The sequence below is a fragment of the Aethalodelphis obliquidens genome, unplaced genomic scaffold (assembly GCF_003676395.1).
Source record: "Aethalodelphis obliquidens isolate GAN/ISIS:26980383/991018 unplaced genomic scaffold, ASM367639v1 scaffold65, whole genome shotgun sequence".
In the NCBI taxonomy this organism is placed as follows: Eukaryota; Metazoa; Chordata; class Mammalia; order Artiodactyla; family Delphinidae; genus Aethalodelphis; species Aethalodelphis obliquidens.
In genome coordinates, this window is record NW_020838009.1 from 6,072,423 (window position 1) to 6,358,294 (window position 285,872).

At 48.8% G+C, this 285,872-nt stretch overlaps 4 protein-coding genes and 1 long non-coding RNA gene across 11 annotated transcripts in view; 3 read left to right on the forward strand and 2 right to left on the reverse strand.

The window, feature by feature from the left end:
- ABHD17C (abhydrolase domain containing 17C, depalmitoylase) overlaps positions 1-32,928 on the forward strand; it is a 56,787-nt gene extending 23,859 nt beyond the window's left edge. Inside the window, exons 2-4 of one of the 2 annotated variants that reach the window (XM_027089306.1) lie at positions 8,731-8,860; positions 27,403-27,582; positions 31,456-31,567. In XM_027089306.1, the coding sequence (XP_026945107.1) occupies positions 8,731-8,860; positions 27,403-27,570 (298 nt within the window). In that variant the 3' untranslated portion in view covers positions 27,571-27,582; positions 31,456-31,567. Of the gene's footprint in view, positions 1-8,730; positions 8,861-27,402; positions 27,583-31,455 lie in introns of both variants that reach the window. The other variant, XM_027089305.1, reaches the window with a different exon arrangement.
- Positions 32,929-44,382: 11,454 nt separating this feature from the next.
- Positions 44,383-53,706, reverse strand: LOC113610894 (uncharacterized). The gene is made up of 3 exons (XR_003429282.1): positions 51,440-53,706; positions 50,646-50,809; positions 44,383-45,103 (listed from the first exon to the last, which is right to left on the reverse strand). It is a non-coding gene; the product is annotated as an uncharacterized LOC113610894 (long non-coding RNA).
- A 162-nt stretch (positions 53,707-53,868) lies between these two features.
- On the forward strand, positions 53,869-217,345 carry CEMIP (cell migration inducing hyaluronidase 1). 6 transcript variants are annotated; one of them, XM_027089411.1, is made up of 32 exons: positions 54,888-55,102; positions 56,405-56,619; positions 57,204-57,410; positions 140,244-140,952; positions 143,109-143,227; positions 147,698-147,844; positions 148,341-148,479; positions 149,196-149,432; positions 152,584-152,763; positions 155,172-155,242; positions 156,244-156,339; positions 157,174-157,295; positions 162,209-162,341; positions 163,140-163,331; positions 174,954-175,129; positions 177,194-177,403; positions 186,518-186,723; positions 187,493-187,562; positions 188,554-188,682; positions 190,665-190,750; positions 191,892-192,023; positions 194,989-195,024; positions 195,104-195,259; positions 198,034-198,214; positions 199,580-199,795; positions 202,986-203,197; positions 204,164-204,349; positions 208,150-208,354; positions 208,551-208,637; positions 209,261-209,418; positions 212,581-212,681; positions 214,363-217,345. In XM_027089411.1, exons 5-32 carry the CDS (start codon positions 143,134-143,136, stop codon positions 214,488-214,490), a joined length of 4,086 nt encoding a protein of 1,361 aa, XP_026945212.1. In that variant the 5' UTR covers positions 54,888-55,102; positions 56,405-56,619; positions 57,204-57,410; positions 140,244-140,952; positions 143,109-143,133; the 3' UTR covers positions 214,491-217,345. The 6 variants fall into 6 exon arrangements, with proteins under 6 accessions (XP_026945209.1, XP_026945208.1, XP_026945212.1 ...); XM_027089405.1 differs by having other exon boundaries at positions 140,244-141,742; positions 143,118-143,227; positions 214,363-215,030; XM_027089406.1 differs by having other exon boundaries at positions 140,244-140,834; positions 143,118-143,227; positions 214,363-215,030.
- A 15,931-nt stretch (positions 217,346-233,276) lies between these two features.
- MESD (mesoderm development LRP chaperone) lies at positions 233,277-244,216 on the reverse strand. The gene is made up of 3 exons (XM_027089413.1): positions 243,984-244,216; positions 236,821-237,053; positions 233,277-235,227 (listed from the first exon to the last, which is right to left on the reverse strand). The coding sequence occupies exons 1-3, from the start codon at positions 244,188-244,190 to the stop codon at positions 234,969-234,971; spliced, it is 699 nt and encodes a 232-aa protein (XP_026945214.1). The 5' UTR covers positions 244,191-244,216; the 3' UTR covers positions 233,277-234,968.
- Positions 244,217-254,681: 10,465 nt separating this feature from the next.
- TLNRD1 (talin rod domain containing 1) lies at positions 254,682-257,992 on the forward strand. The gene has a single exon (XM_027089412.1). It carries the CDS (start codon positions 256,248-256,250, stop codon positions 257,334-257,336), a length of 1,089 nt encoding a protein of 362 aa, XP_026945213.1. The 5' UTR covers positions 254,682-256,247; the 3' UTR covers positions 257,337-257,992.
- Positions 257,993-285,872: the final 27,880 nt, after the last annotated feature.

Here is a 285,872-nt window from a genome sequence, read left to right on the forward strand (position 1 = left end):
ATACTTCTTTTTCAGTGGGCTTGAGAAGCAAACACGTGGGCTTGGGTCCTCATTTTAAACTAGAAGCCAAAGGAATCTCCTTCATTACCGTTTCATAAACCAGGAGTTTTCCTTTGAGCTACCAGTGTTGTTACCTGTGCTAGTGATCAGGGCTTCCCCATCGCACGACCCCGGGGACACCACTCGCTTTGTAGCCTGTGCACGCGGCACCCCCAGAGTTGCCCTAAATACAGCCCGTGCAGCTATAGGTGAGCCTCCCCACAGGTGAGACTCCTGTAATTTTGTCAGTGCTGACAGCCCTTTCGGTCTGTCTTGGTATCTAATACTGTGCAGGAACTGACTAGGTCACACAGTGAGGGCGTCTGCTCATTGAATCTTGTTGAACTGCCACAGTCCAAAGAGAATTTGCCAACGGGTCGCATCACACTGGGGACTCCAGAAGGACATCTTACCAGTTTTCCAGAGTTGATCAGACTCAGCTAGGGCACACTAAAAGACTCCCGTGAGACACTTTATTAATCGTCAATAAGAACTGTTAGGGAAAGCTGATGTTTGCATTGTTAGAACTCATTGTCTCCATGGAGGGGAAATTCAGAGGAAGCTAGATTACCAAAGGTTTCTTGGGGCGCATGAAGTCACCCCAGAAGGAGATGCTTTGGCTTGGAATGGTTAATAGTATTTGTCCCTCCTAATTCAGTCCCACAGATGATGCGAACCGGATATTGGCCGTCAGGGAGGCCTGTCCTCTTGGATGACCTGGGACTCTTAAGGGGTTCCGCTCGCTCAGAAGGCATCTGAGGGGTGTGTGCTGGGCACTGGTCAGAGACAGCGGAGACGGCATCCACAGTCTGGTGCTCGGCCGCAGGGCTTCACAGCGGTCTGGTGTGCATTGTTTTCAGCGCCAAAACTTACACTTTGTGATGAGATGTTTCTAAAATATTTCATGTACTTTTCCATCCTGAGCAGAAAATACATCATTTTGATGACCCCCGGTCATCGATGTGGAAATTGGGTATTGTACTCTACAGTGACTTTTGATGGATTGATCTATTTATACCTTGTCTTGGAATGTTCTATAAAATAACAAGGGAGATAAGTTACAATAAGGGAAAAATAAAAACATGGCTGGAAACAGAAAATGGAGCCAGAAATGAGATTTAAAAATGCCTGCCACAGGCTCTGCCTGCTCTGTGCTGGAGTGTCGTTGCCCTCGGTGGGTCTGTGGGGATGGTGATGCCCCTACACTGGGCTCTCTGCAGTGTTTTCTTTTTTCTTTTCATCTCCTTCTTATTTAAAAACGTTTTCTTTTTGTTTTGAGTGGGCTTCAAGTGGGGAGAAGAGAGAAGCATGCTTGTACTTTGCCAATTGTTATGACAAGTCCCATTATTGGTCTTTAAATCCTGTACCAAATAGTATTTCCTTGTTAGCTTAGTTATATAACCACTGTTATTATGTTCTTATACTCTAGTTTCTTGGAGAATAACCAGTCAAACAGTCAAAGACTTGCAAGAGCTAGAAGGGGGTGTGTCTCCCCAGCACTGTTTAGTCTGTGGGGGAGTTTCACTCAGAGGGGCAGGCGCTACTGGAGTTAAGGTCCTAGGCAAGTAGGGGACTCAAAAAGAAACAAAAACTAGCCAACCAAAACTTGCCCCAAACATTTAACCCCTATATACAGAAAATGTTTTCTGCAGTTTCTGCGCACTAACAGACCCTGGGAACGGAGAGTATCTGTGATCTCTTCCTCAGACATTCACCTGGAAAGGTCACGAATTCCTGCTGCATGCTGTTAGCAAGTGTGGACATCTGCATATTCTTTAAGCTCTGAATTGCATACGCTAGTTTAGCATTACCGTAGATTTGGCTGTTTTGATGGGCAAGACGCCGATGATGATTTTACTGTTATTTTGCCTTTCAATACCTGGTGATCTCATTATGTTTCACCTAGTCTATCATTGTGGTTTTGATTTTTCCTTGATTCAGGAGTTGTATAGAAAAATTATATATATATATATATATATATATTTTTTTTTTAATTTCATGGACTGTTCCTCCTCTCTTGGTTAATTGCTTCTATTTCTGTTGTTATGTGCATTGCAGTCAGACAACGTGTCATAGCTTTTATTTACTTTGATCCTTCAAATCAGCCCCTTTTCAGAACTTAGAGCTTTTCTTCATATGTCTAGTGATTTTCCTCTGATTGTTCCTTCAGGGTGTCTAGAGTGGCTTGTTATTAGGAGTTGAAATAAGTTCTATCAGAGGTCATGTGTGACCCTGTTCAAATCTTGTGGTCCAAGGCAGAGAGAAACATTTAAAGTGCAAAATCAAAATATCGTTGACTCATTTGAAAATGTTCTCGTGGCTACGATGCATTCTTAGGAAGACTTGCCTCGGTGTCTTCTCCAGGTCCTGGAAGAGCTCAGCTTTAATTCTTTCTTCTCCCTCCAGGCAAGAGATCTGAACTGCTTTGTGTGGGTCCGTGCAGCACTTAGGCAGAGATTTGGGCAGTTAGCCAGCGGAGGATGGGTTGTAGTATCTGGTTATTTGAAAAATTTGAGTTGAGAAATTCCAACTGTCCGATTGTTTGGCAGGTGACCCCTCCTGTGTTCGTTGCGCCTTAGCTGAAGAATGTGCTCTGAGGCTTAGCCAGCCTCTGCCCTGGAAGGGTTGAACGGTACGCATTCTTCTGAGTCACTCCCAATCCTTTAACAATCAATGTCCTAATATAGCATTCTTTTAAAAATTAGAATAGAATCAGTCTCCGTAAATAGAGGTAACTTTCCTGAGAGAACTGGGAAGGTATTGGGTGAGAAAGGAGGGAGGAAATGAAAGAGCACCTGTGAGAACAGTGGTCCAAAGCCTATCATTCTCAGGTCTACGTGCAGTGGGGTCTGAGACTTCCCGAGGTCGTGGAACCAGGGACTGGGCTGGCAATGTGTGTGCTGATGTCTGCTGCACCATGAATTCTGGGGCTTCCAGTAAGGTTCAGGTGCTTCATGATTTCAAGACATGAGTGTGGAGTTAGGGGAAGGGCCAGGTGACGTCCTTAAGTACCTTGGTGAAGGAGGAGGGTCGTTAGGCCTCTTGCACTCCTGATTTCATCCGGCCGTCACCGGACGGTGTGGGTGCTGCCACACCTCTCTAGCTGTTGTGGGGCTCAGGGCAGAGGGGCTTAGCTTTGGAGGCAAGCATTGGATGTGAGTTCAGAGCCAGGCTCTACCACCTACAAGCTTCATGGCCTTGGGTGAAAGCCACCAAACGCCCAGAACTACAGATGAAGAGAACTGATGATAGCACCTTCATGGCACCGTGCAGGTTGTTGTGAGATTGAGAGATAAGGTATGTCTCCTCCCCCCCCCCCCCAATCATCATCGCCATGGTTCATCCTGGGTCATCCTGCTGTCTGCCAAGTACCTTCTAGTGTTGGCCAGCAGCCAGCCCCCCAGTGGTTCTTGGCCATTGTTCACAGGTAGATGGGATGCCAGCCTCCCCTGGAGCGAGCACCTCTGGTCTGGCCTGATTGGGTGTGATTTATGACCCAAGCCTGCAGGGCAAAGTAGCAGTGATTGCGGGCGTGGGGGGGGACGGGGGACACGGCGGAGGAGGCAAATATGGGCCTAATCCCCTTGGAAAATGAGGTCAAAGGCCTTGTAATGCCCCCATGAAAATGCCTGGAGGCATTCACCATGTGGGGACGTTAGCAATCAGGTGATGTACTTTGGATTTCTGATCTGTCAACTGAAGGGAATGAATTAGGCCTGGATCTGCCTCCCCCAGATCTTTAAAATCAGGCATTCTTATTTTAGAATAAAGAGAACCTACATAATCACACTGTTAGACTATAAGCCCCACGAGGGCAAAACCCAAATCTTGCTCATTCTTATACCCTTAGCTTGGAGCACCATAGATGCATAGCGGTCCCTCAGTGATTATTTGAGAAATAAATTATCCCCTTCCCTATCTCTGTCCTGGGATAGAACCGGGTCAGCATGTATGTATGTAACCAGTGGGAATGGGGACCACTCAACTGACATATTTCTTTTGCAAAACTCGATTCAAATATTCATTTTATGAAAACTTATAACCTTGCCCATAAATTTTGCTTTGTGCCAAAGAAGTAGCAAGTTTGAAACTGTAATAAAATCTTAATATTTTCATAAACATTTTGACTGTACGCTCACTTGTTTTTTTTTAATCTGAGGAATTCTGATATGTTGTAAAAGAGGGTAAAAATTAGCTCTTTTTCAAGATAAAAATGCATGCAAACAGAGCTCTATTATCGAAAGCATGGTTAATACTTTATAGAAGATTTGTATCATTTTGATTTCTTTCCAGTCTTGAGTGAAACATTTTTTTGACTAGCTTTGCAATTCTGAGGTCAAAACTGTCCTTTTCCAAATTGCATTGACTTGACGGGAACTCACAAACCGTGGTAAATCGTCAACAGGGAGTCAAATGTATTAGAAGTAGTAACGTAGGAACATTCCAGGACTGAGGAAAGAGATTGCCCATTGGTGTCTTGGATGGAATTTTAGAGAGACGGGGACTGTTTGAGGTCCAGTGGGCTTAGAGAGAAGAGAGAACCCAGCCAGATAAGCCAGTTTGGAACAGGGGACCACTGGCATGATGGGGTGATAAAAACTGGAACAAGAGAGAATCAGGGTAAGTGCCTAGGAGCAGACATACGGAGCTTACAGGTCAGCCTTGCTCAGAGGGGTGGAATACATTTCTTAGGCTCAGAACAAAGGAAAGGAAGGTGGATCCTGCTGAGGTTCTAGAAGCATTGCCTGAGTTAGGGGAACCCCTAACTGTTTCCGATCCTCCACTCTTCATCTCCCATCCTTTGTGGGTTTTTTTGTGTTTTTGTTTTTTGCGGTACGTAGGCCTCTCACTGCTGTGGCCTCTCCCGTTGCAGAGCACAGGCTCCGGACACGCAGGCTCAGCGGCCATGGCTCACAGGCCCAGCTGCTCGGCGGCATGTGGGATCTTCCCGGACCGGGGCACGAACCCGTGTCCCCTGCATTGGCAGGCGGACTCTCAACCACTGCGCCACCAGGAAAGCCCTCCCATCCTTTGTTTTAGCATCTTAATCCCAGTGTCCGCCGGTGGGTCCTGAGGTCCTATGCCCCACATAGCACATGGGATCCGCTTCTTCTGGTGGCCTGGCCTGCTCTGCCCTCCCTGAATTTCCATTGGCTGGATGGGGATAGAGATCACCCCCACCAGGCTCCTTACTGTGTATAATAAATGCATCGAGTTGTTACAGTCTTCAGTTTCTGCAATGACCAAACAGTTGCATTTCAGAACGAAAACCCGGGTCCACATCTGTCCCTGTTTGAAACATCCTTGGCATGCAGCTTGCATGAAGTCTGTGTGTTTCCAAAGTGATCTAAAATAAGAGACACATAATATTTTATATGCTGCCGAAGACAAGCCATGACCCCAAGGGGAAAAATGCAGGACACCAAGGTAGAGAGTATGGATTGACGTGTGGGTTTAAGGGGAAAAAGCTTGCCAATTTCTTACTTCACAGCCCATGTTATTACGGGCTTGTGTGGCCTGCAGAAAGAACTCCAAAGACTGGGTTATAAGAATATCAGAACAGATTGCCATGAAGTGTATGGAATGGAATGTGGCAAACTGGGTATTTTTTAAAATTATTTATTGATTTATTTATTGGCTGCGTTGGGTCTTCATTGCTGCGCGTGGGCTTTCTCTAGTTGTGGAGAGCAGGGGCTGCTCTTCGTTGCAGTGTGTGGGCTTCTCAGAGCGCAGGCTCAGTAGTTGTGGCGCACGGGCTTAGTTGCTCCGCGGCATGTGGGATCTTCCGGGACCAGGGCTCGAACCCGTGTCCCCTGCATTGGCAGGCGGGTTCTTAACCACTGCACCACCAGGGAAGTCCCGAGCTGGGTATGTTTGAATTAGTAATGTTACGGTACACGATGTTCGTAGCGGCCAAATGTAGGCTTCCTGTTTACGATAAATAAGGACATGGCATTTGCCTCTGTTTACATGCTACATAGTATTTTGATTAAAATGGAATGTTGATGTTACCTTAAGGCCGTATTTTAGGCTGACTTGAGAAAGGAAATGAAGACTCCGTGTGGGTAAGATCTGAGTCACACAGACGCTGTCTGCTATTTGGAGGCTAGGGAGGCTGGATCCGGCACCTACCATCCCAAATCCTCTGTCCTTGACAGACAAGGGGGTGATATTTCAGAAGGCAGCCGACCTGTCTGACAACAGCCCTTGAGTGTTCAAATATAGAATTGGAATTCTGTCCCGGTGTTATTCAAATGAAAGGTGCAGCTAAAAAGAGAGGGGTCTCTCTCCATCACCACCTCCCGAACTGGCGTCCTCTCGTGATGTTCCCGAGGGAGGCCTTTCACGTCCAGAAGAGAAGGATGGCAGTACTGTTGGGCTGTGCTAAGCAGTGGTTTTTCTTTGTTTTGCTTAAAAAAAAAAAAAAAAAATCCAGGCAAGGTGGAAAGATAAAATGGAAAGGATAACAAGGTCTTCGTGCCTGGTTTTTGTGCTCAAGTAGAATCGAGCTGTCCCTGGATCCCAGCTTCGTAATAGCCACTGGGCTTCCCTGAAGCTTCCCTGAAGCTGGATCTTGAGTAGAATGTTCTACCAGATTTGTAGAAGAACACAGTGTTAGTGACATGCACATCTTTAGAATCTTTTTTCATGGTACTGATAGATTTTAATGCCTTTGGATTCTAGAGAGTTGACAATTTAAAAAAAGCAAACTATATTTACTCTTTATTTTTATTTTTGTAGTAAAATCTCTCTCTCTCTTCCTTTTGGTTTTTTTTTTTTTTTTTTGGCTGTACCACCCGGCTTCCGGGATCTTAGTCCCCCAACCAGGGATCGAACCTGGGCTCCAGAAGTGAAGGCGCCAAGTCCTAACCACTGGACTGCCAGGCAATTCCCTAAGAATCTCATTTTGAATTCAGGAGAGCTAGTACTCTGTAATAAGGAAATAATTAGTAGAAGTCAGATTTAAGAGGATTGTTCACTTTTTTTCCACTCTTTTTGTGACCAACTATATATAACATAAAATTGATTCTTGGAACCACTTTTAAGTGGACAGTTCTGTGGCATTGGGTCCATTCACATTGCTGTGAAACTATCACCACCCTCTGTCTCCAGAACTTTTCATTGTCCCAGATGAAAACTATGTACCCATTACACAGAATGTTCACTTTTTGAAACAGTATTTGTATCAGACATGCTTAGGTTGGTGCTCCGGACGTGCTAATTCCAAATTGTTTTACCTCTGAGTTACAAGGGGGTGATAACTGACATGATCCAGCCGCTACACACCACACCAGCCTTGATGGGTAGGAGCCTCCTTGGACGCACGAGACAACCGAAACCCAGAGCATGATTCTGACAGTTCCGCCTGATTCTGAAGCTGCGCTGCGCCCCCTCCACTAAGTGACGCTTTTGCCAGCTTGGTTGTAATTCGTGGGATTCATAATTCTTCCGCCAGTTCGTCCATATTCTGGAGCCATAACGTCCTCACAGCAGCTGTCTTGGTAATTACAGTTCTGAGTTAAGTTTTAACCTCTCTCAAAGCTTGAGTTTCCTTATCTTAAAGGAACCCATCTGTGTGATCTCCAAGGGCCTTTCCAGCCACCTGTCCTGTGGTTTGAGTTATTTCCATAATCGATGCTGTGAACTCTTCCCGCTTTTAAGAAGGATGACAGGGGAGAAAATGGACGGTTCTGGAAGCTGAGTGAAGAGTAGGCAACACAAGGAAAAAAGACAGGCACAAAGAAGGGATTAGACTGAAAAGGGAACTGAAGATGTCGTCAAGGAGGGGCAGAGGACTGCACTGGGTCTGCCCAAGGCAGGTGTTTATTTAACAGACTTCCATTTTGAGTGTACACAAAACATTTAAGGGAGCAAACAGTGCCAAGCCCTAGCTGACGAGCGAACCAGCATTCTGGTTTCAGATTAGGTGTCGTCGTGGGTCATGTTCAATTCCCAATCGTGCCACGTCTGGATGTGGACACAGGAAAGCAGCCCAGAAGGGGGAGGAGAGGGGAGTCCATGGAGTTTCACTCATTACCTCATTTAATTGTCACCACAGGCCTGAGGCAACTTACACCCCTTTCCGGCCCAGGGAACAAGACTGCACAGAGGTCGGATCACCGTGCAAGGCAGAGCAGGGCTCCAGACCTTGAGTCGTCTGATTTCAAAGCCTACTCCTCTAACCTGCTGTGCAAATCTCCACCCTCCATCCCCGCCCCCAGACAGCCACACTGTCGTGACTACACACTCGGAGTTGCTCACCAAAGACTCATGTTAGCCCAGTTTCAAGAGAGAACAATGTAAGCTCCGCCCAGGTCAGAACGCTGGGAGCCCCCTGGCCAGACGCGACCAAGTGCCGGGTCTCCCAACAACGAACGGTAGCTTCAGGACTCAGCTCGCTTGCTCCCTCTCTCGAGGCTTTGCTTTCCTGTTTGTAGTGATTCTTGAGGAGGTTCTTTCTGTGTGGTGACAAAGGTGATCTTCCCCCAGGCTTGGCAGAAGAGGGCATAGACATCCTGGAGGGACTCCCATTGACCCGTCTTGGTTCCAACGCTGCTTCTCCCAGAAGCAGTCACTCTGGCCAGGGGGTCTGGAACGGGCTTGTGTTCATACCTGCAGCTCCAGTAGGACATTCTTGGATGGTCACCTAATGGGGACAGAGAGCATTTTTGACCTGCTGTATCTTTTCAGAACATCTCTACTGGACATCTCAGCAGTTGTAGCGTCGGAACTAAAGGGATTTTGTCAAATTCCATTCGCAAGTCGGTGTGAGCCGGAGCTGACACACCTACCATCTAGTGTCTTGTGTGCTACAGCTGTTGTGAGAATGCACCTTACAGTGAGATAAAATAATTAGGAATTGATTCTTGGGTTTCTAGTTCTAAGAAATGACTTTCAGCCTTGGCCCTCAAGTGGAAAATTAAATTAGATTTTTAAAAAATGTTTTTCCCTATCCCAGAGATTTCATGAGCTCTGTCCCTTAATCTCGGCTGTGTTTCTTGGGTGTGAAATAGGGAGATCCTTGAAGGCTTTACTTTGGTCAAGGGTCTGTTTTTAATCTGTATTTGGTATGGACGGAAGTGACATTTATTAAATGGCTTTTTTTATCAGATGCCTGTGCCCGTTGATTTACATAAGCCGGCTCGTGTAATCCTCTCAAAAACTGTAGGGTAGGTGGTATTGTAACCATTTCACAGGTATTTATGCAGCTGTAGGGAGTAAGGTAGCATTTTTTAGCTTTTCCAACATGTTAGATAATTACAGAATGCCAAAAGAGCCCCAGTTATCATTAGAACAATTTCATGCACAAGTATACTCAAACAAGTTCAAGCAAATTATTCTATTTTCATTGTAACAGAGCTAAAGAGAGTTGATTTTGTATCCTTTTTTTTTTTTTTTTTTGGTACACGGGCCTCTCACTGCTGTGGCCTCTCCCGTTGCGGACCACAGGCTCAGCGGCCATGGCTCACGGGCCCAGCCGCTCCGCGGCACGTGGGATCTTCCCAGACCGGGGCACGAACCCGTGTCCCCTGCATCGGCAGGCGGACTCCCAACCACTGCGCCACCAGGGAAGCCCTGATTTTGTATTCTTTAGGACTGTAACTTTTCCTCTGAAAAGTAGTTTTTTAAAAGAATTAAATCATGCCAAGTCTTGTTTATTTTTGCTTTTACACAGAGAAAGAGTATTGTAGAGGAGAGAACAGTCTTGAATGTCATAAAGAATGACGTTGTTTTAAAGGTGCGTTTAGACCTGGCACAGAAAGCCCTTCCCTGCACCACCATTTGGAAGGAAACTTCTCAAACTTAGGATAGAATGAAACACCGTACCCGAGGGTGGCTGCTGTTTTACAAAAATTAGATAATGCATGTCTTGATATGTTTTGAACTACGTGAGTACCTATAGGAAAGGCTCCACTGACTGAGCACGCATCGCCACACCATGCCTCCTGGAGGGTTATGTTTTGCTGGAATGGCCTTGTTCTGTGAATTGTGTCATTGTCATCACAGTCCGTTGAAGAAAAGGGCACAGCATCTTTTCGTTTACAGATGTAAGTTTTGATGTGTCTGATCTGTCCATCTCCACGGGACCTGGGCCGCTTGGTCCCCCAGAGCCTCTGCCTGCAGCTGTAGGTACGCCTGCAGCTGTAGGTACGCCTGCAGCTGCTGGCCTGGACAGATATTCCCAGACTCCTCCTTCCAGCTGCTCGCCTTCCTGGCAGGAGGCACAATGAGGGGCACTCAGGGGATCGTCTATCTAGCATAGACCCCAGTACAATTCAGGAAGATTTTTCTTTTTTTAAAAAAAAATTTATTTATTTATTTATTTATTTTTGGCTGCATTGGGTCTTCGTTGCTGTGCGCAGGCTTCCTCTAGTTGGGGAGGGCGGGGGCTACTCTTCATTGCGGTGCATGGGCTTCTCATTGCGGTGGCTTCTCTTGTTGCGGAGCACGGGCTCTAGGCACGCGGGCTTCAGGAGTTGTGGCTCACGGGCTCTAGAGCACAGCAGGCTCAGTAGTTGTGGCGCACGGGCTTAGTTGCTCCGCGGCATGTGGGATCTTCCCCGGACCAGGGATTGAACTGTGTCCCCTGCATTGGCAGGCGGACTCCCAACCGCTGCGCCACCAGGGAAGTCCCAGGAAGATTTTTCTTATAAGGAACCCGGAGAGTCTGACTCGTATTTGCCTTCCTAGGGTGCTCCACAGTTACCTGGGACTCAGTGTCTTCCCACGCTGAGCGTATGTTCTAACAAAATGAAATTCCAACCACCCATGACATCCCTCTCAACTTCTCTCTCTGTGCCCATTTTCCAACCCTCAACCGCAGAATTATCTTCAAGTCTCTCCCTTCCCCGCCACGACTTGCTACATACACACCTGCTGCGAGCCACTCAGAGCACGTCTTATCCAGACGTTCTCTTCCTTCCTGCGGCACAACTTGTCACGTCTCCATCCTCTCAGGGACCCTGTGCCCATTTCCCAGATGCTTCCAGAGTACGCGCCACCTCCTTTGGATGGCCCTCTGCTTCCCAAGGTGAACCTCTCGCCCCAGCCAGGCCAGCCTGCCGTCCATGTTTGCAGCATGCTCTTCCTCCCCTTCAGCTCTTGCCTTTCCTCTCTGGATGTTTTCAAATATCCCCTCCCTTGTGACTGGCTTCAAGCTCGACTTCTGTGCTTCCTGATTTCCTGGCCCCCAGTTTGGACCATTCCCTTCGCTGTGCTTTGATGAGCTTACTGACCATAATATTCATGTTGCCTAAACTTACGCTTGATTTTAGTGTTATTGCTTGGTCTGAATCTCATTTCCTTCTTCATTTCCTCAAAGATGAAGTAACCCAGGAGCTCATATTTATCCCCATTACATTCACTGATGCTTCAGGTGAAGGAGGCTACTTTTTTTTTTTTTTATTAATTTTTATTGGAGTTTAGCTGCTTTGCAGTGTTGCATTAGTTTCTGCTGTACAGCAAAGTGAATCAGCTATACGTATACATATATCCTCTCTTTTTTAGATTTCCTTCCCATTTAGGTCACCACAGAGCATTGAGTAGAGTTCCCTGTGCTATACAGTAGGTTCTCATTAGTTATCTGTTTTATGCATGGTATCAATAGTGTATATATGTCAATCCCAGTCTCCCAGTTCCTTCCACCCTCCCTGCCCCCTTGGTATCCGTAAGTTTGTTCTCTCCATCTGTGACTCTATTTCTGCTTTGCAGATAAGTTCATCTCTACCATTTTTCTAGATTCCACATATAAGTGATATTATGTGATACTTGTTTTTCTCTTTCTGACTTAACTTCACTCTGTATGACAATCTATCCAACCCTTTCTTTTCTCTCCAAGTAAATCTTCCGCTCCTGCGATTAGACTCCCCACTGCCTCATCACAGCCCCTGAGACCCTGAGCCCCTGTCTGGACTGTCCTCACTCCTCCCCACAGCCTAGAAAACCCTGGGGCCCTTCAGGTCCATTCAAGTCCTACCGCCTGCGATTAGACTCCCACGCTCTGCAAATGGCACTATTTCGTTGAAGGAGGCTACTTTTAATGTTGCATTGGTGCATTTTATTTTATAAGTAGTGTTGAGAGAATACTTGAGCATGCTCAGATTTTTGGAACTTGCACAGTCATATCATTATCTTGCTTTTAAATGTCCTTTTTAACTAAGTTCCCTCGGTCGGAAAAAAGGAAGCAAATCAACTGACATCACTAACCTTTAAAACTTTTAATTGTCTCAAACAGTGCTAATGCAGCAGGTACTCACTCTAAAATATGTTTCTGGGAATTCCCTGGTGGTCCAGTGGTTAAGACTCCACGCTTCCACTGCAGGGGGCTCAAGTTCGATCCCTGGTCGGGGAACTAAGATCCCACGTGCCTCACGTTGTGGCCAAAAAAATAAAATGTGTTTCCTTTGCTTTTGCCACTGGCGTTAACGACCAATAGAAATCTGTTTGTGAAACATCAGTATAACATTTTAAAAAGTCTAAACCTACAAAGATGTGTTTTTCAAAAGGAAAAATAGGCATGTTCCAGGGGATTGATACTTTTTTATCTTCCTCATGATTAAAATATAAATCACACATTTGTTAAGCTTTGGCTACAGAAAGTAAAAGATGGATTTCCCAGTTCTGTGCCTGAAGGCTAGAGTTCCACAGGCCGTCTGTGTTTTCATCCGGCCGTGTTTACCCACCTGCTTCCCTCCCAGCCAGTCCTTTTACTCTGAGGCTTTGCTCTGAAGTTTATTAGGTTTCCCAGTATCCTCAAACCTCATCCTTCAATTAACTTTCACGTTACCTTGTGTATTTATTTTCGTTCTCTGTCTAAAGATATTTCCACTAGGAGTTCTAGCTCTGAAATATTTAAGATATAGACTTCAAAGTCAGTGGAACCGTGCCAGCCATGCTTCATCTGAAGATAAATGGAAATGCTCTTGACACAGGGCAAAGTCAAGGCCCATTAACTTAAACAGGATGCAGTGTGTCTTAGGGAGGCTCGGCTTGGCCGTGTTTGTTGACAGAAGAGCAAGCCTTACGTTCAAACAAAAACAAACAGGTTTTACCTTATGAGTGGAGGGAGCGTTCCCACTGGACACTGTCCCCCTGGCGCTCCCGGCCTCCTCCGTGGGCACCTCCTACCTCAGCTCCTGCTCTTGCAGCTGATGCTGCTGTACCTTGGGTACGGGCTGTGGAGGCTCCTGGGGACATGTCCTATATGCTGAGTGGGAACCAAAACCTAAATTTGTGTTGTCAGCCTGAGCTCAGCATAGCTGGTGACTGCAGGAAGATGCTAGACGTTTGGAAGAGGCAGGGAGCAAACATTGTGGGTTTCCAAGGGGGTAGCTATACACCCGGCATTGCCTGTTATGGAAAGTAATCATTCAGGGTCGTGGCTTTCCCCTAGCAAAATTTGGGAGACTTCAGTTCCTTGTGTCGTGTTTTAAGTAAATCTTACGTAATGCCTAAAATAACATGAGTGCTTACTAAATATTACTGTCATCCTTCAGGGACTGACTCATTTTTGCTAGTTTGCAGTGAAGAGGTCGTTTCTGCTCCTGTCCAGATCCCCAAGAAGATGATGAACTTGGAGTGGATTGTCTATCCATTGGAATGATAACTATATATGAGATCTAGTTTTAATTTGTTCAGAAACAGCCTTTCCATTCAAAGCAAGATATGCCTCCAGTGTACCGATCCCTGAGCCTGGGTATTGTTTTAGTTGTTTTTTTTTTTTTTTTTTTTTAACGACCATTTTTAAAGTCTTTGTTGAATTTGTTAGAATATTGCTTCTGTTTTATGTTTTGTTTTTTTGGGCCACAAGGCTTGTGGGATCTTAGCTCCCCGATCAGGGATCAAACCCACACCCCCTGCATTGGAAGGCGAAGTCTTAACCACTGGACCGCCAGGGAAGTCCCCTGGGTATTGTTAATGTTCCCAAAGAGATAAACAGTTGTACTTACTTTGGGGAGCTCAGAATCTCACTGACAACATAGGACATGCCACAAAACGGTTCATCACATACAACCTCGTGTTGACCTGGTGCACAAGTGAATGGCTCAGGAAAGAAAACCCCACAGGTAGACTGGGGTGGTTGGGAAAAGTGTCTGAAGGCGGTAGGACTTGAATGGACCTGAAGGGCCCCAGGGTTTTCTAGGTTGTGGGGAGGAGTGAGGACAGTCCAGACAGGGGCTCAGGGGCTGTGATGAGGCAGTGGGGAGTCTAATTGCAGGAGCGGAAGATTTACTTGGAGAGAAAAGAAAGGGTTGGAATAGTAAGATGGGGCCACGTTGTGGAGGTTACTCTAAGGACATGAGTTTTTATCCCAGGGATAGTGACTTGCCGAAGGGTTTGATGAGCAAAGTAACACAACAGAAGTTTTTTGGAAGATCTACCTGATGGGAAGTTACAGGATAGATTGGCATGGGGAGTGACATGAGTGTGGCAGCTTGTATAGATGGCACCGGGGAGAAAGCAGGTCTGGGAGAGCAGAGGAGAAGTCAGAAATGGGACTTGATTAGGCCTGGAGATTCCCAGGTTCTGCCCTGGGAAGAAGGGAGAGGCCAGGATGGAAGCTGCTAAGTGCAAGCAGTTAGCAAGAGTCAGAGTGAGCGGTGGGTGGAAACGAGGTCAGTGGTCAGGAACTAGGATATCCACCCCCTCACCAGCCATATAAAATGGTACACAGGAACCAAAAGGATAGGACAGGACAGGTGAGTAGTTTGAGCAGTCAGGGACCCACTGGAGCAGGTACGCACCATGGGGATGGACAGTCAGTGGTGGTGTGGATTCCAGGAAGACCTCTGAGGAACAGACCCTGGGTACCAGTGGGGATGTTCATCATGGGGCAATGCTCATTACACTGAACCGACAGGCAGCTCCTGATCAACTGACCACAAGATGCCACCACAGAGCAACAAAAATGGTGTCAGAAACGTGATCCTCTGGAAACCGTCTCCAAGATAGAAGTGACAGAACTTAGTGACAAAGTCTATGTGAGAGGCAAAGACTGAAGTTCATCCTAACTCTTAAGCCTGTGAGGTAGAGGGTAGAGTGATAGGTAGAAATGGAAAGATGTGGGGAGAGACTAGGAACAGTCCGGTCTGGGAGGTGTTGAGTGTGCAGTGCTGGGATGCTCAGGGAGAAATATCAACAGAAAGGAGAGGGGCCGGGGCTGGAGCAGAGGCGAGATATCGGGAGTGAATCAACACATTGTAGAAACCCTCGCCACCCGTGTATTCCGTTGACACGTATTTATTGCACGATTACTATGGAACAGACGCTGTGCTATGCTAGGGTCTGGCACTGGGAGAGTTCAACAAGGGACTACATAGGAAAAGATTCCAGAGGAGGGTGAGGACTGACCTTTGAGGGATGCCCAGGTAAGTGTGGGAGAAGAGAGAGGAGTGAGCAAAGGAAACAGAAGAGCGAGAAGAAGAATCTGGCCAGTGTGATACTGGGGCAGCCACAGGCGAAGAGCATTTAAAGAATGGCATGGTCGTCTATAGCTAAAGTTGACTGAGCACCGCTCCCTGACGCAGAAACACTTCACCCTTCACACCATCCCTTGAAAGGCAGCAGAGCCTTCGCTGACCACCAACCCCACCACCCACCTGGGAGCCCTCTCTAATCCTGACCCCCAGGGTTCCACATAACAACTCACGTGGCGTGCCTTAGTTACTGTGCTGCGTTTTGAGTTTTCTAGTATCTGTTTATCAGAACCCACCCTGACTTTTGCCCCCTTCACTCTGGGTCATCCAAGTATTTCTACGAATTTACAGGTGAGCGGTTGCTTGAGTTTTCTCTTTACTAAAGTCTTTTCCTCTGTGGGCGTTTTCTTCCTCCTTTTTAAACTGCTGGTGTCACATACGTGTTCTGCAGATTTTTTTTTTAAATTTTTATTGGAGTGTAGTTGCTTTACAATGTTGTGTTAGTTTCTGCTGTACAGCAAAATGAATCAGCTCTACGTATATATATATATCCCCTCTTTTTTTAAATTTCCTTCCCATTTAGGTTACCACAGAGCATTGAGTAGAGTTCCCTGTGCTATATATATATGGTAGGTTCTCATTAGTTATCTATTTTTTACATAGTATCAATAGTGTATATAAATCAATCCCCATCTCCCAATTCATCCCCCCCCTTCCCCCCTTGGAGTCCATACATTTGTTCTCTGTGCCTGTCTCTATTTTTGCTTGGAAATAATTTCATCTGCACCATTTTTCTAGATTCCACGTATGAGCAATATTATACGATATTTGTTTTTCTCCTTCTGACTTACTTTACTCTTGTGACAGTCTCTAGGTCCATCCACGCCTCTGCAGATGACACCTTTGGGCTCTACCAGCTCCCTGTCTGACTTCTGAAACCCTGCTGCCCAGTCTGTGCCTAGGTTTGCTTTTGTTTCTTTTGTTTTCTGGTCCTACCTATCCCACACATGCAGACTTCCTGATTCCGCTGCCTAACCAACCCCTTGATACAGCGTCCAACAGCTTTCACCCCCTCCACCTCCTCAGACCTGTAGCTCATCCTGACCTCAGTCCTTAGCTCTGGGACTCTTCCCTGCTGGTCTTCCCTATGCAGCACCATATGCTATGTCTCGAGCTCCTTAGAGAGAAAAAATGTTAGTTCCAAGACCTAATGGGTTCTGAGCCGTCTCAGGCTCATCTGTAGACTCTGATGAGAAGCATCATGAATTCCATCTTCTGGGCTGTACAGTAAGCCCCCTACATACAAACGAGTTCAGTTCTGAGAGCGCGTTCGTAAGTCCAATCTGTTCATAAGTCCAACAGAGTTAGCCTAGGTCCCCAACTAACACAGTCGGCTCTATAGTACTGTACTGGAATAGGTTTATGATACTTTTCACGCAAATAATACATAAAAGACAAACAAAAAATAAACATGTTTAATCTTACAGTACAGTACCTTGAAAAGTACAGTAGTACCAGCTACATCACCGTTGCTTTTACGCTTGACTCTGGACATCCTGGGCTTGAAATAAAGAAACTGTACTACTGGAATCTGTACCGTACAGTAAAGTACACAGAAGCACAGCCACTTGCAAAGGATGCACGCAGGTGACAATATACACCAGACACGTGAGCTAACGTATGTGATTGGTTCGCATCTTTGAAAGCTCGCAACTTGAGGGTTCACACGTAGGGGACTTAAGGTACTTGGCGCTCTGGCCGTTTGGGTAGAGCCGTGGTCTCCGTGGTGGGAAGAGGATCCATCCACCGCCTGCCCCACCCCCACCCCTTCTCCTCTGGCAGTTCTTCTCACCTAAGTCTGGGGGCTGGGGATTGATAAAAGCAGGATGGTCAGGAGGTCCAGGATTCTGGGGGTTGTAACACTGGGAATTGAAGACCAGATGGACTGTGCTTGGGTATGGGACTTACAGAATCAGAATTCTAGCCTGGGAGAAATTTGAGGGATTAGAGCTTATGATCGAGTCCAAGAAGGGCTAAGGAACGGTACTCAAGAGGAAACTCTTAGAGATGGAGACCTTTGTTTTGTACGATATTGATGTTTAAGATGATGTGAAACTAGGGCCTCTTCATTGGCAGCCTTGGAATTCTGATCATTAGTATCAGGACCGCCAGACCCAATTATAGCTCTTGTGTAGATACCTGTCTCAGCCGTTCCATATAGCCACACGCCAAGGGTCAGATCTGAGTGCCGGGACCTGCCGTGGGTCCCCAGGGCCGGCTCTGGCCGTCCTAGACGTACCCCAGCAGGAGACGATGATGCACTAACTTGAGACTCTGCTATAAGATGAATGCATTGAATCTCACTGGCTAAGAATGGCTTTTCCCTAGAGATCCATGTGCAGACAACACCTACTTACATATTTAAGTCAGGCCTGCAGATTGCATGAGGAGGTCCAGGGAGAGTCTGCCTAGAACGTGTGTCTGTCTGACATGCAAATATAGCTGTAGTTGACTCATAGCAAACGAAGGCCTTTGTCCACATGGCTTTTACCCTGGCCTGACCTTGAATCTCTTGCCTCATCTGCTGTGACATCCTGTGTCCTAATGACTCAGAATTAGACCTGGCTTCTGCTTGTCTCCCCATACTTCTGTATACATTCCTTGCCTCCCCAACGGGACTATAAGCTCCTTCTGCACCCCCAGAGGTTCCATGCCTAGTCCAAAAGAGGTGCTCAGTAACTACTTTTTTGAATGCATTATTTAAAAAAATAGGTGACATCTTCCAGGTGTAGAAACGAATCCACAGTTTGCATAATCAACAAGCTAATCGGTCACTGCCAGAAGTAAGTTTAGATATTTAGCTGAATTTGACATGTCACCGTCCACTCCTTTTCATAATTTGTCTTCATCCTGACTTTGGTCACTAGATTGGCAACAGAGGGGAATATAGTTTTTAGAATTCTACCTGACGACTGAGCTACTGAGAAGGTTTTGAGGGGAGAAAATAACGAATTTGGTTTTAGACACGTTGAGTTTGGAATTTATCCATCACAGATCACAGTATTAAATTCATAGCCTCCCCACTCACTTGACCTTGGACAAGTTACTTAACTTTTACTATCAAGTTCCTCAGATATAAAACGGGGACAAGAATATCCCCCTCCCAGGATCACTGGAAGATGGAATGAGGCGTGAGGTCAGGGCCAGCACTGAGAACCAAGGCGGGCACAAGGGACGTTGTATTTGATCCACCTCCCTTCCCTTCAGGCAGGGGGGCATTCTGCTCTGTCTCAGGACAAAGGCCAGGGCTGGAAGTAAATATTTGAGAATCGCCAGCAGAGAGTTAATAGTTGAGGCCTGGAATTCAGTGAAATCATTTGGAGACAACATGTAAGAGTGCAATAGGAAGGGGACTTCCCTAGCGGTCCAGTGGTTAAGACTCAGCGCTTCCACTGCAGGGGGCACGGGTTCGATCCCTGGTCGGGGAACTAAGATCCCGCATGCTGTGTGGTGCGGCCACATAAAATTTAAAATAAAACAAAAGCAAAAAGAAAAGAAAAAAAAAGAATGCAGTAGGAAGTCTACAGCAGGAGGAGTGGAGTCAGGGAAGGGGCCAAGCCCGCTGGTGGTGGGGACGGGGGAGGAACTAAGAGCGGCTCAATGTCTCAGAGGCCCAGGAATGGAGTTGAAGAAGCAAGGCATCATTCTTAGCGTGAACTGCCGAGGAGAAGTCAAATTGGATGAGGGGGCTTCCCTGGTGGCGCAGTGGTTGAGAGTCCGCCTGCCGATGCAGGGCACACGGGTTCGTGCCCCGGTCCGGGAGGATCCCACATGCCGCGGAGCGGCTGGGCCCGTGAGCCATGGCCGCTGAGCCTGCGCGTCAGGAGCCTGTGCTCCGCAACGGGAAAGGCCGCAGCGGTGAGAGGCCCGCGTACCACCAAAAAAAAAAAAAAAAAAAGATGGATGAGGAGGGGGAAAAAGCGGTTGGACCCGGCATTTCTGATAGCAGCTTTCGGGACATTGTGGGAGGAGAGGGTGGGTTTCAGGGGCCTTTGTTAGGGTTGAGGATGCAGTAGGGAAGCAGAGGCAAGAGATGGGGCCATCACTTAAAGGATGAAGCACCCGTGAAGACAGGCCCTTTCTTAGATTCAGAGACTTGGAGACGTGTGGTGCGTTGGGAATAAGACTGGAATTCGGCGTGGGTGGGGATGAAATTCTCAAAGTCCTGGGAGGGTGGGAATCCAGCGCTCAGGTGGAAGGTTAGCCCTGGGATGGAAAAGCAGTGCCTCTTCCAGACACGCCAGGGAGCAGGGGGAAACAGCAGAGGAAGGAGAGCTGGTAGGCGTAGGACGGGAGGGACGGCGTCCTTGTCTCCTGATTGAAGTCACTCACCCAGCGACTAGTGTGTTTGTAGCTGAGCAATGCAGAAGTTCACTTGTAAAAGCCTGCCTTGGGGATTGGACGCATTGAAGAAAACATTGTTTGTAGGCCGTTGCTGCTGTTCCTCCCGTCCCTGTGTCTTGCCCACAAAGGTGGTACGAGCGAGAAGAAATCACTTTTAATGTTTTGCTATCGTCATACCCGAAAATAGCAAATTCTAAGTAAAAATGCAGAAAATCCTGCCTGCCTGTGTGTCATGTCTGCCTGCTACAAAACTGTCCTGTTCCAGGTTGGGAGGGTTTAACATCTGTTTTACCTTAGGATAAAAGTTTTGGACTTTGGGATTGTTGATGTTTTTGAAGAAAATACTTTGCACTTAAATCCTGCTCTTTTGTGAAAAGCTGTGGTCTTTAAATGCCCTGTATTTCACACGGACTTAGTAATAGATTCCCTTTACCATCTCTCTTTTTATCCTTTATCTTTTCATTGAATTTGAGAGCTAAAAGGTCTATAGGATCTGGTCTGACCCTTTTTACTCAGTATCAAACAATGGTTAGTTTGAGGAATCCACAAACCCGCTGGAATTTCTACGTATGGAAGATTTCTAAGTAAGGGGAATTTACATTTTTAAAAAGTCCCAAGAAATTCAGATACTTCTCATTTTGGAACCATTGGTATAGAGGTCATCAGTCTTCTAGCTTTTTTTTTTGTCAAAAACAGCACCCTAGTGGTACCATGAAAAGGACCCTCCACTTCAACATCCTCATCTGCAGGCGGTGGGTGTTGGAACAGAGGCCTCTTAGAGTTTTCCCGAAAATCTTCCATACCTTCAAAGAATTAGCCCCCATCCCCACCTCCCAGGCATCTCATGTGTTGTCAGACAGTATAATAAACAGTCTAATAAACAGGGAAGAACAGTGGAAAAGTCCTCAATGTAATACTGACGAATCTGAACACTTCACTAGCATGTTGCAGTTTTCAAAGCCTTTTCAAATACAGACACTGTAAAGAAAGCTTGCTGACTCCATGCAAAAAGGCCCGGCAATACCGTTTCCTTTATTTATTTATTTTAACAAATCACTACCTAATAATTACCCGAATTAGAAATGAAATTTTGAAAGAAGAAACATTACCATTATTATCATTTTAATATATTACTTTCAAGTCCCTTTTCCACATATAGATTTTGTTGGAAGGAACATAGTTGTGACCCTGTTTTCTGTAGGCTGCTTTTTATGGAACATTTCAACATGAGTTTTCCCCACATTAGCTCTTGAGACATAATTTTTAATGGCCTCATGTTTCCTTAGGAGATTTGTTTTTAGCACAAAATCTATCATGAGTTGTAACAGTTTTGAGGAGGGTTGTCTCCATATCTGAAATATCTGGTGAACTTTTTAAAAATATTTTTTGTTGCGAAATATAACAGATAGAAGTAGCCAGATAGAAATGTTCATAAGATGTACATATCTGGCTTAATGAACTGTAAAAGGAACACTCGTGACAAGACACAGACTATAGGGACTTGCCTGGCGGTCCAGTGGTTAAGACTCCATGCTTCCACTGCAGGGGGCGAGGGTTCGAGCCCTGGTCAGGGAACTAGGATCCGGCATGCCGAGTGGCATAGCCAAAAAAAAAAAAAAAAAAAAGACATAGACTATAACCAGCGAGTCATAAGCCCCCCCAAAAATGACATGCTTCTTCCCAACCATAACCCGTTCCCCTCCCCCATCCTTAACCGCTATCCTGGTTTTTAGGGCTTCACTTCCTTGCTTTTCTTTCAGTTAAGTATCCCTAGACAGTAAAGTTTAATTTGGGTGGGTTTACGTTTTTTGCACATGGTGTTGTATAGCGTGTGTTCTCTTGTGTCTGCCCCTTCCGATTAACAGCAAGCCTTTAAGATTAATCAGCGTTGCCCTGTGATATTCTGTGGCACGACTTCACCCCCATCCACTTATCCGCCCTGCTGTTGACCCCCCTTAGGGTTGTCTCCAACCGCTCACAAATGGTCTTGAAGACATTTTTAATCTGTGGTGAATATACCTGGGAGTAGAATTGCTAGGTCACTGGGTACGTGTTATTATGTCTTCACCTTTACTTTCTGTAAAGGGCTTCTATCAACAACCCCATCAGGAGTGAATGAAAGTTCCTGTGGTCACGTTTTTGTCAACACTTGATATTGTCAACTTTTAAATTTGTGTTAGTATCACATTGTGGTTTTCATTGGTGAAATTTCATTTCATTTTTACTAATGAAGTTGAGTTTCCCTCCCTCCCTCCCTTTCTTCCCTCCCTGCCATTTAGATTTCTTCTTTTATGAAATGCCCATTTTGTAAAATGCTGCTTTTCTGTATTTGGTCATTTTTTTCCCCACTGATGTGTTCTTTATATTTTGTAGATGTGAGCCCTTTGTTGGTTATATGTGTGGCAAATATCTTTTCCCACTTGCCTTTTTACTTTCTTACTGATGTCTTCTGATGACCGGATGTTCTTTGTTTTAATGTCATGCCAGTTGTCATATTTTCCCCTATTTAATGGCTACTGTTTTACGTGATGAAGTTTTCCAGTGAAAATGTTGAGTTGCAAAGTGTTTGTTGTCATTAAGGCTACGAATGTCTGTGTGTCCAAGGTGGAATTTGTTGAGATTGGTACTGGGTGTGTCAGGCTTCTCCATAAGGCGTTTCAAGATCATGATCTCAGAGGATGGACAGATTCAGGGCCCTCAAGAGAAAAGGCTGTTCCAGTAACCACACACCCACCTCTGCTCCTTGAGCCTGTGCCCATTTCTCCTTTATTTATTCAGTGTGGCCCCCAAGGTCCATGGAGCAGGATATAAAACACAGTATCAAGATACTGAGAAAAAAACCCGTCAGAATGGCCATCATCAAAAAATCTACAAACAGGGGCTTCCCTGGTGGCGCAGTGGTTGAGAGTCCGCCTGCTGATGCAGGGGACGCGGGTTCGTGCCCCAGTCCGGGAAGATCCCACATGCCGCGGGGCAGCTGGGCCCGTGAGCCCTGGCCGCTGAGCCTGCGCGTCCGGAGCCTGTGCTCCGCAACGGGAGAGGCCACAGCAGTGAGAGGCCCGCGTACCAAAAAAAAAAAAAAAAAGTCTACAAACAATCAATGCTGGAGAAGGTGTGAAGAAAAGGGAACCCTCTTACACTGTTGGTGGGAATGTAAACTAATATAGCCACTATGGAGAACAGTATGGAGGTTCCTTAAAAAACTAAAAATAGAACTACCATATGACCCAGCAATCCACTACTTGGCATATACCTTGAGAAAACCATAATTCAAAAAGAGTCATGTACCACAGTGTTCATTGCAGCACTATTTACAATAGCCAGGACATGGAAGCAACCTAAGTGTCCATTGACAGATGAATGGATAAAGAAGATGTGGCACGTATGTACAATGGAATATTACCCAGCCATAAAAAAAACGAAATTGAGTTATTTGTAGTGAGATGGATGGACCTAGAGTCTGTCATACAGAGTGAAGTAAGTCAGAAAGAGAAAAACAAATACCATATGCTAACACATATATATGGAATCTAAAAAAAAAAAGGTTCTGAAGAACCTAGAGGCAGGACAGGAATAAAGATTCAGACATAGGGAATGAATTTGAGGCCACAGGGAGGGGGAAGGGTAGGCTGGGACGAAGTGAGAGAGTGGCATGGACGTATATACACTACCAAATGTAAAACAGATAGCTAGTGGGAAGCAGCCGCATAGCACAGGGAGATCAGCTCGGTGCTTTGTGACCACCTAGAGGGGTGGGATAGGGAGGGTGGGAGGGAGACGCAAGAGGGAGGGGATATGGGGATATATGTATGCACATAGCTGATTCACTATGTTATACAGCAATTATACTCCAATAAAGATGTTAAAAAAAAAAAGATGCTGAGAAAATAGGTTCGACTATAACGATAATACTCATTACTGGGATAGGTTATCCTATGTGATTTTCATCATTCCGCAAATTTGATCAAAGAAGGTAAGGGCGAGTCTGATGCCATTTCAATACGGAAGTTTTCTGCTTTATTTTTGATTTTTAGTATTAATCATCTCTTAATCCTCTGTCCTTCAATAACTACATTCAGTTTTCATTTTCCTCTTCCTCTTCCTTTTTTGGTTTATGATCTATTTGTTTATCATTAATAGCAAAATATCCTGCCACGGGACGGCCACTGTGGAAAGAGCCTACACTTCACATGTGAGGTTTGGAGGTGCTCTTACCTTCAGGTACCTTCTGACCTCCACACCCCACCGCATGCAGCATCCCATGGCCCTCGTGCTTTGGGATGTCATAGCCTACTTTTGATGCAAATTGTGGGGGGAGAAGGAGACCCCTAATCTTATTTTATTTTTATTTTTTTTGCGGTACGCGGGCCTCTCACTGTCGTGGCCTCTCCCGTTGCGGAGCACAGGCTCCTGACGCGCAGGCTCAGCGGCCACAGCTCACGGGCCCAGCCGCTTCGCGGCATGTGGGATCTTCCCGGACCGGGGCACAAACCCGTGTCCCCTGCATCGGCAGGCGGACTCTCAACCACTGCGCCACCAGGGAAGCCCAACCGTTTTTTAATAACCTGTTCTTCCAACTGAAATGAAGCCCAGGCAAGAACGTCAGACAAAACGTGCATCTTGGGAGCCCCCTCCACAGGCACAGTTGTATTAGATGGTGTCCAAGTTCAAAGGGCTGGGGCCACACAGAAACTTCCCTTTAGAAAGAGAGGGTGCATCCTCGTTCTGAGCAGGTGATTTCCTACCTGTGTCTGGGGAGGAGAGCATCTCTTTTTTGTTGGTTGGTTTGTCTTCGATTTTTACATTCCTGTTTCTTCTTCCCTGTAGGATTCTTAATAGTCCCTTACCTATCTCCCTGCTCCCTTTTTATGCTCTGTCATGCCCTGCGTGCTGCAGGAAGATGAATCTTCACGAAGCACAGCCTTGTTCCTGTCCCCTTGACCTGAACGTCTCCAGTGGCCCCTCACCTCCTCCAGGACAAGCTCTACCTCCTTATCTTCCCCCTGATGGCCTGCCCAGCCTCGCCTCAGCCCTCCAGCCCCCCAAGCTGCTCCCTGGACTCCACCCCGGCCCTGTGTGACTTCATGCTGCTTACCGACGGTCCTTTTTATCCCCACGTGTTCAGCTCCTGTCTGCCCCTCTCGGCACAGCCCAGATGTCGCCTCTCTATAAAGCACAGAACAGCACTTACCAGCCAGAAATAGCCATTCCCTCCCCAGATTCCTTCCTAAGGGCCCCCATTTTCCTGTGAAGTTTGAGGGAGCCTGAGGGGGAGGCAGCTCAGTGAAATCCTGCCACCCGCCTCAGCTCTAGACTGACAGTTCTTTTCACTGAAGGCTGTTATCAGAAAGCATGTCCTAGGGATAAACCATAATGGAAAAGTATATTTTAAAAAAAGAATGTATAGGACTTCCCTGGTGGTGCAGTGGTTGAGAATCTGCCTGCCATTGCAGGGGACACGGGTTCGAGCCCTGGTCTGGGAAGATCCCACATGCCGCGGAGCGGCTGGGCCCGTGTGCCACGACTACTTGAGCCTGTGCTCTAGAGCCCGTGAGCCACAACTCCTGAAGCCCGTGCACCTAGAGCCTGTGCTCCGCAGCAAGAGAAGCCGCTGCAATGAGAAGGACGTGCGTTGCAAGGAAGAGTAGCTCCCGCTCGCCGCAACTAGAGAAAGCCCCAGCACAGCAACGAAGACCCAACGCAGCCAAAAATAAACAAATAAATAAATATTTTTTTAAAATTAAAAAAAAATGTATATGTGTATAACTGAGTCACTTTGCTATATAGTAGACATTGGCACATTATAAATCAACTACTTCAATTAAAAATAATAATGTAATAATAATAAAAAACTACATTACCCAGCAAAAAAAAAAAAAAGAAAAGAAAGCACGTCCTACTGCCCTGTAAACTACACTGGGTATTTATGCAAAGAAGTTGGAATCGTTGGGTTATAGCCTTCAACTTCACCAGATAATATCACATTATCTTCCCAAGGGCTCATACCAATTTATATTCCTGCAGCAATGTCACAGACTTCCACTTTTCCATGTCCTTGCTATATCCCTTGACATTGTCTGACTTTTTAGTTTTTGCCTTTCTTTTAGGTGTAAAAAAATAAATTGTGGATTTAATCTGCATGTTCACATACTAACGAGGTTGAGCATCACATCTTTTTTTTTTAAGTTTTTAAAATTTTTTAATTTATCATTATTTATTTTTGGCTGCGTTGGGTCTTCATTGCTGTGCACGGGCTTTCTCCAGTCGCGGCGAGCGGGGGCTACTCTTTGTTGAGGTGCGCGGGCTTCTCACTGCGGTGGCCTCTCCTATTGTGGAGCACGGACTCCACGTGCGTGGGCCTCACCAGTTGTGGCACGGTGGGCTTGGTAGTTGTGGCTCGTGGGCTCCAGAGCGCAGGCTCAGCAGTTGTGGCGCATGGGCCCAGCTGCTCTGCAGCATGTGGGATCTTCCCGGACCAGGGCCCAAACCTGTGTCCCCTGCATTGGCAGGCGGATTCTTAACCACTGCGCCACCTGGGAAGCCTGAGCATCACATCTTTTTACGTGTTTATTAGGCATCATGTTTTCTTTTCTGCGATATGTCTTCATTTCTTTGGTCTGTCTTTTTCTTCTTTATTTCTACGTACTCTTAATATATTCTGGATATCCTTTGTAGGTTCATAGGTAGCGTACCTGTTTTCCTGGGATTCGTCTGTTTTGTTCCTCCATCACATCTGGGATGCTCGTCCTTCTGCTTGGGCCAGGGTAGCTCACCATCACGTCTCCTCCCCACCGACGGGAAGGGGAGGGCGTGGAGCCTTCCGTTTAAAGTTATGGCCTGCAGGTTGTCCATGTCACTTTTGCTCACAGCCCACGCCCAAAGCTTAGTCGTCTGCACACCAGGCTGCCAGACAGGCCAGGAAATGAAGCCTGTATTCCACGCAGCTGTTTACCCAGCTAAACCTTGGCGGACAGTGGAGGAGGAGACCATTGATGGATTGAAAGACTCGGAAAGGTTAAACCCCAAGGAGAGGCTATAGAAAATATATTTGCCTTTAAATTAATTGTCTCCCAGTACCTTTTCCTGATGATAAATGTTCATTTCTTTTGTATTTTATTAAAACCTCATTTCAAGGACTCTAATAATATTATGATCTAGCAAACATGCTTCTGTTTTTATTTCAGAAATACATTTAGGATGGTCAGAGAAACTCAGGAGGGGAGAGTAGGAAATGAAATGACTCTGGGAACACTGAAGTGAAGTTTATGATGCATTCATGTAGTTAATTTCCAGAAAAAAATGGCATGTTTATTATTTTTGCAAAAATTGTGGAGGACAGAATCTCAGTCACTTAGTCCTGAGATAGGCCCCTAACATTTTTATGGCGTTCACATCCATCTTCAGCTATAGGGTACCCGTGGGATGATGTGGTTCTAAACTGGCAGGCGTGGGAGTTTTGTGAGTTCATGATACTGTGGTGTTGGTCTCACTCTCCTTTTCTTTCACACATCAGCTAACGGCCCGTGCCCTCTGATTTCTCCAGGTATGGCGTAAGCCCCGAGAACATCATCCTGTATGGTCAGAGCATCGGGACTGTCCCCACGGTAGACCTGGCCTCCAGGTACGAGTGTGCAGCCGTAATTCTCCATTCGCCTCTGATGTCTGGATTGCGCGTGGCTTTTCCCGATACCAGGAAAACGTACTGCTTTGATGCTTTCCCCAGGTAAGCTCAACAAGTGCTAAGGCGTCCGGTGACCCAGCTTCACATCAGATGCCACCGTTAATTGTGGGCTACTAATAAATGTCTCCTGAATGCAGCCGGACGTCAGCCCCTGTGCTGCGCTCCTCAGGGAACGTGGAGGTGGATATGACATGTACACCAGCCGGAAACCTGGTCCTCTGGGCTGGACTCATTTGTAAAACAGTCTACCAGATGATGTATAAGGACCTTGCTTGTACCGATATCCAGGATTAATTGGTTTAGCTGGACGTGCAGGGTAAAAAAAAAAGTGCCCACATGTCGTAAAGGAACATCTAGTCCAGTGTTCTTTCATTCGCTCAGATGGACATGTATTGCTGAATCACGAGAGCTAAATGCAGAATCTGTGATGAGGCCATTGGCATGGTCTAGACACTCAAAGAAAAACCGCAAGCATCCCCAATTTTGAAATTTCTGTTATGTTTTCAGTCAGGCTGATAGGTAAGAGAAAAAGTGACGTGAGCTATTTGCAAGCTGGTAATGGGCTGCAGGGACCGTGTAAGTGGATGGTCCTTCCCTCCCCTCCCCACCGCCCCAGACCAGTGTGACCACTCATTCCTCCTGCCGCCCACTTGTGCCTGAAGACCCCCTCCCCTGCAGAGGGGCCGGCACCCTCCGCTGGAGGCGTGTGCATGAGAGCCCCCAGCCGGGCCCCCTCCTGCCGGCGCCCCAGGGGCAGCAGAGCCCCTGCCACCCCAGTCCCTGCTGTTTTCTAGTCCCCTAATAGAAGGAAGAAAAACGGGCAGCTGTGTATACGTGCCAAAGCAGTGAGCACACTGCTTTCTTGAATACCTCTCTTTGAAAACTTCTGCTTGTTTTTTAAAATCTAAGCTGAGGAAAAGTATTTACTAAAAACTATTGGCCCATGGTACGTTGCTAAACGGGCCGAGGTTCTGACAACAGGACTCACACGGCCACACTGTAGAAAAAGCCTCAGCAGAAGAACGTACAGTTTTCGGATTTTGATTGACCCGTTCATTGCTGTCATTCTGTTATTGCTGGGAGAGAAAAAGAACATCATTTGGTTACATAAACATCTGTTCCACAGACTGGCCTGTTTCACAGGAAGAAACTTTCTCGTAACACCTTGGGTGAACTTCATTTCTGTGCACCCTGTACCGGGTTCAATGAAGTTCAGCTTCATGGGAAAGTTGAACGAACTGCAAATTGCCAGTGGCGTGGCTGAGAATGCTAAGTAGGGCCCATGTGCGACTCGAATGTGGCCTTATTTGTGCTGAATGGGTATTGAGAGGCCGGTTTGTTGAAAGGGAGATATTTAGCATGTTTGCGGGAAGCTGTGCTAGGAGTTACCCTGGCAACAAAATGAATCGGTTTTCCCCGACTCTTAAATTAGCGTATACCTTAAAGTACAGCCACGACAACTAATTATAGCTTATTCATTAATAGGAAACCAGCAGCTAGTCTTTACTGGGTTTGTCTGATCTGCCAGTCCACGGCTAAACATTTCACGCCTCTTATCTCACAAGACTCATTTTATAGTTAGGAAACTGGGGCTTAGAAAGTTAAGCGGTTTAAGCTGCTTAATTAAGGTTGGTGAGTGGAAACAGCCAGAAAAGGCCATTCATCCTATTCAGTACCATAAAGTATTAATATGATAGATTTCAAACCATTAACAGTCACATGGACTTTCATCATTAATTGAATTTGGGGAATGTTTTCTTACGGTGTCCATTGCTACCAAATGCACACTTGTTTCTGTGTCCCTCTCTCTCTCTTTTTAAAAAAAATTTATTAATTTTATTTATTTATTTCTGGCTGTGTTGGGTCTTCGTTGCTGCGCATGGGCTTTCTCTAGTTGCGGCGAGTGGGGGCTGCTCTTCATTGTGGTGCGTGGGCTTCTCATTGCAGTGACCTCTCTTGTTGTGGGCACTAGGCACACGGGCTTCAGTAGTTTGTGGCCCACGGGCTCAGTAGTTGTGGCTCATAGGCTTAGTTTCTCCACCACATTTGGGATCTTCCCGGAGCAGGGCTCGAACCCATGTCCCCTGCATTGGCAGGCGGATTCTTAACCACTGCGCCACCAGGGAAGTCCCTGCCCCGGTCTTTAAAGGAAGGCACTTTCTCATTTCTTTTTTAGTATTAAAAAATTAGAGATAAAGAGTCCTGATTATTATTTGGTTGGTGGTTTATTTTCTTTTACCTCCTTTACATTTAGAATCAGATGGTGGCATAACCTCAGGTACATCCATCCTCCAGGTTGCAGAGAGTCTCCTAACTCATGCAGCATGGAGCTGTCAGTAAATAGATTTTTAAATTGAATATAACTGGACTATTGCATTCTTAGAAGAGGTCACTTTAAAATTTAAATATGAGAGGAAAGTAGATTTCTAAACAAGATTCCTAATCTGCAGAGTTGACCCCTTCCACAGTGGCCCTGATCTTGGCAAATGACACGGCTGATGAGATTTTGCGGTCTTCCCGGATGTCTTGAGGTGGCTGGCAACTTCCTGAGTTGTTAATAAGGCTCTGTGACAGCTGTCTGTAGATCTTTGGAATGTGTAATGGATGTCAGAGCTCTGTACTATCACCACAGCCTCATGTCTGTCCTTTAATGATCTCTCCAAGCTTCAGTTACCTCTTTGGTTTAACGGAGATGGTCCTTCCGCTTTCACTGTGGCTCATTGGAGATGCAATGCGGTTTTGTATGTAAAGTGCAAAGCACCTGGCTGTGGTCAGTGCTGAGTAAATGTTAGCTATGACTTTTAACAAAATGATCCCTACGGGTAGTACCACTTTGATCCCTCTGTAACTTTGGCTAGGCTCAGATACAGAAAGTCAACAGTAAGGGGGTCTCTGGCAGGAGGCCAGAATGGACAGAGGGTCGCCTGTCTCCATGTGTTTGCAGGTGAAATGACAGTTTCCTCTGTCAGAGAAGTTGCCTACACACGCAGCCCAACAAGGTTTACCGTCTTCTTAATTCCTCTTTGGGAAACGCTTTCAGAGTCTGCAGCACATTCTTTTGGAGATGCTCAAATATTCATCCTTTGTGGGTAGCTTTGATTTTTGTAAACAGTCAGAAATCATTCAGAATTCAATCTAGATGTTGCGCATTAAGTTTTCAAGCTAAATAGTCTGGTTTTTATTTAAAAATGAGGTATTCGTTTCTATGAAATGAGGTTTCTGAGGATCTTGTTAATCGATGCTGAAGGTGGCTTACACGGAAAGAGTCCTGAAAACCTGAGTGGCTGTGGATTCAGTGCTCAGATTTCAAAAGAGGCATTCGTTCTGGTATGTTAAGGTCTAGCTTGTTTATTTTAAAAAAAAATCCTCTCTCCAAAATATGAATATATCAGAAATAGTAGTTACTGGATTGCTAGTCTGACGACATTTAGGAGTTCTGTTTTTAATAAAATACTTTAACAGAAACACAGTGTGGCTAAATGCAGTGTGGTATTCTCAGTTGGATCTTGGAACAGAAAAACTTCATGGAAAGTGGAAAAAGTGGAAAAACTTCAGTGGAAAAACTCATGAAATCCAAATAAAGTCTGGAGTTTGGTGATGTACCGACGCTGGTTTTCGGTTTTGAGCAATGTACTATTGGTAACGCGTGGTGTTGGCCTCATGGGAAAGGGGTTGGGGTGGATAGGAGCTCTGTGTTATCTTTGTACCTGTCCTGTAAATCCAGAATTATTGCAAAATGCAAAATTAATTTTTTAAAAAGTGAATTACTAGAAAAGTGAGGGGGGAAAACACCCTCGCGTGCGTACCTCCCTTGCCTGTGAACACCGACTCGGTTCCATGAAGTGTGATGTCTGTCGTCTGTGAGCATAACTAAAGGAGTCCTTTTTCTCCCCCTCCCCCTTTCCTGTCTTGCAGCATTGACAAGATATCTAAAGTTACCTCTCCCGTGTTGGTCATTCACGGTACAGAGGACGAGGTCATCGATTTCTCCCATGGCCTGGCCATGTACGAGCGCTGTCCCCGGGCCGTGGAGCCCCTCTGGGTCGAAGGGGCTGGCCATAATGACATAGAGCTTTATGCACAATACCTAGAAAGGCTAAAACAGTTCATATCTCACGAACTTCCTAATTCCTGAAGAAGATGACCTGATTTTACCTCACCTACTGTGAACACAGGAATCCTCGGTTTTGCACATGCTTTAACTGGATAGCTGTCATGGCGGGATAACCACGAGGACGCGCCCAGCTTTTCAGGCGTCCTACTCAAAGAGCTGAGGGCATCTCGGTCTTTCATATCCAGAGGTTCTACTAACTCACACGTCATGTTAAACTGAACAGTTGTGATTCCCAGCTTCATCGCCTTGCAGAATGGGAATGAGAGCTGAGTGGGGGGACCGTTTTCTCCTGCTATAGAAGATGCTCACACCCCTTTCTATTCCTTACCCACCACGTAGGATTCATTTACGCAGGACTCAGCCTCTCTCCACCCGTGTTCTCATTATGCGAGCTGCAGCTCTCTTTCAGCCACTAGATTCATGGGTCCAATCCATCTGTGAAGCTGTGATAGTGTAACTGGAAACCATCGTGATGAAAATCCCTTCTTTAATTTTTGTTCACACTCCGGTCTTTCCCCCAAACAAATCAATTAAAGGGTAATTTACTGGAACTATCATGAACGACTTCATCAACTGGAACCATATGAATATAACTGGAATATTCTTAAAAGGAAACTGGGGTTTTTTTTTAAGTGTAAATTTATTACTAGTCCACAGAGTTTTAATATTTTGATCGTCTGGTTGGTCTAACAAAGAACCCAGCCGACCTTCCTTCTGTAAAGCCCTCCTTGTAGGCTTTTTTAAAGTACTGTACATATATGCAATTACATTGTGCATAGATTCTTAATGGATAGTTTTCTTTCGTCAGGCTACAACAATGAACTGCAGATTCCTTGTTTGTAATGTAAATGATTGAATACATTTTGTTAATACGTTTTTATTCCTAGGTTTTGCTATTGAAAAAATTTTATAACATTTCCAAGACAAAAAATGACAAGTTTATGCTTTGAAAAATTTATGTAATTAAAATTCCACTAAACTAATCTTTTTAGTTTAGGAGTTATTTGGGTTTTGACACTGGAGTTGCGCCCGTAAGCATCAGAAGTGGAAGATGCTTAAAACTGCTACACTACTTGTGTTGGTTGGGGGTTTGGGTTTGAGGGTTCTTTGGTTTTATTAAAAAAAATTTTTTTTTTTCCAAATTTAAAAGCCTTAAATGTACTGTAAGCCTCAGATTGTTGTACAGCTGGATTGCGGTTGATTGCCAGCTTGTGTACTGTTGCTTGGATACGACGCAGCGGTTGGTCATGGAATAAAGGATGCATGGATTAGAATGTGCGGGCTCGTGCAGTGTTTTTCCTTTATCTCTCCATCAAAGAAAACATTCTGTCCAGATTTAAGAAGAAACCCTCGGAGCTTACAAACGTCACCACCTTTCTCAAAGTGTGTATGTTTTTTTTAAACTTTTTATTTTATATTGGGGTATAGTTGGTTAACAGTGTTGTGATAGCTTCAGGTGTACAGCAGAGTGATTCAGTTACACATATACATGGATCTGTTCTTTTTCAAATTCTTTTCCCATTTAGGTTGTTACCTAATATTGAGCAGAATTCCCTGTGCTATGCAGTAGGTCTCAAGGTGTGTGTTTTTGTTCTGTAAAAGACCATAGATAAATTTTGTTTTGTTTTTTTTTTGCAGTACGCGGGCCTCTCACTGCTGTGGCCTCTCCCGTTGCGGAGCACAGGCTCCGGACGCACAGGCTCAGCGGCCATGGCTCACGGGCCCAGCCGCTCTGCGGCATGTGGGATCTTCCCGGACCGGGGCACGAACCCGCGTCCCCTGCATCGGCAGGCGGACTCTCAACCAGTGCGCCACCAGGGAAGCCCCATAGATAACTTTTGAAGAAGCCAAGATGTAAAGCCTGTAGCAGTAAAGTACAGGTGGCATCCAAATAGAGAGGGCAGTGGATTCTGGCTGTGAAACAAGAACGATGAAGGCCATCTCACTGTGTCCCGGCTGGGAGGGAAGAACAGGCCTGCTTCTTTGGAAAACCTGAGCTGAGTCTTTTCAGTCCTTTGATCACTGACTAGAAAAAGAGCAACTGAGGGATGCTTGTTTTCAACTCTCGGAACACCCCTTCTGGGCACGCAGGAAGAGAAATGGTGGTGGAGGGAAGGTGTAAGGGCGTGGGCTATGCTCCCGTGAGTGTGTGTCCCAGCACATTGCAGGCTACTTCCTGGTCTTAGATCAGTACCTGTAATGGGAGATCTTGGAAGGATGGGGCCCTGCTCACCTAGGGGAGTCATCAGTGAAGCTACAGAGGTGGTACTGTCCCAGAGGTCCAGGAGACTTAGAAGGGAAAGAAGCATATCCAACAGCCTGCCTTTGGGGTGTGAGAGCAGCTAACCTAGGTTTCCAGAGTCCTGATTTCTGATCCTGTTTGTCTGCTGCTTGCATCTTCTGTAAACCAGTTCCCCCTTTTTCCCTCCTGAACTATTTAGTAAACTTACTTTAGTCCGCCAAATTTCAGCAGTTAATGGGAAACGATAATAAGATTGACAATTACAGAAGCTAAGGTGGCAAAGCCTTTTCCGTTCATTGTTTTTATAACTTGATGTAGGTGGTTTATATCTATTGGAAGCAACTCATGTTTTCTGACTCCTGACTCTTTCCCCTGAACCGGGGAGGGGGTTTTGTCTACTCTTTCGCAGAGTTTGACATGGGGACAGCCTTTCTCTGAGGATGGCGTGTGTGATGACAGTGGGAATCCCAAGAGAGACCCCATTCATGCCAGTTTCAGATTACAAAACATACTTAGTACTGAACCTGAAAGATCTGGCCACTTCTGTTTTCTGCTGTAAGATGGACTTGGGGTGAGGACCAAATCTCCTTATGGAAGAAAAGTAAAAAGCAAAAACAAACTAGCACTACTAAATAAAATGGAAAAATCTTAGACGCATGAACTGGTAAGAAAATAAAGACTATGTAGGCCAAATACTAGGTAAAGATGAGGAGCTTTGAAGCCAGTTTTCTCTTGGAAGGAATTTCCTGGACTAGGTTAACCTGAGCATTGGTTTTCCAGTCTGGTGGAGCTCAGGGGACAGTAAACAAACCCTAGAGCGCCCTCCACGGTGGGGAGACTAATTGGAAGCTTCCCTTTTTAGAGGATAATCATATGATCATCTCAACAGACACAGACAAAACATTTGATGGAATTCAATATCCCATTCATGATTAAAAACCAAACCAAACTCATATCAAACCAGGGCTAGAAAGCAACTTTATGAACAGATTATCTCAAAACAAACTGAAACACCAAGCATTTTACTGAGTGGTAAAACAGTGGCAGCATTATTCCATTTTAGGTTGGGAATTAGCCATAGGACCATTCTCACTTCTGCTCAAAATTACACAAAGCCCCTAGCAAATGCAGTAGAGTCAAAGAAATGAAAAAGGTATAAGACATGGAAAAATAAAAAGGATGAATATGTTCTAAAGCCAAATTATTGTGGCTGCACAGCTCACTAAATTTACCAAAAATCATTGAAATGTACACTTAAAAGGGGTAGATTTTATGATATGTAGATTATACCATAGTAAAAGATATTTAAAGAAGTGAAAAATAAATAAAACTCAGATTATGATGTCTGGATGAAACACCAGACAGCTACACCAGAAAGTATCTACAAATTATTAGATGTAATAAGAATTTAGTTAGGTTGCTGGACACAAAAATCAATATAGAAAAGTCAATCTTATTTCTATAAATCAGTTAAAAATGTTTTAAATTCAATTAAAAACAAAGATACCATTTACAATAGCTTTTAAAAATATTGAGTAACTGGGAATAATCTAACACATGTTAGACATACTCTGGAGAAAATCATAAAACTTTTTTGAAGGACATTAAAACCTAAGTTAATGAGGGTTATACCATGTTAATGGATAAGAAGGCTCATTTTTAATGTATTCTTCCCAAATAGACCTATAGGATTAATAATGATTCCAGTAAAAATCCCAACAGGATTTTTTGTCAGCAAACTGACAAGGTGATCCTAAAATTTGTATGGGAGAACAAAGTGCCAAGAATAGCCAGGGCAACTGAAGATGAAAAAGATGCAGCACGTGCTTTACCAGATAGAAGAATTCCAGGTGGGAAGTCTTAAGACTGAAAAGGCTCAGTCTTTCAGATTCTAGAGTCTAGAAACCTTCATGACCCTGACTCCAGCCCCTGCCAACAGCTGCTTCAGTATTCTGTACTCACCTGACCATAGCTATATCATTACTGCTTGAAACCACAAAGGAATACATTTCTAGGCTTGATTTATTAAAAATAAAAAACTTTCATAGTAAAAGAAAAAACAGCATAACCTAGTGACAAACTGGGGTGACATTAAAGCAAATGACATATAATGTAAAAATATATTTAATAATCAAATGATGAGGCGCTCTTTATCAAAGAGCACAGGATGTGAAGAGACTATCATAAGAGATTATTGTCCATAATAATCACATATAGATTCAATCAATCAAATGACTATATCAAATATATATACATTTAAACATTGAAATGCCATTTTAAATTATAAACTTGGTACAAATATTTATTTGAAGAGGTTGCTCAGTATTTATTTGAAGAGATTATTGCCCAAAAGAATCACTTACAGATCTAATCAAATAATCTATTTTAAAATACATTTAAATAATCAAATGCCATTTAAATTATAAGCTCGTGTAAATATTTGAATTATAATACCCATTGGTGGTAAATGTTTGGATAAATAGTTACTTTAAAATTATATTGCTGGGGCTTCCCTGGTGGCGCAGTGGTTGAGAGTCCGCCTGCTAATGCAGGGGACACGGGTTCGTGCCCCGGTCCGGGAAGATCCCACATGCCGCAGAGCGGCTGGGCCCGTGAGCCGTGGCCGCTGAGCCTGCGCGTCCGGAGCCTGTGCTCCGCAAAGGGAGAGGCCACGGCAGTGAGAAGCCCGCGTACCACCAAAAAAAAAAAAAAAAAAAATTATATTGCTAATTTTTCACACCAAGTTGGTACAAACGTTCTAAAGTATACTTTGAATCAAAAGCCTAATCTAGCAATTTGGCTTCTAGGAATTTATCCTTAGGAAATAATCAAGAAGATGACGTGGGCTTATATGGGATAATCACTGCTACACTGTTAGTAAAAGTGAAAACTTGCAAACAATCTAAGTTTCCAGCAACAGGGCTTTCGTTTTTATCATGTCCGTACAACGCATTATTCTGTAACCATCATAAATGATGCCATAGAACAATATTTAGTGGCGTGACAAAATTGCCAAAATACGTTATATGGTAAAACTGTTCACTAAATAGCTCCCGTGTATGATTCTTCTCTTCACACCCCCACACATTCAAACTTGGACCAAGAGCTGGATATGTAATAGATGGACATCTTTGTTGTTGATGTTTAATTATATTGTCAATAAGTCTTTATAAAGAGGAAAGCCCAAACCTTCTTTCAGAATTCATGCGAAGTGGTTATAAAACATATCATCAGTAGGATCTTTTGTTAAAATAATTTGTTTTGGAATCCATTGGATGGCACTGTTTTACTCCCCAAGCTAGAAAGAACAAGTCATCCTCAGTACATCTCATTCCCTCATGTGTGAGGGTTACTAAGCCAATAGACACAGTTCATATAAATATCACATCCCATGCTGTCCAACTCCGATGCTTCCTCTTCCCTGAGGCCTTGCCTACCAGGATTTCTGCAAAGAAGACATAGTCATGCCTGCAGGAGCTCACACAGAGCTTGCCCAGCAGAGGGCCTGGGACGCAGCCCTTGGAACAAGGAGGCCTGGCCCTATTCCTTCCCAGCCAGAGGAAAATATATGTAACATAAAATTCACCGTTTTAACCAATTTTAAGTGTACAGTTCAGTAGCATTAAGTACATTCACATTGCTGGGCAAGCATCACCACCATCCATCCCGAGAAGATTTTCACCTTCCCAAACTGAAACTCTGTACCCATTAAACACTAACTCCTCATTTCCCCTCCTCTGGACCCTGGAAACCACCATTCTACTTTCTGTCTTTGTGAATTTGACTCCTCTAAGTACCTCATAGACGTGGGATCACACAGTGTTTGTCCTTTTGTGACTAGCTTATTTCACTTAATAGAATGTTGTCAAGGTTCATTCATGTAACATTTCATCCCCTTCCTTTTAAGGCTGAATAATTTTCTATTGTATGGATAGACCACATTTTGTTCATCCATTCATCCGTTGATGGACATTTGGGTTGTTTCCACCTTTTGGCTATTGTGAATAGTGCTGCTATGAATATGGGTGTGTACACACACACACACACACACACACACATATTTGGAGACCCTGCTTTCAGTTCTTTTGGATATATACCTAAAGGTGGAATTTCTGGATTGTATGGTAATTCTAGTTTTACTTTTTGGAGAAAACACCAAAATTGTAATACTTGATCTGCAGTTCTTAACAAGAGTCTTGGGGTCTGTGGCCCCTTTGAGATGTCTGTACCTATGGGCATTTTTCTGGGGAGAAGGTCCACAACTTCAGCAGATTCTCAAAGGTATCAGTGATTCTGAAGGATTAAAATCACTGAACTAGGCAGTAATGTCTACAGCTTCTTTTAAAGCCAATATTTTTGAATTCCGGGAACTGTGAGTACGGATTTTGGGGAGGTTAAGGAGCTTGAATGTATTCTGGAGGCAGGCCCAGGGAGGGAAGGCCATGGGCTGGTCAGAGCTGTCTGTATAAGGAGAGCATCTCCGGATGTGCGGGAGTTGAGTGCAGAAGCATTTACACACCCAGAAGGGGCTGAGACCATTGGAAGAATCTTGGCTACAGCAGGCCTGGCTGTGAGTTTTTCTGCCATGATACCGTGTGGCCTTGGGCAATTCTCTTAACCGCTCTGAGCCTGTTCTTAGTCTCTAAAGTGGTAGTAATCCCCACCGCAGTCATGGTGGGATCAGCTGAAATGCTGTAGGTAGAAAAGCTTTGTAAGAGGTAGTGGGGTCTTAGACCCACTCATTAAATGGCTGGCTGAGTTTGGGTTTAGAACAAAACAGAGAACACTCTGAAAACTCTAGTTTAAGACAGTCTACTCTGTCGTAGCTTAATCATTACTCTGCTGCTAAATGATTTACCATTTGGCCGGACACAACTTGTTGACACCTGGCCCTGTCTGGCTCTGCTTCAGGGTGGGAGGGCCCGGGGCCTTCCAGACATGTGCAGATATTGTCTCCTGTTTCAGTGCCCTTCAGATCTCCCTTCCCTGGACTTCCAGATAACCCTTAGATGGGGCTGGGAGGCACATGTAGATCCCGAGCCCATCCAGAACTTTCTAAGATGGGACCTGGAGTGGGCCAGGATTTCTGGGATAAAAAAGATCCAGGTGGGTAGAGCAGTGGATCCTCTTGACTCCGATTTCTTAGCCAAGGCAGAGAAAACCAGCTTGGAGGACAGCAGCAGATGAGGTCTGGGAAAGGGTGGGATGCCTCGAAGAAGGCGGCTTAGAAGAACGGATATGAAAGACGCCCTCTTAAAACATTTTTTAGACTTTAAAATTTTATCCAGAAGAGTGGATAAAACCTATTTTTATAGTTTACGGGGAAAAAAAATGAGCACCCATATTTCCATTATTGAACCTAAGATATAGAATATTAGCGGGACCTTAGAAACTCACCTTCTCCCTGCGTCTCCTCCAATCACATGCCTTTTCCTCCTTCACCCCACAGAGTTACCACTATCCTGAATTTTCTACTAGTCGTTCCTTTGCTTTTCTTTATAGTAAGAATGTGTGTGTGATCTACCACTGGTAGACATACTGGTTATCGCCCAGATTTTAGCTATTAAAGATATATATATATATATTTTTTGCAGTATGTGGGCTTCTCATTGTTGTGGCCTCTCCCATTGCAGAGCATAGGCTCAGCGAGCCCGCTCCGCGGCATGTGGGATCTTCCCTGACCGGGGCACGAACCCATGTCCCCTGCATCGGCAGGCGGACTCTCAACCACTGCGCCACCAGGGAAGCCCTATTAAAGATATTTTTGTATTTCTCATGACATGAGAGACATCTGGTTGCTGCTTCTTAACCCTAGTTACATGTTGAAATTACTGAGAAGCTTTTTTAAATGCTGATGCCTGGGTCCCACCCTCAGAGATTACAATTTAGCTGGTCTGGGTGCCACCTGGGCATCTGGACTTTTAAAAGCTCCCCAGGAGCCTCCAGTGGGCATCTAAATGCAGATCTCGACTCAGTAGGTCCAGGATGGGGCCCCAAATTCCGCATTTCTAAGAGGCTCCCAAGCGATGCTGCTTGCACGGCCCCATTTTGAGTAGGGGATGTGTCTGTTCAGCTTCACTCGGTAATGCCAAGTCATTTCCAAAGTAAGACACTGACTTCCCTCCCATCAACATTGGATGGAAGTTCTAGTCATTCACATTTTTTTTTCAGCTGTGCCGCATGGCATGCAGGATCTTAGTTCCTCAACCAGGTGTCAAACCCGCGCCTCCTGCAGTGGAAGTGTGGAGTCTTAACCACTGGACCTCCAGGGAAGTCCCTAGTCATTCACACTTGACATCGTCTGACTTTGTGAATTTTTGCCTAAACAGTGTACGTGAAATATTACATCCCCGATTATGCATGGGAATGAGCAACTTTTCAAAAACACACGGGCCATTTGTATGTCCTTTCATGTGAAATGTCTATGCATGACTCTGGCCCACTTTTCTGATAGAGTACTCTCTTTTTCAGGTGATTATATATTCTTTTTTTTTTTTTTTTTTTTTTTGCGGTACGCGGGCCTCTTACTGTTGTGGCCTCTCCCTTTGCGGAGCACAGGCTCCGGACGCGCAGGCTCAGCGGCCATGGCTCACGGGCCCAGCCGCTCCACGGCATGTGGGATCTTCCCAGTCCGGGGCACGAACCCACGTCCCCTGCATCGGCAGGTGGACTCTCAACCACTGCGCCACCAGGGAAGCCCTATATATTCTTGATATTCAAACTAATCTTTTATTTTCACGTGCTGCAAATATATTCTCCCAGTTTGTTCCTCGCCTTTTTATTTTCTTCGTGACATGTTTTGCGGAACGGATATTCTCAGTTTTACTCGGGGAAACCCTAACGGGTTTTTGCTTCATTATTACTTTAATAAGTAGACTCAAAATACATTAAACTTTTTTGCAAAACCACAAGAAGCAATCGATAAACACCATCAATTCCAATAACACCAAATATCTAGATTGCCTCAGTATCAAGCTCCTTTTACATAAATCATGCTTACTATATCCCTAATGTAGTAAAACTTACATTCTGGTGGCAGTGGGACAACAGGCAATAATCAGATAAACGTGTAATACGCCAAGTGTTACCAGATGCTCTGAGGGAAAGTCAAGTAGGGTGATCAGTGTAGTTGTTCCTGAGTCTTGCAGATATCCCGACAGATGTTTGTATTTCTAGAAATGCTAAGAAAGGTTTGTTTGTTTTTTTAGCTGAGCAGTTATCTTATATTCTTTGTATATGCAGAGAACATAGCCGTTGAATAAATTAACAAGATATAGCCGGTGATTACCTTCCTAGTAGGCAGAAAGAACCCAGTTCTGTTCATTGCTTTCACTAGGTCTCGTTTCTGGGGGTCGTGGGGGGGGGAACCTATAAGGAATTTAAAATAAATTATTTTAGATCAAGGGTCAGAACATGTTTTCTATAGAATGTCAGAGAGTAAATATTTTTGGTTTTGTGGACCATCTGGTCTCCATACTCAAACTCTGCCACTGTTGTACTAAAGCAACCATAGATCGTATGTAAAGGAAGGGAGGTGCCTGTGTTCCAAGAAAACCTGATTCATAAAACAGGTGGTGGAGCAGCCGCATAGCACAGGGAGATCAGCTCGGTGCTTTGTGTCCACCTAGAGGGGTGGGATAGGGAGGGTGGGAGGGAGACGCAAGAGGGAGGAGACATGGGGACATATGTATGCATATGGCTGATTCACTTTGTTGTACAGCAGAAACTAACACCACATTGTAAAGCAATTCTACTCCAATCAAGATGTTAAAAAAATTAAATTTAATTTAAAAAAAAACAAAACAGGTGGTGGGCCAGATTTGGCTCATGGGCTATAGTTTGCCAATCCCTGCCTTACAAATTCTTCTTTTTATATTGTTTACTGCTTGTGTTTCATTTCAGAAATAACACATGCTCATGGTGGGCGGGGGCGGTGGAATTCAAACAATACAGGAATATTTAAAGTAAAAAGATGAGAGGCCTCCTCTTTCCTACTTTACTAATCCCACGCACCAGAGATGACCCAGGTGACATACTAGAAGGAAGCTTGGGACTTCCAATACGGAGCCATGCCAGTACCTTCAGGGTCTCAGTGTAACCTAGGGGAAGATGTACATAAAGGGCAGATGGGACTTCCCTGGTGGCGCAGTGGTTAAGAACCCGCCTGCCAGTGCAGGGGATACGGGTTCGAGCCCTGGTCCGGGAAGATCCCACACGCCGTGGAGCAACAAAGCCCGTGTGCCACAACTATGGAGCCTGCGCTCTAGAGCCCATGAGACACAACTACTGAGCCTGCGTGCTGCAACTACTGAAGCCCGTGTGCCTAGAGCCCGTGCTCTGCAACAAGAGAAGCCACCACAACGAGGAACCTGCGCACCACAATGAAGAAAGCCCGTACACAGCAATGAAGACCCAACACAGCCAAAAAAATAAAAATAAATAACTATTAAAGAAAAAAAAAAAAGGGCAGATGGATGTAGCTGGGCAGTGCTTTGCCCTCTGCACTGCCTGCTGTCACCTTAAAGATGACCTCTGTTCTTTTCAGCGCAAGACACAGGTGGGTTTTTCTTTAAAAACAAGACCGCTCGGTGCACAATTAGCAGTCGATAGAAAAAAACAAAATATAACAGGCATTTTTTAAATCAGACCTCATCTATCAAGCTGACTGATACTCAGAATTCACTCCCTCCCTCCCTCTCTTCCTTCCTTCCTTCCTTCCACAAATGTTTATGAGCCCAAACACTTGATTCTGGGGATGCAGCAGTGAACAAAGCCCCTATCCTCTTGCAGCTTATATGCTAGGAGGAGAAACAGACAATAACAGGTGAACAGATGAAAAAATCAAATCATAATGTGTTCTAAAGGAAACAACAAACAAGCCGAGAAAGTGATTAAGGGGGTCGAATCTTTAGGCTTTTGAGAGGATTATGACCTAGCAGTTCAACATGCATCTGGGGAGTCCCTCTGCCTGCGCTTGAATCTCAGCTCCACTGGCTACTCCCTGTGTGTCACAGGGACGCAATGTGACCTCTCTGTGTCTCAGTTTCCTCACCTGTAAAATAAGGGTGACTTAGTACTTACCTCATAATACTTAGGTGAGGATTGTATGAGCCTAGAACATACTGAGCTCTCAATAAAAATACTAGCTATTAGCACTTGTAGAAACAGAACATTGTAGTCTCTACTGAAAGGATTTTCCAATGAACCCATTAGTAAAAGCTTCTTGGCAAGACATGGGAAAATGGCAGCATTCACTCCCGGCACTGTATCACGCAGAGCCATGGCTTTTGTGTGTCCTAGTATCCCTTGGGGTTTTTTTGTTTAATCAGAATTTTCCTTGTAAAAATTTTCTTCAGAAGCACAAAGTGTTTCAATTTCTCTTCCATACATTTACATGCAATGGCCCTACCTCAGATTGTCACAGTAGAAACGCAGGGGCGTGCCAAACTTTCCTTCTGAGGACAGTGTGTGTCCTGCCTGCAACATGGTTTATCTTCAACGAACCACAACAATCTGATATCACCCAGCACTTACACTGATACAAAGATGGACAGTTTTCCTTGGTGATATGAAGGAGAATTTCTAAAGTCAGCCAGCCTCTCTCTCTCTTTCTTTCTTCTTCTTCCTCTCTCTCTCTTCCTCTCCCAATTGTCTTGTAAACTTCCTTGCCTCCTGTATTTTCAATTTACATCACTTTACTAACATGGCTCATACCTTGACCAGAAATTCATGTGTTAAACCACGATCTGCCACAAACATAGGATCACAAACCTGGGAGGATCCTTGGGAAGTACCTGGTCTAGGATTCCCCAGGACGGGATGGGTCACACATTCTGAGGCGGAAGTTGGGAAAGGAAGAGGAGGGGAAGGACAGGACAGAATTGCTACAATATGTCCTGGAATTCATATTTTCTAGTCATTAACTTTAGAAGGAGTATTATCTTTCTCCTATGTATTTACCATTATTTTTCAAATGTATATAGATGTGGCTGTGATTAATAACCATTTTACAAAATCATTTACAGAATTCTTAGACTCATCAGTAACTTATTGTGTTAAATATATATATATATATATATATATATATATATATATATATATATATTTCTTTTTCTTTTTTTTTGGCCACGCTGCACAACTTGCGGGATCTTACTTCCCCGACCAGAGATTGAACCCAGGACCCCAGCATTGGAAGCATGGAGACCTAACCACTGGATCATCAGGGAATTCCCTAAATATTTTTTCTTTTTTTTTTTTAATTTTTATTTATTTATTTATTTTTGGCTGTGTTGGGTCTTCGTTTCTGTGCGAGGGCTTTCTCTAGTTGTGGCGAGCAGGGGCCACTCTTCATCGTGGTGCGCGGGCCTCTCACACTCACGGCCTCTCTTGTTGCGGAGCACGGGCTCCAGACGCGCAGGCTCAGTAGTTGTGGCTCACAGGCCTAGTTGCTCCGCGGCATGTGGGATCTTCCCAGACGGGGGCTCAAACTCGTGTCCCCTGCATTGGCAGGCAGATTCTCAACCACTGCGCCACCAGGGAAGCCCCTAAATATTTTCTTAACAGCAAATAATTAACTACAACTCCGATGATACTGGACCAGTGGTTCTCAAAGTGTGGTCCCTGGACCAGAGCATCAGCATCACCTGGGAACTCATTAGAAGTGCAGATTCTTGGCTCCCATCCCAGACCTACCTAATCAGACACTCTGCAGGAGAGGGGCCCAACAGTCTGCTCTAACAAGCCCTCTGGGTGATCGGATTTGATTCATGGTAAAGTTTGAAAATCTCTGAGCTGGATTATTTGACATTTAAATAAAAAAGGGATCCTACCGAGAACAGTTCCTATCCTCCCGTTCAAGAAAAGACTCACTGTTCTTTGGCCACTGGAACAAGTAACCAGGAGTCCCGAGGACAGCTTCCTCTGGTCAGTACACACGCTTCTGAGGGCCAATCAGCAACAGCCTTGCTCCGGTGGCCAAGCTGCCTTCGCTAAAGGTCACTTAATGCCTGAATACTCCCGCTGTGAAGAGTCGTCTAATCCCCAGCCCCACACTTCCCAAATACTCCACAGGAGATCCGCAGCCTGCCGTGTTCACTGCCTTGCAAACGATGAATCCAGCTTTTTGCTTCAGATATAGAGTAGAGGCCTCTTCCTTCGGCACCCCATGCAGAAAATTGGATTTAGTCCGAGATGACAGCCGCTGACACCTACGGGGGAAGAGGGCATCGTAAATGCATAAAGTGGGCCAGGTGTGAGGCAGTACTGAGTAAAGAAGGGGTGACATGGAAAGGCAGTCACATTTTTATGACACGTACACCAAAACCGCCCCTTCTTTTTTTTTTTTTTTTTTTTTTTGCGGTACGCGGGCCTCTCACTGTTGTGGCCTCTCCCGTTGCGGAGCACAGGCTCCGGACGTGCAGGCTCAGCGGCCATGGCTCACGGGCGCAGCCGCTCCGCGGCATGTGGGATCTTCCCAGACCGGGGCGCGAACCCGTGTCCCCCGCATCGGCAGGCCACCAGGGAAGCCCCACCCCCTTCTTTTTTTATACAAGAGGTGATCGAGGTAAAGGGAGATGCCCAAGAACAATTGATTTAGTGGCAGTTTATTTATTTTTCAAGAAAATGTGTTATTTTATTAATGCAAGCTTAAGAGCAATTATATAATATTATTTTTTTAACGTTTTAAAAAAACTTTTATTGGAGTATAGTTGCTTTACAATGTTGTGTTAGTTTCTTCTGTACAGCAATGTGAATCAGCTATACGTACATCTGTATCCCCTCTTTTTTGGATTTCCTTCCCATTTAGGTCATCACAGAGCACTGAGTAGAGTTCCCTGTGCTACATGGTAAGTTCTCATTAGTTTTCTACTTTATACATTAGTGGCAGTTCAAATACAGTTCAAATACATTCCCACACTGCTGTACTTTCTATACTTTTGGAAAGAACATTTCATGGCATTACAAAAAAATGTCAAATGTGTTTATTATGTTGCCACTGAAACCATGAGGTGTCCAGGTTCTGGCTAAGGGTATTAGCAATAAAAACAAAACAAAACCCTTCCTCTTGGCTGTCTAGGAATTTCATGGAGTATTTAAATACCATTTCGCTCATATGTATTTATTATTTCCCATGCCAGGAGTTTCTCTTTGAGAGTACAGTATAAATCTCAGTGGAGAAATGTTATTTATCCATTAATGCATCTATTGAGCATCTACTGAGTCTCTCATTGTGCCAGGCTGGGGACAGAGAGATGGGTAAGATGCATCTCTGTGCCACAAAGCTCACAGCCAGAGGTGGGGAGGAGGAGGAAGGGAGGGGCGCAAACACACACAGTGCCGTAAACACACACAGTGCCGTGATTTTACAACAGAATTCTCTACAAGCTTCCATGAGAACTCAGGATGGGGGAGAGCAGAAGAAGTATCCCAATGGCAGCAACATTTGAGTCTTGTTTTAAAATAAATTATTTCTTTTATTTATTTTTGGCTGCACTGGATCTTTGTTGCTGCGCACGGGCTTTCTCTAGTTGCGGCGAGCGTGCGGGCTTCTCATTGCGGTGGCTTCCCTTGTTGCGGAGCACGGGCTCTAGGTGCGCGGGCTCCACCAGCTGCTGCACGCGGGCTCAGTAGTTGTGGCTTATGGGGTCTAGAGCGCAGGCTCAGTAGTTGTGGAGCACGGGCTTAGCTGCTCCACGGCATGTGGGATCTTCCCGGACCAGGGCTCGGACCTGTGTCCCCTGCATTGGCAGGAGGATTCTTAACCACTGCAGCACAAGGAAGGTCCCATAAACGACTATAGTTCTGATCCACTGGCATTTACACTCCAGCGGTATCAGGACAATAGGTAATAAACAAAAAATAAAAGAAAAAAAATAAAAGGAAGATAAATCAGGGTAAGGGGATGGGCTAGAGAGTGATGGTGATGGAGACTATAGGAAAGATGGGAAAGACCTTTCTGAGTGTGTGAGTTTTGAGCAGAGACCTGAATAAAGTCAGGGATGGGGTCATGCAGATAGTTGAAGAGGCATCATTTCAGACAGAAGAAACAGCAAGTATCAACACAATATATTTAATGCGTTGGGGAAGCAGCAAGACGCCGAAGGGGTCTAGAGTCAAGCAAGCAAGATGTCTAGTGACTGTGGTTGCAGTGGCAGCAGATGGGCCCTTGCCCATCACGTCTCCAGATTTTGCTCCGAGTGAGAAGTAAATTGGAGGGTTTTGAGTAGAGAAGGATCATGTTTTGACATCCGTGTTGGAAGGAAAACCCTAGTCATAATTCCTTTGTAATGCTTCTTTTTTTTAAAAAATTATGATAAAATTTACCATCTTAACCACTTTAAAGTGCACAGTTTAGTAGTGTTCAGAGTGTATTCACACCGTTGTGCAACCAATACCCAGAACTTCTTCATCTTGCAAAAAGGAAACTCTACCTCTGTTCAACGACGGCTCCCTGTCCCCCCAGCCCCTAGCAACCACCATTCTACTTTCTACGCTATGAATTTGACTACGTACTTCATTAAAGAGGAGGCGTATAGGGACTTCCCTGGCGGTCCAGTGGTTAGGACTCTGTGCTTGCACTGCAGGGGGCCTGGGTTCGATCCCTGGTCAGGGAACTAAGATCCTGCAAGCCGTGCGGTATGGCCCCCCCCCCCCCCGCCCAAAAAGGAGGCATATAGTATTTGTCTTTTTGTGACTGGCTTATTTCTTTTAGCATAATGTCCTCAAGTTTCATCCAAGTCAGGATCTCGTCTCTTTTTTAAGGCTGAATAATATTCTATTGTATGGATATACCACATTTTGTTTATCTCCTCATCAGTTGATGGACGCTTGGGACCTTCTGGCTATTGTGAATAATGCTGCAATCAATATGAGTGTACAAATATCTCTTCAGTACCCTGCTTTCAATTCCTTTGGCTATAGACCCAGAAGTGGGATTGCTGGATCAGATCGTAGTTCTATTTTTAATTTTTTCACAAATGCCATATTGTTTTCCATGGTGCTTACATCATTTTACATTCTCACCAATAGTGTACAATCTCTCCACAGCCTCGCTAACACTTGTGATTTTCTAATTTTGTTTTGTTGTGTTTATAGTGGCTATCCTAATGGGTGTGAAGGAATATTTCATTGAGGTTTTGATTTGTATTTCTCTAACGATTAGTGATGTTGAGCATCTCTGCATGTGCTTGTTGGCCAGTTGTGTATCTTTGGAGAAACGAGCGATGCTTCTGTGACCTGCCAGGACACTGTCTAATATCAAGGCAGTTTAGAGCCCTCACTGCAGCAATTCTTCAGTAACATCTACTAAGCTCACAAATGCTTGGTGTGATTGGCCCATGATATATTCTCTTCCGGAGCAGGCAACTTCCAAAGGAAGAACTAGAAATGCTCACATCAAAGTGTTTAACTAGAAGCAATGAAAACTAAAAGTACAATGAAATATACTATTTTTCTACTACTTTGGCAATGGGTTAAAAAAAACAAAAAAGAATACCAGGTATTAAAGAGGATTCAGGGAAAGAGGCCCACTCACGTGTGGATTGTTGGAATGGAGACTGGTCTAACTTTTCTAGAGGGTAAGTTGGCTTTAAGTTGATGCAGGAACTTCCCTGGTGGCCCAGTGGTTAAGAATCTGCCTGCCAATGCAGGGGACACAGGTTCAAGCCCTGGTCCGGGAAGATCCCAAATGCTGCAGAGAAACTAAGCCGGCGAGCCATAACTACTGAGCCCACATGCTGCAACTACTGAAGTCCGTGCGCCTAGAGCCCGTGCTCCGCAACATGAGAAGCCACCGCAATGAGAAGCCTGTGCGCCACAACAAAGAGTAGCCCCTGCTCGCCACAACTAGAGAAAGCCCACGTGCAGCAACGAAGACCGAACGCAGCCAAAAATAAAACAAATAAGCTGATGCAAACTTAAATTTATCCAGAAGAAATAACGAGAGAGAAGTGCAAAGGTGTTCAAAATCATAGCCTTATTTAGAATACTGAAACCAGTATTAGGGGATTGATTATATAAATTATGTCCATATTAGGAAACAGTTTAAAGATAATGTTGAAGGAGATTTAAGACTTGGGGAAATGTTTATGGTATATGATTAAGTGAAAAAAGGCTTATTATTATATATGGCATAATTTTTTTGCCATTTAAAAATTTATTCACTTTTTTCCTAGGTAGCACATTTACTTGGTTCAAAAATGAAAAAGCACAAAAACATACACAAGGAAAAGTCTATTTCTTATTCCTGTCTGTTCCATCATCCTACAGCCCCACCAAAACCATCACCAGCAACAGACAGGAAATCATGTTATTGGTTTCTTGTATAGCATTCTAGATGATTTCTTATGCATCTCTAAGTAAATGCAAATATATATCCTTTTTCCTTTCCCCTTTTGGACAAACGGCAGCTTCGTATATACATTGATTTACACTTTGATTTTTCATTTTAATACATAAAACTGATCTTTATTCTTTAAAAAAAAAATAGCTGCATAGTATTCTATTATGTGAAGGTAACATACGTTAGTTAGCCCTACCGATAGGCATTTAGGCTTTTCTAATTTTTTGTGGTTACAAATAGGGCTGCAATGAATAACCCTGCACATGTCATTTCACACATGGTGCAACACTATCTATAGGATAAATTCCTGTAAGTGGAACCGCTGAGTCAAATATTATGTACATTCTCAAAAGTCTTCGCAGACTGCCCTCAGAGGTTGTACCAAATGGAAATTTCACCAGCAAGGTATGAGGCAAGGCTCTGTTCTCCAACCTCACGCCATCCCCTAACAAAGGTGGTATCAGCAAATGTTTGGATTTTTGCCAATCTGATAGGGGTTTCAGTGTAACATTAGTTTGCATTTCTTTGTTTATGGGCAAAGTTGAGCCTCTTTTCAAATGTTTATGAACTATTTGGGTCTCTTTTTCCATGAACTGCATGTATGAATATATCATTTTAATTAAAAATCCTCATCTGGGGAATTCCCTGGTGGTCCAATAGTTAGGACTGGGCTCTTCCACTGCTCTGGCCCGGGTTCAATCCCTGGTCGGGAAATTAAGATCCTGCAAACCACGCGGCACAGCCAAAAAAAATGCTCTATCTGTGTATTCATTTATTTATCATGTAAACGCTTCCTACACACCAACTCTCTGTTGGACATTATAGGCGCTACTGTAGGTAAAGCGGTGAACTTGGGAGACTCTAACCCCTGCTCTCCCAAAGTGTGCGAGCTGGTGGAAGAGAAGGATTTTGAGCTAAACATTGAACTACTTATGGAATACTTACATACATGTACATATCTGTGCATCTGTATATGTAATTTATACATGGAAAAATACTTGGTTATACACTATGAGTTAACAGAGATGATCTTGAGTAGAAGTGATATGTTTCCTTTGTGATTTTCTATATTTTCTGAGCTTTTTGTAATGTACATACATTATGTTTGCAGTTAGTTGATTTCTCCTTTGTTCATTTTCTGAATTTTCGAAGTTCTTTTTTTGTTTTTGCAAAGAACACGTATGATTTTTGCATTTAGGAAAAAGAACAAAGTGATATGAAAACTTCATGTACAGGCACACAGGTTTACATGTATTTTAGACAGAAAAAACACAGGAAAGAATGTTCTTTCTGTATGGTAATGAGGACACGGCAGAGAAAGATGTAGAAATCTATTTTCAGAGCTCCTAAGTGGCTGGCCAGTGTTCTAGGACTTCCTGTCCCAAGTTCCAGTGCAGACCTCCACTCACCAGAAAAACTGAGGACTTGTCTCTCCTCAGCTGGGCAACCTCATCGGCATCCAACAAAACAGGAACTGAGCAGTTATGAGTCTTGGAAATCTGGCCCCAGGGCCCATGGCTGGGAATTTCCCTTTTCGGATGCCAGCTTCAGGCTTGGTGTCCAAGGGCGACCCCTCTTGGTGGAATTGAAGTATGCCCATTATTTGCGAGCTGCTATTAGGATTGGCATCCCCGAGGTTTTATTTTTTTGCGGGGTCTGCTGGAAGCCTTAAAGCCAACGGCCACTCGCTCCTTACCCCAGCTGCTTCCCAACTTTCCATGCCCCTCCTTGCCCCAGGTTTGCCTGCTGTTTGCCTGGGAAAACCAAGTCTGGGGCTTGAAGGACGAAGCCACAGTTGTGGCCAGCTTTTAAACATCATGCAGGCAGGCTGCTATAGGGGCAGGGGGCTGGCTTTGCCGGCCAGAGCGTAGAGTGCGGTGACCCTTGCTCTAAGTGACAGACTTGGATCCTGCCAGCCGACTGAAAACACCAGACTTGGGCAGCTTACGGGAGCAGCGAGCAGGTAGGCCATTCTACTACAAGAATGTGGTTGAGGGGGGCAGCAGCTCACCTGAGGAAGACAGGCTATTTCCTCTCTATCTAGAGATTCTGCCCCAAACCAGAAAACCCCATGCGGCCTTTCTTGACCAGCTCCGGTGTCTGCATGTATAAGAGTAAGACCTCGGCATGAGGAAAGTATGGGTAGTAATTATGCCAGGCTCACGTTGCCAACATTCATCCAAAAAAAGAACTACCCACATACCCCGTCCATCACCGAGTGCTGAGTGGAAGTGCTGAATGGAGCTCTGCCTGAAGAATCTGTTTTTAGACAAGCAGAGCCTGTTTGTAATTCATCAGCATCGCTCATTTTCCCCGGGGCACTGGTCTGTGATAAAGAAAGCTGGACACCAAGGAACGTGCTGGGCATTTCTGTGCTTTGAGAAAACATGACTAAGCACTTCTCAGAGCCCGTCAGCAGACAAGAATCCTTCTTTACTATTTCATCTCTCAGACGCCTGTGGTGCAGGCTTCTCTCCAGAGACCTCATTCCCTGCAGGCCCCAAATCTACTCTCTCCTGATGGGAGAGAGGAGAATCCCACCTATTCCTCTCATTGCTCTAAGCAAGGCTAATTCAAGGCTGACCCTTCTCCACCTGTACCGAAAGCTCAGCATCCTCCACATGCTTGTGGGTCCTGGAATCTGGGGGGTTCTCTTAAGAAAGAAATCAGGAATTAGGGTACAGCGTGGGGCACTTGGGTGGGTTCCTTCTAAATTTGCTGGAAAGGAAAGGCTGGGGAGGGAAACCTACCATAGGACCCAGCTCATTACCTCCCAAGAAGTCAAGAAACAGAATCCCGATAACAGACCTAGTGACAGTCAAGGTCAGCTTCCTGAGAAAGGCCCGGAGAGAGAATGCATTGCTTCCCTAGCTTAGCCAGGTAAGCAAGGCTTCTGTCCCAATGCAGAAAACATGGACACAGAGTCCAGCAGCTTCTGTCTGACTATGGCCCCAACGCCCAGACATGGATTCACGAAGCGGCGTGTGCTGCCTAGAATGACGACTGTCCCTGCCGGGTTAGTTCTCACATGGCACTGGCTGGAAGGGAGAAAGGAATATATCTCCTAGGAGGGCTCCATCTAAACAGGTGAGGGACTGAGTTGTAAGCTCGAAAAAAATGGGAGGGAATACAAGAAACAGAGAAGGAGAGTAGAGGACTCCAAGTCACAGAGTGAGTCAGTGGCGGAGTTGAGAGGAGACTCCACGTGCCCCAGGGACCTGCTATGTGCTCGTTCCCCTAGTACTGCTTCCCCGGGCAGGGGAATATGTAGAGCAGTCATGCCTTCTTGCCCTGACCCTTGAGGACCTCAGTCTGTCCAGTTAGAGAGGTACAGAGCCCTCTCCCACGTACGGGAAGGATTCTAACTTACTGAAGACCTGCCGTGTGCTAGGTACCTGTACTATTGTGACCTCACTTAAATCCTACCAGTCAGTGAGGAAGCATCAGAGAACGCATTTTCCTGATGAGGAAACTGATGTCCAGGGAGGTTAAGACCCACGTGGGCAGTCACATACCTGGCGTGTCTGACTCTGGTTTCAACCCAAGGCCCCACGCCTTTTCCTCTCGGAGGGAATGCTAGGTCCTAGACCAGGATCTCTTTCTACAGCCACTGTCTCCTTACCAAATGCAAGCTCGTGTACCCCACGCACAGTGAGGCCAAACCAACCGAAATGTGGGAATTTGGAGCAGAGAAATGTTTATTGCAGGGCTATGTAAGGAGACAGGTGGCTTGTGCCCCCCCAAACCCAGAACTCCCCAAAGGGTTTCAGCAAAGCATTTTTAAAGGCAAGGTGAGGGAGGGGCGTGGTTGGTTATTGCAAACTTCTTGGTGTAGGAATCCTTTGCTCCTGCAGCTGTCCACCTAGGTCAGGTCACGATGTTCCTGTAAATCTCCAACAAGACGACTGTTATTCTCTGTTCTGCAACTTTGTATCTCTTTATGCATGAAAAAGTGTCATACTCTTAAAGGTCAGAGGTTTATCACGGGCTATCCTGTATATTTCAGGCTACAGGCAACAATGTTAACTCGAAGCAAAAGCAATAGAATACACAGGTTAAAGTAAAAGAAACAGATCTAATATTGGGTCAGATTTGTTCTTCCCTATTACACCCCAAGTTAAAAAAAGATTCTCAGGCTTAATAACCCTGAACCTTATCTCCCCCGCGATTCTGCTCCAGACGCGGGACTTCCTCCTCCATAGCCTCTCCTACCCCTGGACGCGAGTGGGGTTTTAACCCTGCGCACCCGCCACTCTAAGCCCTCTGAGTCCGGAGAACAGGCTCTGGGCGGCCCACTGCGGCTGCTCCATCCGAGTCCTGGGCTCCAGCGCCCTCACCCGGCTGCTGCCGCTGGACTTCGCGCGCCCGGGTTCCGCAGGCTCGGGTCTGCGTCTCCCAGAGCGGCCGCCAGAGCCCGCCCGGGTCCGGCCGGGGCGCGGGGCCCCCGCCCCACTTGGGCAGGGAGGGAGCTTCAGCGGGGGGCGGGTCGGTGGCGCGCGGGCGTCAGGGGCCCCGGGGAGGAGTCAGCCCGGCGCGGCCAGCTGAAGCGGCAGCTCGCTATAAAAGCCGCCGCTCTGGCCGGCGGCTGGGGAGCGCGGGCGAGCGCAGCGCGTTGCAACCCGGCTGAGCCTGGCGAGCGCAAGCGGCGCGGCGGGCGTCGGCGGCGGGGCGCTCGGGGCCGGAGGAGCTGAGCGTGGTCAGGGGCTGAGCCCCGCTTTCCCAGACGAACTACCACTCCGCTTGCCTACGTCCCGGGAGATCGCAGGGCCCGTCAGTGTGCCCCCGACCGCTCCGGCCGCTGCGCTTCTGGCCCGCGAGGCGTGCCACTGTCTTGGCTACCGACCGGGAGGTAAGAGGGCCGGGCTCGGCGCGCCAGGGCTGCGCGTACTGCCCAGCCTCAGAGGGGAGGGCAGACTGGGGGTTCAGCGCCTCCACCAGTGATAGGGAAAACGTTACCCGTCATTGGCTTCTGTTTGTCCACTCAGTGCTGTGCGGTCCGCCTCTGTCTGTCTGTCCACGTGTCTGTTGAGGGGCACACGTCCTTGTCTCTGTCCGCTGTGGGATTTCTCTGAGGTCGTGTGAGCCTTTGGAAGCAGCAGGTGCCAGGGGCTCCAGTGTCCCCGGAGCGCATCCAGCCGGGGGCAGATACCCGTTTTCCTTAGAGTTCCCCCGTTCTGAATGTCTCGGGGGGGCTTGCGCCCCAAACAGTGTCTTGCCGAGGAGGGACTGCTCCGAGGGTCAGGTCGCGGAGTCCAGCCCATAAGGAGCCGTCTCACACTGTGCATGAGTGGGCATGCATCTGGCAACAGGTCTGCGCCCTGCTGCTCGGCCTTCAGCACGGTCTTCCTTCTGGTGTTTCCCTCCGCCTCCCGCTGCCTACACGCTCGCGCACTCCCCGACGGCGCTAGGCACCCAGCATCGCTCTGGCACGCGACGGGTGGAGGCAATTGAATATTAGATGACACGAGGGCCCCTACTGCTGTTTAGGCTGAGAGCCCCAACCTGCCATCGCTGCAAGAGGGTTCGGCGGTCCCTGGCAAGGGTCGTCAGCTCCAAGAAAGGTCATATTAGGTTGGGAAGAAAGTCAGGGACCTGGTGGAGCGCAGGCCAGGGCCGTGGCCAGGTGTCCAGCTCGCCGCTCTGGGAACCAGGGCCAGAGACATTCTGGAATGGACCCGGCCGGACGCATGTGCTCTTGAGAAAGGAGCTCAGTGCGCCGAGGTCCTCCGCCGCAGACTCGCTGACCGCGTTCTCAGAGACGGCCGCCGTTCCCCAAGGGTCCAACACTACTGCCGTCCCCGGCGCGCCGCCAGGAGCCGGATCTGAGGTCCTGAGTCCTGCTTCATGCAGCCAACGCTGCCCACAGGTGAGAACTCCCTTTTTAAACTAACCTTTTGATGTGTGAGCCAGTGCCTGGCTGCAGCCTGGGAGCGAGTCTCTCTCTCCATTCCGGCGGTCTGGAGCGTTATCCCGGGCGCGCCCGGGGGCGGGAGCCGGCGGCTCTGCGTGCCCAGGCGCGGAGCCACCATGGACAGCTCCCAGCCGCTTCCTCCACTCCCGGCCTGTGGCCCTGGGTCTCCCGGGGAAGTCGCGCGGCTTTCCTCCCAGACTCAGAGTAAGGGCACGGGGCAGGAGGAGAGGGACCAGTAGTCTGCGGGAACCCTCGGTGTCCGGTCCCAAGGCGACGTGAGCCACTCAAAAGGAAGATAAAGGGAGCCTGCGTGGTTTGTGATCGGCTGCTAGGTCAGCCTGCAGCTGAGCTCTGTACAGGACCTCCGGGATGGTGAGGCTGGTGCGCTTCTCTGGCTTTTCAGCAGCCCCACGGGGCCCTCCGAGGTGTTATGACTGTGCGACGCCTGAGCGTTCGACTGAGGCAGTGACATAATGCCAGACCTAATTAGGGACCTCCCTCAGTTTTCTGCACACGATATAGGGTCATGTTCCGTTTCATTAAATTATTTAGTAAATATGGTACTGGGAGGCGATATTAGTTTCACAGTTACGGTGACAGAATGGAGAAGAATCAGACAGAACACCTGCATAGAGAATGAGTTTGGATGCATGTGCAAAAAGCAGCTATGCTGTTTTCCGATCCTAATCATTTCCTCCCAGGTCCGTAACACTTTTAAAGAAGCTTCCATTGGTTCCTCTTTAGCCCAGTAGAGGGTTTTTCGACTTGGTTGCTTGGAAACAGGGTGGAGAGAACCTGTAGGGGTTAATCTGAGTAAATTAAACGTCTCCCTCCTCTGATAAGAAATGACGTTGGCTAAGGCTCTTCATTTTGTCATTTTCACCTACACAGAAGATGTATCTTCCTTCATTTTAAAATTGCAAGAAATTCAGAAGATCTGCTTCTGTTTGTGACTGGCGAAGGCCCGTGGAGAGTAAAAACAATTAAGCATCTTTATTTATTTTGGGAGCAGCATGTGTGACTTCTCGAAAGTCACTTAAGTTCTGTGTCTGTTTCCCCATCTGTAAACTGGGGACAACACAATCTACCTTGCAGAGCTGCTGATGAGAATTAAGTAGCACCGTGTAAAGCACGTATACCGGTGCTGAGCACAGAGAAATCTCTTGAAATGGTAGCGATTGTAGGGATATTTTAAAGACGGTTGTGCACTGCTTTTGACTTACGTTCACCAGCCCTCTATTCTCTTTCCTAACCTAGTAATTGTTTGATGGGGACTCCAGCTCCACTTCATATTCATGTTCGAGAACTTGTTGATGGACTTGATGAAAGTGCTGAAGTTGATCACAATGCAAACAAACAAAACCAAACCCAAACAAACAAAACTTGTTCACCAAAGAGAAATGGAAGAATTTTTGCATGAAACAAATCAGTTGCCTGTTTTTCCCACCTGTATCACCTGGAGAAAAGATAAAGTAAGTAATTTTCAAAATCTTATCACAGCCCTCTGGTTGAAATGATCGATTCTTCCTGATTCTTCTCTCAAAAGAATGCAGGATCTTCCGAGGGGCCTTTTTGTCCTCTTGAAGGTGAAGTTCCCTCGGGTACTGATGGAGATTGGCGTCCACAGCCCCATTTCTGGATTCCTGCAGGGTGAAGTGAGGGGTTGCTGCACTAGGGCAGCACCTGGGCTAGGAAACCCCTGAGTGGTCGTTACCGGGCAGGAAGCGCATTCCCCTGTGCTTGAGCCTTGCTTGGCTGTGAGACCCTGACCAAGGCACGCACTCGCTCTGCCTGGTGCATTGCCACTTACTTGTTCTCAGATAGATCTGAAAATTTCCTCCAGCTCCACCTTCGGGGGTCTGTCTGGTAGAAATTCCTAATATGTGACACACCACAGAAGTTTGGATAATGGAGTTGTAGTGGGTCCAATCTTACAGTTAGACTTTTTTTTTTTCCCCACAAAATGTATGTGTGTATGTGTGCGTGTCTGTGTGTGTGTGTTTCTGCCAGTTTCACGTTCTGGGGCTCTTATATTTTCTATATTTTTTTTCTTTAGTAGATCAGAAGTAATCTTAGCTCCCTCCATCTGAAAGGAGTGGAACTGAAGGATGCAGTCCACAGATGCTGAGAATCTTTCTGTGACTTTTGTCTACCCGGTAATGTGAACGGAACAGGAGGACATGGGCCCTGGCTGACCTTTAAGTCCCGGTTCTCTTCTCTGGACTCCCATGCAGTTCCGGTTTCCAGCACACAAGACTTTCTGGTAGGAGAACTATTGAACTACAGAACACTTTTGGAGTATAGGGGCCAGAGAGGGGAGGGACTGGTGTGAGAGGCAGAAAGGGGCTCTTCACAGATCGTGTGGCATTCTGCCTGTTGCAGCAGTGTCTGTGTGTCTGGGACGGACGGATCAAATGGCAAGAGTGGCATTCAGTGGGGAAGGCCGGCGGGATGACAGGGGTGAATTCAGTTACTCTCAGCCTCCTTTGAAGCCCGCCGCTTAAGTGACCCCCTTTTAGTACCTTCTGTGGTATTGACAGAGGAGCACAATTTGATAGGATAAAAACATTTTGCACTTGTAGTTATAAATCAAAAGAGAAATACAAGCATGTGTGTTGGGTTCCTAAAAGGAACAAAGTTGTGCTTATGGGTTGCATTCACAAGAGCCTATATCCGTGATCAATCTAGGCTACGTCTCTCATTCCACACGACGGCAGATGCCCAGATGGATCATCTCATCCGAGTAATGCATCAGTTATCTCCTTTTCCTTGGCTTTTATCATTACGTGGAGGCGATTCAGTTTCCTCTGAACAGGGAACAGGGGAGGATCGCATCCTTACTCTCCTATCTGGTTAGGTTAGTAGGAGTTTAGGATGGTAATGGGTCGGAAGGAGACTTCTCAGTACCGAGTTCCCTTTTATTGTTTCGCCAGCTGATAGCTGGGCCCTGAGCCTCCTTTCCCAAAGGCCTGGCATGTGGATATTGCGTTAAATTGGCTAGGGCTCCGGTGCCTCTCATAGTGACTCTCATTATCTGCACTTCCAGGGGCCATCCTAGTCTCTCTGGTAGGTTCCCTATCCTTCTTTTTCCTGTCTGCTTTGATGCGAGGCTTCCTTCAAACCTGGCTCTTCAGAAGAGAGGCTGCACGCAGAGAAATGTCATCAAATATACATTTGCTTTCTGCTCAGTTCCCTCGGTGCCGGGAAGCACACTCCCCCACCCGGAGGGAGAGGACCTGCTGCTCTCCCCTGCTCCTGTTATTTTCCAGGGCCCCTCTCTAGGCTCAGCTCGGTTCCAGACATCCGAATCCATCCTTCCCTTCCCACCCCCTGCAGGTGTGGGAGCCTTCGGTAGGGGAGGGTGCGTGGGGCGCACAGGCAGCCGGCCTCCCCCGCTGGCGCTTACTCAGAACAGGTTTCCTCCCTCTAGCTCCGGACAGCCTGGCTCCTTGCATGGGGATATTGCTGAGGCATTATCTTTGAATCTTCTGCGAGGACAGCCACATGATAGATCGAACTCAGGTTTAAAGTGCTTTGACCAGACAACTGCTTTTGAAAACCCTGTGTGTTTCTTTCCCTCAGCTGTCCATAAAAGAGCTTAGCCACGAGGCATTTTGTGTTACAGGGAAGGCACGTCTAGAAACTGGTCCTTCCGGCATGTGAAGTATCTGTGCCAGACTTCTGCCTCTCCTGTTTCTAGACATCACTGGAGGAGGGGGCAGGAGGGCTGCAGACTTCCCCAGGAAGCTGGGGACCTTTTCTGGGGTCAGGAGTTCATGCTGTTGGCCTGAGACTTTCTGGCTATAAGGCATGGACCCAGCCCATGGGACTGAGGAAAGTACAGTGGGCAGGACTTTTCAGACTTTCATAGGCAAACAGATCACAGGGGCGCTTGTTAAAATGCAAGTTCTGATCAGGTCGATCTGGGGTGGAGCCTGAGCATCTGCATTTCTCACAAGCTCCCAGGTGATGCTGCTGGTCTGTGGAGCTCCCTTTGGGTCGCCAGGGCTTACATCACTGCTGACCTTCTGTGATGCCAACTCAACTCTTTTTGGTATAATTTAAGTCCATTTCTGATGTCCGAGTAGATGGGGCCCAGCTGGCCTGTGTCCTCCTAATGACCTTCTAACGACCCTTCAAATTCTTGGAGATAATTATTGTCACTCCTAAGCTGTCTTATCAGTAGACTAAATATCTTGAACCCCTTTGAGTTTCCCCTTTTCCTGGTCATAATAAATTTTCCAAAGCTCTCTGGACCGAGTTACTTTTAAGTGCAGGACCATTGTGCAAATGGTAATTTCTCTTTGCCTGGCAGAGGCATTTGAATGTAATTTTGGTGGTATTAAGAGATCACTTGGGGAATTTCATCTCACTCTGGTTCCAGACACTGAGAATGCCTGTTTACATTTAAACAACTTCACTTGACTCTAAAGATCACAACTTTTTTTTTTTGGAACCTGAAAATGAAATTCAAGGCTCAATTGTCTTCCTCAGCTGCCCTCCCTGTAGCCTTCCTGTGGGGATGAGCTGGTAATCAGCGATGCCCCCTGCAGCCCAAGATGCAAGGGTGCAGTCGCACTGAGTCACCCACTGCCGCATCTGGAAGCAGGGAAGAAATTGAGTACAAGGTTTTGAGCTTCTTCTACGGGGCAGGCCCTGTGTTAGCCACTGGGGAGACAGAGCTGAATAAATGGTCTCTGTCCTCCAGAGCTAACAGTCCCACGGGGGGAGCAGACATCAGTGTCAGCAGTTGCCAGGCAGTGTGACCGAGGCGAGGACAGATGGGTCAGGAGGTGTGGTGGGCAGGGGGCCTGCCGGGGGAAGGCAAAGCCAGGGGACATCCCAGGAAGCTTCCCTGAGAAGGGGCATGAGAAGAGGTGCGTCTAGAAGGATTAGCAGTTTACAGGGATTTTTCTGGTGAAACCAATGTGGGGAGTGGAGTTCAGAAGGCATTCTACACAGAGAGGGGGCCATGGGGAAAGATCCAGAAGCATAGACAGGCTTAAACCTTTCACTTCCTGCAACCCCTCAGTTGCACAAAGCCCTGTACCTGAACTGCCCAGACCTTGGGCCACACCTGACCAAAGAGAGAGAGAGTCCTTCCGGGCAGCTGTAGGTCTCTGGGGCCTTTTGTTTCTTGGGCCAGTGGTTTAAAATTAATTTAACCATATTTTTTCCATAAAATCTTACTAAATCCTAATGTACAAACCAGAGGAAATGTGACTGCGGCTGGGTGTAGGGGTTTGGTTTTTGTCTTGAGGTCCTCAAGGGATTCCACGGAGCTCTATGGGTTCCAGGGAACACAGTTTGGAAACCTCTGTCCTGGAGCCTCTCCTTTTGCTCTTGGCAGTAACATTAAGAGTGTTATCTTGGTCTTATCGTGGTCTGTCTTGCCAAGTCTTCTTCACATTCTAGACGTCTTGCTGGTTGTTTCGTCAACAATTTTCAATGAAAAGAAACCAGAATTATCCAGTGTGACACTCTAACGAACATGGGGTATATGGGGTATGGGTGGGGAAGGAAACGTGGCAGGTGCTGTTTCAAAAAAAACTCCAGCCGTAGAGGACCACCGGAGGAGGACAGTGGAGCTGTGAGCTTCTTGCAGAGATGGGCTTTTTATTTTCAACTTTGTTACTCAATCTTTTCTAATCTTACGAGGCTTTTCAGAGTCTCTAAAAGCTGGCAAGGAAAAAAAAGCATATTTCTAGGGTATAAGACTCAACAAATTCTACCCAGGATCTTGCATCCCTTTTCATTGATGCAGCCAAGAGTGAGTTTTGAAAAGGGACTGTAAGCCAGAAATATAAGAATGGAAAAGTTCCACTGGCCCGGGGTGAGGCGGAAGGTTTCAGTTCGAGCTGGAGCTCCCGTGGGCATCTTCCAAAGCTCTCTTAAAGGAGGAAATTGATACTCTAAATGGGACAACGCCCAAAGAGAGCCCCACCCCTCACTGATGGGTGCCGCCAGCCTTCAGAAAGGGATCTGAAGAGCTCCCTCTGTTCACAGAGCCAGCTCCAAAAACATCACCATATGACTGATGTAAGGTGATGAAAGTAAGGTATGTTCAGTCTGGAGCGCTCCACTGGGTATGTGAGGAACCCTGATGGAGGGAAGGGGCAAACGAGGGTTCCCTCCAGGACGGGCATCTGTAGTTGTCTGGGGCTTGTTCTGCTGCCAGACCAACAACACATGGAACTGGGCAGCGTCCGGGAAGGCCGGAGAGCTGGCGATCAGCAGCCTCCGTATCCAGGTGGCCTCGTGTCCAGAGGTCTTGGGATCGGCCCCCATTGCCTTGGAAACGGGAACACCCGGAACTATGGCCTTGACTCCCAAACCGCGGGGATTCAGCTTCCCCTTGCTTCCTAGGGCGGGACTTAGGCTGGGACGGGTGACCAAAGACACTGGTTCCCGAGGTCCCACAGGACTGTCTGATGGGTGGCCAGTGATGAGCCTGAGCTGTCCACTTGGGTGCAGAGGCTGCTGCCCGGCTCTCACCACGCTGCATGCCCTCCTTCCCTCCACTCCCCTGAGGGGGCAGTGGTACCTGCATGTGGGCAGTGAGTACACTGATGCCCAAGGGTACAGAGCTGGTACAGGATGACATCTTGGGGGTCTGTCCAGCTCTTAGTCCAATGCATCACTCAGCCGGGTGCCTTCTTTCCACGGCTCTTGTCCGTGCTGAGTGGTGTGGACCGTTATTCCCAGCTTGGTCTCCTCGAGTGCCCCAGATTGCTGGGTCTCCAGAGCCTCCCAGGGGACGGCGGGCATGCCAAACTGTTCTCCTTCCTGTAAAGAACAACGACAATGAACCTCAAAAGGATTGAGCCGGGGAGCAGATTTAGGCAAACTGTTAAATTTTTTCGTTTTAAAAACAAACTGGTGGTTTATGACGAGCCTGTTTCAAAGCTGACTGTGTTATAGCCCCTGAGTAATTCGCTCGTATGCTAATTTTCCGAAGGTTTGGGTTCAGGAAAACCTCAAACATAGTGGCTAAGTACTTTTCCTTTCCTTTAAAAATTGTGTTTATTTTGGGAGGAATTTAATCCATATGTTTCAGATCTATTTCCATGTTACTCAGCAAAAGGTTGTTATTTGCCCAACATTGCTAAGCCATGAGTGTGCTTGGGTCCTTTCTCTCTCATTCCCACAGCCGTTCCCAGGCTCTACCCAATGGGTGCTCACAGCTGAGCCCCGGGGCTTGTGGCTGGTCGATTCTATAGCATTTTATGAGACACAAGCGAATGTAGGTACTAGAGGTAAAAAGAAAAATCAGTAATACTGGTTCTGTCTTTATTTAACATTTCGATATTTGATCCGCGATAGATTTTTTGCATTAATTTCAGTTTGTTAACTATTGCATTGCAATATTAGCTATAGTGATGACTGAGTTCTCACCCTTCTCCTGACCGACCCCCTCTAGGGCTCCTTCCTGTTGGGAGGTCAAAGTCCTTACCGTCAGTGCTGCTTCTGTTCTGATATTTTCTGATGCAGATATCGGTGCCAGAGACACACAAACAAACTTTGGGGATGCTAAAGGCGCCTCCAGCTCTTAGCCTACCTGTTGATCTGAACTGGGGGTGTAGAAGTCTTAGGGAAAGTGGAGAAGAGACGTACGTGGGTCCTCTTCAGACGTCCATGTGATCTGAAGGCGATATTTTCCCTTCTCCGTTCCTTAACTTCCTTTTTGGAGAGGGAAGGAATTGTGGTGTTCCCTTGTAGAATGTTTTGCCAGTTATGCGGCCGGATGTGTCACCATGTCTGTGACTTCTTAAGAAGAAATTGAGTTTACCAGATTTCTTAATTCAGTACCTGGTAACAGAAGAGAAAGCAGTTGTGGGGTTTGGGTTTCGGAACTCTCACATGCAAGGATTTCTTCTCACGTAAGTGATTTTGTAAAAATAAGAAGGCACAGCAATCTCGGTGGTGTCGATTTGGTTCACAGCTTTGAAGAAGCTGGGAGTTTCCTTTGGCCACCTAACTGTGGGCTCTGCATACACTTGAGCTTTCCAGGTGGCTGAGCTGAAATCTGTTTTCAGTTTTAAAATCGTTGGGCAATGTTGTTACAAATGGTAACATATAAACATATCCCAGGATTTTCTGAGAATGACCAGGTAGTGAAGTTCATTTTTCCTTTAAACATTCCCCACATACAGTTACTTTAAACAAGAAGCTATTTTTAACATGGAAAAAAGATGATGCTTCTGCTGAATCTTGCCTAGTAAGTATGAACTTGAGCTTCTGCTCTGCTGAGGTTGCTTGAGGACATCACCTCTCCAAGGTCAAGGGGAACAGAGAGGGGTAGAGTCGCACTTTGAATGGGGAATGTCCGCTTCACACAGGGCCCTTTGGTGGACTTTTTGGGAAACGTGGGGCAAGGCGAGGGTTTCCCCTCAGTGTGGAGCACGGGGGGCTGGCTCCCATCTCAGCCGCTCCCAGGATAAGACAGTCATCTCTTCATTCAGGGCTCAGAGGCAGAGACTCTTTTATGTTCTGTTCTATTCCCAAGGACTAGCATATAGCAGGTACTCAAATGTGCATTAAATGTACAAATGCATGAGTCCTGCCTCTGAGTCCCAACCCGCGTCCCCCCCCCCCCCCCCAGCGTCGCGGCTTTCTCGGCGGAATAGAGTTGACGCTGAGTCTTGTGTATTCTGCTCTGGGAACTGAATGAACCCTGAGCCTGCCAGTCACCTTCTCGGAGGTCTGTACTCTGGTGGCCCTGTGGTTATTCCCATCATGTTTATTCGTATCCAGTGCTTCTTGAGCGCTTACTACGTTCAGGCACCAGGCAGAGAACTTTACATACATCACCTCAGTTAATCCTCCTGACAACTTTGAGGCAAGGCAAGGCCTCAGGTGGAGGAGTCTCTGTGAGATCCACCTGAGGTCACTTGCCTGGATGTCATGGAGTTGACGCAGGTCTGTGTGAGTCCAGACACCCATGCTCTGAATAATGACTCATGTTCCCTGATTCTTAAACTTGGAGAAAGCACGTTGAGGGGAATATCGTAATTCATGATAAAGCAGTTTGAGAATAATGGCAACCCAGACACACTTGTTGATTCGCCAGTTCTTTCTGGGATTCAGAAATGACTCCGTGGCATCTCCCTGCCATGGAGAAGCTCCCAGTTGAGGAGATGGACAGACAGGCGTTCAAGTACCTACAGTCTGTGCTGTAAGGAAGGGGTGGACAATGTGGAAGCACTACAGATTGATGAGAAATAACTGCTGGGGAAAGAGACAAGGCATCATGGGGAACTGTTTTTTGATTGGGCCTTTTTTTTTAATTAAAAAAATGTTTTTCTTTTATTTTTGACCACACTGTGCAGCATGCAGGATCCTAGCTCCCCGACCAGGGATCGAACCCGCTCCCCCTGCAGTGGAAGTACAGTCTTTTTTTTTTTTTTTTTTTTTTAACATCTTTATTGGGGTATAATTGCTTTACAATGGTGTGTTAGTTTCTGCTTTATAACAAAGTGAATCAGTCATACATAAACATATGTTCCCATATGTCTTCCCTCTTGCGTCTCCCTCCCTCCCACCCTCCCTATCCCACCACTCCAGGCTGTCACACAGCACCGAGCCAATATCCCTGTGCCATGCGGCTGCTTCCCACTAGCTATCTACCTTACGTTTGGTAGTGTATATATGTCCATGACTCTCTCTCGCCCTGTCACAGCTCACCCTTCCCCCTCCCCATAACCTCAAGTCCGTTCTCTAGGAGGTCTGAGTCTTTATTCCTGCCTTACCCCTAGGTTCTTCATGACATTTTTTTCCCTTAAATTCCATATATACGTGTTAGCATACGGTATTTGTCTTTTTCTTTCTGACTTACTTCACTCTGTATGACAGACTCTAGGTCTATCCACCTCATTACAAATAGCTCAATTTCGTTTCTTTTTATGGCTGAGTAATATTCCATTGTATATATGTGCCACATCTTCTTTATCCATTCATCCGATGATGGGCACTTAGGTTGTTTCCATCTCCGGGCTATTGTAAATAGAGCTGCAATGAACATTTTGGTACATGACTCTTTTTGAATTTTGGTTTTCTCAGGGTATATGCCCAGTAGTGGGATTGCTGGGTCATATGGTAGTTCTATTTGTAGTTTTTTAAGGAACCTCCATACTGTTCTCCACAGTGGCTGTATCAATTTACATTCCCACCAACAGTGCAAGAGTGTTCCCTTTTCTCCACACCCTCTCCAGCATTTATTGTTTCTAGATTTTTTGATGATGGCCATTCTGACTGGTGTGAGATGATATCTCATTGTAGTTTTGATTTGCATTTGTCTAATGATTAATGATGTTGAGCATTCTTTCATGTGTTTGTTGGCAGTCTGTATATCTTCTTTGGAGAAATGTCTATTTAGGTCTTCTGCCCATTTTTGGATTGGGTTGTTTGTTTTTTTGTTATTGAGCTGCATGAGCTGCTTGTAAATTTTGGAGATTAATCCTTTGTCGGTTGCTTCATTTGCAAATATCTTCTCCCATTCTGAGGGTTGTCTTTTGGTCTTGTTTATGGTTTCCTTTGCTGTGCAAAAGCTTTGAAGTTTCATTAGGTCCCATTTGTTTATTTTTGTTTTTATTTCCATTACTCTAGGAGGTGGGTCAGAAAGGATCTTGCTGTGATTTACGTCATAGAGTGTTCTGCCTATGTTTTCCTCTAAGAGTTTGATAGTTTCTGGCCTTACATTTAGGTGGAAGTGCAGTCTTAACCACTGGACAGCCAGGGAAGTTCTGAGGGGGCCTTGAAGGAGTGTCCAGTTTGCTGGCCAGAGAAGGGAGGGTTAGGAAGGCAGGAAGAGCCTTAACTAAATTTAGAGAATCTAGAGAGCAGATATTTGCGGGAAGGTCTAGGAGTTCCCTGTCAATGAGACTGTAAAAGTGGGGGCAGGTGGTGATGGTCCTTCAAGGCTGAGTCAGGGCGTTCGGCCTTTCATGTAAGTGGCTTTGACGAGGGGAAGGGGTGTCGTCAGTAGTTGGACATTAGACCGTTGTTCGTGGTGGCAGGTGGCTTGGGTTGGGCTTGTGTTCCTCAGTCCTAAGGGTGGTCTTGGCAGGAAGTCCATTCCAGAATGCCAGTTCTCACTTGAGAATGTAGCTCCTAGGGCCCAGCAAAGGCAATAAGGAAACTGCACTGCCTACAGTGAATTATTGGTGCCCGGACAAGAGGGAGAACATTAAGTTGGAAATATTTCAGGGATCTCGTGGCCCGAGACCCTGCCAACATGAGGGCTGGTCCTTCTGCAGGTAGAGCTCCAAGCCTTTGAGAAAAATGCTCTGAGACTCAGGAGTCTTCGGGATTATTCCTCCAGGCTAATGCACCCCTGCTTTCTGTATCCAGTCTCACTGTGGGGTCAGAGTGTTCTAGTCTTCATCCCGTGGCCTTTGTGCTGACTTTTTTGTAAGCACCTTCGTAATTCTTCACAAATTCTTGGGCAAATTCCTAACTGCTTTGTTTGACTGACCTGCAGCAGAAGTGGTGGAAGGAATGTGGGCGAAAGGGACAGAATTTTCACGGGAGGCCCACCTTGAGGAAGGAGAGAGCAGTCACTGTGAAAGATGTTAGTCCAGTTCAAATAGTCCAGCTTAAACCGGATGAAACAGATACTCTGAACGCTGTCTGGCCTGCAGAGGTGCCAGGGTGACCTTCCAACCTTCATCTCTTTCCTGCCCTGTAGCTGCAATTAAACATTCAGGTGATTTCAGTGAACCAAACCCATCCACAGATATTCTCTTAGCGTTGCTTCTGTACCCAGGACTGTATTTCGTCCTACAGCAAATCTAAGAGGGCCCATCGAATGACCAGAGGAGAGAGGGGTCATGAGGTCTGGGGCTCTGCCCTCTGACAGAAACATATTAGTTTAGATTCAGATCATCAATATCTCTAAGATGGTTCTAATCAGATGAACGGAGAGAAATATGAAGGAAGTATTTCAGAAAAGACTCCTTTAGATTTTGCTGACTACAGAATTAACTGTTTTTTATATTCTTTCCTCATCATGTTTTCAAGCTCTTTAGCTTATACTTTCCTTGATTAGAGGATGTTAGAGATGGTGTCACGAGCTGAAAAGGGGCATGAGCTTTGGAGCCTTGCAGACCTAACTGCAAATCTGCCTCCGCCACTGATGAGCTCTGTGACCTTGGACAAGTTACTTCACCTCTGGATGCCTTCGTTGTTTATTCACCCTCTAAAACGGGATGAGTGTGTATTATTCTGAGAATAATCCATGGCAAATAATAGTGAAATAATACATGGCAGACTTCTTAGAGTTGTGACCTGGTACATACGAGGTATATGGAGTGGCATTTCTCTTCCATTTGTCAACAGACTTGATTGAATTAGTAGACATTTTAAGTGGAGAGGGCAGTGCTGGAACTTCTGGGGGCATTTTCAAACGTTCGGACTTCGGTAAACTTGGGGAAGTATCCAGTCCTGCAGCCACCCTCTGAATGGCCCAGGCATGCGCTCCAGAGGTCGAGTGTGGAGGAAAAGATTGTGTGCCAAGTTCAGCATCCGTGGGGACAGGGGACTGGGTCCTCCTGGCTCACCACTGCCTCTCCAGAACTGAGCTGGTCCTTAACACACATGTATGAATGAATGACATTTTAAATAAATTTAAAAAATTTTATTGATGTATAGTTGATTTACAATGTTGTGTTAGTTTCAGGTGTACAGCAAAGTGTCACTTATATTTATATTCTTTTTCAGATTCTTTTCCATTATAGGTTATTATAAGATATTGAATATAGTTCCCTGTGGTATATAGTAGGTCCTTGTTGTTTATTTTATATATAGTAGTATATATCTGTTAATCCCAAACTCCTAATTTATCCCCCCCGCCTCTTTCCCCTTTGGTAACCATAAGTGAATGAATGATAGTTTAATTTTTTAAAAATGTTTAAAAATTTTATTGAACTATAGTTGTTTACAATGTTGTGTTAATTTCTGCTGGACAGCAAAGTGACGGTTACACATATACATATATTCTTTTTCATATTTTTTTCATTATGGTTTATCACAGGATGTTGAATAGTTCCCTGTGCTATACAGTAGGACCTTGTTGTTTATCCATCCTATATATAATAGTTTGGATCTGCTAATCCCAAACTCCCAGTACTTCCCTCCCCTAGTGGCGACCACTAGTCTGTTCTTCTGTGTCTTTGAGTCTGTTTCTGTTTTGTAGATATGTTCACTCGTGTTGTATTTTAGATTCCACGTATAAGTGACATATGGTATTTGTCTTTTTCTTTCTGACTTACTTCGCTTAGTATGATAATCCCTAGATCCATTTCCGTGTTGCTGCAAATGGCATTATTTCATTCTTTTTACGGCTGAGTAATATTCCATGGTATATATGTACCACATCTTCTTTATCCATTCCTCTGTTGATGGACACTTAGGTTGCTTCCATGTCCTGGCTATTGTAAATAGTGCTGCAGTGATACATTGCATGTATCTTTTTGAATTATGGTTTTCTCTGGATATATGCCCAGGAGTGGGATTGCTGGGTCATATGGTAGCTCTATTTTTAGTTATTTTAAAAAATTAATTAATTAATTAAATTTTGGCTGTGTTGGGTCTTCGTTGCTGCACGCAGGCTTTCTCTAGTTGTGGTGAGCGGGGGCCACTCTTCGTTGTGGTGCGTGGGCTTCTCGCTGCAGTGGCTTCTCTTGTTGCGGAGCACGGGCTCTAGGTGCGCAGGCTTCAGTAGTTGTGGCACACGGGCTCAGTAGTTGTGGCACACGGGCTTAGTTGCTCCGTGGCATGTGGGATCTTCCTGGACCAGGGCTCAAACCCATGTCCCCTGAATTGGCAGGTGGATTCTTAACCACTGCGCCACCAGGGAAGTCCCTATTTTTAGTTTTTTAAGGAACCTCCATACTGTTCTCCATAGTGGCTACACCAGTTTACATTCCCACCAACAGTGCAGGGGGGTTCCCTTTTCTCCACACCCTCTCCAGCATTTATTGTTTGTAGATTTTTTGATGATGGCCATTCTGACTGGTGTGATGTGGATGGACCTAGAGATTGTCATACAGAGTGAAGTAAGTCAGAAAGAGAAAAACAAATATATAATATTGCTTATATGTGGAATCTAGAAAAACAGTACACATGAACTTATTTGCAAAACAGAAATAGAGATACAGAGGTAGAGAACAAACGTATGGATACCAAGGGGGGAAGGGGGTGGGATAAATTGGGAGATTGGGATTGACATATTACGCTACTACGTATAAAATAGATAACTAATGAGAACCTACTGTAGAGCACAGGGAACTCTGCTCAGTGCTCTGTGGTGACCTAAATGGGAAAGAAATCCAAAAAGGAGGAGATATACATGTATAGCTGATTCACTTTGCTGTACAGCAGAAACTAACACAACATTGTAAAGTAACTATACGCCAGTTAAAAACAAAAAAGTCGACCAGTTTTTATTCTCAAAGGTCCTCTCAAAGCCTTTATAAACCACTGTGCAGCGTGGATCTCCAGGAGGGGAGTGGCCTACCCAGCACTTCCCGAGAGCGTTCTCCATAGAGGACTTGGTGAGACTCACATGCCGGGGAGCACGTGTTGGGGAAATTCTGGGCTCAATATTGATTAGTGGATGAGAATAAAAAACAAAGACTGAGTGTAATTGGGCCCCTCTGCCCCCAGATCCTTTATTGGTACTAATTACAGTTTTATGAACACAGGTATTACCTTTGAATTTGAGCAGAAGGCTTTTGTCAAGTTATCTTTATAATCTTTATCATTTTATTTTGGGGACAAAATGTTGCCAAGTGGGTTCCTGGCTTGGGGGATTTGAACAATGGTCTAACCAGGGGTCAGAGACCCTTCAGAAGTTTATCTCTGCTTTTCTGCTATTGGTGACTTTTCTCTGGTTTAACCACTGATGGTCTATTAGCTCTACTTCGCTTTTAAGAGGGGGTCCTACCTTGTTGTTCCAGACAGTTCCTAATCAGAAATTTCTCCCCCTTATTACCTGACACAAAGTAAGAGCAAGTTTACAGACTTGCCGTAACTATATCCATAGGACTGTCTTTTCAACCACAAGTTTCTTCTTTGCTTACCTGGATTCATTCACTAGTTTCTTCATGCACTTAGCAATTCACTGGAATCAGCGCATACAATTCCAGATGCTGTATTAGGCCCTGGGGGATGCGGCAGTGAACAAAATGGGCCGAGTTCTGCCTTCGTGGAGATTGCAGTCTAGAGCAGTGCTGTCCTAAAAACAAATGTGTAAGGTGAGCCACACGTGGAATTCTAATTTTTCTAGCAGCTCCATCAACACAGAGTCCAAAGAAACAGGTGAAATTAATTTTAATACCATACTTTATCCCAACACATCCAAACTGTCGTCACTTCCATGGCTAATCAATATAGAAAGTATCAAGGTAGTTTACCGTCTTCTCTTCATACCAAGTCTTTGAAACCGGTGCGATTTTACACTTACAGCGCATCGCCGTTGGGACCAGGTGTGTTTGAAGTGCTCGTTAGCCTCAGGTGGCCACTGTATTGAAGGTTTAGAGAGAGAGGTTTAGAGAGACCTATAAGGAAGTGCGCATGCGTATGTGATTTCAAACCATGGTTGGTGATACGAAGCGAAGTTAAAAGGTACCAGGAGGGGCTTCCCTGGTGGCGCAGTGGTTGAGGGTCCGCCTGCCAATGCAGGGGACACGGGTTCGTGCCCCGGTCCGGGAAGATCCCACATGCCGCGAAGCGGCTGGGCCCGTGAGCTGTGGCCGCTGAGCCTGCGCGTCCGGAGCCTGTGCTCCGCAACGGGAGAGGCCGCAACAGTGAGAGGCCCGCGTACCGCAAAAAAAAAAAAGGTACCAGGAGAGAAAACAGTCAGGGCATCTGGGGAGCTGGGTGGTGGAGCGGGGAATGGAAGGAGTTGGAGGGTGGGAGGAGAGTCTCTTTGAAAGAGCAACATTTAGGCAGAGCCGAGGAGGATGCTGTGGAGGTTTAGATAGACCGAGAGTGGGGCAGGAATGCCTCAGGCAGCAGGAGTGCATCGAGGCCCTGGGATGAGACCTGAGAGAGGCCCAGTCTGCCTGGGGCAGGGAAGGAGAGGGGCAAGGCAAGACTGGAGTGGAAGGTAGGGGAGGGGGGTGGGGCAGAGGGAAGGTCGTTGCAGCATCCTTCAAAGCACGTTCAAGACTGTGAACTTCGTTTAAATGCGATGGAGTCATTCAATGGTTTTAGGCAAGGGAGTTACATTGTCTGATACTTGTTTATTCAAAAGGGCCCTCTGGCTGCTCTCAGATGACTTCCTGTGGGTAGCGGGTGGCGGTGTGTGTTGCGGGGTGGGCAGCGGTTGGCAAAAGCAGGAAGAACACGGAGGAGGCTCTGGTGCTGGGCAAGGGGCGCAGAGATGATGAGATGACGGTGGAGGGAGAGCTGCGGGTGGATCCCGCTGGTGTTTAGGAGACAAGGTGGGCGGAACGGGATGGTGGTTTGGACATGGGGTGAGGGAAAGGGAGGTGTCTAGGGAAACTCCCAGGTCTGGGGGCTGAGTACCTGGGTGGGTGCTGGGAAGACTGGAGAAGGTTTGGGTTGGAGATACACATTCGCGACGCCAAGGGGCATGACCAAGCAAGAAACCTCGCATCTTTTCAATAGGGGTTATTCATTGCTTTCAAAAAATCAGTGACCTTTAAATGCTATGGAATGTTTAATGATTATCTCTGAGAGTAAGGTATGAAATTGCTTCTGTTCCATTTTGCAATTTATTATTGCAGTTATACACAGTTTGTACCAGAAAGTATTTCCATAAAGAGATGCTTTTTCTCCCCCCCCCCACCACACTTTTAAAACACCTTGAAACAGACCTTAGCAAGGATTTTCAGCAGAGATTTGGGTTAGCTTCTCTTCGCTGATTACGCTTAGACCACAGAGTGCTTTGCAAATGGACAAGATCTGCGGCGAAATTCGGTGTCCCTAACGTGTACCCTCAGTGGGTCCATTTTTCGTCTTGGATGGCTCTGATTGAGAACTTGAAACCCAAAGTTGTACTCAACAGGAGGCTGCCAGGAGATGAATGAGCAGGCTAAAGGTACTCTGGATGAAATGCTCTCATCACAGGACTTGTGGTACGTGCTCCGTGTCCCACTTACATGGGTGATAAGTCAGCAGTGCTTTTATCAGTGTGACTTTTATCGAAACAGATACCAGCGCCCTTGAAGCTTTGAGTCAGTGCCAGGTGAATCAATAAAACCAGGAGATACTGCATTTGCTTAGCCAGTTTACTCAGCAAACACTTATTAATCAACCACTCTACACCAGACACGGAGCGTACAAAACACCATAATTCATTCCCCTACCTCACAATTCAAGGTGGGGTGGTCCTGTGAATAAAGGAGAACAGTAAGACATTCTGTGTTCGTGCAAGGCACAGAGGGGGCAGAAAAGTGAGAGGACTCCATTATTCCTGGAGGACTTAATGCTTGATTGGAACCCTACGACATAGTGAGAATCTGTCCGTCAGTCAGAGAAGGGCTCTGTGGACACAGGGAGATCAGACAATGTGTTTCATGAAAGGAGCTACCAGCCGTTCAATACGGCGGGAGTGTTTGGACAAAGCCAAAGGGGGCGAGAGATGAAGGTTTGGAGTGAGAGATGTCCAGAGAACGGTTCCTTTTGGGTGATTTTGTAAAATATGTGAAATCTTTTCATGTAGTCCAATCTGTTGATCATCTCCTTCTGGATTTCTTCCGTCAGTGTACAATTCTAGAGTCTTCTGGTGGTCCTGTGGATTGATTTTTAAGCTCCTTGACCTGCGTGGAATTTATTTCCATTCGTGGTGCAAAGACAGATTCTAACTTAGTTTTCCCCTCAGTCAGCTAACCTGTTATCCAAGCACAGTTTTCCTGAACAGGCTCTCCTTTATCCATTGGTTTGTACTGCCAGTGAAAGCTTAGCTGATCCAGTTACCAGCGTAGGAGATGGCAGAAATGTGATAAGGCTAGCGTGGCAGGAATTCAGCCAGACATTTGATCTGACCATCTGGGCGGACTTCAGAGATTCCATCTCAGTGGACCAGGCCTGGCTATGTCTCCAAAGCTCTGCAGGGACGCGGCCAGCTCTGCCGGCTGTTCTGCTCTAAGAATTTAGCCAAATGAGGATCAGTCTGGTGGCACACTGGGCTGCTAGCCGGCGTGCAAGCTCTACATCTGGGCAGTCCCTGGGCAGCGCTGTCTGGGGAGAGGAGCTGGATAATTCCTCCTTGGGTTGGGTGGTCATCTCTGTAGCCTGAGAGAGACCACTCACTGGGGTGCCCATGCTTACCCAGACTACGGAAGCCCTGGTCCAGAGGGATGCCAGCATCCTGGGTGCAGTCTCTTCCACGAAACAGAAAGTTTTATGCACAAATAGTGTAAGGAAATCTGTTCCTAGCCTATGTTGAAGAGGCAGCTGAAATCCCCTCACCGTCCTCTGGGTGCCCAGAGTATCTCTGTTATGACAGACCCCGTGAGTTATATGGTTGGATGTCCGTTCTCCCCCTCTGCCTGGGGGCTCACCTCTTATTTATTTATAGAGCCTCGGGGCCTATTGTAGGTTGTGACAGAGTCACTGCCTGCTACCTCTATAGAACGAATGAACGAATGAATGACTAATAAGTGAACGCGGCCGGCTTTTCCATGTCTTCCCACAGCTGGACTAGTTAACACTGGTGGTGGCAACTCCTTTCAAACTGTTGGTCTTTCTCTTTATTAAAGTCCTGGGAAAACCTTGACTGTAATGTCATCGTACTTCAGGACGTCTTCCTCATCCAAGGCTTTATTTTTAATGGAATACATGCGATAGTCACACTCTTGGGGTATCTTTGCAAACCATATTTTCAAAAAACTTACTTTATATCCAAGTTAGAAAAGAGATTCATATTCTAAGAAGATTTGCCAAGTAATTAAGGTTCCTACTGTTTCTGACCCTATTGAAAAGATGTGTAGGGGCAAAGGCATTGAGTTTACCTCTCCTTTTAACTTTCCAAAAACCTGTTAGAAAGTGGAGCTGTTGGTCTAGAGGTTTGGGGGCCAATGGGGAAACAGCTCAGCCTGGTGCACGGGGCCTTCCATGGCCGGACTGTGTCTTCCATGGCTCATCTGTGTCTCGATTCAACTGTCAGAACGGCTGGAGGCTGGCTGGTCTAGGATGTCCTTGCCCACATGCTTGGCGTTGGCTGACTTTCTTCTGAGGGAATAAGGGGCACTGGACCATGTATCTCTTATCATCCAGCAAGCTAGCCTGGGTGTGTTCTAAGGTGACTGATCCAGCTCTGAGAGACAGAGGGAAAGCATGCCTGGATCTCAGAACTCAATGGCATATCATCACTTCTGCTTCATTCTGAAGCAGGGCCAGCTCATGTTCAAGGGGAGAAGATTTTGATTCTGCCTTGTGATGGGAGAAGCTACAAACCCATATTGCAAAGGACACAGATCTAGGGAGAAGAGCAAAGGGTGGGGGGAATGGGGCCATATTTGTAATCAATCCACAATTGCCTTGGATAGAATTGCTTCCTCCATAGTCATAGTGCACTCGGATGTACTTATATGGTGACACCTTGCATGATTTCTCTCTGAGCCTTAAGTGTGCAAACATGTCGTGGTACCTGCATTCATTTCAGCTGGCACCTGGGTCATCAGTTAATCTTTTGGGGATGTGTTGGCCATCCATCCATCCTCCAAGTACAGTAACAAGGACAGGCCAGCACCTGGGAGTGGGAGTACCCAGGAGGTAGGGGACCCTGTGGTGGGAAGGGGGCCATGCAACACAGGATCTTGGCTGCATTTCCTGAAGGCTGGCTTAAGCCATCAGCTGCTGCAGGGCAGGTCCCAGAGCCCGAAGGAAGCCCTGTTCACCCTTCCTGATGCCCTTGCCTTTAGCCGGGTGTGGGTAGGCAGTTCTGCCAGCTGAGGTTCCAGCCCTTACCCACCCTGTCAGCAATGCAGCCCCCAGAGGACCTCCTCCAGGCCCTGCCCACACACCCGGATGTTGACAGGGGCATGGCTCCAGCGCCAGCTTTCATGGATGGTCTCATCGCTTTTAAAATAATGACCGTGGGGTGTGGGCTGGCCAGAGTGGTGACATCACTTTGCTGCAATTCTGGGTCAGTTCCTGCTGCTTTTCACCACATCTTTGAATGACTGAAATAAATCTACTGGTTGGGTACGTGTCCTGGAAGGTTTCTGGCATGTTGACACTTCCATCTTGTGATGTGATCAGGAGAGCGATGGCTTTGAGGTCAGAGGTCTTGGGTTCAAGATTCTGTCACTGGCTTGCCGTGTGAACTTGGACCACCAGCTTCACTTTTCCAGGCCTGAGTTTTCTTATTTGTACAATGATGGATCCACCCCTGCTTCTGTAAAGGAATGGTGAGGTTGAACTTGGTGAGGGATCTTCCATCGGAGCCGCCGGGATGTGTGAACTGCACGAAGGTGCTGGAACAGGGGGGAAATGAGAGCTGAAATTCTCCCCCACTCTGCTCACGAAGCTGGGTGCCCTGCTAGGGGGGCTGCGTCTGCCCTGAGGAAGGGGTACGTTTCTCTTGGCACAGAGGTGCTCCCAACTTGCTGGACTGCGTACCCTTGGGGCTGCATCAGCCCAGAGGCGTTGCCTCTTCCAGAAACTCACATAGATGCCCATGAGATGGCCCAGTCCTGCCTGTTTCCCCTCTGGATGTCTTCTCACTGGACCCAAGCTCACTGCTGTCAGGTAAAGGTTTTTCTCCCGAGCATAATTTTGGATTTCAGTTGGTTACTATTTTAACAGACCTTTAAAATCCTAAACCAATAAATAGTAAGAAAGGGTCATTCCGGGGTCACAGATTAGGATCATGGAGACTGGAGTGGAGTGTTTCCATCCCTCCCACCTTGATTTTATCTTGAACGATGCCTTGTGGGTAAGGGATTGTATCTTCTCAATTACGAAATTCTGTTGAGTTTCCCCAGCCTTCCACCCACAAGAGCCAACATTCCGGTCGCCTCTGAGGCCTATGTGGTCCTGGCAGGAAGGAGAAAACCATCTGCACTTGCACTGGGTACAGACTTACCACGTAGAATGGCTTCTCAAGGCCATTGTTCTCCACGGATGTTTCCCAGAGCCCTAAGAAGAGAGTGATTCCTGAGCCCCATTGTGAACTGCCCCTGCCCTGAGAGCTCATTCTGTATTTCCTCACATACCTTCCTCGCCCAGAGCAGAGGTGGATGACTTCACACAGCTATGAAATGACCAGGCAGGAGCGGCATCCTCCCCATAGATGTATGAACAGTATTCAGGTCAATTTTTTAAAGATAAATTTGTTTATTTATTTTTGGCTGCGTTGGGTCTTCGTTGCTGCACGCGGGCTTTCTCTAGTTGTGGCGAGCGGGGGCTACTCTTTGTTGCGGTGTGCAGGCTTCTCACTGCGGTGGCTTCTCTTGCTGCGGAGCACAGGCTGTAGGCACGTGGGCTTCAGTAGTTGTGGCACCCAGGCTCAGTAGTTGTGGCGCACGGGCTTAGTTGCTCCGTGGCATGTGGGATCTTCCCGGACCTGGGCTCGAACCCGTGTCCCCTGCATTGGCAGGCGGATTCCCAACCACTGCGCCACCAGGGAGGTCCCTTCAATTCAATTTTGACCCAAACTTTTAGGCCAAATTGGATTAGGAAATGTACAACCAAGAAGGTTTAATTTTAGGATTTTATGTAAAACAACAAAAGCAAAACCAAAAAGAATCTTGCAAGAAGCAAATATAGTAATGGAAAATTCCCCGGGCCGGGAAGCAAGGCAATGAAGGTGGTGATAATGATGGTTATGGTTTTTTGAATACCTACTATCTTCCAGGCACTATGATCAATATTTGCGTTTCTTGCCTCATTTAGGTCTCCCAGCAGCTCCACGAGGTTGGGTTTGTGCTATGCAGACTACCTAGGTGAGATAAAAGAGGCCTAGAGAAGTTAAGCAGCTGGCCCAAAGACACACAGCGCATCTGTAGGCGTGTGCGGTGCTGGGTGGATGGGGAGGCGTGCTGTTGGAGCTCAGGTCTCTTCTTTGCTTCTCACTCATTTTCTGTTGTGGGGAAGTGCCTAACTTTGGCCCTCACAGATCCCATCTGGAAAATGAATCTGTTGGACCCCAAGATCTCTTTTCAGCTCTGAATTACTCTGATCTCTATGACTTGCGTCTTGCTGAAGATAATGGTGCTTTGGGGATGCTCTGTTTGTAAATGATGTTGCTGCCCCGCCAGAGAGCATGTGAGACGGCGTTGAGAGCGTAACGGTCATTTGATGGTGAGAGTTCTGGGATAAGGAGTACGAACCCCAAGTTTCATTTTCGGCTTCCACACCAAGTGGCTGTGTGGCCTGAGACAGGTTGCTTCTGAGCCGCAGTTTCCCCACCTGTAGACAAGAAGGTGGAGTGGGATTTTCTCCAGGACCCTAAGAGCCCTGGAGGAGGATGCCAGCCCCTTTCCCCGGCTTCTCCAGACATCCGAGGGCAGATTTTCATGCAGGATCAGACTTTGGAAGCATCTGTGTCTTTCCTAATGGATGACTGGGATTTCTTCACATCAGGTGAACATTTCAAAACTTCTGGAAAGGACTCTGACATGAGAGCAAATGGATCTTCCTTTTGGGATAAAAACCAAGATCTTCCCTCTGGTGAGAACAAGCTGAGACAGATTTCTTGTCCTAGTACCTAAACCATGGGGCAAGCAGGAGGGCCGGGTAGAAAGAGTTTTGATGTTGCTTTTGTCGTTGTCGGGAAAAGTTTTAGTTCCTCTCTAACGTGGGAGGTAGCCCAGGCCTGAGTTTCTTGGAGAACCAATGCCGGAAGCAAGTCCCATGGCTGAGCCATCGTTGCTGCCCCGCGAGTGTACGTTTGTCCCTGCAGGCGTTCAGCTGGTACGAAAACCCCAATTTCTGTGTCAATACCCATCCCGCCCCAGCTCCCACAACTGCAGGAAAGCAGGAGAGGCAGACTGATACCTCTTACCTCAAGAGCCCAAAGAGCAGGCTTGGCACGCTGATAAAATCAGCTGGGAGATCCTATCACCCCGGGAAAAACCGGTCAGCTTCATCCTGACAAAACAGCTAAAGGCTGTTTGCATTCTGTGTGAGTCAGGTCCAGAGCAAAGGAATATACAGATGATGATTATGGGTGTTTTTAAACTCTGCCTCTTCCTGCCCGGCCCAGGACAATATTTACAAAGCAGACGTGCAAACAAGAAGCCCTTCTTTTCAGGTTTCGATGGCCTCGTGAGCCAGGCTCTTCCCATGCTGGCGTCCTTGCCCAGCACCAAGGTAAGAGTTGAAAGAGCGCCTCTGCCAGCCCCCTGAGCCCGCCTGCTCTGTGTCGGTTGCGGTGTGGTTGGTAAGTCCAGGGCAGCGTTGCTCTTCCTTGAATAAGACACAGACCCCTTTTCAGGAAAAGCATTCCCAAGGATGTCCAGTGTTGACCTAAAGCACCTTTATTATTTTGTTATTTAGATACGTACACACGTAACACCAGGTGTAAATTCCTTCAGCTTAGAGTTCTTATACAACTGTAGATCTAAAACAAATTTACAAACGGTATGCAAACAAAACTCTAACATGAATGAAATTCAGATCGTCAACATTACCTCGATACGCTGCCTCTCAGTTTCTGACGCTGGGCTTCATAGGAAAGATGCTTTATCGCTAATGTCTCGTATTTCACTTGTTAGTGTCTTGATTTATTTGGTTTTGTGTATAAAGGACCGTTGTTGGAGTTATCTTGTGTCATCCCCTGCCCCCCCCACCCCCGCAATGTGGTAACACTGAACTCATGTGGGGCCACAAAGCCATTATTTTATGAAGCCAGTTTCTGTAAAAGGAAATCAATATCTAACATGGAAAAAAATGTCACATACTGGTTAATGGATGGTCTTCGTGGTGTGTTTACTGACTGCTAACGAACAATTGAATGTTGGCCTGGGCTAGGTCAAGGTCCGAGTGGTGTACCTGCTAGCAGCCTTCACAGTATCCTACAGCTTGGGGGAGATGGGCGCGCCTGTACCAACGTGCGGTGTGATGACTCACTTCTACCACTTATTCTAAGTAGTGTGAAAACTTCTTAGAGGGCCTCTGGACGTCAGTTTGGTCATGTCTTGATCCCAGGTAATGCAAATGTTGGCGCTGAGACTGCGTGCAGCACTTCATCATAACGATCGTGAACATACTTACGCCGTAGAGCCCCTGAGACGATGTCCGTAGCGGTCTCTGAACCCCAATTTTGAAAAACATTCTTCTGGAGACAAGCCCATGGTACTCATAGAGGATAAAGAGATCTCCCCAACAGTGAGGGATGGTCCGAGAGAAGAGTTTTCTCCCAGGAGCCAGGAAAGAGCAAATAGCATGAATTTACCCACTGGATCATTTATTCACTACGTATTTTCTGGAGCTCCATCTTTTTCATATACCTAGCATAGGGGATATGAGAAAGGGCAGTAGTGAAATTAAGTACATCTGCTCCCTTAGCCAGTGGCTTGGGAGGGTTCGAAGCTCTTTGGAACTGCTCTCTAAACTAGACTCTAAGCCCCGGAAGAGAATTCACATCTAAGCTTTAGAGTTATGGTACTAATTTTGCACAATAGTGTACTGTTTGATCGTATTTACTTTCCACTTCTCTTTTCAAATGATGTCTGGCCATTTCCAGGAATTGAATCCTAAAAAGAGTAAAAATTTGCCACCTTTAAGAAGGGTGGAGAGTGTGCTGCGGCCTTCAAAGGCCACTCCCTGAAGAATGATGTTAGCATAAGTCCCCAGTCCCTTCAGAGGGTGTGTGGGATGAGATAATGACCATCCGGATGTCTCAGTTCTGGTGCGTTTGTTTAAAATAGAAGAGCCTCAGTTTACGATACAAGAAATAGCCCGTGGAAGTGAATTGATGATCACTGAGTGACCATCAGAAACACAAAGCACCACGAGTTTTTGTGAGAGGTTTGGATTGTGGGGTGGACGTGTTCAGGGCAGCTTTAAAGAAGTGATCGACTGATCTGGGACCTGAATCTCATCTGCAGAATCCTTTCACAGCAGCACGTATGTTAGTGTTTGCCTAAATAACTGCAGGCAGTTGCTGGGCATCTTGGTGGGGGAATGGTAGAATCCTGCCCACCGCAACTGATAAATTGAGTTCTTTCTTAATAGTGATATGGACGTACAGCATGGTGACTTTGTTGAGACCACCCTTAGTGTCTTACAATGCAAAAGAAGTCTTACAAATATAGCTTTCAACTGTTTCACCTTTTGATTTGGGTAAGATTCGTTTTGGACTCTCCTGAAAAGCAGTTTACTATTTTTTTTGAATCGTGTGTGCTCTTTGAACTTGTTCTTAAAGTGGTTCAGTGACTTGGCTTCTTGGGAACTTTCTGTTCCTTGTTCATCCACCTACTTTCCTTGCCCATTCATCTACACATCCACTAGTCTCTCCATCTACCAAATCACTCACCAGTCCGTCCGTCCATCCACCCATCCACCCGTCCATCCACCCGTACACCCACCCATCCGTCTGGCCTTCTGTCCATCTGGCCACCTCTCCAACAGTCTATTCAATTATACTTCCCCCATCCGTCTGCCTACTCAACCCCCCATCTACCCATTCACCTATCTATCCATCAGCCTACCCATCACCCAGACATCATCTTTGTTAGAGCCGTTTTAACACTAATTACATGCTAGGCCCTGCAGTGGGCACCAGAATACTAGGATTAAAATCTCTTCCTTTAACCGGCTTATGCTCTAGTGGGGAAGGGAGACAGAAAAGTAAACAGATAATTCCAATTCAACATGAAAAATCCTTTAATAAAAGAATATATTTGATGGTTTAGAAGCTCAAAGCAGGTAGGAGCTAATCAAGTCTGGGGAACTCAGGCAAGGAGAAGACATACGAGTTGGCCTTTGGAGGGTGAGTTGTCTCACCCAGAGTGAGAGCCTGTTGCCTGCTTCCCCATGTCATGGAGAATGCAAGTGCTCTGATTCCTTCTGAGTGTGTTGTTTCGCCCAGTGTGATTGATGTCCTGCAGGAATCCCAGAGCACAGCCCTGGAGGGCTAGATCAGTGGCATCTGCTCCACTCTCTCCTGGACATGGTCAAGTGTAGTACTGACATGAACACTTGAGTCATGCCAGAGGCAACCTTGCTCAACCGACAGTGAAGAGTGTCTCATCCTGTATCGCACTCTCTGGGAGCCTGATTTAAACACGACCTACAGACACCTTGATCTCTCTGGCGTAATTTGTCCAGCTGCTTTGAGTGCCAGGGAATTCATGTCATTGTGCTTGAGGGCTCGCAGTCGGCATGGCTTTCCCTTTGATTCCACATCCTCTGTTTTAACACAGGTTGTTAGTGGCCAACTTTGGCAAACCCCTTACGAGTGTATGTTGTTCAGCAGTGTTACGATTACCTGGGTGGCCAGTTCTGGGAACCACTTAGACGCTTTTCTCTTCAGGTCCATCTGAGGCTAATTTTGATTCAAGGTCATTTTTTTCCTCTTCCCACCCCTGTGCTAGTATTCCAAGCTGGTATAAAAGAACATTACTTTTGTAGACAGTTAGAGACTCAGATTCAAATCCTAGCTCTGCCACTACTCAGGTGCATGGCCACGTGTGAGTTACCTTTCCTTACTGAACCTCAGTTTTCTCACCTGTGTAGTGAACCTAGTGATGCCCGCTCGTGGGCTTGTGACGAGGATTATGTGGGGTAAGGCACGTGAAGTGCAAAGCCCAGAGCATAGGAAAAATGCTCAGAGAAGGGGACTTGCTTTTGTCCTCAGTTATTGTAGTGATTTCTAGGGACATTTGATATTTTCAAGTTGTGTTTTGAGAAATCTCATATTTTTCCACAGGCAGACTTGGCTCCCTGATCAGACTAACCAGCTGTAGGGTAAACCATACTCACGAAAAACATTAGGTCAGGTTTTGTTTAAGGCAGCAGGATAGCAAATTGCTGGGTCTCATTTATTAGGCTGAGAAAACACTGAAATGAATCGTACAGTTAACAAACACTTAGCTTAGGCCAGGGGATAATCACGTGCACTTGATCTTGAAAGGTTAACATGCCCTGTCGTGAAAAGGGATGGGCCAGAGGCCAAAAACAGCTCATAGAAGACAGAGCTGAGCTCAGAGAAGCTTACACCAGGGCCAAGCTGAAACCCAGGAGGATGGGCTTCAAAAGAAATTCGCTGTTTTAACATCCCTCCGTGTTTTTCCCTTTACAGCGCGTGATGCGTTGTAATTTTATGAATGCTTTTGTCTCTTGGAAATAAAGGTGGAATATGAAGAATAAAAATGAGAGCCGATAATACCTATCCCCACTTGACTTTGAGCAAGTGACTTGACCCTTCTGTGGCCAGAAGCAGGTCACTTCTAGTTCCAGAGGGGTTAATAAAGTGGGAGCAATTTAGCACTTCCTTCAGAAGGTGGTTGTCAAGACTGAATGCAGATGTTCTTAGGACAGCGGTTGGCACGTCGTGAGTGTTCTGTAAGCGTTAGCCACTATAATATCATTTGTGATAGGAGCAGTGGTACTGTTTTAAGAGTAGGCACCCGAGGTACCAGAAAGGTGAAGTAACTTGCCCAAGGTCAGACAGCAAGGCGCCCCCATCTGGATTTGAACTTGGGCAGGTGATTTCAAAGCCGGCACTCTGAAGTATGCGTTTCAGAATAATTTTGCTATCTTACAAAGATGAATTACAAATATCTTTCTCAAAGGCCAGTCTGATCGTTTTCTCTCTCACTTAAAACCCACTAGTCTCCTGGCTTCTCAAGGAGGGGAGGGTGTGTTTCATTTGCTGGAGTATCTCTAGGACCTGGCTTCTTACCTGGCAGCAGGAAAGGTTTACTGATCAAAGCTGAGACTCTGCCTCTCATCCCTAGCACTGTAAAGCCCACTGTCTCTGGCATGGCGGTCAGAGCAACTCAGGGCTTGGCCGCTGTTGCCAACCCTGCCTGCTTCCCGCAGTTCCCTCTAGGCTCCAGCCGGGGCAGCACGCTGGCCCTCAACATAATCTCTGGTCATTTAGTCCTTTGCCTTTATTTATTTATTAACATCTTTATTGGAGTATAATTGCTTTACAGTGTTGTGTTAGTTTCTGCTGTATAACAAAGTCATTCAGCTATAAGTATACATATATTCCCGTATCCCCTCCCCCCCCCCCCCCCCTAAGTCCTTTGCCTTTAAAGATCCTCTTCAAGTTCCATATGTCCCTGACAATCTCTTGTTCGTCCTTCAAAACCTGCTCAAGGTCACCTCCTCTTACCTCAAGGCAGAACATACGGGTGCCTTAGAAGATGTCCTCACGCACTGAGGCCCTTTGGTTGGACCTCAAAGGATCGGCTTTGGGCTTGTGAAGATGGGAAGGGTACCTGAGCCTGAGGGGACAGCATGGCAAAGGCACAGACCTGGAGCGACTTCCCTGGCGGTCCAGTGGTTAAGACGCAGCGCTTCCACTGCAGGGGCCGTGGGTTCGATCCCTGGTCAGGGAAGATTCTGCATGCCACGTGACCAAAAAAAACCCACAAAAAAGCCCAAAAAACCCAAAATGCACAGACCTTGAGAAATGCATGGTTCTGAGAGAGCCATCCAATACTTCCTCCAAATCATTATTTTGTCCAGTGTTAATTCTATGATTTTTCCCCTCCCAATGCAGATTTAAATTCTACCATTGCATTTTCAGTTTCCTTATAACCTTACAGGGTCCCCCTTTTACCTCTGTTTTCAGTAGCTGCCTTGCTTTTGCTCACCTTATCACCTTATCTTGGGTTTTTTGTTTCATGAAGCCCATGCGTTACTTTTTTTTTTTTTTTTGCTGTACGTGGGCCTCTCACCGTTGTGGCCTCTCCCACTGCGGAGCACAGGCTCCGGACGCGCAGGCTCAGCGGCCATGGCTCACGAGCCCAGCCGCTCCGCCGCATGCGGGATCCTCCCGGACTGGGGGCACGAACCCGTATCCCCTGCATCGGCAGGCGGACTCTCAACCACTGTGCCACCAGGGAAGACCCCCCTTTTTTTTTTTTTTTTTTGGCTGTGTTGGGTCTTCGTCGTGGTGCGCAGGTTTCTCATTGTGGTAGCTTCTCTTGTTGCATAACACGGGCTCTAGGCGCACGAGCTTCAGTACTTGCAGCATGCGGGCTCAGCAGTTGCGGCACATGGGCTCAGTAGTTGTGGCTCGCGGGCTCTAGAACGCAGGCTCACTAGTGGCGCACGGGCTTAGTTGCTCAGCACCATGTGGGATCTTCCCGGACCAGGGCTCGAACCCATGTCCCCTGCATTGGCAGGCGGATTCTTAACCACTGTGCCACCAGGGAAGTCCCCCCATGTGTTCTTAAAATTTGTTGAGGTTGTGAATTAGAGTGTTGTTAACCTTATCCTTGTGTCTGGCCTCTGGTGAGATATTCATCTTCTTTTATGTTGGCAGAGTTTTTTCATAGGATCCTTTTAAATTTGTCTTGTTTTTCACTCATTTTTAACAATGGGAGGTTTATCTAGGCCTGAAGAGCAGTGAGCTGTGCTTTGCCCGCACCTCTCACTGGGTATGGGGTGTGTCCAGTGACTCACAGGCTGCATGGAATGGGAGGCATGGTGTGGGGGCAGCCTCCACCAGGGAAACTTCTCTCTGCAGGGGGGTTCCTACCCTAGGGACCAGATTTCTGTATCCTGCTTTTGGTTTGGCCCAGCCTCCTTAGCAGATGCAATCTCTGATTGTCAGCCCCTTCTTTCGGACGCTTATAGTACGTGTCTGTGTTCTACTTGTTGCATGCGTTCAGCCTCCAGGGCCCTCAGTCCTGTGGATTCTCAGGGTAGATGTTTGGTGTGTGTGATCTTACTCAGACATTATACAGAGGTTTTTAAGAGAATGACAGTCATTTGCGTGGGGGAAAAAAGGCAACTCTGGTGGCAGAATTCTAGGCTATGGGTGGGGGATAGGCAAAGACAATGGCATTGATTTTCTGTTTCCTTCTCCCCATATGTACACTCATGGGTCTGAACCAAGGGCCATAGGCCCTGCACAGTGGTGAGGTCTGCCTTATACCCTTCCTTTGATAACTGGCAGGTGGTCAGTGCAAGTGGACAGTTCCCCTACTCCTCTCCCTGAGCCCTGAGAAGGTCTTTCCAATGAGATTATAGTAGCAGTTCACTTGTTTGGGAGAACGAGGCAGAAAGGGGTTCAAGGAAATATCCAGATAATTCTTCTGCCTCCCTCGAGACTTCTGTGGCTTCAGAGCTTTCCTCTCCCTGGAGAATGGTCAGGGGTATCTGGTCTACCCTCTCCTGCCCCATGGAAGGGAAAATCCACCACCCATAGGCTCATGTGTAGCACTGACAAAAATACGGTAGGCAGATGTTGAGAGAGCTGGGTTCTTATCCAACCTCTGCCACTCACTAACTTCGTGACTATGGACAACACCCCCGCCCCAGCCTCTCTGCAACTCAGTTTCTTCATTTGTAAAGTGGGAATGATATGGCTGCCTGGTCCATCTCCCAGGGCTGCGGGGATAGCCAGAGGAGCTAAGGGATGGACAGAGCTGATCACTTCGCTCTGCTGTGGGCCGTTGTCTCTTGGACAACTTGGTTGCTCTCCATCCCTGGGCTGGGAGTTCAGGTAAAGACAGCATCTTCAAGCCAACCAAGAATGCTGCTGACTGAGCCTGGCCTTGAAGAACTCATGAATACGCCAGATGTTAGAATTTAGACTACATGTCAAGGAGGTTACCCCTCCTTCTTGCTCTGCCCTTCTCTAGTTGTGTAACCTTGGGAAAGAAACATGGGGAAACATTGTACCTCAAATTCTTTGATCATGAAAATAAGGCCACGAATACTTTCCAGATAGGTTGGTGATGAGGATGAAATCAGGTACTGCATGGAAAATGCACAGTACAGTGCCTGGAATGGAGGAGAAACTCAATCTTCCCTCCTTCCTTCCCTCCCTCCCCCCTCCGTCCCTCCCTTCCTCCCCTCCTTTCTTCCTTCTTCCTTCCTTCCCTCCTTCCTTCCTTCCTTCCTCTCCTCCTTCCTTCCTTCCTTCTTTCTCCTTAGCTATAAAAATGAGGAGTTATATATTCTCCAATTAAAGCAACTGAGTCTGTCCTGGTTTGAAAGTAAAAGACCATGTTTTATTAGTGAGCTATAACTCAGAAACCTCAAGAAATATGATTTTTTTTTTTTCCAAAAGGAGGGGAAAAATTCTAGATCTTTTCTGCTCTGGGAGCTCCAGGAGTTAAAGGAAAAATGATAAACATGTCAGAATGACTTCTTTATTTCTATTTATAATCTTTGCCATACAGCTCAGTGGAGAGTGAGGTGCTTTTTCCAGCATAGAAGCTTTCCTTGGCCAAGGAGAGGCAAGAATAAATACTTTTCCTGGGATGAGTCCATCCCCGGTGCCCTCTTTCCAATACTCTTCCAGATTGAAATTTATGCTTAAAATTCAAGTGAGTTAAGAGAGGATGTGACTGGCTAAAGCAAATCTTTTCCATTTATATTCCATTCTTTCTCTTTTTTGGGGGGGGGGTGGTGGCCACGTGACACGTGGGATCTTAGTTCCCTAACCAGGGTTCAAACACGTGCCCCCTGCAGTGGAATCTCAGTCTTAACCACTGGACTGCCAGGGAAGTCCCCTGCAAAGCAAGTCTTCTGCAATGCTGTTTTGCAGTGAAAAGTCAGTGCTATTTTTTTTTTAAAGTGTGATGGCTGGATGTGGATTTTGGTACAAAGTATGCCTATGGTTGTCCTGAAGAATTGATCTGATCTAGCTGGCAGGAGAGAGAAAGTGAAAGAATCCTGCCGTACTTTCCCTTCTCAGCAGGAACCCTTAACCCTGAATGCTTCCCTTCTCCGTATCACCATTCAGTGGTGGTGAGGCAAGGTAGGCCAGATAGCCCTCACCGTTCGTTCTCCTGGGAGGGGAAAGCTCTGAAGCCACAGAAGTCTTCAGGGAGGCAAGAGAGTTGTTTGGATATTTCCCTGAACCCCTTTCTGCCTCGTTCTCCAGAGGATCCCTGGAGGAGGCTGACGTCCATGCCCACCGTCATGGTGGAACTGCCTCCCTCCTCCTCATCTGGCTTCTGCGTCACCTGGGCCAGCCCTCCCACCGCCCCACCGAGAAGCCAGGCTTCCCAGTCCAGTTCAAGCCGCAGCTCCTCTGGGATGCCTTCCCCGGTCACTCCAGATCTCAGAATGTCCTTTCCGGACTCCTTCACAGCCTCCACTGCAGGCAACGCTGAGACGTCCTCCAGTGCTCTAACCTGGCCCCATCCGCCGGGTTTAAACTCTTCTCACTCTGTTTGTGTGAGGAAGGGAGGGTGTGGGTCTTGGGAGAGGAGACGGGGGGAATTGGGGGAGAATGTCATGTCCTGTATCTGACCAGCCCCAGTCACAGAAGAGTGACCAATTAATACTTGTGATTAGGAACCTGCCACACACCCTGACTCCAGGAGAGGAATTACAAAGCAAGTGAAAGAGATGGCCTCCCCTCCCCATGACACACATTATTCATATGATTGAAGAAAGTAAGGAGGAATCCATGATTATATTTTTATGTTGGTAATATATACTCTGCCTACTTCCAGAAAAGAATGGAGCTGGCTGACAGTAAAGGGTTTACAATAGGCCTATTTATGCAGAGACATAAATTGAAAGCCATACAAAAGGAGGGAAGAGCTAAAATGACGATGCATTAGCTAGTGTAATTATTATGAGTATATATAGCTTGGCACTGGGGATGTGGAAGGCCAGGGGGCAGGCTTCCCAGGAGCGTGTAGTATCTGCCGTTTGAGAGAGAAGAAGTGGAGGGAAACTGGTTTAAAGAATTGGATATTGCTTACAGGAAAATAGGATTTCCATAAATAACGTGTGAGCAGAGGCAGAGAGCATTATGGGAACATTCAGGGGTCAGGTGTGGCTGGATAGGAGGATTTGGGTGACAGTTGCAAAGATGAGTGAGGTTTTTTTTTTTTTTTTTTTTTTGCCATAAGCGGGCCTCTCACTGCTGTGGCCTCTCCCGTTGTGGAGCACAGGTTCCAGATGCGCAGGCTCAGCGGCCATGGCTCACGGGCCCAGCCGCTCCGCGGCATGTGGGATCTTCCTGGACCGGGGCACAAACCCGTGTCCCCTGCTTCGGCAGGCGGACTCTCAACCACCGCACCACCAGGGAAGCCCGAGTGAGGTTTTTAATTTAAGAGGTTGTGGTGATAAATTCTTTTCTTTAAAGACAGAGTTTATTACTATTATTGTTTTTAATATTTATTTATTTATTTGGTTGTGCTGGGTCTTAGTTGCGGCAGGCGGGCTCCTTAGTTGTGGCTCACAGGCTTCTTAGTTGTGGCTCTTGGGCTCCTTAGTTGCAGCATGCAAACTCTTAGTTGTGACACACATGTGGGATCTAGTTCCCTGACCTAGGATTGAACTCGGGCCCCCTGCATTGGGAGTGCGGAGTCTTAACCACTGCGCCACCAGGGAAGTCCCTGTGATGGTAAATTCTGACTTTATTCTTAAACAGTTGTGTTGGGTCATCTTGGAAATAATTTTGGTGTTTCAGGGTCAATTTTCAGATAACGTTTAATTTTTCAGTGAGATCTATGACTTGCTTACATGCCCCACCTCTTGGGAAATATTCTGAGTAGAGTATATGAATTTCAGCAAGGAGGGACTGCCCATCGCAGTCACCCAGGGCCCCAAGCCGGTAGAAGCTCTATCTCAACACGGGCTTCAACAACCACCAGGCGGAGGGAAGGGAAGATGGTGACCACACACTGGTTCCTAAAACTTCACATGTGTGATGTACGTCACTTTTGCTCACATATGATTGGCCAAATGAACTCACATGACTAACTTCTCAGGGGGCAGGAAAGCCCAAACTTACCCTGGGCCCAAGGAGGGGCAAATCAGAGTGTTTGTGGATGGTTTTGTTTGTTTTTGTTTTTATTTTTTAATTTTATTGGAGTATAGTTGATTTACAATGTTGTGTTAGTTTCAAGTGTACAGCAGAGTGATTCAGTTATATATATATATTCATTCTTTTTTAGATTCTTTTCTCATGTAGGTTATCATAGAATATTGAGTAGAGTTCCCTGTGCTATACAGTAGGTCCTTGTTGGTTGTCTATCTTACCATGTGGATGGTTTTAATTGGCAAAGTGCTTTATACTTGAAGGTACTTATTATTTGACCCCCAGACAAATGCGAATGTTTCTGTGCTTCAACCTGTTGTGTTTGTATCACAGCAGAAACCCTGACTTGTAAGCTGGGGGGAGCATCTCCCTGACATCAGAGTTTTTCAGCTATGTCCACAGGTCAGCCCATACATACAGCAGGGATCCCAATGGAAGCCAGTATGCCGCTCACTAGCTGTTGCAGAGAGAGTGAAGGAGTGTCACCTCATGCCACCTCTTAGTGAGTTCTGGTGGCTTCTGGAAGAGTTGTGTGAAAGGACTGGGTCAGGGGCTCAGAGAGAAGGAGAGCTGGGATTGATTAGTAATGTCTAACATGGGAACAGAAAGTGGGGAGTGGGAGCAATCGCCAGGCCTTTATCATTCTGGATCAGTTGTATCCCTCTGAGGGCTTCACAGTGGCTGGTGAAGACTGTTGCCTGCAGAGGTTCACCAGAGGATGGCTTCCAAACTCCACTCCTTAGTGTGAATTCCAGAGCCGGTCCAGAGCTTATAAAGGATCATCCTATGTCTGCCCGGTCCCAATTTAAAATGCCTTTCTCTAATAGTTCAACCCCACGTGGGCATCTTCCTTCCTCTTTGGTGACACTGGGTGGTACATCTTTCTAGAGACCCAGAGAGAAAGCCATTTTCTGAGTTTCCACAGGCTATCCAGAAAGGCTACTCTACAACTCAACCAGCCAGTTCTTTCCAAAAATACGCACTCCTATTTTTAAAAACAGAGGATTATATAATCCTTAAAGTGTCCTCGCCCGTTTCCCCTCTTGCATAGATGCCATGGCTGTCACTGTATGGTTAGGATCTCAGGAAGCCACGGAGCAGCACAGGACTTGAACTCTACAGCCTTGTAAGCCAGGAAGTTGATTCCACTCCTGACAAGGTTGGGTACCATCTGGAGTGATGGTCACTCTTAGGGATGGTCCCAGATGTCTTGCTGGGTTCAGCTTGCCTATGATTGCTTTGTTCAGGAGGCCAGTGGCTGCAATTCAGAAATCGCTTTTCATCTGGGATCTTTGCCATACCCGTTTATGTCTTGCTCCTGACAGGATGTGACCTGGAATGGGAGCCCTGGTGTGACTCCTCAAATTTATATTCACCAAGGCTATTGAAACACACCCTGTACATTCCCTCCTTATTGCTCTATAACATTCATGGCAAGAAATTGGGGCATGAATAATTGAGAATTATTGGCTAGATTTTTTCAGCCTATTATTTTATGGGGGAGAGAAAAGTATCCCCTCTGACACAGAGGGAGGGGCGGAGAATAAATGAATATTTATTGAGCGCTTACTATGCACTAGACCTGTGCAAGCCACTCCTTTTACATTATTCACTGAGCCTCACAGCAAGCTCTGAGGTCATAGGTCTCGATTATCCTGTTTTGCAGATGAGGAAACTGAGGCTCGGTCAAGTTGAATGACTTGGTCAACTCGGTCACATTAGATCAGGGTCAGGATTCAAAGACAAATCTGGGACCCCTGGGCTTCTGCAGGTAGCCTGAGAATTGGATTGAGGGCATCCCAAACTGCAGAGCACGATGAGGGTGGGAGAGGGAAGCTTAATCAAGCCTTTCTCTTGCTCTTTTCTTTTTTTGCCACACCACGCAGCTTGCAGCATCTTAGTTCCCCGACCAGGGATTGAACCCGTGTCCCTTGCAGTAGAAGCAGGGAGTCTTAACCACTGGACCGCCAGGGAAGTCCCTCTTGCTCATTATTCATCCTTCATTCTCCCCTAAAGTCTCAGCTCCTGCTCTGGACCTTTCCAGACATCTTTGGAGCTGTGCAAAAACTTGCCACCTCTTCTTCTGCACGTGTGTATGTGTTTCTTCTTCCTGATTGATTTTCTTTTATTTAACCTGGAATTCTCTTGGGCAGTGGTATTCCGTGGTAGTGCTGTTACCCAGACTAGTTGGAGGAAAGTGGGCAGCCTGTTCCTTATAAGTACCATGAGTCACGTGTCTCCCCAACTGCCAGAAATATTCATGAAGAACCCAAGTCCTTCTTCCTCTAGCTTGCATAAACTTCCCAGGGGCTGGTGGAACAGTGCATGCTTTGTATTCATAGACTCTCATGTTCTCCTGGGGTCTCTTTATCTTAGGAACCTGATTTTCAACTGGTCAAAGTTCTTTCCTCAGTCTACTCAAACCTCAGTTCTGATCACCAGATAGAGGGAGTGGTGGTGGATCCCAGCAAAGGATATGGAGTCAGGAGGCCTGGCTAGGCCGCTTACCAGCCATGTGACCCTAAACGACTCCCTCAACTTTCTGAGCCTCGGTTTCCTCATCTGTAAAATGGGATGATAATTGTTACTAAAGGCATAGGCTATAGAAGCTGATGGCTCTGGATTTGATTCTTAGGGACTTGAAAACTAGGGAACTTTGGGCAAGTCCCTCACCCTTTTGCAAGCTCAGTTTTCCCATCCATAGAGTGGAGATTACAGTAGGACTTAACCCATTGGGTTGTTGCACATGGTAAATGAATTAAAACATGGGAACACTTAAGACGATAGTTGGCACTGGCAATGCTCCATGAATGTGGGATATGACCATTTTATTGTTATTATTACCTAGCTTACAAGGTTGCAGTGAAGTTCAAATAAGCTAATGATTTGAAAGTATCTGATACAGAGTTTGGAGTATAAGAGGTGCTTCAAAATAGTTAAATTAGGGAATTCCCTGGCTGTCCAGTGGTTAGGACTCGGTGCTTTCACTGCTATGGCCTGGGTTCAATGCCTGGTCAGGAAACTAAGATCCTGCAAGCCACACGGTTAGGCCAAAAAGGAAAAGTTAAATTAGGTCTTCATTATAAGGATGTGACACCTTCAAGGAGGCAGCTGTTGGCAAGGACCTGTGCAATTTCCAGAGTTCTGTTCAGCCAGCGTGTACTGGATGCCTGCGGTGCCCTGGGCTCTGTGCTAGTTGCTCAGAACTTAGAGATGAACTTCACCGATCCCCTGGCCCCTTGGAGCGCATCCCCTCACAGGGAAACAGCCGTTGACTGTGTGATGTGAGGATGGAGGTGGCCAGAGCAAGGAAGACCATATTCTTCCCTGGCTTCTTGTGTTCGGGAAATTTGGTTTCTATTTTATTCCTAGTGGTTTCATGGACTAGTGCTTTGAATGACCAGAAAGGGCACCAGAGGCCAGTTTATAAAGGGTCACGCTAACAAGTTATGACCCATAAGCAACTGAGAGCCATGGAAAGAGTTGGAGCAGGAGAAAGGCATGGGCACGTTTGCATCTTAGAAAGACGACTGGGCAGCCACATGGGTTGGGTGGGAGAAGCTCGATAACGGTAGGGAGCCCCACTTGGAGGCTTTTTCCACCAACCAGGTAAAAATAACAGGGACCCCAAATAGGGAGACAGATTCAAGAGGTCTATAAGGAATTAAGTTAACAGGTTTTATCCAAGAAGACAGGCTGACCGGGGTGCCACTTAATCAAAGTGTGAGATGGGGAAGTGGGAGGGAGTGAGGATGAGAGCTTGTGGGGAGAAGAGGGACACTTACATCCCTTTGGGTCTCCTTTCTTTCCATGGAATTTCCTCTCATGGGCTCCCTCTGACATGCCCGTGGGTCATGGAACAGAGTTGGGGCTGAGAGGAGGCGGAGAACTAACTCGAGGTACAGCTCCGGGGTCCCCTGAAGGGGCCTCTGCCGGAAGTCCCCAGGTGGGATTAGAAGGGCTACAAGTCAGGAGGTCCTGATAGCTCGCGAACTTTCTAGAGACCACCATGTTGGAAGACTGATGTCTATTATTGGGCACAAGAAGAGTGACATCGCTGGTTTCCCTTTCCTCCTGGCTGTTGCAGCTTGAGACTCTGGTCCAGTGATTGGATGGTATTTCATCCTCAAGTTGAAAGTAAACGGAAGTCTACCAACTTATCCAAATCTTCCCTGCCTCTGGTATTTGGTGGGTTTGCTATAGCCCTTGAAGAAGCATCCAGTTGGCTTTGACGGATGCTCCCAGACACGGCTGAAAACTAGATGCTCCTTGTACTCGGCTGCCCGGCTCCAAGGAGGTGTTTCCCTTCGGTCCCAAAGCCGAGCCCGGGCCTGGCTCCCCGCAGGCTCTCAAGGCGTGGTGCCTGGCTGAGTACATGCGGCTCCCTGCTGCCCGCCCCTTGGAGCCTCCACCTCCGAGCCCTTGCAGGAAGTGAGGGTGATGGATGTTTGTAATGGCCTCATGCTGTTTTGACGGTCTTCTCGTGTGTGCAGGCGCAGCTCTGTCCCTTTCCAAGCCAAACCCAGCCTGTGCCAGCCATCAGGCCTCTGAAACGGGGGCCAAGTTCCCCTTGGCGTGGGTATCACAAGCTCCCTTTTAGCTCCCGCCGACCGGTTCTCGTGGCGATTGTTTTGCACAAGCCCCTGTCTCTAGCCTCAGTTTTCCACAGGAAGGACAGGAGAGATTGTGGACAAATCCAGAGCAGAAAGCGCTCACCCAGCATTAGCAGAGTCAACGCCACGTTTAAAGCAGTCACCTGCGCGGCCACCATGGCCATTACAAGGGGCTCCGTTTCTGCAGAATGGCGAGCAGTTTGGTTTATTTCTTCCTGCCTTGTTGTTTGTGGTGTAAAGTAAGGACGTTCCCAGTGTCCCTCCCCACAGTGTGGTGCCCTTTGGTTTCTGTGCCTTGACTGACTTCCATCTGCCACCGCACAGGGCACCTCGCTCTTCAGCTTTTCAAACAGATGGTCAGGAACCAGAGCCAAGTTTGGGAAATTGTCAAACCCAGAGAGAACATGGTGCCTGGGACTCAGGGCGCCAGAACCCAGTCTTGGCTGGGCTACCAATCGATGGTGCGATCACTGGAAAATTGCTTACCCTCTGCGGGGCTCCACAGTCTTGCATATGAAAAGCAACAACAACGACGAGGACAAAACACGAGGCTTCCTTGCACACATTTGAACGGGAGACAGCAGGATCCTGGGAAGGGAACTGGGGAAAGCAGTTTGTTTGAGTTCCTTGCTGAAGCGAGAGTATGCCTGTGTTTACGCCCCTGGGGAACGTCAGCCTGTGGGGTTTTCCAGACGTTTGTATGTGTTAATTCCCGCTGAGTTAAATATAAGTCATTCCATTGATGACAGCCAACTTCAGACACTCTTGGGCTCCCCAGAGGATTGGCCGGTAGCAAGGCATCTACCTATATGAGAGCCTTTGGAGAAGATGCCATGAGCCCGGGGAATCCAATCTTGGCATCCCAGGGCCAGGATCACTCAGGATAGGGAAGGAGACTCAGGACCCCGCTGGCAACAACAGAGGCCTCCTCGTGTGGCCCCCGCAGGACTTCTCAGTCCCAGGCTGACTCTCCAAGAGGCCCCCTTCCTCCCAGGGGCCCTGGAGATTCCGTGCCATGCCCTCTTCTATAATCTGCACACGCCCACGCCATCACCTGGGGTCTCCTATTCTGAGACTAGACGTGAGGAGTCTCAGTTTTTCTATCTTGGCCCTTGTGGGATGCCCCTACTAAGCCGTGTCTGGGTATCATAGCAGGCTTAATAATCATTAAGAGAGGGAGATGATAAGGATGTTCCGTGAGCTCTGTATTTGGACTGAGGTCAGATGAGGGAGCCTCCAGAGGGGAAATGATGGATACAAGGAAAGAGACAACTGACCCTCTTTCAACATATCCCAGGGGCGCGAGAAGCAGGGCCGGTGTGGGGATTCTCACGTGCCCCCGGGATGTACCCTGATCTCACAGATGGGGAGGGGCCCGGCTGTGAGTGGCAGAGTTGAAATTTAACTCCCAATGTGCAGACTCCAAGACTCTAGTGTAGGCGTAACACAGATGAGGCTGACATGACCGTGGACTTGGCCTGTCCAAAGCATGGAACGCTCCCTCCTGTGAGGTCTTTCCTCTAGGCCCGGGGTAGCAATTATGTTTCGTCTTGCCTATGGGCTCTAGGGAGGATAGTGATGGTGGGGTCCCTGGGAAAGGGTGTGGTGTTTGATTCGTGATGTCTGCCAGGCGGCCTGAGAAGGGAAAGGAGGGATGTTTGCTTCACCTCTGGCTGACTCTGGTCTAGCATCCCGGACAGCCCTGTTCACCACTCTAGCTCAGCCACCTCCTCCTGCTGGTGTTTTTTCCTCTCGCTCCCATTCACCTACTCTTGGCCTCTGCAGGCATGAGGCCTTTTCTTGTTTGGGCCTCAGATTCCCATCTCTTAAGCTTCTGGTTGACACTGCCGCCGGGCAAGGCACCTCTGTCTGACTCAGCTGGCATCCCTGCCATCTGCCCTCAAAATTCTGCGTGTCACTCTCAGCCTCTCCTCCTGAGACCCGAGTGGACATGCCCCAGCATCCTCTGCTCCAGGCCAGCAGCCTCTCTCCGTGGGCACTTGGAGCTGGCTGTGTCCCCAGCCACTACATCTGGAACTGCTGACTTCTGTTTGTGTTGGGGGCGGGGGAGGTCTCCGCACCAGTCTCCCCCTCCATCCTGTTCTGACATCAGCGGCCTGGCCAGCTTTCCTCGGCAGGGCGGCAGGCTCTCTTATCCTGTCTCACATCACTGATTTATGCTTCATTAAGAGTTTGAAAGACCATTACTGCATAGGAAGGACTCGCTGTCTTTTTTTTTTTTTAATTTTTTTAATTTATTTATTTTGTATTTTTGGCTGTGTTGGGTCTTCGTCTCTGTGCGAGGGCTTTCTCTGGTTGCGGCAAGCGGAGGCCGCTCTTCATCGCGGTGCGCGGGCCTCTCACTATCGCGGCCTCTCTTGTTGTGGGGCACGGGTTCCGGACGCGCAGGCTCAGTAGTTGTGCCTCACGGGCCTAGTTGCTCCGCGGCATGTGGGATCTTCCCAGACCAGGGCTCGAACCCGTGTCCCCTGCATCAGCAGGCGGATTCTCAACCGCTGCGCCACCAGGGAAGCCCAAGACTCACTGTCTTTTATCTGTGATTCCTCTGACCCCTTTGAGCTGGGGGTGGGGGCGTTCCTGTCTGGTAAGCAGACCACATGGGGCAGATGGGATCAGCTCACCTTTCTCCAGCTCAAAAAGTGACTTCCCTGGACCTGTGGGAGAAGGAGGGTTGGGACGAGTAGTGTTCTGGAACATTTTCCGAGTAGCCGTTACCACGGAGTCTGAGTGACGTGGACACTTGGACCTGCATTTGGGTTTGTCCCCAACAGCTATAGGAGGAAAGAGCACCCCAGACTCTTCACGTGGTTTATTTTATGGGCTGTCGTGACAAATCTGTGGTATGGGTTTGAGAGGCCTTGGTGTCCCCGGTTACAGATGAAGGCCGTCACTGAGTGTCTGCTCTGTACTGTGTGAGTACTGACGGTGTCACCATGCTCTGTGTGTGTGTGTGTGTGTGAGCTCATTCAGTGACTCTCACAACTAACTCATGGTGGCATTCCCTTCAATCTACGTATAAGGAAACTGAGGCTCAGGGAGTTAAACGATGTCCCTAATGACACATGCTAAGGGGACATACCTGAACCAGGATGAAAATGTAAAATTCCTAACTCCAAGGCCTGAGCCCTTTCTCCCACCCTCAGCAAAGAAGGCATTCTTTTCTTCTCTTATTCTTGGAAATGTTAATAAGAATTTCCAGGACAGGGCTGGGCTGGGAAGGCCTCTGTCTGACCCGCTGTTTAAACCTCTCCATGTGCTGAGAGCCGGCCAAGCCACAGCATACATGGCCAGGGTTCAAACAAGTAAGCAGGGCCATCGCGCCTTCTCCTTAACATCTGGGGAGGAAACAAAAGCAAGAGAACCACGTCTCCATCCGCCATTGCACGCTGGAGCCAAGCCACAGGTGTCACTTGGGTCAAAGGTGGAGCAGCAGGACACACGGCTGACCCTTCGGCTTTGAGGGCCAACCTGAAAGCCTCCACCTGCACTTCAGAGCCTGCAGACCGTCCTCCCCCAGAGCCCTGCCACATTTCCCCCTTTCCTGATCCCGCAGGCCACCTGAGGGTACATCCAAGCCTGTCATCGTCCAGGCCACTAAACAGCTGTGATAAAGGCAAGGACGACTTCCTCCCTGCTGCTGGGAAAGGCAGAGGCTCACCTCCTAGACTGTCCTGCCCGCAAGTGTGTAAGCCATCCCTTGGGAACTCCACAGTCTGCATGTCTTTCCTTTTCCCCGGGAATACCTTTCAGTCACTTTCATTCTTCTGCAGTTAACCAAGCACCTTCTGTGAGCTCAGGCTTACGCGTGGTAGGAGAATTAAAAGTACACATATGATCCCGCCTTCAAAGAGGGAACTCTGTCTTTTACTTAATAACACATTTTCTTCAGATGCTACAAATTTTGCGTTATTTACAAACTTGATCTGCCGTCAGGTTACCGGTGGGATGTGTTTGTCGTCTCCTTGGGTCGATCTCTGTGGGCGGCTCTTTACTCCCAGCATCTCTGCAGTCTTCCTGCTGCACAGTCAGCGTTGGCCAGCCTGGATTCTGTGGTGCTTCCCAGCCTTCCCTTAGGACGTTAGTACGGCCCGGTGAGCCGGGGTGTGTGTGTGTGTGTGTGCGCGCGTGTGCGCGCTGTAACACTTTATGGTGAGAGTGAGAGTGGTCCCAGGTGATCTGTGTGTAAACTGAGTTGCTGCTTTATGTCCCAACTCATTACCTGCTCGGGGTGAGACTGGCAGAGGACTACGGCCTGACCTTGAGCTGTGGTCTCTTGCTTTCTGAATTATGTGGACCTCAAGTCACAGAACCTCTACCTTTGGCTAGTATTACTAAAGACATACCGTATGCTAGAGTGTGGGATGGAGGTCACAGTCCCGGGCAAAATCTGGCCAACAGAAATAATACCTTTGGGCTTTGTTATTATAATCTGAATGTCTTTAAGTGTGGCCTTCAGGCTCCAGGGTGATCTCCTATTGGCCACAGTCCCTACCACTCCTTATTGCCTCTCACCCAGTTTCCCTTCTTGTTTCTTACCTACCTGTTCCCGGATGGGTTTGAGTCTCCACCTCCTGATTAGCATAACATTCTCAGTGAGTCCTTTTAATAATTTGATGGAAAATATTTTGTAGATGAGAAAACTGAGGCCTATCTGGAGGTTATGTACCTTGTCCAAAGTCCCACAGTAAGAAGCAGGACTGAAGGTGGGCTTGGTCTTCCTGCTGTCACATCCCTACTCTTCCACACAGCTGTGCTGTTTCCAACCTGTTCATTCATCCATTAGACAGGCTGTTACTACGTAGGCACAGTAGTAGTGGGCCAGGTCTGACCTGGAGACGGGGATGGAAAGACATGGCCCCAGTGATGAGTTTTTCCCATGACCTGAAGCATATGATAAACTCAGTTCTCTGTAGCTGAGTGAGAGATGAGAGAGAGAGAGAGAGAGAGAGAGAGAGAGAATATGGCCCTGCCCCCCTAAGGCCGTCGCTGGAGAGAGGGCAATAAGATTAAGGAAACTGAATATAACAGAGACCATTGTATAGCCTGACAGTTTTCAGCCTGAAGACAGTGATCTGAGAAGAACTTTAAAAAACTCTCCCTAGAGTTTGGGATTGACATGTACTCACTGCTATATTTAAAATAGATAACCAACAAGGACCTACTGTATAGCACAGGGAACTCTGCTCAATATTATGTAACAACCTAATTGGGAAAAGAATTTGAAAAAGAATACTGTAGATACATGTATACATATAACTGAGTCACTTTGTCGTACAACTGAAATTAATGCGACATTGTTGATCAACTATACTCCAATATAAAATTAAAAGTTAAAAAAAAAAAACTCTCCCTAGACAAACCTCACTGAAACAACCAAACAAATTATAATGGGAAACATCACTTTGCCCACTGAGGATTAGGGAGGCTGCGTACACATACCTGAAACTTGGAGAGATTTTAGTAAGATATAGTGGAGGTCTCCCTCCATCCCCTCCACACAGCTGAATCTCTAAGTCTCTAAGCTGGCAAAGTTCATTTACTGTCAGTTGACTGTTGGGCGTTTCTACAATAAATCTAAATGGTCCCCATCTCTTCTTCCCTGTCTTCAAAAGGTTTGAACAGAGGTCTACACCATCTCTGTGAGAATTCCAAATAGATGGGACCTGTTGAGATGTTTGAATGTGAGGCATAAAGGAGAAAGGCGTTACTGAAGGTTTTCAAAAAAGGATTTCGTGCAAAGAAAAGCACGTTGGTTTGCCCCAAGACTTCTTCAGAACACCGAGTACCAGAATCTAGAAATAAATGTTCTGGCCAAGTACCAAACTGTCCAAAGTAAATAAGGCTTAAGTAATAAGTAAACAATTTGAATGAGTCAGTCACTGAGCTTGATTTGAAAGGCATATCTTGAACACTGGACCTTACTCTTTAAAGCAACCCTGTGCTAATCACTGGTAATGTGACTCCCCTTTTTGTATAGGCAAACATTTTCCTGAAAATGTACGTATATTCTCCCTAGCTTATTGACGAATTTCACACACGGGGTTTCTTCAAAGCAGGGTGTAGCAGAATTGGATCTGCTAAAAAAAAGTAACAGAAACTTTGAGATGACAGGTGATGGTTTTCTTCCTCTCACTTTCCCCAGCCTGGGTTGCAGGTTCCATAATTACAAATAAGCCTTTGGAGTAGGTGACACCAACGAGTGGGTCTCCGTGGGAGGGGTCTTTGGTAGACTCAAGAATGGTGCCCGTGTTTCAGTGCCAGGTGAACCTGTGTTAGCCGGGAATTGGGTAGGAATCTAGCATCTGGAATTCCAGTCTGGTTCTTGCTTCTTGTTTTAATGGAGGGCAGTGACCCAGCCTGCCCTTCTCCGTCCACAGGAAGTGGTTTATGAAATTAAAGTGGAGAATGGCTGTGAGGAACCCACACTTTATGCCCCCAGAGGGATTCTCAAGCACAGCCCGTGGCTTCTTCTCTGCTCTCCCAGTGCCCTGCCTGCCCCCGTGGATGCCTGAGCCATCTTCCCAAGTGCCCTCAAACGTCCACCTTGAATCCCCTGTCATGGCCCATATCCCTGTCCTTCCCTCCGGTCTCAGAAGGACTTGTCCTTCCCACCTGGGCCCCTCCCTCCACCTCCTCTCATCAGGTGGGCTCCTGACATCTGAACACCCTTGTGGGATTCCTCATCCTTCTCCAGATGCTGCCCTTTTTACGCCGATACCTTTGGGAATGAGAGGCCTGCATCTGCCGCTGTCAATCCCACATCATCCAGTCCCTCGTGACCTCCTGGTGTCCCACTTTCACGTTCACTGCCCCACTGAGATGCTTCTTTCAGAAGCCACCAATGTTTTTCATTCTTCTAGACCACCCTGCCAGGTGGGACCCACTTTAGATAGCTGTTCTGTGGAACCCTAGGATTGACACACATGTCTCAGGTGTTTTGAGGAGAGGAGTGGCCAGCTGGCTGCCATCCCATTTCAACCGGGACACCTCTGTTCTTACCTGTAAGTACTGGGATTTTGTGAAGAGCTTGTGAGAGTTGGGCCTTGCCACTCACACTCACAAATAAAGTTTGAAAAGCATAGTTATGTCCACATGAAATGCTCCTCTCGTTTCCCCAGGTAGACCCATGTGGAAGGCCCGCTCTGGGGCGCTGCACTGCAGATGCAGGGGTTTCTGCAGGTTGACCAAACACCTCAAGGAGTATTAGGTTTTTGGAGGGTGTGTGGGAAGGCCGGCAGGCCGGCATTTCCTTTATGAAATTTCCTCAAATCCTACTGTGCGTGAATCCCCTCTCACACATCTCCAGGCTGTTATCTTTTATGAAGAGCCTCTTGTGAATTAATGCATCCTGACACAGCACAGCAGAAGGGATGTGTGTGTGTGCCTGTGTGCGTGCATCCGTCCAGTGGGTAGCCAGGCTCCAGAGTCCTGGCCACTTCTGACCTGGTTTTAGTGTTCTGAGGGGATCTGGGACAGCTCTGCACAGAAGCCTGTTTGTCTTACAGTCCCACGTGGGCCAGGTTTCCCGGTTTGGGCCGATGGCTGGTCACTTTCACATCCACCCATAAACTTTCTTTGTTCGATATTTCTGTTTGTCATTTGCTCCAGATTTGGTAATTTCGTTCTTTCATATTCGTCTGTTGGCAACAAATCACAGTGCAGTTTCCTGCAGTAATTACTGCAATCAGCGTGAAGCATCAGCCCGTAACTATGATCACGACGCCTGTACTCGACAGTTTTTATGTCTTGTTAGTGTCACAGTGTTGGAGCAACATTGTAGGGAGGAAGCCCCTCCTCGTACTTAGGAACCTCCCTCGAGTGTCTTTCTGGTTCTAGAACGGTGATTTTTCTGACGTCCCCATTCTGTTCATGGCTGAGGCCAGTCTTGGGGGCCCTGGAACCTACCAGGACCAACCACTGTCCCCTCCCTCCTGCCTAAAGGGCAGTGTGGACAGGGAAGGGGCCCCATGGAGTTGCCCTATGGATGGATGTCTTTGGTTTCTTTGAGATTCCTTACCGTTTCTTTCTGCCATCTGTGAACTCTTTGGAAGCCTGTGTTAACTGGGAACAAAATTATCTTAATTTTTTTAGCTTCATTATGTAATCAAGACCCTATCGGCTGGGACTTCCCTGGCGGTCCAGTGGTTAAGACTTCGCCTTCCAGTGTAGGGGGTGCAGGTTCGATGCCTGGTCAGGGGAGCTAAGGTCCCACATGCCTCGTGGCCAAAAAACCAAAACATAAAAACAGAAGCGATATTGTAACAAATTCAATAAAGACTGTAAAAATGGTCCACACCAAAAAAGATCCTAAAAAAAGAGACCCTGTAGACTGAGTCATGTTACTAGGTAGCAAGGTGGGGTGGATACTGATGACCGAGTTCAAGCCATGGTTTTGCCCCCTACTCCTGTGTGACTAGGCTTGTCTGTTATCTTCTCTGAGGTTCACTTTCCTCATCTGTAGAATGGGGGCAATGATGTCTGCCTTGTGTTTATTAAGTCATTCAACATTTATGAGTGTTTATGCATTTTTGTGTGTGTATACTGACCATGTGCGAGGCCCAGAACGGGGCCCTCATGGAGTTCATGTCCAGAGGGAAGTAACTCAAGAGGCAGTTACAATACAGGGGGGATTAAGTACCATTAGGTTTGAGAATCACTAGGTCTAGAGGGCAATGGAATTACTAGGTCTAGAGGGCAATGACCTCCTCTTCCAACCCAGAGGAATTGGGAGGTGTGAGAAATTGGAAGCCTTTGCTGATCAGGACTCTGTGTGCTTGGGAAAGAACTTTACATGCTTGGTCCAGGCAGGAGGTGGAAGGAACGTTTTGTGAAGGTGCTGTGGTTTAGGTAAGGTTGTGAATTACAAGGTGGAGCTCCACAAGGCACCATGGGGAGAGGCTCAGAAAAAGCATGAAGCAGCTGTGAGGGGGGGGGCGGTGAGGAGTGGGTGGGAGAGGACAGAAAGCTTACGGGGATGCCTTTCTGGAAATATCCAAGGTTGCCAACCAATGAATGAAATGGCGGATTCAACTGATCACAGCATTTCCAAAACAATCAATACCACTAGTCTTCTGGGGGTACTGGAGTGTGGGTGAGAGGTAAGTCGGGGGAAGGATGTGTGTGGGGGTGTTGACTCAGGATCTATGAGAGGAGGCAGCTGTGGCCTGGGCTAATCACGCCACTTTGGGAACAAAGCAGCAGGTGATGGGTAGGGAAAGACAGACCTCTCTGAACGGGGGTCCCAGGTAGAGGTAAAGAACGTACGCAGCTCTGAACACTCCATGCACTGATGGCTCCAAAGCCCAGGCGGGACTTTCTGGGCTCCCTGATCTCCCTGGTTCTTGATCGCTTTACAGAGACCTGCACTTCTGGATGTCAAGAGGGTTTCACGCTGGGAAAGCTTGGTGGTGAGGGTCAGGTGTCCCCAGGTTGACCACCAGTTACAGCTTGCTGTCCCTCCTCTCAGAGGGCCTCTGGGCACAGCTGCTGGCCGCAGGACTCTTCCAAGGGCCGCAGTGCCAACTTTCCTCCTCCCTGGCCTTCCCCACTCCGCTCTTTATACAAACGGAGCTCCGGAGGAAAGGTGGATTGAGCAACGGAGTGACCGCGAGGGTGACACAGGTAGAGAGAACCTGTTGCAAACATTTCCCATTGATTGTCATTCAGATGAGTCCTGTTAAGCATCACCTGCTCTGGCCCAAAGCGACAAGAATGTGTTTGCAGAAGCAGCCCTGGATACTGGGCGTACACCGGAGCGAGAAGCAGTCTTCCAAGTCGGCCTGCCTGTTTTGCAAAATCATGTTCAAAAACTTTGCCCTTTCCGCATTTAGCAACATTTCAGTGGGTGTGACTTACCATAGTCATGGTCGTGAGTAATTCACTCTTTGATCTAAGTTGCCTGAAATTTACCATATCAGACACTCCTTCAGGTTTCTAAAGCATTGGTTTAAAATAATGCTTGGGGGGTGGGTGGTTGGAAGGGTGCTTCTTATAGTAATGAAGTGTTGTTATTTTTCAAAATAGAGATCTATTTGTGTTTTCAAAGTTTATGTTTTTTGGACCAAAGAATATTCTGAATCCTCACTGCAGAGAGAGAGAGCCTGGCATTCAGTGGGTTTGGCAATCCAGCTCCATCCACCCTTCTGCCTGCCTTTCCTTATCCCACCTATGTATTAATTTTTTTTTTTTCGGTCTTGTGAAGCTACTGTAAATTCCCTCAGTTCACCATGCCTTTGCTCAAGCTTTTCCCTCTGCCTGGAATGTCTTTTTTCAAGGTGGGCCCCTGATAAAATCCTGCTTGTATTTCAAGGCCGAGGTCAAGAGTTCTGAGCACCCCCATCCCTAAACAGAATGAATTGCTCCTTCTTCCGTGTTCCATAGGGTTCTTGTCACACCATCCGTCCTTGCATTTGTCACTGTATGTAGGGGTTGGTGACGTTCTAGTCTGTCTCCTCCTTCGAGTGTCGGATGGGACTATGTTGACAAACATTCACACATTCATTCACTCATTCATTCATTCATTCATTCACTAATCGTATCCTGAGTTTCTTCTAAATGCCAGCCCCTGTGCTGGGCTCCTGCATTATAGAGAAGACTAAACCATTGGCCCCACCCTCAAAGGGCTAGCAAACACACAGAGACACCCCTAGTACTTGTGGTACGCCTGGCGATACAGGCGGGCACCGAGGAGGAGAATTTAACACTGGACCTAGTGTTAGGGCTGTGGTGGGCGGTGTCAGGGAAGGCTTTGAGCAGCACGTGGCACCAGTGCTGAGTCTTGAGGAATGAGTAGGCGTTTCTAGGCAGAGAAATGCCTAGTGTCATTGGCACCTAGCCCAAGCGCAGACAGGGTGGGAGCTCAATCAGTATTGGCTCAACTGTTGACATTTGTAACGTCCTGGGTCTGGGTGAAGGCCAGAGCCCTGCATGGCCAGCCTCACCCTCCAGGGGCAGCCAGTCTATGCTTGTCTGGCCCACAGAAAGGCCCAATTTGTCTCAAGCATGTGGAATCTACCAGGCTGTCTTTGGGGGTCTGAATCTACAGGGTGTCCACAAATTCTGGGAACAGATCATATTATTTTATTGCTTTATAGATGGGAGATATCGATGAAGACGTTGTACATGTTCCCGTGTCTTTCCAGGGTCTGTGGACACCCTGGCTTTCTCTGGCATTCCCCCATCCCAAGGGACCTTGGGCGTGGCGCTACAGCCTTCGCTGTCTCTCTTCTCTCTTCCTCTCTGCCTCACCCCTTGATCATGGCTAGTCTAGACAGATCAGAGTCTTGCCCCAACTGGAACCATGGAGTTTTTTTTTTTTTTTCGAAAAAACGTAATAAATATCTAGGTGAAAATGGAAATATCTACATGTTTCTTTTTGTGTGTGTGTGGTACGCGGGCCTCTCACAGTGTGGCCTCTCCCGTTGCGGAGCACAGGCTCCGGACGCGCAGTCCCAGCGGCCATGGCTCACGGGCCCAGCCGCTCCGCGGCACGTGGGATCCTCCCGGACCGGGGCACAAACCCGTGTCCCCTGCATCGGCAGGCGGGCTCCCAACCACTGCGCCACCAGGGAAGCCCTACATGTTTCTTTTTAAGTGTCCTTTTAAAATGTGAAGTCCCTTTTTTGGTTGGGAAACATCAAAATAGATCAATGTGTAACTTGGTCTGCTCATAAGAAGAGGCTCATACTTAATATATTTAGAGAGGAGAGAGAAAAGCGATTTTTCACATTGAACTTTTCCCTATTTTTCTTTTTAAACCAAAGAGAGCTTGGAAAATTTCTCCACCTTCTCCACTGCTTGTGTATTTTCCTGGCTTCAAAATGCTGGTGTGGTCTTTCGTTTCCTGAGCTGGAGAGTGAAAGATGCAGAGCTTTGTTTGACCTTGAGTTCTGCTACTCTCTTTTAAATGGAAAAAGCATCTTTTCGGGGCAGGTGTTAGTCATGAGCTGAAGGCAGGGTGCGGAAGAGCAGAAGAGGGACTTTCTCTGTGGGAAATGAAGGCAGTGGTGAAATAAAATGTTTTTCTGACATCTACCTGTCTCTGCAAATTACCTGTTTTTTAAAAAATTTTTATTTTATATGGGAATATAGTTGATTAACAATGTTGTGATAGTTTCGGGTGTACAGCAAAGTGATTCAGTTATACATACACGTGCATCTATTCTTTTTCAAATTCTTCTCCCATTTAGGTTATTAAAGAATACTGAGCAAAGTTCCCTGTGCTATACAGTAGGTCCTTGTGGGTTGTCCATTTTAAATATAGCAGTGTATACATGTCAATCCCAAACTCCCTGACTATCCCTCCCCCGGCCCCGCCCTTCCCCGCTGGTAACCGTAAATTCATTCTCTAAGCCTGTGAGTCTGTTTCTGTTTTGTACAAAAGTTCATTTGTATCATTTTTTTTTTTAGATTCCACATATAAACGACATCATATAATATTTGTCTTTCTCTGTCTGACTTACTTCACTTAGTATGATAATCTCCAGGTCCATCCATGTTGCTACAAATGACATTATTTCATTCTTTTTTATGGTTGAGTAATATTCCGCTGTATATATGTACCGCATCTTCTTTATCCATTCATCTGTCGGTGGACATTTAGGTTGCTTCCGAGTCTTGGGTATTGTAAACAGTGCTGCAGTGAACATTGGGGTGTGTGTATCCTTTCGAACCATGTTTTTCTCTGGATATATGCCCAGGACTGGGATTGCAGGATTATATGGTAATTCTATTTTTAGATTTTTAAGGAACCTCCATACTATTCTCCATAGTGGCTGCACCAATTTACATTCCCACCAACAGTGCAGGAGGGTTCCCTCTTCTCCACATCCTCTCCAGCATTTGTTGTTTATAGATTTTCTTGATGACGGCCTTTCTGACCGGTATGAGGTGATAACGTCATTGTAGTTTTGAGTTGCATTTCTCTAATAATTAGCGGTGTTGAACATCTTTTCATGTGCTCCTTGGCCATCTAAATTAACTTTTTCATTCACTTACAACAAAAGCGTTAGTGAGCGTGGTGGAAATTTTACTGAAGTTTTCGTGGGGAAGGAGGGTTTTATGACACATACTTCATAAAAAACAGCTTGAAAACCGTTCTCCAACGTGTCTGGGTTCCATAGTTCCTGCTCCTCATCGTCCCACCCTTTTAAGCCTTTTCTCTTTCCTCCTGGATATTCTGCCAGCCAATTCCCTTCCCACCTCCCCGATCAAATCCAAAGTCCCCTCTCCTGTACCATGCAGAAAAATTTGGTCTGGTGTCAAATTCCATGCCCAGATGTTCATTTCCCAGCCAACAGGGTTTTTAGCAAAAGGCCGTTACAAGAACTGTAGCAGTAGGAAGTTTCAGATAATCTTTTTATAACAAGTCAGAACAATAAGGTAGTACCGGAAGGACTATGCAGAGAAGTCCTAGAAGGATTTCTGAGCCCCTGGCTGCACTGAGCCCTAGTCTAGAAAGGTTATTTCCAATTTCTCCCAACCCCCAGCTCCCATCCTGCAGAGCTGGCCTAGGACTCACCCTCCCCTTCTTTGGGGACAGACCCAGCCCAGCGGTCTCTGTCTATCTGCGATCCTCAGCTGAACATGGTCTAGGGCAGCGGTCCCCAACCTTTTGGCATCAGGGACCGGATTCATGGAAGACAGTTTTCCCACAGACGGGGCGTTGGGGGATGGTTTTGGGATGATTCAAGTGCATTACATTTATTGGCACTATTTCTATTATTATTACATTGTAATATATAATGAAGTAATTATACAACTCACCATAATGCTGACAGGAGGCGGAGCTCAGGCAGTAATGGGAGCGGCTGTAAATACAGATGAAGCTTCCCTCGCTCCCCCGCCACTCACCTCCTGCTGTGCGGCCCAGTTCCTAACAGGCCACAGACTGATACTGGTCTGTGGCCCGGGGCTTGGGGACCCCTGGTCTAAGGGATGTGTCTGGCCCTAGCTGGGTCCCACAGCCTGAGGCGCAGGTGTAGATGCTAAGACCTCGGAGCAGTGCCAGGCCCTCCTGACAGCCTGGGTCCTCAGGGAATCTGTGGCTGTTCATAGAAACAGCAGAACTTTCACCAGATACTTCAAGATGCTGCCGGTTGTGAGAGAATGTTGCTGTACCAGATTCCATGCTTGACAGAATGAGAGGTAGATGTGCAAATGGAATGGACCGAGAGACATGGGAGGGGTATAGACAACCAGTGGTATCGTCTAGAAACAGGGAAGCAGAGGGTTTCCCAGGTTCCTGGGGAAGAGGCATTCAAAACGGCAAGACTTGAAAAAATCCTCTATACCAAGACGTGAAAGCACTTCTCTATACCAGCCCGGTACAGGGCGCATCCCAGGTACCGTCTCTGTCCATCCTCACAGCTTCCCGGAGAGGTCGCTGGAGCCTAGAAAACTAAGGGTTGCCCAAGGTCATGCAGTCAAAACTCAGATGGAATGGCAGAGTTCACAGTCCTACCCCCCACCCCCCACCCCCGCCATAATGTCTCCAAGAGGTTGCCCCTGGTTGGCTGGAAATCTTGTGCCAGATACTACCTGATAATGTTTTCCTTCTTTCCCATCTGCCTTCCATCAGGAGGAAGTGCTTCGATATTCCAGAGCATCTAAACTGAGTATTCTTGCATTTATCTCGGGGACATCATTAGCGCTCATTTCATTTCATTTAAGATGCCAGCCGGCGGGAGCAAGGTTGCCCCAGCTGAGCTCATGGTATAGACACAGAGGGTTGCTCATGGGAACCCACCCCACCTGGAGGTTTCACCTTGCACCTTGTGCAGTCCGTGGTCTTCGTGGCCCTTCGCTGTGCCCTGCATCCAGGCACGCCAACTTCTCTGTGTCTAGGTGAGAAGACTCTTTCTCCCACCAAACTCTACAAATGAGTTTTCCCTTCTGTCGCCTCCCACGGTTCCCAGGGCGTCCTCTGTGCTGCAGCACCTTCAGGTTTCTACTCTGCTCTTCCCTGCTCTGCCCCGGACTCTCTGCTTGTCCACACCCTCAGGTTCAAGGCCAGGCCAGTGCCACCTCCCCTCATGCCCAGATGCATTTGGTTGGACTGACTTCCTGGGCACGTGCCCTGGACCCTCTAAGTAGCCTTCTTTCTTTCTTCTGCATTTCTCCTTGGTTCTCACCTACCTCACTAGTCAGGAGGTCCTTTAGGGCAGAATCCCCACGTAGCTTATCCTGGTATCCCTAGGTTGCATACCAATGTCCTATTCGACGGGAACCTATTTTTCCACAGCTCTTTAAAATTCACAGAGGACTCCCGCCTCCTTTCTTTGGACATGGGGCAGGAATTCCCATTTTACAGAGGAATACACTGAGGTTCAGATAGGTTGGGCAACTTGCTTTAAGTGACTCAGTAAGTAAAGGCCAGAGCGAAGGTTGGATTCTGGGCCTGCCTGGCTGCAACAGGCGTGCTCCCTGCTTCTCCCTGCTCTCTCGGGGCATCAGAAGTGGCCTGTGCATCTTTGGTGCCCAGGTATTGGGGCTCCGGTTAAGAGTGTCTGGCACTCAGGAGCTGAGACATCTTGGTTTGCAGCTGAGCCCTCGGAAGGGGGAGGGAGTGGAGGCTGCAGCGGAGGCTGTCCAAGTGGGAGGAGGCGGAGGGAAGCAGCTGATGGGCGGTGGGGGCAGCCACACCCACTCACACCCACTCAGGTAAGAGGCGCCCTGCCCAGGGGCCCAGATGCCATTTCTCCTCAGTCAGCAGGAACCGCATTCCACACCACAGGAACGCTCTGTTCAAAGGAGGCCCCATCAGGAGCCAAGGCTCCTGTGTGTGTGTGTGTGTGTGTGTGTGTGTGTGTCTGTGTGTGTGTGTGTCTGTGTGTGTGTGTTCTCTGGAGGCCAGACTTAAGAATGAGTTAAAGGGACTTCCCCAGCGGTCCAGTGGTTAAGACTCTGCGCTTCCGCTGCTGGGGGCGCGGGTTCCATCCCTGGTCGGGGAGCTAAGATCCCACATGCTTCGCAGCACGGCCAAAAAATTAAAAAAAAAAAAAAAAAAACTGATAAAGAAAGAGTGAGTTAAAGAGACAAAGAAGGAAAGAAGGGAAGCTTGTCCCTAACTGAGGGTGAGATAAGTATGGAGCTGGAGGATATGAGTGTCTGAAAAAGTCAAAATCACCAGTGGCTCTCTGCACTGCTTCCCATCCCACATCTTTGCCCCAGGCTGGGCCTGCAGGGGCCCAGCACCTTCTTAGGCTGCAGAGCCGGCCAGACCAGCCGGCCTCCCTGGGCAGCAGAGGGCTGTTCCGCAAGGCGTCAGGCTGCTGCAGCCTGTGCAGGGCCGGAGGGCGGCCAGGGGAGGAACGCTGGCCTTCATGGCTTCTGCAGCGTCTACGTGGGATGGAGAAATCAGAGGTTGACCGTGGGGTGCTCAGGCTGCTCCAGATCACCAGCCTGGGGCTGAGCAAAGGGGGACGAGGATGTAAACTGTAAAAAGAGGGGCGGTGATGGGTCCCAGGTTACGTAGCTGGTAAGGGTGGGGTCTGGATTTGAAGCTGAGTCTTTTGGAATTTCCTCCTCCCAAGGGTTGCCCAGGCCAGCAGGGAAGAGAAAATCGTAAACACTCAGTTCGGGTAGAAGGTGGAAAGTAGAAAGGCAGGGTTCAGAGCTCAGAGAGACTTCAGAGGGGATGAGAGGCTGGCCCCCAGAGGGCTGGTGTTTCCCAGGGCCCTTGAAGCGGAGGGGATGCCAGGCAGAACCTCTGGGACCAGCCAGACCTATCCTGACCCTCCTCCGGGACCAGATCCCTCCAGGCACGTTGTCTGTGCGCCGTGCCTTTGTGCTGCCTCTGAGACTGTGGAAAGACAGCCATTTCCAAATATTTGTTTGGGTTTTCTGGAAGCTCCTTGAAGTGGAAATGAAATATCTACCTGGTGGCTCTGAAACAGGCTCCCCCCTCAGCAGGCCTGGCTCTGACATCACTCCCTGAGGCAGCAAACAGGCCGGAGTCCTGGGGAGCTGCACGGGCCATACAGCTGGGATTGTTGAGGGCACCAGCCTGAGGCATGGGGGCCCTGGGCCCTGCAGCCCCTGAATATTTGCCCAGGTGCCCTGGACAGAGCAGCTGGGGACATGGGGGCCTGGCTGCCTGCGAGGGAGCTCCAGGGGGTGCAGGCCGGGAAGCCGGAGGTGTTTTAGGCTACATTAGAAATAGCAGCAGCCTTCCTGGAGTGGACTGAGTCCAGTGGTCAAGAAACAGGCAGGCTTGGAGGCGGCCTGGCTCCCACCGCGTGGCCACCGTGCCTCAGCTCCATTAGCTGACAAAGCCACTCTTTGTTTTCACCAGCCGCAAGTGGAGGATGACGCAGATTTTGGCAACATTCACGCTGCTAGCCCAGAGCGTGGAGTCGTGGCCAAGGGTGGCTTGAGGGCCCCTCCCTTCTCTTACAAGAAGCGGGGGGAGACTGTGCCCGACGTGAAGGGGCAGCTGCAGCTCAGTGCCAGCTGATGGTTGCCATGTGGGAATTTGGACCCGAGTTGCCAGATCTTCAGATCTTCCAGGAAAGCTGAAAATCTAGCAATTCGTGTGAAATTTCTCAATTTTTGAAATTCTTAAAGATGCTATGCAGGCTGAGGCCAGACTTGGTCCCTCGCTGCCAGTTAGTGACCTCTGCTCTTGGCCTTTAGAATCCAAGGACTGCCTAAGCAAAGGGTCCCCATACAGGTGATGGGATGGAGGTGGGATGGCGAGAAGGTTTGAAGAGGGGACCCAAAGTCCACAGGCAAGCAAGGCATAATCCTGCCCCCACTCCCCAAAAAGGGCAAGGAACTGCTCCAATTCTTCTTGGTTCTCATCTGCCATCTTGGTGCAAATATAGGGGCAGGAGGGGAGGGGAATGACTTCCAGAACTTGGACCTTGTTTCTGTCTCAGGCATTTCCAGTTGCACTTGGCCTGACCTCATTCTGCTGGCTTAGCTGATAAAGTTTGCCCACGAGGAGGGTCTTTCTCCCACTCTGCTCCCCTCTCTGTCCACAGCTTCCCCCCCCCATAAGTCCTTGTGGCCACCAGAGCCCTCCCACTAGGAGGTCTGGCCCGTGACGAAGCTGGGAGGCTGGTGGCCAGCCAATCAGAGCAGTTGGCAGTATTGGTGGGAATTAATGACAGTTTAGCATAGGGGAAGACAGCACAAAATTTAGGATCAGACAGATCTGGATTCAACTCACAACTCTTTCTCCAGCTAGCTCTGTGACTTTGAGACTGTTATCCAACCTTCCTGCAACTCTCTTCCATCATCTGTAGAATGGGGAGAGTAATTTCTCCCTGGAGGAGATTAAATACAAAGGTTATGGAAAGTGCCTGGCACGGTACCTGGAACATATATTAAGAGCTAATCTATAGCTGTCATTGATCTCCGACTCTTCTTTTTTTTTTTTTGTGGTACGTGGGCCTCCCACCGCGTGGCCTCACCCCGTCGCGGAGCACAGGCTCCGGACGCGCAGGCCCAGCGGCCATGGCTCACGGGCCCAGCCGCCCCGCAGCACGCGGGACCCCCCCCCCGGACCGGGGCACGAACCCGCGTCCCCTGCATCGGCAGGCGGACTCCCAACCACTGCGCCACCAGGGAAGCCCTGACTCTTCTTGATTTGAATTTCTAACAGAAGATACAGTGCCAGGTTCTAAGCACCCAACTTATAAACACACTCTTGGAACAGAAACAAGTTGGATACCATCTGCCCGTGTTTTATAGATGTATTTCCATTTCATCTTTTACCTTCATCTCCTCTAAACAAAACCATGGTGGACCGAAAGGTAATAAATTATGTATAAAGTAGCCTTCCACTTTTCTTCTCTTCCTACTTGGCCTCTCTCCACCCACCAGGACCTTTACTCCAGTCTCCGGTGTCCATGACTCATCAGCCCACAAATATTTATTGAGCACACATCTTGCTCCCTGCTCTCCTGGGACCCACAGCCAGTGAGGGTGGCAGATAGGCAGACGGATGATTGTAGCCAGCATGCGGTTAGAGGGAAGCTCGTGGTGCTGGAGGGGCCGGGGGCAGGGAGGACGTCTGGTGATATCTGTAGTGAGGCTTCAGAAAGGATCAGAGCTGTGGAGGCAGGAACGGAGAGGAGACGGAGGCCCGAGACCTGCAGAGGGAGCATGGGGAGAAGGTACTGGATACTGAGATGCCAGGGATGAGGCAATGGGAAGAGCCGGGAGGAACCCCCGTTTCTGTTTAGATGGCTGGGTAGATGCCACCAACTGAGAGTGAGAGCGGCAGAGAAAAAAGGGTGCCCTGAGAAGTGTCAAGTTAGACTGTGCAAGGTGGCCTTGGAGGTGTTGGTGGGACATTGGGTAGAGCAATCCTGTAAGTGACAATAGTGAACCTGCCATGAGCCAGGATACAAAGTGTCTTCAATGCTCTCTCTTATTTAATCTCCACAACGGCCCCGGGGGGCCCGCTTCACTTTTCCGGTGAACATATATTGAGACTCAGAAATGTTAGGTAATTGGGATTGACATATATACACTACTATGTATAAAATAGATTAACGAATGAGAACCTACTGTATAGCACAGGGAACTCTACTCAGTGCTCTGTGGTGACCTAAATGGGAAGGAAATCCAAAAATGAGTGGATAAATGTACACGTATAGCTGATTCACTTTGCTGTACAGCAGAAACTAACACAACATTGTAAAGCAACTATACTGCAATTAAATTTTATTTTAAAAAGTGTTCATGGCTAGTATAAAGTCAGTGATGGCTTTCACTTTTTCCTTAAAAATCTGTATGTTTTTAAAAAATCTAAAATTCTATATAGTCCCCCATCAAGGACACTATGGTTTTTGTTCTGGTCTCTCAAGATCTAAAAACACTTAAGTTACCAACTTGTAAAACAGTTCTTCCTCATAGAGATCTATTTTCTTAAGAACAGCTTATAATAAATATTTTTTAGATTAAAAAAACAAAAAAGAAATGTTAGGTAACCAATTGGTCCAAGGTCACACAGTGAGCCAGTAGCGTGAGTCTATCTCAGACAGCCAGTCTTCCCACCCATTTGTTCATGCATTTGTTCAACTGCCGTTTATTGAGCACCTACTATGAGGCTGGCACACTTTGGGTGCTTTGGACTTATCAGTCAAGAATATCTGCCCGTATGTGGGTCCTCTTCTACTGCACATGCTGACTCTGCTCAGAGGCAGCTGGGGGTGCAAGACGGTGTTTCTGGGCTGGAAGAGCAGGCGGGTGCTGTCAGCACACCAGGGACAGCCGATCCTGCAGAGACTCTTGCCCTGGGTGCTTTCACCCGGCTCCCAGCAGCCCTGCCAGGGCTCAGGAGAGAGGCCTGCCACTCACTAGGGAGACAAGCTACGATGATGGTGGCCCGGCACCTGGGAAAGTAGGAGACCTCCCCTCATTTTACAGAGAGGGAAACTGAGGTAGGGAGGAACCAGGCATGGCCCAAGGCCTCCCAGGGAATCGGGGACAGAGCAGATGAGAACACAGCCCTGTGTTTGCCTGGCTTCCCCTCGTTCAGGTCATTGACTCTCCACGGGGCCTGCCCTGGGGGAGCCGGCCTCACACACTCACCTCCCAGGAAGGCAGGGCCCCAAGGCTCCCACCAGTAGGCACTGGGGCAGGTCCGAACAGCCCGAGCTGGCCTCCCTGGGACCCACGCCCAACTCAGGAGCAGCTGGTCAGTGGGCGTGGACTTCCTGCTCACGTGACCCCTGCCACTCGTGTGCCCCCCTCCCCTTCCTGGGGATGAGCTGCAGCTGCCTGAGCCCCCAGGCGGCCTGTGCCCCTTCCCTTATGGCTCGGGGGTCCCGGGGAGAAGAGCCGGCAGTGAAACAAGCCGAATGCCAGGACGCAGGGGCGGGAGTGGGTGGCAACAGCTGCAGGCCCCTCTCCCACATTTAGCCAGGCGACTGCTTTGCCCTGCTCCTTCCTCTTTTTGGGTGGCCACTGCCTCCACGTGGGAGTGTGATCCTGACGGCCACTCCCAGGATGACTCATGGGCCGTGGCGGCCCAGAGAAGAACGCCTGCTCCTGTCAGTGGAGGCTTTTTTAAGCCAGTTGAACCTGAGCAGCTGTTCCACAGGGGGCTGGGGCTGAGGCCAAACGGGGCTGCCCCTTGTTTCCTGTGTCCCCACCTCCCCTTCAGGGCCTCCCAGCTCCAGGGAGCCTACATTATGTCAGCAGAGAGCAAGGGATGCCAGAGGCCGCTCTGGGAACGCAGCGAGGCTGGGGCGGGGAACCGGGCCAGGCCGGCCCTGGGTGGGAGAGCAGGGGAGGTACCAGACCCAGCGCCCAGAGCCCCAGAACCATCACATACCACAACCAATTTCTGTTCATTCTCTAAAAAGAATGTCCAAATCAGCTAGTCCACAGTGTCCCAAATATGAACGATTTGTGAAATGATTTCAAACGTGGACAAATTTGAAAAATTTTTTTGACGTAATGAGTGATTTGACACTGATTTATTAGAGGATGGAGCTACTATTTGAAGAGGAATACGTTTAAGACATATATTAAGCAGGACGTCACTGGCGGTCCAGTGGTTAAGACTCCGCGCTTCCACTGCAAGGGCCACGGGTTCAAGCCCTGGTCGGGGAACTAAGATTCCACATGTCGCATCGCCCCCCAGAAAAAGAAAGAAAAAAGGACATATATTAAGCAAATGTTGTGCTACAGCTCGTATATAATCACGTCATAAAGAAAAAAACCTCAGGGATATATAAATGAGTAAAGATTGGAAATGCTGGTTGCGGCCTCCTTCCTTTTGGTTTTCTGGTCTTTCCCTCCCTCCTTCCCCTGGTCTCCATCCAGGGAAGACAGGTGTCTGAATGTTTCTGTGAATTTGACTTTGGTTTATTGGGACCAGGGTAGCACTTATTACAGCCTTCAAGAGTTCCGTGGTGACTTGGGCTGTCGCCTGGGATGGGGCAGCTGAGCCATCATCAGATAGAAAGTCCTGTTGGTGAGGTAGATAGAGTCACTGGGTGGGGCTGGATTAGAGCCAGGAAAGTGGGAGAAGGTTGTGATCCTGGACGCTCGTGTAGACGCTGATGACTGAGGAAACCAGCAGACGTTCCGGGGCTGGCCCCTCCTGCCTGCACCATCCGGATCTGGGTGAGCCCTTCTAAAACACTTCATCCCACCCACCCCGGCGACAGCTCAGTCTGACCCTGTCCTGGGTGGGCATGCCCTTGGCTACACGAAACCACTGCTGGAGGGTAATGGACAGGTGTTTCCTCTCCCCACCCAGTGAGTCTGCACCTCCATACAAACCTTGTGCTTTGGGCCAGACCAGGTGGAACCAGAAGGCTGGGCCTCGGAAAGGACAGCCGATGGAGCAGTTTTTGCCTGACGCTTTTGCTAGATCAGTGCGTGCCTCCCCCACCCAGCAAGTAACGCACACAGTGGGTGTGGGACCCGCATTCGCTCAGTCTCTCAGCCTGCCAGGAGCACCCTTCCCCTGCTTCCTCAGGCAGGTCACATGCATCTTGCAGGTCTGAGTATCCTGAGGCTCTCCCTGCCTACCCCCTTCCCAACCTACATTTACTTCTCCTCTTGTCCTCCTTCACAGCATCCCGTGTTTTCACTGAGCGTAACTCGTTATGTTGTTCGCCATTATGCATTTGGTTTTGTGACTCTTTGATAAACGTTGGTCACCCCAATAGATTGTAAACTTCAAGAGGATGAGGAACAAGGTGGTTTTGTTGAGTATTGATTTCCCAGTGCCTGGCTCAGAGCTGGACTGTTGAATGAATGAACGAATGAATGAATGATAGACTTTGGAGTGAGGCAAGTCAAGATTGAATCTTGAGTCAGCTACTTCCTAGGTGAGGGGCCATGAGCATCCTTCTGAGCGTCACCTCCCTCTGCACCTGTCAACAGAGGCAAAATTGTTCCCCGAGCTGTGCGGTTGAAAGGATTATGATACTGCATGGAAATCATGTAGACCGAGCCCAGCTTCATATTATGAGTCTTACGATAATAATAATTGATAATAATAATGATAGTTCTGGTGTTTAATGAGTGCTCATATGTGTCCCATGATTTACAGGCACGCTCTAATTTAGAGCATTCTCATCCCTATTTTTTAAAAAAAATTATTTATTTTTGGCTGCATTGGGTCGTCGTTGCTGAGCGTAGGCTTTCTCTACCTGTGGTGAGCAGGGCTGCTCTTCGTTGCGGTGTGCGGGCTTCTCATTGCTGTGGCTTCTCTTGTTGTGGAGCACAGGCTGTAGGCATGTGGGCTTCAGTAGTTGCAGCTCGAGGGCTCAGTAGTTGCGGCACACGGGCCCTAGAGAACTTGGGCTTCAGTAGTTGTGACTCTCGGGCTCTAGAGCGCAGGCTCAGTAGTTGTGGCACATGGGCTTGGTTGCCCCACGGCATGTGGGATCCTCCTGGACCAGGGATCGAACCCGTGTCCCCTGCATTGGCAGACGGATTCTTAACCACTGCGCCACCAGGCAAGTCCCCTCATCACCATTTTATAGATTAGAATATTGAGGCTCAGAGAGGCTGACTTGTCCAAAGGCACATGGAGAGCAAGCGACAGTGCCTAGGGGTTTTTCTTTTTCTAACAGCTTTATTGAGATTTTAATTTACGTACCATAAAATTCGTTCTTTTGAAATATACAATTCAGTAATATTGACGATATTGACAGAGCTGTGTAACCGTCATCACCACCACTATCTATTATTTTCAATTTTTTCATTTTTTGGCCATGTAGCATGTGGGATCTTAGTTCCCCGACCAGGGATCGAACCCGTGCTCCCCGCATTGGAAGCGTGGAACCTTAACAACTGGACCACCAGGGAAGTCCCTCCACCACTATCTATTTTTTAAACACCTGATCACCGCAGTTAGCAGAGACCCTACCCGTTAGCAGTCACCTTCCATTCTGCTTCCCCAGCCCCTGGCACCCAGAGACAGCATCTACTCTGTCTCCGTGGACTTGCCTATTCCAGACATTTAATATGTATTTCACATATTGTATGACATCCCATAACAAGTGGCCTTCTGTGTCTGGCTTCTCTCACTGAGTGTAGTGTTTTCAAGATGTATCTGTGTGGTAGCATAGATCAGTATTCCATTCTTTTTATGGCTGAATAGTAGTCCGTTGTATGGATGGACCACATTCTGTTTATCCATTCATCAGTTGATGGATATTTGGGTTGTGTCACTCCTTGGCTGTTGTGAATAACATTGCTATGAACGTTTATGTGTAAGTCTTTGTGTGGAATATATTTTCATTTCCCTTAGGTATATACCTAGGAGTGGAATGGCTGGATCAGCGGGTAGCTCTACGATTAACCATTTGAGGAACAAGTAGACTATTTCTCAAAGCTGCCTTACCATTTGACATTCCCAGCAGCTATGAATGAGGGAGCACACAGATTGAAACCTAGCCTGTGCTTTGACTGCTGGGTGGATACTCTGAGTGGTGCCTTATCCTGCACTAATCGTGGTTGTGGGTCAGGGGCCTTTGGAGCAGATATTCATGTGCCTGGCCGGCTGGGCCAGCAAAACCGATGTTCAAATAGGATGTGTCCAAACTCGCCTTCTCCTTGGAGCCGTGGTGTTCCTGGATTCTGAGACCAGCGTCTTTGGCAAATGCGTAATGGCAACAACCAACACACAAGCTAACAATTATTGAGCATGTACTGTGTTCCACACAACGAGCTGACTGTTTCATGCAACTACCCTGGCTGGCAGAGTCTCTGTTTGGTGACCATCGGCAGCTTGGAGATCAGCTCATCTGTTTTTTCAGACACTCAGATGGAAATGAGGGAGGCTTGCCTACGGGAGGTTCTGATGCCATTGGCTGGGGAAGGATGTGTGGGGGCAAGCTTAAAATCCGAAAGATCACAGGCAGCTGAAATGAAAAGGAAGCTTCCTAAGCATGAGTGTGAAGCCCTGTTTCTTGGTTCAGCAACTCAGCTACAAATATTAAACCTAACGATTATCCTTGTTCTGGTGAAATGATGGGGCAGGGGGATGGGGCTACAGGTAATTCCCATTTTCTGGCTGTGTATCCAAAGCCCTGAAGGCTTTGGATTTTTTAAAAGATTGATTCCTGGATCATATCCCAGATGTATAGAATCAAGATCTCCAGGAAAGGGCTCAAGTATTTGTATATTTCAAAGTGCCCCAGGTGGTAATTATGTAGCTTTTGTGAGCCAGTGACTAGTGAACTTCAGACTCTGTACAAGTAAAAATACTATCGATAAAGCTAACCTGAGCCAACAGAGGCTTCCTAGGGTGAGGTGGAGCCTGGGTGCTCCAGCATCTCCAGCAGCAACTCAGGACCCCTTTATGAGGGGCCAGAGAGCTAAGAAGCCACGGTGGGTAGCAGTCAGGTCTGTCGCACCGGGAGACCCGGGAGTAGGACCCTCAGCGTCAGATAGTTTCTCCCCTTCCTCTCCAGCAAGATGCCTTTGATCATGCACTGCAATTGGTGGCTGTGTGATGATCCTGGTTGCCAGGGGCAGCGGCCAGCAATGCTACTGAGAAGACAGGTCCTACCTACTCCATGTGCTCAGAAGACCCACTCAGAGGCCGTCTTCTCCCAGCGTGGCAAAACCGTGGGCTTGTTCAGAATGTTACAGAGTGACAGGATGCCGAGGCAGGCGGCAGATGCTAAGCGGCCTGTCTGCCCAGACAAGAGGGACCCGAAGCAGCAAGTGCGTACCACGAGCTGCAGAGACGCACGACTCTTCCTGGGATGCCCTCCGTGACTTTCCTGAGATGGTGATGCCACAACGCAGAGCTTTCCAGCCTGTGTCCCCACCTCCTGCTGGGACAGAGGGGAATTTCTTCCCAACAGGGGGCCGTAGAGCTCTCCAAATGTTGAACAGGATGATCTTCAGACCTTTAAGAAGGAGATGACCGCGATCAAAGAGAAAGTGGATTATTTAGCAGCAAGTTTGGAAAAAACCTCCGAGAGAGCCCTGCAGGATACTACAGGGTCTGGGAGGGCTGATGGGAAGATCTCTGATTCTGGCCTCCACAAGCCATGTCAAATTCCTTCTACTCTGGCCTCGACACCTGGCCTCTGCCAGCCGCTCTCCTCTAGGGAAAGCACACATAACAGGGGCTGGATCCATGTATAGGCGGTGGTTCTGGGAAAGGCGCCCGTGAGAGATTCGGTTCCCAGGCAGCCGCCCCTCAGCTCTTCCTGCCCTGCGCTCAACACTTTGGTTTGGCCTCACACAACCTGCATGACACCTTGTAACACATTAACAGGCCTGTTGGCTCAAGAACAGCTGGTGGGGAGCCTCAGCCTGCCAAGACCTATGCCCACGGGGCTGTTTCTCCCGGGCCCCAACTCACGCGGTGGCTGGCATTTCCAGGGAGAGAGATGAAGTTCACATCCCCCGAGCTGTGGAGAATCTCTCCTGGGGTTACTCTTTCAATGCGCATCAGCAGGAAAGGAAGGAAACCACCTCCTGATGTTCCTAGGGAGGGTCCCAGACTCCTCGTTGAGTCCCAACAGCCTGGGGCCGCTGGGAGCACCGAGCAGGTGGTGGGCCTGGCTGGCAGCCAGGTGCTGGCGGCTGGACCGCCGGCCCCGCATGCACCAGGCGGGGACTTCAAATCCTCTGACGGCTTTGCTGGCCCAAAGGGCACAGCCTGCCCGTGGATGGGAAGGGGGGCCTGGGCAGAAGGAAGGGCTGGAGGAAGCTGTTGAACAGAATCACAGCTCCCAGCCTCTGAAAGCAAGGCCAGCCCTGCAGTGTGGGCTGCAGCCACCTAAGAGGGGCCCAAGCGGACTTTGCAGGGTCACCCCAGCTGAAGCATGCTCTTAGGGCTCTCCCAGTCGATGTGTCTCCTGATGAGTTCACACCCTCAACCCTGTGGCTTCAGGGACTTTTTAAAACTGCATCTGCAGCCCACGCCGCTCTCCTGATCTCCGGACCCACCCACGCAGCTGCCTGGTGCACATCGATGCTTGGACGTGAGGGCATCTCAAATCCAGCAGGCCATTCCAGCCAGCAGAGAAATCTGCTCCCCATTCTTTTGGCGGGGGGCCCACCCTCCCTCCACCCTCCCTCCCTCCACCCTCCCTCCACCCTCCCTCCACCCTCCGTCCACCCTCCGTCCACCCCAGCTACAAACCCCTGAGTCATCTTGATATCCTCCCTCTAGCTCACCCTCTTCACGTAACAGGATGAATTACCGGCTCTGCCGGTGCCCAGCGTCGTGCACACAGGAGCGAGAAGAATGCGGAGGAAGAAGGTCACAAAGGATGTGTAGGGTGTCTCTTAGTTTGCAAGTCATGTTTGGTTAAGGGGAGTGAGCAACAGAGAGAGAGAGAGAAAGTTTATCAGGAAGCAAGGTGTCAATTAGGCTCACCGGGAAGTCCTCGAAGTCAGGCAGAATGGAAATAGGCGGAAGTAGGCAAGATATATGAATAGGTGGGGGGACTTCCCTGGCGGTCCAGTGGTTAAAACCCCATGCTTCCACTGCAGGGGGCGCGGGTTCCAGCCCTGGTCGGGGAACTAAGATCCCACATGCGGTACTGCACGGCCAAAAAAAAAAAGTTAAAAAAAAAAAAAAAAAGGTGGGAAGGGCTTCCAGGCAGGAGGGGCTGAGCGAACAAAGACACAGAGGGAGATGCAGGCAAGGACCCGCTGTGGGACACTGTGGGACCCACGAGGCTGCAGATTAATTGGCACAAAGTGTGATGGGTTAGGTTAGGGCCGCGCTCCGCCAAGCCATCGAAAGTTTGTAGGTCGTGTTGGGGTGGCGGATGGGGCAGGACCGGCTGCTTCTGAGCAAGACGGACACGTCATAAATGTGTGTTCAGGGACGATTCTGGTGGCAAGATGGGCCGGGGAGAGAAGGGCCTGTTGTGGCTGGGCAGAGCGTGGACTGTGTCAGGGTCAGGGGATCGGCAGGGGTGGTAAGGGCGGGGGAGTTTTGGTGGGCATTGGCGGGGGGGAGTGATTCGAAAAGAGAGTGGGGCACCTTCTTCCTTTTTTTAATTTTATTTTTTCAAATGAATTATCATTGGAGTGTCGTTGCTTAACAATGCTGTGTTAGCTTCTGCTGTGCAGCAAAGTGCATCAGCTCTACGTATGCATATATCCCCTCTGTTTTAGATCTCCTTCCCATTTAGGTCACCCCAGAGCACTGAATAGAGTTCCCCGTGCTGTACAGTAGGTTCTGGGGCAGCTTCTATATCGGTGTCTTCTTTGCAGTCCTCCAAGGAGACAGACGGGTGCTGAAGGGTAGGGTGAGGAGAAGCCATATTTTTAGGAACTTTGCTGATACTAAGGGGGGAGGGAGAGCAGGGGTGGGGAGGGAGGCCCACAGCACCTCAGCGGGGCCACGGTACAGTGCCTCAGCCCAGCTTTCCTCCTGGTCTGTCCGTTCACCTCTTCACTCATCAGGGCTCTGGGGTTGCCAGTGACAGAAACCCAACTTGAAGTAACTTACACCGAAAGATTCTAGGTAGCGTTGAAAGAGCAAATGGTAAAAAGAGTAGGAGGGGGGTCAGATCTCAGGGACGACTTGGAGCAGGGCTGAAATGCTTTCGAGACCTTGACCTGTCCCCCCTCGTTGCCTTTTGGGTCCCTCAGGGTGGACTGATAGGGAACCAGGTCACTGCCAGGGCTGTTGCCTTGTATTGAATAGCTTCCCGCATAGCAGCAAGACTGTCCTCCATCTCGATTTCTAGCCCCAAGTCCACAATCCCAGGGAAGTGACCTATTGGGTGGCTTGAGTCAGGTGTTGACCTGTGGACCGGGCAGCTGGGGCCAGCACTGGAGAGGTGTCATAGGAGTCCCTGTAGTGACCACATGGAAGAGGGAGGGCCAGGCTTTGGAAGAGAGGAGGTGGGCAGACAACCGTGGGGTCCAGCACCGCTTCACAAAAAAACAGGGAGAAATAAGGGAGGATGCAGAAGACAATGAGATGGGCCAGTGATTGGCTGACCGACTTAATCCCTCTCTGGATGAGGTTCTTTTTCAAGTTAAGACATTTGTTCGTGGATCTGTTGGTTCATTGATTCTGTTATTCGTCCAACAAGCCTTGACTGAATCCTTATTCTGTGCCAGACCCTGGACCAGGCATATAGAGGTGAAAAAAAATAAGATTCCCTTCCCTCCAGTAGCTCACATTTTAGCATGGGAGAGACAGGTGATAAATTCTATAATGATAATCATAAATAAGTACTAAACAGAGATGGGAAATAAGGAAGAAAGTAGTGATTCATTCCTCTTGGAAATCCAATAAAGGCTCCAGGAAGAGGTGAACTTCAGTTGCCCTTGATGGGCGGGGTAGGGATTCTCCAGGCAGTGATGCAGAAGGAATGCTATGAGGAAAGGCACAGACCGTGATAGTGTGTAGGGCATTGGGAGGGGGGGGTCATCTGGTGGTTTAGGATCGCCAGAGTGTAGGTTAGAGGGTTGGAGATGGAAAGTGGCAAGAGGTAAGGTTGGCTAGGCGCCTAGGGACCACTTCTCGAGGGGCCTCAGACATCACAGGTTTTGGAAGGGTGTGAAGTACAAAATGCTGTAAGACTATTCTGACAGCAGAGCGGGGGACGGATCAGAAGGAGGAAGAGACTGGAGACAGCAGGCTGGTCAGGAGGCCCCCGTGAGTGTCCAGGAAGGCAATGCAGAGGTCTCGTGCTCGTGATTGGAGAGGGGAGAAGCGGAAGGTGCTCGTGATTGGAGAGGGGAGAAGCGGAAGGAGGTCACTGCAGAACTTCACCGTGGGCGGGATGAATCCACGAGCAATGCAGGGAGGAGACAAAGTTGGCTGGTGAAGAAGCGCCCGTCTGAGAATTCCCTGTTATCCTCCTGAGGAACAATCAGCTCCTTATAATAATGGAGCAGCCGGAAAAAAGGCAATGGCTTGCAAGCCAGACAATTTGTACCCTAGAAGAGACGTGTCGCTTACTGATTATGTGAATTTGGACAAATGGGTTAACCTCTGGGATATGGGGAGGGGGGCCCAGGTAGTGAGTAAATAGCCCAATGTCTGGCACATAGGATGTGCTCAACAGGTGTCATTTGAATCAGAATCGGAACCTTTTGGGAATCGATGGCTGGTTTCAATATTGTGTTTTGGAAATTGGAGAGGTACAAATGACAACTAATAGCAGTAATGGAATGAGTTGAGTCTCGAGGACAGCGATTCGTTTTCATGGCACGAGAAACATTCTGACTGGCCATTTCCTCTGGCACCATCTTCCTTTGTACTGAAGCATATTTTTAAAAACTCTTTGGTCCCCATTCAAAGGAGGGTCTGACTCCTCTGCTTTCATGTCACGACACACTCTGAGGGATGCTCTCACCCCCTTCCTTTTTCCCTTTTATGCCAGGGGCCCTGGAGAAGAGACAAACAAGGTGGTGCTTATCTCATTTGAAATCCTCAGAGAGAAAGAAGACAAAGCATGGGCTGTGCTAAGTGTCTGGAAGCTGTTTGTTTGATTTTCGGCTTGTTTTTATTCCAACGTGAATTGAATTGTAGACACACGAGAGCAGCTCCTAATAGGGGCCGAAATAGCCAAGTGGTGAAATGCCCCCAACACCGCTCACTCACGTGTGCAGCCTCCATTGATCCTGCTCAGCTCGCTCCTATCCGGTCTTGGGATATGGAGTGAGTCGGGGGCATCACATCCTCTCTCCTAACAAAGTCGTAGCTACCGGAGAAGGGATTGTGTGGCCTCATAAGAGAGTCAATAAGAATAGGGTAGAGGGCTTCCCTGGTGGCGCAGTGGTTGAGAGTCCGCCTGCCGATGCAGGGGACACGGGTTCGTGCCCCGGTCCGGGAAGATCCCACATGCCGCGGAGCGGCTGGGCCCGTGAGCCATGGCCGCTGAGCCTGCGCGTCCGGAGCCTGTGGTCCGCAACGGGAGAGGCCACAACAGTGAGAGGCCTGCGTACCGCAAAAAAATAAACAAATAAAATAAAGAAAGAAAGAAAGAATAGGGTAGAAATCCATGCAGAAAAATGTGTTGTCTCTGAAAGTACTAATGCCCATTTAAGACCTTAAGAGGGCAAGGCCAGATCACTCTTTTATGGGCTGAAGAACTAAGACTCTTTTATTGCAAGTAACAGAAACCAAGTTGAGTTAAATTTAACAAAAATGAAAAAAGCAGAAGGTTGGATTTATTATAAGGACACAGAGGTTGTCTCCTAGAATTAAAAAAAAGGCAGATATAAAGTCAAACCTCTGGAAGGGACTGGAACCAAGAGAAAAGGAATCGGCCAAGCTTTGGTCAGTTGTCCCCCGGCCCCGGTGCAATCAGTCTGGCCTAGGATCCAGGACTTTTATTGAACAAGCATGGCTCCAGGAGGGCCCACCCTGTGAAATGGGATCACGGAGGGTCTGGAGCACAGAGTAGAGACCTTGGCTCAAGACAGAGATATGGAAGCCTCAGAACATGGGGGTCTTAAAATATGATGAAGTGATGTACTCCGCATATGGTGTTGAATGATTCTGCAGTGTTCATTTAGGAGTTTACTTTTAACATAACAGAGATATATGAACTAACAGCTGTTTATCATTTCAAAAGATATTGTACCCCAGTGCTTCGTATTCAGACATTCATATTATAAATTGTTGCTGATAAATATTTTATAGATGATGTAAGATAAAATTGTACATCAAAAAAAAAAAAAACATGGGGGTCTTTGAAACTCTGAGAAAGTAATTGACCCAATTTACATGGTGTGGATCTCATTGTAAGAGGTAAGACTACTTAGGAAAGAGATTGCAATGGGGAGTGTCGATTATAGACAGCAACATAAACTCTATGGGGAAGCACTGTTCCCTCATCTCTGGGCCCCTACCCTCACCTCCCCAACTCAAGGACAGCAGTGTACACGTAACAGGGGCTGGATACATGTAGAGGTTGAATCATATGAAACTACTATTTCTAAGTTCAAAATGGTTGAACAGCAACGATTTCCTATTGTTCAACTAAATACACGATGCACGTATGTTGAATTGCATGGGGACCTGGCTTTGAATCTTCATTATGGGACCTTGGGCAAATCATGGGCTCCATGGTTTTGAAGGTCCTTCCTTGCTCCAAGGTGCTGGAAATACATCTTCCAGATTTAATCCTAGGGACAAACTGACAGTCAGAGGCAGGAAAAAGCTGGAGTCAGATAGCTCTGGGTTCACGTCCCAGCCAGGCACCACCCCAGCTTCTGCAGGCCCTCGGTGAGTCAGGCAGGCCTGCCTCGAGTTGATAATGCCACCTCCTATCTGAGCCAGCACTCTCCCATTTAATGGTGCAAAGCAAGGAATAACTTTTTCCAGCTGAAGCCTCTGGAACATCTTAGGCAGCACAGCCAAGTTGGGCTGAACCCAGGCCAGCATCCTGGGCCACAGCTCAGCTCAGCTCAGCAGAGGAAGCCAGAGCTTGAGGTGGAGGCTTTGTGAGCTGCCTGGTAGCTTTTCCTGGCTGTGAACCAGGTGTGGGCGGTAGCCCCCAGGAGATCAAGGGCCTGGGGAAGGCTTCAGGCTCTGTGCAGTCCCTCCCCTTGAATCCCATCTTCAGTAGCGTCTGTCGGGCAGGAAGCCCAGGGCTGACATGCACGCATGCCCAGTGTCCTGACTTCTCAGGGCAAGACTTTCTCAAAAGCATTCCTTGAGCATCCGCTGTTTTCAGCAAATATGAATCAGTTGCTGTTCTGCCCTTTCCAAGAGCGAGAGCACGGCCAGTAATGGGAGGTAACTCTTAGAGCGTGCTAACTGCATAGCAGGGGCTCTCCTACGCTCTTTGTGTACATTATCTCTTTCAATTTTCTCCAATACTAACAGCTTTGTGTGCTGGAGAGGAATCTCAGCCTACAGTGTTGAAGGGAGGTCGTTTTAAAAAGTTGAATGGGGGGGCCTCCCTGGTGGCGCAGTGGTTGAGAGTCCGCCTGCCGATGCAGGGGACACGGGTTCGTGCCCCAGTCCGGGAAGATCCCACATGCCGCGGAGCGGCTGGGCCCGTGAGCCATGGCCGCTGAGCCTGCGCGTCCGGAGCCTGTGCTCCACAACGGGAGAGGCCACAACAGTGAGAGGCCCGCGCACAGCAAAAAAAAAAAAAAAAAAAAAAAAAGTTGAATGGGGAAGGGAAAATCAGGAAGAGGAAAAATAAATCCACAGGATACTATCATAAAATATTGAGCCACTACTAGGTTAAAAAGAACCTACGGAAATTTCCCAGAATTGCAGAGCCTTTTAGCGGCAGGGTTAGGATTCAAACTCACATCTGAAAATCAGAGCTCCTTCTCAGCAACATAGAGTAACATTTAGAACACTTACTATTTGTGCCACGGGCTCTGCCCCTCCCTTTGCATGTCTTGTCGCAGCCGTTTGAGGAAGTTTCCATTATTACCAGCATCTTACAGATGACGAAGCCTGGAGAACAGGGAACTACCAAAACGTGCCAGATTTCACACAGTTGCTAAGTGGCGAAGTGGGGATTTGACCCAAGGACACCCGCCTCTTGTGTATCTTACTGGGTTTGAGGACAGTGGCAAACATAGCATCGTCTGGCTGTGTTATAGTAGAAAAGTCGTTCCTCCTTTTTCCTCCCAAGCTCCATTTCACTTGGGGTTCCCTAGAACAGAAATATTAAAGCAATTATGGGGACTTCCCTGGTGGCGCAGTGGTTAAGAATCCGCCTGCCAATGCAGGGGACACGGGTTCGATTCCTGGTCCGGGAAGATCCCACATGCTGCGGAGCAGCTAAGCCCGTGCGGCACAACTACTGAGCCTGCGCTCTAGAGCCTGTGAGCCACAACTACCGAGCCTGTGTGCCACAACTACTGAAGCCCTTGCGCCTAGAGCCTGTGCTCCACAACAAGAGAAGCCACCGCAGTGAGAAGCCTGCGCATCGCAACAAAGAGTAGCTCCCACTCGCCGCAACTAGAGAAAGCCCACGCACAGCAACAAAGACCCAATGCAGCCAAAAGCAAATCAATAAATTTATAAAAAAAAAAATAAGTAAATTCTTAAAGCAATTATGTAGTGTAGTATATTCATGCAATCGATTACCCCTCAGCAGTCCTAAGAAGTGAACTATCGATACAAGTAACAGTATGGATGAATCCCAGAAGCGTGCGGAGGAAAAGAAGCTTGACATAAAAGGCTACATATTAGATAATTCCGTGTATATGATGTTCTAGAGCAGGCAAAACGAATCTATGGTATGATTCTGATATTACTCAGCTAGACTAGTGGTTGCCTCTTGCAAGAGGGAATTAACTGGGAAAGGGCGTGAGAGAACTTTCTAGGGTAATGGTAATGTTCTCTACCTTGATAGGCGCTTGGGTTACACAGGTACATGCATTTGTCAAAACTCAGCCAACGTATACTGGAGGCTTGTGTGTTTCATTACATGTAAACTTTACCTCAACAGATCTTAAAAAATTAAATGAATATTGAACGTTAGTTAATAAAAAGCATGCTGAAGCAGTTAGAGGGAAAGGCACTGGTGCTTACAATTTGCTTGGAAATGCAACCAAAAAATAAGGTTGATTTCTGGATGGATAGAGAGATGGATGAATAGATAGTTATGTGATAAAGCATATGCAGCAGAATGTTACTGGTAGCGTTTAGGTCATGGGTATGTTGGTGTTTGCTGTGAAATTCTTTCAACGTGGCTGTAGGCTTGAAATTTTTCATAGTAAAGTGTTGGGGGAAGCAGTTATGTGGAGCCCTGGGGTCCCCTAGTGGTGAAGCAGGGGGTCCCCAGAGCTCAGAGCTGTTCCAGGAGCATCTCCCAGCAGGCACCGTCCATCCTTATTCACGTCTGTTACAGCCCTTGTGTGGGACCCAGTTCTGAATAAGCACGAAAATACACATTTCCCTGGCTCTTCCTTTACAGAAAATAAAAAACGGAGGCCCGGAGGAGCCTTGCTCAGAGTCTCCCAGGATAGCCAGGACTGCTGATTTCTAGTCACTTCAGGTTTATCAGAGCCCGTTTTTCCCCCCAAGATCACAGGCTTTTGTTTCATAGCCCAAGGCTGCGAATCACACCTGTGTGCAGGAATACAGGTAACTGATCCCGGGCGCAAGGAGCCAGGGGCACACGGGGCAGTAAAACAAACCTCGGTTGGGACGCTGCCCCGTGTTGTTTCCTATAGGTGTATTTGAAGCAGTAGGAAACCAGAATGGTTTCTACAAATAAATAACCCGGGAAAAGACAAGCCCCTCAGATCAAAGGCGGACTCTGGCCCAAACTTGAACCAGAATCGAGCATGCTCTTTCGACTCTGAACTGGCGGGCAGAGAGAGGAGTGGAGAAAGTCTATCTGCTGTGCAAACATTCTCTGTCTCTGCCCTTCCTGGGTTTGTGTGAGCCTGAGAACGGGAGTGGGGAGGAAGGCTACGCTCTCTGAACTTCTGCCAGGCCCTGCCTCATGACATTCCAGCCCGGCTTCCAGACACAGCAGGTGCCAGCACATTGGCTCCTTGTTGTGTCCGAACCCAGGGGGCTCCCCCGTGGGCCACACGCTGGTCTCAGGGCTCTCACGTCAGCCTTCTGGCGCCCCCGGTGCTTTGAGGAACCTTTCACAGTCTACCTCCTTTGTCCTGAGTTTGGTAGCCCTACTGGTTAATATTAGTGCTCCTGGGGGAAAAGGGAGATGGAAAGAGATGCACAGAAAACAGCAAGTCTGACTCCGCGTGGCTGACACGCTTTCAGGTGATGCTGACGATGCTAGTTCCTGGACCACACTCTGCGCGGCACTACCAGTGGTCCCAGTCCCCCCCTGCAGGAAGCTTATGGACAGTAAGCAAACTCACAAGCAAATATATGATTATAAACTGTGGCAAGTGAAGAGAGGACACTGTGAAAGGTACTGTCCGAGAGGACCTTCTTCAGATGGGAAGAAGCTGTCAGGAAACGCATCTCCAAGAACAGGGCTTTTCATCGATGGTTGTACTGCAAATAGTTGTGATTTCTGTGTGCTCGTGAGAGGAGGTGAACTCAGGGTCTTTGTAGTCTGCCATCTTGGCTGACTCCGTCTGGGCTTTAACTGAGACCCGAGGATGGCTGGAGTGGAGGAAAGCATTCCAGGGACAGCATGTGAAAAGGTCCTGGGGCAGGAAGGAGCTTGATATCTTCAGAGGAGATTATAAAGGGGCCAACGTGGCAGGAGTGGAGACTGGTGTGAGAGGATGCTGGAGAGGAGGCCAGGCTGGGTGAGGAGTTCTGACTTCATTCTACCTGTGATCGGAGCCATTAGAGGGTTTGAAGCAAAAATGTGCCGTGACCTGGCAGACTGGCTGGTCTGTGGAAGATGGATTGGGGTGGGGATGGGGGGTAGGCCACTAGATGGTTCTTATGGAATCCTAGAGGAACGTCCTAGACCATGGTGGTGGCAGTGACTTTCTTTTTTCCGAATGTGGGTCACCTTTCCAAGGGACACGCATGTTTGGGGGACCTGCTACAATTGGAGAAAGGAAGTCCCTTTCCCCAACAAAGTAATTTGAGGCCTCATGGATTACAATGGACATCTTATGAGAGCAAGAAGACTTGTAAGAACTAACCTCCGTCTTGCCCTTCCCTTTTTGTTCCTTATTAGTCAGGATTGTTTCTATAGCAAATGTCAAAGACACAACTCAAATTGGCTTAAACAAAAAGGAACGGTATTGGCTCAGGTAGTTGAAAAGTCCAGGGACAGCACTAGCTTCAGGCAGAGTTGGGTCTGGGTACTCAGGTGTCATCTCTCTCCACCTCTAGGCTCTGCCTTCCAATGTACAAGCTTCATTGTCAGGCAGGCTCTCCCAGCACAGAGGCCAAGATGGCCCCAGCGATTCCAGGCTTGCCAGCCATGGTAGGACGAGAACCAGCTGTCCCAATAGTTCCATGCCCTCTCTCTTTGTCTTGGGTCACGTGACCATCCCTGAGCCAATCACAGCAGCCAGGGAAAGGAACATATCATTGGCCAGGCTGGGTCACACATCTACCTCGGGAGCCAAGGTGGGTGAGTCAGCCCCACTTGAACCAGGGGGACTGAGATTGAGGGAGGATATAGTTCTCTATGCTGTACAGTAGGTCCTTTTTAAGTCAATCCCCCCGATTGGATAACTGATGAAGCACTGAGCCATGTGGGCCCTGCTGTGATGAGAGGCGCGGTTTCTCTCATCACCCCCGCCCCAGCTGTGTGGTCCCCTGCCATCCTCTGTCCTCCCCATTAAGCTCCAGCGCCTGGCTTCCTGCTCCCGCCTGGCATGCTTCCCCTGCTGGGTCCCTCTGCCTGGATGTCCTCACAGCACCCTTGCCCTGTCCCTTCAGGTCTCTGCTCGTGTGGCACCTTCTCAGTGAGAACTTCCCTGACTGTCCATATGAAATAGCAGCTTCTCCCCACATTATCTGCAAGACTTTTCTCTATGGCTCTGAACATCATCGGACACATACAGGGTGTGTTTATTTGCTCTTCATTCCTTCTCTACTCCCACCCCACCGCCACCCCTAGACTAAGCTCTAACCTAACCCAGGGCAGGGTCTTTTCCTGAGTTGTTTCCTCTGTGGCCCAGTGCCTAGAACCAGCATACAGTAGGCACTCAATAAATATGTGTGGAATTAATCCAACTCCGGCAGAGTCCTCCGGGCTGCACTCCCATTCTTGCCCGTCCCTCCCCTCCGTCCCTGCCAGCTGCATCTTTATAAAATACATGTTTTCCCCTGGCTCCTCCACTCTGCCAGGGGCCCCCCAAGCTTTTAGGATAAAGTCCAAACTCCTTAACTTCACGCCGAAGGTGCTTCAGGAACCGGATCCTGCGCTCTGCTCGTCTCTGCCGTTCCTCGGCACGGGCTGCACCCTCACTCTTATTTTGCAGGGGAAAATGCTCTTTGAAATAAAGCTATTTGTGGGAATGAGACGGCACCCCTTAGTGTGGAGGATGGGTCAGAGGGGGCCAGCAGAAGACCCCAGGAGGTGGTGAGGAAGGGGCTGGAGCATTTCACAGGAATCTTTCTGGAGCCTCAGACACAAGCGGGCACATATAGGGCAACTCAGACCAGGAGAAGTACCAAGCCAACTGCCGACGCTAGTATTTTCAGTTACGAGAACACAACGGATCAAGTGTTTGTTGCTACAGTCACCTACCCACTAGCAGAGCACACAAAATGAGCGGGGAAGGTGTGTAGCCAATGGTTCGCCTTGGGCAGCTCCAGGTTCTGACTCGGTCCCGGGAGAGGCTTCCCTCTGAGGGTCGCTGAACTCTGTGATCAGGCTGCTCTGAGCGTCACTTGAGTTTTCAGCTGCCAGCCGCGGGGGGCACAGGGCTCTGATGGCTGGGCTTCACGGCGTTTGCCCAGGACAGGGCGCAAGGGACAAAAGCCCCGTAGCCAGGCAGCATCCCGGGCTCCCTGACAAGCTTTCCCTTGGCAAGGAGGGAGTGCCAGCCAGCGGGGCTGCTGTACCCTCTGCGGATCACGCCCCGCAAAGCCAGAGTTGAGACCCAGGTCAACTTGTCCTTGAAGTCAGGTGACAGCTCCTGTCCCCAAAGACCTATACTTGCATCCGCTGATGTGTAAGGAGGCTAAAGAGGTTGAGGAAGCTGGAGCGGACAGGTGGAACGTACCCTGTCTCTCCAGATGAGGCTCGCTTATCTGTGGACCCATCGGATACACTGGGAAGACCCGAGAGACGCTCAAAGGCAGGGAAGGGCAGTGAGGCTCCTGGGAGAGCAGTCCTGTACTGGGAGAAAGCATCATGCGCCCTGTGGACTCAATGTTGGGACCAAAGGAACAGGGTAGAGGGGCACCCAGCTGCCCTAGCAGAGGGTTCTGCCCAGACCTGTGTACACTGAAAGAACCTAATACGTACCTTGGAAGCCTGGGCAGCTGGCTGTGGGAGCGTGACAGGGCGGACTCTTCCTCTCTGTGCGATGAGACGGGCAGCTCCCGTGGTGGGGACTCACCCCAGTGCCATGCACCAAGTTGGCAGCAGTGGGCTCGCCTCCCCCGCGGCAGGGGGGTAGGGGAGCGGCGCGGGGCTCAGCCGGCGGGGGGCAGAGATGTTGCTCGTTGCTCAGCTCAGCCCCGAGCTGAGTGGCTGGGGCATCCCGGGGCAGACAGGACAGATCTGTGGATGCGTGTAGGTGGCCAGGAGGAGTCTCAGACACCCTGGAGGAAAGAGGAACCAAGCAAGGGGCCAGACTTCCCCTGTGAATAAGGAGGCTCGGGGGTGTCAGGTGTCTAACGCCTGGGACTAAGGGTAAGGGATGCCGGGACGCTTGGATTACCTTGAAGAGTAGGCAGTGCCCTCTCCAGAGAGCGCTGGGGTTGGTGGAAGGGGCCAGGACCCTTCGCTGCAGCCTCTGGTCACCTCAGACAGCGGCAGAGGCGGGCTGGCCTTGGACTTGGTGAGTCTGGGAAGATGCACCCACATCAGTCATCTGACTTCCCCTCTTCCTTCGTGATCTTGGGGGAGAAAACCAGTTTTAAGAGGGAAGTTACTCTTTTTTCCTCAATTGAGGACTTGAAAGATTTTTTTTTAAAGAGTTATGATTTAAAAACTTATCAGCTTGTTACATGCCTCCATTTTCTGCTTCCATACTCCCACCTGTGTTTTTCAGAGAGCATTGGACACAGAGCCCAAAAGTTGCCGAGCAGGCAAAGAGCCAAGTGGGTTGTTCCTCCAGCGATCGTTGGGCAAACCCATTCGCTCATTGTCTACGTCCACTGGGCAGCCACCTGTGTGTTGGGCTGCAGGAAAAGACAAAATGGGTTTACACAGAGGCTGCCCCCAAGGAGCCTTCCGCCCAGTGTGGGAAACGTTGAGGAGTCCCAAAGAGAGAAGGAGATAGTTCAAAGAAAGATTTGATCATTAAGCTGTGAAGGCAGAGGAAGAAGCAATTGCTATAGACTTTAGGGCCAGAGGGAATTCCTCAGGGGGATTAGAAATGGAATCTTAAAACAAACTGTCAATTTCCAAAGGTCAGACATGGCAGCTGGGAGGACCGTGGCAGAGAAAGAATGTTTATATCAAGGAAGCAACAGAGCATGCGCGAGTCCATTGGGGGGCCAGTAGGAGGTTCGTGTAACATTCTGGGACCAAGAATGCCCATGTCAGTGCCCATGCTTTCTGGGTACTGTTTCCTTCTCCCCATTCACCACCTTTTTAACATCCCCCCTCACCCCACAGGTGTCGTGTCTTCATCCGTGGAATCCCCCAGAGAAGTGGTCATTTAATACTGGGGTGTGTCCACAAGTCATCTCTTATTTATTTATTTCTAGCTCCTTCCTCTTCCCTTTCGGGAGCTCTGGTTTTTTTTTTTTTTTTTTGCGGTACGCGGGCCTCTCACTGTTCTGGCCTCTCCCGTTGCGGAGCACAGGCTCCGGACGCGCAGGCCCAGCGGCCATGGCTCACGGGCCTGGGAGCTCTGTTTTGTTTCAACGTTAGGCAAAGGCCAAGCCCTCGTGGAATAAAACAAGGAACCAAATTGCCAACCGAAAGGACTTCCTCCCACCTTCCCCCTCCACCCTGTCTGTACTCTTTCTAATAAGAAAGCTTCCTATTTCAGGACCCAAGACTCTGGCCTGCTGTGTCTGCCACCCTTCACATTATCCAGGCAGGACTTTTTGCCCAGAGCCCAGGGTGGGGCTTCCATTAAGTCATATTTGTGTTTCTTCCCCCACTACAAAAACACATTGCACCACTGGGCGCGAGCTCCCTATGTAAAGTCCTCTAGGTCAAGCTTTTGCGGAAGCATCTCTTGTTTTGCGGTACCTCTCAGGGGATGGCATAGTGCTACAAATCTGTCCGTGAAAGAGGTTAAAAATCTCATTTAGTGAGCGAGGCTGGCGATCGGCTGCATCAGGCAGTGAACAGAAACCAGACAGGGATGATGGTGATAAACTGACATTATGGCATCTTACGGCCCGGCAGACCACTCACTGTGTCACACACGTGGCATGCATCTTTCCATCCCATCCAGGAGTCCTAGAAGGCAGCTGGAAGGATTCCCCCATTTTACAGCTGAGGAAACAGAGCCTTGGACTGTTAAATGAATGGACAAGTTCATACATGGCTCTTTTTTTTTTTAATTTTAAAAAAAAATATTTATTTATTTACATCTGCACCAGGTCTTAGTTGTGGCACAAGGGATCTTCATTGTGGCATGCAGGATCTTTAGTTGCAGCATGTGGACTTCTTAGTTGCGGCATGCGGACTCTTAGTTGCAGCATGTGAACTCTTAGGTGCGGCATGCATGCGGGATCTAGTTCCCCGACCAGGGATGGAACCGGGGCCCCCTGCATTGGGGGTGCAGAGTCTTACCCACTGGACCGCCGGGGAAGTCCCCACACAGGGCTCTTAAGTGGGAGATCTGAGACTTAAACTTGGATCTTGTGACGCAGCCTGCATGCTTAGCCAATGAGCCGTCAGGTATTCATGAGTGACACTTAACTGGTGGTTGACAAGTGTCTCTGGACTGAATTGACCCTCTGAACTAGTGGCTCTCAAACTTGAGCAACGTCAGAATCACTGGAGGGCTTGTTACAACACTGAGCCCACCCCCAGCGGCTGAGTCAGTAAGTCAGTAGGTCTGGAGTGGGACTGAGAATCTGCGTTTCTAACAGGTGGAGTCAGGGACGCCACCATAAGAACCGTTGCTCCTAACCGTCTCGAAGCTCTCGTTTGATCTTCTAAACCCCTCTGAGTATCGAGGCTCTAAATTGCAAGTTTCTACAGTGATGGGAATGTTCCAGATCTGCGCGCCCAACATGGTAGCCACGAGCTACCAATGGCGATCGAGCTCTTAAAATGTGCCTAGTGAGACCGAGGCACGGAGTTTTTAATTGTATCTGATTTGAATTAAATGTAAATGTCCATAGCCACGAGTGACTAGCAGCTACTGCATTGGACAGCACAGCTCTAAACAAATGGCAAGTTAGATATGTCATTGCTGCTAAACTGTTTACTCCAGGTTTTAACCTCAAGCGAGTCAATGAGAAACTCTTCCTTAGGAAACATCTGGTTTGCTGGGAGGGTCAGGCTCATCATTTAGACCGCGATGCCTGATGCACAGGGCGATGGGACCGGGGGATCTCTTTGGGGGCAGGGTTCTTACCTTCCTTTTCCACCAGGACCAGCACAGTGCCCACTCATGGGATGCTAAGACTACGTGTGTTGCATGAACAGGAGGGAAGACTGGTTTCAGAGCTGCCTTCCTCCCAGCTGCAATGGGTGAAGGCTTTGACGCTCCCAGCTCTGGGAGCTGATTCAGTGATGAGACGAGAGATTTGGATTTGCTGGCACAGCAGGACCTGACAGGATTTGTTCAGATATGCTTGGGGATGGGAGTGGTCCGTGATGGTGAATTTCTCATATCACAGGGAACTGCAGTGTCTCTCCTCCTTGGCTTTGCAGGTGGCTTCCCACTGGGGATTTCCCCTATCAAAGGAGGTATTTTGTTTGGGGAAGATAATTTAAGACTCTATGGAAGTATAAAGTGTTCCTGAGGCTATCCAAACTGTGACTTAAACCCTCAGTTGAAATAGGGGCAGGAACAGATGGGCCCAGTCTTCCCCCCCTTTCCTTGTCCTCCCAGGCAAGCAGGGTGGCAGGGAAGGCGACACATGTCCCATATTTTGGAGTCAGATGGCAATTTTCCTATCCATTTACTGCTCCTGATCATGAGCAACAATCTTCTGCACTGTGGGCCTCAGTTTGCCCATCTGTAAAATGGGGAGGGTGGGATTGCATGAGATCCTTGCTACTCAAAGCATGGCCCACCGCCCAGCAGCAGCAGCCTCACCTGAGAGCTGGTTGGAAATGCAGAATCAGACCCCACCCCAGACCTGTGGGATGGGAATCTGCATTTTAACAAGTTCCCCCACATGGTTCAGGTGCACAGCCAAGGGCTGACTGGAAAGGGTCTCCGATTCCCATCAACTCCTGCATTCTGTGAGCCTGACGCTAACTGGCAAGTGGCTTAGTCTTGAGGAATTAGAAGCCCAGTTTCTGGAGAAGAGACCAGGTTTTGGAATGTCCCTGGTCTTTGGGGAAGGTTTTTGATCTTTGCAGCAATGAGAGAGGTCGGGGCAGGTATGTTTCCAAAAGAAAGGAGTCGCTCATGCCAGCGGAGCACCTATCACGGGGTACCCTGGGAGATGCTCTGATTTGCAGAAAACAAGGGTCTTCTAAATGCTTGTCTCTGAGGAGGGGGGTGGGGTCCCTGTCCCTGGGGTCCCCAGCATAGCAGCCTCACACTGAGAAAGGGCTCAGGGCTGCCAGCGTTCTCCAGACTTGGGACGCTTCCTGTGTTTCTCTGTGATCCAGAAGGATGCTTGGGCTGCCCTGTCTCCTGCCTCCTCCTTCTCCCTGGGGATGCTGCGTCAGGACCAGGTGACCTTTCTCTTCCGGGGGGAGCTGGGCCTGGGCTGGGATGTGTGGCCGGCAGACCAGAGAGTTGGCTGCCCACTGCTTGGTTCAGGAGAGGAGGGGGGGGGCCCTGCTAGGGAATGTTATGGAGGGGGTTCTGCAATTCATCAGGGGAGCTTTCTGTCGAGAGGGAACGAGCTCCTGGGGCTCTGCCTTCCTGTTTCCGTGGTTTCTGGTAGCCACTGAGGTGGACCTGTGGTTTCCTATCCAGAGAAGGATCTGAGTCGAGCCTGTGCAGGTGAACCCAGCCTGCACCAGCCCCGTTGGGCCCTCCAGGAACCACGGCATGGATTTCAGGGCCTGTGAACAAGAAACCTAGGTCATAGTGAAAGGGAACACCAATGCTTTCCTGACTGCAAGAGAGCTGGAGGGAGATTCTCGCCAGCTTCCCCAAACTTCACCCCGGTTTGCTGTCAGGATCATTAATCTGTCCACACGGCTCAAATCAAACATTGCCTCCTCCCACTGTGCCCGTCCGGGAGGTAGGTGGGGGTAGTGTTATTCCTTTTTTATGAAGCGTGGACTCTGGAGCCAGACCTCCTGGGTTCAAATCCTGGATGGGCCCCCTGCTGGCTCTGTGCCCCTCAGCAGAATCCCAGGCCCCACCACACACCTACTGAATCAGAATCTGCATTCTAGCCCGCTCTCCAGGGGATGTCTGCGTGCAGTAAAGTTGGAGAAGTGCTAGCTGGGTTCTCCTCTCACTATCCTACCAGCTCCTACATTCTCTTAGTTTGCGATGACATTGCAAATCATTTAATCTTTAGGAATTGGAAGCACAGTTTCCGAAGGAGAGAGCAGGCTTTGAACTTTGCCACCTGCTAGCTGTGTACCCTGGCTACCAAAAGAAAGGTGACACTTTGTGCCTCAGTTTCCCCATCCGTAAACTAGGGATTAATAACGACACCGAGCTACGAAAGACTAAATTAGCCAGTAGACGAAAAGCATAAAGCAGCACCTGACACCTAGAAAAGGCTGTGTTAGCGTTTGCTATGATTATCATTATTGGCATTGCTGGTGAGAAAGCCGCGAGCTTCAGACAGATTAACGAATTTACTCAAGGATGGCGTGTTAGCTTCCTGGGGCTACCGTAACAGAGTACCGCAGGCTGGGTGGCTTAAACGACAGAAATGTATTTTCTCCGTGTTCTGGAGGCCAGAAGTCCAAGATCAAAGTTTCAGCGGGTTTGGCTTCTCTGAGGCCTCTCTCCTTGCCTTGCAGGTGGGCTCTTCCTCCAGCATCCTCACGTGGTCTTTCCTCCGTGTGTCTGTGTCCTGCTCTCCTCTTCTTATAAGGACACCAGTCATACTGCATTAGGACTCACCCACATAACTTCATTTTACCTTCATCTCCTCTGTCAAGGCCCCTTCTCCAGATACAGTCCCAGGCTGAGGGACTGGGGGTTAAGACTTCAGCATATGACTCTTGAGGGAACACAGTTCAGCCCGTAACAGGTTCAACCATTAAGTGGCATAAAAGTCAATCAAACTATGTCTCACAGATTTCAAGAGGATGTGGTTGTTCCAAAGCCCCCTCTGTCTCAGCAGGAGACAGAGTGGCCTATATACACGTGTGTCATCATAAGGGAAGTGTCCAGATCCATTAGGCTGAAATCAAATCTTTCCCCTGACCTCCGCTCAGTGAGGCAAAGAGGGAATGTCCAGACTGTTCTGTCTGGACAGTGGTACCATCTCTTTTATCTCCCTTTGCCCAGGAAGTGAGCAGCTGGTCATTTTGGAATATAGTGCCTAGTGTTCCTGCCTCTCTCTCCTCTTGACAGTAGGATATTCCGGGCTTGGGGGTGGGGGGCAGGATTCATATCTGATTCTTTTCTGTACCACTCACAGGACATAATCTGGAGACCAAGATAGATGAGCTGGTGTTTTTAGAGCCAGCCGATCTCAGCTGAGCCGCATAACAGTCACTCCCGGTTATGGGTAGTATTATTGTTCCCATTTAAAAAATGAGAAGGCTAAGGCCCAGAGAGTTTGAGTGACTTGTCTAAGGTCACACAGCTGGTGAGGGCCGGAGTTGGAACTCTGACCAGGTTCTCAGCTCCATCTCCCAGGCTCTTTCACCCATCGTGCTGTGTATCCTTCAGAACAGCAGCTCCCACAGCTTGAGCACTGACCACCGGTCAGGCCCAGAGCTTTACGATCTTTGTATAGAGCATCTCGTTTGATCCTCACAGTGACCTTGGAATTTAAGATGCATTATTTCAGTTTTTTTTAAAATTTATTTATTTTTGGCTGTGTCGGGTGCTCGCTGCTGCGCGTGGGCTTTCCTTAGTTGCGGCGAGCGGGGGCTACTCTTTGTTGCGGTGCGTAGGCTTCAGTTGTTGTGGCACACAGGCTCCAGTAGTTGTGGCACGTGGGCTCAGTAGTTGTGGCACGCGGGCTCAAGAGCGCAGGCTCAGTAGTTTCGGCACACGGGCTTAGCTGCTCCGCAGCATGTGGGATCTTCCCGCACCAGGGCTCGAACCCGTGTCCCCTGCATTAGCAGGCGGATTCTTAACCCCTGCGCCACCAGGGAAGTCCCAGTTATTTCAGTTTTATGGATTAAAAAGGCGAGGCCCAAGTGGTCACACGGTTTTCCCCGATGTGAACTGCATGGCTGGGATAGAAGACTCTGGAGCCTGCGCTCCTGGTCACCACAGTGTCCTGCTGGTCTGAGCCGGGCCTCGTCTAGGTTTGCATGAGATGAGAATTGCCTTAGTGCGGGTGTGACAGGGAGAGTGACGGCTGTTACTGTGCTGTCTCCTACCCCAAACTGGCTTCCGGATGACCCTGCAGTCCATCTCACCCCTGGCCTCAGACCTTACACTGACCCTCCCCACTACCCCCTACTCCCTTTCTTTCTTTTTTTTTTTCACATCTTTATTGGAGTATAATTGCTTTACAATGGTGTGTTAGTTTCTGCTGTATAATAAAGTGAATCAGCTATACGTATACATATATCCCCGTATCCCCTCCCTCTTGCGTCTCCCTCCCACCCTCCCTATCCCACCCCTCTAAGTGGACCCCAGGCTGATCTCCCTGTGCTCTGGGGCTTCTTCCCACTAGCTATCTCTTTTACATTTGGTAGTTAATGATAATCCCTGAAGAAAGTTCTGGCTTCTGCAGGCATGGAGAACCCACATCCCCCTGGGGTCGGGGATGCCAGGGGGCATGTACTTGCTAACGCTGCTGCCCCAGAGATGTAGGGGCCTCTCTGGAGGCTTGAATAACACCGGCGCTCCTTTCTCTCTGCAGGTGACAGGTCCTACCCCAGGGCAGCTGAAGGAAGAGCAAAGCCCCAGCCCCTGGCGTGTGATGGCAGCAGCGAGGAGACCCGGAGACAGAGGGTAGCAGGCGACGCCTCTTGTCCCTGCTTTTCCTCCTGCCCCTCCACGCCCCTGTGAGGCCTGGCAGACACGGCGTGGAGCTGCAGCTGGACGGGAAGGTGCTGAGCTCCTGGAAAACTTCAGCTTGTTCTTGTGAAGCCTTGTGGAGTATCCCGCAGTGCCGGCCCTTCCTCTTCCAAATGGCTGCCAGAGGGGTTCACTGCACCCCGTAAGGAAGAGGCCAGCTCAGGACCATTGGGACCCAGCAAGGGCAGCCTCCAGCCAGCCTCCAGCCAGCAGCTTCCTGCGGAGCCTTCTAGCATCGTTAGCCAACCATGCACTCTTCGCAGGCCTTCAGCAGCTGGGAACCCTTTCAAGACTGTATGTTGCCAGCTGGAGAAGCCGAACCCTGACTCGTGTTGCCAGAGAGCTTTTAGTGGCCAGCTGAGAAAGCTGTCCTCTCTTGGTGAAGAATTCCCAAGTGAAAGTTGAGAAGCTTTGGGATTCACAGCAACAGAAGGTTTCTCGAGGTTTCTGTACTCAGGCCCTGGAAGCCACTCACGGAGGACCACCCCCAGCAATGTGGGGTCGCGACCTCTTTGGAGCAGGGGGACCTCTCTGTATCCAGTGGCACTCAGGTCTCTCTCTTGAATGTTGGGGAAAAGAGGTTTTGAGCATTATCCTGCCAGTGGGAATCGTTTTTACATCCATCCCGAAAGTGATTCCTTTTTTGTCTCTGAAATGGTCAGAAGATGTCAGGGCCACAAATTCCCTGTACTCCAGCCTTCCACTCTGCACACGGGAAGTCGAGGCCCAGAGAAGGGAATGTCTGGATGAGGGTCACCCAGCAGTTAAGGCGGGAGGGACGCCCGCACCCAGATTGCCCCCCGCACCCGGGTACCTCCACCCTGGGTGCCGGCCACGTTCCTCTGCCAGCTCACGGCCCAAAGTTTGGGTTCCCTTCATGGAGCCCCAGGTTGATTTGGGGCTTCCCAGCAGCAAAGAGCAAACTACCTTTGGTTTTTCTAAACAGATGGAGACTCGAGAGCTGGGCTCTGACTTTCCCCGAGGGCCACAAAACACTCCTGTCCCGGTGTCCCCTTCTTTTTATTGCAAAGAGCATGAAAGCAGACACTCCTCTTCTGGGGGCCATGGGAAAGGCGCCATTCCCAGATGCTGTGATGCCTGACATCAGCGGCCCTGCAGAGGCGACTAGAATGGGTCCTGTTGTTCTCGGCATATCAGGCCAGGGCCAGGCAGGGTGCCCGCCAGGAGGACACTGCGGGCATTGACGCTGCGAGTATGGTTTCCTCCCTCCCCCGGCCTCCCCGGCGCACCTGTGCGGGAAGGACCAGGCGCAGGGCCAGGGTGCTCTGTTTCAGACCCTCTTGCCGAGCTCTCACAAAGTGCTTCACCAGGAGCTGAAAGGTCAGAGATGATCAGATTTGTCCCTGAGCTCGTTCAGAGGGAGGAGCCTGTGTGGGATGAGAGAGATTTCTTTCTCCGTGTGGGAGAATATCTGTTTGTTTCCAGGCATGACTACAGTCATGCTCTGGGGAGGACCTGGGGACATGGGCATGGAAGCTGGAGCTGGTCACTCCCCAAGCCCCTCCTTAAGCACTCTTGTGCGGCACACAGGACTTGAAGACAGAGACGTTTCTCCAAGGGCCTTATATTATGAAAGGGGAATGGGCATTATATTATGAAAGGGGAACTTTTTTTTAAAGTTCCTGTCTTGAGGTTTATCTAGACAGGTTCCCGTATTCACCTTCTATCTGAGTACAAGGGGGAGAAAAGTGGCTTTCGTAAAATAGGAATGTAATAAAATTCATTTAATTCTGTCACACATAAAAATAAATTCACAGTCTAGGGCTGTTTCAGTTCTCCACAGGGTCCGAGCCTAGGTTCTTACTCTCTGCATTGTCATCTTCTGCACATGGTTCCCGTTACACGGCCAAAGATAGCTGCTGAAGATCCAGGCATCATATCCATATTCCAGCCAGCAGGAAAGAGGGAAGAAAGCCTTCCTGCTTTCCCTAAGGACATATCCTGGAATTCACACACTGTACTTTTACTACATTGGCCAGAACTTAATTCCGAGATCACAACTAACGTAAGAGAGCCTGGAGAAGGTAGCCTTTATTCTAGGTGGCTGTGTGCCCAGATAAAAACCCAGGGGTTCTTTTCCAGGGAAAAATGGATATTAGGAGACAATTAGCTATCTCTGCCCTGCCTTCCTCTTGGATGGGTAATATTAGAAGGGTTTATAACACACAGGCATCATATTTAGGATCTCAATATTATCATCAAGACTTGTTTGAGAAGCACAGACTGATATTAGAAATCAGCTATAGTCCACATCCTCATTTTTCAGATTAGGAAACTGAATCCCAGAGAGGTTAATCAGATCAGCTGAGATCACACAGCAAGTTGGTGGCATCTATTTTCCAGCTCATGTTCAGTGGGAATATTTTTTGTTTTTCTCTGTTTTTAACTTAAGGGGAAAAAAAAGCCCTTCATTCTGGAGTGTAGTGAGCTCGAGCGCCAAGGATGAAATTCCATCCATCACCGGGTCTCTGAGCTGCAGGACACAGGCGGGACAGTGACAGGGCTTTCATGACCTGATCTGCCCAGCCCTGAGTCATGGCAGCTGAGGACTTTGCATTGACCGGCTGGAGTATGCCCATACTGGCGCGACCTCTGCGTGTGCGTGTGGCCCTGTCTCTGTGTGTGTGTCTGCCCCACAAACCGACTCCAGCCTGGGGAGGCTGCAGGTCTGACTCAGTGTGCTTTTTTATTTCAGGGAGCGCTCTGCCAGCATGAGAGCGGCTCACGGTCCGGACGTCTCCTTTAAGGTGCTGCTGACAATCGGCTGGTTCGCCCTGGCCCGCTTTCCTGGCGCCGCATCCACAGGTGAGCCCCTGCAGAGCAGTTGGACCTCTGCATCTCCACGAGGAAGGCCAGGAGAAGGAGCCGCAGGGTGGGGTCAGGGTGGCTGGGCTCTGGCCTGCCCCTGCTAACTCGCTGATCCTGGGCACGTCTTATCCTGGTCTTCAGTTTCGTCATCCACAAAATGAGGGGGTTAGACTAGGCTCAGGGGTTACAAACTCAGTGTCTACAGGAACCAGGCACATGACACAAAGCAGTGAAGCTGGCCAGGTAGAGATGTGGTCACCTGGGGAGTTCATGCCCCTCTTCAGGGACACCCACTTCTCAGTCCCGGCCAGTTGCTGCCACATGGGGAGGCGGGGCCCCTGTTGCAAGACCTACTGAATTTTTAAGAGAAGTCAGAAATCTAGACTTTCATGTAAGAGCTCTCTACTTGTTAAAGGATGGCAACCAATTGAAATTTTACCAAACACTCAGGGTGGCGGTGGAGCAGAGCAAAAAAACACATATCTGCCAGCTGGCCTGCCGCCTCCGAGCCACCTGGTCTCAGTGTTCCCCTCCTGCTTTGCTGTCATAAGATCTGGGCGCATTAAAGCACCTTGTTAGCCGTGATGCTCTAGGTGAGGTTTAGATCTCTTTTTCTGATCTCGATATCGTCAACTTTTTCTTTGAGTGATTTTGAATTAAAATCCAGAAGCACTAGGCAAGTTTGCCTGGGCTACAAAAAAAGCAAAAATCAAATAAACCAAGCTTGGGGTGGAAGTTGAGAGATGGGGACCATTTAAAAATTTTGAATAGAGGTTGAGTAATAATACCATCACCATGGATTGCTTTTTAAAAAAATGCTATTATTATCACTTGAGCTGAATGCTTTTCTACAATAAGAATAAAGGGGGCTTCCCTGGTGGCGCAGTGGCTGAGAGTCCGCCTGCCGATGCAGGGGACGCGGGTTCGTGCCCTGGTCCGGGAAGATCCCACATGCCGCAGAGCGGCTGGGCCCGTGAGCCATGGCCGCTGGGCCTGCGCGTCTGGAGCCTGTGCTCCGCAATGGGAGAGGCCACAACAGTGAGAGGCCTGTGTAGCGAAAAAAAAAAAAAAAAAAAGAATAAAGGACCTTACATTGTATTATATCTTGTTTTTCTCAACCCACTGGTGCAAGGAAGTAATCTCTAATCATAACTAGTGAAATCCCTTCAATGTGATTCCTTGTAGAATCTTTTTGGTCCTTAGGGGACATAGCAGGCAAGCAATATTTTCACTCTCAGTTCAACAATTGTCAATATTGCCTGAATTCATTCATTTAGTCCTTCCATCATTTATTCAGTTGATAACCACCAAGGGGGCACTGACCCTGTGCCAGGAACTGGGTTTAGGGTTCTCTTTTAAGGTGAATCACCTTGCGGCCTTGGGGAGGTCTCTGGGTATTTCCTCTTACATCCTGGGTCTCTCTTCTGTTTGACTATAAACCATTTGGAAAGGAGGCTGTGCCTTTGATTCCCTCTTGCTTTTCTCTGACGTCAGAGGGATGCAGAAGCCAACCCCCTGCCATTCATGCTCCGAGTAGGGCTTGCATCCACTCTGAGTCCCACTTCCTGCAGCCCCTCCTGGGAAGGGTGGCTGCTGTGGTGATATCTCAGCCTTGACCGTTGCCAGCTACTCACTGATTCCTACAGATGAAGAGCCACTGAAACCCACTTTTACCAAGAGCAAAATCTCCACCTCCAGCGAAGGGGCGTTCATCCACGGCCAGTCTTGTAACTGCTGTGCTTATGTTGTGGGGTCAGAGCTGCTGGAGCTCTGGGAATTGTGCTCCTGACGACAGGAGAGCCTACGAGTGTCAGGCTGACCGCTTCCAAACCCGGATGCAAAGACTGATGCAAACACGTGCAGTTGGAGAATAAAGGGGCAGTTGGGATTCTCCTAGGAGATGTGGGTGGTGAGACCCCGTGGAGTTGGAACGATTCCTTCGCGGCACGCTTACGGCTCCACGCCTGGGTCTCTGGGCTCGCCAGTCGCCACATGCGTTCCCCGCGTGGCTGAGGAGTCACCACCTTGGAAACAGACACTCCAGGTCCAGGACTAGGTGGAGGGCAGCCCAGGGCCTCTGACTGACCTCTGCTGAAAGCCAGCCAAGCACTTGACCCATCTGAAGGCAAACCCAGGGGTGGGCATTGGCCCTCAGAAGCCCCTCAGCTGGACGGAGGCCCCAGAGCCCTCGTGATCATCCTTGGTTATCCCAGGCAGAGGCCCCCAGCCCCCACCCCTACCTCGGCCCGTCCTGGCAGCTTGCTGGCAACCCTGCTCTTACATTAAAATGAAAACTCCACGGATGAGTAAATGCCACATTTTTTCATTGTTTTGCCACTATCTGAGTCCCATGGGGTTTACAGAATCTTGGAAGAGCTGCTTTAGCAAAACTCCAAAAAAAAGTGAAATTCTCTTTCTAATGAAAACGATCCAAAACCTGAGTTCGGGCTGACAGTGAGGCAGACGGGGCATAAAGGAGGGTGTTAGGGGGCATGGGAGGGGACGGTGGGGAGTGGGACTCAGGAAACACGCACCAAGTGCCTGCCCTGCGCCTTGCAGAGAAGAGAAGGGCCAGCCGCTGCTTTCAGATGGGCCGGGCCGATGATGCGATGGGGGCTTCCGGAGTCCACATCTGGCAATGCTGAGTAGATAAAGGAGCAGCACCCTTCCAGTTCTCTTGAAATATATAAACGTGGGATCTTACCCTAGAGACAGCCGCATCGAAGTCGAGTCACATTGAGAACTGACATGCTAGTAATTGTACTGAAGCCAGAATTCCTTCTGGGGTCCCACCCAATGTCGTGGATATTGTCCACTGCACCCACCTGGCTCAAGAGACATGGCTTCCCTTAGGGGCCCTTGCTCGGTGCCCAAGGGTGGAATTTGCATCCATTCCTTCCAGTACCTTCCCCAGGGTCTTCACCATCTGAAACCTTGCTCCCGCCATGGGTTTACTACACCTCACCTTCCTTCTCCATCCCGCTCCAGTTATGTAAAATCTACTATTTGGGCTTCCCTGGTGGTGCAGTGGTTGAGAGTCTGCCTGCTAATGCAGGGGACACAGGCTCGTGCCCCGGTCCGGGAGGATCCCACATGCCGCGGAGCGGCTGGGCCCGTGAGCCATGGCCGCTGAGCCTGCGCGTCCGGAGCCTGTGGTCCGCAACGGGAGAGGCCACAACAGTGAGAGGCCCGCCTACAGCAAAAAAAAAAACCTACTATTTCATGCTTGCTCACAACTTTCTAGTGAGAGAAAAAAAGGAGGGCATTGGGGCTCCATCTCTGAGGCAAGCCATTCTCATTTTGTTTTGCCTGTTGCCTCTTCCTGTTCCTTTCCCTCTGGGTTTTTCCCTGCTGTCCAGGGAGATTTTCCCAGTTTCTGAGACAGTCCTCCTCTGTTCACCATACATGGTACCCCACTGGGGTACAGAGCCTTCTTAGCCATAGGAGGAGAGACTCCTCCCACTGCTTCTACTTGCGTCGGGGAGAAGTCTGCAACACCCACCATGGGGGCTTTGAGTTCAACTAAACATTCAGACTCATGAGGCTACCACAGGCCATGCCTGGCATCAGGATAACGTCAAAGGGCCGAGGACAGAAACACCGCCCACCATCAGAGCAGCGTCAGGCGTTTCTCTTCCGTGAGAGTGGTCTTGGAAGCATTCTACAAGCCTCCAGAAGCTATCTTCTTTTGTTCCCCAGATGACAGCTCCTTAGGTGAGAGGGAACAAGACTGTGATTGGACAGGTGTGGGTATTGCCCCGTCAGAGCTAGTATCTCTTATAGCAACTCCATAGATGTAACTTTCAGAGTTGCTGTGTGGGATTTGCCCAATTACGAGAGTCCCTGCACTCAGGGAAACCTCCAAGCAAGACACCTCCACCAGGATCATTATAAATTTTGCATAGTTCCTCCCAGTTTAGATGCCATTTACTAATCAGGGGTCACTTTTGTTACAAGATGTTGTTTGGTAACATGCTTTATAGAATACCATCTTTCTCAGGCTTCCAGGGAAACAGAGAAAATTAACTAAAAGTCAAATTCTCAGGCAGAAGGGGAAAAGGCTTTGCCAACTTTTTAAACAATGCTTTCCAGGGGAAAGGATGCCTTGGAATACAAATAATCTGGGTAAATCATTGCCTAACTTTAGATCTTGGAATGTCTTGAGGAGTCATCTGGTCTACCCTTCATTCTATAAAGGGAAAAACTGAGTCCAGAAAAAGGAAGTGACTTGTTCACAGATAAAGGATGAACTAATGAAGGACATTCGACTAAATCTCAGGCCTCCTGGCTCCTATATCAGGGGTTCTCTTTGCTTTCTAGGGCCCTGCTTTGAGCTCTAGTAGGGAGAAGGCAAGGGCCATGAAAATGCATGATAGACTCCCCACCCCACCCTGCTTGTGGTCTGTGGCAGTCCTTGCTTGGGGACGTTGGTGGGTGGTAGCAGTGACACCTCTCTGTCCTTTGCAGCGGCAGCTGAGTGCCCTGATCAGTGGCCTGAGCTGCAGCCCTGGAACCCTGGCCATGACCCAGACTACTACGTGCACATAGGCCAGGGCAGAACACTGCTGCTTATCGCTTCTGCCACGGTCCATTCCATCCGCATCTCAGAGGGAGGTAAGCCAGTCTCCCTCCCCTGCCCCATCTCTCTCTGGTCCGCTGCCTCAGAGCCTAGCAGATGGGATGCAGGTTGCCATAACTGTAGATGGACAGAACAAATGTCACGTGCTTTGGGTTCATGTCAGAGCATCTGGTTGTCGGAGCACTGAGGAGTGGCTTGTCAGAGGTCCAATCTTAGTGAAAGAAGCATTCATAGAGGAAACTTCTTATTGGTGCTCTGAGCATTCCTGCGTATCTGACCTTCAGATGCCTGCTCGTTGAATGCAGCGCAGGCAGCGATAGCAGTAAACCAAGCAGGCGTTATTTACACGTCACAAGGCAGAGAGAAAAGCAACCACCGTAAGCACAGCGAGCATAGAAGTATTGGAAAGACACGCCTCTTGGCCTGCCTGAGGGATGACATGAGGGGCTTAGGAGGTCTGCCCTTGCCTCTGCTGTAATCTCACCACTAAGACTTGTCTTCCTAAACCTCACTCCATTCCTGCCTCTTCAGGGAAGCTAGTCATTAAAGACCAAGATGAGGCAATTGTTTTGCGTACCCGGCACATCCTGATTGACAACGGAGGAGAGCTGCATGCTGGGAGTGCCCTCTGCCCTTTCCAGGGCAATTTCAGCATCATTCTGTATGGAAGGTGGGTAGACGGCTTCCATGGGTCACATGATACTCTTGAATCTGACGGGAAGGAGGTTTTTCATGGAAGAGTGGGAGGTAAGACAGCAAGGCTTTAGTGCAAGAAAGGAATTATCATTAGGTCCTGCCAGATGGTAATCATGAACGAGACAGACAGTGGCGATTCGGGTGAGTTGGAGGAGTGCGTGAGGCATTTTATTTATTGTGGCTCAGGTCCGGACTTAAGTTACAGAAACCCCTGCCAGCCTTCCTGCTGCCTTCTAATCACGTCATGGCTGAGGGAGTCTCTGTGAATGTTTATTAATAGCCAATGATGGACAAGATAAAGAAAAATTCCATGCGGTATTTGCCTCTGGTGTGCTCCCTCTTCAAGCAATTGAGAGTTCTCAGAATCAGTAACCAAGAGTACACAAGGGTATGCAGTCCAGGTGATCCCACATCTGATATGGACCAAAATATAACATACTTAGAACTGGAAAGAAGTACCAACATGTTAACTATTGATAAGTATTTCTGCTTGGCCTGTTGGGCACATTTTGGTCTGGTGGGGGACAACCTTGGTTGCCAAGGCTATGTCTACTGACCTCGAGCAATCACCAGGTGGAACTGGGTCCAAGGCGGCCACGGTGGGAGTCAAGAGCAGTGCAGTCCCCTCTGGGCTTAGCATCCAGTAAAGAGAGGTGTCGGCCGACCATGGAGAGCTGTTCTCTCTTGTAGGGCTGATGAAGACGTTCAACCAGACCCTTACTTTGGCCTCAAGTACATCGGCGTCGACAGAGGAGGTACCCTTGAGTTGCATGGACAGAAGAAGCTCTCTTGGACATTTCTGAACAAGACTCTTCACCCCGGTGGCATGCAAGAGGGAGGTTATTTTTTCGAAAGGAGCTGGGGTCACCGTGGAGTCATTGTTCACGTCATTGACCCCAAATCAGGGACAGTCATCCATTCTGACCGGTAAGGTTTGCCCTCACGTGAACACATTCATTCATTCAACATACACTTCCTGAGCATGTGTCCTAGCCAGACGCCACTCAGGATGCTGGGAGCACAGCAGTGGGTGAAACAGACAGAAATCCAAGCTGAATTGAACAGGAACAGGCATGTTTGCACACACATACACACATGTAAGCACAGCGTAGTTTTAGGCTGTGATCATCGGTAATTAGGGGGAAGAGACATAGTGAGAGGGTAGAGGGTAGCTAGAGGAGACCACTTGGCATCACGCGGTCTGGAAAGGCCAGTGTGAACAAGCAGCATTTGAGCTGAGGACCGCTGGGTAAGGCTGAGTCAGGGAAAGAGTTTTCAAGACAGAGCGGCAAGTGCAAAGGGCCAGAGGTGAGAAAGGGCGTGATGTTCTCACAGGGAGGAAGGGCCAGCAGAGATACGGGAGGGCAGAGGGATGGAAATGAGATGCCGTAATGTCAGAGTTTTAGGCAGGGGTGGGTGTGGAGGCCTTGGAGGCCCAGTGAGGAGGTGGGTTTTATTCTTAGTGGGACGCAAAGCCACCGAAGGGCTTTAAGAAGGGTACGATCTGATTTAAAGGACCTGGCTGCTGTGTAGAGAGCGGATTGTTTGTGGAGGGCAAAGGTAAAGCCAGCAGAGGTGGTTAGGAGGTCGCCGGCGAGGACTCAGGTAGAGGCAGTGGCAACAGAAGTGGATGAACTTGAGAGATATTTCGGAGGCAGATAGGGCAAGTCTCCCACTCCCTGTCCCTTGCCCTGGCTCAGGTATCCTGGCAGATTCTGCAGAGGGGGCGCTCCCGGGGGCTCTCGCCCTGGCCTTGCAGAGGCTGTCCCAGGCCACTCAGAGAGAAAGATCCATTAGGAAGGGCACAGCTGGAATAGGCAAGCAGAGACAGCTTTCCTGGTGCTGCTGGAGGACGGGCGTATGGAACTCCTCAGAAACAGGTCATGAGCTGTGAGCGTCCACAGGAAGGCAGCAGGGAATCAGCTACGATATGGGACGGGCTGGGCAGAAGCACGCAGGACAGCCAACCTTGCCCTCTGGTGGATATTAGTAACAATAATACGATCACTGGACTTTGTGCAAAACCCTGTGTTAACCACTTTATCTGCCGTATATAACGGAATCTTCAGAAACCCCCTGTCAGGTGGGTTCTGTTGTTATACAGATGAGAACGCTGGGGTTGGGTGAAGCTAGATTTGCTCAGAGTCTCAAGGCTGGGGAGTGTCGGAGCTGCGATTCAAACCCAGATCTGCTCAGGCCCTAAACCACTATATTGTCCCCACGGGGGCTGACAGCCACCTGCTTGGCCTGGGACGGAGCAATCCTCAGACCACAGTGTACGGAGCCAGGCTGAGCTGATGGACACAAAATCTGTCAGAGAGCCTCTGCCTTCACAGGAGAGAGAACAGTCTCCTCAGTTGTGTTCTGACTCCTTGGTGCTGCTGCATTTTTGTTTTGAATTATATTATATTATATTATATTGATTTTTTTATTATTATTAACTTTTATTGGAGTATAGTTGCTTTACAATGTTGTATTAGTTTCTGCTGTGCAGCAAAGCGAGTCAGCCACAGGTATACATATATCCACACTTTTTTAGATTTCCTTCCCATTTAGGTCACTACAGAGCACTGAGTAGAGTTCCCTGTACTATACGGTAGGTTCTCATTAGTTATGTATTTTATACATAGTAGTGTATATATGTCCCAATCTCGCAGTTCATCCCACCACCCCCCTTCCCCACCTTGGTAACCATAAGTTTGTCCTCTACATCTGTGACTCTATTTCTGTTTTGCAAATAAGTTCATCTCTACCATTTTTCTAGATTCCACATGTAAGTGATATTATACGATATTTGTTTTTCTCTTTCTGACTTACTTCACCCTGTATGACAGTCTCTAGGTCCATCCACGTCTCTGCAGATGGCACTATTTTGCTCCTTTCTGTGGCTGAGTAATATTCTGTTGTATGTAGGTACCACATCTTCTTTATCCGTTCCTCTGTTGATGGACACTTAGGTTGCTTCCACGTCCTGGCTATTGTGAATAGCGCTGCAGTGAACATCGGGGTGCAGGCATCCTTTTGAATTCTGGTTTTCTCCGGATATGGCGCTGCTTCTTACGTAGTACAGCATGGTTACTTGCAGCAGCCAACCTGAAGTTGAATTCATTACTGAAGTGCATAATGAGATGTTATCCCAATAGCTGATGTGGAGGTTCCAAAGGCAGGATACCTGCTCCTTCCTAATCTCCTTCGGGTAAAGTATGAGTCAGTGGGCTCAGGAATCTGAGAGCTGAATGTGTGTGAGTGAGGATATTAATAAACCCTGGACACACACAGAAACACAGGCTGTGGTCACCTGAGACCTGGCTACCTGGAGGTTACCTGCAGAAACAAGAACTTAGGTCGGCTCTTGAACGGTAGGAAGTATTTGATTGGCTGGAGAGAAGGTAAGGATGAATGAGTGAAGGCAGGAGTGGGCGTGGGGTATGACCATGGGACCCTGAGCTGTACTAGGCTCATAGCAGACGATTCCTGGGGCGGAGCACTGGAGAAGGAGGGGGCCTAGGTGGGGTCAGACCAGGTTATGGGAACAATTAAAAACCAGTTTGAGGACTCAGGAGTGTCCATACATTCCCCCCAGCTCCCCGTACCACCACTGTTTTCCTTTTCCCAAATCTTGGCTATTCGTGCTGGTTTCTTTTTCTAGACTCGTTTTAGAATTATTTTGCTTTAAATTAAAGAATTAATTTAGAATTAAATTTGAATGAAAGAATTATTAATTCTTTCGGAATTTCCGTTGTCATTGTACAAAATGTTTTTACTTAATAAGTTCACTTTACACTTAGAGTTGGAATCATCACACAACTGGGTCTTTCCTTTGTAAATTCTTGTCACCTGTGACATAGGTTTTTTGAGATCTGTATTTCATAGCTATTGTACGTGGATGAGGGAGGGTTATCTTTGTCAAGTCTGAGATGATCGATTCTTGCTGTAATGAAAGCTTCTTTCTTTAAAAATCATAGCCCTTGAGATCTTTGGATGGCGTGTTAGTTGTCATACCACAGGTAGGTGCTTAGAGTTCTCTTTTTGGGCCGCTGTTAGGACTGTTAAAATCCCCTCTCTCTGCCCTTTTTAGGTTTGACACCTATAGATCCAAGAAAGAGAGTGAACGTCTGGCCCAGTATTTAAACGCGGTGCCCGACGGCAGGATCCTTTCTGTTGCCGTGAATGATGAAGGCTCTCGAAACTTGGACGACGTGGCCAGGAAGGCGATGACCAGATTGGGCAGCAAACACTTCCTACACCTTGGATTTAGGTATCGCCCATCACTTCCACCTCCCCAGGGCTCCAGAACACTGAAGCATCGCTACCCGAGGCTGACTTTCCCTAACTTCCTTGCTCGTTTCCCCAGGCGACATCACCCTCAGTGGTGACCCTGGGGGGTGCAGACATGTGACCCATCCTCATTGGACACGTTAGGGCTTGTTCTTAAAGGGAGCCTGGTTTTCCTTGTAAGCATATTCCACTCTTCAAGCTCCACAGGTCTCTGTGTGTATGAACTCATTCAGTCGGCCACTTACAAAGTATTAATTGAGCATCTACTGTGTGTAAAAGCCGTGCCTCAGATGTACAGCTAATGGTCATTTTCCCTTTCTTTAGCAGCGGGGTCAGAACACGCCTGGGGGGATTGGCAGACATCTGTTTAGAGACCACATAAAGTGTGTCTGCCCAGCCAAGCCCCCCGGCAGAAGGGGCCCTTTGATGTGCTCCAGGGCATGTTTTGTTTGCCTTGGATTGCAGCGTCATGCCTGACTTTGGCATGCGTGCCTGTTGGCACCAAGAGGAAGCCCTTTACCCCACAGTAGCCACACCTTTGAATCGTGTTGAATTAGATCTCGGTTCCGTGGAAAGTTGAGATCATCTGTCCCGTAGCTACTGGAGATAGGGATGCACCTCCCTCCAGCTCTGTGGACCGTGGGCAAAATGGGGGCAGGCCAGAGCCTTTTCTGGGCTCTGAGCAAAGCAATTTTACTGCCTGGGCAGAGGTCCCCTGGGCAGGGACAGGACTCCGGGTTCAAGGGTGCTTTTTCTGACTGCCCATGGGCTGCTCCTTCTGGAAGGGTTTGGGCAGGAAACTCAAGAAGCCAAAGAATGACAGTGACACTTTAGAACTGTTAAAACTCCTTTGTTAACCAAAACCAAGGGTGCTGCTGTTTCACTGTGTTATAAGCCAAAAGGCCAGTTCGTTAATTTCCAATGACAGGCAGAACCACAAAGGGACTGGCTACGTAGGGCCTCAGCAGAAGAAGGTCCAAGATCTAGCATCCGATTTGGCCTGAATTTGAGTCTGGGCTGCGCCTCCTGCTAGGTGACTGCACAAGTGACTCACCCTCTCGTTGCAGGCTTCCTGTGTCTGTACAATGGGATATTTGAGGAGCCAGCTCAAAGGGCTCTGGGGAGGGCAACTGTGATAATATGAGCAAAATACCTGCCACTGTGTGTAGCACAGAATAAGAACTCGATAAACGTTAGCAACTATTCTCTCCTTACAAACAAGAGCCGCGGAAGGATGGGTGCTGTGTTCTATAAGTGAAGGAGATAGGTAGGCAGGGATTACATTTTTACCCTTCATTTGTATAGACCCACTTTGAATGACAGACTCAAAGCACCTCAAATCAGTAGAAAATCTGAGACTTGGACCCATCCTTTGTTCATTCACCCAGGAAGGGACTGTTGAGCAAACATTGCCATAAGGCACTAGGGCTGGACTAGCTGGTACTGAGCTCTCACGGTAAGTTGTGACCTGTCTCTGGAAGTACTGAGCTCTCGCCGGGAGGCAGACATTCAATGGGAATTGATGACGGGGCGTGAAAGAACAAGAACAGGAGGGGTGAGAGGCGGAGCTGCCGAGGTGGGCACAGGAGGGCCTCTTGCTTTGGGCCAAGGAGGTTGCTTTTTACGCCAGTGGGCGGGCACTGAAAGATTTTAAGCAAGGGTGGTACAGTCAAATCCCCAACCTCGATGAAGACTTACTTTCCAAGATAAGAGATCAACACAAAAATAATCAAAGTTATTGAGGACCAAGACCTACTGACATCTCACAGTAAGCGAGAGGCTGGGTTAGGTATTAGGGGGAAGACAGAAACGGATAAGAAAACCTTCCCACCCTAGAGCAGGGCACGCTTCAATGGAGAAAAGAGGAGTGTATACCTTTCCAAAATGGTACCCCTTCTTTTTCTCCTCTGCTTCTCATTAGGAAGAAGAGGTATTTCTTTCCTTCCCAAGGCCCAAGGCCGATTCCTGGGTACTCAGTCACATCTGCCTGTGGCATTTTCCTCGAGATTAACTCATGAGAGAAAGAAGCTTTCTCCCTTGGAGCGTGTTTCCTTGTTTTCCTAAAGGAATGAGAGCACTTGCTTCAGAACCTAATTGAGCCTGGCAGGTGGTACGTAGGTCTGTGGGCTTGTTTGTTATTTGTGATTCATACCCTGTCGACTGCCAGCATGGAGTTGCAGAGGTTCACAGTCCACAAATATCAGGCCAGCCAAGTGGTTCGGAAGGCCAGGGCTTGCAGAGAAAGGCTCTTTTTCTTCTGGAGAAAGGGAAGCCCAGCCTGGAAACTAATTTCCCCCAAACAGCCTCTGTGTGACACCCTGCGTCAACTCTACCTCCAGTACAGGCTCAGATGTGTGAAGAACTTTTTTGGTTTTTTTTTTTTTTCAGACACCCTTGGAGTTTCCTAACTGTGAAAGGAAATCCCTCTTCTTCTGTTGAAGACCACATTGAATATCACGGTAATAAATGGCGAGAGGCCAAATTCCCTCCAGTGTCTCTCTGACCAAGGGACTCAGGGGCTTTTTGAACCACGCTGCACCCTCAGAACATGGCTGATCCACCACCCAGCACCCTGTTGAGTGACTAGCTGCTTAATGGCCAAGTTACATGAGTGGCAAAAGTCCATACTGATTTAAGGCCAATCACTAAGATAATATTTACATTTGCGAAGAAATCGTCATTGGTTTAATCCAAAACAAGTGACACAGGAAAGATGAGGACTGGGACAGAACCAGCAAGGGTAATATTTTGAGCTATAAAGACGCTTTGGGGGCTTCCCTGGTGGCGCAGTGGTTGAGAGTCCGCCTGCCGATGCAGGGGACACAGGTTCGTGCCCCGGTCCGGGAAGATCCCACATGCCGCGGAGCGGCTGGGCCCGTGAGCCATGGCTGCTGAGCCTGCACGTCCGGAGCCTGTGCTCCGCAACGGGAGAGGCCACAACAGTGAGGGGCCCGCGTACCGCAAAAAAAAAAAAAAAAAAAAAAAGACGCTTTGGGAAATTCCCTGGCGGTCCAGTTGTTAGGACTCCACGCTTTTACTGCCGAGGGCCTGGGTTCGATCCCTAGTCGGGGAACTAAGATCCCACAAGCCTTGCCGTGTGGCCAAAAAAAAAAAAAAAAAGATGCTTTGGATGGGCTGTTACTACATAGCACCAGCCTCCCCTGCCCAGGGAAGGTTTCGGAAGGTACTGCCGGTTCTAATCCTGGAGAGGAATTCACATGAGAAACCATGGGGTTCCAAAGTATAGCATTGTTGGAACACTGCAATTAAACTTGCAAAACTGAAGCAAAAGAAGGGACAATAAATAATCTGCTCTGGAAAGATTGGCCTGAAATTTTTTTTTGTTAACAAAATGACTCAAGATCCATGTGTGTAGGGGGCTTTCTCTGCATTAGCATCACATCCTTCTGAATTTGGGGGTCGGTCTGGATGCTGACGCCTCTGATCTCCTCTTTGACAGGACACCACGGCTCTGCTGCTGCCCGGGTATTCAAACTCTTCCGGACGGAGCATGGCGAGCTTTTCAATGTCTCTTCATCCAGCGAGTGGGTTCAAGGTGAGGTGTTTGGGACACCTTGGTAACATTTCACAGGGGGCTGAAAGGCCAGGGCTTTGAAGAACGAGGACTTTCCTTTTGCACCAATAGGACCACTTGACTGGGGCAGTGTCGACGTAGTTTGCAACTGAGAGCTGTCTTTAATTAATCAAGTCTCCGTGGTGAATAGCCCAGGGGGATGTTTCCTCTCAGGGAATACCTCTTCTGTGCCAGGCGCTGGCACTGAACGGAGAACACGGACAGGAGGAGTAGGAACCAGCCTTCAAGGAGCCCACAAACACGGGGACGGGGTCACGGAAAGAAGCAATCCTCACTGCCATCCTTGGATAACGGGTTCATGGATGGATTTCATCTTTCTCCTTTTGGCAGTAGTGAAGAATATCTATTGCTTTTATAAAATAAGATAGTCAATAAGAGGCACTTTTAGGGCTTCCCTGGTGGCGCAGTGGTTGAGAGTCCGCCTGCCGATGCAGGGGACACGGGTTCGTGCCCCGGTCCGGGAAGATCCCACATGCCGCGGAGCGGCTGGGCCCGTGAGCCATGGCCGCTGAGTCTGCGCATCTGGAGCCTGTGCTCCGCAACGGGAGAGGCCACAACAGTGAGAGACCCGCGTACCGCAAAAAGAAAAAAAAAAAGAGGCACTTTTAATAAAAAGGTGGGAGAGGTGGGGGAAGTTGACAGATGGTTTAGAAGCCTCTGGTACCCAGCCTGGTGAGAACCTGGACAGATGGTATCCAAGTCCCATCGTGCCAAGGCTGCTTGGGGGCTACACCGAGTGTGGCTGGCTCTCCTGCACCCTTGCTCGTCTGACCCTGCTCTTTGCTTTCTTCCCAGATGTGGAATGGACAGAGTGGTTTGAACATGACCAAGTGTCTTACACTAAAGGTGGGGAGAAAATTTCAGACCTCCGGGCCACTCACCCAGGGAAGATCTGCAGTCGCCCCATTGACATACAGGTAACCAACTAGTTCTAAAGGCTGTGTCTCGAAGAAGACTCTGTAGATCACAGACTTTCGTGCCATTTGAGTGGTGTGGGTCTCACGGCCCTCCTGTGACGTTGGTAAAGCCAGAGAGTACTGTTCTCATTTTAGAGACTGACGTGGAAGCTGTGTATCTGCTCCAGGCTTCCCCACAAGTGAGTTTCAAAGCTAGGCCTCAGATTCTCTCCTGGGTTCTACTGCTGAGCTCCTTTTCCTTCTCCCCAGCTGCTGCTTCAGCCACAGCTGAGGGTGCCCAGCGTGGGGTTGGGTTTGCCCTACTCAGCTTCACTCCTCCGTTGGTCTCCTTTGGGGCCTCGAGTGCACAGGATCTGGCCGGGACTTGGGTTCCGGCGGAGCCTGGCCCAGGTGGAGAACACCTACAGCCTTGTCCTCCACTCAGTTAATGAAAACCGGCATTTGCAGAATGGAGGGTGTTTGCTCGGGATCTTCACTTGGAGTTAACTCTGTCCAAGGGGGACCTAGACTTTCTCAGCTGGCTTCATCATGAAAGTGTGGGGTGAATAGGCAGCCCTCACAATTCAGTGGCTCAGCTGGTAAGCTTCTGAGCTCAAAGGACCAGAAGAAAGACAGAGACATGTGCAAGGAAATGGAGTTTATTTCCTTATGCCTGGTCTTCTTCCAGAACAAGGTTTGGGGCCACTTAACTGTTAGATAGAGAATTAGGAGTCATTTGAGAAAGACCATCCCTGCCCATTTTATCCTCTTTCATCCAATACAAATAGCAACATTTGTATACCACCTTCTTTCAGATGATCTAACCGCAGGTCCCAGGTCATCGGACTGCCTCCACCCCTCCACCCCCTGACCCCCACCCTGAGGCAGTACTTTTGCCCTCTGCCTTGCATCGTAGAGGGACTGTGGGACAAGGGACCAGTTTTCCAAGAGAGGACACTCTGTTCTGCAGTTAGCAAAGGCCAGGGAAATCTTTCTCATGGTTTGGCTAAGGCTCTCCGTTCACATGGCTCCAGCATTACTGAGAAGGATTTACCCAGATTCAGTTACACGTTGGAGATTCTTCTTGGGTCCAACAGAATCAAAAAGTGCTGACTCCCCCAAAGCACATACTTCCCAGATTTAATTTTAATTTTCTCTTGCAACCCTGAATGTTCCAGCTCTCATTCTGAAAGAGCCATCGTTTTATTCCTCCAGTTCACTTGGCTACAGGAAGTCCAGTCTTGTACCAGCACTCCCTCCCCAGGTATTTCTGGAAATCCTCGAGGAATGCTTCCATGCTCTGCAAATCCCTCTTGGTGTTTGCTCTGCCAGCTGCCTGGCTGCAGATCACTGTTGTTTAGAAGACCACTTCTCCATGCTAGGAAAATAGCTTTTCTTAGGCATTTCTAGCTCTCAGTAACTTTGCTCCCAGCACAGATACGGGCTCTTCCCTGAGAGTGTCAAAGCACAATTAATCCCAGGCTAACACAGTGAATGAAACTTTACTAAAGGCTTGGAGATAGCAGAAGAGCCTGGAGAAAGTATACATATTTTTCCAAATGTTACATATATAATCATATGTGACTGTTCACCAGTTCCATAATCCAAGACCTTCCACGGGGACCCAACCCCAGACTCTGTAACCACCAGTCTGCCGCCATATTGCAGGGCCCAGTTGCCTTCCAACAAAAGGAGTATCCTTGACAATGAATTCCCCGAGTTCCAAGTCTCAACTATTTGAGGTCCAGAGAAGAATAAAAGACCCAACAACAGTTTTCCCCATTACCCAGAAACTTGGGCCAGCCTTCCCACAAAAGTGCATTCTTTGACAATATTTTGCTGAGCATTATAACCCCTTATGAGTTCAAAACTCTCAATTCCAGAATAAAATCTTGGCTTTTTCTTGGCAAAACAAAGGTTCCTTGAGGCAGTCATCTAAAAACATGTCACGTGCCTCCAAAAGTGACTCAAAGGTCCGCCCCTAAAGGAAAGGAGGAAGCGCTGCATTCTGGAAATGCCAGGTTCATCCCTTTTCTCCTCACCGTCAACCTTTAATCAGTAGTGACCCCAGACTTAGCCAGAACATCTCTTTCTAGTCATAAAAGACAATGAGGTGGAATATACTCCGGGTTCTTCTGAAGTCAGAAAAGCAAAGCCAGGCTTGTCCTATGTTTACCACAGGTGAGAAAAGCAAGATTACATCCTCTTTATAGATAGAGTGTCAGACACATCAGCCAGGAGCTAAACGCCCTAGTTAATTAACCCACCAGAGAGACTGAAGCAAAACTGAAATGCCCACGTGCCCATTTTTGCCACTATGGGAAGTAACAGGTTACTGTGGTCACTGGCCACCTCTGACCACCGTGCAGGCCCCAGTGCACCTGAAGACTCTCCAGGGCTGTGGCCGCCCCACACAAGGGGTCCCCCAGATACTTGCTCTACCCTGATGTGGTCAAATCCTCTGGAGGGGGAGGGGGTGTTAAGGACATTTGTCACCTAGGCAGGATGGCGAGTTGGAAAGAAAGAGGAAATAGGACTTACGCAGTTGACCTCAACTCAAGGAAATCTTTTCCAGATCTGATAGCTTGTGATTCTGCAGAATCAAAACCAAAACCACAGTCCCCTGTTCCCATGTCATTACCCTTCTTGAGGTTCTCCTGGGTTGAAATCTCCTCTCCTCCCACCTTCTCCCTTAAAACCCACCCACCCTTCAAGGCCAGTGGGACTTACTGGACTCACACATCCTTGGGGCTGAGACCATCTTGGGCAGTCCCCTCTTCTCCCTCAGCCCCGGCACAGTGGCTGGAGATCAGTCTGGTGGTTGGAAGATGTATTTGGAAACCAGATAGCTCCTAGTTTGCATCCAGCTCTGTCACTTGTGAGCTGTGGCTTAACAACAGTGACAGGACTACGGTTAGACGCATGAGGTGCCCAAGGCACAAAATTTAAGGTGGCACTCACTCCCAGGTGCCGACTCTGCACTCGCATGACCCTGAGAGTGAGTGCTCCCTTAAATCTTGCACCCTGGGTCATCCTCACTAGCAATCCTGGCCATAGATATCAGTCAAGTTATTGAATTTAGTGTCTCAGTTTCCTCATAAGCAAAAATGGAGATAAGAATTGTTCCCTCATGGGATTATTTTGTGGATTTAATGCAACAATGCATAGTGAGTGAGTGCCCATAATTTTTTTTATTATTTTAAAATGATTTTCCTATGTTATTGTTTAGTATGATATTGCTAGTTACTTTATAATTATTATCATGAGTAACAGTCACATTGTGTCTACTTAAAGTGAAGATCGAGGTTCACTGGACGGTGGTAAAGCCCTTTTTACTCTTCTTATCCAAAGCTAAGGTCGTTCTTACGGTTAGAAAAAGGAAAACAAGAAAAGCAGCAAGACTGAGTAGAGGTTTCCTGAAATGTTTACCGGACGTTGCACCTTAAAAAACGTCCAGCTCCTTTGGGTGATGTTTTCAGGCTCAGTTCTCAATATTAAGGGGTGTCTTAACGGAAAAACATGCTGGCCTCAGGAGAGGAGATCCGGGGGTCAGAGGCATGGGCTTGACATTCAGGTGACCTTGAACTTGCTTCCAAACCCCTCTGAGCCTTAGTGTTTTCCTCTAAGAGCAAGTCTGCAATGCCTGCCTCTCTGCTGCAGAGACCACCCCGGATAATGGCTGTGAGTGTGTTGCTTGCATGAAAGGGCTGAATTTTCATTCCGGCTGGACTCACGTCTCCATAGCTCTCCTTCCAAGCCAAGGGCAGCGGCTATCTGCTGGGTTCAAAGCAGGGTTTCCTAAAAGTTCCCCCCCACCCCGCCTTTTTCGATTGACTAAACTTTACCTTCCTATTTGCCCGGCCCTGGTCCCTTTGGTTTCTGTGCCAACGAGGATAACAGCTGCAGCCCTTGCTCTAAATTGCAAGTCTCTGATGACAGCCCCAGTCATGATGCAGACATACCCCGGCCCTGGGATCATGCCCTTCTCTGAACCCACTCCCTAAATTCTCTACCTGGCCTTAAAGCTTCTCGCCCATCAGCTCTCATCAGCTGAGACTGTGCTCTGTGCCAGGCCCTGGGCTGGATGCCGGGATCAGGGAGGGAGGCAAAACCTGGCCTTTCCAGAACCCACCAGCCACTGGAAGGAGACAGACACTGAACCGAGGGGCAGTAGGCAGTAGTGCCTGAGGGCAGCAGTGGGAGGGGCTGCGGAGCACCAGCTGTATAGTTGGTTGCGTCCAGATTCAAATGGGCAAGTTACCCAACCTCTCTGAGCGTCCGTTTCCTAATCTGTAAAACCAGCGACAGTCTCATAGACCTCACAGCCAAGAAGAGGGAATGAAATAATGTATGTAGCCCCATAACTCCAAGAGGGGTTCTCAAACAGGACTTCCCACTGGAGTCACCTGGGCAGCCATTAAACGTCCTGATGCCCAGGCTGCCCCCCTGGACACAGTCAAATCTGAGACTCCACAGACGGGGCCTGGGCGTGACTCCCCACAGGATGTGGGGCCACATTTAGGCACCAGTGGATCGATCATAGTGAGTCTTCAATAAATGTTGGCCACCCTTGATGGTGCTCGTGGTGGTGAGTGGGACAAGTTGTAAGAAAGCAGGCAGCACAGCTCCTAAAAGAGTGCGTGCTGGCTGTAAACACTCCAGAAAACGTTCACCAGGGCAGTCAGTCACTGGTTTGGATACCAAATACGGTAGGACCCCAGGCAAGATGTTTATCCATCCTGTGACTTCATGCTGTCTTTCTTATACAAAATCGAGAAGGGGAAACGTCCGAATAACAACTTAAGGCCATTGTAAATAAGTTTTGCAGCAGGAACAATTTTAGACTCGTGCGTATATGTTTATAACATTAATCATAACCTTCCTTCTTTACAAAAAGAAATGACTTTGCTCTGTAATTTCCGTGCTGTTCCCAGGCCACTACAGTGGATGGAGTTAACCTCACCACCGAGGTTGTCTACAAAAGAGGCCAGGATTATAGGTTTGTGTGCTATGACCAGGGCCAAGGCTGCCAGAGCTACCGTGTGCGGTTCCTCTGTGGGAAGCCTGGTAAGCAGCTCCTTGCTGGGGACAGAAATGCAACCGTGGCTCGGTTCCTTGAGCTGCCAGCTATGCATTGGGAGTTTTGATGGCTGGGTCAGCTGCCTCTGGGCATCTCAGTGACCCCACGCTCCTACCAAGCTCGTGATGGAGAGAGCACCTCTGTGACACAGGAGCTGTGGGAGGGTCCTCGGAGTTGGCAGGAGCCATCAGAGCTCCACCCTGCCCACATGCCTTTCAGGAAGGGGAAGGGCCTGGTCCAGGAAAACCAGGGTGCAGTGGACAGAGCTGACCTTCCTGCAGCCCTCCCCTGCATAGACACGCAGCTCATGGCCTCTTCGGGGGATATTATTTTAAACCCGGTTCTCGAGGTGCTCGTTAGAAGGGATTGGAAATGGTCGGTTTGTTCTCAGGGGCACTTGGCCATCTCCAGAAGGCAGTCATTAGGGATGGAAGTTCTTTGGAGGGGAGGCTTACAGCTACTGAAAATAATAGTTGAGACGGACTATATTTGTTTCACATCTTTTGCAAAACAGGTGTGGTGAGGCAGCCACATTTAACTCCAGCTAAGGAGTTCGTGGAAAATTCCCGTGCCCAGAGCTAATGAATGGCTCTTTTCTGGTAGGGTTTTTGTTGACTTCAAAAAACCTGTACCAAGACTTGGATGGGGTGAGCCTGGTGATTTGGGTTTTGGATAGGCAAACCTGGCATTTACTGACTTAGGGAGGGGAAGGGAAGAGGTGGGGAGTCAGAAGTGTGTCAGGAGCAAAGCTTTATCTCTCAGTCTCTCCTGTTTTGGGTTAACAGTGAGGCCGAAACTCACCGTCACCATCGACACCAACGTGAACAGCACCATCCTGAATCTCGAAGACGATGTACAATCATGGAAGCCCGGAGATACCCTGGTCATTGCCAGTACCGATTACTCCATGTACCAGGCAGAAGAGTTCCAGGTGCTCCCCTGCAAAGCCTGTGCCTCCAAGCAGGTCAAAGTAGCAGGTAGGACATTCCCTCACCCCTCCCTAGGTCTGATGAAGCTGAAAATTGTTAGGCTTAAAGTTGACTGAAATCAAAACAAATTTGTGTCAGTCAGCTATTGCCATAATAATGCTGCATGACAAAAAAGTCCTTAAGATTTTATGGCAAGCATTTATTTCTTACTCGTGCACCTACAGGCTGTCTAGGGTTCATCTTCTCCACACTAAACTTGGCTCCAGGCTGAGAGCTGGGTTCGGGTCAGCTCCACGTGCGTCTCATTCTTCCTAGGACATACTCTTCTCGCGGGGGAGAAGTGAACCGAAACACGGGAGGACTCTTAAGGCCTTGCGATCAGAACTAGCACCCTTTGACACCCACTTTCCATTGACCAAAACAGATCACGTGGTCCAACTCAACGTGAATGGGGAACTCTATTTTTCCCATTAAGATAGAAGGGAGGGAATGAACATTTGCTAGGCAATAATTAACCTACCACAACATTTTAAATCTCTTCTTTCTGTAGCTTTCACATTTTCCTTTTTCTTCTCCTAAATCTTGCCTTGGATGCCCTGTCATTTATGTTGTGTGAGGTTACTGGAATTACAGATCGTTAGAGGTTAAAGAGACCTTAAGTATAGTCCAGGTCAATTATTCTTAGTTGGGGGAGTTATGTATCAGTTAGAGTTCTTTGTTGTAAGCAACAGAATCCAACTTGACTATCTTAAACAAAAAAACGAATTCATTGAGGCTATTCAGTTTAGAGAACTAAGTGAAAGCTGCGTGGCCAAGGTGCAATAAAGGACCAGGAACAGGGCAGCTTCAGGGGTCTGGGTAGCAGGAACGAATGGGCAGCATCCTTAAGGCATCACTGTTTGCGCATCCTGGGACATGGTGCTCAAAAGTTAGCTTCCAGGGAGATGGCACTGATTGGGCTGGTGTCTCTTGTGCTCACCCTCTGGCTAGGGCACCTTCAATGACCGTCCTTCTACGACTGCATTGTATGGACAGAGTCGCTCCCCAAAGGAAAATTGGGATGTATTACCAGAGAAAGGAGAATCAATACTGGGCATTAAAAATGTCAGCTGCTGTATGTGGAATCTTAAAAAAAGGTACAAATGAACTTATCTACAAAACAAAGAGAGTTACAGATATAGAAAACAAACTTATGGTAAAGGGGGGTAGGGAGAAATTGGAAGATTGGAATTAACATATACACACTACTATATATAAAATGGATAACTAATAAAGATCTACTGTATAGCACAGGGAACTCTATTAATACTCTGTAATGGCCTATATGGGAAAAGAATCTAAAAAAGAGTAGATATATGTATATGCATAACTGAATCACTTTGCTGTACACCTGAAACTAACACAACACTGTAAATCAACTCTACCCCCATAAAAATTAAGGAAAAAAAGTATTGGCTGCCGCAGAACCATGGCACCTGGAGAAGTATGAGAATTTGGGGGTAGAAGGAAGACTATGAATTGAGAAAGCGTTACCAATATATTCAGAGTATCTATTATTTTGGAAATAAAACTACAAAAGGTAAAATTCAACAGAATCTTTTTGGCTAGTGGAAGAGTGCTTGAGAAAGAATTTGGGGGCACAAAGGTTTCAAAAAGTGAGAACGTGTGATGGAGTCCAATGGCATAATTTTTTTCATGGGGATGGGGACCCTGGAGGGCATGTAGCTGAGGCGGTCCACAAATGCTGCAGCTGTGATCCTGGGGCACCAGCTCTAGACTCAGAACTGCAAAAGGAAGGCTGTAACTGTTTCCAGAGATTGTGATGTGGTGGGTGTGGCGAGAGAGAGGGAAGGGGGTAGCAGTTTGTGGGCAGAGGCTGAGATGACCAAACATTTGTTCCTTGACAAGGTAACAGAATGATACCTTAAATGATAATTTGTTTGAAACCCCTACCTTCTTCAAAAAAGGTTTCGGGGTCTCTTAGAATGAACACAAGTCCAGGTAGATCTTCCTCCGGAGCGGGGGGGGGGAAGAAAAAAAAAAACAGAGTGAAAGATACATGTCTAAGTAATGAAAGACTGATGGATGGAGAATAAAGTCAGCAGAAAGGGGGGTGGGAAATGAAGTTAGCAGAAGCTACTGAAATAGACCATAGACCAATAGATCAATAGACCAATAGACCAATAGACCATCTCTGAGCTTCCTGGCAGCCAGAGCAGAGAAAGGAACTTCACCAATTACTTAACTAATATTGTCTAATACAAGGAAGGGGACCAGAAGCCAAGAGAGGCAACTTTCCCTTAGCTCTGGGCTACTGGGGAATCTGTCATAGGGGCTTTCACGTGGTGGATACTGTGCAACAACGTGAACCATCACCCTGGAAACTGTCTGATGCAAAGATGCTCTCTGTGTGCGGCTGTTTACGGTTTGATTTATCACGTTAGACGGAGGGTCGTGCTGTTCGTCACATTTTCTGAAGACGTTTTGAGGAAGACTTTTTTTTTTTTTGGTAGAGGGCAAAATAGTTTAAAGAGGTTCTAGGAATGGCAGTGATTAGCCAAAGGACGTTAGACAATTACGTAACTTCCCTTTGCCCCTGTTTTCTCATGTATAAAATGGAGATAATGATCACAACTACTTCAAAGGGCTGTTGTGAAGATTAAAGGAGTTAAAGAGATACTTAAAGAGATACTTAAAATAGTGCCTGGAACGTGATAAGTGCTCCATTCGTGTTAGCTGTTACTAGTAGTAGTATTAGGTGCAGTAGTTTAGCAACTAAACTTAAGGATGGAAAGGAGGGAAGGGACATGAGCCACAGGCCAGTGGTTGAAACCTGTATATTTTATAGCTTATCGATTCCGCTCTTTGGGGACATGCAGTTTAAAGGAAGTTATAGAGGGAGAGAAGCAAGCCATTTCTGTCATTATTAGTAACAGACACACGAGGTCTGCCAGGCCTGCAGTTGTCTACGTGTCCTGATGCTTCTGGGTGTGGAGGCTCTTCCTGTGAATGTGCATGCCCCACCCTCCCTCCACCCTCAGGCTGGACAGGCATCCTCACTCCTCCATCACAAGGACACCCGCAGGGAGGTGGCAAGGAGCAGGTCATCATGTATTCAACAAACAAAGAGCACGTAGTCTATGCCAGGCGATGCTCCAGGCTTTGGGAAGCCATGGTGAACCACATAGACAAGTTCTCGGCCCTTAGGCAGCTGTGAAAATGGATATCCAGCAAAGAATCATCCCAATAAAAACGAAATCCCAAATGTGAGAAAGGCCATGGAAGAGGAAGATGGGGGATTGATGGGAGCATCGGAAACGGGGGTTTGGCAAAGGCGTGGAAGACTCCCCAGAGGAATTAATGATTGAGCAGAGAGGTAACCAGGAAAGAGGGGAGGGGCAGCAAAGACCCTGTGCTGGGAAGAGCAGGCAATGCTCCAATTCCAGAAGAAGACCCAGGTAGCTTGACAGGGAAACGGGGGGCTGGAGGAAGCGGAGACCCCAATTGGCACCTTGGGGCTTTCTTCTGAGTACAATGGCTTATTAGACTTCCTAGACCCCCACTTACAGGACAGCACCAAGCGAAGCAATTCCTAGTGATTGTTGGACCCTTGGGTCTTCACTGGGTGCCTTCTGCGTCTCCTGAGGACAATACATGTGGACAGGCCTTCTGGGATGCCAGGTGTCCTCTGGGACTCTTGTCAGGAGTGGCATTCAGACCGTTTGAGGGGATGTCACTGCTCACTGTTTTTTGTTTTTGTTTTTGTTTTTGGTTTTGGTTTTTTTTGCGGTACGCAGGCCTCTCACTGTTGTGGCCTCTCCCGTTGCGGAGCACAGGCTCTGGACGCGCAGGCTCAGCGGCCATGGCTCACAGGCCTAGCCTAAGTGACCCATGGAGCTGGGGCTGCCCTTGTGGCTTCTGGGAGGGTGAAAGCTTGCCTTTAAGGCCTTGCCTGCAGGGAGGTAGGAGGAGGGGCACCCTGGGAGGGGCACTTTGTTCTCACCGGCCCTCATCTGCACCTCATTGTTGAGCACCCTAGGCCTGGAGGGGAAATTTCATCTTGAGCAAGTCCTAATAGGGCAGCAGTGTGTGCCAAGAGTGACCCTGAGAATGAGGAAGCCGTGCGATCCTGGGGCACCCCCGCCTCGCCCAACGGCGTGGTTTGGGTGTGCATGATGGCGCGTTGCTGCAGGTGGCAATGTTTGGCCAACAGTTCCAGGGGCTTCATGAGGGCTGTGCAGGCTGGACAGAGGGTGAGACGGGGCTGCTCTGGGCCCTGAGTACCAAGGGAGGGAAGGGTAAGTGGAGAAGATGATGCATCCCCCTCAGGACCCTCCAAACGCCCCTGGTTTAGGACTGCCTGTGTCTGTATCTCCAGCAGCTCCCCCACCCTGCCAAGCCCCTCCCTCCTTAAAGGTACTAGGCTCAGAGTGGACCATCTTGCTCAGAAGCTTTAGGGCTTACATGAAAACAGTGCCTCCTGGTGGACAGCGTCGGAAAAGCCCCAGGGAGGGGTATCTATGAGGCGTGTGTGTGTGTGTGTGTGCGCGCGCGCGCATGTGTGTCTTTCTGTTTGTCTGGCTGTCCTAGGGAGGCTTACATTTCTCCTCTTCAGCTCCAAGCCCGTTCTCTGGCCCTCCATCCCCCACTGACACGGAGCAAGGACTCCACCTGCTTTGTTCTTTTCCATAACTGTGCCCCCCATCCAATTACCAATTCGTGTTCTCCTCCCCAGGCTGGCTGCAGAGAGGGACACAGCCCTCCTGGATCCTCCTTCCTCACTGCCCCCAAATTCCAGTAAACAGGCCTTTTTGCATAACGATTTTCTGACGAGAAACAGATGGGGGTAACAAAGTCATGAAAATGTGTGAATCATCTAAAAAAATATTTCAAGGTTTTGCCAACCACAGTGTGATTTTCAACACCTCCCGACATGGCAATTAGAAATCTCCTCCTTATGATTCTTAAGCTGAATCTTATGTAATCGTTTAAAATAAATACATCCTTCGTCAGTAAAAAAAAAAAAAAAAAAGAAAAAGAAAAAAGAAATCCCCTCAATTTTCTACCCTATTTTCATTCTCAACTTCCCACTTTGTTTTATAAGCCCCCCATCACACACTTTGAAGTACTACTACTAATTAGTATTAACATTGTTTGAGTTTCCCGTGATATGCTAAAGCACTTTACGTAAACCAACTTGCTCACTCTTCATGACAACCTGACAAGGCGGGTGCTACTGTTTTCTCCATGACACAGATGAGGAAACTGATGTCCATGGAAATTAAACGTCTAGACTCATGCTTTCCAATATGGTAGTCAGCAGCCACATGGGGCTGCATAAATTTAATTGAAACTAATAAAAATTCCATTCCTCAGTCCTGCAGGCAGATTTCAAGAGTTCACTGGCCACATGTGGCTAGTGGCTACCATATCGGACAACACGGACTAGAGCATTTCCATCATCTCAGAACTTTCTAGTGAGGGCTGCTGGTATAGACCAAGCAAGTCTACTTGGTCGATCTGAGCCAGGATTCAAACTCAGAGCTCTCTGGCTCGAAGGTGATATGTTCTGCTTCATCCTTCCTCCAGGAGGGACCCTGTTCCCAACTTCTTCTCTCAAAGATGACTGGACTGGAGGAGGGATCTGGGAGCTCTGTAGTTTAAATTTGCCTTTCTGGGACCCTCCAGCCTAAGTCCCTCTGGGCTTGTCCTCGTGGTCTGAGAAGGGCAGACCACACTCCCCCCTCCTGCAGAAACCCTGGGCCCTGCTGGGTCTGAGCCACACGTACAGGGGTCTGTTTCTCCCACTGGAAGATCCTTGATGTTTTACCCTTCTCGACTCCGGAGTGTTTAGTGCCATGCTTGCCCTGTAGAGAGGGCTCGGAAGAGGGCGGATTGTGGAACCGGGCCTGTCGTAGGATGAGGACTTGGAAGGGTCGATGTTTTATTCCTGTGCGGGGCAGCTGTGCAGAGTCCTTCTGCATCCCATGCCTTCCCCACCCCTCATCTGTGCTCATGGCCCTTGTGGATTATTCGGGACAAATCTGGCTTGGCCGCGTCTGCTTTCCCCTGGTTGGCCTTCCTGTATCAGAGCCTGGAGACAGAAGGGAGGGGTGAAGGCCGCGTGGGAGAATTCCACAGACAGGGTGGGATGCTGGGAAAGCGGGGTGCACAGCTTCCCTGGGACGGTGGCCTGGGAGTGGGCTGTAACTGCAGCAGCGGGACAGATAAACTGGCGGTAAGGTTTGTAAAATCCTGATAGGGAGCCCCACGTAGGGGAAGGAGGCGGTGGGACCGGAATATTCTTTCAGCTCTCAATCCGTCTTACTGAGTCTGCTCCCAGCAGTCTAATCAGCACAGTTGTCCATCTACCTGGAAGTCAGCCCTACCCCCTTGCTGCTTTTCCCCGTAGAACAAAGAAAGCTGTCGAACCTGTTATCTTCCATGCTCATCATTATAGGTATGAAGCTAGCGGTGGGAGTCCTGGGTTCCAGCCTTCACGTGGGGACAGCTGCATGTGTCACTTCTGTCACACTAGCCCCCTACCATGCCCTCGGGGCTGTTCCAGGCACATTCCATGGATTAACTCATTTCACAGCCATAGCTACCTTTCGAGATATGTGCTATTGTTATCTCCATTTTATAGATAAAGGGTCTGAGGTTCAGGAGCTTAAATAATGTGTTCAGGGACTCAGGGCTATGATCTGAGTCAGAATCCCACACGGACAGCCTGGCTGCAGAGCCACAGTCCTCCGCATCTGTCCCACCTCTCCAGTTGTGTTGAGACTGGGTCCCCGAGGAAGGCCCTCTGGCCACCCACAGGAACAGGAGCCTCTGGTCCGCACCCTGCCTGGACACCCCCTTTTTTTTTTTTTGGTTGTGTCACACAGCATGTGGGATTTTAGTCGCCGACCAGGGATCGAACCCGCGCACCCTGCATTGGAAGCTCAGTGTCTCAAACACTGGAACCTCCAGGGAAGTCCCTGGACGCCATATTTTACGGGGGGATGCTGACAAATTGAGAGGAGCCTCCTGAACTCCCAAACGCGTACACTTTGAGGGATGGTTGGAAATCTGGAGGTGCATAGCCTAGAGATGCGGAGGCTTGGCCTGGTTTCCTGGCTCCCCCAAGCACCGTGGAGACCCCAAGATGCAAAGGCTAATGCTGAGGGTTAGTCGGGGAAGACTTCACTGAGAAGGAGCCACCAGAGCTGGATCTTGAGGGACGAGGTGATTTGCTCCGTGGACGAACGGAGGAGGCTGTCCCAGCTAGAGAGAGCAGCTTCGATAAAAGGTCTGAGATGTGAACGAGCAGAAGCTTGCTCGGGGAATGATGGGGTGGTCGGGTCTGGCTGGAGCAGAAGGGGACGTGTGGGAGTGATGGCGGGTAAGCCCACAGGAATTTGGGTTTTACTCTGTCCATGCTGCGGGCGGCTAGGCAGCTCTGTGCGCCCCGGAGCTGCATGGGAAGCTCCTTTCCCGCGCCTCCGGTAGGACAGAGCTTGCTGCTCCCTGTAGCCTCTTCTGTAACGTGCTGAGCCCTGGGTGGCGGGGCTTGGGGGGACATCCTTTTGGGAAGCAGGCTCTATGCTGTGCCTCTCGGGACCAGACCCTCAGGCCCCCATCGCTTGCTTTGGCAAGTTCACCTCTGAACTGCCTCTAGGGCTCTGGCAGGCAGCGTTCGCTTCTGCACCCCAAGAACGGTCCCGGGTGGCTTTGCTCGGTTGAGGAAGCCTTTGGAAGTTTTTCTGTGTGTTGCCAGGAGAGCTGTTCATTGGGGGGTCCACTAGTGAAGAGGCCTGGGTCCACCGTGCCCAGAGGCATGAGGCTCGGAAGACCAGGAGCCTGCAAGTACTTGGGGAAAGATGCCCAGCTCTGGGAAAAAAGAAGGGTCCATTTCTACTGACCCACTTACCTGCAGGGAGTGTTCTGAGCTGGGTGGTTCGGGAGACTAGGGAAAGCGGGGGGCCCTCCGAGCACAGCCTGCCTATCAGGGGATCCTGCGTGGGGAAGCAGCGGCCGGGCTCCAGGACCTCGGCTGTGCTTTAGTCACTGGGAGGAACCCAAGCAGAGCATGACCTTGGAGCAGACACAGGAGCTCCTGAGCTGGAGGCCGCCTGCTGACTACCCCCTGGCGGCAGGTCCTCCCCGAGAGAGAGGGAAGGCAGTGCACCCCCAGTGGCTGGCATGAGAGATCACTGCTGCCTGGACGCAGGTGACATGCTCAGCCCTCGAAGTCAGAGTCAAGGGTCCACGGAGAGTAAAGAGGTGCTGGAAAGACAGGTGTCACGTTTCAGGTGCTTATGGCGAAGGTCCAGGCCCATGGCACTCACTGGGTCCCAGAGCCAGAGCCTGGTGGTGAAGAGAAAGTGTCCCCAGCACCAGTCGTAAGGGCTTGAAAGGGCATCCCTTCCTGGGGGCCGCGTCCCCCCATCCTCGCCCTGTCTCCACCAGGCCGGCCCTGAGCACCGTCTGCCTTCCGTTTCCTCAAATGTGAAGTTAGCGAGCTGGCCTAAGTGACGGCAGAAAGCCATTCCGGGTCCTTCCGGGTCTGACTGTCTATCCTTAGATGCAGTTATGATCGATGCTCAGTGTGTCAGTCGCTGGACCTTGGGTGTTCAGGGCTGGCACGCGTGGGAGTCTCTTTCCTTGTCAGCATCAGACGCTGCTCTGGGTGCAGCTCTCTGTCCAGCTGGGGTCACTCAGAACCCAGGGCAAAGCTCTTTTTGCAGAAGACCCTAACCTCCCCCCAACCCGAGGGCCTCGTAACTGGCTGTGTAAAGGCCCCAGAGCCAATGGGCAGAGGACGAGCCAGGGGTGGGATAGAGGCTCCTGCATGGGTGCTAGAGGGGACTCTGCTTCTGGACCTTCAAACTGGACAGACTCGTGGCCCTGTGACCCAAACCAGAAGCCACAGTGGGATGTGCTGGAGGATGAGGCACCGGTATTCTGCAGCACTAACTTGTTTTAAACTCTTTCCACTGGGTGATGTCAGGACCCTGAATGAGACTTAAGGCCTGACAGCCGCCTATCCGTGACATCCCTTTGACAGGGGACACAGACCTTCGGCTCAGGGGATAACAGTAAATTCCAGTAAATAGCCTCTTTGAAAAGTTAATTTTTTTTTTATTACCTGAGACTTTTTAAAAGAGGGACTCTGTTATAGACTGACTAACAGCCCTCAAAGGTGTCCACGTGCTAATCTTTGGCAACTGGGAATGTGTTACCTTATGTGGCAAAAGGGACTTTGCAGATGTGATTAAGGTTCACGAGATGGGGGGTGAACCCGGATTATCTGGGTGGGTTCAGTGGAATCAAAACGGTCCTTAGGCTTCCCTGGTGGCGCAATGGTTGAGCGTCCGCCTGCCGATGCAGGGGACGCGGGTTCGTGCCCCGGTCCGGGAGGATCCCACATGCCGCGGAGCGGCTGGGCCCGTGAGCCATGGCCGCTGAGCCTGCGCGTCCGGAGCCTGTGCTCCGCAACGGGAGAGGCCACAACAGTGAGAGGCCTGCGTACCACAAAAAAAAAAAAAAAAAAAGGGTCCTTAAAAGGAGGGGTACAGGAGGGTCAGAGTCAGATGTGATGACATAGCAGATTGGAGGAAGGGGCCACCAGCCGAGGAGTGCTGGCAGCTGCAAGGGTCTGCAAAAGGCCAGGAACTGGTTCTCCCCTGAGCCCCTGACGGGACCAGCCCTGGCAACTCCCTGACTGCTGACCCAGTGAAATGGATTTTGGACTTCTGACCTCCAGGACTATCAGAATAGAAATTTCTGTTGTTTTAAGCCACTGAGTTTGTGGTAAGTTGTTACAACAGCCAGAGGAGGCAAATACCGATTCCAAAGGGAATATTTTTTCAGCTTTGCCGTGCACCCGTCTCACATCTTAAACTGAGATGCTTCAAAGAAACCACCATCTCCCTGAGTCTGCAGAATTCCAGAACAACAAACATCCTTTAAAAGGCTGCAGAGCCACCCACGGGATGTAAGCTGGGTGAAGGGGTGGGCAGGGAAGCCAGCGCTCCCTGGGGATGAGAGAGCAGGGTGAGGTCACCATCAGTGGGTGCTGCTCAGGGCTCTTATAACCACAGCCTTTGCACGTGGGCACGAGTGGTGTCACGGGGCTGAGCCGTGCCTTGTTGCTCAAGTCAAGTGAAAGCCCAGTGGTTCAGGCTGCGAATCGACATGAGAGGTTGTTGCTGTCTCTACAATTGCATCATCAAAAAGAAGAGAAAGCACCTACCAGGCAGGTCAGCAGTCTCAGGGACCAGCTGAGTCTAGAGGCAGCCTGAGGTCTCTTTATTCCAGAGAAGAGTTTGGGATTGTTGTGGAGGTGACGATCAAAGACAGTTCCAAACTCCTGTCACCCTGCACCTTTTTTTTTTTTTTTTGCGGTACGCGGGCCTCTCACTCTTGTGGCTTCTCCCGTTGCGGAGCACAGGCTCTGGACGCAGTCTCAGCGGCCATGGCTCACGGGCCCAGCCGCTCCGCGGCATGTGGGATCCTCCCGGACCGGGGCACGAACCCGTGTCCCCTGCATCGGCAGGCGGACTCTCAACCACTGCGCCACCAGGGAAGCCCCTGATTGTTAGTTTTTAAAGATAGGAAGGCCTAATTGTAAAGCAGCTATACTCCAATAAAAAAAACTTCCAGAAAAATTATAACATCAAGAAAAAAATAAAGATAGGAAGGCCTAGACGAGTCTCAAAACAGAACATGAACCCAAGTGAGGGATGAAATGAAGCTACTAGAAGGGGAGGGCTATTGGATTCAAGGCTCTTGAGCTTATGGGAGGGGCTGGGGCTGAGGTCAGTGGCACGAGAGAGAGAGCATCCTCTCCTCCAAGGCCAGCGAGAGGGAGGGAGGTCGTGGTGAGGTCAGCACAGAGTGGGGTGCAAGCTCTCTTTCATTGTTCTATATGCTACCATAGTGGCATCCAGAGCCCGGCAGTGCTGGACACAGAAGCTCCAATCTAGTTCTTTCTAGAAAATTCAGTTGTAGACACACACTCTACAGGAGGTTGAGGAGAACATAGATTTGCCGACTTCAGCAGAATATGGATTTGCACTGCTTTAAAGCATTCGCTCTCAAGAGAGGGTTTGTTTTGTGTCTGTAAGACTCCCAACGGGTAGGCGGTCCAGGGCGTGAGCTCTGTGGGATCATCCAGAGACTGGGTTTCTTCTCTCACGTTGCTCTGCCACCTCCAGGGTGTGTTCACACCCACATGGACGAGGCTGGCCCACCAACAGCGTCCATATCCCAGCCCTATGGCAGAGCAGGGGCCACCTGAAGGGTGCACACGTTCCTTCTGCTATCCTGTGACCACACTGACCTGCAGGGAGGCTGGGAAATGTGGCTGTCCCGGGGATCCTTGTGTCTAGCTAAAATAGAAGATTCTAGTACGGACAAGCAAGAAGAGGGGACAGAAATGGAGGGAGAAACAGTCATTTTTGCCATGGGCTTCAGACATAAGCATGCATGGCTGTGAATCCTGCCTCTTCACTCAGGCAAGTCATTTCACCTCCCTGGGCTTCGTTCTTCTATAAAATGGGACTCGGGGCCGCGGGGACCACCATGCACCATGTAAGCAGCGGAAGCACCTGGCAGGGCCCTGGAAGACAGTGGGCACACGCAGTCCCTCTGATTTCCCACTTTCCCTCCTTTCTGCCCTAGGGAAACCAAGGTACCTGCACATTGGGGAGGAGGTAGATGGTGTGGACATGCGGGCCGAGGTTGGGCTCCTGACCCGGAATATCGTGGTGATGGGGGAGATGGAGGATGGATGCTACCCCTACAGCAACCACATCTGCAACTTCTTTGACTTCGACACCTTTGGGGGCCACATCAAGGTATGAGTCTGCCTGGCTGAGGCCATCAACCCAACTAGGAGGATTCCAGCGATGCCAGCCTATAGGCAGGGATTCTAGGTAGGAAAGGGGATGGAGGGGCAAAAGGTAGGAGCAAGGGAAGGGTACCTTTCTGGAAATTGGAGGGGTCTTATCCCTCTGTGTGCAATTCCATCTGTCCATACTTGGGAACAAGAGAGATGACAGAGGAATGTCTCTTACCCTGCAGTCACATGGCACGTGTCACACTGCCTTCCTGATTTTCAACTTTCAATCATAGCTTTCGTTCCCTTTCTTCATTGTCTAACCCTGGCCACTTCCTAAAAGAACGGGCATTTAACTCACAAAAACTTGCATTTGCAATGGATCCATTAAAATACAGATAAGATGGGGACTTCCCTGGCGGTCCAGTGGTTAAGACTCTGTGCTCCCACCACAAGGGACGTGGGTTCGATCCCTGGTTGGGGAGCTAGGATCCCGCATGTTTCACGGCACGGCCAAAGAAAAAAGCAAAAACAAAAAACCAGAGAAGATGATAAACAGGGGAGAAGAACTAGAAGTTCTAGCGTTACATTTACCTGTGAGTTTCCTGGTGGAGACTCAAGACCCAGACAGATATGATGAGCTGCAGAGTTCTCATTGCACAGTGAAGGAAAATGGTATCAATTCGTTGGAGCTCATGTTTTCCTAGCATTCAACTCAGAGAGGAATTCCTTTTGCATCTCTCTGTGAGGTACCTTTATCTGGCATGTTAAATATCAGACGGCACCCCAATGTTCTTCACGAGGTCATTGCTTCCAATGATTTGAGATTAAAGCTGGTAGAATAACAATATTACCTTGGTGTTCTGTAAAGACAGTTCTTTAGAAGTTAAAATCATATGCTTTAAGGATGAGACTTTCTGGTAATCTAACTGAAAGGAATAATTGAGTGAAACTTACAGAGTTCATAATGGGGGCCCTACTGGCATAGGTAAGACCATTTTTTCTGTCATACGGGCCTAATATAAGATTTCTAGCATTCCTGGCCCCTGCTCATTAAATGCTAGCAGTGCTTCCCAGTCATTGCAACCTCCTAAAACACTTCTCTGTATTTCCAGTCGGTTTCAAGGGATGAGATGGGGACAGAGGTGGTGGTATAACCTTCAGCTGAGAAACTCATTAGGGAAACTAAGCAGAAATAGCAGTTTATGTTACGCAAGCTGCTGCAACCCCATTTCCCATGTTGAGAGTAATCCCTAAGTGATCAGAGCACTCCTTCCCACTTTGCCCAAACTAGGCCTCAGAATCATTCTTAACACAGCTCTCAGGGCAGCCACTACTGGAGTTGGCATTCCAGCTGACACCTGTTTTTGGAAGGCATGGTTAGCCTGTCCTTAAGTCATCCTTCTCTAGTAGAAGTTAGCTGAACTCAGCTTGGGACAGGAATCATTTTTGAACTGTGCTTTTTTGGTGAGCTCCTGGAGTGTAGACACTGAGTGTGATCAGGTGGTTCCTTTGGAATGTGTAGGAATGGCTCTGGGTATACTATGACGTGAGCATGTGAAGCATCCCACAACTCACACTGACAAAGACCCCGAGCTCAGCATCCCCTTCTTACAGCCAGGAGAGGGCCTCAGATGGTGGACCAAGCACGGGCTCTTACTGCCCCGAGGTCCAGCCTGTCCTGGATTCCCCAGCCGTCCTAGGGCATGCTGTTTGCCAGTCTCCCCCGGATTACCTCAGGGTTATCCCTCTCTCATAACACTCAGTGGCTTAGGAGGCAGGAAAAGAGGGTTGAGGCAAGCCCCAGCCGCTGCACGGTCCCGCTGCACCTCTTGATTCCAAGCAGTTCATTGCCCTGCAACATTCCTGTGTCATTAGCAGCAGCCTGTCTCCCTTGAGATGGGAAGAGTCAGGCATCTTGACCTATTTGCGGAGAATGTCTTTGGTTCACTGAGTATCCGAGGTGGGGATCAGCAAAGCACACTGAAGACAACACGTGTGCATGTCTGGAGTGTGGGCAGCAGCGAGGGGTATCAGGGAGCATCTCATGGACTCCTTCTGACTCTGGGCTCTCCTCTCCCAGTTTGCACTGGGGTTCAAGGCCGCACACCTGGAGGGCGTGGAGCTGAAGAACATGGGCCAGCAGCTGGTGGGCCAGTACCCAATTCACTTCCACCTGGCGGGCGATGTGGATGAAAAGGGAGGCTACAACCCGCCCACGTACGTCAAGGACCTCTCCATCCACCACACGTTCTCTCGCTGCGTCACTGTCCACGGCTCCAATGGCCTGTTGGTGAGCACATCCTTCCCGGGGAAGCCAGGGATCCAGAGCCCCTTCACCCTCTCATCCCTTCCCTGCATGTCGGTCTGCTCACTGCTGGGCCCAGGGACCATTAGCAATGGCAGTATGCTTAGATCTAGTCACTTGGTCCAGGGCCATTGGGGGTTGAGCTCAGATTTTAGAACAGTATCAATTGAGAACAGGTCACTGACCAAAGAAGAAGGAGAAAATAGGGGTGTATCTTTGCCAAAGGCACCAGGCTACAGAGATGGGTGAGCAATTAGTGGTCACTGGGAGTCTAGCTCTTGCTGCACCTTGGTTTCCCCAAGGATCATTCCACGACCGTGTGCCACGGCAAATCTGTTAACTGCAGACAAGGCAGGGGTCACGCCAAGACTCTGTACTGTGGCATCTGCCTGACAGGCTTGAGGTAGTGGCAGCAGTGGCCCTTTTCCCTTTTCTTCTGTTGAACCAAGTGTCATCAGAGCAAGCACTCCTGGGAGAAACGCCTTCATTAGTAAATTGGTGTGTGTGTGTGTGTGTGTGTGTGTGTGTGTGTGTGTGTGTGTGTGTGTGGCTTGTCTTGATTTGCACAGATAATTTTTACACTAAAGTGATCCTTCTTTAAATGAATTCAGCTTATTTCCTCCATAAATTTTTCAAGCTGGACATTCAGCCCTGCACGCTGAATCCAGTTTGTGTTTCGTTTGGTTTATGTCACGTTTAGGGAAGCATTTGATAATTTTACACGAAGTGGAACTTTCTTTCAATGCACTAAGCTCATATCCTCTATGAACTTTTAAGCTGGATGTCACGAAACGGCACCCAGCAAACTGAACGTGGTGGCCAGACGTGCTTTGCTCGCCTTAAGTGTTTCAAGAACCATTTGAATTAGTTTTCATCATTTAGAAATGTAGAGATTTCACATAAAAGTCTGCATTCTTGGCTTCTCTTGAAAAGTAGTTGGAATTGGCAACACGAGACCCACATTCCCGCCTGGCAACAATGGATTCAGACAAAGTCGTAGCACCCCACCAAGCTGGGCTTATGCTCTCTGGTTTACGCCATGCCCACCACTTCCTAGTACCGTACAGTAAATGCCCCAGGCAGGGCCACTCATCTCGTTGCCTGTTGGCCTCCGTGGGCATTTGAGTCTGTGACCCCTGCTTTAATCCCACCACGCATGCGGGGATAGGAAGATGAGGAAGCCTGTCAGTGTGTGGTGGGTGAAGCCACTTTCAGGTCTATTCAGTGTGCTCTTACAAAGGAATGCCTGCTGTTGCTGTATTTTCAGTGCTCTGACTTAAAACCCACCGAGTATAAAGAAGAGAGCACTGGTTTGGGGGCACAGTCTAGAAGGGCCTGGTCCACAGGTCATGGGCTGTGGACCTCGGGCAAGTCGCTTACCTTCTCTCAACCTCAGCTCCCTCCTCCATCAGGTTGGGGACATAACACCAAACACATAGGGCTCTGAGGGGCCAGTGCCACGAGGGAGACCCAAGACCCGGTGCCCTGCCCGCTGGGCTCACGTGCAAATGTTGGCTAGGAGCCAGGGCCGGTTCCCCCAGCAGCGGGGTAGAGGGTTGCAGCTGGAGTAGTTGCTGGGAGACATGGGATTATTTTTCGGGTCCAAGAAAGAGGCAAAGGAAGATGTTTTCTGGCAAAAGCAGAAAGATAACAGGATTTCGAATAAATTCGGAAGGTTAGGGATGCAGTAGAAGACACAGGATGAACTTGGGCTCTGGAGCCAGACACTGTGGGTTCCCATCTGGTTGCCACTTCCTAGCTGTGTGACCTGGGTCAGGTGGTCTCCATGCCTCTGTTTCCTCTTCTGTAAGATGGGGAGCAAAGGACACGGACACGCCGTGCCGAGGGGCCTGGCCCAGGTTGGGCCCTGGAAGCGGGCGTCTGGTGGTCCCGTTCGCTCGTGCGGTGTGCCGAGTGAATGCACGGAAGGCAGTTGGTGACTGAGCTGAGAACACGTGCCGAAAAGAACAGCATAGAGTTGGTGAGGAAACATCCCAGTGCTGAGCCTTAGGAGCTTGACCTGCTTTAAGCATTTGTTCTAAAGTTTTGTCCTTAAGTTTAACTTAAATTCGACTATGTCTAATGTTCCTCGAGGGAAAAATATGAAGATTACAAGAAGTCTGTAACTCCAGATCCGGGTTGATTTGAGTGGACGCTGTTCTGAACCTCTGGGCAGTCACATACGTGCGCACACGCACACGCACACACACACACGCACACACACACACACATACTTGCCCTGTGGACATACGGCTGTGCTTTCCCACCCACTTGCTGTGTGATGATCTCGGGCAAGCTATTCAGTCACGTAGGTCTTCAGTTTCCTCATATGTGCTGTGCAGAACAGGATGGCAATCCCCCATGGCTGTTCGGTTAGAAACTATAGATGCGATACTTTGGGCCATCTTAGTAATACAGACCTTCCTCTGAGCAGTGATCCCAGGTCTCACGGGCTCGTGTAGGGAGAGGCAGGGCAAGAAAAGTGCTGGGGGTGGAGCCAGAGTGCCCTCATCAGGGCAGCGCTGAAAGGGAGCATCTCTGTGCACATGCAGGCTGGGGAGAGGTGGGGAAAGTTAGCACAGGCCAGGCGTCCAAGTTCATGGATATGGGCAACGGACGGAGAGCGGTGTGGGGGGCATGGAAGGCAGGGGGCCAGGAGTGGCCATGGGAACTGGTACCTCCGGAACAGCCAGGTGGGTGAGTCGCACCCACGGCAGAGATAGGTTTTTGGAGCCAGAGCTTTGGACAACTCAGGACCCGAAGACCCCGCCTACCAAAGCCTTCCTCCTGTCTGGCCGCCAGGGATGCCAGTCACCAGATGGGGAGGGCGCATCCCTCAGCTCCCTGGGTGTCGTCCAGACGCCAGGTGGCCCAGGTGCTTTGCACAGGCCTTGCCGAGGCGCCAACACAGCCTTATCTCGATGGCCACGCGGGGCTCCGGCCACACTCCGCTCAGGCCCGCGCTCGGCGGCCTAGCTGGGGCTTAGGACCTGGAGCGTGCAGATCTCTGTGGCCTTTCAAGGGGAAACCGAACAGCCATGGCTTAGAATCTCGACGACGTACGCGCCTCTACATCTCTGAGCCAAAGAGGCAGCAGGATAACGGGGGGGGGGGGGGGGGGGTTCTGTGCCTTTCTCTGCGAGCCGCACCCCTGGACGGGAGTTGGGGTGTTAGGGATCACCTCACCCTATAAAGGCTCCATCACTGGGGCAGACAGTTCCGGGTTCAGAAAGGCTGCCTTGGGAGCTGCACTCCCTCCACCAGGATTTCACATTTGCTTCCTTTGTTTTGGCTCTAAGGATTTACCCACGGCTATGTTTAGAAAGATGTTTTTAGCTGATGGGATGAAAGGAGGCCAACAGCAGACAAAGACTGTTTTCTCATTTAGAGAGCAGAGGCCACTCAGTAACATCGTGAATGCCTTTTCCCTCACGCCATCCCCAATCCGGAGGTACCCTAGACCCCAGACAGGCAGTCACTGGCTTGTTGGAAAAAGGGGTTCCTATGTGTGCCCAGCTGGGAGGTGCTGCCCCACCTCACCACTGCTAGACATGCACTGGTACCCCCATCCTCAGAGAACAGCTTCCCTCATCCCCACCTCCTCCTGGGGTGGCCCACCTTTGGTCTTTCCCTTTCTTCACCACCAACTTTTGGAAGGAGTGATCTGAACTTAAGATTTCTGCCAGCATCTGTTACTCAACAAAAATGTGGGCTTCGCAACTTTTGTTCCCCTGAGCCCTGGGGACGGCTCTCAGTAACGTAACTCCACACACTAGCGCTCAGCTCCTGCCCCGCAAGCCCACTGACCCCTGCTCCCTCCTCATCCGACTCTTACCCTTTCCCATGGTGACAGTGTTCGCCGTCAACTAGCGAGGTTAAAAGGATAGAGTCGTAGCAACCTGTGTTCTAATCCTGCCGGTGTGAACTTGACTGATGGATACTTTCTGAGCTTCAGTGTCCTCCTGTGTAAAGTGAGGGTGATGATAGAACCCATCTCAAAGGCTTTGGGGGAACCTGAAAGCAGATAATGCATGTGACATACTTAGCAATGATATTAGATAGTACTGTCACTGTGCCTCTTTCCCTGTGTTCTGTGTAAACCTCACTGGTTCCGTGAGATAGTGGTAGGTATCCCTCCCAGCACACAGAGTCAACCCAATAATTAAATGACCTTGGCAAACACTGAGTATGTGTCTTTCCTCCCCATTTTAGGGATTCACCGTGCATGCTGGCATTGTCAGGCTTGCAGTGAAATGCATTTAATGCTGGTGATCCTAGCAATGTCAAAACTCATTTCACCGCAGAGCCCTTTATTCACACAACCTTTGCCTTTCACAGAGTTAGTGTTCCACAGAGCAGAGCCTGGGAAATGCCTTTCCTGATACTGACACTGTTGACGGTGTCCTTCTTGAAACTGGGGGAGTTTGCACCAAAGCTCCGGGATGCTGGCAGATGGGGGGCAAAGGCTGCCTTCAAAGGAAGGGGCTACCGCACATTATCCGCGGGGTGGACAGCTGTGGGTGTAAGATGGGCTCACGCTACATCTTACTGTGTGTTTCTGAGCTCTGAGGCAGGGCACGGGGGTCACCTAAGTGTTCCTTCCTGGGAAACAATGAATCCATTCCAGTTCTCTTGAGAAAGGTAAAAAAGACTCCGGTACGGATTCTGCCTGTTTTCTCCTCTTTTCCTTTTTTACGGCAGAGTGGATGGGAGAAGTAAACATGTCCTGTCTTTCTTTCTCACCTCATTCACTGCTCCAGATGTGTTACCTCCAGTAGCAGGCCAGGATGTCCTCCAGTAGCAACCAGGATGTCCTCAACAGGCTGCCACATTGACTATGCAGGGGGCGCCCTACATGGATTGCAGCCAGTCCTCAAGCCCTCCAGCCTTAGGGAGACACCTTCCCTTTGGCTTTCCACTAAAGAGGACTGGAGCTCCTTTACCTCTTTGGTGGGAAACTCAGTGCCCTCTGTCCCAGTCTCAGAGCTCTGGGGATTGTGGGCGAGGCTTCTGTTTTCCCTGGTTTCCCCTTTTTCCAGTTTCTTGAATTCGGTCTCACTCATTTCTTGCTTCATGAGATGCTCTCATCTCTCCTTCCCTCCTGAGCCCAAATGAGGAACCCAGACTCCTGGGCTTGTTTCCCCACAAAGTTTCACTGGCCAGGGCTTCCGCTGGCAGAGTGGGAAAGAGATGGGAAGGAGGTAGGGTGCATCATAGGTCAGCACAGAAATCAACTGGAAATGGAGAAACAGGTCCCTCTTCTTAAACCCTCCCCTCGCCTCCCCTCCACCTGGCTCCGGGGATCCTTCCTTCTCCTCCCCCACTGCTCCTGGGCCGCCTTAAAAACTCATTCTCAGGACTTCCCTGGCAGTCCAGTGACTAGGACTCTGCGCACGAGTTAGATCCCTGGTTGGAGAACTAAGATCCCACATGCCACACAGCGGGGCAAAACAACAACAAAAAACACATTCTTCTCCTTATTAGGCAGAGTGATTGGGTTCTCCGTTTCCTTTCCCAGCTTCTATTTGCATATTCAGAAACTCATTAACACACCCTGCGAAGCAAATTACCACCTACTCCAAGGCTCTTTTCTTTAGCAGCTCAAGAAAAAAAAAGAAAAGAAAAGAAAAGTAAACAGCAGAAGTTCAGAAATTACAGTCTTTCTTTTAATAGGATCCTATTTGTAGCCAGGTTTCTCACTAAGATGAATTATATCATACCCACCCTAGAAGGCAGAATCAGACATACAGCTCATTTCTGTGTGTATTTGCTTTAAACAGTAATTTCTTGTTCGTACTGTGTACAGGTTTCAGGGGGAAGTCATCACTTGGGGTGACTCTATGCCCTGATTTGCAAAGAACAGTTCCATTTTACGCCTGCTATCCCAGATTAATGACTAACGGTACCCCCTTTCCCTCTCGATAATGTCCTGGTTCAGACAGTAAACTAAAGGGTCACCCTAATTGAAGCAGTTTCTGAGAGCTGGGGAGTTTCATCCTTCACAATGTCATGCCTAGACTCCACCTAACAACAGCTGAAGACTTAAAACAGCTCTCAGGAATCGTTTTCATGATTGTCAGTCATAAGGGAATATGTCCAGAAGGACAAAGGGAAAATACAGTTTGTGCAAGAGAATGGCAGGGAGCATACACGCTGCTTCTGGATAGCATGCGAGGGGATTCAGTGAGCACCCGTAAGTCCATACGTATGTGTCTGTTCATCCAGCTACTCACTATCTACCTATCTATCTGTCATCTCTGTCTGTCCATCTCAAGCTATGTCACAGTTTAAGTATCTAATTCTGGGAAATGTTCTAAGGAAGAACAATCGTACAATGTCAGAGCTGGAAGGGATTTCAGAAGTCCCCCTAAGGGTACTCAGGCAAATGACACCACAAGTTTGTGATGAAACCAAACTTGAACTTGTGTCTTCTACTCCCAGCCCAGGGCTTTCTTCGACCTTATCATGCTTCTCTCTGGACTCTATATGCCACCTCACCCCACTACTAATGAGAAGCAAGAAATGCAACACAAGATGGGAGGTTTCTTTTCTGGTGCTGTTGAGAATTGATTAGGACACAGGTTTTGGATCAGACAGATGGAGAAGCAAGTCTCAATCCGTCCTTGCAAGAGAAGTGACTCGGGCAGCTTTCTAAGTCTCGGTGCTATCAGTAGAAAGGGAATAGTAGTTTCGATACGGATTAAATGAGATAATATATGTAAAACATTTCACAGTAAACAGTAGTTATTTTTATTCCTTTCCGAAAGGGTTTTTCTCTCCAGAGCACACCTCAAGGGGCCTGGAGGGAATTTCTTATTCAGGCATTTGTTAGAATAAGAATGTACCCAATTCATTATTCACTTGCATTCAAAGAGGACACCCAAAGTGTGATCCAGACGGTGGGCACCTGGGTGCCTAGGATTTAAAAGGAGCTACGGGCCCGGGTCTGAACACTGTTCCATGTCCCCCCTCTGGGCCTGACTGTCCTCCTCTGTAACGTGAAGGCATTGAACTTGCTCTCGATGTCTCTGCCAGCACGAGCAGCCCACGTTTTTCTTGCCTGTTCCTCCCATGCTTGTCTTTCCAGGAGATTTGCAACAAACTTTCCTAGCTCACTAGGAGGAAAGGAAGCAGTCCCATTGCATGACCTTGGTATTGACTAAAATGCTTATTGGTGCACTGAGTAGCATTCAAGATCACGCCCTTGCCTATTACCAAAGATTAAGGAAGCGATCCTCGTTTGCGAAAACGAAGAGCTTGCCTGGAATAGGGCAGTTGTGCCTGTGCTCCGTCCTCATGGGTGAATGGACACAGTCAGAAAACTGGGGTTCCAGGGGGCTTCCCTGGTGGCGCAGTGGTTGAGAGTCCGCCTGCCGATGCAGGGGATGCGGCTTCGTGCCCCGGTCCGGGAGGATCCCACATGCCGCGGAGCAGCTGGGCCCGTGAGCCATGGCCGCTGAGCCTGCGTGTCTGGAGCCTGTGCTCCGCAACAGGAGAGGCCACAGCAGTGAGAGGCCCGCGTACTGCAAAAAAAAAAAAAAAAAAAGAAAACTGGGGTTCCAACCCTGGCTTTGCACATGTGGGTTTTGTGACCTTGGGCAAATCACTCAACCTTTCTGAGTCTCATTTTCCTCATCTCTGAAAAAAATTAGTGCAGGATTATGTAAGATTTCAGCAAGATTAAAAGATATAAGAGCCAGGCCAGTGCTGGGGCATAAAGGGTCCTAGTTCTGGATGCTTCTAGAGCACGTCTGCCTGGGAGTTGGGGAGTAGGTAAGATTTGCCATAGAAAAGGCTCTGGAGGGAATTGGGGTGTTTACCCTCGATTAGTGCTTCTCAGGGACAATTTTTTCACCTCCCTTCCCCAGTGGAATACTTGGCAATGAACGCCTGGAGACGTTTTTGGTTGTCACAGCTGAGAAGGTCCTGCTGGCATCTAGTGGGTAGGGGACGAGGGATGTTGCTAAACTTCCTACAATGTACAGGACGCCCCTCGAAATGGTAACAGTGCCGACAGGGGAGTGGTTTGGGGATGATGTGTGAATTTCTCAGGGCCTGGTGCAGCAGTGGGTACTTACTAGGTGTGGGTAGAATGGTGTCATAGGGGAGCAGCAGCTTCCCTGGTTGGGGGACATCACTGGGCAGTCAGGACCCCGGGGGTGGGCTTGAGGATGGAAGATCTCAGATGGTGTTTCTCACCATCCTCATGCCCCGCTGTGGACAGGGCACCTTGGGCGGTAGCGTGCATCTCACCTACGGGGTGTTCAAGTGAAGCACGATGCCCGTTTGTCAGGGTTGCTCGTGAACAGAGCCCTGCTTGAGAAAGGGAGCTAGGGCTCAGGCCAGAGGCCCTCTACCCACCTTCTCGTTCTCAGACTGATGAGTTCATAGACATTCAGACCCGGAAGGGGCCTCGGAGATCCTGGACTTGGACTCCTCCATTGTGTGGTGGGGAAAGTGTGTTGGCGAGAGGTTGGCAGACTTGTCTGAGAGCCTGTGATGCTTGTGGGCACAGCTAAGGCCGTACTCCGCGTCTCTCCATGCCTTCAAGTGGTTTCTCCACTCGGCCCACTGACTGTGATTCCAAGAAGAATATTGAAGAGCTGGAGTTTGCAGCATTTTCTGGTTTTCTGCAAGTGTGGCTCGTTGTGGTTGCAGGCTGCAAAGCTGGCTTGCCTCCACGGGAGAGGGCACAGTGAGGAACCAGCCTTACTAAGAAGCCCCCCTGGCCTGGCTCAGACGGAGCTCTCCCTACCCCCCTTTCTGGTGGGACCTCCACATGAAGTCCTCGTGAGCAGTGTACTCGCCGTGTCCTCACCAGATTAGGCTCCCAAGGCCTCGTCCCCGGTCTGCAGTCGGGCCCACCTCTAGCGGTTTGTTCTTCTCCCCACCCCATGAAGGCTCAGCTGCAACACCTCCAGCTGGAAAGGACTTCAAAGTCACGGCTCTGTCGTACCCATGTCAGGTCCACCTCCAACCCCCCAGATCCCCTCTCAGAGCCCGGTGCCTGGCTTAGGTTGTTTGATGTTTGTTGAGTGGCTGAATGAGCACATGAGTAATGGCGCTGGGCGAACTGTCGCTCTGTCTTGACCCCTGCAGGTCAAGGACGTTGTGGGCTATAATTCTTTGGGCCACTGCTTCTTCACGGAAGATGGGCCAGAGGAACGCAACACCTTTGAGCACTGCCTCGGCCTCCTTGTCAAGTCTGGAACCCTCCTCCCCTCCGACCGTGACAGCAAGATGTGCAAGATGATCACAGAAGACTCCTACCCGGGGTACATCCCCAAGCCCAGGCAGGACTGCAAGTAAGCACCTCCCTTTCCCTGCCCTGGCCCGCGCCGGGCCTGTGTGCACGTGCTCACACGACTTCCCAGCCCAGCGTCTGACTTCTCACTCTTGGGTTCCCGAGCGGCTTAGACCTCACAGCCCTTGACCACCCAAGGCTCTCAGCTGCTCAGACAGAGGGCAGGAGAGTGTTTTCGACTTCTCCCTGCTCAGTGTGCCTCACAGGCGTCGTTTTTGGCCAAAGAGAACCACTGTTCTCATCCTCGGGCTTTCCCTGAGGCCACACGGTGCTCCTTTGAGGAGAGGAAGCGGGCTGCCACCTCGGAGCCCACAGCGTGTACACGTGGGCACCAGCTGCGCTGGTCTGTTTCTTGACGTGAGAGAGTCAGAGACAGAGAGAGAGAGAGAGAGAGCAAGAGAGGGAGAGCTTCCCGTACAGTCAACCTTCCGAGTCCAGGGCCTCTCCCTCAGAGACAGCCATTTTTCTAGGTTCTCCTGACTTATATTTCTTCTAGGGTCCATCTCAGATTTAACCCACAAATGTGCTTATACCTTCAAGAGCCATGCCCCATGCAAATTCTGAACGTGTTAAAGGCATACGTGCACCCCAGTTTAATGAGAAAACTGGGTTTCAGATGAGCAAATCAAGGGCATCTCAAATCACTGATAAGAGGCTCATCAAAGCAATGTTAGAGTCCCTGACATGGGCCACCCCTCCGCCCCAGGCAGCAAGGTGGGAGCCAGTAGCCCTCTGTCTGACGCCATTCAATCTCTGCCCCCCGCCCACAGTGCTGTGTCCACCTTCTGGATGGCCAATCCCAACAACAACCTCATAAACTGTGCTGCTGCGGGATCCGAGGTGAGCAGAAACATCCCTTTTTTGGGTGGGGCTGGGGGAGAGGAGACGGCCGGGGCCAACCCTGAAAGATGTGTGCCCTGAGCCCCCAGTCTAGGTATCCGTGCAGTCAGGCTTAGCGTGAAGAGGGGAGAGCCAGCTTGGGAGGCAGATGGACTCTGGCCTTTCGTCACACTGGTGATCATAGCTAATGAGTAATCAGTAGCCTTATTAGATGCCTGGCACATCGGTGTTCTAAGCTCAAATTTTTAAATTATATATTTCACACTTTATTTTTTGTGTGTGGTGTGTGCACAAGCTCATTTACTTTTATCTATTTATTTTTGGCCATGCCACGCAGCATGCGGGATCTTAGTTCCCCATCCAGGGATTGAACCTGTGCCCCTGCTTTGGGAGCGTGGAGTCTTAACCCCTGGACTTCCAGGGATGTCCCATAAGCTCCAATAATTTAATTCTTGTGTCAACCCTATGAGGTTTGTACTATGGTGGGGAGGAAAGTTAGGCAGGGACATGCACAGGATACAAACACGGTATTCTGTCTACACAGCCCTGCCCTTACCCACCCCTTCATGCTGCTTACCTTCCTGGGGAGCAGGTCAGGTGCCGTCTCTGGGCCTCAGCTTCCATATCTGCAGAATAAAAGGGTAAAGCCAAGGACACTCAGGCAATCCTCCCATTACGTGTCAGGAGGGGGAGATTAACCCCGGCAGTGACTCTGAAATCCAGCCATTTGGCACCCATGGCTGATACAGTAGGACCACAGATACAGTAGGACCACAGAAGGGTTTTAACAGTCAGGATGGACGCCCACCCCCCAAAATATATTCGCCTCAAACTTCTCGCTGTTTCCCGCGGGTGTGTCTGGGAATGGGCGTTGGGGCCATTTGGGTGATAGCGCTAGGCCCACCCCTAGTCTGGGCCATCCCGTCACCCCAACAAGAAGCTCCCTGGTGCTGAATTCTGTGGCTTTTTCCCCCATGTCCTCCTCCACCAGGAAACTGGATTTTGGTTCATTTTTCACCACGTACCGACGGGCCCCTCGGCCGGAATGTACTCCCCAGGTTATTCAGAGCACATCCCACTGGGAAAGTTCCTTAACAACCGAGCACACTCCAACTACCGGGTAAGTCCTTCCAGGCCTCCCCGCCCGCCCACTGGTCCTTCTTCCCAGGCCTGCGCATAATTAGAGCTGGAAGAGCCACAGCTCCCCCTGGCAGCCCCGGAGCTGGGCCCCTGAGTTCGATTTCGCAGTTCACTTGGGGATGGGAGCGGTGGTGACCCCAAAAAGCCAGGCCTGATCTGTGAGCTAGGGAAGGTCAGGACCTGGTTCTGCAGGAAGATGAAGGTAGCATTAGCATCCTCTCCTCTGGTCGCTTTTTTTTTCTGGGAAGCGGGTCCTCCATCCATGCAGTGCTAGGGAGGCAGGTGGAAAACAGACATTTCTGTCATCTTCGTTTGCTCATCAGTAGTTCTGTGTGTCCAGCACCAAGCGAGGTGCTGGGGAAAGGGACTGGGCTCTCGGGTGTGTCAAGGGCCCCCAGTTGAGGACAGCATCCAGACAGACCAGAGTCATGGGCACGTGGGAATGGAGCTGGGAAGCAAGGCTGAGACCAGAGATGCTGTGCTGGGGACAGAGGTGGTCTTGGGGACGCAGGGGCAGTGTGCAGATAGAGGCCCGAATGTCAAGGCTGTTCTTCTGGGCCGCTCCCTAGTGGTACAGATGAAGAAACAGAGGGTCCTAGAGGAGAATGGATGCATTCAGTGTCAAAACCAAAGAGACTCAACTAGGGAGAAGCCCATGAAGATGAGAAGTAATCTCAGAATAGACCTGTGTATACAGCTAGGAGGTGGGGTGTGCCTGGGAGAGCCGTCTCCTTACGGAGCAGGTGCAGAGGCTCTGGGGGCTGTGGGAAGCAGGGGCGGTACTCCTTGTCGAGATCCCTTCGTTGAGAAGCCTTCCTATGAGCCGCAGGTAGGCCACGCAGTACCTGGATGTTTGGAGAGGTTGGAAAGGGGAGGAACACGTGAGGGAGGATGGTTTCCAACAGGGAACTAGGCAAGGACTCCTGGCCACAGATGGAGGGAGGGGCCCTCGGGGGTGGCAGGGTGGGAAAGGAGCAAAGAGGATCCTCGAGCTGGATGGATTCCGCTGCCTGGATTCCGGATGGGTTCCGAGCCAAGGAGGAGCCCCGCGCGTGGTGTTCACACCTGGTGAGCCCTGACTCGGTGCCACCGTGTGAGGGTCCTGCTCCCAGACTCTTCACGTGGCTTCTCTTATTTGGTCCTCACAGCAGGAATTCAGTGTTATCATCCCATCTTACACAGACTGCAACTGAGGCCCGAGAGGTGAAGGGATTTACCTAAGGTCCTAGCTCATGAGAGAACAACTGGGAATCAAGTCCCACTTCTCTTGACTCCCATCACCACTGCTTAATTAGAAGTCAGTTGAAGATCACAATAGCCAGTGTCCTCCAGTTCTGTAAAGAAGGAGTCCAAGCCTCCCTAGGAGGCCAAGGGAATCCAGCCCTGAAGGCGGACTGAACGGGGCCTCACTGGGCAGCCTCACTCCCACTCACCCATGGCTGACAAAGTGGACACCTTTGGAGCCAAATAAGAAAGCGAGGTTCTTTCCTTGGGTCAGGCGACAGCCAAGACAAGACTGGGGAAGGCTCCCAGACCCCTGCCCCAAGGTAAAGACGGGACTTAAGTTCGGCATCTTCTTTGCATCACTGCAGACACATTTCCCAAGAAATCATATCTGTCATCCTCAATTTGGGGCCTGGGCTTATAACTGCCCAATGCAGTGTGAGTTTGGGGCATGGACTTCGCTGTGTGGCCTTGGACAAGATACTCAACCCCTCTAAACCTCAAGGTCCTCATCTGTACCTCCAAGAGGACACCTTATTCCAGATTTGACTTGAGCAATGCAGAGCAATGCAGGTTCTTCACCTCCCTCGTTGCAGACCCCCTACTTCTATTAATGCGTCCTGAGAGGGAAGCTGGTTTCACTGGAGCATTCAAGAGTACGCAGTGAGGCTGGGTGTGAGAAGATGCCTGCAATCTGCTGTCCGAGCTCATGTGTCCCTGAATGTCCCCTCTCCCCAGGCTGGCATGATCATAGACAACGGAGTCAAAACTACCCAGGCCTCCGCCAAGGACAAGCGGCCCTTCCTCTCCATTATCTCCGCCAGGTAATTCTATGGGCACGTTCTGTGTGCTGCGCATGGAGCTCGTTGCTGGGGGTGCCATGGTGAACATCGAGCAGGGCCAAATCTGAGTCAGGGCTGAGGCTTCACCAGCTGAAGGGAAAAGAAATTCTGAGAGGTTTCTAAAAAAATCAGCAAAATCCAATACCTGCTTTTTGATAAGTTGACAGGACTGGCCAGGGCCCCAGCAGGTTGGACCAGGATAAAAAGGTGAAGAGAAAAGAAGGGAGGAATTTCGCTATCGATTTAATAGGAACATTCAGGTTGTACCTATAAGTACATCTGGAGCTCAGCCCAAGGCCAGGAGCTGCTTTTAAGAGATGCTGTCAAAACCTCAAGGTACTTAGGAAAATCAGGACCCTTTAAGGAGACCAAGTGCTTGGTCTCTGTCAAAAGTGGGTAACACCGGGGGCTTCCCTGGTGGCGCAGTGGTTGAGAGTCCACCTGCCGATGCAGGGGACGCGGGTTCGTGCCCCGGACCGCGAAGATCCCACATGCCGCGGAGCGGCTGGGCCCGTGAGCCATGGCCGCTGAGCCTGCGCGTCCGGAGCCTATGCTCTGCAACGGGAGAGGCCGCAACAGTGAGAGGCCTGCGTACCACAAAAAAAAAAAAGTGGGTAACACCAATGACGTGATCATGTCCATGGAAGACATGACATGGAAGACATCAGGAGCACCCAGGCTCAGTGCTCCATTTGGTGGCTAAGATGTAGAAGCCCAGGAAAGGCACCAGGTCAAGGTTACCCCCAGGGGAGTAGAGAGCTGGGCACCTCAGACTCCCCTTCCCGGCCACAGGGCTGCATTGCATGCCAGGTTTGGGACTGGCTGTCTGAACTTCCTTCTGTGATTTGACCCCTCCTTGGGGCGGCGGGGTTCCCCAGTGGTGATGATAACAAGAGCAGTGACATGTCTGTAGGATGCATGGGGCTGGACCCTGGGGAAAAGACCTCTGATTTCCGCACCAAGCTCAGGAAGTTCCCTGCAGAGCCCAGGGGGTGTGAGTCGGTTGCTGTTTAGCCGGAGTCTTCCGGGCACCATAAGCAGAGAGAAGCTCACTGCCCAGAAGGCAGTCAGTTCAGGGGTCCCCTCAACACGGCCACCTGTGCCTCCCCATGCTGTGTTCCAGATACAGCCCCCACCAGGACGCCGACCCGCTGAAGCCCCGGGAGCCGGCCATCATCAAGCACTTCACTGCCTACAAGAACCAGGACCATGGGGCCTGGCTGCGTGGCGGGGACGTGTGGCTGGACAGCTGCCGGTGAGTGTGGCGTTGGCACAGCGTGGGACGATGCTCCTCCCCTGGGCAGGGGACAGACACGAGCGAGACAGAGAGAGGAATCCAGACATACCGATGTTTGACCTTCTGGTCGCCCACCCAGGCAGAAGCATGGAATGGCAGCGGGCAGTGACCCAGAGAACCCCCTAGAAGCAGCATGTGGCTTCAGCCCACCGTGCCAGGGGCTGTGGGGCATGACTTGCCCCCAAATAGTCACTGGGCTTGGCTGTAAGTCACATACCTTGTCATATAACCAGTCAGCGAAAGGCAGGAAGGAAGGAGGAAGGAAACCGGCACTTTCTAGGCACCTTCTGTGTGCTGGATCCTTGGTTGCATTTCTTTCTTACCATGTTTCTTGGAGATATAAATTCTCATCTCCATCTTAGACAATGAGACTCAGTTGAATGAATTTTCCGAAAGGTGAATAGTTGAACTGGGACTTCAAATACCAGCACATCAGACTCCAAGGCGCAAAGGAAAAAGACAAGGAACCCCGAGTTCTGATATAAGGTCCCCATGGAGAGCCACGGCCCACACTGGACAAGAGCCGGAGGGACCGGCAGCTGAGTTGGGACTTCCTCTAAGGGAGTAGCATGAAATGTTCTCCTCAACTCCCTTTACTGTTAAAAAATGGGAATCGGAAACTCTACATGGGAAATAAGTGTATTTCTCCATTTTATCATGACCAGTTAAAGGAGAAGTGAAGGGAGACTTGCTTGTGAAAGGAGCAAGAGGAAGTGAGAGTGTGTGAGGAGAGAAACAGATTTCACACACACACACACACACGCTCACACGTGTAAAGGCTTCTCAGAAAAGCAGAGGCCTGGGCAAGACAGACACTGACCCATGGATGGACCCCAGAGAGAGCCAGACACACACAGGGATGGAAAGGGAATGTCGCTGGCAGAGAAACCGGGGCGGGTTTTTTTGTGGGGTCAGAGAAGAGAGGAAGGGATAGAAGAGGATTTTGAGAGTTTTGGGGAGAGGGGAAAGGGAAGAAGAGAGCCTCTTCTGGGCTTCTGAAGGGCGTTTAGGGTGTCAGACGGGAGGCAGGCTTGCTCTGAGTGGCTCTAGAGAGCAGAAGTTGCAGATCTGGGCTGATTTCCACTCAGTAGCAGGAAGAACTTTCCTGCAACACAAGACGCTAGTCAATGAGAAGAGCTGCTCATCCCTAGAATAGAGGCCCAAGGCCACTTGAGAGAGAAATTATGCAAGAGGTGAATGAAAGAGGAAACAGATGGGGGTCAAAGCTAAACTTCTCTGCGGTGTTCTGCCTCCAATGAATGTCTAGATTGCTGGAAGTTCAGGTCCCCGTAGAGGGAGTGGATGCCAGACTTGCGGCCGAAAGACAAATTGTGAAGCACTCCCCTGCCAGAGCGGGTGGCTCTTCTAACCCTTCCCCAGCCTCCTTCCAAGGTAGCCCAGAATCTGGCTGGTGCAGAGGTTGTCGTCCCGTGAGTGGGCACAGCCAGGGGCTGACAGAAGATGGGGATCCCTTGAGAAGCTTTGAGCCTTTGGCCATGGTGTCCATTTCTTAGGAAGGTCGCTCCAGCAAACCACGCCGTGGGTGGAGGCACTCCTAGAAGTGGGAGGGACAACTAATAATACGGCAGTGGTCCAGAGGAGAAGGAGTTACAGTGAGAACTTAGGTGAAAATGCGCTTCGGGAGAGGGAACAGGCTTGGGTGGACGGTAACTGTTTTGCTTTATGTGTGTTAAGTTTGAGATGCATTTGAGATACCCCCGTGGAAATACACCGAAGTCTGGAAGTGCAGGGGGGAAGGGCGGCTGATTTTAGAGTCACCAGCAGACTGGTAGGGGTGGAGGCTGTGAGTCCTCATGCCATCCCCAGGGGCACAGTGCAGAACAAGAGGACCTTGGGCAGAGCACTGGGGGACAGCGGTGGTAAGGAAAAACCATGAAGAGCCTGGGAAACAAAAATCAGGGAGTCCTGGGAGAGAACTACAGGGCCCTGGAAGGTGGGCCTTGAACGGTGAATTTGAACTGGATGGGCTTCAGACAGGGAGAAGTGCACGCGTCCCGGAGGACGGGGAACAGGGCGCGCAGAAGCAAACCGGGAACTAGGGAGACTTCAGGCGGCCGGGACGCTCCCTGGAGCAGAGGGAAAGTGCATTCACTTGGGCCTGAAGCATGAGGGCAAGGATTGGGCTTAGGTTTCTGGATGCTGTGAAGCCACCGGAGTTTAGGAAGCAGAGAGTGGCACTTGGAGGGGATGTTCACCCCTGGGACAAAGGAGGTGAAGGCAGCCGTCATATCTGGACCCACGGTCCACGGCAGCACAGACCCAAGGCTCGGCTCAGATTCTGTGGGACCCCTTATCACTCGCAGCCAGACTTCCTCCAGAAATGTGCTCCTCCTGGCCCGCAAAATGGACAACGGCAAAAGGGAGCTGATGAGATCGCTGCAGTGTAATTGCAAACTTACTTCTCAGGGCCAACGTCCGCCTGACTTCTGGGAAAGTTAGAAATCGGCTATTAGGGTCCTTCCTGCTGTGGCTGAAACAGTAATGAGGATGGCTACGGGCAGTGGAACTGCATCCGTGTACCCCCACCGTTACCCAGGGCGGGCTGGTCCTGAGGGTAGCAAGACCTTCCGCGTCCCTTTGGTCCAGTATCCCACTGAGCCCTGGAATCACAGGTGGGGGTGGGCTGGAGAGGGAGGCCCATGGAATCCAGTCTGAACGCTGCTAATGCAACGTGGCAGCAAACGCTGAGAGCCCCTGCGTTCACTCTTTTCTCTTTGGAGTCAGACACTGTGTGGGTGGGGATCTAGGCGATCCCATTACACAGAACGTGCAAGCCTGCTCCCTCAGCAAACCCCGTGCTTATGCAAAGACCCCTCCCCTACCCAGGATCCACGGTATGACAGCAGGGCAGGGAGGAGTCCTTCCCTCCACGACTTCACTGACTGTCTGCTCTTGTCCCCAGGTTTGCGGACAATGGCATTGGCCTGACCCTGGCCAGGTAAGAGCCAGTCATTGCCCTTGGCACCCTGTGGGTTGCTGTCTCTGGACGTCTCATTCCGGACATCTTCTCTCTACAGTGGTGGGACCTTCCCGTATGACGATGGCTCCAAGCAGGAGGTCAAGAACAGCTTGTTTGTTGGCGAGAGTGGCAACGTGGGGACAGAGATGATGGACAACAGGATCTGGGGCCCAGGTGGCTTGGACCACAGCGGAAGGACCCTCCCCATAGGCCAGTAGGTTTGCAAGCACGGCAGCTTCTTTGTTCTGCATGGCTTAACCTAAACGACAGCAGTGGAAGGAAAGATGCTAGGATGTGATTTCTACCTGTGGACTATGAATTCCTCTGTCCTCTACTGGTCAGAGAAATCACTGAAACAATGGAGATTAACCAGCAGGGGGGTGAAATCTAGAATCAGAGAGAGAAGTCAAAAAACTGTGTCGAATATGAGTCAACAGGGAGACACAGCTGTCAAAACATAAAACGTTGTTCTGAGCTACGTTAACGGGAATTTAGTGTCCAGGATGGGCGACCATGGCTTCCTCTCTCCTCGGACAGCACCCCCACTGGGAGCATCTCATCCACCTCTGATGGTGGCAGAGTGATAGTCACACACAGATTGAGATCTTCAACCAGAGGCTGGGACCAGACGTGGGGGAACAGCCCGGGAGATGCTGTCACACATTCTCAGGGCTGCTGTGCGCATACAGGATGAAACTCACTCTGTGTTAGGGTTAGAATTGGTTTTGTGCAGGAAGGAGTTTTCTAGCAGTCAGGTTTGTTAAACAGCAGAAGAGCATGCCTGTCCTGGAGGGTCACAGGCTCTCTGCTGCTGGATGATAAGCAGGTGGTTGGAGAGGGAGGGGGTGACTTGGAGAGCGGACGCACCAACGGAGCAAAGGGACTTGGTTAATTCCTCGGAAAGCTGCAGCTTGGGTCCGTGGTGAGGAAGTCTCTCCTTCTGATGGTGTTTCTGTTCAGACAGGAATTCAAGCCAGAGAGCCACAAGCAGCAGCGGGCTAAGATGAGCCCTTTCTGCCCCTCTGAGCTTTTCCCTCTTTCTCTAGGAATATGTCCTTCCTGCCTCTACAGGTGGGACATAGGCCTGAACTCCCAGCCCTCGTGGGATGGGTATCTTTGAAAAGAGTTTGCAGAGAGAACCACAGTCTCCTTTGGCATGAGTGACCCAGAAGCCCTTGTTCCTGTCTAGCCTGAGTGGTGTAGCCGTCCCTTCAGATCATTTTTATGAGCAACGCTGGGTTTGCATATTTGGGTTTCTTTGCTGAGGGTTACCAGCCTCCCCAGGGCCAGAACGTTCTGACGACTTCCAGAGGTGGGTTTGTTTATGGAGGCCTGACAGCTTTGTCAGACTTAGGCAGGTCCCTCAAACTGCATTTGTAAGCAGGAGCCCAGGACCCCACGGTCCTGATCGTGAGGGATTCATCCCGTATGGGCCTGGGTCGGGGTCCAAGGGTAGAGTAAGCACACAGTTTAAATATAGAGCCAGTGAGAACGGGCTGTCCCTAAGATACCTTAAATGGAAAAATGCATGGCGCCACTCCGTGAGAGCCAGGCTTCAAGGCGACGACATTCATCAATTACAAATATAAAAATACAGAAATACCAGAAGCCCTTGGCACACCGTGTGCTGCAGGGACATTGCCGAGACTGGTGCCACCAGGCCCTTCCTCAGGGAACCGTATCTGGTGAGGGGAGCTCAGCGCTGAAGTAGGGACCAGCTGGAATGTGACTTCTCCCCATAGATTGCCCTTTTCTGCTCTCTTGTCCCTCTTTCTGCCCTTTCTTCTTTATGTTCACCATGGAAGGAGAAGGCCCTGAGCCAGAAGTAGAGATACCAGTAAAAGCGTAAACATTGGGCTTGAAGAATGAGCAAGACTAGCTTTGGGGCCAGGCCCAAAAAGGATCGGCCCAGCCAGCCCCTCCTAGGCCCTTGTTTCCCACGCCCTGCTCAGGAGTCCGTGGCAAAGGAGAGAGGCATCTCGAGCACCCTGCCCCCTTGCTGGGCCGAAGGCAGAATTTCCAGGTCCCCAGTTCTCCTCCAGCCCCTCCTATAGCTCCAGCTCCAGGCCTTTTGCCTCTTCCTCCCTCTTTCCCTGCCTCTGGGGTATCAGGCCCTTCTAGGGGTCCCCTGGCAGTTCACAGTCTTGCCCTCCCAAGGGGGCCTGCCCTCCCTTCTAGGGATGCTTGAAACATCACCATGCAGCTATTTTTCTGTTTCATTATCACCTTCCATTCTGTGTCCTTCCTCTCCCTAGTTTCCCAAACCCCGCGTACTGCCCATCGAAAGGCTTACTCACAGAGAGAAAGCTCATCTGGGTCTTAATCTGATTAAATTGTTACAGCAACTGAGACCAAGGCGATAATGAGTAATGGCTCTACTCTCCCAAGGGACACGATACTGGCTCTCTCCGGTAATATTTATTTATCCAATGCCTCTTCATAGGATGGGAATATGTGGGGAAATGTTTGTTTTTTGTTTTTTTTGCGGTACGCGGGCCTCTCACTGTTGTGGCCTCTCCCGTGGCGGAGCACAGGCTCCGGACGCGCAGGCTCAGCGGCCATGGCTCACGGGCCCAGCCGCTCCACAGCATGTGGGATCTTCCTGGACCGGGGCACGAACCCATGTCCCCTGCATCGGCAGGCGGACTCTCAACCACTGCGCCACCAGGGAAGCCCTGGGGAAATGTTTGTATAGAGGACCGTCTCTCAAACCCCAAGCCAGCAGCTAGACATCCATCTCTCCATCCATCCATCCATCCATCTAATAATTCATCCAGTTATCATTTATTGACATTTACTGTGTCCATAAATGCTCTCTCAGTGAATTAATTAATGCCTCAATAATGTTCTGTTAGAGGGGGAGTTTTGGGGATGGGAATCAGGAGTGGTTTACCCAGAAGGTCTCTTACCATCCACCTCGGAGGGTGTGAACAGTGTTGCGGCACTGCATGGCAATCAGCCTGACATCTGGCTTGCTTAACTCCATAGGAATTTCCCGATCCGAGGAATTCAGTTCTACGACGGCCCCATCAACATCCAGAACTGCACTTTCCGCAAGTTTGCAGCCCTGGAGGGCCGGCACACCAGCGCCCTGGCCTTCCGCCTGAACAATGCCTGGCAGAGCTGCCCCCATAACAACGTAACCGGCATTGCCTTTGAGGACGTCCCGGTGAGTCCTCGAGGCACCAGGGTGAGCTCCCGGCAAACCCAGACCTTGGGCGGTGATTCACAAGTCCCTGCGGGGCCCGAAGTTTGAGCCGTTGCCACCGCCGCAGGGGTTGAACATTCTTCTCCAAGCAGGCTGGGCCACGTCCCAGGTCTGTCTGCATCCAAACTGGAAAAGTACAAGTGTAGTTTGCCCCGCAGGTCAAGTCTGGGTAAATGCCCCCTTGCCCTCACCCTGCTCAGAACCCACCCAAGCCTCAGAAGGAACTTTCCACTGCCCTCAAGGTTCTGAGGCTCTGGTCCTCCAAGGCTCTTGGGTTCAACCTACCGAGTCTGGTGACCGGGCCACTTCAGTTAGCACCATTCATCTAAAAAAAAAAAAAGAAAAAAAAAACAAACAAAAAAAACCCCCAGCAATTCCCAAAGGAATCGTTGCTGAAGATGCTCTGTTTAATTTCTCCCGGAGAGTGGAACATAAACAGGGCCCTCCTAGCCCTAGGCAGCCAACAAGTTAGGAGCCGGGGGTGAGGAGGTCGGGACAAAGGGCTGCGCTTTGAGACGAGGCAGGTCCGGGGCTCCTGGTGCCTTTTCTCTGGGTTACAGCTTGCCCAGACCTCCATTCCTCCTCCAGCCCTCTGCTCCTGCCCTCTGCCTGTCTGCCCAGTTCCTGGCAGCCTGAGCGAAAAGATGTGAAACTCAAGTTACTGAATTTCCTTACTCAGGCCACCGAGGGCCTGAAAGAGGTCAGTCATGGAAATCTCCAAGGGCTCATGTTGAAAGACTGACTTCCTGAAACACGCCGCACACTCTCACACACGTTCTCTCTCCCGCATAGCCATGCGACGTGTGTGTGTGCGTTTATTATACATGTATATGTACTTTCTCATACATTCACTGCCACTCAGCCTCATTCCCTCTCCACATACACACACACACTCACATTCACTCACACCCACACGCGTGCGCACACACGCACACACTCACGCACATACATTCACTCACACTCACACCCACTCACGCGCGCACACACACTCTCACACGCACACACTCCTGTGCCTGCCTCCCCATCCCTGCAGTGTTTTGAGCCACGTATTAGAGCTCTCTCCAGGGTCACACACAGCAGCCAACCCTCCAGCGAGCAGAGGCCAGAATAACATGCTGGGTCTGAGAGCTGAGGCACAGTGAACGTTTGGCTGTGTCTCTGGCTCCATCCGAGAGGTCAGCCATGCGCTTTCCTGTGCTGCCCCAGAGCATCTTTGGTTTGGCTGGTTTGTAACGTCTGGAAATCGGAAACTTCGCCCTGGCCTGACGACAGCTGCTACTTCCCTTCACCTTCTGGTCCAGCCTCACATTCCTGGGCTGTGTTTAGATTACTTCCAGAGTGTTCTTCGGAGAGCCTGGGCCTTGGTTCAACCAGCTGGATATGGACGGGGACAAGACGTCGGTGTTCCATGACGTGGATGGCTCCGTGTCCGAGTACCCTGGGTCCTACCTCACCAAGGACGACAACTGGCTGGTCCGGCACCCAGACTGCATCAACGTTCCGGACTGGAGAGGCACCATCTGCAGCGGGCGCTACGCACAGGTGGGGATGCAGGGCGCACGCCCTCAGTGTCACCAGTCGCTCACTCACAGGACAAGCATTGAGTGAGAGCCTACTGCGTGCCTGCCTCTGTGCCAGGCCACAAAGGGACATAGGTTTCTTCTTCATTCTTCTTTCTTTCTTTTTTTTCTGGTAACCCAGTAGGATTTTCAAAAAGTCCAAGTGAAAACACTTTGTAAGCAGAATGCTTAGAAAAAGAAGTCAGACTTTGGCACCTAATAACTGTGTGACCTTGGGCAAGTCACCTAAATTCTTGGAGTGTCAAGTTCCTCATCTGTAAAATCAGGATAATAGTTGAACCCTTTTAATGAGCACATAGAGTGCTTTACCAGCCCTCTCCACCAGAAATGCAGTGCAAGCCGTCCGGGTGATCTTAAATGTTCTAGAAGCCACGTGGAAAAGGCAAAAGAAATGGCTGAAATCTATTTTAATAATCTACTTTGTTAAACTCAATATATTCAAAATACTATCATCTCAACATGTAATCTATAAAAAAATCATTAATGAGGCACCTTACATTCATATGTTTTTCCTGTTCTAAGTCTTCGAAACTCCCTGCATATTTTATACTTATAGCCCAGTCAGTTTGGATTCGAATTTTCTACAATTAAAGTAAAAGCTAGTCCTACCAAAACAATAAAGCTATGTTTAACTATTTAGCTGGAAAACTATTTTACCCCACTTTTGGTTGGAAATTTAAGTTAATTAAAATGAGATTGAAAGTTGGGGTCCTCAGCCACACCGGCCACATTTGCAGTGCCCAGTGGCCACATGGGACAGCGGGCTGAGTCAGTGCCTGGAATGTGAAAACATGAGTTACTGTAGTATTGTTACTGGTGTCATGTGGAAGGAGAGCTGAGGACTAGATGAGCAAGGGGAGAGAGCCCCCGAGGAAACGAAGAGCTGTCAGATCAGGAGGGAAGCGCATGAGCCCAGTGACCCCCCAAGGGGCAGGAAAACGTAGGAATGAGGAATCCTCACAACCGTCCCGCAGGCAGGCATTCCTCTCACCGCTGTGGGCAGCAGCATCCCGGGCATTAGCAAAGAGAGAAAGGTGGACTTCCCTGGTGGTCCAGTGGTCGAGACTCCATGCTTTCACTGCAGGGGACCTGGGTTCGATCCCTCAGGGAACTGAAATCCCACAAGCCCTGAGGCACAGCCCCCCGCCCCCCAGAAAGAGAAAAGAGCTAAAAGTGATTTCGGGTCTGGGGAGGGATGGGGCAGGGGGCTAGTGCCAGCGAAGGGGAAGGGCCATGGGGGGCAAGGTGGGCCCCTGGAGGCGGGGCCGTGCTGGGAGCGGGTGCCAGTGGAGGCGGGAGAGATTGGTAGCGGGAGGGGGGCACAGAGGAAGGCAGGGGTCCGGGGCAGGGAAGTCCAGCGTATTTCTTTCCACAGTAGAAGGGGAGGTCATGCAGTGAGAGGGCAGAGTGGGCCTGAGCTGGGTGGCCCGCAGAGAGTGATCAGGTTGGGAAGAGGTGCCGTGGAGACTGGAAGATGCTGACAGAGGCGTGCGGAAGGAGTGCCAGGTGGTGCTGCAAACCCAGTGGAGACTGTACACGGAGCATGGAAGGGGCACCGTTCCTCCTGGCTGCAGGACTTTCTCAGCCCTGCTCCAGAGCCCTGCAGAGGAGGCGGACCCGTGGAATGATCCAGGCCGAGGCATCTGCTGCACGGGTGGGCAGGGCAAGGGATTTGATGCTACGGGAGCGAGTGGTTGACCTGATGGTCTAGGGCAGATAAGAAGGGAAGTAGAGTCAGAAGGAGCTGACAGATTGGGGTCATGACCTGAATAACTAAAGGCTGACCAAACCCTTAAGGCTTGCAGGCACACTGCGGGCCTTATAGCATCCCTGATTCGAGGGCGAGACATCCCATGTGGAGCCTTGATCCTGAGCTTCCCTCCCACCCTTTCTTTCTGATACATTGCTGATTTTCTGCCGAAAAGGGCTGATTGTTAGTTAGAGCTTGCAGGTTACCATACCTGGCTACTGGTGAATTATTATTAATTATCTCCTCCCTCCACTTTGCAGCTTACAAAAGGCTTTACTATACCTTTAAATTCTTATACCCATGACACCGCCATACTAGGGCAGGGTTGAAGTTTCTCTTCCCATTTTATATGTGAAACAACTAGAGGGGAAGATAACCCCTTCTTTCCAAAGGCACAACATTATTGCATCTTGATGCGATGGTCTCTCTTGGCCACAGCTACGGGGATGTCACCCGATGAAATGGGACAGGTCCTAAAACAGGACACAGTGTTTTATTTATTTTAACGAATGTTTTATTGAAGTAGAGTTGATTTCCAATGCTGTGCCAATCTCTGCTGTACAGCAAAGTGACTCAGTTATACACATACAGACATTCTTTTTTTTCATATTCTTTTCCATTATGGTTTATCCCAGGATGTTGACTGTAGTTCCCCGTGCTATATAGTAGGACCTTGTTGTTTATCTATTCTAAATATAATAGTTTGCGTCTGCCAACCCCAAACTCCCAGTCCATCCCTCTCCCTCCCTCCCTTCCCCTTGGCAACCACATATCTGTTCTCTATCAGGACACAGTCTTTTAAACCAAGGGTGGCCCAAATCATCCAGGCTCTTTTGTTTTGTCCCTTGGACTCAGTGGCTGACAGTCTTGCTTTCATATTTGTCTCTGAAATGAGATGCCATTCATTCCCCCGATGTGCACTGATAGCCACATGGACTGGCCACACAGGCCAGACACTGAGAATCAGAGGGAGAAGCAGGCAACACATCAGGCTCTTTCTCAAATACAGACAGGACAGCAGCCGGTTAAAGGGGAGTTGCATTTGCAGCAGAAGTGTCATAAAACTCTCTCCCTTCCTCCTCTTTCCTGATACCCCTCCTTTTCCAAAATTCGCTGACTGTTAAGCAGACTCCCCTCAAGTTGCCACTGCTCTCTCCTCTACACTTTTTTTGAAGATGTACAGAAAGCGTTAGCTGGATTGCACAGTACGGCTCAGGCTGCATTCACCAGCAGAAAGGGATGCCCCCTTATTTGGCCTTCTTTCATTCAAGCTTTCTAAAAAGGGCTCTGTGAAGAGAAAGTCCTTTTGCAAGTGTAGTCTGTAGTCAGATGCTAACCAGACGCTCTTGGAATAATCCCTTGTCATTGCCTCATTGTGTGTTTCCTCTCTGGGCTTTAAAAGATGTACATTCAGGCCTACAAGACCAGTAATCTGCGAATGAAGATCATCAAGAATGACTTCCCCAGCCACCCTCTCTACCTGGAGGGGGCTCTGACCAGGAGCACCCACTACCAGCAGTACCAGCCCGTCATCACCCTGCGGAAGGGCTACACCATCCACTGGGACCAGACGGCCCCTGCCGAGCTCACCATCTGGCTCATCAACTTCAACAAGTGAGTGGGTGCCTGGCCAGGAGCAGTGTGACATGGGGACAGCTGCTCTGGCTGAGCTCAAAGCAGCAGTGATAACGGTGCCTCGTTGCAAAGCCCCGGGCTTCCCGCTCACAGACCCTCAGGCTCGCCCACGTCATCCCTGCACGAGGATGGATCTAGACGTGACATCACCCGGTGGTTAAGCATCAGAAGACCCGGGCTGAGCCCCCGTTCTGGGCGTGGGTGACGCCGGGCAGGGCGTCTCACCCCTGGGAACCTTAGTTCCTTCATCTAGGAGATGGGGTTAGTCTCACTCTGCAGAGCTGCAATGGGGATCGAGTGGGACAGTGTCTGGCAGGCGTTTCACCCAGGACCTGGCTTTACGAAGGGCTCAGTACACGGTCAAAAATCCCTGGTGGCTCTTGTTACCGTTTTATGGGGGGGAAGGGGGCGGGAACAAGGCTCTGCGAGGTAGAGGGATTAAGCTGAGGGCATCTGGAGAGAGCTTCATATATTTACATTCATGTATTTTCTATGCACGTCATTAACTTGTCACAGTAGTCCCGTGAGACAGACATTTATCAGTCGCAGAAAATGATACCCAAAGAGCTGAAATGGGCCCCACAGTCAGGCTGGACCAGGAAGGGGCTGAATCCAGGTCTACAGATCCTGGCTCTTTCACTCCAGCCCTACTGAAAGAACGTTCATTTTTTTTCCCCCAGCCAATGATCCACACAGAGCACCCAATGCAGGCCCTGGGGACGCCCCACCGCCCCCTCTCATTCACTGCAGTCACCGTTTCTCCCTCCCTCCTTGAACGCTTTGTGACGCAGTCATTACCAACAGCAAAGCCTTCTTTCAAAAGTTCCCACTGAAAAGTGGAAGCGCCGTTTGGTGGAGAACGCTTTGGTCTCTGGCCAAGGCACACGGGGAGGCCCTGTGGCCTGGACATCCTCGCTCGTAACCTGACTGCACTTCCGATTCTAGGGGCGACTGGATTCGAGTGGGGCTCTGCTACCCCCGGGGCACCACCTTTTCTATCCTCTCGGATGTTCACAATCGCCTGCTGAAGAAAACGTCCAAGACGGGCATCTTCGTGAGGACGTTGCAGATGGACAAAGCGGAGCAGAGCCACCCTGGCAAGAGCCACTATTACTGGGACGACGACTCTGGGTGAGGACCCCCCTCCTGGCTGCAGGAAAGTGGTCATTCTCATGCTGTCCCCCGGCCTTTCCAATAATCCTCAGACCTGCCGTGCCGTGGGTGCCGGTTAACGTAGGATCCTTTCCTAGGCACTTCTATTCTCAGACAGCTTGTGTCGTCCACCAGTGACATTTTTAAAGCTGTGACGCTTTGGGAGTAAAGTAAGCACTCTGTTAATATGCACATGGATTGTAGTGAATATACCTGTTTCAGGGGGAAAAAAAGTGAAAGCAGTGAATCTTAGAACTGAGAAAATGTGGTACAGGACCTCAATTCCATACAACTCAGTTGGAGCAGATGATAGTATCCCTAATTTAGGGATGGGCAGGGACTTCCCCGGCGGCCCAGTGGTTGAGACTCCCCGCTTCCACTGCAGGGGGCACAGGTTTGAGCCCTGGTTGGGGAACTAAGATCCCACGTGCCGTGCAGTGCGGCCAAAAAAAAAAAAAAATGAGAGATGGTCAAAGAAGGTACAGGGTAAATAGAAATGCCTTGCTCCAGGGACACCGCACAAACTTGGCGCGGCTAGTTTTGAGCTTACACCTATCTGTAACCAAAATCCTCCCCCTTTTGCTGAACTGCACTAGGTTCTATTCAGCAGGGATCTAACGGGGGCAGAGTACTGTCCCCGGAGACAGTGAGCGATTTGGTCGCCTCCCCTGAAAAGAGAGTATTCTGACATCTGCAGAATGCCAGCACGTCTCCAAAGCGGTGAAGCTGTCGCTAGCCAGCCCTGCGGGGACTAAGGGTAAAGGACTGTTTTATGGCCATTTTTTCCATTCTTGTAGTGAAATCAAGGGTAATGAGACAGATGGAAGATGCTTAGACATATCTATAAAGGTAGGGCTTTATCGGTTTGATTAAAGGAAAATTCAAATTTGAAGGTCAGAAGCGTAAGTAAAAATGTTGGGGGGCTTCCTGGTGGCGCAGTGTTTGAGAGTCCGCCTGCCGATGCAGGGGACACGGGTTTGTGCCCTGGTCCGGGAAGATCCCACATGCCGCGCAGCGGCTGGGCCCGTGAGCCATGGCCGCTGAGCCTGCGCGTCCGGAGCCTGTGCTCCGCAACGGGAGAGGCCACAGCAGTGAGAGGCCCGCGTACCGCAAAAAAATTAAAATAAAAAAATAATAATGTTGGGGTTGGGGAAACAGCAAGTAGCACCCCTTTTCCCACATTAGTTCTAAGCCAGTGGTGGAGCAGGCACGACAGCAGGTGAGGAAGGAACTGTCTGTCCTACTGATGATGGAGCTGCTGGGGAACAGATCTTCCCAATGCTGTCCCCGAGTGCACCTACCCAGTCCCAGGCAGCCCTGAGCAACCGGGGTCCTCCCCACTCAGAGCCCAACTCCCAAAACTTAGGGTGCAGGGGGAGCAGACGGGAGTCCGCCTCTCTACGGGCTGACCTATGTACCCCCATCCAGCAACCACACGAGTCACTCCACTTCCCCCGGGAAGACATCAGTGAGGGGATGGGCCGGGGCCAGGAGTGTTTAGAAAAACCCTTCCATGTGAAAACCAGAGGGGGAATTAAATATCCTTCATACAACAGCAGAAACGATCAATATTATGATTTTAAAAATGGTAATAAGGTGAAAGTCTTCATAGCACCACCTGTGCGCGATTTCTTTATCGATAGGATCATGAGAATTGGGATGTTGCAAAGGTGTGAATTTTTCAAACGGAAACGGCCACTGAACAAGTTGAACCTTTTTGATCAACACATTTAAAAATTTGCGATTTTTCCCCTTTAAGCAGATTTTGCTGCTTAATTCAACCGTTTTGTTGGTAGCTTAGTTAATCATACCTATTAATTATTATGCTGGGCTTTAATTCAATGGTAGCCTTAGGGACTGTGGGCTGGGTTACAGGATGTCTGTTGCCTGTGCAAGAGCCCAGAGTCTTGGGCTTTGTGAATTCTTGGGCTGTTTTCATGATCTTTCTGCCTTACAGATGTGTTGCTCTTTCTTACTCACATTCAGAGCACCTGCTTTCAATGGCTACCTTCTATTCTGCTATGGCCTAGGACACTTGATAAGCAGCTTGTTATAACTGGGGGTAAAATAAAAAGTAAGTAGAGGCTACAAGTGAAGGGGTCCCGAAGTGTGAAGTGCATTTCACACCCTGAGTCACCTCTGTAAATCCTTCGAGGTTAAAAAAAACCACTCGGGTGATTTCATCTGTGTCCTGGAGTTTGCCAGATGCCACCTAAGCGAGGTATTGCTAAACTATACATAAGTGTAGTATTCAGGTGCACGGCCATCAGTAGGGCTGCTCTGAAATACTACCTGGCCACAGCCAGGACCTGAGCCCAGGCTTACTGACGCCAGGGCTTCCCAGTCCAGCTGACTAGGACACATCCATGTCGAAGGTGAGGATTAGAGAGGGCGGCTGCTGTCTGGAAAATAAGGAGCGGGAGCTAGATGGTCTTCTAGTGCCCTCCAGTTTGGATAATTTGATATACCATGACAGCGGGGAAACCTGAATACTGATAGTCTTGTGCAGAAGCCCTAGGAACAGAGTCTCTGGGTCTCTTTCCGGGATTTTGCTCGTGACCTTGTCCCCTGGGGTGGTTTCTGACCTTGTGTGGGAGCCTCTGGTGGAGAAATGATGACAGGCACCACTGAACGGGCTTCCTCCTAAGCAGCTCAAAGCTTCCCCCGCCCCATGCAGAGCATGGAATGCAGAGGAAGAAGCTCTGTTCTCAGCCGGGGCGAGAGATCCCCCAGCAGTTCTTCCATATGAACACTATATTCTATTCAGGGGTTGCTTGATGTCAAGAAACGTAAAGCCACTCAAGGGAACTCAAACAAAGTGGAGGTGTTCCTGAGAGGGAAGCAGGGCATCTTCAGGAAGTCATCCCAGCTGGGCTTCCTGGGCTCCTGTGCTGAAAACAGCCAAGCCCTAGGGACCAGATGGCCCGCCCAGTTCTGCTTCCCACTTTCTCCTCACATTCACACACGTTCCCTTGGTGAGCATTTTCCTCACCAGGCACAGGGTTGGGATGGAAAATCCCAGCTCTGTCCCCTTTGTGCTGTGTGGTCCTGGCAAGTCACTTCACTTCTCTGAGCCATTGGGATCTGAGAAATTGGGATGATAACAGTGCCTGCTGGACTGGATTGTCTGAGGATTAAATGAGATAATATGTCAGTTTACGGCATGTGCATAGCATGGCATAGAGTACGTGCTCAGAAAATGAAAAGTGTCAGTGTTAGCTTTTTCTTCAATGCATTGGTTTTTAATTTCTCCAACCACATAAAACCTTGTGGTAGGACTTCCCAGGTAGCGTAGTGGGTAAGAATCCACCTGCCAATGCAGGGGACACGGGTTCGAGCCCTGGTCCGGGAAGATCCCACATGCCGCAGAGTAACTAAGCCCGTGAGCCACAACTACTGAGCCTGGGCCCTAAAGCCCACGAACCACAACTACCGAGCCCGCGTGCTGCAACTACTGAAACCCGCGTGCCTAGAGCCCGTGCTCCGCAAGAGAAGCCACCGCAATGAGAAGCCCACGCACCGCAATAAAGAGTAGCCCCCGCTCGCCGCAACTAGAGAAAGCCCCCGCGCAGCAACGAAGACCCAACGCAGCCAAAAATAAATAAAATTAAAAACAAACCCCCCAAAACCTTGCGGTAGACACATCCATTTTGTACGGCCCACCGGCTGTAATCACTGTGGCCAGCACGTAGTTCTGGGTAAATGCCTTTGGGGGAGGAGGGGTGGGGGAGGGGGGTGTGGACACCAAAGGGAACCACCCGCTCTGCTCCTGTGCACAGGCTGCTTTTCCTGAAGCTGAAAGCTCAGAACGAGAGAGAGAAGTTCGCCTTCTGCTCTGTGAAAGGCTGTGAGAGAATAAAGATTAAAGCTCTGCTTCCAAAGAACGCCGGCGTCAGCAACTGCGCGGCCACAGCCTACCCCAAGTTCGCGGAGAGGGCCGTCGTGGACGTGCCGATGCCCAAGAAGCTCTTCGCTTCTCAGCTGGTGAGTGGCCGACAGCGAGCCCGGGCCCTCCGAGGGGGCCCAGACCCCATCAGCGTCCTCTCCAGACATCTGCTCCGCTCTTTAGACCGTCTCCCGTGACCGGGGGTCGGGGGCAGTGAGGGGGAAGACCACCCATCGGGCCGTACACTTGACTCCACAAACCTGACGGCCACACTGGGTTTTGTTTACTTTGCAGACGACCAAGGACCACTTCCTGGAGGTGAAGATGGAAAGTGCCAAGCAGCGCTTCTTCCACCTAATGAACGACTTTGCCTACATCGAAGTAAGCAACCCTCACCCCTGCCCACAAAGGACCGCAAACCCGGTGGCTTAAAACAACAGAAACTTATCCTCTCGCGGTTCACAAGCCAGAAGTCCCAAGTCAAGGTGCTGGCAGGGTTGGTTCCCCCTGGAGGCTCTGAGGGAGGGTCCGTTCCAGGCCTCTTGTAGCCTCTGGTGCTGCCGGCAGCCCTGGATGTTCCTTGGCTGTAGCGGCGTCCCTCCAACCTCTGCCTCTGTCTCACATGGTCTCTCCCCCATGTGTCAGAGCCTTACACCTCCCTCTGCCTGTAGTCCTTATAAGGACATCTGCCACTGGATTTAGGGCCCATCTGAAATCCAGGATGACCTCATCTCAAGATCCTTAATTACCCCTGCAAAGGCCCTAGTTCCAAATAAGGTCACTTTCACAGGTTGCAGTAGACATATCTTTGGGGGAGGCCGTCATTCAGTCCACTACAGAGGTTTGCAAAGAACCGACTGAAGTGAGTTTTATGCTTTGAAGGGCCGCACCGGTGACCTCTGTCTTCAGAGTCTGCGTGGGAACCCCCCGGGGCAGGAGAACCTCGGGGCTCTGCTGCCTTTGGGACCCCCTGCATCACACTGTGCGCTGCTTGTTGTCTGCAGGTGGATGGGAAGAAGTACCCGAGCTCGGAGGACGGCATCCAGGTGGTGGTAATGGACGGGAGACAAGGGCGCGTGGTGAGCCAAGCCCGCTTCAGGACCGCCATCCTGCAGGGCATCCCGTGGCAGCTCTTCAATTACGTGCTGGCCATCCCCGACAAGTGAGTGTGCGCCTCTGCTCCGGGCACCGGCCAGTGGCGCCGCAGACCCCCGCCCGAGTCCCCCTCCCTGTCCCCGAGACCTTCAGCACAGTCCGGTCTGAGAAGGCTTGGGGCGTGTCCACGGTCTGCCCACACATCATGGGTGCTGGCTGGGAAGCTTCCCTGCCTGGTGCCTCTCCCTTTGGAGCCAGGGCCACGGTGAATGTAGGTCAGGCTGAGGCGGACGGTCTACCCAGCTACAAGTGGGAAGCCTGCCCTGGCCCTGTGCCCCCATCATGACCCACTCTCGCGGCGTGAGCTCATCCCCTCCCATACTTTCAGTATGATCCAAATGCTGGTGGCTTTTGGGAATCTCCAGCCCAGACCTCCCTCTGAAACACCAGATACTTTTAATCCAACTGCAACTTGGACCATGCCACCTGGATGTCTCCTATGGAACTGAATTCTCATCATTTCTTTTTTTTTTTTTTTTTTTTACCCCCCGAAACCAGTCACTCCCCCTTTCCACGTTTTGGTGAAACCATCATCTTCCATCCGGGCAGCTAGATGAGAGTTTGGGCATCGCGCTGGGGCTCTTGTCTTTCTTCTGTTTCGCCACCACCACGCCCTATAACCACATCCTGTCAACCCTACCTGCATCGTTGCTCTCCTGCTAGGTATCCTGCGGCATCCTCTGCATCGCTGCTCTGTCTGGGGCCTCCCTGTCTGCCACCCACACTGTCGGCAGTCACCCAGCAGGCTCCCTTGTCCAGCCTCCCCCTCGCGAATCCACCCACCATACTGGGGGGTTGAGCTTCTTAAATACACATACCTCCTGTCCCCTTCCTAGAAATCTTTGGTAATTCCCCTTCCACCTTCCAAATCTAACTCACATATCACCTCTTTGGTGAGGTCTCTTCCAATCCAACCAAAAAGTTCTGCCTACCCCCCGCACCCATAGGACCAGTGGACATATCTACTCCCGCATCTAGGGTATGGACTTCTTGATGTGGGGACCATATCTAACGCATATTTACATTCCTAGTATAATGGGTGGAGAATTCACTCCAAAGCCACAACCTGGCATAGCAGACAGTCTAAGCGCTTAACGTGGTACCTGTCATATAGGAGGTGCTTGGTAAATATTTATGGACGAAAACAAATGTACTACTTCCGAGATGCCGCACGATGGGCATGACCTGAACTAGACTCTTAGGTGAGATTCCAAAGAATGGGGTTCTGCTTAACCACCTTTTGTCTCCACTCTCTTCCCCCATCACAAGCTTCTTTAGCCTGACATTTTCACGTGCAGATTCATACAGAAGGACCAGATTTGCCAGTTTGGGGAAATACATGATCATTTAGAGATTTTTAGTTTTCATGCCTTTTGGGGCCAAAGGACTTTTTCTGGAAATGAAACAGGATGCAGAAGCCTGGAATAAGAAACTGAAATGCGGAGCTGCTCTGTTTAGAAGCAGGGGTGAGAGGCGTGGGACTACCCCATGCAGGGCTGCTTTCAGCCCGTGCTGCGGCCCTGGTGCACCTTGCCAAGTACCTGGTGTGAGCCGTGCCCTGGGTTGGCACTGGGTACCCAGATAGGAATTGGGCACCACCAAACCCTGCTCTGACCTCCGGGAAAGCGGCAGTGGATGGGGCAAGGCAGGTCCTGCCCCACTGTCACCCCAGGCCCAAGCCAGGCCGCCCCCCCCTTCCACCCCCTCCACAGGGCCAGCCTTGCCCCAGGGTCCCAGGGCAAGAAGGAGGCTGCTGCTCGCACCCAAACCTTCAGGGATGGTTCCCAGGGGCTGTCTCTGCCCAGCCACCCTGTGGGGACCTCCGTGCTGATAGGTCAGGGGCTTGGAGGGCATGAGATGCCCATACGAGACAGAGAGGGACACCTGAAGTGTGCAGGCAGCTTCTGGTGCTGTCAGGAGGCTGGGCGCACGAGAAGCTCTGTCTCCCTGTCCCGCCCCTGGGAGCCCCGTCTGGAGGGCATGACCTTTGTTTGAGTCCAGCCCAGCAAGAAGGCTTAACTGAGCCAAAGGGATGTTAGCTTTTCTTCTGAATGGGAACAGAGCCCGAATCCAAAGTTGAGGATGTGTTTGCGATGCTCCCCGTCTCCTTAACAGGCACAAATCCCTCTGCTTCCCTGAAGAGCCAGACGCAGTCCCCAGCTCACTTCCCCTCTGTTCCTACTGCACCCAAGCTCTTTGCCTTTTAAGAGCTTGTCTTCTGCTCCCAGTGGGACCCAAATGGGGATGACAACAGCTTCCAGAATCCTATACAGTTCTTCCATGTCTGGACTGTGGTCTGTGGTTACAGGATTCCTCTGAGCTGCAAACTAGAAGCCCCAGTCGGGCCTCTGCCCCTGTTTCTATTCCTGGGGGAGGTGTGCACTTCCTGCCGTCTGGTCCAGCAGGCTGAGTCTGCCACCACGACGGCGGCTGTTTTCCCAGCACTTTGGCCTGAATGCAACCAGGGCAGGGGAATGGAGATTCTTTGCTCCCAAGCTGGGCTTTTGCAAGTCAGGACCTTCAGGCTGGGCATGCCCATTGCTCCAGGCCTCTGCCTCCACCCAGGCACCAGGCACGGCTTCCCCTTTGGCAGGTCCTCTCAGATACTTGGTAACTATTTGCCTCCCTCTCCCGCTTTGTAAAATGGAACGGTAACACCGTCCTGCCTGAGCGGAGAGGGAGGGTGTGAACCTAAGGGGTTAACCCTCCTCCGAGCACAGGGTGACTCCCCACTCGGGCTTCTCGCAGCACCATGTCTCCATCTTGTCCTGCTCAAACAGGGTTTGCATATTTAAGTGAAGAGATGCGTGCTGCGGTCGTTTGTGTGCCCGGCCCCGTCGTAGGTGCTGGCCCCCAGATGGGGTGCTCTGCGTACCTGCTCTGTCCTCTGTGGGGACAGACAGGGAGCAGCAGGGAGCTGAGAGCAGGCGCAGAGAAGGCCACGGGCACCAACCGCAGCCAGATGTGTGGGAGGGCGTTCAGGATGTGGGTCATCACATGGAAAGAGCCGGTCAGCTCGGCACGCGGGAGGGGCTGCCTTTCCCCAGTCCCTGGCGGGCCTCTGGGCACTGCTAGCTCGAGTCCCACGAGGCACAGTCCAGCATCCCTCCCAGGGAACCCCCGCATCCAGCTTGTCGTCGAGTCCTCTCATCCATCCCTTCTTGCTCAGCTCCATAGTTCTCATGGCATCGAAGGGAAGATACGTCTCCAGAGGCCCGTGGACTCGAGTGCTGGAAAAGCTCGGAGCAGACAAGGGCCTGAAACTGAAAGGTAAGGGGTGTAGACGGGGCCCTACCCTGACCGTGAATCCAGATGCCCAGGGCGCAGGCTGCTGCTACCCGCTGCTGAGACCAGACCACTTTCCCCCCAGACCTGGGTGGGGTCTCAGAATCCTCAACACAACTAGTGGTCTGCAGGTGTGTGTGGGCAAGAAGCCACCTTGTCCCCATTCCTGCCCCGCAGCAGCAGCATTCCAACTTGTGACCGGACACCGGAAGGAAATTGCTCGAGCTGCTCACCTGTCGACTCAGCAGGTGGCCTTTTTTTTTCCCACAAAAGTATCAGCAGAAAAGTGGCTCAGTTTGACCCTCCTACCCAGTTCCTGCTACTCCAATCGGCCAGGGGCCCTACGTCTTCTGCAGCTTCCCAGCTCATGGCCAGCATTTGTACAGCCCTTTGCAGTTGGCAAAGCTCTCATTTGAGAATCTCATTTGAGAATCAAGGTCACACAGCTCTTCTGCCATAAAGCCTGGCACAGACCCCTTAGGGAAGACGCCAGCCAGGACAGAAATGTCAGCATTTTATTATCGTCACTGCAGACTGTGATGGGAGAGTCCTGGGGGAGGTCGAGAGGCGAGGCCGAGCAACGCTCCAGATAGATAATAATGATAAAGTCCGTTGTCGTTACCATGTAATGCTCAGCCTTGCACCTTGCTGAACATCCAGTAACGATCTCAGTTATTCATTAATAACCTGTGTGACAGGTACTGTTATTTCCACTTACGGTGAAGAAACAGAATTAGTTAAGTAATTTAAGGTTAGAATTTGGATCCTTATTTTTTCGAATCCAAAGCCAGCCATCCTTAGTGGCCATGCCATCCTGACTGCAAAACACATCAAAGCTAGCAGCCTATCTATCATATGGGACGCTTATCCCAGGCAGCTCTCAGAGAAAAATCAGGAACAGTGAAAGTCCTTCAAACGAGCCAAAAGAGAACACAAGGAAAATAGAAGCATCTTCTCCAGCCTGGCCCTGAAAGCATTTGGGGGCCTCTGTCCTTTAAATTCAGACTCTGTTGCCCAAAGTTGATGAACGTAAAGGTGACATAAGTCAAGGGACACTTTCCCAGTGGTGACAGGTGTGTGCTGCCTGCCAGGCTGGGCCGTTCGTGAGTGTAGACATGGACCCCCAAGTCCCTCGGATGGGGTCGAGCTCTGAGCTGTGAGCCAGAGGGCCCTGCGTGGGGCTCGGGAGGCTAGAGTTCTGGTCTGGGCTGCACCATCTACTAGGTGCCCTTGGGCAAATTCCTCCACTTCTCAGAAATCCCTTCTAAAGCCACAGAACGTTGGAGCTGGGGCAGAAATCTCGTAGATGCATGCCATTATTTGACAGGGGCACGGGGCTTCAGGGACGGGCAGAGACTCGCTGCTAATTGTAGGGTCAGCTCCAAGGTGGCTGGGGTTCCCGGGAGGTCTCCTGTGGGAACCAGAGAGCACTCTGCACAGGTGGCTGGGAGGCTCAGGTGAGACCCTGTGTGCCCCGTACAAGCCAATGCCGGGTACCACCAGTAACCGGCCACAAAGCTCTTCCCGGGGGGCGGACAGTCCAGTGTGGTTAGAGGAGGGGGTGCCTGGTACGGGCAGGGGAATGGTGATGGGGAAGCCTGGAAGGTGGTGGCATATAGCCATGCTCTTGTGAAGTTTCTGCTCATGTGACGTCACTGCTTTTCAGAGAAAATGGCATTCGTTGGCTTCAAGGGCAGCTTCCGGCCCACCTGGGTGACTCTGGACACCGAGGACCACCATGCCAAAATCTTCCAAGTTGTGCCCGTCCCCGTGGTGAGGAAGAAGAAGCTGTGAGGACCGCTGCCACCTCAGCGCTGCCCTCCAGTGGACTCTGACGATGGACTCCCGGCAGCCGCCTGGGGCAGCCTGGCTGGTCCCCCAGCCCCTGTCCAGCAGCTGCCGGGGAAGGCCACGTGTCAGCCCTGATGGGCCAAGGGGAGGGTATCAGAGACCCCTGGTGCTGTCACCTGCCCTCACTCAAGTGTCTACCTGCAGCCCCAGGGGCAGTGTTGCTGATGCTGGAAACCTTCTCTTTCCTGCAGCCTCTTGGGTGCTTCTCTCCTATCTGTGCCTCTGCGGTGGGGTGGGGTGTGTGTGTGTGTGTGTGTGAGGACCGTACGAGGAAACCTGCGCTGCGCTGGCAGCAAAAGTCCACTTTGGTGGGAGCTCTGCCCCAGCTGGGAGGCAGCCTGGAGGGGGCGCTGGGTCGTCCACAGATCCCCATGCTCTCCAGCACGCACGTTAGGGTGGTCGGTGTAGGAGGAAGAGCCCTGGTCCTAAGGGAAATCTTCATTCCTGTAAGCAAGAACCGACCTCCGCGGGATTCGGAGCTGGCGTGCAGACCGGGATTCCGTCTTCCGTTCACCAAGATGGAACCGGCTACCCTCGGAGAAGGGCGAGCCTGCCTCCGGAGGGGTTCAACCTCTCAGGAGGCTTTGGCACCCAGGTTGGGAGTTGGACTAGGTGACTTTTAAAGGTCCTTTCAGTTCTGAGATGCCAGAACTGCGATGCTGTGGCTTTTCACATTGTGCCCGGAACCCAGCAATAGGTGAGAACGTTCCTTCCAGCCAACATCCATGATGCTGGGTGCTCCGGGCGTACAGGATGGAGCGGTGAGAAGCATTGCCTAAGGCAAGGGGCTCGCAGTCTGGTGGAACAGGTGGTTGGGCGTGTGTACCTCTGATGCCAAGCGGAGAAAGCCAAGAGAGGTAAAGAGGAGGTCAGAGGCAGTTCCCGGAGGGAAAGAGCTTACGCGCTCAGGTGGTCAGGAAGCTTCCTGCAGTAACGAAGGGCAGGGGCATTTGGGTGGGCGGAGATGAGGCAGCCTCTGGCGTGGTTCCTGCCCACATCTGCCGAAGATGGGTGACTTCAAAGTCGCCCTTTGCCCTCGACTTGCTGGCCACCCGTAATAGAGAAGCGGGCATCAGAGGGGGTGATGGGCTGAGCTCATTATGGCCAGAGCACTGGGTCAGCTGGTCCGCCAACCACTCCAAGAGGGGGTGGAGTCAAGTCGAGAAAGGGGAGCTCCTGCATCGGGGGCCCTGAGAGCCCTCGCGGAGGCCCACACGGACACACTCACACCTCAGTGAGCCTGGGGTTTCAGAGCTGGAAAGGACCTTAGGAAACACCTAGTCCAAAGCCTTTGTTGTATGGATGGGACACATGAGACCCCAAGCTGGGGAAGAACCACACGGCCAGGGCAGGGCCAGCACGGGAGCCCCACTTGCCGCACTTACTGCCACACCACGCTGCCTCAACAGCCGGCCTGAGTGGCCTCGCGAAACGGGGGCAAGTCCCCTTGAAGGGAAAGAAGATCAGAATAGGAAAGAGAGTTGGCCGATGACTGTTTCTCTCCTGGTCCTCTGCTTGCACAAGGGCGCCCTCCTCTGGGCTGTGGAGGTCCTGCAGCCTCCGCTTGGCTCAAACTACCTGCCCTGCCGAGCCGGCGCCCAGCAGCTGCGGTCACCGCACTGGTGCTACCTGCTTCTGTAGGTCTGCAGGCGCGCCCAGCAGACACGTTTTCGGTGAGCCAGCTAGGTGGCTCCGGGATCTGAAGAGCTTTGGGTCCACCCCAGGCCCTCTCAGTCACTGCCTAATAACCTGCTCTCTCCCTTGCCCACCTTGGAGAGAGCAGGAGAGCTTCCAGAGAAAGAAAACTCTATCTGTGGCTTATACTCCCTCATGAGGCACCAGGGTCGCTCTGGGTCTCGTCCCCTTTCCTGCCCCGACCACAAATTCTTTCCTTCCTTGGCACCATCTGCCCAGCTGCACCCAATGAGACTCGGCCCAAGAGTTCACTGCCCAGGTTGAGCCAGTTGCCAAAGAGGTCTCCCCCACTAGACAGGTCTTTCGCTGCTAGGACGTGACGGTGGGACTCTGCCGCTTAAGACCTGGCAGCTTCAAAGGCCCGGGTCCCAGGAAGGACCTCTTCCAGGCAGGTCAGAGGCCATGGGGAGGAGAGTTCAATGACCTCACGTTCTTGTCTATAGTTCTGTTGAGTTTTCCTAAACTCTTAATGCAAGGGTCTCATACTGTGAACCACTTAGGATGTGATCACTTCAGATGGCCAGGAATGTTGACTGTCTTTGGTTCAGTTCATGGAAAAAGAAATACCTATTTGAAAATCCTCAGAGTTGTACATATGTCTAACAGTGCAGGATCTGTGCATAAAACTTTCCTTCCTAAACCATTCACCAAGAGCCCGTGTCTGGGCATGTTCTTGGTAGCACAAATTTTCTCACTGCTTAGAAAATTGTTCTTGTTGTTCTTTCTGTCTGTAAGCCTCAAAATGAGTTAGGCCTTTAAAAAACAAAAAAACAAAAAAAAACCACTCCTCTGAAATGCTTGTCTTTTTCCTGTTGCCGAAATAGCTGGTCCTTTTTCGGGAATTAGATGTATAGTGTGTTTTGTCTGTAAACATTTCTTGTAGGCGTCACCGTGAACAAAGATATATTTTCTATTTATTTATTCTGTGTGCACTTCGAGAAGTCATTGTCAGAGAAATGAAGAATTGTCTTAAATGTCATGTTTGGGGATGTCCTTTGGACCACTTGAAAGGGGTGTACCCAGGGCCTTCTGCTTGCAGCAGAGGGTATCGGCTCTGGTTTGGAAGATCTTGCTGTACCATAGTAAACATACAAAGGATATCATCCACCTGTCTGCGTGTTTTGTTTTCCATTAAAGTGGGCCTCATTTTAAGCCAGAGAGCTACAGAAAATAAGATTGAGGAAACCTCCCTTTGCATCTGCCTCTCACTTCCAAGAACTATTCATGTGTCAGAGTCCTACCTTGTCCTGCCCTAAGGGGGCGCCCACGAGAGCAGGTGGAGATGGTCCTAGGAGAGTGAAGATGTCGTTCATGTGGCTGGCCGCATCCAGGATGCACTACGTCCTTCTTACTCCTAAGCCATCAGTAAGCTGTCAGGGCAGCACCCTCTCCGAGGGGAAGCCAGGGGTCAGCAGTCTGGACTCGAAGCCAGACTGTTTCTTCCTCATGGGCACAGTTTGGTCAGAGGCCAAACACGGTATCTGAGAAGAATGTGGAGACTGAGGTGGAGAAATAGGTCCAAATCAAGCTGCCAGACAACAGGGGCAGAAGCACCTGGGCAGAGGTGAGAGGGGCTCGGGGGGCCTGGAGAGGAGAAAGTGAGAAGCTTAGAACGGGGTTAAATGGGAGGGTCTTAGAGCTGTGCTCTCCAGCAAGGCAGCCGCTGGCCACACGAGGTCACCTACATTGAAATTAAGTAAAATGAAATACAAATAAAAATTCAGTTCCGTGGCTGCACTAGCCACATTTGAAGCGCTCAACAGTCCACATGTCTAGTGGCTACCATACGGGACAGGAAAGATATAAAATATTTCCATCAACAAAGCAAGTTCTTCTCTTAATGATTTCCAGGAAGCTTCTGGGGCTCATACACTGGACTTTTTAAAAAATCTATGCTCCTAATATATGTGTGTGTGTGTGTGTGTGTGTGTGTGTGTGTGTGTGTGTGTGTGTTCAGTCCACTTAAAGCGGCTGGCACCAGACTGGTGCTATCAAATTGTCAATAAACAAATGCAGTCGTCTCTCGGTAACCGCAGGGGATTGGCTCCAAGACCTCCATGGATACCAAAATCCGAGGATACTCAAATCCCTTACAGTCCGCCCTCTGTTTCTGTGGGTTCTGCATCCGGGAATTCAACCAGCCTCTGACTGTGTAGTATTTTCCATCCGTGGCTGGTTGAATCTGCGAACACAGAACCTGCGGATATGGAGGGCCAGCTGTCCACCTGACAGAGCAGCCTGAGCATCCTAGGTCAGTGTGCAGTGGCAGGCACACGGGCCCTGCCCTCCAGAAACTTCACCTGGAGGGAGAGCTCACATTTGTACACTCATTCAACAGCTATTGCTGGGCACTTGCTCTGTGCTGGCGCAGCACAGAGGAGCATAAAGGAGCGCCGTGGGGACCCTGCAGTCCTCACGCCCAGCGAGTGGTGTGTAAGAGCTCCAAGTGCAGGGAGGAGTTATCAGCTGGAGTGGTCAGGGGTCAGGGAGCAGAGGTGGGACTGGAGTCAGCTTGGGAGACAGGGTCAGACGAGGGATGGGGCCTTTTCATAAGAGGCACAGCCTGTGGGCAGGGAAAGTAACCAGAGGTGTGGGCTTGAGGATGGCCGGGCATAAACCAGAGAGCAATCCTGAGAGGGAAGATGGGTTGGCCAGACATTGGGCAGGTTTTAGGGACCCCTGGATTTGACTATGGGAGGGGGTCCCTCGTGACGCCTCCGCCAGCAGTTTCGCTGCTTGAGTGAGTGCACAGCCCGCTGGTTCAGTCGGCGAAGTCAAAAAGGCATTTGGGAGGATTGGGAGACCAGGCTCAAAGGAAGTGTTGGTTGAGCAACAGGAGACTGTAGCCAGCTCAGCACACGGAGCAAGAGATAGCCCAGAGTGGAGAGAGAGGATGGACTTGGGGGCCCCTCCCACACTTGTCTCTTCAACAGTCACCAGACGCCCAGGGGAGTCACTGCCAGGCTGTTACGTGACAAGGTGAGCACACCTAGCCCCTGTCTGCATGGAGACAGCCATAAAAATATGGAAGCAACCTAAGTGTTCATTGACAGAGGAATGGATTAAGAAGATGTGGTACATATATACAATGGAATATTACTCAGCCATAAAAAAGAATGAAGTAATGCCACTTGCAGCAACATGGATGGACTTAGAGATTATCATACTGAGTGAAGTAAATCAGAAAGAGAAAGACAAATAGCATATGCTATCACTTACATGTGGAATCGAAAAAAATAGCACCAATGAACTTATTTACAAAACAGAATCAGACTCATAGACATAGAAAACAAATTTATGGTTACCAAAGGGGAAGCGGCAGAGGGATAAATTGGGAGTGTGGGATTAACAGAGGCACAGTGCTATATATAACATAAACAACAAGGGCTTACTGTATAGCACAGGGAACTGTATTCAATATCTTGTAACAAACTATAATGGGAAAAAATTGAAAAAGAATATAGAGATATATATGTATAAACAAATCACTTAGCTGCACACCTGAAACAAGCACAATGTTGTAAATCAACCATACTTTAAAAAAAGAAAAGAAAAGAGAGGAAGGTAGGAAATTCAGAAGAGTGGAGTATACTCTGGGGGTTCCCCTCTCTTACGGGCTCGTCCCTAAGCAAGTGAGGGGGGCCGACAGAACCCCTCGTGGGGAGACCGGGAGTATCTGCAGTAGGGAGAGACTGACAGTTTACTTCTCTGTGCTTACTGAGCCCCCAGACTCACAGGCCACCCGACCACTGCCGGAGCTGGGGATGAGAAGTCTCTGGTGTCTTACTTCCCTGTCATTTGGGAGAGTAGAGGCTGAAGGTGCCTCTGCCCTCGTCCTGGGGTGACAGAAGGTGGATGCAGGCTGGAGCTGCCCAAGGTTCCCAGGAGAACAGCCTCTGGATAAACGCCCCTGCACCCGCTGGCTGGCTAAGGATGCATGAGGTTTCCATGCATCAAGAGCACATCATGGAGGGACTTCCCTGGCGGTCCGAGCTTCCACGGCAGGGGGTGTGGGTTCGATCCCTGGTTGGGGAACTAAGATCCCACAAGCCGTGCAGCCAAAAAATGAATTAAAAAAAAATTTTTTTTTTTTTAAAGAGCACATGTGGAGCTCAGCGCAAGTAAGCCAGCTTGAAGGGACCCTGCCCCAAACAGCTGTCTGCTCAGGTGAAGGGATACCTGGCAGAAAGAGGCTATGGGGCATCTCCAAAGGCAGGAGCTGAAAAAGGAAGAGGCGCCACCCGTATTCAGCTGGGAAATGTATTGCTCAGATCCAAGTGGGTAAGGGAGCATTTGGGAAGAAACCAGAAGACATCCCGTGCCAAAGAGCCATAACACCTGCCATAACAGAGAGCACTTAAGGACAGTTTGCAATAGCACAAATTACTGAAGACTTTTTACCCCTTTTCCTCTAATCCCCCCTCTCTGTGCCCCAAACCGGTAGGAGCCAGCAGGAATGGGGAATGATGGGAGAAGTGGAGTGGGAAGCAAGGCGGAAGCAGAGAAAAAGAACAGCCCCACTTCTCCACCCCCATCTCCCCTGCAGGGGCTCAGACAGGGCCCAAGCAGGTGGAGAGCAGGTAAACTCGCTTTAGGGGCAGGAAGAGAGAGCCCTGGTTTTTAGCCTTTGCTGATGTCCATGGTGTAAATACTCTCGTCGGCCAATTTCCAGCTACAGTGGTTTCATAGCCAGATCCCAAGATTCCTATTTAACCACTGGTTCTGCAAGCTGGTGCCTGCTGGCTTCAGCGCAGGAGTTGAAGGCGGCGCTGAGAAAAAATACAGCTCTGCTAGTTTGTAGCCTTCGAAATCATCTCCTTCAACAAAACAATTACAAGGAGTGGAAGGGAAGAGTATAAGGTTTATACTCCCCTGGGAAGTATCATGTCGACTCCCTTAGAAGAAGGAAGCTGCTCAAACAGAGTTTTGCCTGTTTATAGCTCTTAAACAGATCTTTTTTTCCCCTTCCGACTCTAGAGGGAAAACACTACACCAGGTTGAAGAATACTACAATGTTGGGTGCGCAGAGCCTCTCCTGAGCAAAACCCCAAAGGCGAAATCACCAAGACTCGTTCATAGGGTGACATAAAATTATTAAAATTTAAAATTGTAAATAAATAAATTGAGGAAATGAGTTTAAAAAGACCAAAAAACCCAACTGCCACTTTTGAAGAGCCTGGAGCAAAAGCAGGAGGTCGGGAGCAAAAGCAGGGGGCTGTGCATGCGCCCTGCACACACCACCACCTCAGGGGTGGGCGAAACACCTAAGCCACCCCCCTGGCCCGACCCCTGGACACACCCCTACCCTCACCCCATATAAGGAAAAAGCTTGCCCCCTCTCGGGGAGCGAGCAAACAAGGGAACCTGCTGTTTGTTCTCACTCCCCAGCCGCAGCAGGACCCCAATAAAGCCTTGCCTGAGTTTTCTGTCTGGTCTCTGATCAATTTCTACTGTTTGGGGAGGGCCAAGAACGCTGGTTGGTAACACCCGTTTGCAAGGCCAGGATTATGGCAGGATTATGCTTCTTGTTGGGGGTCCCTGAACTTTATTCACATAATTTGCAAATGGTCCCTTCATTAAAGGATTGGTACGATGCCATCTGCTTTCTACTGGGACTCCGCCGATATTTTATATATGAGACACTCTTACAAAGCAGTAAAGGGAGGGTGGGGAACACCAAAAGAAAACAGGAAGGTGTCAATTCACAGAAAAAGTATATAAAGGTGTCAATTCACAGAAAAAGTATATAAAAGTATATAAAATAAATATATGTATTTAAAAATTCAGCCTCACAGCAGTGTAAAGCAACTACTCCAATTGAAAGAAAGAAAGAAAGAAAGAAAGAAAGAAAGAAAGAAAGAAAGAAAGAAAGAAAGAAAGGAAGAAAGAAAGAAAAAGAAAGAAAGGAAGAAACTTTAGTCCGAGGTGGGGGGGAAATAAAAAAATAAAATAAAAGAGTCTCTAGTTAGAAAAAAAAAATTCAGCCTCATTGGTAATTATAAGATGCAAACTGAAACAACAGGGAGATACTATTAATCACCTATCAAACTGAAAATATTGCGAAGAATGCTACAAGGCAAGAAGAAACAGACATTCTTAGATGAGGACAGAAAAATAATTTGGCATCTTTTCCATAAAGCAATTCTGTATTATGTAAAAGTGAACTGAAAATATGTGCAGACTTTGGCTCCAAAATTCTGCCCAAGAATTTATCTCAAGAAAGAGCTGGGACTTCCAGGTGGCACAGTTGTTAAGAATCCACCTGCCAACGCAGGAGACACGGGTTCAATCCCTGGTTCAGGAAGATCCCACATACCACGGAGCAACTAAGCCCATGCACCACAACTACTGAGCCCACAAGCCACAACTATTGAACCCACGCGCCTAGAACCCATGCTCTGCAACAAGAGAAGCCACAGCAATGAGAAGCCCATGCACTGCAACAAACAATAGCCCCCTCTTGCCGCAACTAGAGAAAGCCCGCGCACAGCAATGAAGACCCAACGCAGCCAAAAATCAACCAATAAAATTAATTAATTGATTGATTTTTTAAAAAAGAAAGAGCTTACAGTAGTGCACAGCATTTGTGACAAGGATATTCACTGCAGCATTTTATACGATAATGAAAACTTTGAAACAATCTAAATAGTCAGCAATCAGACTGGCTACATCGAGATACAGTCCCTTTCCCAAAATGAAGATTAAAAATGACTGTTGAAATGTTGATAATTATGAATGCTGGGTGATAAGGAACAGAATTCATTATACCACTCACTCTAGTTGCATGTTTGTGTGTACATTTAAAATACTTCCTCAATAAAAAACTTCTGAAAGTTGGAAATAACTATTTAGAAAGTACTTAGCATTACGGATCAAGAGCCTTAAAAATAGTCCTTTTCATTGACCTAGTAATTATTTATCTGGGAATGCAGCCTAAGGAAACAAAGCTTAGGTATAAAGATGTTCTTTATGGCATTATTTATAATCATTTGACACGTTCAAAGCACCTAAACGTTTGACTCCACGGGAGTGACTAAATAAATTACGGTCTCATTTGATGAACTATTACACCTCACTGAAATAATATTGACAAAGAGCTTGTAATAACAAACTGTGCATTTGCAAAGTCAGTTGCAAAATCATTGTGGGTTCTGTAAGTCACAGAATATTACAGGCTCAAAGACCTTGGAGCTCAATTGGCCTGGCATTCTGCACGTGAGAGATGTTCTCAGACACACAGACAGACAGACACACACACACACACACACCCCTCCAAGCCCTGCTACCTCCACCAAGCCCACACTCGCGTTCCTTCTGATGGTGCCAGTGCCACAGCCTCCAGGCTGGTTCCCCAGCCTTCGCACCTCCTCCTCCCTCCCCATCTCCCTCCTTCCTGATCTTGCCTCTCAAAAGCCCAGGGAACTAGTTTGCGATAGCAAAGGCCTCCTCGGTGGCCGCTTCCCTTGGTTAAATTCCTTTGGTGAGAGTTGTCTGGTGCATCTGAGGTACAGTAGAGGTGATCCATTCTAGCCCGGGGCATACATTGATTTAAAATTAGAAGTAGGGGCTTCCCTGGTGGCGCAGTGGTTGACAGTCCGCCTGCCGATGCAGGGGACATAGGTTCGTGCCCCGTTCTGGGAAGATCCCACATGCCGCGGAGCAGCTAGGCCCGTGAGCCATGGCCGCTGAGCCTGCGCGTCCGGAGCCTGTGCTCCGCAACGGGAGAGGCCGCAAAAAATAAACAAACAAGTACATAAATAAATAAAATTAGAAGTAGGAGCCCAAAGGCAGAAAACACCATCTTTGCCCAAGAGAATTTAAAGGAGGAGCAAAGATCTTAGGGCATTTGGAAAGAAGCTTCTCTACTAGGGGTTCAGGGACCTCCTTGGTGCTGGAATGAATTCCTCTAGTTCAGTTTCTTCCAGACCTTGGTATGTGGATTCCAGGCCTGGCAGAACTTGTCACCCCTGTTTATAGAAGTGGTGAGGCCCAGGGACATCAAATTGGCACTCAAGGTCATCCAACGTGGGCTGCAACAGGAGGCTGGGATCAAAGGGGCCTCCGTGTTTCCAGGCCCATCACTGAAGCCTCGCTCCCCACAAGGAAGAATGCCGGTTGGCGGGCCCAGCAGATGCAAAGCAGGCCAGATGTCCCTGGAATTCCTGACATTCCAGGAGGGCAGCCCTCCTTGCGGCCCCAACTCCAGGCCTCAGATTTGTGGGCTCAGAAACTTCACCCTGGCAACTTCGGCAAACTTCTCTGGAGGAAAAAAAAAAAAATTGCTCTGAGTGTGCTAGGGCACTGTGCACTAAGATCTAAAAATCCCGCAAGGGGGGCTGCTCAGGTCCAGGGTTTGACAGAACTTGAGTGATGGCTCATTGATAGGCTTCAATCAATTCAACAAGATCTAGGGAGAGTTTACCACGTGGCCCCAGCTGCCAGCTCAGATTTCCCCAGATGCTGGGCCGAGTGGAGAGGGCCCCGGAGTTTCTGGCTTATGACACTTGGATGAGACCTGAAATCTGCCCCCCCGGAAATTTCCTTGTCCTGACAAACAGCACAGTCAGCCTGCAGTCCATCCGGGACTAGGGCAGCTCTGCCCCTAGTCATTTTCAGGGTGACGCCACGTGACCTAAGTGTGAAGGTCCTCAACAATGCAAGCATCTGGGAGTGCGGTGCCAAGGAGGTGGGAGCAGTGGATGTTCCCGCCTGAACAGAAGCAGACCCACTCTGCTCTTGCATACGCTGCACTGGGCAGATGGCCATTCTTCTGGAACAATCTCTGCAGCCCATGCAGACTTCTATCCCATCCCCCTCCTTAGGCTGTGGTGCTCCAGTGAACAGAGCACTGCCTCCAGAGGGGAAGGATGCCATTCCTTCCTTGCTAGCAGTGACCTTGGGCCAGAGGCTTAACCCTACGAGTCTCTGTTTAATCATCTAAAAAGACAAACAAGGGCTTCCCTGGTGGCACAGCAGTTAAGAATCCGCCTGCCAATGCAGGGGACACGGGTTTGAGCCCTGGTCCAGGAAGATCCCACATGCCACGGAGCAACTAAGCCCGTGCGCCACAACTACTGAGCCCGTGCTCCGCAACGAGAGAGGCCACCACAATGAGAAGTCCATGCACCCTGCTCGCCACAGCTACAGAAAGCCCAGGTGCAGCAACAAAGACCCAACACAGCCAAAAATATAAGGAAATAAAATGAATAAACTTATAAAAAAGAAAAATACAATAACAGTTAACACATATAGAATGCTGTGTTAAGCACTTCACGTGGATTCACGCATTTAATCCTCACAACACGTCTATGAGGCAGGAACTTTTATTAGTGCCCATAGCCTTAGGCAAGCTTAGATGATGTGCCCAAGATGATCCAGCTCCTAAAATGCAGGACCTGGCAGTGCAACTCCAAAGCTGTGCTCTAACGGGCCTCACACTAACAGCTAGCAAACTGCAACCTTGCAGGGCTACGGAGAGTAAATGAAATAAAGTATGTCAAGAGCCTGCACACAGTGGACGCGCAATGAACGGAAAGGGACATCGAGCATCTTTTAATGCCATGTGTAAACACCAGGAGGGCAGGGGCTTTACTGCCTTGTTTGCCTTCACCCCCACCACCGGCTCAATTCCTGGATCTTGTAGGTGTTCAGTAGGTACATACGTGGCGAGCGGGTGTGCAATGAGGCCAGGTGGACAGGAGCAGCCGTCTTCCCAGGCAGAGCCCCACGACCTGAGTTCAAATGCTGGCTTTGACACTTCCTAGTGGTGCGACCGCGGAAATGCTTAACTTCTCTGTGCTTCAGTTTCCCTGTGTGTAAAATGGGGGTGATGCTATAGTATCGACTGCACAGGGTTGCTAGGAGGATGACGTAAATTAATTTACGTAGAACAGGACACACGGAGCAGATAATCTTTTAGGTTTCAAACAGAAATCCAGAGAGAGAGGCATATGCAGATGTTCACAAATATTTGGCAAGCACAGATTGAGTGATCTGTTCATTAAAATAATAGCTGAAGAATTCTGCCCAAAGGGTGGGTGGCAAAGTCAGAGCTTCAAGCAATGTGGATGCCGCGAAGCATGCCGGTCTCTGCTGCCCCCTAGTGGGCATGTCCCTTAACTTTTTTTAAATTAATGAATAAATGAAAATTTATATATTTATTTTGGTTTCTTTGTTTTTCTTTTCATTTTATATTGGCGTATAGCTGATTAATAATTTTGTGATAGTTTCAGGTGCACAGCCATACATATACATGTATCCATTCTCCCCCAGACTCCCCTTCCATCCAGGCCGCCACATAACACTGAGCTGAGTTCCCTGTGCTATATACAGTAGGTCCTCGTTGGTTGTCCGTTTTAAATATAGCAGTGTGTACATGTCAATCCCAAACTCCCTAACTATCCCTTCCTTCCCCCCTTCCCCCCTGGAAACCATTAGTTCATTCTCTAAGTCTGTATGTCCGTTTCTGTTCTGTAAATAAGTTCATTTGTATCGTTTTAGATTCCGCATATAGGGGATATCATGATATTTCTCTTTCTCTGTCTGACTTACTTCACTCAATATGACAGTCTCTAGGTCCATCCATGTTGCTGCAAATGGCATTATTTCATTCTTTTTTATGGCTGAGTAATATTCCATTGTATATATGTACCACATCTTCTTCATGCATTCCTTTGTCAATGGACATGTCGATGGTGTCCCTTAATTTTTGACTTGATTTTCTTTCACAGGAAGATGCTAATGGTCTCTTCAGGGGGACCCCTGCTCTAGAGGGTTCTGGCCAAATCACTTTCCCAGCTGTGCCTTGGTTCTCTGGACGGTGAGGTGGAAAGAATGAACATTTCTAATTTCTACTTCGCCTGATAGGGGTTTTATGAAACAGGCAGAGCACTGGCTGGTTCTGTGATCAGAGGCGAACCCCCTCCCCCTCCCGTTTCACCTGTGAACAGGAACCGCCCACACCTCCACACCTCGAGGTTCACACAAGGTGGATAATAATGGGAGGCTGGTGGAAGCTCTCAAGTCCAAAACGTGTTTGTTGTAGTCATTACCGTCCACATCTTCCTCCTCTGCTCCCCAGATGAGTTCAGCCAGGCCTGTTCTTCGGGACTTTCCTTCCAGACGTGCACCCTGAAGGACCCCCAAGTGAAGAGCCCAAGCTTTGGCTACTGTAAAGGCCCCTCCGCTTCAAGCCCTGGCCTCACCCAGCCTGGTCAACAAGGTACCTCGCAGCAGCATCACAGGAAAACATTTTTTTCATCAGCTTTCAGTCAAAGGGTTAATTTTTACGTTCAATAAGGAGCACACACATTACAAAAATTGGAGATGAAAAAAAAAATTGGAGTGGGCAAAGATGCCCTCCTTGAGCAAACTTGAGTCAGGTTCCTCTGAAGCCTCATCTCAACTAGGCCTCAACCTTGGCCTGCTGAGCCCTGTGTAGCAAAGAATCCTCCCAGGTCAGGTTAATCCTCCCGCGCCTTGAAAACTCAGCCTCGGGCCAGTCTGGTAAGAATCCAGTGAGGCCAGGTTAGCAAGCGTCCCCCTACCCTTGACAGCTAATCTAATTTTCCATCCACTGACCCTCTCACTCTGCTCTTTGACTAACTGCATTCAGAGTTGAATTCAATCTCTTTCCCCTTTTGCAACAGTGGTAAATAAAATCTTCCTTGCCAATTTTAACAAGTGTCTAGTACAAAATTTTTCTTTAACACAGTCCACCAAGAGATTGAGAAGCATGCAAATTAAAATAAATTAACATTTTATACCTCGAACTATGCCTGGCATGTAGGTGATCAATAAATACTTCTGAATGAATAAATACATTAATGAATTAAAAATAATGCCCAATTCTAGTGAGTTTTTGGCAGAATGGATGGGTCTGCTCATATACTGCTGGTGACCGCGCAAACTGATATAATCCTTTTGGAAGTAAAATGACAACGTATAATAAAAACGTGCCCTTTGTTCCAGTAATCTTGAAAACAATACTAAAGGAGTCATCTTAAGGCAGAAGAGAAACTAATTTCAATGAAATTGACAATTGTGGGTCACTAAAAAGAACCCAAATATTCAACAATATAGGAAGAGGTCAAGAGAGTGGCGATACAGCACAGAACGAGGGTCCTGACATCTTTGCTTTGTTTCATACCCTGTTTAGACAGATAAAAACACAGAATAAAAAAAGTTAGAGTGGGGAGATCAGACCAGTTGCAGAAACTTCTTCAAAGCAGCTCTAGTGAAAAGCTCATAAGGATCTAGAGCTCCCAGAATCCAGGAACAAGCAGAATCATCAAGACCCAGGAGGTCAGAAACTCAGGGCAAGTCCAGAAATTTCACCAACAGAAGCTCTGAAACCTTCACTCTAGTTGTCCCACTGTTGATGACTCAGCTACCAAATCATTCCATCTCTGGCCGAGAGGATCTGATTTGCCAACCAGGTGTGTGCCCAGGGTGAGGTCTGCACCTCTGGTCCAAGTGACTGTGACCATCCAAGGTGGGTGGGATAGGGGAGTAGGGTCACTCCTGCGAACAGGGAAGCCTTGGGATGACGCAGACACTCCTGGAAGGGGATGCGGATGAGACACAGATTAGACTCATGCCCTTGTAAGTAGCAGAGCCACGTCTGACACTGCAGTCTGGCCCAACTTTCTCTGCAGGAAAAGGATGGGACTGTTACACAGCCAGTGAAATGTTAAATGTGAAGCCCATATAGCAACAGGGAAACGTCATTATGATACAAGGCTAAGTGGAAAAAGCCAAAAATAAAATTCTGTTTCTGCTATGATGACAACTATGTGATTACAAAGTTCAGAGATAATAACCTGAAAGGAAGCTTGGCCAAATGAACAAGGCTTGAATAGCTGGGAGGCTGTGTAGGTGGGGAATTTCTTTCTTTCATGGAGATCTTGTAACATCTGTACAATAAGGCTTTCAAGTCTTATTCTGAAAGTACAAACCTGGTAAGTCAGGGAATATTAACTCTTAAAACATGAAGAGGGCTTCCCTGGTGGCACAGTGGTTGAGAGTCCGCCTGCCGATGCAAGGGACACGAGTTCGTGCCCCGGTCCGGGAAGATCCCACATGCCGCGGAGCGGCTGGGCCCGTGAGCCATGGCCGCTGAGCCTGCGCGTCCAGAGCCTGTGCTCCGCAACGGGAGAGGCCACAACAGTGAGAGGCCCGCGTACCGCAAAAAAAAACCCAAAAAGAAACCATGAAGAAATACTACTTAAAGACCACTGGTTTAAGACCTTAGATTCGACCCCATACCTGCATAGCCTCACTGTCTCACCCTCATCTTTGCTCTGACTGCTCCTGTCTTTAACATTTTCATGTTTTCATCATCAGTTTCTTTTTTTAACATTAACTTGATTTTTTAAATACACAATTAAATATTATTTCTCTTTACTGAGTTTTGTGATGCCCCTTACATCACGTGCCTGTAGCGAGTGCTTCACTGCCCATGCCTAGCCCTGCCCTGGCCAAAAGCAGCATTTGGCATGGCCTTTCCTCCTCCTACAGGGGCGGGAGAAACATGGTTATTAGGTAGAGAGGAACACTCCAGCCTGACCCTCCCAGAGGGCAGCCAGGGCTCCGAGGTCCATTGCTAATCAGAGGGACTCTCCGAAGGCTGGACAGGAAACCTTCTAGGAAGAGTGTTACCCACCCCCACACCCGACCCCACCAAGGTCTAGGACATTTGGTAAAAATCACAGGACGGCACAGCCTACTCATCAAGCAAGGCCACACAGCCTGAGCCTCCTCCCTTTCCTGTTAGGTTATAGAAAAGCTGAGAAAAAGCAATACTCAGGCCATGAATTGCAGCTCCAGGAAAACAAACAATGCTCAGATAAGGAGGGAAGGGAGTCAGGAGAATTCACCAAAGATAGATAGTCTAGGCCAAGGTCTGGGAAAGGCTGTGTCTACAAAGCATGAACAAGAGGGGAAAAAACAAAGACGTGGTATCTATCCAAACATGCTGCAATTAGAAAACAACCACCACAAAAGAATATATGTACAAATACAGAAAAATATTCTATTCTGGGAAAAAATATAACACAAGGTGTAAATCAACTATACTTCAATAAAATTTAAGAAAATGAATAAAAAGAAAACATGAAAAAAATGAGATACAAAAACAAAGTTGGCAGTTTCTTGAAGAAAAGCAAACAAACAAACAAAATCCACAAGGTACAGCGTCTCCATTTGGACTTCCTGAATTCACAGAATTTAACAAAAACTTGGTTTCTAATAAAAACAGATTAAAAACAGAACGAGATTTAAAAAAAAACTCATTTCAGGGGCTTCCCTGGTGGCACAGTGGTTGAGAGTCCGCCTGCCGATGCAGGGGACACAGGTTCATGCCCCGGTCCGGGAAGATCCCACATGCCGCGGAGCGGCTGGGCCCGTGAGCCACGGCCGCTGAGCCTGCGCGTCCGGAGCCTGTGCTCCGCAACGGGAGAGGCCACAGCAATGAGAGGTCCACGTACCACAAAAAAACAAACAAACAAACAAACAAAAAAACTCATTTCAGAGCTAAGAAAAAAATTGGTGCCCAAAACACCAACACAAAACTGAAAATAAGTTAACAATAGAAGATAATTTTTTTTCACATGATGGGGAAAAAACCACCTAAATTGCAGTTGGAAATGACACACCATATTCTACGAGAATAACAAAAGATTTTGAAAAATCTTTTTAGCAAAAGTACTGAATGATAGGAATGAGGCAGAATCCCCAGGATCTGATCGAAAAAGCAGTCGCTTCTAAGAGGAAAGATAAGACTGGCCTAGACCGCTCCAATGGAGCAATGGATGTGTTACACAACCTGTCAGTGTACAAATAACACTCTTAAAGAAGAATCAGGAGACGGAAGGAAGTTTGAGAATTCCTCCACCTTGATGAGGGATTAATACATGCTAAGTTGGTTTAATTTAAAAAGAGGGGGCTTCCCTGGTGGCGCAGTGGTTGAGAGTCCGCCTGCAGCTGCAGGGGACACGGGTTCGTGCCCTGGTCCGGGAAGATCCCACATGCTGCGGAGCGGCTGGGCCCGTGAGCCATGGCCGCTGAGCCTGCGCGTCTGGAGCCTGTGCTCCGCGATGGGAGAAGCCACAACGGTGAGAGGCCCGCACACCGCAAAAAGAAAAATAAATAAAAAGAAAAAGAGGTTTAACATTATACAGGAAACAAGTACTAAAAACCACAACCTAAAGTATCAAAAACTAGGGGGGTGGAAGGATGTCTAATTATTAAGTTCTCATGTTTCATAGTTTACAGTCAAAGATGTCATGTGAATGTATTAAATCAAGAGGCATGAAAACAAACATGAAAAAGTAAAAACCCTGGTGGTCCAGTGGTTAAGACTTCACGCTCCCAGTGCAGGGGGCAGGGGTTCGATCCCTGGTCGGGGAACTAAGATCCCACATGCCGCGCAGCACGGACAAAAAATAAAAAAATTTAAAAAGAATGAATTTATATATGTGCATGTGTATATGTATTATACACCCCCCGCCCCTCCCTTAAACATGACATTTCTCTTGTTCATGAGTCTGCAGATTGGGCGTGGCTTTTCTGCTTCCTGCATGGCTGGGACGTCTTGAAGGCTGGAAGCATTTGAAGGCTCACTTGCTCACCTGTCTGTGCCTGGGCTGGGATGACTCCTAGCTGGGGCTGGTACAGGTGGGGTTCTCTGAGCATCTCTCTCTCTGTGTGGCTCCTATATGTGGCCTCTCCACTAGGGTGGCTTCAGGGTAGCCAATGAAGATGTGGTTTTCACGTCTATTAAATTGGCAAGTGTAATGCCCAGTGCTGGCCAGGATTTGAGGTCTACTGTTAGCAAAGCTAAGTTAACAAAACCACATTGGAGGGTCATTTGGCAGTCTACATTAAAATTTGCTTCTTCTACCAATTCCACTGCTAGGAATCTGCCCCTCAGATATAAACACAAGTTTACCAAAATAGTTGGTAATATCTGTTAAAATGTCCAGTGCAGCACTGTACCTACTAGTGAGACCCTGAAAACTCAACGTGCATCAGCAGGGACTGTGCAGGGGAACCGTGGGTCAGACCTCACCACCACCCAGCTCATCCTGCGCCACCTTCAAGCAAGGCCTGAACTACTGAAAGACCCTCCCAACTTGCCCCTCACACCAACCACTGCCCACTTCCAATCAATTCTCTGGTGTAGCCAGTGCAAATCAGATTACCACTTGAATCCACCCCACAGCTAAAATCCTTCAGTCCTCCAGAATCTCTACCAGACCCTGTGCACCCCACACAGATGCTACAGTTCCAGCTTTCATCCTCATTACTGGAACGTACAAGGTCTAGGGCTTCCCGGGGGAATGGGGGGGAGGACAGCCAGGGAGACAGGAGTCAGGACAGCAGGCATTAGCTTTGTCGCCTGGTAAGGTAGTTCTGTACCTTAACAGCTGGCTTGCAGAGGTGGATTTTCTAAGTGAATGGGCCCCTCTTACATAGGAATCTTCCAAATAAATCTTCACTTTCATAATTCTTATTCATAAAGGTGTACTGTTTCTTTAAGAGATCCCAGAGACTTGTATAAGCTCTCGACCCCCATAAAACCTCCATAACTCACCTGTCCAGCCTGGTCCTGTGCTGTGCCCCAGCCTCTTCATTGGCCTTCCCACTGTCCCTCCTCTGTTCTGTCTAACCACAGGGCCTTTGCATGGACTGTTTCCTCTGCCTAGGTTACTCCCTCCTCCTGCCTCAGAGAGGTCCCCTCTGACTATCCCAAGATTCCTCCACTTCTTGGCACTGTACTTCTTACCTATTTCAACGATTGCCATTTCACTTTGTATAGGATTAGTATTTGTCTTTCCCCACCAAATCACTGCTTCACGATGGCAGGGGCTGTATCCACACTGTTGCTGGCATCTAGTGGTGCCCAGAATGTAACAGAAGCTTAGTCAATACAGGCTGATGTGGCCGCATATCCCATAGGAAGCAATGAGACAGACGTGTACACTGTGACACGGAAAGCCAGCTAAGTGGAAACACAAGGTCCTGGGCAGGGTGGAGAGTGTGCGCCCTTCTGTTTAATGAAGACAAGCATCCAGTCAGGACGGCTGCCCTGTATACGAGGCCAGCGCGACGACAGATGACAGAAACCCAACAAATCGCTCAAGTAAAAACTGAAGAAACCCAGGGACAGGACTGGTTTAAGACGAGGCCGGATGCAGGGGCTTAGGCGATACCACCAGGACTCGGCTCTCTCCCTGCTTCTCCCCACTGCATCCTCAGACAGCCCTCCCCTGGAGGGGGCAAGAGGGTGGCAGCAGCTCCAGCCTCACTTCCCTGGGTTCAGATTGTATGAGAAACACAGAACGCCTCTTCCTGACATGGCTCAAGCAAACTCACCCTGGGATTAATTCCTCCCTGGAGTGGGGGGCCTGCAGGGCAAACATCCCCCTCCAGCACAGAACAGAAAACAAAGAGGGTGTGGATCACTGTGGGGAGATCTGAATAGTTACCAAAAGAAGGGGAAATAGAGGCTGTAAGGCCAAAACAAATACATATCACTGTAAACCAGTAAGTGTACCTTTCTTTTTTTTTTGAAAACAAATTAACAGTAGCTTCCACTGGGACAAGGCAGTGGTAGCAGGGGAGGCCAAGGCTTTTTGCTTTGTACCATTCTTTAACGATGAAGTTTTCTAACCGTGTGCATGCTGTTTTTAATTTGTTAAAATCACAATGGAAGCCTTTTTGAACAAATGATTTTAGTTCTTAAAAATGACACCTGTGTATAAATTCCGTAACTCTTAGAGTAGGCTCTGACGTATGACAGCAACATCAGACAGTAACAGGTAGCACATCATATTAGTACCATACAAAAACACCACAATTTTAGGCACTTTATCAAAGAAAAATGTTTAGAAGTGAATGAGGTTATTGAGTCTTCTGCTACGCTCTGCAAAGAACTCTGCTCATGCCCGATTTACACCCTTGAAAATCATCACATGAAATGGAACACACAACTCTCAACACCAGCATTACTCTTTCCTAAATAAAGTTCTATTCTGACAGAACCCCTGGACTTACAGACTACATAAAACCTGACAGATACCAAGAGTTCTCTATAACTGACAAGAGGAATTCAAGTCCAAGAAACTCAAAGCGAATACTTAGGATTCCCAAGTTGCATTATTTTCTGTTCTCTGCATTTTCTGCACAGATTTGGGATTTACGCATCCTGGTGTCCTGATTGTATATTTAGATACGTGCAGTGCTCCTGTGGAGCGTTTCTAATCTCACAGTAATGAAGTGATGTCTGTGGCATGGAGAGCCTGATTCAATTTAGTCAGGAGTCTTAAGTTGGTCTGATGAGAACCTGGTATCCTTTCAGTTAACAGAAATAAAAAGCATGGATACAGCAGGCTGCCGGATAAGAGCAGGTGCAGCGAAGGGAGCGGTGCCACAGTCCGGCCAGAGACTCCCCACATTTATGGGGAAAAGCGACACCGCCAGCTTTCCATTTAGAGTGATTTTATAGTAATCGTGAATTTGTCAGTGTCCCATGTTAATTACAAAACCTCTGTCTTCTGACTTGAAGCCTTTTAAACAGTTATTCTTACACTGACCAGAAACTGGTCACATGGCAGACCTTTGCCAGCAGAGAACTCATGGCTGTGTGGTTTCCCACGCCCACCCCCGGCCCACGCGCCCTGGCTGAGCTCCCCGCGCTCCGCTGCAGAACCCGCAGCTGCCCCGCTACAGCTCTTCTCTTTTACTCCCAGCTCGATTGCCTTCCTTCGAAGCCTGAGGTTTCGGCTCTCCCCCCTCCTTCTTTTTGCCTTTCTCTTGCTTGGTTTTATTTTTCTCTTTGCTTCCTCTTCCTTTGCCAGGGTACACCTGTCCCTCCAGAGTTACATCGGCACACCTGTCTTGACTGACCAAGAAGTCCTTGATCTCCCAGGCGTAGCTGCCGTCACGCAGCATGAAGATGGCACGGTCTGACCCCACGATGAACCTTGACAGAGAGACGGGACCACAGTCAGCTCACTGCTAGTACAGGGCTAATGGGTCAGAGAGGCCCTGTGGCACTTAACCGAGAAATCTTTTTTCAAATTCTACATGAATACAGAACTAAACATTCTATTTTCGAAGGTCTGACAGTCACTGTTTGAAAATACTAGCTGGCTGAACCATTTAACACCTCGGCTCAGATCAAAACAAAGGAGAACCTGCGGGGAGGGGGTGTGCGGTAGACGTGGCTGCTCGCGTGAAGGGCGGGATTAGGAAGAAGGGCTCGGGAGGCTGCAGACGGGGCTCAGGGCCTCTGCCGGGGCAGCAACAGGGAGGCTGCCATTTGGGTCCGTTTTACATTCTGAAGGGCCCAGCTAAGCTTGCATCTGACAGAAGGCCTCTGCTGATAAAGGCTGAAAAACACCAGTTTAGATCAGGTCACAAGAGGCCCATGAAGGCTCCGGAGGATGCTCGGCTACTGGACAGAAACCCTAACCCTGGAAGTTAAAGCAAGCATCCAAGCACGTCCACACTCACCAGGCCCCAGGGAGCAGGGAGGAACAGAATGGAGCCTGGGCGGACGGACGGACCACTAGTGTGGCCAGTGGGCACAATCCTTCTGTTCCCGAGGGGCTACACCTACGACACCACCCTTCCGTTTGTAACGCCCCACCACTTCAGAGATCGGTGAGAGCTCTGGACCAGTAACCACCACAGCACTGATTTGTTCCCCTAAGTGTCTACTTAAGCTAACAAAAGCATTCTGCCGGGCTTCCCTGGTGGCGAAGTGGTTGAGAGTCCGCCTGCCGATGCAGGGGACACGGGTTCGTGCCCCGGTCCGGGAAGATCCCACATGCCGCGGAGCGGCTGGGCCCGTGAGCCATGGCCGCTGAGCCTGTGCGTCCGGAGCCTGTGCTCCGCAACGGGAGAGGCCACAACAGTGAGAGGCCCGCGTACCGCAAAAAACACACAAAAAACAAACAAACAAAAAAAGCATTCTGCCATCCTAGACACTCTCTGAGTACTCCTTCATTCCTTTTACATTTCCCAAACTAAGATATTTGAAGACCCTAAATTTCAGAACTGTTTTTGGGGAAGAAAAAGGAAATTCCTTAAAATTGCATCTTAGGAGTATACTGACCTCTGACAACTGGGCTCCTTCACTTTAAAGTAACAGTCTGCTCCAAGCTTATGTGTAAACATAGCTACACAGAAAAGCATTCTCTGAGGCGCAGAGACTTCTAAAGGAAGAGGCACACTACTGTCAAACGGTAACTAATTTGCCCCCCACAGAGGCTAAGCTATACAGCTTCTTACTCAGATAAAAGAAAAGTTAAAGACCCAAAGATAAATAGCTTTAGGATCAAATGAGATATGAAAACAAACAAATAAATAAACTTACTGGCTTTGACCAAAAATGAATGCTCTTCTTCAAAGACAGAAGAAAAGGTAAATAAATAAATGTAAAAGAAGACAGACTAGATAGGAAAGGTCCAGAGCCCTTATAAGTACTGCCAGGAAGGATATGCCATTACACAGACACAGAAAAAGCTCCAGCACAGCCCCCACCTTCTCGGCAAGGCTGTTGCTGCTTTACCTCTGGACGTCGTAGTTGGCGTTGAAGAGACTGCCCTGCCAGAGGCTCGTGATCTCCTCCGTCTCCTTCTCCGTGGGGCTTCCTGATACAGTGACGAACATCATGAGCGTCTTGCCCTTCTTTGTCATCTTCAATATGCTCTCAGGCTTGCCCGGGTCTATCTGTGAGAAGTCTATAGGTGCAGAGGGTCTTTTGTGCTCTGGGAGATCTCCTTCTTCTATGTCGTCATCTTTCTATAAGGATGGAGGAAAAAAAGCATCAGACAAAGTATGCATTTCAACTGGCAAAGGCAAGAACATCTGCGTATGATGTCAGGTGCAGGTTTATGATCTAAATAATAACAGAAAGAAGTAAACCCAGGGGATTCCCTCCTCCACTTGACTTTCAAGCAAAGGCTAAATTTCAGGCAGCACTCATCACTCCAGGTCACCAGTCACAGAGAACCCCATGTGATGGGTTTCTAAAGTTTTTTCACCCTCAAAGAATCTACCCAATATGGTAGACTATAAGAATGGCCACATTCGGGTTTGGTCATACAATTAAATACTACACAGCGATGAAGAAAAACAAATACTGATACATGCAACCAATCTCAAAAATACTATATTGAGTGACAGAGTCGGGCACAAAAATCAGACACGTTATACAATTCGTTTATTTGAAATTCAAGAACAGGTAAAATTAATCCAGGACGACAGAAGTGAGAACAGTGGCTGCCTCTCGGGGAGAGGGTTACAAGGTGGGACTGACTGAGAAGGGACACAAGGGTACTTTCTGGGGTGTGGGAATGCTTTGTATTTTCACAGGGGTGTGGATAACTTAACAGATGTATCCATTTGTCAAAACTCATGAATTTTCACTGAATACTGAAAATCTGCACTTCATGTACATCAATTCCACCTAAAAAATAAGAACCATAAACAAATATTCAGTTCTAGGTAGTAGGTTTGGTTGTTGCAGTGGTGTAAGCTAGCAATTCTGAACCACAATCTGAATTCTAGGCTTGAGCAAAGGAGTAACTGTATTGAGGCTAATGAGAGCCAGGTTCTTCCCTTTGGGGAAGGGAGCTACAAATACAGAAGGGGGAAGAATGCACCTGAGGTATTGGGCTGGCATTGGAGGCAGCAGAAGGAACTTATGATTTTTGATAGACAGATAGATAATAATATTTAAAAGAACCAGGATTCCGCAGAGAAAAGGCTAATTCCAGCAAAGAAAACAGAAGATGAGTCTGGAATATCTTCTTGTATCAGAAAGTGAGAAAGTGCTCGGAGAATTATGGGATGTGTCAGAATGACACAGAAGCCAACATGAAACAGAGCTCATGGGCCTAATCTGGAATAATTTGAAAATCAAAATAATGACAGAATGATTTATAACTCCCAAATAAAATAAGAACCACTGAATCCAGACCCAAATAAACAAGTGAGTTAATTGCTAATGGTAGAATGCCAACCAATAAATAGAAGATAAATGAATTAAAACCACGTAAAAGAACCTGTGTTCATTGGAGAAAAGGCTACTCCCAGCAGCAAAAAGAAATGCAGGGACTTCCCTGGTGGCGCAGTGGTTAAGAACCCGCCTGCCAATGCAGGGGACACGGGTTCGAGCCCTGGTCCAGGAAGATCCCTCATGCCACGGAGCAACTAAGCCCGTGCGCCACAACTACTGAGCCTGCACTCTAGAGCCCGCAAGCCACAACTACTGAAGCCCTTGCGCCTAGAGCCCATGCTCTGCAACAAGAGAAGCCACCGCAATGAGAAGTCCGCACACCGCAACGAAGAGTAGCCCCCGCTCGCCACAACTAGAGAAAGCCCGTGCGCAGCAACAAACACCTAACGCAGCCAAAAAAAAAAGGAAGCGCAGTACTGCTCGATGTTATCACACGGATGATCCCTGACAACATTATGTAAGTGAAAGGAGCCAGACACAAAAGACTACATACACATTGTATGAGTCTACTCATATGAAATGTCCAGAGCAGCCAAGTCTATGGAGACAGAAAGTAGATTAGAGGCTGCCTAGGGCTGGCTGGAGGGCTGGGAGGAACTCAGGGAGGGGTGACCAAGACTACGGAGTTGCTTTTTGGGGTGATGCAAATGTTCCAAAATTGACTGTGGTGATGGCTGCACAACTCTTTGAATATTCTAAAAACCATTGAAATGTACACTTTAAATGTGAACTATATGGCATGTGAATTATATCTCAATAAAGCTGTTATCAAAAAAAAGAAAAAAAATCACACGAAAAAACCCAACCTAAAATGAAACAAAAAGCCCCTATACACTACTTGGGCCTCTTGACAAATCATTGAAGGGCCAAGGCTTAAGACACCAACAATAATGCACTGCAGTAAACATATTTTTAATAAAAGATGAGAATGAAAGAATTCTGAAGCAGTGTTTGAAGGCGATCCGTATTTGTATCAGAGCTAGAATCTGACTTCAGCTCCACCTGACTAACCTGTGTGGCCTTGGACAAGACTCCATAATCCTCGAGGCCTGTTTCCTCGTCAGGAAGAGGAAAAGCAGAACTAGGTGATCTCCAAAGCCCTAGCAGCATGCGGCCAGCCTTTTCCTCAGCTCTGCCACCCTCTCAGCTGACCCACTTCTTCCTCATTTTGCTCTGAAAGAGCTGCTGGTGACCTGTAGGCAGGAGCATGGGCTTCACGGTCACAGGGACCTGGGCTCGGCTCCAGGTCCCAGCCCTATAGCTGTGTGGCCTTGGAGAAGTGGAAAATCACTTTCCTCACCTATAATGGGGGCGGATAATGACGGTATCCCCCTCCTAAGTTTGTTTGGGGGATTTAATGACACAAAGGCGAGTAGTAAATACTTAATACATGTTGCCTAATACCACCTGGCCCTCTGTAACCTGGCCTCCAGCCGACTATGGAAATCACCCTCTCAAAGTACACAGGAGCTCCCGGTGGCCAAATTCACAGGCTGTTTCTGACTGTATTCTCTTCTATTTCTCCATAACATCTGTTACGGTTGCGTTAAAATACTTCGAGACGTCTAGTTGGTTCAATTACCTAGAATATTTTTATTTTTCAAGCTGATCCTATTAATGGTCATAACATTAACTCAGTAGGTCACAAGCAGCATTTCTTTTCCATGAAAATATAATTAAATAATCATTAGTCTAGTGCATACAGCAAAGGTACGGATCGTTTCAAGAACCTTTAATTTCCATTTTATATGTTTGAGGGTGAGTTTTGGTTAAAAAAGGAAAAGAAAACCAGTACACTAGTTGCAAGCAATTGTCCAGGTCTATTCTTAGTTCCACTGCTTCCCTGAGTAAGCTTACCTGTTCTATCACTTTCTCTAAACTGAAAGCAATCAAACGCTTAACCCCAAGCAGGGCTGGGGTGGGGGGACGACCAAGCGGCCCTCCCCACACCCTACCCAGGCTTGTCTCCAGGCCAGTCTTGCATTTCTGACCGGCTTCACCACTTCTCCACTGCTGTTTGTCAAATTTAACAGCTACAGAGCTGAACTCCCTTTTCCTGTAAATCCTTTTCTTCCTCCCAGGGTCCTTGATAATAATACCAGCTACCGTCTACTGTGTAGCTACTGTGTCTCGGGCATTTGTTATTCCCCACCTCAGGACAATTCTGCAAGATCCCCATTGAACAGAGAAGTGGATGAGGCTCAGAGAAGGTAAGTAACTTACTCGAGGCCACAGGCTTGAAGGAGCTGATGCTGAAGTACAAACTCACAGTCTGGCTCTGGATCCCTCCCCACCTGCCCCTCTGCAGCACCTGGTTACAGTAATGTAAGAAGGAATCACCTTCGGTTTTCCTATACCAACCAGGACTCAGCAGTAGTTGCAACGCGGTGGAAGTGGAAGGAGTTCTCCCCTTCCTGCCCCACTCCACACCTGAGGCAGGCCTCTCACTGCAGGGATGATGTTCACACTAGCAGAGGAGTGGGGGAAGAATTCAGGGATTGCCACCAGGGGAGGAAGCACTGCTTCCTTCAAAAAAGCAACCAGAGATGGATCTGCTCTCCCACAGAAAAAAATAACTGCTACTGCGGAAGGGCGCTCAGGCTTGCAGAGTGTCTGCAAACATTAGCTCATTTCATCTGCAAGGAACCCTGCGAAGTGGGATGTTATCTGGCTTTACGGATGAGGAAAATGAGGATCAGACAGTTACCAAGGGTTAAGGCTGAGTTCAAAACCTCTGTCCTTTCACTACATTATCCTTGTCACCTTCCTGGTTATGCAGTCAATCAACTGCCAAGTCGAGTTAAGAGCATAAAATCTCTCACATTTCCTTCTCCCTTCTAATCCATTACTGCAGCTTCTAGCTTAACCCAGGTCCTCCTCATCCCCCTTCGTTTGCACTCTGTTCACCAATCTGTATGGCAGTGTAGTAAAATGGTTAAAAGAACAAGCTTTAAAGTCAAGTGACCGAATGTGAAATTAATTTGCTGTGTGCCTTTGGGCAAGTTACTTAACCTCTCTGTGCCTCAATATCATCTAGAAAACAGAGATAAGTACCACCCTCCACAAACAGGTAAGGGGATTAAATGAGATAAAAGTGTTTAGCCTTGTTAGCTAATGAACACTCAATAAACATTAGGTTGTCTCTGCCTTCAGAGTCTCTCCCTGCCCATCCATCTTAAACTTTGCTGACCGATTAATTTTCCTGAATTTTAACCCTAAGCATGATATTCCACTATTCAAAAACATTCGGACAGCTGAAACAACCACTCTAGGGCATACTCTGAAGCCTTTTAAAAATATTACAAGGACTATGCAGTAACCTGCGGAAATGCTTAATATATAGCAAAAGAAAAAAAGAACAGCAGAAAATTCCATTGATGCTATGCTTTCAGCTGTAAAAACTATGTCTGAATACAGAAGGGGAACCAAAAGACTACACACATGTTTTGGGATGAAGTTATGGATGATTAAACATGCCAGTATTATAACATTTGGGTAACACAACTTTTCAAACTCATCAGGGACTACATTTTCCCTTCTAAATAAAGTCCAAACCCCACAGGATTCAAGGCCTAGCAAGGCCTGGTTCTCACTAACCTTTCCATCCTTACCTCTCACTATGTGGCTTCAGAAAGTCTGTTCCAGCCAACCTAAGCAATTTATTATATCAGCGTAGCTAACAGTTAGAGCTGCACTATTCTAGGTTCTTTCCAAGTTTTCTCAGTTAATCCTCACAACAACTCTGAGGTGGGTACTAACACCTCTGTTTTGCAGGTGAGGAAACTAAAGTCCAGAGAGGCTCTTTACCAGTCCAGATTTCCAAGCTGAAGTGGTTTGAACCCAGGAAGTCTAACTCCACAGCCTGGGCTATTAATATTTACAGCATTGGGCTTCCCTGGTGGCGCAGTGGTTGAGAGTCCGCCTGCCGATGCAGGGGACACGGGTTCGTGCCCGGGTCCGGGAAGATCCCACATGCCGCGGAGTGGCTGGGCCCGTGAGCCATGGCCGCTGAGCCTGCGCGTCCGGAGCCTGTGCTCCGCAACGGGAGAGGCCACAACAGAGAGAGGCCCGCGTACCGCCAAAAAAATAAATAAATAAAAAAATATATATATACATAAATATATATATATAAAAATATATAATAAATATATATATATATAAAAAATATATATATATATATATATTTACAGCATTCTGCCCAGTCCCCTCACGTCCCATCCACCTCAGCTCATGCTGCTCGGTTAGTAATGCCATTCTCCCACATTCCCTGGTCTACCTAAAACACCATTTCCTTCCTGAAACCCTTTGAGATTCCCACAGCACTTTCTTTTTATAGCACTCAGCCATTTCTACTGTGTACTGCAGTTATTTTTACTGTTAACTGCTATTCCTGATGGGCGGATCCCTTGTACACCTCTGCAGCACCCTTTTTTGTCTTGCTCAGGGTCTGAGTGTTTCCAGGCTAGGATTTCTGCACGAAATGCGATTCTCACTTTGGTGGATCAAAAACTGCACTTGCCAGAATCCAAAAAGAGACTGGGAGATTGCAAGGGAGATGGAAAGTGGGGAAGGAACTGCTGCACCAAGTTCCTTTTTCCTTAGTGGTTGGCAAACACCCAGATCGACCCTGAGCTTTCCTTCAGCTGCAGGTCAACATGAAAACTGCTTTCTTCCAGTCAAATGCATCAGATGGTACTTTAAACTCATGTCTTAAAGCCTCTATCCAATACAAACACACACAGATAACCACAAAATAACAAAACATCAGTGTTGAAAGAAATCATCCAGTAAAATTTCATTCTGCACGTAAGGAACCAGAGGTCTAGAGTGGAGACCCACTTGCCCAAGGTTACACAGTGAACAGAACCCAAGCTTCTGACTCTAGATCGCCAGCTGTGCAAATGAACCAGGACAAGACACCCACCTCTGGATGCGAAAGAGGCAGCAACGTGGTTTTGGTTAGTCAACCTTACCTAAAAAGGTTATTATCCACTCCCTGTAATTACACACTCCAGTGCATTCAAGTAACAAATCAGAAAACTGACTCTCACAGAAGCAAACCATTGCTCCCTTAAGCGAATAATGTGAGCTCCATGAGAGAGCGCCACTAGCCTCTGCTACCGCCTCCCACCCCCCTCCCCCCTCAAATTAAAGCCACTCACAAAATTACAAAAACTCGCAGCAGGGACATATAACCAAAATGGGCACTCTGAATTCCTACTAATTTAGAACACGGGAGAAATATGAAAGCTGAAACGGCCCTCTTGAAAGATAATCCTCACCATGCCCCTCTCCCATCCACTCGCCCCATTCTTCAGGAGTGTAATGGAAAAGGTCTACCTCCCCATTAGCAGGGCGCACTGACCACGGGGAGCAACGCGGCGGCGACCGGGGCACTGAAGGCAAAGTAGGGCTGAATAGGGAGAGGCTGACCCGTGACTGGAGTGGCCCGGGGAATGTTGGAAGAGGACACTGGGATGAATGTCCTGGGACGGGGGTCAGCAGGGTGACCGGGGGTCAGAGGAGGCACTGAAGATTAGCGGTGGCTGGAGTGGGTCAGTAAGGGCTAGTGGCATGCGCAGAGAGGAGGTTAGTGGGTCGGAAGATTCCGAGACTGAGGTCTAAAGGGTCCCAAGACGGAGGAGGTGAGAGGTCACTGGGAAGGGGCCCGGCACAGAGAAGAGCCTGGAGGGTGTGCGCGCGCCGCGGACCTCCCACTGTTCCAAAAGACGAGCCATGTCCGCGTCATTGTAGTCGCGAATATCCTTCTTCTTCTTCCGGAGAGGTGGGGTGGCCTCGCCGGGCGTCTCGGCTGGGCCCTCAGCGGCGAAGGCCCTCAGCGGCAGCAGCAGGAGCAGCAGCAGTTCAGAGGCACAGAGAAGGACCACGGCAGCACGGGCCCACCCGGAGGCCGCCATCTTCGTCGCGCCGCGCCGCGCCGCGCCGCCGCGAGGACCGGACCTGCGCGAGCCGCCGGCCCCGCCCCAGGCCACCACTTTCCCGGGCCCGCCCCCTGCCGCCCCTGCGTGGGACACGCCTCCAGCCCCGCCTCCACAGGCTGGAGGCCCCAGTGGTTCCGCCTCCCTGCCCTCGGTAGCCTACCAGGCCCCGCCCCGGCCCATTTCCTCCAGCCCTCACCTCCTGAAGCCCCGCCTCCTCCGCCATCTTGGCCCCGCCCCGCCCCAAGGGTTTCTCGGGATGGTCCGGCTGAGGCTTTCACCCGGGGCTGGTTCGGACCCGAGTGCTCGCCTTCATTTTCCGCCAGAGGCCGACGTTTTTCTCTCTAACGCGCAGGCCAGGTCCAAAAATTCCCTCAGGGCCTCTAGGCTCCTCAAACAGCGCCTCACGAGGCCTCACGTTTTCGCCTGTGAAATGAATTAGAGCTGGAACTTCTAGGAGCTGCCTTTGCTCTAAGAAAGCAGGTTTCACGAGGTCACACGTTTCCTCCCAGTCTCCTGCAATTTCCTTTGAAAACAGCCTGTTGAAAAAGAGTGAGTGGCAGGTAGAGCAACTTTCTCAGGAGATCGTGAATAGATCGGGCCCAGGGCTTTGCTGCTCAGCAGAGAGTTCAATTCGTCTCTCAATATTACTGTCATCTCTTGAACTTGACAAAGCTTTTTAAAAAAATCATGACTTCTCCTCTGTAAAACAGCTTCAGTATCTCTTCTGATTTCAACCTAATACTGTCGGCTCTGTTTAATCCTTTCCAAGGTTGAATCATTCTGTTTTTTGATTCTTACTTAAAAAGATTCAGCCCAGAGATGCTTTAATTCCACGGATTTTAAATGGCTGATCTGCTGAGTTCTTCTAAATTTTTAATTGGATAAATAAGACACGAATCACTTACTGAAGCTGTAGAATATTTGACCATTGTACAAAAACATTCTGCTCTATTCCACACCAGCCACAATTCTGCTTCACACCAAACAGTTATCAGTCTGTCGAATACTGTATACATTTTTCTATACATTTACAAACATCAAAGTGTCTCTAGAAATGGTTTTGTTGCATTTATATGTGTGTTTATGGCAGCACACTACAAATCGGTATGCGTATTAGCTCTTTAAGGGTTTTCCACTTACCAGTATGACGTGATGAACTTTCATTCTTTATACTGCAGTATAGTATGTTTGGGTATTAATATGCCAATAGTTTATTTCCTTATTACCCTACTGATGGGCATTTACTACCAATTCTTCTGCTATTACCAAAAGAAAAAAAAAAAGAGCCATAATAAACCTCTTTGTTCATGCCTTGTGTTATGGGCTGAATTGTACCCCCCCGAATTTCACATGTTGAAGTCCTAACTCCTCAGGACCTCAGAATGTGACTGTATTTGTAGACAGGATTTTTAAAGAGGTAATTAAGTTAAAATGTTGTTAGGGTGGACCCGGATCCAATATGACTGGTGTCCTTGTAAAAGAAGAGGAAATTTGGACACAGTCATGTATAGAGGGGAGACCACGTGAAGACACAGGGAGAAGATGGACATTTACAAGCCGAGGAGAGAGGTCTCAGAAGAAACCAACCCTGCTGACACCTTGATCTGGGACTTCTACCCTCCAGAATAGTGAGAAAATAAATTTCTGTTGTTTAAGCCACCTGGTCTGTACTTTGTTATGGCAGCCCTTAGCAAGCTAATATATCTTGCTTGGATAAGATTATAGGCTGCATATAAGAGAAAGCTGAATTTGTGGCTTAAACAAGACAAGAGAGTGTTGTTGTTACTGTTCTTTTTTTTTTTTTTTTTTGGTTGTTTTTACTGTTTGATTTTTCTTTCACAGAAACAGTTGGATACTAAGCATCTAGGGCTGGTATTTTGGCTCTTTGGTCATCTGGTACCTAGTCTTTTTCTCATCCTGTTCCATCACACTGGCCTGTGGCTTCCATCCTCAAGGTCACAAGTTCCTAAATAGCTACTGGAGCCCTAGCCATCAAGATGGCATTCATCCAGAGGAAGGAGGAAGGAAGGAAAGCCAATAGGAGCACACCTTTTAATGGAGTCAGCTTCTTTTGTTTTTGTTTTTTTGTTTTCTGCGGTACGCGGGCCTCTCACTGTTGTGGCCTCTCCCGCTGCAGAGCACAGGCTCCGGACGCGCAGGCTCAGCAGCCATGGCTCACGGGCCCAGCCGCTCCACGGCATGTGGGATCTTCCCAGGCCGGGGCACGAACCCGTGTCCCATGCATCGGCAGGCGGACTCTCAACCACTGCGCCACCAGGGAAGCCCGAGTCAGCTTCTTCTCAGCAGCCTACTTGGCTGTTCCACACAGCACTTCTGTTTACATCTCATGGGCTGGAACCTAGCCTTCTCAGGGAGGCTGTCTTCTGGCTGTCTACATTGTCACTCCAAATAAAACTGGGATTCTGTTATTAAGGGAAAAGAGGAAGTGGACGTTGAACAGGTAACTGTTAGTTAACAATGTCTGCCTCACCTTCAAGCTTAGGACCATTGAAGTTTAAAGCTCTCCCACTGTAGGGTGGCTGATAGCGTGCATACATCTGTATGTATACACGCTGTGCCATTTCCTATTGACACTGAGCAGAAACAACTCATAAGAAAAAAATAGTTTTCTTCTTTTCTTTTCTTTTCTGAAATCATAGGGGAAATGTCATAAGCTTTCTCCCCAGAGCGCGTTGCTCCACCCAGTGGCTCAGTGCCCTGTCCTGGTGCAGTCATGCTAAAAAACATGCACAGCTGTGGCCAATCATGCGCTCTGCTGGGAGGGGTCACCCTGCTCATTTTGCCAGCTGCCAAGTTAAGGTGCAAAAGTGCTGGGATTCCTGGTCCGCAGTATCCAGTGATACAGAGAAAAAAAAAAGGCGTTTAGTGTTTTACAGAAATTGTTGGAGTTGTGTAAGACAAAATTCCAGGGCTCCTTTCATCTAAGGAGGAAAGCAATTCAGTTTATTACCCAGTGATGTGCAAACATCTGGATTGATGGCATTTTCACCAGTTTGAGGTTTGGAACTTGATTCAGTTCAACCCTGCGAGAGTGTATTTTTACTAAGGGTCTACTGTCGATCAAGAACCACATGGGGGCACTGATGGAAAGATGACTCTAAGAAAGTCCCTGCACTACAGAGCCTGCAAGCTAGCAGGGGACATAAACAATACACAGTAAGTATAATGCAGATTGCAGGAGGTCAGGACCTGACGGGATAATACGATGATGATAATATCCTTATGCTAAACAAGAGGAAACCCTGGTTTTGGAATGGCGTCATTTGTCTGAGGTCACACAGCTTGAGAAGTGGCAGGCAAGAATCCCAGCCCAGGTCTATTGGATGACGAGGTGTCTCTCTCTCCCAGTGTAGCACCATCTCTATCTGGGTTAATCGTCAAGGCACTCAGGAGACTTAAACTGGAGGCCAGATGGAAGACTCGTTGAAAAGGAGTCTGGAGGCAGGAATGCTCAGATGGGATGAGATAAGAGTGTGAACCTGATCTGAGGCCGTGTAGTAGGGCAGGAGAGGAGGGGACAGAAGTGAAAGAGATTGTGTGGTCATGGCTTAAATGCGGCCACCGTTGCCCCGGGGTTTAATACTAACCGTACCTCTAAGTGGTTCAGTGACTGCAGATGGTAAAACCAAGCCCCCATCTGCGCTCCATCTTAGGTGGCCTCAGCTGGGCTCCTCCTGGCTTGTGTCACGCCACAGCACACAAGGATGTCTAGCAATATCTGTAATCAAGCAGGGATGATATTCAAACTATTGAAAAACTGGAATGACACAGTTTCCAGCTATTCAGGACCGAGAAGGTACCCTGTACCCTGAAGGGTACAGCTCGGTTCTGGAGGCTCTAGGGTGCCAAATATTAACCCTTTAAAGTCTGAATAATGGGGAATCATGGGAAGAGGGTCCTGAGGTTGGGGCTGAGGCAGAGACAGGGGAGGCCATGACCATTTATCATTCTTTACTTTAGTACTTTTTACCTCGGTGCAAGAAGAGTCCCCACGTATCTCCTGAGCTTTATATTTACTCGCATGTAGCAACTAACTGATTATCTTTTGACCACAATTACAGACTTCCAGGAGAGGATGTGATGGTCCCAGGCTGGGGTGGGTGTCTGTTCCTGGTCACCATCATTACTTGAGAGCAGGACTCGTACCATTAAATTTAACACTTAAAACTTGTGTTTGCAAGAGGGCAAGGGGGGGTGGGGTGGGAGGAACTGGGAGACTGGGATTGACACATATTATATTACTGACACTATGTATAAGATAGACAGCTGATGGGAACATACCTATAGCACAGGGAACTCTAGTAATGCACTCTGGTGACCTAAATGGGAGGGAAGTCCAAAAGGGAGGGGATATCCGTATGTGTATGGCTGATTCGTTTTGTTGTGCAGTGGAGGCTAACACAACATTGTAAAGCAACCATACTCCAAAAACAAACAAACAAGCAAAAACACTTGTGTTTGGGCTTCCCTGGTGGCGCAGTGGTTGAGAGTCCGCCTGCCGATGCAGGGGACACGGGTTCGTGCCCCGGTCCGGGAGGATCCCACATGCCGCGGAGCGGCTGGGCCCGTGAGCCATGGCCGCTGAGCCTGCGCGTCCGGAGCCTGTGCTCCGCAACGGGAGAGGCCACAACAGTGAGAGGCCCGCGTACCGCAAAAAAACAAAAAAAACAAAAACAAAAAAAACCTTGTGTTTGCCAAGCACCGTGAAGAAAAGTTAAAAGGCAAATGGTAAACTGGGAGGAAAACTCCAACATGGCAGAGACAAAAATAGCTTACAAATCAGTAAGAAAAAGATGAACTCACTGATTGAAAAATGGGAAAGGAGATGAATAATATTTTTATTTCTCCAAAATAAATGAACCTATTTATACATAAAAAAGTGCAGAAGTGATATTGCACGAGATATCAAAGAAATGCAAATTCAAATAAGATATAATTTTTTGCCTATCAGTGGGGCCACAATAAAAATAAAGATACTGTACATCATTGGCAAGGCTCAGTAAAAAAGCATTCTCATTCACTTATGGGGATGGGGAGTTTCTGCATGAAAATTACGTGAAATGTATCAAAACTCTAAAAAAATGCCTAATTCCACTGCCAACAATGATTCTGAGGAAATAGACAATGAAAATAATAGAAATGGTAATAATACAGAGCACTTACTATGTGGCAGGCACTCTTCTAAATGCTGTACGTGTATTTCTTCATTTACCCATCGTAACAATCCTATGTAACGCTCTCCATAAGAGGAGAAAACAGGAACCACCCTAAATGTTCTACCATAGTAGGCTGTAAAATGCACATTTACAATGCAAAACAATGCAGTCATTAAATATGTCATAGATGTATGTTTGTTGATAGTAAAGATGTTTATTTTATATTATTGACAAAATGTTATAACATGGTATTAAAATGATATAGATATGTATATGTATGTATGGGAAAATAGCTGCGAACATGTACGTCGTGGCTGCCTCTGAGCATGGGATTTCAAATCAGTTGTATTTTAAAAGGGGGTGGGGGGCTTCCCTGGTGGCGCAGTGGTTGAGAGTCCGCCTGCCGATGCAGGGGACACGAGTTCGTGCCCCGGTCTGGGAAGATCCCACATGCTGCGGAGCGGCTGGGCCCGTGAGCCATGGCCGCTGAGCCTGCACGTCCGGAGCGTGTGCTCCGCAACGAGAGGCCACAGCAGTGAGAGGCCCGTGTGCCGCAAAAAAAAAAAAAAAAAAAATGGGGTGGGGGACCCACATAAATGCACCAATGCTCCTAAAATACTGATTGATACTGTTCTCTTCACCAACATGTAAGAAAAAAAAAGTCTAGTTTCAACTGAAATTCTCAGAATAATACACTTAATTCAAATTGTCTATAATACTGCAATTGCCTGGAAAATTTAGGGAAGTGATTTGAATTCCTCTCCTAAGAGGAAAAGGTAGGAATTTTATCTGTGTTATCTGAAACATCACCTATACGTTGCAGCACAGATATATGCAATTACGTTTAGAGAACTCACAATCTCTGTTTCCAAAGAATTAGCTTCCTGGACCCTCCAAAACAAGCTGGTAAGAGAAATGGGGTGAACACACTTGCTAAGCAAAGGTCAAGCATTCAACCTTAGAGCTGTGAGCGGTAGATCACGATCACACACAGGCCGCGCCCCTGCTGTGGGTTCATGAATGTCCATGACTCTGTCCATTACTGAGTAAAAGCTGCGGGCAACAGGATTTTGGTTCAATGAAAGGATGCCTTCCTTGCAGAGAACTGCAAATGAATTAATTAATTTATTACTTCCACAGACATTTATTGACAACCACGCAATGCGCTGGGTGTGGGGAAGAGATGAATAGATCAAGTCCTGTCCTGAAAGAGATGACAGGGTGGTGGGGAGAGAGTTAAGCTGACAGCTACAAATACACTATGCTCATGGCCACACTGAAGCTGGGCACACAGCACAGTAGGCACAAGGGAACAGAAATGCCTGAGTATGTCTCGGGGTCAGGGAGGCTCCATGTGAAGGATCTGGGGAGCCTAGATCTCAGTACTTATTTTTTCTCCCCTACAGAATTCTGGAAAATACATCCAAAGATCATTAACCAGTAGGGAAATGGGGTAGAGAATTTATCTGTGAAAGCAACCTTCACCTCCATGTAGGGATCCCTGGTAAACTAGATCGCGGAAAGTTCCAGATCTCCCAGATCTTCGGACCTGAAGGCTCAGGTGTGCCTGCCATTCTATGACTGGCCCTACACACAGGCCTCTCTCACACACTCAGCTTCAGGTAAACAGAGACAGCACGGAGGGAGGGAGGGTGGAAGGTGGGGGGGGAGAGGGTGGTATCTGGGAGTGATGGATGAGATCCTGCCCAGGTGCTCTTATTGTATGGAAACAAAATACACCAGAAAGAGGACATGCTGGGTTAGGAGAGTGACCTGTCACACAGTGACCCTGCTCCTTAAATGAGCTGTAGTCCAATGTATGTCAGACCGTCATTCATCACCTGTGGGGATGAGTGAATCAGGGAGAAGGAGGGTCAGGGGCAAATTTTTCCAGATATAAATTTCTCTCCTTTAGAAGAGACATTGAAAGGAAGATATTAAGGACGATGCTTGGCCACGTGTAAGAAAGAATGCCTGAGAATGAACTGGCCCACCTAAGAGCACAAAAACAAAACAGCAACACTGCTGCAAAGGAAAGAGACATTAGGGGAGAGAATGCCCCTTACTGACCACCAGGTGGCACTGTAGACCAGACACAGCTTGGTTGTTAGTCTGCTAAAATCTGGAGTGCAGCGTGAAAGTTGGGTATCAAAACCCAATAGGGCTAGATACGTACAATGGAAAATTATTCAGTCTTAAAAGGGAAAAAAATTCGGACACACGTGACAGTATCAGTGAACCACGAAGACATTATTCTAAGTGAAATAAGTCAGACAGAAAAGGACAAATATTATATGATTCCACTTATATAAGTTACTTAGAATAGTCACATTTATAGTGATAGAAAGCAGAATGGTGGCTTCCAGGGGAATGAGGAGTTATTGTTTAGTGGGTACAGAATTTCAGTTTGAGAAGATGAAAGGTTTCTGGAGATGGATGGTGGTGATGATTGCACAACAATGTGAACGCACTTAATACCACGGACCTGTGGCTAGGTTCACAAAAATGGCCAAATGGTAAACTCTATGTTATGAATATTTTACCCCACACACACACACAAGAAAATCAGAGGCTCGTACTGTTGTCTTATACCTGCTTAAAGTCCAGGCGGAGGATGCACCTACTGGAATAGGCAAAGAAGGAAGGACAGGATTTTTCCCTAATCTGGCCTTTGTCATTTCCACCTTTCCTCCCCAAATCCTCGGTCGGCTCTCTATTTGCATCTTGTTCATTCATCTATTTATTAAATGCCTACTACGTGTTGGCCCTGAGCTGGGCACTGAGAATACATTCTCCAGTGGCCAAGCCATTTTCTGTACAGCCCCCAGCTTCCTCCTGTCTGTTCCATTCACCTTCCGCCAGCCAGTTCTTCAGCCCACAACTTTTGCACCTTGCTTCTGTCAATTTTCACTTGAATGGAAAATACTTTGCACGGTACCTTTGGCTCATATCATATTTGAATTTTAAAGGGGATTAGAAGAAGTACCGGGTGGTGTTTTCTACAGAAAAAGCCCTTACTGCTGTGAGTCTAGGGGTAGATGCTGCCTTCCTCTGTTAATCCAGTTAGACGAAAATATGCTTCAGCAACAAACAACCCTCAAATCTCAGTGGCTTCACAGTGAGTTTACTCTTTGCTCATGTTACACGTCCCACACAGTCACTAGAGGGTCTGCTCCACGGTCACCTAGGCTTATGGAGGCCCCATCATCTTTCAGCTGCACCACCTAGAACAGTCTGCCGAGCAGCTGCAGCAGGGGAGGAGAGTGGAGAATTACAGATTGGCTTTCCACAGCCTCCGTCCCAGATAACGCACATCACCACCACTTACGTTTCATTGCTCAGAACTGATGACACGGTCCTGCCTAATTGCAACCGGACTGTCTGGTGAGTATCACTCTCTCGACTCTAGTTTCTTGACTCTGTGCTCTCACTAGACCAATAGTGAAGCTGTGATGACCTGTTTTCCCTGTTGCTCTCTCTGGACTCTACTCTTCAGAGGGGGTAGAGCCCTCACATTACTTATTTTCTAACAGGGCCTGGCACACAGTAGGTGCCCAGTGTTTGTAGAGTGGATGAAAGATGGCACAAAGTAAAGGTGACCTAGAGGAAGGTGGAGTCAGTATCTGGAAAGGATTAGTTTAGGAAGAGATGCCACATCTGAAAAATGAAGCAGGTAGGGCCAAGAAACCAATCCCATCCGATTTTAAAAACTAAACCAAACGTCACTGAATATAGCGCGACATTTTAGGTGTCACACAGCTCATTGCTGGGGTACAAGATTTCCAGCAACACCAACCATAGAAAGTGCCTATGTAGAAGAAAAGGAAGAGGTCAGGTGCCCCTGACCTTAGCGGCACCAAGTGGCTTTGGAAAAAACATTCCCTGATCCCAGAGCAGTTTCATGAATAAACTAGGCATGGAGGGAAGGGTCTGACTTTCTCATACGTTTTCAGAGCTAAGTCGGACAGGGATGCTATTCCCGGGTTACCATGGAAAGACCTTGACTTACCCAACAGTTTTTCTCTGGTAGAAAAATAAAAGGGATTAATCCTACAGGAATTGCTACTAGTTTAGAAAATCGGCAGTTTTATTGGCCTTGGTTTGCAAAATAAGCGGGTTCATTTAGGTTTTAGAAGATATATAAGGACCCTTTAAGTTACTGATATAAGCAGGGTGACTATTTAGGTTTGGATCTGTTGCTACCGGTTAATTTATTAGTAACATGTCTCACAGTCACTCTCGAAACTCTTTCGGGTTGGACAATAAATCGCAAGGTCATCCTAGTTACAAGTGACATTTACAACTGGTTGAAAAAAGGTGACACCAGGTCCGAGGAAGGGGCAGAAGAACAAACCTTTCCGTTGGCTGGACACACCCAGCTTGTGCTGGGCTGGGCACCTAGACGTGTTTCAGGACTAAGAGGTGGGGGGACCCCTGGGTGGGGGGAATGGGGGAAGCCTAGATGCTTCAACCACTTCCTGAAGAGTAAGGACTGGGTAAAAAGAAAATGAGGTTGGCGGTTGGCTCCCTGCGCATGCATTTGCTCTCTTCTTGACCTTAGGAAGGCACTTAAGGCACCTGAGCATCACTTTCCTTATCTGTAAAATGGGAATAATAATGTTTACCTTCAAAGGCTGTTTCTCTTATTTCAATGTGGCCACTATTATTCCATTATGTAGCTGGAGACACAGAAGTTATGAGAGGGCAAACTGTGCCGGTGAAGGCTCATAAGTCTAAGAGCTACATTTATGAGCCCAGTACTCAGGCGGTCAGTCCACAGTATCTGATTTCGAAAGGAGAAAACGGATACTTGGAGAGATAACTTGCAAAAGGTCACACAACTCATAAATGGCTGGGGGAAGACTGACCCCAGGAAGTCTGGTTCAAAGTTCGCGCTCTAACTATACAAGGGCTATTTAGTTAAAGGGCGGAAGCGGGAAGCGTCTAGCCCGGCTCTGCGGGCTCCATCTCCAGGTCTCTTTTCTCATCCCGCACAGCCCCTCCAGAATCCCACCGTGGAAGAGGATCAAACACGACAAAGGGCGGGGGAGAGCTTGGCAAACCGCTCGACGTCCCGCAAAAAGCGCTGACCGGACCCCAGCAAACCTCTAGGGGATGGTATCGAGCGTCCTCCTCCCTTCGGTCCAGAACACAGGCCACCTTTTAGACTTGCTCCCTGGGCGAGGAGGAGGCGTGGAGCCCCCGGTTGGGCTGAGAGTTTACGTATGGCAAACTGGCGGCTGTGGCCCGGTCTTCCAAGAGTGTGCGCCGAGCCCCCAGCCCGGGCGGGCCTGCCTCCGGTCCGCTCCCCCCGACTCTCCGCCGGGGACCACCGGCCGGGCGCCGCCGGCGTCCGCGTTGGGCTGGGGCGTCCCCCCGCTGCCACCCAGCTTCCCGGGGGAGGAGCAGCGCATCGCGCAAGCATCCGGGAGCGGCGGAGGGGGCGGGAGGAAGGGCGAGAGGAGGAAGCGGGATTTAAACGAAAGGCGGTGACGCCACACAAAAGATTTCTATAGGCTCCAGGGAGGTTACGGCCGAGGCGGCGGCGGCGGCGGTGGCGAGCTGGGGGGCGAGGCGCGGCCGGGAAGAGGAAAAGCCTCCAGCAGCCCCGGAGGGCGAGCGGGCGGGGGCGCACCCACGGCCGCGCTCAGAGGTGAAGCCGCGCGGGGAGAGGAAGCGGGTGTTTTCCCCTCTGCTTTTCAGCCCCCGCCCTTCCTTTCAGTTTCTCCCGGCTCGCTCGGAAGTTGGAGGTTGACAAAAATGGCAGGAGCCGGGGCCCGGGCGAGTTGCCGCAGCGCCGCGGGGACCTTCTGAGTTGGCCGGGCCGCCGGGGAGACGCGCGCGGCGACGTCCGATGCGCAGGGCCCGGGGTCTCGGGAGAGCTCAGCCGCTGCGGGCCCAAGGCGAGGCGGAGGCGACGGGGATGGACTCGCGCCGACAGCCGGCGGCGGGCCGCGGGGCGCGCGGTCCGGGAGGGCGTGCCGCCTCGGCGCCGAGCCGCGCTCTGTGAACCGGCGAGGCGGGAAGGGGCCGCCGCGGCTCCCGGCACGCCCGGGCGCGGCGGGCGGGCGAGAGCGCGAGCGGGGCGGCCACTGAGCGCAATCAGTGCAGGCTCCCGCCCGACTCTGACTCGGCCGCGCCAGCATCGGCCACACCCTCGGCCCTGCCGCCGCCGCCGGCGCCGCTTCCCGAGAGCGGGAGGCAGGAGATGCCCACGGGGTGGCCGCGCGTCCCAGAGGGCCAGCCCCGGCCGCCGTCGCGGGGAAGTGCAGCCTGGCGGTGTCTGGGCGCCTGAAGCCCACGTGCGCCGCCGAGCCCGAGGTGGCTGACAGCAGAGCCCGCCTGAGACGCCGCCCGCGCTCCTCCCCGAGGAAAGGATTTTGATTTCAAAGGAAGGAAGGAAGGACAACTCCCAGCTTCCCTCTCCCGCCCCCCTCCCCCCCTCCCCCCCGCTCGGGCGGTCGGACCGGGCCATGCCCAGGAAGGCGGCGGCGGCGGCGGCGGCAGCCCAGAAGAAGGGACTTTCCTGGCAGTCCGGCGACGAGGAGCGCGGTCTGTGAGTTTGCTCTGCTCCGGTTCATGGTTCCTGCAAGCCCTCCAAGAGGCCGAACGCTGCGCCCCCTCCCCGCGCCCCGAAGAGCCTCCTGCGTTCTCTGGCCCCCGGGCCCGCTCCGCGCCGCCCGGGCTCCGGCCGCCGCAGCCCAGTGCCCTCTGCCCGCGGCGGTGGATGGCATGATGGTGCGGGGAAGGCACCGCGGCCTTGGCCAGCTGAGTCGCGACGGCCGCGGGGGCGGCGGCATCGGCAGCGGCGGTGGTAGCGGGCTCCCCAGCGGCATGCCAGTGCCCCCCGGGCGCGATGGCTAGCGGCAGCGCTGGGAAGCCCACTGGCGAGGCGGCTTCTCCGGCTCCAGCGAGCGCCGTCGGCGGGGCTTGCTCGCAGCCCCGGAAGAGGCTGGTGTCTGTCTGCGACCACTGCAAGGGCAAGATGCAGCTGGTGGCCGACCTGCTGCTGCTGTCGAGCGAGGCGCGGCCCGTGCTCTTCGAGGGCCCCGCCTCCGCTTGTGCCGGCGCCGAGTCCTTCGAGCAATGCCGGGACACCATCATCGCGCGCACCAAGGGGCTCTCCATCCTCACCCACGACGTACAGAGCCAGCTCAACATGGGCCGCTTCGGGGAAGCGGGGGACAGCCTGGTGGAGCTGGGAGACCTGGTGGTGTCCTTGACCGAGTGCTCCGCCCACGCGGCCTATCTGGCGGCTGTGGCCACGCCGGGCGCGCAGCCCGCGCAGCCGGGCCTGGTGGACCGCTACCGCGTGACACGCTGCCGCCACGAGGTGGAGCAGGGCTGCGCAGTGCTGCGCGCCACCCCGCTCGCCGACCTGACCCCGCAGCTGCTGCTGGAGGTGTCGCAGGGCCTGTCCCGCAACCTCAAGTTCCTGACGGACGCGTGCGCCCTGGCCAGCGACAAGTCCCGGGACCGCTTTTCGCGCGAGCAGTTCAAGCTTGGCGTCAAGTGCATGAGCACGAGTGCGTCGGCGCTGCTGGCCTGCGTGCGCGAGGTGAAGGCGGCGCCCAGCGAGCTGGCCCGGAGCCGCTGCGCGCTTTTCAGCGGGCCGTTAGTGCAGGCGGTTAGCGCACTGGTGGGCTTCGCCACCGAGCCGCAGTTCCTGGGTCGCGCGGCGGCCGTGAGCGCCGAGGGCAAGGCGGTGCAGACCGCCATCCTCGGCGGCGCCATGAGTGTGGTGTCGGCCTGCGTACTCCTGACCCAGTGCCTCAGGGATCTGGCGCAGCACCCCGACGGGGGCGCCAAGATGTCGGACCACAGGGAGAGGCTGAGGAACTCGGCCTGCGCCGTGTCTGAAGGCTGCACCCTGCTATCTCAGGCTTTAAGGGAGAGGTCTTCGCCCAGGACTTTACCGCCAGTGAATTCCAATTCTGTGAATTAGCACCCTCCCACCCTCATCCCATACTTTCACCCCCGCCCCCAGGCTAAAGGAAGATACTTATTCTCTGCCCCTCTCCATTTATACCAAAGAAATCAAAAGTGAACTCCCGCACCCCATGTTAAATGCTCGAGAGGAATCTTCCAGAAGGCAGGGTCATGCAGACCATATACACACGCACTCGCACTCGGAGGGCCCCCGGTGCCCAGCAGCCCACACCAGGAGATGGAAGATGTGTCATCTGCTGGTTGCGGTATTACCCCTGCCCCCTACCCCGGCTCCCTTTCTGGAATTCCTCCACTAAATTTTATTATTAATTGGGCAGGAAGGAGGTCATGGGTTCATTTCTTTTTTGGTCTTTTTTTTCCCCCCCTAATTAAGAGAAAGGTTACCTCAGTTTTCTCTCCTTAGACATGGATGTAGCTACCTTTTTTGTATGTTGTTATTTTTTTAAGCAGTCGTGATGGGTTAGCGTATACTTGGTGTGGAAAGAGTATGACTTTGCCATGTGATTTGCAAATGGGGGGAAAAGCTACTGTGAGTGTGTGTTTTATTTTTTAATTTACACTATAGAATGATTCCCCCCCCATGTCAAGTTTTTACCTTGCATGTACTGGAGTATTTATTTCATCTATTAATAAAATGTTATGTTTCTCAGATGGCTTTTTGCAAGTATTGTTGATTTTCAATCATTGTAATGTTGCAGGCTGCATGCCATCCATGGAAAGGCGCCCTGGAAAGTTTGCTTGGGAGCAATGAGGTGGGTCCCCAACCTTCAGCCCTTTCTGCTTTTTCGTCAAGAGTTAACGTCTTTGAGCAGCCTAGAATTCAAGAAGAGAGAACTGTGTGTAACACTCTCCTTGTAGAGGCAGGGGACACGTTTATGGTTGGATTACGTATAGTGCTAGAGTGGGTTTTCTTTCCTGTTTCTCCTGGAAGGTAGTTTTGCTTCCTTTGTCCCCTCTGATTTTTCTGTCCTAATGAACAGGGTTCAGACTGACTGCAGTCTGATTTGTATTCCGCCTGTCTTTTTCAGGGTAAGCCTCTTCCTAATCCTGTGTGGAATGCCAGCCTTCCCAGGTCAGAGAATCTGTGTATGGACCTGCAAAAGTACTGTACATCAAGCGAGAGTAAGACAGGTCTGTTCAGACAAGATCCAGTTGCTCATGATTTTAGGAGGAAAAAACAACACAAAAACGTAGAGTGTTCTAGACTGTTTTAATAGAGGGAGAGGTATTCTGGAAAGTGTGAGAAGAGCTTTCTAGACCCACAGCATGTTTGCAGGCAAAGGCTTCTTTTTGTGACCTTGATCTGATATGCCCCGGTTGATTGTATGTTGGAAGGATGCTTTGTTCAATGAAATTTGGAGTTATTTTAAGGTAGTTGGTCCCTTCTGCAGACAATTTTAAGAAAAAATCTTTTGGGGGAGGGGCTGTATGGTTTTGCTGACCCTAGCTGAGTTTTGAACATTTTCCCACTGAAAAAATAACAAATGTATCTGCTGTGATTATCCTGAGAGAGCCACATGGATAGAACTCATACACGCTTTAAATTTGCTCCGTTTACATTTTTCTTGGGATTTGTCGTGCCTAAGCCTTTGCAGTTCGCACAGATCTGAAAAGAAAGGTTTTTCAACAGTGGTATGTTGGAGAGGAAAGTTGTGGTGACTGTTTTTACTTGAATGGCTGTATTTATTACATGAACATCATGTTCAGCCTATAGAACCTCTTGAACCTGTGTTGGGTTTACTACAACTGTTGAGCTCTGAAGTTTGAAAAAGGCTTCCAAGTGGTCGAGTGTATACATTCTTAAGAACGGTCAAGGGAGCAGTTGTTTTGCTCTCTTAGGTCCTGGTAGATTTAAATTTCTGAAGTCTTTAAAAGATGAAAATGATCTTGCATGTTTATTCCTCTCCCCCTGCCCTTCTTTAAGCCTGGATCAGTCAGGTTCAGGAAGTATTTGAGGGAAGGAAACCTACCTAACCCGTGTGCCAATGACAATCCTGCTTGCATATAAGAATTTTTACTTATTTTTATCCATTGAATTTACATAAGTAATGCTGAAGTTTATAACTGTGTGGTTCTTTTAGCCTATGCAGATCACAAAGAGTCAACTGAAAGGAACAAAGTAAAATACAGTCAGAGCCAGAAATCTGCAAATTTGGTATCTGATTAGGAAAAAAAGAATTGCCAATTGTTTCTTGGACTCATTCCTTGCAGAAGCAATTTTCAGGACAGTGCAAGCCAAAAAAATCACTTTTCCTATCTATTTGGATGCAGTTAACTAGCTAGTCACCAAATTAATTTTGAAACTTCTCTTCCTCTTAGCTAAGTGGTAGTTGCTTTTAACATTTCTGTATATTAAAGGTTTTTTTTACTTGTAGTCAAAATCTCTGTCCTCTGAAGTTAAAAGGTTCAGTGATGTGTTGACCTCTTTTTTCCTCCTTCTGTGTCTAAGATAAAGCTTAGGATTTTTCATCCAGCAGGTGGCTTGAAGTGAATTCTGCTTGTGTGTTTTCAGCAGGCTTCAGGAAAGCAGAGTGAGGAATGCACAGTGTTTCTGTGTGTATCACTCACTTAGCTGGGCACACACAGCTCTTTGACATTTTAACTTTTTTCCCAGTGTACCAGGTGGCTAAACTTGTTTTTGAAATAGCCCTGATTTTGTAAAAGGAACATCTCAGACCTGTTTCATTGGGTTTAATAAGGGCAGCAGAGATACTGTTTCCAGGAATAAAATCAGAGTGGCCTGATTTTTTGGGGTGGTTGTTGTTAAATTAAACCACACGGGTTAATTTAAGACATCTGTCCTTGGGCTCTTCTGACTTCCGAGGGCAAGTTTTCTTACACGGGCTTAGTGGGCACCATCCTGACTAGGGATGTTGAAAAGCTTCCTCTGAATGGTCATAAGAGAAGGAAATCATGGCTGTGTGTTCTTGGAACAAAGGCCATTATTTATGACAGTCCACCAAAGTCAATGGGACAAAAGGCTTTCAAACACAAGACTTAGCTAGAAAAAGCACAGCTCTGTCTTGGCCGTTGAAGCTTGGCCTTTTTCTTATTCATTCTGGGTTGATTTTAGGAAATGCAACAATTATGTATGTCTCTGTGTGTGTGTCTGTATGTGTGTCTATGTGTGTATGTTTCTCCCCCATCCTCATCTCCACCCCCTTTTTTTTTTTTTTTAATTTCGGGTCATGTTTCTCAAAAAATATCTAAAGAGTTGATAATTCTGGAAGCATCACGTACACCTGATTGGTTATTCTACAGATACTTTTTTTTTAAAGCTGGCATAGGGATCTAAAATATTTGACAGTTTGAAACAGCTAATTTTAACAGAAACACCTGTTTTTTTCGGAATGAATGTGACTATGGTAACATGCCAGTCAGGCAGAGGATTTGAAAAACGCCTGCCAGAGCCCCTCCTGGGCTTCGCTTGGTAAACAGCAGTGAGAGAAGAAGTCTCTGAAGCCTTAGTAGTACTTTAACCTGTGCGGCAGTGCACTGGCTCCTTTGGTGCCTAGGTTTCGAACTCCTGGAAGAGCCATGACGGAGGCCATCTCTGGGTTTCCAGTGTGGACACAGATATTTGTGTTCCCTCCAGGCAAATTCTTGTCTTGATGAAAAAAATACATTTTTTTGCATGAGTATGCGTGAAATGCATCGGCTTATTTTACTGAAGTAGGGTTTTTCTTTAGGGTCGTTTGGATAGGTGAGTTGTCTGGTTCCACCGCAGTGGCAGAGGCTCAAAGATGGAACTGTTCCGATAGTATAGGGGAAAATTGTGTTACTTGTATCTATGATTGGAATTGATTTAATTGAACTGTAAAGCCCCTTCAGGTCATGGGCTATCATGCCTTTCACATGTGTAGTTATTTTAAATGAATGTGTGTACAGGATGCCTGCAGCAAGTGTACTAAGTAGGTAGTAAAATTGTTTCTGGAAATGAAAGTTATAATGGGCATTCATTCAGCAACTGTTGATTGGGTGCCAGCCACTGTACCAGGCCCTGGGGTCCAGATGTGAGGGGGTCATGGTTCCTCCCCTTGCAAAGACTCGGTGCTGCCCCAGACTTGGTCAGTGGGCTGGCAGGAGCATCCACAGCGTAATCCTGGACCCTACCTCAGGCCTATTTCTATCAGAAACACAGGGTGTGGAGCAATCTGAGTGTCATCCAGTCCTCCCAGGTGATTCTGCTGCGGACCCAGTCTGCAGAACCACTGGCCTGCAGGGCCTGCTGGTTTCTTTGTACTCCCTGCTGCCTCTGTAAGACCAGAGTGCTTCTGTGTCAAGAGGCAGCAGCATTTCTGCAAGTTGCTTGTTTGCTCAGGTGTTTTTTTTTCTCCTGGATATTTTGAGCCCTTTTCTTCAGTTAGAAAAGATAATTTAGTCTCTCCTGCCAATTTGGAATTGGCAGGTTTTTCTTTTGTGTGTGTGTGTGTGTGTGTGTGTGTGTGTGTGTGTGTTTATAAGTACAGTGTCCTTCTCTTACCTCCTTTTTGAGATGAACTGAAGTCATAGAATAGTAAACTGGCAACTTAGCTTCCGATGTTTTTGCAATGCTGTTGACTCTTGTCCTAGAAAACTGAAACTAGCAGACAACCTCATTAAAAACCAACGCTTTAGCTCTTTGGCTACCCAAGAAAGAGCACTTTGCTGTTGAGTTTGTAAAGTACTCTACTCAGATCCAAATGAAGCATACAGACTTATTTGCTTATAGCAAAGCTCATTTTAGGGATAACCAGAGTTTGCAGTATACTCAGGAAATATGTCCTGTAAGGCCAACCGTGTACCAAGAATTAGGATGGTCTTTTAGAACCTCCATACTCACGAGGAACCACGAGGGTGGTTCCGGGAGCTGGCATTGGCATCGCCTAGGAACTTGGTAGATAGCAGAATCTTGGCCCCATGCCAGACCTACCCGATAGCATTTGCTTTGGCAAGATCTCCCTGTGATTTCTGGGCACACTTCACTTTGAGAAGCACTGTTTGAGGAGGTGCTGTGAAGTAGTTGTGACCAAATCATCGCTTTACTCTTTACTGTGGGAACTTAGGCGTTTATTATGTTTATTTAGATCTTTTCCGTTTATAAAGCGTGTTCATGTATGTTATATAATTGGGTCCTCAGAGCAGTCTTGTGAAGTAGGCAGGTCTTACTCACTGTGCATGTCATCTAAACATTTGTGCTTCTGTTTTCCCATTGTAAAAAATATTTATGATGAATTCCCATGAAGTGCGAGACCTTGTGATGAGCTCCATAGACTAGACCTATCCACTTACAAGATCATCAAAAGTATTATCTGAAACACTTTATGTTAAAGTCAGTTTCCCCTAATGATCTTGCTTTTACCCTTCCGGTAACTTGACACAGCAACTGTATTGTGATATCCTCAAGGATGGCCCGAAGAAAGAGCATAGCCCTGTCTTCTAAGTCTTCTGTTATTCTATGTGGCAAACCTGTCCAGGTTCTTGGAAACATTGGATGTCTTTAAGTTCTTCACGATGTCAGACTTCCAGGAAGCGTTTAAATGCTAATTTAGATTTGTTAGCATAGTTTAAAAATGAATCCATGTACTAATTTCAAACTTTTCTAAGTATTCACTAATAACATACATGTATCCTGATTTATGCTGAAGTGGGACACAGAGAGGGAGCTTTAAAAAAAAAAATCCTCTGTTTCGGGAAGGGAAATATATATGCTATGCATGCAAGGTTAACGAGCATATTGCCCTGAAAAACTTCTGCCACAATATTGCAATGCAATGCATCGCCTCAGTGTTAATATTTAATAGTTTCTGACTTTTTTCTAATTTGCCTAAGTTTTAGATGACACTCAAGATACTGATCAAATGAAAAATCACAAATTGGTGGCCTCGGGTCTAGGAGACCTGGATTGATGTCAGACCTCTAGAAATCAGTAGAGAGATATTGTAGGAAACCTAGGTCAGTTTAGTGCTTACTGATGCCCTTTCCATTTTGACTTTTTTTGGTGACCATCAGCTTCCTGTTCTAAAATGAATAGGTAAGTCATTCCAGTCCTTCAGATAGAATTTTGGTATAAAAATTTTCCTGGGCTTCCCTGGTGGCGCAGTGGTTGAGAGTCCGCCTGCCGATGCAGGGGACACGGGTTCGTGTCCTGGTCCGGGAAGATCCCACATGCCGCGGAACGGCTGGTCCCGCTAGCCATGGCCGCTGAGCCTGCGCGTCCAGAGCCTGTGCTCCGCGACGGGAGAGGCCACAGCAGTGAGAGGCCTGCGTACCAAAAAAAAAAAAAAAATTTTTTTTTCCTAAAAGTTTCCTTGGAGGCTGGGTTTTACTTAAATATTCCTTCTTTGGTAAGTTCCATGATAAAGATAGTTCCAAAAACATGAATATGATTCTAGTTTTATTATCACTTGGAACTTAATTTTTAAGGTGTGTGGGCATTTTGTGTCAGTTAATGCTATGGAAAGTTGTCCATAGAACCGACAAAAATAGATCATGTGATATTATTTCACCTGTCTTGATGGAGTCATATACTCCATACCAATTTCCGTGATACCTTCTCTAAATTTAAGTGGAGTCTGTGCGATGGACATTGCGTAGATGAGACCAGAGACCAAACATAGTCCCATGGAGATGGCTTTAAATCCAATGTGGCTCAGCCACATGCTCTGATAATTCCAGAAAAAATAGAAGTTTTTCCACCTAGATTACTCACATACCTGAAGTGGAGCTGAATGGATATGAAATATGAGATAATTTGAAACATGCATCCTTGCAGGTGGCTCAAGTGTTTCCAGTTCCTTCGTCCTTCTCTTGCTGGAGCTCAACTCACACCTTCTTGCCCACCATGGATTTTAGAAACAGGCAATTCTTGGCTTCGCCAAGACTTCTTGCTTCATCCTGGACAACCACAGAACACCTGATAGAGCCGCACTAATAATAGATGAGGGTGTGAGACCATTGTCACATAGGGTCAAGTTGTTGATGATGACACACTCATTAGTTGGGTCTAAATAGTGTCAGGTTTAGCAAGTCTGATGGTAAAACATTCCTGATTTAGTAGACATTGACTCAGCATCTGGGACAGTATTTAGGCACATTCTTTATATTACCTTATTTAAGAGGAATGACTCAACGCCACACAATGTTAGAAACAGACCCAGAAACCCCATCCTTTGTCATCCTCAGTAAAAGCTATTTGTGTTGTGGTTTGTCTTCCAATAGAGATGTTTTCCAAGGACACCATCCTTTCGTGTTACATCTATATAACTGCAAAAGACAGGCCTGAGAAAGCATGGCTTTCAGAGGACGCATTGTTTGGTTGACTGAGAATTAGTATGTAGGTGCTGCCGTGATTCACCAGAGCATCTTCCCTTTCAGAGACAGTAAATGGTTTTGGTATCACGGGGGTTGATTCCTTCTTGGGCATCTGAGGGTTATTCAAGTTAAATGCTCCAAGAAAAGGTTTTAAATACATATTAAAAACGAGAGGCCTTTTGATCTTTCCCCATGTAAGCATGTTCATGAAATTCCATATGGTGTGCATGTCTATGGACACCATACATGCACACACATGCACACACAATCTCAGGGCTGAGAGACTTCAGATGCTTCTAACCTCCTCATACTTTGAGAAGTGAATTCTGCAGTGTCCACTGGGAATTCATTTAGATTTTTTGAAGCACTTCCTAATTGCCTAACCTAGATTGTTCCTCCTACACTGTTTTGACCCATTTTTTTTTTCCGGCTGAAAAGAGAATGGCTTACAAACTCCTCACAGAGGACAGGACATTAATTGGTGCCTCAGGGGGATATCAATATACTTTCCTTGGATTTTTTCAGCCATGTCCAGTGGACATTTCTTAAGACTGATTCCGTACTGGGAGCTGGGAGTATGGAGATGAGCTTAAAACGTAGTACAAGTGATAGAAAGGGAGAACAAATTACATGAGACTGGGATAAGCATCATAATTAATGTTAATGAGGATCCTCTAGTCTAGGTCTTTGGCTCTTTGGGACCTTTGTAGTTCCTAGAGTTGATCAAATTAGATATATTGTCGTGGCGACGGGGGAATGATGTTGGCATCAGAACTGGTCTTTCCTACTCTCAGGTGCCAGGTGACTGAATATAATTTAAGTGGGAATTTCACTGAATTTATTTTTGGTAGTTTTCACCAAAAACTACCAAAACTGGAGGGTAGTTTTCAGTTAGAGATTGCAGGTGCCTTCAAGAGTGGGCTTTATCCCAAGGCTTAAGCATCATTTTCTTTTTCTGCTCATTAATTTTGAGTCGTGTTGATGCAGGGTGTAGGGCTATTCCTGGACTAGCTCTGCTGTACCGGAAGCAGAACAGCTTTTTCTCTCTTCATTCAAGCTGCTGGCCTGGCCTTGGATCAAGAGCCCTGGGTGGGGCCGCTGGGACCAGCTTACCTGCAGGGGAGTCCTGGGCCTGGCTGCGCATCACCTTTGGGGATCACCTGGAGCTCAGATGGGGTACCTGAAGCTGTGTGTGGCAGGGAGTGGGGGCTGGCTGATAGACTTGGGAGTCTTCCAAGGCAAGAACCGGGACTTTTTCATCTCTGTCATCCCTAGCAGGTGGCCAGCGTACTCAATAAATGTTTGTTCAATGAAAGGAAAGCAATAGCCGACATTTTTTGAGCCCCTGTGTACGCTAGGAACTTTACGTTGTGTCTCTTTAAAGCAACCCTTTGAGGTATGAAGAGTTGTTCTCATTTTACACATGAGGATGCTGGACTGAAACCACTTGCCCAGAGTCCCAAAGCTAGGAAGTAGTGGCATAAAGGTAAAAATCAAGGTCTGTCTGATGGAGCCTAGCATCCTTCGCCACTTGGCTACAGTGAATGAATGAATTTCTAGGATGGAGTCCCTCTGCCTTTTGAGGTTGAAAGGCTCCCCTCCATTTTTCTTTTTAAACCGTACGCATGACAATTTTTGCGGGTTTCCTCCCGAGCCTTTGGTCTGAGCCCTTCCTGGGCCTTTTGCAGTGGGCCCTAGATGCCCACAGCTCCCTCATAAAGCCACAGACTTTCTACCTGCTGCCTGATCCTGGTGTCCTAGAGAATGCTTGAAGATCGACCTCTGGTTTGTCAAGTAACCTCCACTTGGATTTCTAAAATGCAAATATCTTTGTTATTTGCCCACTTGCAACTCTCCGTGGTTTCCCCATTGACTTTAGGATCAAAGCCAAACTCCTAATTGAGGGATTTCTAGCTAGTCTGGTCCCTCACAGCTCCCCGCATACTGCATTCCACCCGCAATGGCACCTGCACTGTCCCTCCCATTGCCATGCTTTCTTTTTCACCTGAGCTTTTTGCACAGCTGTGTCTTCTTGGACAGCTCATCCTGCACCCAGCTTTTCTCCCCACCTCCCCTGACTCTATCCTGGGTGGCAGTCCCTCCCATGGGTCCCTGTAGTACCCCTTACTTCCTTTATATGAGTACTTACCAAGTTCTTGTAACCCTCTGTTTACTTACCCACATTCCCAGTCTGTATCCTCATGGGCCCGGGGGGAGAGTCATCTTTTTGTCTCCAGTGACTAATGGAGTTGCCTAACACATAGTAGGCCCTAATAAACATTTCTGCATGAACAAATGTAGTGTTCGTGACTCATATCAGGCTTTTAGAGGGGAAGAGCCCAGAAGGAAAAGATATCATTAGCCTTGCCCTTGGTCTAGGTCCCCTTAAGTTAGTCACCGAGTTCATCCACATTCTCCCTTCTAGTACCCTCAGTTTCTGTTCCTTTCCCCCAGTCCGGGTCCTCATTGGCCTCCATCTGGACGATGCTGCAGAACGAATCTCACTGGAGATTGGCTACAGCTTGGACCGCGCAGCCAAACTGCGCCTGCTTTTCCTCATCTCCCTGCCCATCATTCATGCCTTTGGTGCAGCAAATTTACACCCGAAACTGCACCTTCAGGTAGCCAGTAGCTCAACACATTTCTTGAGTATCAACGGTGTGCCACTGGACGGTTCCCACAGTGGATAGGGCCAGGCCTTACTCGGGCTGTGGCCCTCATCTACCACCCCCAACTCAAGCCACTGTTCTAGCGTAAGGAATCTCAGGCCGTCCCACGCACGCTTATTCCTAGCTCTGCGCTTTTGTTTTTGTTGGCCTCTCCGTGAAATGTCTTTCCCATCCTTCTGAACAGTTACTGACCCCTTGAGTGCAGACTGCTTCCAGGGTCCTAAGATTGGTACTCTTGAGTGCCGGATGGGTTGGCCCAGACATATCTGGCCTTTTGGAGACCCCCCAGGGATTTGGGTGGATTCCAAAGGGGTGCTTGAGAGGCTCTGGCTGGACCAAACTCTTCTCTCTCTCTCACCTCAGAGCCTTAGCTGAGTTTGTGAGTGGCAGCCGTGGGTGCTGACCTGGTGAGGATTCTTGGAAGCCTCCTCAGGGTGGTGCTGGGTCCAGTGGGGATGTGGAAATGAGGCACCGCCTGGAGAAGTGAGTTTGTTTGTTTGTGTTTTTTTTTTCCCCACAAATGGACTTAGAACCATATTCCCTGGGGAGCCCTTGAAGCCAGCGTGAGAATTGACCGAGGGAGCGCGTTCTGGCTTTCAATCCCATAATTGTTATAATACAGAAATTACTCACGGCTTTCCATAATCAGGTTTGGGCTATAATAGTGTACTTAAGTAGAGCTCTGGGGTGAGCAGACGTTCAGCGGCACCCTCTGCATACGTCCTTCCTGCCCAGGCTCTTGTGAATGGAGAAAAAAAAGCTGAAGCCTTAGGGAGGAAAAAGGAGGTGCTGCCTTGCCCCAAAGCCCCCTGGAAATGGGGGCCACTGAAAGCCTCAAGGGCCTCAATGTCAGCAGCAAACTGGCACTTGGGCCTTGGGGTTGAATTGCTATTTTATACCTGCCCTTTGAGTAGCTACATTAAATTTGATGTTTTTTTGCATTTGATTGTTGACACTCCCTAAAAAATATAAAATGATAGTTGTCATATCAAAATTAAAGGAATTGCTTAAAACAAAGACATTACATCTACCTACCTAACTTTTCCAGCATTGACATTCCAGTTTCAGTGGAGTAATACGCAGGTAGGGTTAGCATGACCACAGTGGATTGCCATGACGGTTTCCACAAAAACGGAACTGAGTTGCTCGTGTCCCCTTTCTGGTGACATGACCCGGATCGTAAGAGCGTCGGGCATGGCTGGACCCTGGGGTGCGCCCGGAAGCCCTGCTTTTGTCACAAGCTGAGCGGCTGTGGTGTGGGGCCATGGTGCGAGGGTCACCAAGTGACCCTGCTTCTCTCAGACGGTGGGGTCAACTTTGAAAAAAATGCTGAGAAGACTAAGTGAAAAGGAGAACGATTTTAATGGTCCCACTTTAAGGACACACAGAATTACCAGAGGGCTCAGGCACCATCTAGGGTCCTGTTCCCCCAGCCAAAGGAGGAATCACGATTCACAGTATGAAAGCGTGATTGTGATCGGGGAAGTCTGTGCTTTCTGTCTTTGCACCGCCCTGCCCACTCCCCAGACACTCCAAATATTTCCTATCCTAGGATGCCTGCATCCTGATCCTTAGAGATTAGCTCCTAGCAGCAGAGCCAGGCCCACGGACCTTCTCAGAACAACCCCGCCTTTAATTTCTTGGAGGGAAGCTCTTCTCAGCTCACTGCCTGACTACCTAACACATGACTGCCTCTCTTTCTATCAAGCGGGTCCTTCTGATATGCCAGGCGCCTCTCCACTGCCAGCCTGGATGTGCTTGAGTCATGTCAGCCAGCAGCTCCCAGAAACCTACTCTGGGGTCAGGCATCGATGATACAAAAGTAAGACTCACTCCCTATGCTCAAAGAAGAATGAATGCTTCTAGAACATAACTTGCATTTTGGTAGCGATCCCTGATTCTCTCAAATCCTGCAAGGCTCAGAGGAATAAATCTGAGGTGGTGTTTTTGGGGGCAAAACATATTGGAAAGGAAATCTGGACTCAGCAACCCTTGAATTGCTCAACTGACATCGCTCTGCCCTCCCTTTATACTTACAAACTCATCTCTGAGCATCGATTTCAGGGCCAAAAAGGAGGATGTCATCATTGGTTCCCAGACAGTCCACCAACTCATAACTGAAAGTGATAAAAAAAATGATTGAGATTGTACTTGGTGACTTGTGCCCTAGGAGAGATGTCCTTTGTCCCTTTAGTGGTGGCGTCTTCCTGGGGTGGCGGTGGGGAGTCGGACTGAGCATAACTTCTGTCTTTATAAATGGGCCTTACTTATGGACGTTCTTATCAACGTGCTCTGACCTGGTCATTGTTTTCAATATTGAAGATTGGGGAAATGTGGGAATTATGCCATGGGTGAAATAGCTAAGCTTTGAGGCCTACCTAGAACAGGGGCATGGGAAGAAACAAGAATTTGAGAATTGTAATAATTTAATGCTGAAGGTTACAGCAATGCTTAGACATTTCAACTTCTGGTACCATTTGGAAGGCTTTGGATGTTGCATAATGTCCTGAGGAATAGAGAGTTGACCTTAATTGTCACCTAGATCAGTGGTTGCAAGATGCTGGTTGAGGAGCAGAGCCTGCCTGTGACAAAGATTTCACCAGTCTGAGCAAAACGGAAAAAGAGGACAGTGAAGTGTAAGGTTCCTAATAGGACTTTCGTTGACTTTTCTTTATTCTGAGATTATATCCTTCTTTTGTCTTTATTGTCAAAATGTCATCTTATGGAAATAATGGTGGTAGGTGGTGGTAGTCGCAATTTTAAAAAATATTCTTGCATTGCAAAATTGGCCATTAACCTTATTTTGGTCCTCCCAACATTAAACAAATATATATTGTGTGCTCAAAAATCTCAAAGTCTGAGAACCACTGACCTTGACCACCCATGCAATATTTTGAGTTCTAGGGTTTTTCTTTAGTGACATGTTTGAGTGAGTGCAATCATTTTTGAAAAAGTATATGCAAAAACACTTTCAAAGGTAAACCCAAGCAAAGAAGCACTTCTGAAGAGCCATGACGTACCTTGTTATAACAAAACAACTACTTCATTTTATTAATACATTTATGGTCAATTAACCAACTTGAGGAAATGACTATATTACTCAAGACCAGGGGAACCAGGCCACTGGTTCTCAAACTTGGGCATGCAACAGAGTCACCTGGGGGGCTCGTTACACATGAGTTGTTGGACCCCACCCCCAGAGCTTCTGAATCAGTAGGTTCGGGATGGCGCCTGAAAATCTGCACCCGTAACGAGTTCCAGGGTGATGCTGACGCTGTGCTCGGGTCCACATTTTGAGAACCACTGGAGCAGGCCCCTGATTCTCTACCTTAGCTGCACATTGGATTCACTCGGGGAGTTAAAAAAATAGTAAGAATGATGCCTGGGTCCTACCCGCAGAGATTCTGATTTAGTTGTTTGAGATACCTTGGGTACTGGGATTCTTAAAAGGGTCCAAGTGATTGGCCGAGTTTGAGAACCACCGGACTAGGTAACGTGTAACTCTGAAAATCTTTGTGACTTAACCACAAAAGTTTATTTCTCATCCTATGCACCCAAAGAGGATGTAGAGAAGAGGGAAGTGTTCTGATTCACACAGTCCCTCAAGTACCCGGGCTAGTGTGGTCTACACCACTGGGAACTAATGACCTCTGTCCCTGCAGCAGAGAAAGAAGTAGGCTGCTAGTTCCTCGGTGATTCAGCCCAAGAGTGACACAAAGTGGCTGAGCAGAAGTCATCATGTGCCCTAATTGTAAGAGATCTGGGAATATAGAGGAGCACATGGCATTGGGGAAGGAGTAAGTTTCTCTGGTGCATTGGTAGTTCCCTGGTAGAGTGAGACCTGATACACATACTCTTCTAAAAGCTGGCTTCTCGGTTGTTACTTTTACAGTGACTTTTTTTCTGTCATAAAATGCTTACTTACTGTAGACAATTTAGAAGACACCAGAAAATCTAAGGAAAAGAAATCCCTACAGCCCACTACCTAGGGATAACCACTCTTTGTTTCTGGTGTGTATCTTTCCAAGAATTTTTTTCTATACACATTCTTTAACACGGTTAATTGTTTTAAAAAAATTATTTTGTAACTGTTCTTTTAACTTAGCATTTTCCCTTTTTTTTTTTTTTTTGTGGTACGCGGGCCTCTCACTGTTGTGGCCTCTCCCATTGCGGAGCACAGGTTATGGGCGCGCAGGCTCAGCGGCCATGGCTCACGGGCCCAGCCGCTCCGTGGCATGTGGGATCTTCCTGGACCGGGGCATGAATTGGTGTCCCCTGCATCGGCAGGCGGACTCTCAACCACTGCGCCACCAGGGAAGCCCTACCATTTTTAAAAAATTAAGTTAAATATGATTTAAATACACTATCAATGCTATTGCATGGCTATGCTACCATATAATTGGTCATTCCCTCATAGTTAGATATTTTGGCTATATTTTGTCAGTAGGGTAGTACTTGCAGGTAGTACTTGCATGGACATCTTTATGAATGACTTCTTTTCCTTCGTCCTTCTGGTCACTTGGATAGATTTCTAGAACTAAATGAACAGCTTTATTTTAATGATCTGTTATTGTACAGAAACTGTCTCTACACTTAGCAACATGTATTTAGTCAGTGCAAGGCATTGGTGGAGAAATTATTGAACTTGCTTCCTGCCTTCAAGCAGCTCAGAGTCTAGGTAGAGACACAACCAGCTCTGATCTTAAAGAGAAGGAGAACTATAGTTATCTCTACAAGTGGTTTCCAAAAAACCTTCCTTCTTAGGGCACGTGAACACCTAGAAGAAGAATTCAGGGCTCCCTGGGAGTCAAAGACAATGGTTCTAATCAGGGCTTGCCTTCACAAGGCTACGTGACCTTGGGTGAGTTGTCTTTTCTAGGCTTTGGTTTTCTCATCTTTAAATGAGGTCATTGGATTAGGTTACTTCTAGAGATGCTGTTTTATGCCCCTTAAATAGTTAAATGGTGTGGGTAAGCATGAGTGTATACTTTCCTTTTTTAGGTGTCTAATTATGTCTAACAATCTGGGACAGTTTCCATGGGACTTGCTGGAAGGCATTGAAGTTGCCCAGGGTCCATTTCTGACTTGGGCTGTCTAGCATGACACCTTTGTACAAACCAAATTACTGATGAAGGAGCAGGGTCCAGGCTTCTTGCAAAGAGGAGCTGAGAAATGAAGAGCTTTTAAAAGGAGGAGCTTTTTAATGGAGGAGCAATTTAGTTGGCATTGGAAATGGCTATTGATGGTAACAATATAGCTCTTACCAGCTGTGTGTGAGGTATATCCAAACTCATTACATACATTATTTCATTTAAATCTTCTAAAGCTCTGGGAGGTAAGTGGTTTTTTTCCACATAAGGAACTTGAAGCTCAAAGAGGAGATTTGAACTGCTTTAGGGTGTCGTCCCAGGGAAAGTGAGGTCATGGCCAAATGCAAAGAAAAGCAAAATAAGCTAATTTTGGTGTTTTGAGTCTGAAGGCTTAGGTCAAGGTCTAATAAGGGTATTTGATGAGATTTCTTTAGAAAGATAATTGTGTTAATAAGAGCTTTAACCTTGGTGTTGTGTTTATAAACTAAAAACCTCCCCCGCTCCCCTACCACCTCCTCTTAACCCCAGTACATTTTTTTTCTTCTGTCACAAACTTGTATCTTTTCCCTCCTGCAGTTTTTTGTTTTCATGGGGGTGCTTTAGGATGAGACAAATGAGGCCTTGACCCACAAAAATCACTGGTAAAAGTTTGGAATCTCAAGTACATTTTGCCTATGGAAAATGTACAGAAACAACTGCTAGGGATCCTGGGGCAACCCTACACTCTTGTTCCCCCAAATGTGACTGAGCTGTCGTAGAGGAGCCCTTCCCTGTGTTGACAGCGAAGGACTATGGAAATGGGAATGGCCAGGTTGCAGGGAGGAGCAGTGATTCTGGCCAGGCCCCAAGTTTGGAAATGGCAGAAATTTGTCTTTGGCACCACCTTGCTTGTCCCTCAGCGTCTTTTGCCCCATATTCCCTAATTTCTTAATAATAAGCAATCTGTCTATGATACTTACTATATTCTAGGCTCAGTTCTAAGCATTTATATATAATAACTCATTTAATCTTCATGATAACCCTATGATCATCATTCCCATTTTATGGACGAGGAAACTGAGCTCCAGAGGGTTCAGGTAGCTTTCCCAAGATCTCAGTTGGCCAGTGATGAAGTTGGGATTTGAACCTGAGCAGTGTGCTGGCAGAATCCACAGTCTTAAAAATGCTGCTACCCAAAGTCATTCAGGGCAAGCCCCGTCCGGCCCAGTCCTACCCCTCTGAATGGTCTGTGTTCCTGAATTAACCACAGCCTCCAGCTCCCAATCAAAACCCTGAGTCCCTTCTTGTAGCAGGTTGCTAATCTGCCACTGGTATGTGAGTGATGAATACAGAGACTTCAACTTCACAGAAGAGCTTCTATTTATTTATTTATTAACAACGTTTAATTAAAAAAATTTTTTTTTAAAGATTTATTTTTATTTGGTTGCCCTGGGTCTTAGTTGCGGCATGTGGGCTTGTTAGTTGCAGCACGTGGGCTCCTTAGTTGTGGCAGGCGGGCTCCTTAGTTGTGGCACATGAACTCTTACTTGGCGGCATGCATGTGGGATCTAGTTCCCTGACCCGGGATCGAACGCAGGCCCCCTGCATTGGGAGTGCGGAGTCTTAACCACTGAGCCGTCTTCACTTTCCACTGACCATCTGAACCACTGAAACATCTTCACTTTTACCTCCCAGTTTTCATAGGGGCTTCATCGTTTGCAAGGATGCAGAGCAAAGGAAGCAAAAAGTATGAGGGAGGTTTTGCACATAGAGCCTTAATAAATTAAAGATATCAGGGCTTCCCACAAGCCCATAGAACATAATAGCTATTTATTGAGCTCTTGCCTCGTGCTAGGCTCTTTCTTCTCATTCTGCACAACACGTCTGTGAAATATGCACATTGTTATCACCATCTTTCAGATGAGCAGAGTCTCAGAGACTTTAGGCAGCTTGTCCAAGATCACACAGCAAGTGAATAGCAGAGCCAGAATTGTCCTGACGCCGGTGTTTGCATACTTAAGGACCCTTTCCCGGTCCGTTTTCTGGCTTGTGGATGTTAATTACATTCTGCCAGGAGCATCTGTGCAGGATCAGAAATTCTGTCTTGACTCCTATTGTTTGCATGCAAATTACGGCTTGCTGCTGTAGATTCGCTTCCTTTCAAGCTCAGCGCTGTGACTGCAACCGGGACAGAGTTTTTCGCTGGCTTCCCTGGCAGCTGCCCTGCCAGCATTGCCTCATTCGAGTCCTACTGCCGCCTGACCCGGGAGGGAGGGCTGAGAAGTGCCCAGCCCAGTTCCGCAGGCCAGGAACTGCCTGGCCAGTGACTCCAGCTTCGGTTCCCTGAAAAAGCGGGCTTTTCTCAGAGAGGCTTTACCCAAGAGGAAGGAAAAATATGGCAATTGAGCTTCGGCTGCCCTTAAACCCTGTGATTTTAGTCCCTGTCATTTAGTGAATTCCACACATTACTCAGCTTCTCCATTGTGTAGCTGGAGGAAATACTCATGCTGTGTCATCTTGAATCGTCAGTGGGCAGTTTTCTCCCTGCTGAGTTTACTTTTTTGTGTAGTTTGAGGTTTCAGGACCAGATTGGGTGTCTGGGTACAAAAACAGTTCAGAAACTGTTTTCTCTCCAGCCCCTTTCAAGGAGTAGCCCCTGAATGGTTTGGGCAAGTGAGTAGGGATGTCCGACGCTCAGGGGAGGGAGGGATTAGATGAGGCTAAGGTCAAGTTCTCACCAGGAAGGTTAAAGAAATCTGAGTTGGTGCTTCTGGGAAGAATGAACAAAATTCTGGGCTTTCTCGCCTACTTGGAATGTAGGCAGCAAACACAGGAGGTGGGGAGACAATGAGGAAACCGTTTGGCTGGAGAATTGGTTCATTAGGGAGCACAGGGTGGACTAAGTTGGAAGGGACCTCGTGGCCTGATTTCATAAAGAGGACGGACTTGGGTGCCCTGCAGAGGGACTGGGTTTTATCCCGGACTCGATGGTGGTGCGGGCACTGCAGTTTTGAAAAGGAAGGGTCATGGTGAAAGCAGGGATGTAGAACAATCACTTTGGAAGTTGCTGGAGGGAGAGACAGGAAGCTGGGAGGCTAGCAAGGCAGCGATTTCATTCATAACAGGTCCGAGGGGCTGAGGCCCCGGCGGGGGAAGTGGCTGTGAAGTAGGAAGCGAGGAGACAAACGCCAGTCACATGGAAGAGTCCACAGAGCCGGACTGTGGTGAAGGCAGGGGAAACAGGACTCGGATGCCTTCCAGCGGCTGCTTTGAAATCATTCAAAGAAAGGAGGTTTTGATTTAGAGGGGAATGTGCAGCTTTTTCTTCTTTAAAGTAAACTTTTAAATTCAAATATAACATCTATCCGTGAAAAGTACACATCCCGTGAGTCGACACCTTGATGAATCTGCACAGTGAACACGTTTGTGCAACCAGCATCCAGGTCGGGACTCTGAGCATAGCCAGCACTCCAGCACCTTTCCCTCTGTGCCCCCTGCCTTTCCCTCTCCCCTTCTGCCGAGGAGACCACCATTCTGACTTCCCATATCTTCAATTACGTTTGTCTATCACTCCATAGTTGTGAAATCCATTTATATGGTTGCATATAGATATAGTTCAATATTACCGTCCCAATATTCCACTCTATAAATTTAGCACAGGGACTTCCCTGGTGGCGCTGTGGTTAAGAATCCACCTGCCAATGCAGGGGACATGGGTTCCATCCCTGGTCCGGGAAGATCCCACATGCCTCGGAGCAAGTAAGCCCGTGCGCCACAACTACTGAGCCTGCTTTCTGCAGCCCGAGAGCCACAACTACTGAAGCCCATGTGCTGCAACTACTGAAACCCGTGTGCCTAAAGCCCGTGCTCTGCAACAAGAGAAGCCACCGCGATGAGAAGCCTGCGCACCGCAATGAAGAGTAGCCCCCGTTCGCCACAACTAGAGAAAGCCCGCGCACAGCAACGAAGACCCAACACGGCCAAAAAAATAATAATAAAAATTAAAAAAAAATAAATTTAGCACAATGCAGTTAGCTCATCTACTGTTGCTCTGTCGACGTCTGAGTTGTTCCCTGTTCAGAGCTATCAGGCCCAGGGCTTTCAGGAGCAGCCTTGTTTGTGTCTTTTGTGCACACAAACACATGACTTGCTGGGTCATAGGGCGTATACGTGTGCAGTTTACATAGATGCTGCCAAACACGTGCTTGGGTTTTGGCAGGTTGAATTTTAAGTGGCAGCTCTAAAACAAGTTGGAAGGTGGCATTAAAGCCGCAGATTAGAGATGAGTTCAAATGTAGTGTCATGAAAGAAAGCCATAGCAACATCTTACTTTGGAGATGCAGCTCAAAGCCACTTTTGTCCTTGAGCAGCATATTGGAGCTGTCAGGCGAGGGGACCACACCCATCCCAGCAAAGAACTGCCAACAGTCCTTTTAGGTTTCCTAGACTCTAAGCTACGAGTATCCCTAGGCCAAGTTTCTTTGCCCACCCCACCACCCGTCACCTCCGGAATATGTGCCAAAAAAAATTTTTTTTAACTTTCTGTTTTTCCTGAAAAGTTGGACTTTTCCCTGGGTTTATGACATGTGCTCCATTGTACTAATCCATTCCTCACAGTTCCATCTCTCAATTTGCATAATTGCTGTAATTTTAACATTTTGGAAATCATGCCGTGGGGGAGGGATGTGAAGAGATCAGACAGTTTCTGCTACAGCTTAGCTGATGACTGACTGATCAGGGTGCCCACAGATCAGTGCAATGACACGGAGAGCTGGGGAGTGCAGAACAATCTCTGGAAGAAACAGGGTCCAGCAGGAGATGTCTTCTGTCTCCAGGGAAGCTTTTGCTTTCAGACCAGAAAAGGAATTTTCAAACTCCTTTGCATCTTAGGGAAAAAAAAAAAACAAGGAGTTGTGTTCTGTACAACTAAATACTTATGTAGCCCAGATGTTAGCTGGAGGCCTCCCTACCCCACAAGAGCTCTGTAAAATTAGCTCAAACCTCCACCAATTCCATGATCCACGAAAGTCAAAATCCCTCCCTAAGATTGCTCCTAAGTCTTGAGGAACCGAAGCTCTCGGGGCCACGTTGTCCTCTAAAGTTTTGTTATCCGAGCTGGATCTGGAGACAGGCAGCATCGACGTCACCTGAGAGCTTGTTATGAATGTGGCCTCAGTTCCAACCCTAAGGTTTAGACCTACTGATTCAGAACCTGCTTTTCCACAAGGTCCCCAGGTAATTTGTGTGCATGGTACAGTTTGAGAAGCCTGGCTATAGGGGAAGAGAAGGGGCTCTGGAGTCGAACAGATCTGGGTTCAAATCCTACCTCTGCCATTTACTGTTAGGTGAGCTTGACCTTGAGCCTGTCACTGAGTTTCAGCCTCCTCCTGAAGGAGAGGGAGGAGCATGATGGTTCCACCCCCAGTGCCACAGCATATGTAATTCACTGGATTGCCAGTCGTGCACAAAGCCTGGCACATGGAGATTCTCCAGAAACATTCTCCCCGCTTCCCAGAATCACCCGGCCCCAGAAGCCGTGGAATGCCTTCATTCTCCCACATCACAAGGCTTCTAGTGGAAATGTTCTGGAGTATGACCCAGAGATGCCCTCTTGCCTGACTTCAGCAAGGCATGCGTTTAAATTGTTCTGGAGATGGTGACAGACGTGCAAAGCTGCTCACACACTCCTGCTTCCCCAGCTAGCTCGTCTTGGTATCTAAGATTGGAGAAGGGACCAAGCTTTTCTTCCCTTAATCTATGGATGGGTTCATCCCAGTACTAGCATCAGCATATGAACGCAAGTTGTCATGCTTCTAATTTCCGCCGTGTTTAAAATGTTCCAATAATATCACATGTTATAGTGAGGCTAGGGGCCTATCCAGAGAGGAGTGCCTAAGGCAGGAGAGGTGAGGCCTTAGAGAATGACTTTGGTCTCTTGGTTCCAGGCAACAGAAACCAAGCTTGAACGAGTTTGTACAAAAGGGGGCTGGCTCATGGTCTCTAAGAAAGGGCTGAGTCCAAAAGCAGATGGGTAACTAGGCCTCAGGAATGATCCAATCTTGGAGCCTCGAATGTTAAGGAACTTTCTCTCCATTGTACGCTCTGCATCTTTTGGTATGTTGGTGTCATTTTCTATTTTTTTAAATTTTTTTTTTATTTTTGCAGTACGCGGGCCTCTCACTGTTGTGGCCTCTCCTGTTGCGGAGCACAGGCTCCGGACGTGCAGGCTCAGAGGCCATGGCTCACGGGCCCAGCCGCTCCGCGGCATGTGGGATCCTCCCGGACCAGGGCACGAACCCATGTGCCCTGCATCGGCAGGCGGACTCTCAACCACTGCGCCACCAGGGAAGCCCTCATTTTCTTTTTTAATTTTGGCTGCACCACTCGGCTTGTGGGATCTTAGTTCCCCAATCAGGTATTGAACCGGGGACCATGGCAGTGAAAGCGCTGAGTCCTAACCACTGGACCACCAGGGAAGTCCCGGTGTCATTTTCACTGAGCCCTGGATTCTACCACATGGTGAGAAACCTGACCACCATTTACAGTCCACATAGTGGGAAACATGTTCTATATCCATGTATGAATAAATATCTATATCTATGTCTATATTTATATCGCTACCTATGACAGTATAAAGTTGTTCTTCAAACCAAAAAATGAAACAAGACTGGCAATTAGAAGTGCAGAGGGCAGCCCTTCCTTTGAGAGAAATCGGTTTACCTTTCATCTGTTCATTTGGGATTTGTCCCCAAGTTGCCCGTGGCTCAGATGTCTCTCAATGCCATTAGAAAGTAACCAACCCAATGAAAGGGTGAAGAATAGTTTGTAAATTTGGGGTTGTGATCTCTTAAAATGAAGAAGGGTGATGGTACTGAGACAACGGCCCCCTGTGCGGTTTAGAGAAAGGAGACCTGGGGAGTTGGCAAAAAGAAAGTTTGGAATTTGAAAGTGACAAAACCAAAAGCTATAATCTCTTCAACTTCAATCAGCGAGAGCAGGACGGATAGTTTGATCCTGACACCTCCAATGGTAACTTATTTTTACTTTTAAAAACATTTTATTTATTTACTTTTTTTTTTTTTTTCCTTTTTGGCTGCGTCGGGTCTTAGTTGCAGCACATGGGATCTTTGTTATGGCCTGCGGGATTTTTCATTGCAGCGCGTGGGCTCTTCATTGCGGTGCACCGGCTTCTCTCTAGCTGCTGCATGTGAGCTTAGTTGCCCCGTGGCATGTGGGATCTTAGTTCCCCGACCAGGGATCGAACCAGCGTCCCCCGCATTGCAAGGCAGATTCTTTACCACTGGACCACCAGGGAAGTCCTGGGAATTTATACTTAAGGAAAAAGAGCACGTAAGGGCTGAAGAGGCAAGTGGACCTTGGGAAGCCATTCCAATATTTGCACTTTTACTAAAATGCAACACTAAATTAGGAGAATGTCAGTAACATTTGGCATACGTCATAATCAGCAATGATAAGTGTTACATAAATAATTCCCATTGATTTTTCCTTACTTGGTAAAAACTTTTCAGGATTTCTTTCCTCCCTGGTTTTAACAAGGTGCTTGTAAATTCATTGTGTTTTGCTGCTGAAAATATGTATATTATGCCAGCACCAATGGCAGTCTTCATACCCTTGACCGTTTAATACCTCTTTGTTTTTGAGGTATTGTTGAATTCTGTCTGCTAGTTCTCACTGAGACTCAAAGATCTTTTCCAGGGAATTCCCTGGTGGTCCAGTGGTTAGGACTCTGCTTTCATTTCGGAGGGCACCGGCTCAATCCCTTGTTGGGGAACTAAGTTCCTGCAATCCGCACAGCACAGCCAAAAAAAAAAAAAAAACAAAAGGTCTTTCCAGGTCTTTTCTCCCAGCAGGTGAAGTCCCTGGGGAATATAGTTAAAATGCAGATTCTGGGACTTCCCTGGTGGCACAGTGGTTAATAATATGCCTGCCAATGCAGGGGACACGGATTTGATCCCTGGTCCGGGAAGATCCCCCATGCTGTGGAGCAACTAAGTTCATGCGCCACAGCTACTGAACCTGCACTCTAGGGCCTGTGAGCCACAACTACTGAGCCCATGTGCCACAACTGCTGAAGCCTGCGTGCCTAGAGCACGTGCTCCGCAACAAGGGAAGCCACTGCAATGAGAAGCCCGTGCACTGCAATGAAGAGTAGCCCCCGCTTGATGCAACTAGAGAAAGCTTGAGCTCAGCAACAAAGACCCAACGCAACCCAAAATAAATAAATTTTAAAAATTAATTCTTGGGCTTCCCTGGTGGTGCAGTGGTTGAGAATCTGCCTGCTAATGCAGGGGCCACGGGTTCGAGCCCTGGTCTGGGAGGATCCCACATGCCGTGGAGCAACTAGGCCCGTGAGCCACAACTACTGAGCCTGCACGTCTGGAGCCTGTGCTCCGCAACAAGAGAGGCTGCGATAGTGAGAGGCCCGCGCACCGCGATGAAGAGTGGCCCCCGCTTGCCACAACTAGAGAAAGCCCTCGCACAGAAACGAAGACCCAACACAGCAAAAATAAATAAATTAATTAATAAACTCCTACCCCCAACATCTTCTTAAAAAAAAAAAAGTAGATTCTGACTCAGCAGGTGTGGAGTGGGGCTGAGATCCAGGTAACACAGGGGCAGCTGGTGCAGGGACCACTCTTTGAGCACCTAGGCAGGGCTCCAGCATGACACTTTCCTTTCCTTAGTCTGCTTTCTCTCTCCCCATCCTTCAGCAGAAGCCTCTACTTCTTTGCCATCTGCTTCAATTCTCTTCCTAGCCCCCACATTCTTGTCTTCTAGTTATCCCCAACAGGGCCATCTTGCTTGAATCAAATTTCACTCAAATTTGACCAAAAGTGTATTCAGGAATAAAGTCAGAACAACTAGAGTTCCTCACCATTGAGAATAAGGAGTGAAGAAGGGAAAGTCTGGGAGTAACTGGACATAGAACACAGCTCTTAGGAAAGGATAGTCAGCAAGAAATAGGTGTGGTCCTAGGGTCAGGGGATCTCAAGTGGTCCAACTGCTTAAGGACTGGGAGGGTCTGAAAAATGAAATTCTGATCGTGTGAGTGTGACTCAGCTTGTGGTATGAACTTCTTGCACTCACCCATAACTGCTCTCTTCTCCTTGGTACTCACTCCCCCCCAACCCCACACAGTTACATGGAGCCAGGTGGCAAGTTCTGGCCATCGGTGTGTGAGTGGAAGTGATGTGCACGTGTCACACCCTGCTGCTGCATTTACCTCCTGGCGTGAGACCCTCAAATGTTCTCCTCCCCCACTTCATTGACGAGAAGGCCACATTGTCTCAGTGGTGCAGAACAGGACGATAAACCTTTGTCAACCTATTTTGCTGAGTCATCACTGGCCCAGTGAACAAGAATTAAACCATTGCTTGTTGTTGCTGTTAGACATGGGTGGCGTTTGTTACTGCAGCAAAAATGGGCTTAGCCTGACTAATACCCGTCACAGTAAGAGAGGAAAGGGAAACTAGTGGGGGGCACAGAAGCTCTCCCTAGGCATAGATTTAGATCAAAGATAAAATGTGGAAGTGGGACGACCTGCAGAAATAGAACTGGGGAGGAGCAGAGCATTGGGGAAATGCTGAACTCATCAGAAGGGGCTTTTTAAGGTTCTGCCTAGATTGTGAGAAAGAATAAGACGAGGAAAAGCTCATTGCATAGAGGAAATGATGTAAAATGGTCAGGGGACAAAGAGGAAGCAAAACCACTCAACTCCTACTTTGATTCCATTTTCCACAGCAGGGGGAATCATCTTTAATCTAAAAAGGATGAAACAAGCGGCACGCAACGGAAATGATGTTTATGACATTAGACCATGAGCTTTGTCTTGCCATCATCTAGCTAACACTGTACTGGCGTAGTGGTCTTACTCAAGAGTATTTGTTGAATGAATGAATGAAGGTATCTGATGGCGTAGGCAAAGAGTGTCTAACTACTGTAATTGGATTCAAGTCTTTGGGCTCAGATGCATTAAATTCCAATGGCTTGAGGGGAAGTGCAGCTGTGAAAGCAGAAGCAGTGTTAGGAATCTTACAGAAATCAAAGGCAGTGGGAAAGGGAGGGGTCACATTAGAAATTAGAAATGGTGAACGTAGCTCTGAGTTCTTTTAATAAAGGGAGAAGAAAAGGGGGAATCTGGAAACTCTCTTAACAATCAATTACTGTTAACTTCTGGTGCCTTTCTAAAAGGGTCTATAAAATTGATGGCTTATGAATAACTGGGAAATAAAATAGATATTACTGAGAGGCTACCTGTGTTTAGAAATTAGAATAGTTTATTTTTATTGAGGGCTTACTTTGTGTCAACCAGTGTACTGTGTGGATTGAGTCAGTGTTCATCATAAGCCATGTGTGGGGTCACCCTTGGTCACCCATTTTTACAGTTGAGGACGTTGGTCATAAAGAAGACCAGGGTCCACAACTGCTCTAACTCCAAAGATAGCACTCTTTTTTTTTTTTTTTTTTGCGGTACGCAGGCCTGTCACTGCTGGGGCCCCTCCCGCCGCGGAGTACAGGCTCCGGACGCGCAGGCTCAGCGGCCATGGCTCACGGGCCCAGCCACTCTGCGGCATGTGGGATCTTCCCGGACCGGGACACGAACCCGTGTCCCCTGCATCGGCAGGCGGACTCTCAACCACTGCGCCACCAGCGAAGCCCGAGGATAGCACTCTTTACCATGTTGCCACCACCCTTCATTTGTCCAAACTCACCTCATTTCCTCGGGCTCCCCATCTGGCAGAGGAGCCTTTGGGGGAGGGGAGAAGACCCGGTAGAGGGTGAAAGTAAGTTAAAGTTTCTCCACCTGTGGCCACGGGGACCACTGTAGATGCTGCGCTAGACCTACTGAATCAGAGAGGCCCAGGAATCGGCGTCTGTATCCAGTCTCCCTCTTGACCAGGATGTTCAGAACTGCTGGAAGAGGATGGGAAAGGCCGTCCTCTCAGATCCATTTGTGTGAAAGGGGAAAAAAGGAAAATACGTTAGCTTCAAGTAGCCAGTTTCCCTCTTGTTGATTATTGTCCGTCTGTTTTCTTCCCTGTAGCCTTTTTCCATTAAGGGAAAAGCATAGGGCTTATTTGCCCAGAGGGAGGAGAGGACAGATACATAGCAGTTCATGGGGCAGGGAAGGAAGAGTGGGTAATTACTGTCAAGCAGAAATGGAGCATAAAAGCCCTTTGGTGCTCAGAGGAGAGAAAGATGGGCAAAAAGGTGAAATGCAAGTGTCCTGCCAGTGGCTCCCCCTCCCTCCCCATCCAAAAATACGACGAGGGTCTAATCCTTGAACAGCATGGCGGAGAGGGGGCAGGTAGACACAGACACGGGTTTGAGAGAATCCCAAAGCCATTTGCAGCTTCCCAGGCCATGACCTGGACAATCCCAAGCCCTTTAAGACTCACCCCTAGTTCCCCAAAGCCAATGACATATTAACATCTGGTCACATATAAGATGTCTAGCAAGTGTTCCAGAAGCCTCAGTGCAGTTCTAAGCTTTAAAAACTTCAGAAGTATACATTTACCGAACGTATCAAAGAGATGTAATACTTTACAGATGCAATGATTTAAATTTCATTTACACTTAAGGGATTTGTGAATTTGGAACAATACATTTTAAAGTTAGAAATTAGAAAAAAAGAGAGAGAGAGAGATTGGTCCTTCCTGCAGCTGGTAAGCATCGACTGAAACAAAAAATTTTAAATGCATTGTTCCAAATTCACAAAACTAAAAAGGTTTAAAGGAAACTTAATTAAAAATTCAGATTATTTTTTGGGGGGAGAGGGGTACCTTTGCAGCATTTATTTACACTTCTGATACGATAAAAGCTTAACACTGCACTAAGACTTTGGGAACACTGTGTCAGAAGGCAGTTTCTCATCTTTCATCCTGAAGTTAGGTTGCAGTCTGTGTCTGGAGGGAGCTACAGGGCTGGTTGCTGTGTGTTGCTTATCAGTGGTCCACCAGGACTCTGAACTTTAAAATTCTATAATTACCGCCAAAGCCTCATACGTATTTGGGCTTTTTGTTTCTCTGGCTTTTTTGTTTTATAAATTTTGGGTTGTTTTGTAACTTCTTATAAGAACTCTGAGTGCTAGGTAAACCTATTCCCGTAGTGAGGCAAAGGACCTTTTGGGTTTGTTTCTTAACCGAGGAAGCTTTAAAAAATACAACGAACCCCTGTCACCCAACTTCTATCTCTATGATCACTTTTCCTTTTTCAGTTTTTTGCTAAAGTGTTCAAAGCTAATCCTAAGTGTGAGATAAGTGTAGTTTTGTTGGGCTTAAGAAGACAGCTTCCACTGGGGAAATAGAATCAAACAGCATAAGGATAATTGGCAGGGAGAGAGAGACAGAGACAGGGACAGAAAGAGCAAGGGAGGGAGAGAGGAAGACGGCAGAGACTGAAATAGAAGAGCATCTAGAATGAGATCACTATATTTATCCCTGTGCTCCTCTCCTGCCCCATTTCCAGTTTTCTCTACTTCCCACCTACTTTGTTCTTTGCTTTGAAACATCAATGACCTGGGTGACCAGAGGCATCTCTAAGCAGAGGGCTTTCTATTAGAGTAAAACAAAAGGGAGTCTGCACCCTTTCCCACCTCCTCTTCCTCCCTCCCTCCTGTCCGCCTCCCCTGCAAGTTCACAGTCTCACTGCCAGTCCTTCAAAGGACTGGGTGGCTTCCTTCTCCTTTTCTGCACAGAAGGAACTTGACTCTTAGTCCTGGAATGCAGCCATTTTTCCTTTGCTAGCAAGGCTTGGGAACACGGAGGGAAAGGAAGGGATAGAGAGAAAGGGATCTGTTACTCCTTAGGGACACCTCACCCTGGAACAGCATTTCCCCCAGACTCTCGTTCTATAAATGTCTAGAATTTTGAGTAATGAAACTAGGATTTCCTCAAATAAAGATCCTCAAATTAGTGTGGGGCATATTCATAATAAATATTAGCCTATTAAAAACTCTGAGATGATTTACAATGATAATAACTTGACTTAACTCTGCCTTATCCACTTTAGTAGCAGAACTTTTTTTAGATTACCTATTAATATCTCATGGGATACTAGCATTGTATAACGTGCAGTTTGGGAAAGGCTGAATGTCCTGAAATTATTCCTTCTAATCTGAAATCACAGGACGGGATATATTGCCTCTCCTAGCTTGTTGAGGGATAGCTCATTCCGTTTGGAGGGTCAGGGGTGATGGAATATCAGCAAAGAGAGTCAGAGCAACTAAGGGGATGGCGGGGTCAGGCTAGAAGGAGAACACATGGTTCCCGAGGGCCATTGTGGCTACTGGCTAATGCCGGCAAAGTTATCAGACAAAACAGAAAGAAGGGGTTACCTGGGTCCTGGGTGGCAGCTCTAGAGCTCATGTAAGATCCTTTAGAGACCTGAGATAGGGCCATGCAGACCATTATTGGTGGTTTAGGGCACAGGCTTCTCAGCAAGGGTGACCTCAGACCTGCTTCTAGAGCAAAGACAACG

Bases quoted from the DNA above. Each gene is read 5' to 3' on its own strand.
- TLNRD1 (XM_027089412.1), top strand. From the start codon at position 256,248: ATGGCTAGCGGCAGCGCTGGGAAGCCCACTGGCGAGGCGGCTTCTCCG.
- CEMIP (XM_027089408.1), top strand. From the start codon at position 143,134: ATGAGAGCGGCTCACGGTCCGGACGTCTCCTTTAAGGTGCTGCTGACA. The intron at 143,228-147,697 runs GTGAGCCCCTGC...TGTCCTTTGCAG, and splicing joins TCCTGGCGCCGCATCCACAG to CGGCAGCTGAGTGCCCTGAT. The intron at 199,796-202,985 runs GTGGGGATGCAG...GGGCTTTAAAAG, and splicing joins GCAGCGGGCGCTACGCACAG to ATGTACATTCAGGCCTACAA.
- MESD (XM_027089413.1), bottom strand. From the start codon at position 244,190: ATGGCGGCCTCCGGGTGGGCCCGTGCTGCCGTGGTCCTTCTCTGTGCC. The intron at 237,054-243,983 runs GTCCGCGGCGCG...CCATCCTTATAG, and splicing joins GTCTTTTGGAACAGTGGGAG to AAAGATGACGACATAGAAGA. The intron at 235,228-236,820 runs GTAAAGCAGCAA...CTCTCTGTCAAG, and splicing joins GCCAACTACGACGTCCAGAG to GTTCATCGTGGGGTCAGACC.